Source organism: Schistocerca serialis, chromosome 2 (genome assembly GCF_023864345.2).
Source record: "Schistocerca serialis cubense isolate TAMUIC-IGC-003099 chromosome 2, iqSchSeri2.2, whole genome shotgun sequence".
In the NCBI taxonomy this organism is placed as follows: domain Eukaryota; kingdom Metazoa; phylum Arthropoda; class Insecta; order Orthoptera; family Acrididae; genus Schistocerca; species Schistocerca serialis.
In genome coordinates, this window is record NC_064639.1 from 1,110,186,291 (window position 1) to 1,110,474,648 (window position 288,358).

At 40.3% G+C, this 288,358-nt stretch overlaps 1 protein-coding gene across 3 annotated transcripts; it reads left to right on the plus strand.

Annotated features, from left to right (window-relative positions):
• The first annotated feature begins 19,666 nt into the window (after positions 1-19,666).
• On the plus strand, positions 19,667-174,755 carry LOC126458568 (protein tramtrack, alpha isoform-like). Of its 3 annotated transcripts, none has more exons than XM_050095699.1 (5): positions 19,667-19,759; positions 20,380-21,346; positions 50,514-50,574; positions 105,515-105,580; positions 173,450-174,755. In XM_050095699.1, the coding sequence occupies exons 2-5, from the start codon at positions 20,435-20,437 to the stop codon at positions 173,938-173,940; spliced, it is 1,530 nt and encodes a 509-aa protein (XP_049951656.1). In that variant the 5' UTR covers positions 19,667-19,759; positions 20,380-20,434; the 3' UTR covers positions 173,941-174,755. The 3 variants fall into 3 exon arrangements, with proteins under 3 accessions (XP_049951656.1, XP_049951654.1, XP_049951655.1); XM_050095697.1 differs by lacking the exon at positions 173,450-174,755 and adding an exon at positions 130,128-135,110; XM_050095698.1 differs by lacking the exons at positions 19,667-19,759; positions 173,450-174,755 and adding exons at positions 20,113-20,158; positions 130,128-135,110.
• Positions 174,756-288,358: the final 113,603 nt, after the last annotated feature.

Consider the following 288,358-nt stretch of genomic DNA (forward strand, 5'->3'; position numbering starts at 1 on the left):
TCAACTGAACTCCCAAGATGTCACAGCTGGTCGTCTTGTCGACAGTAAAGTGATCAGCAAACATGTTCACTAATAGGGCGTAACCATGGATAAAGATCCAAACTGGGAATAATTAACTGTCAAAGCGTACAGAATACCTATCTTGTTTACATACATTTTTTAAAAAAACCATAAAAACTCTACTTAAAATAAAACAACCATTAGCCCTGCCGAATGTCTAGCTGTGCTGTAGTTCAAGACGAGACAAAGAACAAAAGCTCCAGGTGATTCGAGCTAGCCATTAATACTAACATATGGTGCATGTGTAACATTCGGTTGTTTGATCACCTCAGTCCTCCTAACGCTTTGTTACGATGAATGCAACCGGATAGGTTGAGAGATTTTCAAACACTCTCGATTAGCCATCTGTTTCTTAATCGCTCCTGTCCTTAATCCCTTTCCTCGATAATCAAATACCAAATATCATTCCATAACGGCTATACAAGATTTACTGCGCACAGCGTTTTTGATATACTTACGGGTAAAACTAAATTTTCCTCCGTATCCTTTCCCGCTTCAGCCACCTGACTCTAGATTACATTATGCAGTAATTAGCGTCTGATACGAAACCACAATTTATTCAAGCGTAGATTACAGGTTTTCTTTCGTCGTCTTCGTGGATTCTGTCTCAGCATATACTACCGGTCTCCCTTTCTTTCCAGCATCGAACCATTATATGTGTCACTGTTTCCCGAAGTTGTTTCGTTACGTTCCACTACTACGCATATCTGCTAGTCCGCTATTACTCCCGTACAGCTGGAACGTTACGTTGAAAAAATGATTGAACACAGTGTTAATAAGAATGCTGTTATTTTATCACCAGCTGCGTTATTGTCACGAATGGAACAGTGTTCCAGAAAGTGAGAATAAATTTCTTTATTTCCGTTTACGATAATAGACTTTTTAGGTCCTCAACTACCGGTTTCGGTCCATTATGACCATCTTCAGATCTGCAGCAAAACATGGGATGAACACAGATACAACTAGTGGATTGTTTATAGCTTAAAACGATAAAATAGACCATAATGAGAAGCATTACTGGCATAAATATGAAAATTATGTGCTTTAAATGTGGCGTGGCATATCTGTTTCGAAATAATATCCTAATACAGTGGAGCCATAGTGGAGTCGTCAAAAGATTTACACAGAATCAGCTTAGCATCGCCAAATATATATGAAGTGTGGTATATACTAGTCACCTTGTTAAACAGCGCTACTGTTAGTAACAAAGTGCTGTACAGCAGCCACAAAATGTTACTGTCGCAAACTCTGCAGACATTGCTACTGTATGCGTACACATATTCTTCAATCAAATAATTTTACGCTATGGATAAAAAGAAGAATACAATCGGTGATACTTGTATTGGCTTACTAAGCGTATAAGTCATTACAGTAATAAAACGCAATAACTAAAAAAACGCTACCAAAGTAAGATTATTAGAATGGAAATAGTTAAGTGACAATAATTCTGTTACGTTCTTGTGGCGAATTTTAGATAAAAATATAATGACATACATAAGAACAGGCTTAAGGAGTCCACAGAACAATAAAAACGAGAAAATAAATAGGAAAAGAAGCAAATGAATAAAAGCAGACTGTAGTAAGCAATTAGCGCCCTCTGTTGACGTGGCCGCCAGAATGCCTCATAGCTGAGAAGTGGTCAGCGGAACTTAACAGCCAGAGGGCCAGGTACACCGTTCCAAGAAAATAATGATAAAACACCGTACCCTTCGACTGACAATATTATCTACCAAATGAGATATATAAACAGAGAAGGAACAAGGAAACGCGAGAGTAATACGCTCCGTGTGTGCTTATCTACGTTGGTGCCACTACGACTGCATTAAATTACATTTTTAACGGGTATGCCTCGCCATATTTAAAGCGCATATTTTTGACGTTTATGTTGGTAATACATTTCATTATGGGGTATTTTGTTTTAAGCTGTAAACAATCCACTAGTTGGATTTGTTTCTCCCACGTTTTATTGCATATCTGAAGACGATCGTTGCTGGCAGAAACCGGTAGTCTGAGTACCTAACAAGTATGTTATCATAAACGGAAATAAAGAAATTTATTGCTATATCAGATACGAAATGAAATGATCGTGAGTAATTCCTGGTCGGGAGATCCCATTTGGAGCGCTTGATGCGAGTGTTTCTCTTTGACGCCACTTCGGCGGCTTGCGCGTCGTTGAAGAACAGATGAAATGAGAACAGCAACACAGACATCCAGTCCGCGAGCGAAGAAAATCCCCCACAAGCCCGCGAATCGAATCCGGAACGTCGCGATATAGAGGCAGCGACGTTCATCATTATACCACGACCTACGAATCTATTATTATTATTATTTCTTTCCTTTGTCAGACGTTATGTCTGGTTAAAAATGGAAAGTGACGCAGACCTTGATCAAGCGTGACTTCCTGTTAACTGTACGGTATATGTTACATTGCATTTAGGAATTTTCGGGTAATTGAACATGTATCAATAATTATAGATTTCTGTAACTGTATATATGCGTTTGGATGTAGCTGTATTGCTTTGATGTACTGGTGGATATTGTGTGGTATGACTCCTGTAGTTGATAGTATAATTGGTATAATGTCAACTTTATCCTGATGCCACATGTCCTTGACTTTCTCAGCCAGTTGAATGTATTTTTCAATTTTTTCTCCTGTTTTCTTCTGTATATTTGTTGTATTGGGTATGGATATTTCGATTAGTTGTGTTGATTTCTTCTTTTTATTGGTGAGTATGATGTCAGGTTTGTTATGCGGTGTTGTTTTATCTGTTATAATGGTTCTGTTCCAGTATAATCTGTATTCATCATTCTCCAGTACATTTTGTGGTGCATACTGGTATGTGGGAACGTGTTGTTTTATTAGTTTATGTTGTATGGCAAGTTGTTGATGTGTTATTTTTGCTACATTGTCATGTCTTCTGGGGTATTCTGTATTTGCTAGTATTGTACATCCGCTTCTGATGTGATCTACTGTTTCTATTTGTTGTTTGCAAAGTCTGCATTTATCTGTTGTGGTATTGGGTTCTTTAATAATATGCTTGCTGTAATATCTATATATTGTATGATCCTGTGTTGCAATCATGAATCCTTCCGTCTCACTGTATATATTGCCTTTTCTTAGCCATGTGTTGGATGCGTCTTGATCGATGTGTGGCTGTGTTAGATGATACGGGTGCTTGCCATGTAGTGTTTTCTTTTTCCAATTTACTTTCTTCGTATCTATTGATGTTATGTGATCTAAAGGGTTGTAGAAGTGGTTATGAAATTGCAGTGGTGTAAACGATTATTATTATTATTATTATTATTATTATTATTATTATTATTATGCTCGTTTCGACCCTTTAGGATCACGGATGACTTGCTTAGTATGTCGTCTTTCTTACCAATGAAAGTTCTCTTACTCCTCCTGGTTCCCTCTGCTTCCGTGATCTTAACTCTGATTCTGGTAACAGTCAATATATGACCTTCCACTTCACTTCTATTGGTGGACCTATGTTGCACTGCTACTTACGGATTTTCTTCGCTTATTCAATTGATTACCAATTTCCCCCCACCGACTTCTTTCATCCAGTTGGCCCCAGTGAAGCATGCTGCATTCCATGTCATCTTCGTCAACGTGTTGTTCTCTATCCTCATGATGGGTCCGGCAAATCTCTGCCGTGCTTGAAATTGGTTCATTATTTTTCATACAATTCCTGCCTTGATATATGTACTCAGACTTCACCTTGTTTTCTCGCGCCCTCGTTGTCTGTCAAAATCTTTCGTTCCTCTTGCTCCAGCTGTATGCAGGCTGTCTTGCCCGAGGTGGCCGTCTGTGCTGCGGTCGTCTTACATCTACACTGGTGTCCAAAATTAAAGCAACAATCGGAAATTTTGTAAGGTTGCGCTTGTTTTGCCACAAAACAGTGTAAACATATGACAATAAAGTAGAAACAATGTAAAGAACACAGAATGTAAGCAACTGCAACATGCATAACTGTAGACAAAAACGTTCTTCGTTTGTCTCCAACTTAACGGATTTGTACACAAATTCTGACAACCGGTTAATATGCACAGTAAGGTTTGTGACCGTCTCTGGCAGCAATACAAACTTGACAACGACGGGGCATACTGTGAATGATACCATCAATCTCATGTTGAGGCAATAACGGCCATTCTTGCTGCGGAGCTGCTCGCAAGTCTTGGAGAGTGATTGGTGAATGATGATGGCGTGATGAAACCCGCCTCACTAGTGCGTCCCCGACATGCTGTATGGGATTCAAATTGGGAGAGTGAGCAGGCCACGTCATGCGTGCAACTTCTTCCGTTTTCGAGTCGTGCCCTTAGCGCTAGGATTTCACCCGGAACAAGTCCCGCCTATTCACCCCACTCCATGCCTATCCATAGTGTAAGGCTCTCCCTAAACAGCTGCCAGTTCCGCAAACTGGAAGCTACATCAAAGTTATTATCGTCGCAGTCCAACACATTTTAGACTGTGATGAAATTCAGCAATGATAACAAATTAAAGTTTTTTCTGGATAGTAATATAATATGAATCTGCATTATTAAAGAAATAAAAATATTTATAGAGAATAGAAAGCATTGCCAGCAATAGAAAACAAAAAACAACGTGATGTTATTTAAGGGCAATAAGGACAAATTTTCATTAACTAATTCACTTATTATAATGCGTTTATTTGAGGGAAACAGCAGAGCAAACATACAATGCGAAAACAATGGCCTTGAATCTGTCATGTCGGTAGTAAAGCCATGGATGCAGTCGAATAACTCTGTTGTCTAAATCCACGTTATATAGAAATAAGCGAAAGTCGTTTTGTTTCTGTAGGCCCTCATAGCAGCTCACGAAAATTAAAGAATATAAGAATGCCATAAAGTAGAAATGCCTAATGAAAGCAGTAAGATATTTGCTTATATGACATATTTCGTTAGTATTTTCATGCGTAATGGGTGAATTTTAACTTGTGAATTCTTCCAATGCCATATCTGCGCATTATAAACGAGGTTTTAAAGAATTCTGGCTGTTTGTGTGTGATTAGTGTCCTATAGCCGGCCGCGGTGATCGTGCGGTTCTAGGCGCTGCAATCCGGAACCGTGGGGCTGCTACGGTCGCAGGTTCGAATCCTGCCTCGGGCATGAATGTGTGTGATGCCCTTAGGTTAGTTAGGTTTAAGTAGTTCTAAGTTCTAGGGGACTGATGACCTAAGATGTTAAGTCCCATAGTGCTCAGAGCCATTTGAACCATTTTTGTCCTATATGCTGTTGCAAACGTCCCAGGAAAATATCTGTCGTTATTCTTTGTCCTGTCTGTTTTTAACCAAAAGATTTATTAATTTCTTAAATGTCATTCAAACCATTTTTTTAAACATAATAATGATGATGTGTATGTTTGTCACAGAACGGTTATGGAGGAAATAAATGCTACAGTGTTTCACTGCCGTAAAACGTCCTTCATGCTGCGCTAGTTCTTCTTCCACCCCTAAAACTTTTCAGTAAAGCTATTCAGTAAATAACACGCAAAAACAGCTTGGATAGATCTAGCAAGAACAAAGTAATTTTAATGCCCTCTGGAAGTATAGTGAACATTGGTGCTTGTTTCACATATACTGTCAGAGTTCTGAATCTTAAGTGTCAAGTATAATGTGGTTCATCTTTCTCCAAGCAAATTATTCTTTGAGGGTAGGCTTTTCCTGTTTCAGCTTTGGGTGCTTTTTCTCACACAGAAGTATGTTTCTTCATAGGCTATTCATCTGAATACTGAGTCCTCATATTTAAGGTATTCAGTGCTAAATTGTTTTCTCTTATGTTTGCTGTGGAAGTACCTGGCACAGCTGAGGCCAATTGTGCACTTTTGCCGGCCGGAGTGGCCGAGCGGTTCTAGGCGCCACAGTTTGGAACCGCGCGACCGCTACGGTCGCAGGTTCGAATCCTGCCTCGGGCGTGGATGTGTGTGATGTCCTTAGGTTAGTTAGGTTTAAGCAGTTCTAAGTTCTAGGGGACTGATGACCTCAGAAGTTAAGTTCCATAATGCTCAGAGCCATTTTGTGCACTTTTTTTTTTTTTGTAACATTTCTTTTAACTATCTGGCAAAATTTAAGACCTAGCAAGATATTAATTTAACATTCACTCCATGTGCAGCCAAAGGCGGCAAACCACGTGGGTCAACTGAAACGATGCCCAGGCGCCGAACAAATACCGGGAAAACTGGGGGTGAGTGGGCGGGACTTGTTCCGGGTGAAATCCTAACGCTAACGATTCCTATTTTAAAGTAAACATCAAACACCTGTGCTCTATGAGGTCGAGCATTGTCGTCCATCGGAACGAAGTCTTGGCCCACAGCACCTCGTGACAACCGCACATCTCGTCACAATACCTGATGGCAGTTAAACCTTGCCGATTCATCCGAACAGTTTCACGAACAGGTGTTCGAGCTGTCAACATAATCCCTGCCCACACCATTTTCAATCCTCCTCTATATCGGTCTCTTTCTACAATGTTTGGGTCCCGAAATCGTGTTCCTTCAGATACGAATCCGTCAAGAATCACTCTCCAGACGAACTCGGGACTCATCCGTGAAAAGAATATTGGCCCACTGTTCGACCGCCCAGGTGACAAATTGACGTCACCATTCTACAGGGCTATTACAAATGATTGAAGCGATTTCATAAATTCACTGTAGCTCCATTCATTGACATATGGTCACGACACACTACAGATACGTAGAAAAACTCATAAAGTTTTGTTCGGCTGAAGCCGCACTTCAGGTTTCTGCCGCCAGAGCGCTCGAGAGCGCAGTGAGACAAAATGGCGACAGGAGCCGAGAAAGCGTATGTCGTGCTTGAAATGCACTCACATCAGTCAGTCATAACAGTGCAACGACACTTCAGGACGAAGTTCAACAAAGATCCACCAACTGCTAACTCCATTCGGCGATGGTATGCGCAGTTTAAAGCTTCTGGATGCCTCACGGTTTAAAGTTTACGGCCCCTTTTTCTTCTGTGAAAAAAACGTTACAGGACACATGTATCTGGACATGCTGGAAAATTGGCGCATGCCACAACTGGAGACCGACAGCGCCGACTTCATCTTTCAACTGGATGGTGCTCCACCGCACTTCCATCATGATGTTCGGCATTTCTTAAACAGGAGATTGGAAAACCGATGGATCGGTCGTGGTGGAGATCATGATCAGCAATTCAAGTCATGGCCTCCATGCTCTCCTGACTTCACCCCATGCGATTTCTTTTTGTGGGGTTATGTGAAAGATTCAGTGTTTAAACCTCCTCTACCAAGAAATGTGCCAGAACTGTGAGCTCGCATCAACGATGCTTTCGAACTCATTGATGGGGACATGCTGCGCCGAGTGTGGGAGGAACTTGATTATCGGCTTGATGTCTGCCGAATCACTAAAGGGGCACATATCGAACATTTGTGAATGCCTAAAAAAACGTTTTGAGTTTTTGTATGTGTGTGAAAATATCTCAAATAATAAAATTATTGTAGAGCTGTGAAATCGCTTCAATCATTTGTAATAACCCTGTAGATGTTCCCTTCTGCGATGAGGCGTCAGAGGTACACTTACAGCAGGTCTTCGACAGTGAATCCCGCTCTGCCGCAGCTTCTGTACACCATCGGTCTCGATACAACATATCCAGTGAATAATAATAATAATAACGGCTTGTGACGAGGGCCTCCCGTCGGGTAGACCGCTCGCCTGGTGCAGGTCTTTCGATTTGACAGCACTTCGGCGACTTGCACGTCGATGGGGATGAAATGATGATGATGATGATGATGATGATGATGATAACACAACACCCAGTCCGTGAGCGGAGAAAATCTCCGACCCAGCCGGGAATCGAACCCGGGCCCTGAGGATTGACAGTCTGTTGCGCTGACCACTCAGCTACCGGGGACGGACACGTCCGGTGAATGCTGCCGTCAGATGCCGTCGTGTCCCAAAGAACAGTCCTCTCTTTCTGATGTTACACGTGGCCGACCATGCCCTGGTTTTCAGGGTACAGCTTCGGTCTCCCTGAAATGTCGCCACATCTGAGATACAACAAAACGATTCACATTAAGCCATCGGGCCACATCAGTTTGTGACTGTCCTGTTTCCATCCTTCCTTCCACCGCAGAGCGTCTGGTAGGCGTCTTCCCTGTGCTACACTGCACCGTGTATGATTGTACACACAGCGATTGCGGATGTGAGACTACCAGGCAAACACTACCCTGTTTGATAGGTTCCCTGACGTCATCGATGGCACAGTTGTCCGTTGACCGGAATGCCATCTTCCGTGCAGAACACGATCGTACTGACGTCTGTTGACAGTTTGTATGATTATAACGTCGATGAGACACAGGACGGTGAAATAGCGGTTTGACACAAGTGTACCTCTACACTCTGCAAGCCACCTTACGCTGTGCGGCGGGGGGGGGGGGGGGGGGGGGGGGGGGGGCACTTAGTGTGTCACCCTTCCTTTCCCTTTCCAACCGCGAATAGTTCGCGGGAAGAAAGATTGCCGGTAAGCCTCCATGTGGGCTCGAATTCTCCGATTTTATCTTCATAGTCTTTTCGCGACCTATTCGAAGGAGGAAACAATGTATTTGTCGACTTGTAGGGAGCGTTTGCTCTCAGGACTATAACAATAAACCACACAGTCATCCAGGACGCCACTGGGATTGGCTCAGCATCTCCATGGATCCAAATGAACCTGCAACAAAACGCGCTGCTCTTCTTTGGATTTTCTCTGTTTCGTCTGTCAGTGCTGTCTGGTACGGATCCCTTGCTGACGACCAGTATTTATGTATCCTTCGAACGAGTGTTTCTTGAGGTATTTGCTTTGTTGATGGACTACATTTCCTGAGGGTTATTCCAATGGATCTGTCTGGCATCTGCCTTATTCGCGACTAGTTTTATGTGCTCGTTGTATTTCACATCGCTCCGTACGCATACTCCAGGATATTTTATGGAAGTAACTGCGTCCAATGATTTTTCTGCAGTTGTGCGATCATACAATAAAGGGTCTTTCTGTCTATGAATTCGCAATACGTCATACCTGTTTAAGTTGCGAGTCAAATGCCATCCCCTGCATCAAACTTCGCTCATCTGCAGCTCTTCCTGCACTTCTAAAATTGTAGCAAAATGCAGAAAGACGTGCACGGGACCGACGTTTAATGAAGCGAGTGACAGTTGACCCTCAGCATAAACAAGTATGACGTATTGCGAATACATAAATAGAAAGACCCTTCAAAAATGGTTCTGAGCACTATGGGACTCAACTTCTGAGGTCATCAGTCCCCTAGAACTTACAACTACTTAAACCTAACTAACCTAAGGACATCACTCACATCCATGCCCGAGGCAGGATTCGAACCTGCAACCGTAGCGGTCGCGCGGTTCCAGACTGTAGCGCCTAGAACCGCTCGGCCACTCCGGCTGGCAAAGACCCTTCATTGTATGATTAAGAAGCTGTTACTTTCATAAAATACCTTGGAGTCCGCGTACAGAGCGACTGAAATGAAACGAACACACAAAACTAATCGCGACTACGACGCGGTACTTCTGATTGTTATCATAAAGGGTTTTTCACAATTCATATTACACATTTCTATTGGTTGTAGAGGGGACTTAGTAGAACAAAACGGCATCCAATGACCGCCAAAGTTACAGGCGCCGGTGCCTGTGAGAGTGTGTAATTGTTGTTGTGGTCTTCAGTCCACAGACGGGTTTGATGCCCCTCTCCATGCTACTCTATCCCGTGGAAGCCTCTTAATCTCCAAGTACCTTCTGCAGCCTACATCCTTCTGAATCTCCATACTGTATTCATCTCTTTACTCTCCCCCCCCCCCCCCCCCACACACACACACACACACACATTCTCTCCAGTGTCCCTTGACGCCTCAGAATGTGTCCTACCAACCGAACCCTTCTTCTAATCATGTTGCATCACAAATTCCTTTTCTCCCTAACTCTATTCAGTACCTCCTCTTTAGTTACGTTTTATTTATTTTATTTACACGTCTAGTTCCGTAGGCCCAAACTGAGGAGCAAATCTCCAAGGTCATGAAACGTGTCAGTACATGAAATTACAACATAAAAGTAATAACAGATAAAAGAAAATGTTTATGAACCAAAAAAGTTAAGCCATACGTTTTAGTAAACGCAATCAACAAAATAACATAAGAATCAGCTTAATTTTTAAAGGAACTTCTCAACAGAATAGGAGTGACCCATGAGGAAACTCTTTAGTTTCGATTTGAAAGCGCGTGGATTACTGCTCAGATTTTTTAAATTCTTGTGGTAGCTTACTGAAAACGGATGTAGCAGTACACTGCACACCTTTCTGCACAAGAGATAAGGAAGTGCGATCCAAATGCAGGTTTGATTTCTGCCGAGTATTAACTGAGTGAAGCTGCTTATTCTTGGGAATAAGCTAACTTTGTTAACAAGAAATGAAAGTAAGGAATATATGTATGTATTGAGAGGCCAATGCCAAAATACCCAGACTCGTGAACAGGCGTCGACAAGAGGTTCGTGAACTTAATCCACTAACCGCCTGTTTCTGAGGCAAAAATATCCTTTTAGAATGGGAAAAGTTACCCCAAATTATAATACCGTACGACATAAGTGAATGAAAATAAGCAAAGTAGAATCATTTTCGTGGCGAACGATCACTCACTTCAGATACCGTTCGAATAGTAAAAATAGCAGCATTAAGTCTTAGAACAAGATCCTGAACTTGGACATTCCACAACAGTTTACTATCTACCTATACAGCTAGAAATTTGAGCTATTCAGTTTCACTAATCATATGACCATACTGTGAAATTAAAAAGTCGCGTTTTGTTGGATTGTGGGTTAGAAACTGTAAAAACTAAGTCTCACTGTGATTTAATTTTCTACAAGCCATGAACTTAAGTCATGAACTGCATTATCTGAAACCGAGCCAATGTTTCGCACAACATCCTTTACCACCAAGCTAGTGTCATCAGCAAACAGTAATATTTTAGATTACCTGTAATACTAGAGGGCACATAATTTATATAAATAAGGAACAGGAGTGGCCCCAACACTGACCCCTGGGGCACCCACCATTTGACCGTACCCACTCAGACCCCACATCCCACCCATTCTCAACACTATGAATAATGACCTTTTGCTGTTTGTTGATAAAGTAAGAGGTGAACCGATTGTGAATTACTCCCCGTATTCCATAAGGGTCCAACTTCTGGAGCAATATTTTGTGATCAAACTTAGTTAAATAAAAAAAGATGCCTAGCGTTCGAAAGCTTCTGTTTAATCCATCTAGTACCCTGCAGAGAAAAGATAATATAGCATTTTCAATTGTTAAACGACTTCTAAAGCTGAGCTGTGTATTTGACAGTAAATTATGTGATATAAAATGATCAATTTTCCTTACATACATAGCCTTTTCAATAACTTGAGCGAACACTGATGGGATGGAAATAGGTCTATAATTGTTTACATTATCACTTTCTCCCTTTTTAAAGCGGCTTTACTACTGAGTACTTCAATCGTTCAGGAAACTGACCATTCCTAAAGGAAAAATTACAAATATGGCTAAATACAGGGCTAACATGTGCAGCACAGTACTTTAATATTCTGCTAGGCACTTCATCATATCCATGAGAGTCCTTAGTCTTCAGTTATTTAATTATTGACTGAATCTCCCCCTTGTCTGTATCACAGAAAAGTGTTTCAGACATCCGTCTCGGAAAGGCATTTTCCAAGAAAATTATCTGATTCCCTGAAGAAACTAAGTTTTTTTTAATTCACCAGCAATACTCAAAAAGTGATTGTTAAAAACTGACTTATCAGTAACAGAAATATTTTTACTATGAACTGACTTTACATCGTCGACCTTGTGCTGCTGACCAGACACTTCCTTGATAACTGACCATATGGCTTTAATTTTATCCTGTGAATTAGCTATTCCATTTGCATGCCACATGCTCTTTGCCTTCCTAATAACATTTTTGAGCACCTTATAATACTGTTTGTAATGGGCTACGGTAGCTTGGTTGTGACTGCTTCTAACATTTGGATATAATTCCCGCATTGTTTTACATGATATCCTTATCCCACTAGTCACCCACCCAGGCTGCCTTTTACAGCTAGTATCCCGTTTAGAACGTTCTAATGGAAAGCAACTCTCAAAGAGCATGAGAAATGTGTCAAGGAAAGCATTATATTTTTCATCTACTCGTATTTTATCGGCACTATAAACAGCCTGCTACTCTTGTTCCTTAATGAGGTTTACAAAACTCTCTAATGCTGTTGGATTAACTTTCCTACCTAGTTTGTAATTAAAGGTGACATTTGTTTGAGTACAAAAGCCTTTTAGTGTTAAAATTTGTGCATCATGGTCTGAAAGGCCATTCACCCTTTTACTAACAGAATGCCCATATAGTAATGAAGAATGATTAAAAATATTGTCTATGGCTGTGCTACTGTTCCCCTGCACTCGAGTTGAAAAAAAAAACACAGTCTGCATCAGATCACATGAATTTAGATCAACCAACATCTTTTTCCTTGCACAGGCATATACAAAATTTATATTGAAGTCACCACATATAACTAATTTCTGGTACTTCCTATAATGTGAATCAAGAGCCCTCTCTAGCTTGGGCAGAAACGCTCTGAAGTCGGAGTTAGGTGACCTATGAACAACAACAATTAGAAGTTTAGTTTCACTAAATTCAACTGCCCCTGCACAACACTAAAGTACCTGTTCAGTGCAGTGCCGTGATACGTCTAAGGACTCAAATGGAATACTGTTTTTTACGTACATAGCCACTACCCCACTCTGCAAAGAACGCCTTGAAAAACAGCCAGCTAATCTGTATCCTGGTAAAGGAAACCTCTGAATTGTCAAATTATTTAAGTGGTGCTCCCATACACCAATAATTTCAGGGTTAATATCTATAAGCAGTTCACTAACTTTACCTCTAATACCTCTTATGTTTCGATGAAATATGCAAATTCCTTCTCAACTTGGATGCCTGACCTCCTTTAAAGGTAATTTCTTGGTTAGAGGGACTTTCTTTAAGCAGGAATACCTATCAGCTCACTTCGGTTTAAAATACGTGCACCTCTGACACCAACTACTGCAGGAATTTTTCCACGTGTGATCCCAACACCACCCACTACACTGTTACCTATAAGCTTTGCCACCCCACCCCTTCCCTTCCCATACCTATCGAGGTGCAGACCACGCCTAGTGAAACCGAACTTATTGATAGGCTCAGCTGGCACCACTGAAATGTGATCCATGCCCTCTGCCATCAGTGCCCTCTCCATGCCCATTTAATACACCTAACAGCCGCATTAAGATGGGGCCGAGCATGACGCTGAGTTGCACAAAATGCGCATTGGTCCCACAAGTTTGAGTAGCTATCATTACCAGATCACCACCTACGTCATATTCTCCGTCCCTATCAAGACTGTTCCCTGCTCCACCCGCAATCACTACCTGATCCTCTTTCGTAAAGTTCCTACTTAACTGCCCTATGCTGTCAGTCACCTGAGCGAACTCTGCACTACGTTTCACAATGCTGATGACCTGGTACGCACTACCCAACACTTCCTGCAACTGTTGGCCCACACCTCTACTGTGCAAACTACCTAGCAGCAGAACCTTCTTATTTCTGTTAGACTTTGCAAATGACCTAGACCTCCTAACTGCTGGGGACTGGTGCATGTTTTCTACACCTACAGCTACAAGAGGCTCCTCCCCACTCAAATCTGACAGTTGGTCAGATCTATTGCATATAAGCAAAGTAAAACTGTCTGGATACCTCCTCCTCCGAGCTGCCTTGCTAGTTTCCATTCCCCACCACCCTTCACCCTCCTCAACCTACGTAGTTTCTCCTTTACATATTGTAACTGCACCTCAAGGGCACAGATGTTATGTTTCTGCTCCTCTATCAACTTATTTCTTCTACAAAATGGCTCTGAGCACTATGCGACTTAACTTCTGAGGTCATCAGTCGCCAAGAACTTAGAACTAATTAAACCTAACTAACCTAAGGACATCACACACATCCATGCCCAAGGCAGGATTCGAACCTGCGACCGTAGCGGTCGCCCGGCTCCAGACTGTAGCGCCTAGAACCGCACGGCCACTCCGGCCGGCTATTTCTACTACAGATTCCGCATTCCCAGGAGAGGATCTCGCTAGAATGCTCATTGGCTTCCCCACAGCATTCCCCTCAGTGAAAATACACTGAACAAATCCCACACCGTAACCCACTACTCACAAACCTACGACAAAGCCCCACACTCCTCCTCGTGGTAAAATTTGACAGTTACTGAAAAAAATCTAAACGTCCACATTATGTAAGTTCATTTACACCAATAGAACTATTTATAGAACTGACAACAGTAGTTCCGAAATTCTCTCTCTCTACTAAGAAAGTAGCAACTTTTAATAATACCACTAAACCACAACTAATACCAGTACCAACAAAACTTCACGCAATTTGTTAGTTGAAACCAAAAACCAAGCGGCACCTGGAACACTCAACGAAGTTAAGAAAATTTTACTGAAATATTTCGTTAGAGACAATAAGAAACGTCAGCTGAAAACTACAACACGAAATTTACTAAACGACTTCAACGCACAAAAAAAGTGCGCAAACGTTTCCAAAAGTTGCTAAGCCGTTATTTCGCCACAAACAGCACGAGACAACGTTGAAAACTACTTAATTTAATAATTGTATAACAGTGCACAAACAACTTTGTCAGAACTTAAGAACTGCTACAGCTGGAACCGCACGCCGCGAAATGTACTCACACTGCTACCCATCTAATCTTCAGCATTCTTTTGTATCACCACATTTCAAATGCTTCTATTCTCTTCTTGTCTAAGCTGTTTATCGTCCATGCTTCACTTCCATACATGACTACACTCCTCACAAATACTTTCAGAAAGGACTTCCTGACACTCAAATCTATACTCGATGTTAACAAATTTCCCTTCTTCAGAAACGCTTTTCTTGCCGATGCCAGTCTGCATTTTATATCCTCCCTACTTCGACCATCAGTTATTTTGCTTCCCAAATAGCAAAACTACTCATCTACTACTTCAACTGTCTCATTTCCTAATATAATTTCCTCGGCATCACCTGATTTAATCTGACTATATCCCATTATCCTCGTTTTGCTTTTGTTGATGTTCATCTTATAACCTCCCTTCCACACTCTGTCCATTCCGTTCAATTGCTCTTCCAAGTTCTTTGCTCTCTCTGACAGAATTAAAATGTCATCGGTAAACCTCAAAGTTTTTATTTCTTTTGTTTCGTTTACTGCTTGCTCATTATACAGATAGAATAACGTCGGAGATAGGCTGCAACCCTGACTCACTCCCTTCTCAACCACTGCTTCCCTTCATGCCCCTCGACTCTTATAACTGCCATCTGGTTTCGTACAAATTGTAAGTAGCCTTTCGCTCCTTGTATTTTGCCTTTCCTTAACCTATCTTCTACGAGAAGTCGTAGGGTCAGTACAGCCTAGCGTCTTCCTATATTTCTCCGGAATCCAAACTGATCTACCCTGAGGTCGGCTTCTACCAGGTTGGACTTCTGTAAAGGATTCGTGTTAGTGTTTTGCATCCGTGACTTACTAAACTGATAGTTCGGTAATTTTCGCACCTGTCAGCGCCTGCTTTTCTTGGAGTTGCTATTCTTGAAGTCAGGGTATTTCCCCTGTTTAATACGTCTTGCTCACCTGATGGAAGAGCTTTGTCGTGGCTGGCTCTCCCAAGGCTATCCGTAGCTCTAACGGAATGTGGTCTACTCCCGGGATACAGGGTGACTCCTTCACGATGCAAACATTCAAAGATGATGGAGAAGGATAAATGTATCAGTCTGAGGTAAGGCTCCATTTACCGGAAACGAACGAGTCGAAAGTTGCATACGAAAACGGTTCTGATATTTCCGGCGGAGGAGTATTTGTAACTGTACTGTTATTGCTGATGATGTGGGGTATACAACTTTCACAGGTGGTAGTGCGGACCAAGACAAGAAAAAGTGTCGAGTAAATATGGGCATTAAAAACACACCTGAGGAACTGTAAGTACTTGTTCATCTTCGCTAGTGTGAAACACATCTCTGTTGAACAAGTACTCACAGCTGTTACGGTATACATTTTAGAGCACATGCTTACTGGATATTTTTTCTTGTTTTGGTCCATACTATCAACTCTAAGTATCCTACCTACAGTATTAGCAACAACAGTACGGGTACATGTATTCCACTGTCAGACGTTCACCCCAAACTGATACATTAATCCTTCTCCATCATCCCTGGATGTATCACCACCACCGTGTCACTTTGTAAATACATACATTTACAGGTGCCGGCGCCTAGAACTTTGACGCTCGTTGGAAGCCGCTTACGGACATCGGTTTTTATGTAAAACTTCTAAGTACCCTCTACAACTTCTAGAAATGTGTAACATGAATTGTGAAACACCCTGTGTAACGGTTCAATTTGGCATTCCTGAACTGGTTTTCCTTTCCTTAGGTTGTCTTTCCGATATACCGTAGTTTCCGGGACCCGCGTCTTTTACTCTTGTTGGTCTGTAACTTACCTGTTCCGTTTTTCCCAGGGAACGGAAACTGTACACATTCCCCACTACATGATCCTCACATTCCAGTTGGCCTCTCCATTCAAAACCTTCGTTTCACAGCACACGCTACTACTACTACTACTACTATTACTATTAGGGCAACAGCTCACGTAGACATTGCAGTGTTAACTCTCTAAATAAGTTTAGTTAGATCTAAGAGGTCCTGTAGGCACAAATCTTACCTGGTACAACAAATAAATAACATTCATCATTAGGTCTTCGTCTTGGTCTTTATCTCATGTCTCGAAGTACCTTGGCCCATATACCGGCCATTACAATGGCTGCAGGGACTGATGACCTCAGATGTAAAGTCCCATAATGCTCAGAGCCATTTGAACCATACAATGGCTGCATATCCCATTCGCCTGCATTTTTTCTCTGTCTCTCCAAGTAATTTCCACCGTGCGTCATTATTCATTAGCTCCAGTTACCCTAAATTGAAAAACTCAGCTGGTTCTATGACTTCACTGATAATTTGCACTTTTTTTTAGATATACTTCAGTCTTCATTTAATTGGTTTTCACGCATACTCCCAAACTTTCTCTAGTACTTACTCCATTAGTTGCCCAAGAGGTCTACGGCAAAATGCCATCGCAAAACGAAGGTAGCTCAGTTAACAGACGAGTTATTTCTTCGTTTTTTCAGTTTCAGGATCTGAAATTTTCTACAGGAGAGCTGAGGACTGTTTCTATTGCCTACACAATAGGAACTCGAAATTATTGCATCGTGAAGGCCTAGAAAACAAACCACCTAGTTTTACAATTGAGTGTATATTATGAATTCAAGAAATGCTTACCTGAAACAGATCCACTGTTCAGTGACAAGAACCACTGTGCGGAAAATAAATGCAGACCAGGTCCCAGTTGTCCACCATGACATTCTGCACAACATATGAGTCTGGCTTGCGAATGAAGTGTCAGTAAATAAAATATTGAAATGCAAAGTACTCGATAATAATGTCTCACTCTTGATCAATCTGATCGGCACTGTGTTGTGAGTGGCACTGTCAGGAAGCCATGGGTGACAATATTAAGAGGATAACGCTTTCCCATGAATGGAGGATGCAGTGTCACCGTTCTAAAATAATTATACGCCTGAAGTGCATACACTCATCAATAGTAAGTAACCACATGCAGACGTTGCCTGCGAATATAGGCTTGGCAGACATTCCTGTTCGAAAGTGGAGATTTAAATCGAGCGTTAGAGTATCCATCGATGTAAAAAGACGACAAACCCAGAAGAGACAGTGAACCTTTGCATGATTTATCCGGAGGATTTATGATATAGAACACTACACGAAAAATACCTTAGCTACTCGTGCTGCACGAAGTGTTGCGCTACTTCAGTGTTCTGGTGTGCCTTTTTGTTTGTGCATGTGAAACAACAAATGAATAATGTGACATAGCCTGAGCAGAGCTCACACTAAAAATATCACACCCATATACGGAACTATAGCCTCTCCAACTTTGACTTCTGTTGGGCTCCCAAGTGTTTCTGCCACTTAAGTTTAATAAGATTTACGAGAACGATGCTCTTCAATGACATAGTCTGAATGACATAATAGAGAGAAGCTTGCATTAGAAAAAGGTACTCAACGCGATACGAACTGTGTGAAGGCGTGATTAACATATATCTGCCCAAGGCATCACGTACATATTCTCTTTATTACAAGGGCTTGTCCTACTGGAGTTGTTGCCCGGGTTCGATTCCCGGCGGGGTCAGGGATTTTCTCTGCCTCGTGATGACTGGGTGTTGTGTGCTGTCCCTAGGTTAGTTAGGTTTAGGTAGTTCTAAGTTCTAGGGGACTGATGACCATAGCTGTTAAGTCCCATAGTGCTCAGAGCCATTTGAACCTACTGGAGTTGGGAAAAACCGCTAAGCTATAGGCACTCAGTAACCTAAGCAACGACAAACTTAGGAAAGTGCTTGGTGATTCGCTGGGTGTAATTTTTACTGTATTTTTGCACCATCCTTTTGGCGGAATTCGGAAACGAATAATTCCACTGTTTTTTAGTTCTTTTCCCGAGCGCCAAACCGTAATGACCCCATAGTCCGGGACATTTAAAATACCAGACGAGATTATAATGGGAGAAAGGCAGTCCTATTAGAGGAAAAATTAGTTCACTTTTTTATGAGCTACTTTCCGTAAGCAACATGCTTGGGTTTCTTAGGCAATTTTGACACCATGATATAAACATTCCACTTCCGTTGCAGCAGGAACTCTATCGAGATCGAAGTTCAACGATATAAATTACTTCGAGGGGTAAAATTATCTTCAAAATTTTTAATTAGAACCTAAATATCTTTCCCAGCCGAGCTGTTTTTTTTCCCTCTGTTAACCAGACCACGTGCGTAAATGAAAAAATAAACAAACTGGATTTAATTGACAGCACTATCAATAGCTTTAAAACAATACAGTACGCGCCCACCCCACTACATGTAGTACAACAAATTTTAATATATTTATTAGTTTTATGAACCCTCGGAATATCGTATTTTAATGAAACTATCCCTTTGTCTGGTGATGAGATTTACCACTGTTTTACGTATTATTGTAATTACGTAAAAAACAAAACAACGCCTGGCTTACGGTTTTTTATCTGTACCAACTGTCAACGTATTGAGTTCTAAAAATTAAATCCACTTTGTTTTTCTGAAAATCACTTGCTTTAAAATATTGCCTCATTTATAGAAACAGCTGAAGAGTCTGGGTGTTTTTCCGACAAGAACACTTTTCACTGCGAAAAAAATCGTCGCCGATTGTTTCTTCTGTGATCCATACATCTAAAGAAAATATTTCAGTGATGCGACGTTTTTGAGTGCAATCGAAAACAGGTTGGCTATTGTGAACAATGCTACAACAATACCAACATACAATTATAATCCCCCTCTGCGCTGCGCTTCTGCTCCTGCCGCGACTGCGCAGGCGCAGCGAGTTTTAGATGTAACCGTTGGCTACTTGCTGACATGGCGTCTTGAAGTGTAGTGTGGGATTTCGATCCTGGCAAGGATTTCATCCCTCTTCAATGCCAACGCTACTGAAATGCCCAGGTAGTGTTATTAGAATCTCGAACGTAGTTATTATCGTTCTGTGTACATTCTGATGTGAGGATGTGAAATGTCATTGTGTACTTGTCGATTTTGTGAGAAATATCGGCGCAGTGAAAATACGCAGTAGGGTCGACGACATCGCTTTACCCTAAGCGAAATCAATATTATACACAATAATTTGGCGATAAATCATGGAAGTTATCGTTCTATAAAGTGACAGCGAAATTTTGCATTGTGAAGTGTCTTGTAACGCAATTCAAATCCTTTTCTCGTATTGTGTGGAAAGAGTGGAGAAGGGTTGCGTAAAAGTTCTCCGTCGGGTGGAGGGGTGGGGTAAAGCGCTTATGATAAGAGCAACATGGCGGCAGGGCTGGGTCCGCCGTGACGGAAAAGGGTTGGGTAATACTAAATGTCTTTGTAAAATACTAGTTATTTACATTTGAACTCAAGTGTTTTGTTTTTTAATTTTGTTTGAAATATTTTAAAGTGAGTTGAGTATCTGTGTCGTTATTGTAAATGTGTAAAGCCACCTGTATGATTCGATGTTGTTTGTACTGTCTGTAGTGTGTACCATACAATTGTTACAATGGTTTTTTAATTGTATGTCTTTCAAATAATAGGTGTTCGGGTGATGTACGGAATTCCACCACCTGCTAGCAACCACCATCGGTAGCCATGACGTCAGCACTGCAATCGCAGCGATTCTGCCTTCGTTGGAACAACCACCAGTCAAATCTTCTCTCCGTGTTTGATCAACTATTACATGATGAATCGTTTGTGGATGTTACGCTCGCAGTCGAAGGGCGTTTACTTCGCGCCCACAAAATGGTGCTATCAGCTTGCAGCCCCTATTTTCAAGCCCTGTTCGTAGGACATCCTGACAAGCACCCTATAGTCATACTGAAAGATGTACCCTATTGTGACATGAGGAGTTTACTAGACTTTATGTATAGGGGTGAAGTTAGTGTTGATCAGGACCGCCTGACTGCATTTCTAAAAGTTGCTGAATCATTACGGATAAAGGGATTAACGGAAGTGAATGAAGAAAGATGTGATATACCCTCCATAACCTCTTCTCTGCTTTCATCTGTTCCCCCACCTGTTGTGACTACACATACACCACCACCGCCGCCACCACCACCGCCTCCTCCACCACCTCCACATCTTCACCGAATACATCCTCCAACACCAACAGCACAGAAGCGTTCTGCATCAGCAGCGACTGTAGCAAACCCGTTGTTAGGATCAGCTCTTACAGCCCCTAAGAGAAAACGTGGCCGTCCAAGAAAACTGTCTGGCAGTAGTGGTGGCACACCGGCAAATTTACCTGGTGACACTCCTCCTGTTGCTGTTAGAAATCAAAGCCAGCCATTGTTAGATGGTAATGGTGAATTGGACCCACCTATAAAGATAGCTCAAGCTCCAGATTCAATAGTGCAGGGATCTCCGGAACTGTTGGAAGTGAATTTTCAACATTCACCTGCAACAACATCTGCTTCTTCATCAGTGCAAAGGCCAACCGAAGGAGAAAATGGGCATGGGCCTTCAAGTGCACCATCTCCGGAGGATGAAAAATTATCATCAAAGGTGAGTAGTATATGTCACCTAAGAGATAATAAGCTTGGTTTTGCTGATTGTGTTGTGACAAGATATTCTGTGTGTACAGCAACATTATGCAATTTGTTTTAAATATGTTGTCTAAGGACATCATTTCAGTTACACTTTCAATTCCACACAGTACTCATAATGTGAGTATTTTTACTACTGAATGTCTATGAATGTAATTCTGAACTTAATTTATATTCAAATGTCATGCCACTAGTAATCATTTTGAGTAAAAGTATTTCAAGAATAGAGCTCACATATTTTGATTTCTGGGGCTACATTAAATTTTTCAGTTTTGCATGTGTGATGTGTGTGTGTTACAAATTAAACTCAATGTCTACTTGATAAAATTATTCAAAATTTACAAAATTATGGCCATGTAAAATGTATATCAGAGACAGATGGAGAAGATAAAAGGCCAGAGCAGTTGTTTTAGGTGTTATTGACTCAAGATGTTCAGCAGGTGCCTGGGTATCAATTTTTAGACACACTGTGACATGTTCTGAGGGATTAATTCTGTCATCAAATACCTTACACCACAAGCTGTTGACATGTAGCAAAGACACACAGCAGTAGAAATACAAACTTGATTGCCTTTGTAATAATTAGATTACCTGAACACTGAGCAACTGAAGAGAGCATATTTATTTGTGTTTTATTGTATGTAGCAGAATACTTTTCACTTGTGCAAAGCATTGTATTTGAGTAGTTTATTCTGGGAACCTTAAGCAAAGATAAATACCGAGTTCATTACATTAATCAACTGCTGCCATCCTCATCTTTAATTTGTTGCAGTATTGTAAAGTAATGTTTAACTGCTGTGCTTGAAATTTTAGGCCAAATGTAGTACTATTCACTTATTATAACTGCAAACCAAATGCAGGAAGACTGGGGGGGGGGGGGATGTGAGGGACTGCATCTACTCCTCCACTCCCAACTTTCCCTTTGAGAAATGCTAAAATGTATGTGTTTTATCACCTGTCTAATCTGTCGTAAAGTAGAGCAGTCGGAAAACGTTAGCCAATGCACTTATGTATTGCTTTTATTGCAAATTACCAATGTAATGGCTTTGGTATGATTGTGACGAGGAATAGATTATGTATTTTTAGGCTGTAATTATCTTTGGGGTTAGACTGAGGCTGAAATATGAGCAACATATTGAGTGGGAGATAATGCCTCTCCCCTTAATAGGGTATGTGCTCACCGAGCTTACAGTTTACATTATACAGGATATTGTCCTTGTTTTGTGTTGTTCACTGATCACATTGATGCAGAGGGCGTACACGTGATCTCAGAAATGGGTATTGGTTTCCCATCTACCTCAATATAATTTACACAGAACCAAACAACGCAGTGAAAGTATAATTCTAACTGCTACTGTTACATTATTACAAAATCTGCTGTTCAGGTATGTTATCAGTAGGTCACTGAAAGCTGCAGACAATGCTTTTTCTTCGTAGGAAATCATTCTCTTCTTTTCAAATTACCTTTACGTTACAGGGAAGATTCTCTTCCCTGTCAAGGAAATACTACACAGTTATAATTTCATTGTTAAGGGTACACTCACAAATGTAAATATTTAGTCTTTCTCCACGAGTGGCAAGTTAGCAAGTCCATGTCACGCATGCACTGTGGCCTGTATCCGTTACTATACTCTTATCTGTGATTGCAGCTACTAGGGTTAACTAATTAACTGGAAATAACTCGTTTAGCTCTTTAGGTAAAGTTGGTGAGGTCAAATGATACAGGAATTTTTTGTGTTGTGTTTTCTTCCTTTTAGCAAAAATAAAACTGTTGGCTTGTCAGTACAGGTTGAATTTGGTTTAAAAAATGGAAGGAGACACTACCAAATAAACAGTAATTTACCTCTTTCTATGTTCCTTGTAATTGTTTCTTTGTGAAGCAAATATTCCCTTTCACTACCATAATAACACTTCATCGCCAGAATAAGAAATAAAAGCAGCTGCTTCTTTATTGAGAAGGGGGTAGAAGTATTTGCATGAAGTGAAGTGAAATTATCAACTAGTCCTCCAGTACCATGAAATGAACAACGCAGAACATTAGTTCATCGCCATATAAATATAGCTGAGGGATACTAGGAGCTGTAAACACCAGTGAAGTAAAGCACTGGAACAGTTAAGTAGTCAGCAATAGAATAAATAATCATTGAAAAAAGAGACATCTAAAATATTGTGTTCGTTTGATTATCTATGTAGTCAGTAGTACCAAAATGAATGGAAATGAGGTTTTTTGCAAAGAACGTTTTTGCTTGGCACTTCAAATTATTTAATGTAAATTTGATGGACTACTACTCAAATTAATTAGTTGTGTGACTACAGCTGTCTCGTGGCCCTGAAAAATTACACAACTTGGTTTTACTATTGGATGGGGAGTAGCCACTTGAGTACATAAAAACAAAAAATGAACTGACTTATACAGATGAATTTTTATTATACGTAGTTCGACCAAGGAATTTTTGTGCCTAGTGACAGAGAAATACTTCATAATCTTCATAAACACTAGTTATTATTATGTAGAAAACTAATTAAAACTGAGGCAAGAAGTATTACACATTAAGTCTGGTAACTTGTTTATTTGGAGAACACAAAATATAATGAGAAAACATGCACTTCCAGCAAGTTCCAAAATTTATTACTATCCTTCCACTTGGTTGATCTGTGTTAAACATATAATTGGAGCTAGTTTGTGTTTTATAGCCATGTATCACTGAGGGAGCTGGCACAGCAACAGCGTGGCTTTTTTCTTTGTTTGATCAGGGGTAAAAATTGTAGTGAGAGACTGAGGCTTGAATATAGTAAACAGGTTCAGACAGTTGCAACCACCAGACACCTTTTCACTATTCCTCAAGATGGGTTATACCTAGCAGGTATCCAGTCTTCAAAGTCAGTTTCTTAGAAGTTTTTATGAGGTAAATCTCACTCTTTAACAGCATTGATAACTGAGCTCTGATCTTCAAATCCTAGAAACATGAGGAAAATCCAAACAGGCTAGTCCGCAAGGTCTCATTAGATTTGATAATAGCTATAACTGAAGTATAGCATAAGGAATGATTGAGACAAATTCTTCGTGTAAAGGACTGTTGTGTAAGTGTATCAAACAATGATTTCAAATGTGGTGATACTGATTCTATGTTGTTGGTTTTATTTCTCAAACATGAGATTACATTGATGCACGTATAATAAGGTGTTTCATTTTGCAAGACAAAAAATAAAATGTAAATTTTTTTGCGTACTTAGCTTAAATTACGCCTTGAGTCTCAGTGATGTAAAAGATATACATGTCAAATTTGAATAACATTTAGAGGTTGCACACTTGGATCATTTTTGTAAAGGTGGCAAAAAATACACTTTTTAATGTTAATTAGTGCCATTGAGTAAACTAGAAATAGCAAGCTTAATATTAAAAGTAGAAACTAAGATTATTAGGCAGTACGAAAGGCAAAATGTTTTTCATTAATCATATTTGAACGATCCTGTCCCTTCTTTTGTACGCTTGGTGATGACTTTTCTGTGATGCTCGACTACCCTTAACAAGAATTGTTTTTATTGTTTATCCCCGACCAATTCGTTAAACTTTTTAATCAGAACACTTCCTCTTTCTGTGGTATCACTGACCTTAAGAGCATACAGTGGCTTCATAGAGAATAATTGCAGATTCTGTCAAATCAGGGCTCCCAGAAAATTCCAAAAAGGCATTTGTATTACTAGTTATGAAATGGCTGAGATCCATCCCTTCAAAAACTTGGTTTTTACCCTGTAATTGTTTCATTTCCTTTTTCTTTGCTGGTTTGGTTTCTAAATTTTTGGTCAAATTTTCCTTAACAGCCTTAGTAAAAAGTTCGTCCATAAAACCCAATCTAACCTTTGTTTCTTACTGATAACACACCAGCGTCTCTTAGCAACTGTGAGAGCACTTCCTTGGTGTCTGCATCTGGGAAGTGCCCAGAAACTGTAGCATATCTAAATCAGCCTTTAGAGGCCATTGATATACAATTTCCACATGCCAACAGCAGATGTACTTGAGGCTGATAAAATCTGCAACCTGTTTCATTCCTTTCAATTCTTGTTGATGAGTGTTCAACTATTTAGTGAAGAGGACAATTTTTAGTGCATCCACCTTACATGATGCAGAGCCTCTGGGATCCTGAAACTTAAGTTGTGTTTAGACCAGTCTCATAGACACAGGAGTGATTGCAGCAATAACTCTTTGTGGTTTTCTCTTGAGTGATTTCCATCTTTAAGGACATTTTGTATGTAGTTAACAATTTTCACTCATTGTTCTTCATGAAAGCCTTGAACAAGACTTCCTTCATCCAGCATTATCATATGTAACTTCTTATCAAGTGAAGCCCACATACTGTGTAAGTTCCAAAAAATCTGGCTGTCAAGACCACTCGAGGGTATGCCACAGCACTCCCTCAAACTGTCCTTGTTAATATTAGCTCATGGCTGTGATGATGCAAGCCACACACAACATTAGTCCAAACTCCCTTTCAGCTGTACCACATGGCACATGCCCCTTGGATCGGTCCTGTATTGGATTCTGTATTATCGAAAGACATACCAGTGATGTCGTGACTACTTAAACTATCTGCCCACCAGTACCATTCAGTTCAAAGGTGGTATGCCAAGCAAGTACTCAGAATTTTTACCAGTCACTAGAACTGCATCTCTGTCTTCCAGGGCAATAATTCACTGTCCCAGTGAAAGATCAAATGAGGAGGATGTTCAAAGAGTGACTCTAAGTTTTCCTTTGCTATTTTACTTATATTAATTACCCAACCTTGGTTAGCGGTGGCTGTACATACAGAAATTTTTGAAACATGATGTTCAAAGCACTTTGCAGTAGTTATAAATAATAGAGAGCTGTTCTCGATCCCAAGCAGCCTTGTCCCTGATCAAAAGGTTTTAATCTAGGGCTTGAACATATTTTCATTGCTGGAAATGTACACTCGGCCTCTTTGTCACCATGTGCTGATGGCTTCCAGTATAACTATCTTATTGATCGAGCGATAGCTTTGTAAGGTTTATTCTTATATGAACTTTTTTCCCTTCCTCTGTAAACTAAGTTTTTATTTTTGAGGCAAAAACCATGTCTACTACACTCATTGATTAACTCAGTATGATCTTCTCCATGTGCCAAAGAAATTCTTTATCTTCTTGAGATAAGCTAGCAATATCCATCACATTTTGCCAAGAGATGTCAAAAAACTTGACAAGATCACCTTTCCAAATCTGCTGTTACACATTTGCTTTGTCCCTATTTCTCGATTTTATCTTTTCCCAGATTTTGGTATTCTGTGTACAGTTTCTGTATTGTGGCACAGATACTCTTCTGCCTCAATAGGGATAGTTGCTTTCCTCTACGCATCCTGTTGTTTGGTACTGTTAGATTTAGCAGTAGCCGAAAGTGTATCTTGCATTTCCTTGTGACGGCAAAAGAAAACTAAAAATACTTGTTTCTTTTAAGGGAGCTGAGCTCCTAAAAACTTTCCACCAGGCAACTTTTCTTTTTTCCTGTTTCTGTTGAAGTCCTTATTAGAAATTTCACTGATTAGAGGTAAAAGTTATCAGTGTGTGAAACTCCCAACTATCCTCTAATCTTCTTGAAATTTGGCATATATATCTCGTACATCACTGAGATGTAGGGCGGATGCAAAATTGTATTAGAATTAAATCGTCGAAGAAATGTGCATTGATCACAATCATCAAAAAGTTTTGGTTATTATGAAAGAAAAGACCGAAATTCCGAATAGTATCAAACTCAGATCACAATTGTGAATTATCTTTCCTCAGTTACGGTGTGATGCAAGGTACACGAACTGAATAACCCTACCTTCATAACAATTTCAGATCTTCCAAAATTGGCTCAGATTGTGCACCATACACCATTGATGATGAAAAGAGTAATACTTTTACATGAGTTACATACCACATTTTTCCAAGTAGTCAGAAATGTGAATGATGGATACTTTAAACTTTTGCCAATTTCCTATAATGACGTGCTAAAACTGAAGTGAAGTGTGGTTATTTTTTATTTTATTTTTGAAGTTTTCCTATTTCACGCACAGATATATTCATAGCTGCTCCTGGTGTATTTTCTGTTGTTGTTGTTGGTGGTGGTGGTGGTGGTGGTGGTGGTGGTGGTGGTGGGGGGGGGGGGGGGGGACCATCATCGCAGTGCTTCAAAGACTGGTTGTTTGAAGCTCTTCATGGTAGTGTTATCATATGAAAACCAACTTCGTGTTGTCAAGCCTTGGTATTGCTTTTCAACTTTTACTGCCCACATTTCCCTCTATTACCAAATTGGCTATTCCTTGCTACTTCAGGATGTGTATTGATAACTGATAACTTCCTTTAGCCAAGTTGTACTATAAATTTGTTTTCTTCCCAGTTTGATTTAGATCATCTTTATCAGTCATCCAATTTACTCATATGGTCTTCAGCATTCTACTGTAGCACCGCATTTCAAAAGCTTGTATTATTTTCTTCTTGTCTGAAATGTTAATCGTCCATTTTTCTCTTCAATACAACGCTACACTCCAGATACTTCAGAATGCTTTCCTAGCAGTTACATTTATTTTTAGTGTTTTTCCACTTCTTTCTTCTTTCTTTTTTTCTGAAACACTTTCCTTGCTGTTCCTGTCTGTCTTTTATATCTTTCCTACTTTGTCTGTTGTCAGTTGTTTTGCCACCCAAATAGCCAAACTCCTTTCCTAATCTAATTCTGTGCACATCATCTAATTTAATTCAGCTACACTCTTATTACCTTTGTTGTATTTTTGTTGATATTTGTCTTATAACTGTCTTTCGAGGCGCTATACACCAATCCACTCTGTGTAGCTGCTCCTGAAAGCGTTTTATGGTCTCTGATCGATGTATGGTGTTGTTGGTAAACATGAAAGTCGTTGTTTCTTGTCCCTGAACTTTAATTATCTTTCCACATTTCTCCTTGGCTTAATTTGTAGCTTGCCCAGCATACTGATTGAATAATGTCGGGCATAGGCCACAACACTGTCTCACCCTCTTCTCAGCTACTGAGCTTCAATTTCATGTTCCTTGTCTTTTATATTTACGATCTGGTTTCTCCACAAGTTATAGTTAATATTTCACTCCCAGCGTTTTGTTACTGCTGTCTTCAGAATGTCAAAAGAGTATATTCCAATTAACACTGTGTAAAGCTTTAGGCCTACTTAGTCTCCAGTAAATGTCCGTAGTTCACAGAAAAAACTCTATTCTTCTGTAAAGTTTACTCATGGATATGTTTTGCTTTTCCAGTACCATTCGGAGCTCCCTTGTATCATTAGAATAGATTGTGTAGACAGAGGAAGCCAATCCAGAACCTTTACGTAATGCATATTTTCCTTGAACTTTCTGGCTGAGTATGCTGTCAGTTTTCAAATTGTCTTATACAAAAAGATAAATTCAACAGTATGTTTAATCAACTGGAATATTCTCAGTGATTTCCTTCTCGGTACATTATCCTGCGTTGTTCGTACTTTTTAAAAATCTTATTCACCAATGCTTTGTACCGATAATTTGTTTTCGGAAGAACTATTCCAAATGGTTATAACACCATAAAGGAACAGAAGCGGCAATATCCACATATTCAAGAAACCCTCAGATGCTTGAGATCTGCCAACAGGGAGAATATCATAGAAATTAGTTAAATCTCTATGAGTACTTTCGTTACATCCAACTGATGTCTATTACAGCTAAGAAGTTTTGCAAATCAGTAGAAATTATCACACTACATGTTAAATTGTAATTGTAGTGATAGCTGCATTGCTTGCACAGTGATTATGTACTAAATTTTCAAAAAATGAGGATCAACATTAGCATTTCAAGAAAATGGTATTGAGTACAGGGAACACTACAAAATTATTGTTAGTTACATTACTTAACTTATTTTTTTCTGTACAATAACTTATTTTCAAGGATTATCGTGTACAACAAAAAAGGCAATATCTAGCTGCCTATTACATGTAAAGTTGCAGATATCTGCTAACTGTTTTATGAACCTCTGTTTGTTAGAGGAAGAGAGGATAATACCAGTAAAATTAATTGATATGTAGCATTGCTTTATGTAATGTTCACAGTGCAGGTAACAAGGAAAAGTGATAACCAAGCCGGCCGCTGTGGCTGAGCGGTTCTAGGCGCTTCAGTCCAGAACCACGCGACTGCTACGGTCGCAGGTTCGAATCCTGCCTCGGGCATGGATGTGTGTGATGTCCTTTGGTTAGTTAGGTTTAAGTAGTTCTAAGCTGTAGGGGACTGATGACCTCAGATGTTAAGTCCCTTTTTTAAAAAACCATGTTGGACATTTCGAGATAAGACGACCAGCAGAGTGAGACCTATTACAATAGTGTAATGAATGTGACATCATGAAGCAAACAAATTATTTTGATTCAGGAAAACAAGTTACAAGCAGTTTGAGAGGACAGAGAATTTGGCATTTCATCATCTTATGTTCTGTTCATGCAGTTCTATACTTAAAAAAGTGTGTGGTTTATGTGCCAATTTCCAGTGGTACATGTAAACTGGTAAATTACAGACGTTAGAAAAAGAAGTCTTCCTTTTTAAAGTGTTGGGGACAGTCAATTTTCTGAGAAGCTGAATAATTTTAAATAACAGCACAAATTTTATGGGCAAATAATTCCTATGCCAGTACATTTCTCAGTGCAATCATAAAGTTTACTAAAGGAAAATTTTGTGGATGGAGTACTTGTGTGACAGTGTTGCATGTAAAGCGGTATGACAGTTTCAGTTACCATAAGGACAGGCACAGGCTACACAGTCAGACAAAAAATAAGTGGAGCATCCAGATGACATGGTTGGATGTCAACATAACTTTTTACACGTACAACATGTCAGCGAGTATGGAAATTATTTAGAGTTGTTGATTGAGCTCTGCCGCATGCACATGTGATAGTGTTTAACAGCTCCTGACAGAAAATTATCTCATTACGTGCCTCCATTTGGCTGGCTGGTCATATCATGTAATATCCAGTTTTCTGCGGCATTTGAATGTGACAGTGGCCTGATGGAATGCATGGGAACATAAGAGCAAATACACTCACAAAGGTTTCTGTAGAACACGGGTGGGAGGGGCCAGTGGGCGGGGGAGATTGCCACTTTGTGCACCAAGCTCATCATAACCCCCTTCACACCTGTAGTTGCAGTCAGAGAACAAGTGATGGAATCCCTGGCTCATTCCATGTAATCCTGCATCATTGGTCAGAGACTAGCAGCAGGTAGGCCAGTGAATTGCTATCCCATGTGCAGGCTGCCATTAACACAACACCACTTGACTGTTTGGAGTGGTGCCAAGACCAGGAAGCGTGGGCAGCTTGTTGAATGGTGTCACACTTTGTTCAACAATGAATTGTAGTTCTGCACTACCCCGGACGGCCAATGTCGGCAATTATGGTGGAGAGCGTGGTGGAGTTCCCATTCTTCCAATGTTTTAGGCACAGCATTGTGACACTCAGCATCATGCTGTGGGAAGCCATTGGGCATGGCCACACGTCACAGTTGGTACTGAATGAGGGAACTGTGAAGGCACGACACAGTGGTATGTCACAGACATCTTGTGTCGTCATGTGTTGCATCTCGTGCGACAGTATTGTGATGACATTTTTCAACAGTATAATGCTCGCCCACATGTGGCCCATGTCTTCATGAAGTGTCTGGATGATGTTGAGGTACTCCTGTGGTCAGCTAAGTCCTTAGATCTGTCCCCGAGAGAACATTGTGAGGCCAGTTAGACATAAACTTCCTCCGTGCCAGTATCCAACATATCAAGGACCACATTTGTGGGCCACCTTGCCTCAAGAGAGGATGAAACTGTTTTATGACACCCCTACCCATCAAATCAGTACATGCAGCAAGGCCAGAGGAGGTGCAGTGTCATACTGATAAGTGGGATCATACTACCATGTTCGCTGTAAATTCGACTCAGTTTTGTAAACACTGAAATAACATCACATTCTTTAGCAACCCATGAACTTTTCATTTTGTTTGCTCCTCTCCTTCTGGGTGTTTCACTTTTCTGTAAGGCATGATGATATGCTCACGGCTCCAATAAAGAGACCAAATTTCGTTTTAGTATGAGAGGTGTTCAATAAGTTATGCAACAAATTTTTTTACCAGCCAATTTCAGTTGAAAAAATGCTGAATTTGTTGTGGCACTTTGTGAAAACCCACTCCAGCCCCTACACTTTGATGAAGTGGCAGCACTATACATAGCCTTCAGAATGACTTCTGTATCAGTGGTCCATTCCAAGCAGAGATGTGTTATCGAGTTCCTTCTGGCAGAAAACCGGAACATCACAGAAATTCATAGGCACTTACCGAAGGCCTGTGGGAACCTGGCAGTGAACAAAAGCATTGTGCGTCATTGGGTGAGGCGTCTTTGTCATCATCACAACAAGTTCACACAAACCTGTCCAATCATCCGTGTGCCAGCCAATTGCACACAGCTGTGACTCGTGCAGTGTTAGAGAGTGCAGATGTAGACACACACTCGAGGCGATCAACATGTCACAAACAAACAGTTCGCTTCTCAGGTGGAGATATCTGTTGGTAGTGTTGACACACCTGTCCACCAGTTAGGATACACAGAGGTTTGTACACACCGGGATCCTCGCTGCCTAAAGAAGATCATAAAGAGCAAAGGATCTTCTGTGCAGAATTTTTTGCCTCACAACTTCAGACTTCCATCTGTTTGGCCCAATGAAGGATACACTCCATCTGTTTGGCCCAATGAAGGATACACTCCACAAGAAACAGTATGTGGGTTATGGGCACATAATTGATGCATCAAGATGTTGGCTCTAGCGTCGACCAGTAGTGTGGTACTGTACAGGCACACAGGCCCTCCCATTTAGGAGGCGTAAGGCTGTCGCATTGGACAAAGATTATATTGAAAAATAGGGTTTTCTAGCCAAAATAGTGGAGAAGAGCATGATGTATTGGAATCCTGAATAAAACCAACCTGCTTTTAGAAAAAGTCTTGCACTACTTATTGTATGTAGATACTAAAGTCTGTGCAAAATGAATTTATTATAAAACCTGCATTTTCCAACTTTATTCTGTATCGCCCAATTTTTAGCCCAATCATTAAAAAAACCTTCTATAAAATATGGTATTGCAACTGAAATCAGAAATAATTTTGATCCAGACCTGTATTTCTTCTCGCCCAGGGTGCACATTAATCACTTCTCGTGAGGACTTATTATGTCGCAAACATTTGTTTATTATGCTACCCTATTCACTATACTTCAGTATTGTGACACATTTTATTAAGTATTGCTGTAGATTTTATTTGAAATTTACAGTTTATTTCTTAACAGAACTATTTCATTAGTTGAAATTTGCCTGATGGCTTAACATGCCTACATTATGGAGCATTTTTGAGGGTGGCAAGATTTAAGATGATGAAGTTTAAAAAATTAATGTAATAACTGGACCCTTATTTTTAAACTGAAATATAGTGTGTCATCTGTTCTTTGTATCTGGATGTTGATCCCCCCCCCCCCCCCAGTGGTTCCCAACTGAACTCTTTAAACAGGCCTACTTCAAATTATGCTTTTTGTTTACCTCATACCATACCTCACTTGATGATTTCTTGTAATAAATGAATATATCTTCTAGTTAAGCAAGAACTGCAGTTATTTTAGATGGAGTCTTATTTCAGAACTTCGGATACAATTAACAGGTCTTCACAAAGCTTGTGCCCATTTGGATCCCAACGAATATTACCATAAAACCCCCAGTTCTTTAAAGAATCGAACTCCCATGTGTAAAACAGCTTCAAATGTCATACTAATGTACAAATGAGGTAATGTGTTAAATGTTTGATCTTAACATGTGAGCAAGAAAAAGTTTTGAAAAGGTTTGAAATATGGTATAAGTTTGTTGGAACTCACTAAGTGCTCTCATTCTCATATAGCAGTTGAATAAAGTCTGGGTACTTGTGCATCGTTAGTTGCAATGCCTCAGAACACACACAGTTTCTAATTGTAATACTAGTCTTATTTTGTTAAACTTTTAACATGAGATTATACCTCCTAATGGGTAGATTATGACAGCATTTTAAATTTGGTCAATGAGAAATATTGAAAATAAAGTTTTGCTGCCCCTGGAAGCCATTAGATCAGCATCCTGCAAACTAGGTTGTGGGATGTTGCTTCATAATACATACATTTAATTAGGACAGGCAATGCCTTTTTTTCCTTAATTTCATTTTATCTTCCCTGATATTAAGTGTCACTTAGGAGTTAAAATGCAAATTGTTTAGTCTGTCCTCACTATTTTATTGTTTATTTTTTAGAGTATTTATTTCAGTAAATATTGATAGAATTACAAAGTTTCCACAGTCTAATCACCAACTATGAAAAAAACTATATATATATATATAAAAAAACAAAGATGATGTGACTTACCAAATGAAAGTGCTGGCAGGTCGACAGACAAACAAACAAACACAAACATACACACAAAATTCAAGCTTTCGCAACAAACTGTTGCCTCATCAGGAAAGAGGGAAGGAGAGGGAAAGACGAAAGGATGTGGGTTTTAAGGGAGAAGGTAAGGAGTCATTCCAATCCCGGGAGCGGAAAGACTTACCTTAGGGGGAAAAAAGGACGGGTATACACTCGCACAGACTCACATATCCATCCACGCATATACAGACACAAGCAGACATATTAAAAGGCAAAGAGTTTGGGCAGAGATGTCAGTTGAGGCGGACGTGCAGAGGCAAAGATGTTGTTGAATGACAGGTGAGGTATGAGTGGCGGAAACTTGAAATTAGCGGAGATTGAGGCCTGGTGGATAACGGGAAGAGAGGATATATTGAAGAGCTCGTTCCCATCTCCGGAGTTCGGATAGGTTGGTGTTAGTGGGAAGTATTCAGATAACCCAGACGGTGTAACACTGTGCCAAGATGTGCTGGCCGTGCACCAAGGCATGTTTAGCCACAGGGTGATCCTCATTACCAACAGACACTGTCTGCCTGTGTCCATTCATGCGAATGGACAGTTTGTTGCTGGTCATTCCCACATAGAATGCGTCACAGTGTAGGCAGCTCAGTTGGTAAATCACGTGGGTGCTTTCACACGTGGCTCTGCCTTTGATCATGTACACCTTCCGGGTTACAGGACTGGAGTAGGTGGTGGTGGGAGGGTGCATGGCACAGGTTTTACACTGGGGGCGTTACAAGGGTAGGAGCCAGAGGGTAGGGAAGAAGGTTTGGGGATTTCATAGGGATGAACTAACAGGTTACGAAGGTTAGGTGGACGGCGGAAAGACACTTTTGGTGGAGTGGGGAGGATTTCAAGAAGGATGGATCTCATTTCAGGGCAGGATTTGAGGAAGTCGTATCCCTGCTGGAGATCCACATACAGAGTCTGATCCAGTCCCGGAAAGTATCCTGTCACAAGTGGGGCACTTTTGGGGTTCTTCTGTGGGAGGTTCTGGGTTTGAGGAGATGAGGAAGTGGCTCTGGTTATTTGCTTCTGTACCAGGACGGGAGGGTAGTTGCGGGATGCGAAAGCTGTTGTCAGGTTGTTGGTGTAATGGTTCAGGGATTCCGGACTGGAGCAGATGCGTTTGCCACGAAGACCTAGGCTGTAGGGAAGGGACCGTTTGATGTGGAATGGGTGGCAGCTGTCATAATGGAGGTACTGTTGCTTGTTGGTGGGTTTGATGTGGACGGACGTGTGACGCTGGCCATTGGACAGGTGGAGGTCAACGTCAAGGAAAGTGGCATGGGATTTGGAGTAGGACCAGGTGAATCTGATGGAACCAAAGGAGTTGAGGTTGGAGAGGAAATTCTGGAGTTCTTCTTCACTGTGAGTCCAGATCATGAAGATGTCATCAGTAAATCTGTACCAAACTTTGGGTTGGCAGGCCTGGGTAACCAAGAAGGCTTCCTTTAAGCGACCCATGAATAGGTTGGCGTACGAGGGGGCCATCCTGGTACCCATGGCTGTTCCCTTTAATTGTTGGTATGTCTGGCCCTCAAAAGTGAAGAAGTTGTGGGTCAGGATGAAGCTGGCTAAGGTAATGAGGAAAGAGGTTTTAGGTAGGGTGGCAGGTGATTAGCGTGAAAGGAAGTGCTCCATCGCAGCGAGGCCCTGGACGTGCGGAATATTTGTGTATAAGGAAGTGGCATCAATGGTTACAAGGATGGTTTCCGGGGGTAACAGATTGGGTAAGGATTCCAGGCGTTCGAGAAAGTGGTTGGTGTCTTTGATGAAGGATGGGAGACTGCATGTAATGGGTTGAAGGTGTTGATCTACGTAGGCGGAGATACGTTCTGTGGGGGCTTGGTAACCAGCTACAATGGGGCGGCCAGGATGATTGGGTTTGTGAATTTTAGGTAGAAGGTAGGGGTGCGGGGTGTTGGTGGGGTCAGGAGGTTGATGGAGTCAGGTGAAAGGTTTTGTAGGGGGCCTAAGGTTCCGAGGATTCCTTGAAGCTCCGCCTGGACATCAGGAATGGGATTACCTTGGCAAACTTTGTATGTAATGTTGTCTGAAAGCTGACTCAGTCCCTCAGCCACATACTCCCAACGATCAAGTACCACGGTCGTGGAACCCTTGTCCGCCGGAAGAATGACGATGGATCGGTCAGCCTTCAGATCACGGATAGCCTGGGCTTCAGCAGTGGTGATGTTGGGAGTAGGATTAAGGTTTTTTAAGAAGGATTGAGAGGAAAGGCTGGAAGTCAGAAATTCCTGGAAGGTTTGGAGAGGGTGATTTTGAGGAAGAGGAGGTGGGTCCCGCTGTGACGGAGGAAGGAACTGTTCCAGGCAGGGTTCAATTTGGATAGTGTCTTGGGGAGTTGGATCATTAGGAGTAGGATTAGGATCATTTTTCTTCGTGGCAAAGTGATATTTCCAGCATAGAGTACGAGTGTAGGACAGTAAATCTTTGACAAGGGCTGTTTCGTTGAATCTGGGAGTGGGGCTGAAGGTGAGGCCTTTGGATAGGACAGAAGTTTCGGATTGGGAGAGAGGTTTGGAGGAAAGGTTAACTACTGAATTAGGGTGTTGTGGTTCCAGATTGTGTTGATTGGAATTTTGAGGTTTTGGAGGGAGTGGAGCTGTAAGTGGGAGATTGAGTAGATGGGAGAGACTGGGTTTGTGTGCAATGAGAGGAGGTTGAGGTTTATCTGGAAAGGTTGTGAAGGTTGAGTGAGTTGCCTTTTCGGATGTGGGAAACCAGGAGATTGGATAATTTTTTGAGGTGGAGGGTGGCATGCTGTTCTAATTTGTGGTTGGCCTGTAGGAGGGTGCTTTGAACAGCCGGCGTGGATGCGGGATAGGAAATATTGAGGACTTTTATTAAGGACAGGAGTTGACGGGTGTGTTCATTGGCTGAGTTGATGTGTAGGTGAAGGTTTAGGTTGGTGAGGGCAATGGATTGTTCAGTTTGGAACTGGTATAGGGACTGATGGAAAGAAGGGTTGCAGCCAGAGATTGGAACTTTAAGTGTGAGTCCTTTGGGGGTAATGCCAAATGTCAGACAAGCCTGAGAAAATAAAATATGGGAGTGTAATCTGGCTAGGGCGAAGGCATGTTTGCTGAGGGAATGTAAATAAAACTAAATGGGGTTGTTGTGGGGGTGTTGTGAGGGTGGCATGGTATTAGAAGGTGGAATGTGTAACATGTGGCTGAAATGAAAATGAAATATATATATATATATATATATATATGGGGAGAGATAAAGGTGAACTAGAAAGCAACTGGAGATCTGGTGTGAAAAAAGGGGAAAAAGTGTTGGTTGTGTTGATCCTGTGGTGAACTTGCGTTGGTAGACAACGATGTGCATAAAGGTTAGGTGGTTGTTTTGCCGCCAAAACACGTTAAAGGGTGGAGAAATTCGGGAAAATTTCGAGAAAACTACGTGTAAATGCATTAAAAGGAGTGGTTTTGTGGTGGCAGATTATGAGAATGAGGCTAACAATTGTCTGACGAAGAAATAATGACGTTAAAACCTGTGGGAAGCGGCTAAAAATGATCAATGATGTGTGAAAAAACGGAAATGGAAATAAAGCGGAAGTTATTAGAACTAGCCAAAATGGTTGTTTAATAGGTGAAAGGAACTGTTTGTGAACTAGAAACGGTGGATTTTATAGCGGCAGTTGTGTTGAAAGTGGGAAAAAAATTTTTTTTTGTTATGGTTTGGAAGTAGGTTACGTATTATTACGTATTATTGAGTATATATCGGCGGGATAAAATTGTGTAGTAGATTACGCTAAAAAGGAGAAGGTGAATACAAAGTGAAACTACTGGCAAAAAACAGAAAGAGAAAATGAGATGACAGAAAAGATTTCGAAATGCAACAGTGACAATAATTAACGTGATTGTTGTGTTCAAATTAATGATATGAATATAATAGGGAAACGTTCCATGCGGGAAAAATACATTTAAAAACAAAGATGATGTGACTTACCATACGAAAGCACTGGCAGGTCGATAGAAACACAAACAGACACATACATACACACAAAATTCTAGCTTTCGCAACCAACGGTTGCTTCGTCAGGAAAGAGGGAAGGAGAGGGAAAGACGAAAGGATGTGGGTTTTAAAGGCAATCAGGGTGCTCAACCCTTGTAAGGCAGACTGAAGAGCTACTTGACTGACAAGTAGTGGCTCCGGTCTCGTAAAGTGACATATGGTAAGGAGAGCAGTGTGTTGATCACAGGCCCCTTCATATCCACATCCAGTGACGCCTGTGGGCTGACGACGACCCGGCGGCTGGTCAATCTCATCGGGCCTCCATGGCCTGATCAGGCAGAGTTTTAGTTTTTAGTATGCAAGTCACTTTAAGTTGATATAATGTTTAAAAAGTAGGATAAATACATCATACAGGTTCTTTTTATCAAAAATGTTGAAAAATACACTTTTCCATGCTGTACTTTAAATTCTCTCTCTCTCTCTCTCTCTCTCTCTCTCTCTCTCTCTCTCTCTCTCTCCCTCTCCCTCTCCTTCCCCCCCCCCCCCCCCCCCCCCAAAAAAAAAAAAAAAAAAAAAAAAAAAAGGAAGCATAACTTTGTACAGGAAAACGAAACAGACTTCAGCTTGTGCATTGTAACTCAATTAGTCCTAGTTTTAAGTATGAATAATAATGGAACACATTTGCTATTTCATGAAAATTTGCTTTGCAGAATTTTTGTGTCTATATACAGTAGTATGTATGTAAAATAATAATAATAATAATATAATGTCTCTCATTGCTGCTTGCATCAGTTCTTTTGTTTTACTGAAGTTGTCTTTAACTCACATTAGCAGTATAAGGATATATCACCACATATGTGCAACCGAGCCGTCTCTTGTAATTCTTTGCACAGAAAAGACATTTTACAGTGAAAGAAAACATACAAATTAAGAAAACACATACATCAAGAAAAATAAGTGGTAACTCTTTTCAGCTCTAAACTGCTTAGAGTTCAGACCTACTGTATACATCGACCACAAATATTTTGCATGTCATTTCTTCAAGGAATACACTTGGCTCTTATTTGTCATTTCACTGTAGTGTTTCATGTGTCATATGTGTAAGTGGGATTTTCATTTTGTTATTTACCAGTGAATAAAATGAGTTAGAATATTCTTCTTTGTTTTTTTGGTACCCAGTTGTGTAAACATTTCACAAAAAAAGTTGACGTGCAACTGTCTACATAGTCTGCCCCCTCTTGCTTTCCATTATTATTTATAATTAAAACTAGGACTGAGCAGTTACAGTACACAAACCGAGATCCCTAATGCTTACCTGTACAAAGTTATGCTTTTTTTTAAAAAAAATCATGATTTTATGGCACAGCATAAGAAAATGTGTGTTTTAATATTTTTTCATAAAAATTTGAATTATGCATCCTACTTTTTATACATTATATTAACTTAGTGGCCTACATACTAGATGGATTAAAAATTAGGTCTGTAGGTCAACTTAGTACCAACTAGTAGATCTTTGAAAATAGCGAAATTGGTACCTGCCTAATGACTGGGTACACACAACTTTGAGCCTTCAAATCTAAAGTTGTCAAAAATGGTTAGAGTTAGGACAGTGTATCCATGTACCAGTTATGACTAAATTATGAAATGATCACAGTAGAACCTACTAAAATATCTGAGTGTTTACATGGAATGACCCTTAACTGAAGCTTAGGTTGTCTTGTATTTGATTTTTTTACATTCTCTTTTACCATGTCACGAAATATTTTCAGTATGTTATCAGACTCATGCTATTAACTGTTGTCTAATTGCACCCTTCTTAATCAAGGAGTGTACTGAATTTGACACAATTCGGAGAACTGGAGAATGATTTCCTTGAATTTAGTTCCCTTAATGCTCTCACATTCTTGTTTATTTACTTTCTGTAGTAGTTTGTCATGGGAAAATTTGCCAGTAGATTCTGAGGTGAGACAGTGTGGAAAGGTGGCACCTGTTCCAGCTGCATGTGTTAGAAATGCACCCACTACTCTTCCTGTTGTGACTGAGCTTGAAGCATTGACTTCATTCTTACTACAGGCATTATTCGACCTTGTCTACGTGATCACGAGGTATTTGAACCGTTGTGGAGATAAAGGACAGAAGGAGGTAGCACTAGTGTAATGATATAATAGTGGGCTGCAGACTGTTTTAAATAGATATAATTCCGAAAGAAAAAACCACAATTACGTCTGTAATGAAGTGCACGCAAGGTAAAAAGGCACTGAAATCTGTGGCAAAACTCCTTCGATGCAAGGTAGTGATTTACAGGGCTGGGAGACAATGCACAGTCTCACAACAGAATCTGAACACCCAAATTGTTGAAGGACACTTACCAAAGGAAGGAATTCTTTTCAATTGGCAATGAATCCACAAACTTCAGTGTGGATGCACATTAATGTTAGACTTCCAGCAGGAATTGAAAATTAGTGAGCATGGAGGACATGGATGGGGACTTGCAGATAGGTGGCACTAGGTGGGAATGTGAGATGGCTGGGAAGTGCACTAAGGTAGTTCGCGTATTTGCGATAAACACTGTGTCCGGGTGGTGCAGTGGTTAATGTAACTGCCTACTGAGCAGGAGAACCCATATTCGAATTCCAGTCCACCACACATCTTCAATCGTTCCTGCCGATTCAGCATAAAAGTCCCAATGCAGCTGATATTAATAGTTCCTTCAATTTTCTTTCCTTTCTCCCTCTTCTCCTTCAGTTTACATAATGTGAAGAAATACACACCATTAAGGGCGAGTGAGAGAGATGGTCTAATGACGGCACATGGCAGTAGATTGAGGCAGATTAAGTTAGTGGCTGCATGGTCCACCTGTGTTCACAGTTTATGGTGGTCGTATTGTCACAACTAGTGGGCAACAAGACCTTATATTGTTTCTGTGACAAACAAGTAGTATTGGATTGTCCTCCTGGTGCTTGTAGACTCAATTTAACTATCTCTACATGGCTCCTAAATGGTGGGATCATGTGGTTTGGAGATGAACTGTACCAGTAATGGGAGCATGTCTTGACTGAGAAAGAAGTTCGGTCTGAGTGAGACAAAGCTCTTGTTGCAGGTGTTATTTAACACCTTGGTTTTTAGAGAAAATGGCCAACTGCCTGGAAGACTACCTATCATAGCCAATGTAACAGTGCTCATATGCACAGTTGTAGGAATACAACAAAGTTAAGTTCGCTATCACTGCCTTCCTCTAACAGTCAAGATAGCTTCCCCGATGCCCTTGGTGTGTACAGGCAGTTCAGACTAAGCACAAGGGGAGGGGGGGGGGGGGGGGGGGGGCACCGTCTATACTCAGCAAACCACTTAGTAGCGGATGTCAGTGGTTATGTCATATATCATGTTATACCAGTTATTTAGGGTGCTTTCCCATTTCATTCCAGTATGGAGCTTGAGAAGAATGATTACTTAAATGCCTCTGTACATGCTGTAATTATTCTGCTCTTTTCCTCATGAACCTTCTGAGAGTGGCATGTTGGTTTTGGTAGTATATCCCTCAAGTCATTACTCAAAATCATTCCCTGAAACGGTGTGTCCATTCATGCTGCTCTTCTCAGTATACATTTGATAGCCCTGTCAATCCTATCTGGTATAGGTCCCTTTCATTTTGTGAATTTCACAATTTTCCATTTCTGAATATTTAAAAGCAAGTTGCTACTCTCTACACCACTTTGAAATCTTATCAAGATCTGACTGAATATTTGTGCTGTTTCTTTCAGGTTGTACTTGATTATAGATAGCAAAATCGTCTGCAAAAAAGTCTGAAGTTACTATTAATATTGTCTGCTAGATCATTAATATATAATGTAAACCACAAGGAACCCAACACATTTCCCAGGGGTACTCCTGATGTTATGTCTACATCTGTGGATGAGTCTGCATCCAAAAGAACTTGCTGCAACCTCCCTACCAAGAAACCCTTAATCCAGTCACAAATTTCATTTGAGACTCCCTTCATCTCATCAGGTTGTGCCACAAATTTCTTTTCTCCCCAGTGCTGTTCACAACCTCCTCATTAGTTACCTGACCTACCCTCCTAATCTTCAGCATTCTCCTGTAGCACCACATTTCAAAAGCTTCTGTTCTGTTTTTGTCTAAACTGTTTATCATGAATGTTTCACTTCTGTACAGGGCTACACTCCAGACAAATATCTTTGCAGAAGATTACCAAACAATTAAATCTATATTCAATCTTAACAATCTTCTCCTCTTCGGAAACATTTTCGTTGCCATTGCCAGTCCTTATTTTATATCCTCTCTACATTTTATATCCTCTCTACTTCAGCCATCATTGGTTATTCTGCTGCCCAAAAAGCAAGCAGAGTAACCATATAGATGTAGATGTACTTCAGGTGTCTCCTTTCCTAATCTAATTCCCTCAGCATAACCTGATTTAATTGATTACGTTCCATTATCCTTGGTCTGTACGTCGTCCTCTCAAGACATTCTGTTCATGTGCTGTGCATAATTCTTTGCTATCTCTGACAGAATTAGAATGTCATTGGTAAACCTCTAAGTTTTTATTTTTCTCCTGAAACTTTAATTCTTACTCCCTATCAATATCAATGTGCAGATTGAATAACATCGGCAGTAGGCTACAACCATATCTCACTCACTTCTCAACCACTGCTTCCCTCTCATGCTCCTCAACACTTCATAAGTGTCCCGTCTAGTTTCATTACAAGTTGTAAATAGCCTTTCACTCTCTGTACTTTACCCCTGCTACCTTCAGAAGGGTCATAGAGTCAATATTGCCTTATGTGTTCCTACATTTCTCTGGAATCCAAACTAAACTTCCCTGAGGATGGCTTCTACCAGTTTTTCCATTCTTCTGTAAATAATTCATGTTGGTATCTTGCAACCATGACTTATTAAACTAATAATTCAGTAACAATACGAGAGAAGGAAAGCTGCTACTCACCATATAGCGGAGATGCTGAGCCGCGATAGGCACAATAAAAAGATTCACACAATCATAGCTTTCGGCCATTTAGGCCTTTGTCAGCAGTACACACAGATACATATACACATGCGCACACGCACACACTCACGCAAGCACAACTTGCACACACATCTGCGGTCTCAGAGAGCTGAAACTACACTGCGAATGGCAGTACCAGTGCATGATGGGAGTGGCAACTGGGTGGGGGTAAGGAGGAGACTGGGGCAGGGAGGGGGAGGGATAGTATGGTGGGAGTGGCGGACAGTGAAGTGTTGCAGTTTAGACGGAGGGCAGGAGAGGTGGTGTGGAGGGGGGAAGGGGTAAGTAGCGGAAAGGAGAGAAATAAGTAGAAATTAAAAGACTGGGTGTGGCGGTGGAATGACGACTGTGGAGTGCTGGAACGGGAATAGGGAAGGGGTTGGATGAGTGAGGACAGTGACTAATGAAGGTTGAGGCCAGGAGGGTTACAGGAACGTAGGATGTATTGCAGGGAAAGTTCCCACCTGCGCAATTCAGAAAATCTGGTGTTGCTGGGAAGGATCCATATGCCACAGGCTGTGAAGCAGTCATTGAGATGAGGGGTATCATGTTTGGCAGCGTGTTCAGCTACAGGGTGGTCCACTTGTTTTTTGGCCACAGTTTGTTGGTGGCCGTTCATGTGGCACTACACAGCCGTGATTTCATCGCCACACCCAGTCTTTTTATTTCTTTTATTTTTATTTCTATTTCTCTCCTTTCCACTACTTACCCCTCCCCCCTCTGCACCTTCTCTCCTACCCTCCGTCTAAACTGCAGCATTTCATTGTCCGCCACTCCCACCATACTATCCCTCCCCCTGCCCATCCCAGCCTCCTCCTTACCCCCACCCAGTCGCCACTTCCATCATGCACTGGTGCTGCTGCTCACAGTGTAGTTTCAGCTCTCTCAGACTGCAGATGTGTGTGCAAGTTGCACTTGTGTGTGTGTGTGTGTGTGTGTATGTGTGTGTGTGTGTGTGTGTGTGTGTGTGTGTGTGCTGCTGACTAAGGCCTTAATGGCCGAAAGCTATGATTGTGTGAATCTTTTTATTGTGCCTATCGCGGCTCAGCGTCTCCACTATATGATGAGTAGCAACTTTCCTTCTCTCGTATTGTTACATTCCATCCTGGATTTTCCATTGTTTAATAATTCAGTAACATTCACACCTGTCAGCAACTGCTTTTTTTGGAATTGGAATTATTACATTCTTTTTTAAGTCTGAGTGTGTTTTGCCTGTCTCATACATCTTGCACACCAGATGATAGAGTTTTGTCATGGCTGGCTCTCCCAAGGCTGTCAGTGGTTCTGATGGAATGTCGTCTACTCCTGGGGCCTTGTTTCGACTTAGGTCTTTCAGTGCTCTGTCAAATTCTTCTGTCAGCATCTTTGCTTATGACTGGGTTTCCCGTACGACCTCTTGATGTAGATACAGCTGCTTTTCTTGGTCCAAAGGCCTCTTCAGTTTTCCTGTAGGCAGTATCTATTGTTCCACAAGTGAAATACGCTCGTAGGTGTGGTACCGAGTAAAATACTTTTCGGAAATAAAAAAATACTGTATCTACCTGAGTGCCTGGATCCCATGGCTTTCATTACTTCATGTGAGAATAGTGCAAGTTGGGTTTCACATGATCGATGTTTTTGAAATCCATGCTGCTGGGCATGAAGGAGGTCAGCTTGTTTACAGATACTTCATAGTATTTGAGTTCTGAATATGTCCTAAGATTCTACAACAAATTGGTGTCAAAGATACTGGATGGGAGTTCTGCGAGTCACTTCAGCTATTATTCTTTGCGTATGTAGGTGCTTACTTCCATCTGCTGGACACATCGTTTAGCTGCAAATGGGGGTATGGAATCTGATAGGGATTCTATTGGGCCTAGGGGCTTTATTCTGTTTTAATGATTTGAGCTGTTCCTCAATGCTACTGACAGTAATATGCACTCCACTCATCTTTTCAATGGTATGAGAATTAAAATGGGCACCACTTGTAATCAAACATTTGAAAACAGAGTTAAGCATTTCATAGTCCTATGCTTCGTTTAATATCTATTATACAGTACCCTCTGTTTCTTAAGAAGTTTCTTTGCAGTGATTGTATACTGTGGAGGATGCCTCTCATCGTGAACTGTTCTGCTGGATACAAGTGCATCAACTATTCTTTTAAACTTGAGCTCCTCTTGTGACCTAAAAATTTCTGGTTACTCATTGAGATATGAGACTACTGTTTCCGTGTTCAGTTTACCGAACATACATATCTTTCGACGTATTTTAGTTGTTCTTGGTACTTTGGTATTCATTGTTGTTGTAACTGCCTCATGGTCACAGATCAAGTTCTGATATGGACACCATAAAAGAGGTCAGGTCACAGGTCGTCTTGTGTGGAAGGATATTGAATGATGATTGAAAGGTTCATATTGCTCTTCACATTTCATTGCCTCAAGTTAAATGGTCTCAGAACTTTGTTCTAGGTGAATATCAAAAGAAAAGAATCCCAACAGAAAGAATATGAATGGTCGTTATTATAAGGAGCTCAGTTTAGGAACCTAAGATCAATATTGTAATACTGAAAATGAGAATAACGTGTATTTTGCAGTATCAGTTTGTTGAGAGACCCACAAGGTGTGATAAAAAGCAAATAAACTTTCTCAGAATCAAAAAACCTCATTTAATTTCTAATAGTAGTCTCCATTCAAGGCTACACATTTGCTCCAGTCGCTTTTCATCCCCCCCCCCCCCTCCCCCCTCCCATGGAATAAAATTCTAATCTGAGAAATAGGAATGAGTCATTTACAGCTAAACAAGGTGAACTGAGTAAGGTATTAATTCAATAACCAGTTAACGCACTTTTCACTTTTTCTGCTGTGTCTGCTGCATTTTGTGATCGTGCATTTCACTACTCCAGCAGTGAAACATACATGGCTCAGTCACTTTAATGTGACCACCATCTACATTAAAATTCACTGTGCAATAACCACTCACAGACAACAGGTGGCAGCACTAGCAGTGGGGAGGTAGCCTCCAAAATTCAGGTGTGTCTCATACTCAAAATTAATGTAAATATGTCCAGTGTTTGATTTAAAATTTCCTCCAGTCTTAAAAATGGCCATATATTTAATGCCGCAGAAAACCTATTTCTATCTGGGTAACATTGGATTCTATTGGCAGCGGCAGTGCACTGATGTGATAAATGTGAGTTGCAGTGATTCACAAGCTTGCGAACACTCCCCCTCGTGCCCTGCCATTACAAATCCAGAACACTGTCTAGCCCATGATTTGTCACTGCAGTCTGCGGTGCCAGTGAACTTGAATTGAAAGTGCTTTGTACAACAGCATGATATTTTTGTTTGTAGCTGGTTTCATAACAGAAAAAAAAGGTATTTATATGATGCAGGCTATAAGTTGAAAGTAACAGTATATGCAAAAAGAACATGGAAACAGAGCAGCTGAGCTGCATATTGACCCTCCATTAACAGAAAAAACCATTCACGATTGGTGGGATAGTAAAGATGAACGGAAAAAAATGAGGAACACTAAATGTGACTGAGGACTGAATGCAAAATGCTCAAAACTAGATGACCTTTTGAAATGGATTTTCAAGGACACCATCAAAAAGGCATTGGCATTAATACAAAAATCATTCAAACACACACTGCAATCTAGCACTGCAGTGGAACTTGACAGACTTCAAGGGTGGAGTTGCTTGGTGCTACTGGTTTATGAAGTGTCACGGACTTAGCAGGCAAACCAAAACCAGTATGCCACAAGAGTATGAAGAGAGAATATTTTCTTTCCATCACTTTATTATTCAACATCGAAAGAAAACCAGTGTGGAACTAAGCCAAATAGTGAATCTGGACGAAACTCCTCCGGCATTTTGATGTTCCAAGTAGCAGAACTGTTGCCGTAAAACATGCTAAAACTGTAACTATAAAAACAAGTTGACATGAAAAAATGCACTAAACTGATGTCCTTTCCTGTTGTGCTGATGGTGCTAAATTTAATCCAGTGATCATTTTTAAGTGCAAAGCAATGCCAAAACCTGCTGAAATACCACTTACATGAAAAGGGTTGAAAAGACAAAACTGCTATGAAATTATAGATTAATAGTGTCTCTCCCCGATGTTATTCAATCTGTATATTGAGCAAGCAGTAAAGGAAACAAAAGAAAAATTCGGAGTAGGTATTAAAATCCATGGAGAAGAAATAAAAACTTTGAGGTTCGCCGATGACATTGTAATTCTGTCAGAGACAGCAAAGGACTTGGAAGAGCAGTTGAACGGAATGGATGGTGTCTTGAAGGGAGGATATAAGATGAACATCAACAAAAGCAAAACGAGGATAATGGAATGTAGTCGAATTAAGTCGGGTGATGTTGAGGGTATTAGATTAGGAAATGAGACACTTAAAGTAGTAAAGGAGTTTTGGTATTTGGGAAGCAAAATAACTGATGATGGTCGAAGTAGAGAGAATATAAAATGTAGACTGGCAATGGCAAGGAAAGCGTTTCTGAAGAAGAGAAATTTGTTAACATCGAGTATAGATTTAAGTGTCAGGAAGTCATTTCTGAAAGTATTTGTATGGAGTGTAGCCATGTATGGAAGTGAAACATGGATGATAAGTAGTTTGGACAAGAATAGAATAGAAGCTTTTGAAATGTGGTGCTACAGAAGAATGCTGAAGATTAGATGGGTAGATCACATAACTAATGAGGAGGTACTGAACAGGATTGGGGAGAAGAGGAGTGTGTGGCACAACTTGACCAGAAGAAGGGATCGGTTGGTAGGACATTTTCTGAGGCATCAAGGGATCACCAATTTAGTATTGGAGGGCAGCGTGGAGGGTAAAAATCATAGGGGGAGACCAAGAGATGAATACACTAAGCAGATTCAGAAGGATGTAGGTTGCAGTAGGTACTGGGAGATGAAGAAGCTTGCACAGGATAGAGTAGCATGGAGAGCTGCATCAAACCAGTCTCAGGACTGAAGACCACAACAACAACAACAACAACAGTGTCTGGGAGAGAAGGAAAGGTGCTTTATTGAAGAAGTAGTTTCTTCTTGTGATACTTCAGTTTAGTAGTCATTTGGAAAAATTCGGGGGAAGGGAAACTGAGACAGGGAAATACAGAGCTTGCTGTTATTCTGGAAGGACTTTCTTCACAATTGCAACCTCTTGATGTCTTGATAAGTAAACCATATAAAGTGTATATGAGGGAGGAACGGAACAAATGGATGACGGATGAAACCCAACATGAGTTCATGCCGAAGGAAGCTTTAAAATGACAGCTACAATCAAACAAATGTGGTATAAACAATGCTTTCGATGCCAGTGAATATGATGTTATATATGAATAAGGTAATGATGACGATGAAGAGGAAGAAGAAAGTTCAGATGATGATTATGAGGGATTTTAAAGGTAAGTTTGGTTTTATAAACAAAGAATTTTTTTTAGTCTGGCTTTGCAAGTTGATAATAGAAGTTGCAAAAATTTATTTAAAAAATTGCTTCAAAATTAAATGTGTGTCTTAAAGACTGTAAAATATGGTAAAGCATGTCAGAAATGCAGAAAACAGTGCAGCCATTGTCATAAAGCAGAAGTGGAACATTTTGATGGCTAAAAGGGTATGGTCATTGGCTTTTGGCCAATGATGGAAGCATTTCCCAAATGACTAAGTTTGTAAGCTGTTTGCATGCTGCCATGGTTGAAGTATACCATGCATGGCAAAATGGCACCATCCAGAACTGGGGTCGAGACAAATTTGATGCACCATGGGCCATAGATGACAGGGGTAAACGGATGGCTGTGGGGATGGTTGCAGGCGAATAGGTGTGCAACTGTTGAGAAACTGGCTGCCAAGATGAACCAAGGGGCTACCAACAGCCTTCAGTGAATGTTGCAGTGTATGAGCTTCTGCAGTAGGAACCTGTATAATGTACCCTTGCTGACTGCTGTTCATCGGCGACAAAGGTTGGTTGGTCAGTCAGTCAGTCAGTCAGTCAGTCACAGGCAGGAATTTTTCATTCCAATACCACAACTGGATTCAGAGTTGTGCAGGTAGTCTTTTCGGATAAATCACATTTGACAAATGGCAGGTGGCATTTACAGTGGAATATGTCAGAAAGCAAACACCCTGCAACAATCAAGGGAGCGTTGTTGCCTGCGGAATGCTTTTGTGGCATTTCCTTTGTGATCCTGTCATTCTGGAAGGCACAGTGCAGCAACACAAGTATGCATCTACCCTTGGGGACCACATCAATCCTACAAGCAGTTTAGTTTTCCTCGGCACAATGGCATCTATCAGCAGGAGAATGCAACAAGTGACACAGCTCGCAGTGTACATGTGTGGTTCAAGGAGCACAAGGATGAGTTTACCTTACTCCCCTGGCCAACAAACATCCGCCCCCCCCCCCCCTCCCCCCACCAAACCCCCGTGAATTTAAACCCAATCGAGAATCTGTGGGACCATCGCGATTGGGCTGTTCACTCCGTGGATCTTCAAGCATAAAACCTAGCACAGCTGGCCACAGAACTGGAGTCAGCATGGCTCTGCATCTCTGTCGGTATGTTCAAGAACGTCATTGACACTCCTCCTGCAAGTCCCCACTGCAAAAAGTGGCATTTGACTAGTGGTCACATTAATGTGACTGGATTGTATAATATGCCCAAAAAGTATGAGAATAACACTTCTGGGAATCCAAAACATTAGTCATCACTTTTTCAGCGGAATAAATGGCATTACTTTCTGTAGTAATCTTACATCAGTCTTTGTCAATTGATTTGACTGTTTCAACTCTGGTTGATGTTCATGAATCTCCATGATTACAACACACACATAATTTGTAGAGTGCGACTAAGCATTACCGAACACTGAGTGGAAACATTCTTCTGGCAACATTTTCGGTCAGCACTCAGCTGTTGCAACTCTTTATCACATGTAAAGATGTTTTAATTTCAGATTGTTTTGCGTGGGACATTGAGTACTCATTCAGTTGGAGTCCTTACAATTTCAGCTATCTCATTCACTATCAATGAGTGGAATCCCATTAACAGTATCATGAATGTTTTCAGTGACTACTGTTGTGAACTACTGACCAGCCAGAGAACTTTTCAAAATATTTTCTCTCTGCACAAAACTTGCCCATCCCCCACCCTCCCTCTCTCCCTTCTAGAGAGAGAGAGAGAGAGAGAGAGAGAGAGAGAGAGAGAGAGAGAATTCTGCTGCTATCATCTCTTCGTCTGTTACATCTTATTCAAATATTATTTAACCTCGTTGCTGGAATCACATTTGGCAACAATGATATAGTTTCATGAGTCTTCAGAAAATTACCAGGCTTCCCAAACGATCTCGTGCTACAAAAAATCCTTTGTCACAAATAATCATTGATATTGATCATCATGCTTTATGCAATACAGTGTAATATTGTGTGTGATTTGACGTTTGAAGAAGATTCCACATGAGTATTTAACATTTTGTAAACCAGTAAGAAAATAATGCAAACTTTACTGAGTTGAGGTTTGACATGTAATGAAGTTTAGTACTGAATTCGTTTAACTAATTATGAATTAGTATGCTCTTGACCCTACTTTAATACTAGCTGATTCATTTAGACAGTAATCTTACTACTATATGTTATTAAATGTCTCCTTTTGTCTCCAGGATGGTCCTGTCCAGCAAGTTAAAGAAGAGCCGGAACCAACTCCAGGACCTTCATCACAAGGTAATTTGTTGCGAACTACTGTGCAGATACTTTCACAGCATTTTTCAAATAATGTATCTGAACCTGCTTGTCCAACGAAGGCAGAAGTAAAGTAGCTAAATGCAGTTCAAACCATAGCTACATGCTTTTGGTGCTGGTGGTGGTTTGTAGCTCCTGCAAAAGCCTGCATTGAATTCCTTATTTGTCCATCCATAACCTGTATAAATTAGTAGCTGAGTACCTGGCATTTCCCAGATATGTATTGCTTCCAATTTGCTATTAGTCCATTTGCTATAAACTGTTATATTTTACATATATTTCACTCATATTTGTACACACATTTCACTGTCTAGCGAATTCTACTTTGTCGTACGTCGTCGTCACCACCGCGCACGCGCCCACACACACACACACACACACACACACACACACACACACACACACACACACACACACCCCTCAATGTTTATGATCTCGTATCTCTGGAAATGCATGTGATACTATGGTATAATTTTCCAGGTACATCCATTGGTATTTGTGGACACTGCCTGCAAAATGTGCTGCTAATAGAGTTAGTAGTAATAAATTGAAATGTCATGCACAATACAGCTTCACGCATCTTGGTATTTATGACGTCATATCCCCTGATCTGTGTGTTGTACGATTGTATGATCTTGCTAGTACATTCAGTGAATACCGACTGATAATGGAAATTGGAATTTGGAATATTCACAATGCTACAAAAGGGTAAATTGCTACTCGCCATAAAGATGACTTGACGAGTTGCAGACAGGTGCAATGAAAATGCTGCTACACATTTAGCTTTTTGCTAAAGCTTCTTCAGAAGGGAATACAGCTGTCATGGTGAATGAAAGCAGCAATCTGAAGTGGGACGGGTAAGTGGAAGGTTTAGCAGAGTAAGGGTGCTGTCCTTCCCCCCCCCCCCCCCCCCCCCCCCCCCCCCCCCCCCCCCTTCCCTACACCTCTCCAGATTGATAGTTTCGTTCACCATGACAGTTCCATCCTGGTCTGAGCAACTGGAGATGGTAGTTTTGTGTGTGTGTGTGTGTGTGTGTGTGTGTGTGTAAAGTGTGCGTTTCCTTTACTGAAGAAGGCTTGGGCAAAAGCTAAATCTGTAACAGTGTTTTTCCTTGTGCCAATCTAAAGCTCAATGTGCCATCTTTATGGTGAGTAGCAATCTATCTTTGTCCTAATATTGTTGAATATTACTTGAAAAATGTGTTATTAGTAAAGAAATAATAAGTAAAAAGTCATGCTTAAAGCAGCAGTTTTACTGCACGATCAACAAAAAATTCGTAAGTGATAAACATTTTTGTCTTCAACATTATGTGGAGGATTGTTAGTGAGAAATTTTCTTTGTAACAGTTTGAAATTATGTGTAAAGTTTGTTGTAAGTCACTAAGTCCTCTCATTCTTGCAAGATTAGCTGTACTTTAGTCATCCAGCATCATGAGCTACACAGCTTTCTCACCCTCACCCCACCCCTTTGATAGGTAGGTGGTTCTTATTCTCACAGTGATGATTTCCAGACAGTAAGTGATACGTGTACCAAGTTTAGTTAAAATCGGTCCTGTGGTTTAAGTGGTGGTGTGTTACATATGTACAGTCGTGGACAAAACGAGCGATACCGCTCACCTTTTCATTATGCTGATCCGCACAGATTTAAAGTCTGCTACACAGCATAACAGGCAAGTCAACGAAGTGCTACCAACATACTATGCAAAGCTGTGAAATTGAAAAACTGTCCTAACTTTGTCAGACTGTTTTCAATCATGTGTAAGACTATATTAATGCTGATTAGTGCATTAAACACAACACATAAATATAAGATATAAATGAAAGAAGAAATGCTAATTAGTATGAACTATACTAATACTAATGAATTTCAGCTTATCGAGATAACATAACTGTTTTAGCAAGACAAAGTACCCCAGATCGTTACGAATTAGCAAAATATTATGCGCAATCGGCCGCGAAATGGTCTGTGTCAGTGTTCAGACCAGTCGTACTGGATTACCATTGCTGACCTACCATGAAAGTATGCAAATTTAGCAATGCTTGAAGATTCATAACGAAATTCAGTTAAAAATCATTCAGTGCCACACTTAAGTCAATTCAATTACTGACAAAAGTGAAAAAGTAGGCAGTAATAAGTATGAAATTCTAAAAGAGTTTCATATTGGCATCCACAGGGCACTGGTACAGAATAAAGGTAGCAATGAAACGTATTGGGGGCGCGAGAATTTCTTAAAATAGCTTTACTGATAGTCTGTCTGCCTCCATCGTGATTAGAATCGAAAACAAACCAGACCTCCCTTGCAGTAGCAAACACCTTTCACTACGCTAGCAGACGACCCAGGCAAACAGCCCTCTATTATTACCCCAGACAAGAATAAGCCGGCAATTTCACAATGAAAATCACAAAATGATCTGCAGTTTCTGTTGCATAGAACTTTTTGGACTGAAAAACATGAATTTTCAACCTTTATGTAACCGCTTATGTGACAATCATTCGGGATGTTTATTGGAATTAGCGAGTAAATTTAGTAGGATAATTCTTTACCACCCCCGGAAATAAACGACGACATAGCTGCCAAACGTGTTCTACAATGTTTCGAATTGTCCATTTGACTCGCCACAGCCAGAAAACGTTCATTAGCCGAAGTGTTTCTTAAGCTAGCTAGCAGTGGGAATCCTCGCACTTCTAAAACACAGTGGCATTAATACTGGGATCTGAATTACCGTGTGTATAGGCAAATGGATTTTATTTGCATTCCTGTAAACATGATGTGGATCGAAAACTTAGCTACGATTAATATGCTGATGTATCAACTGCAACTATGACATTTCGAATAAAGAGTAGGGGGAATTATTTATGCAGCCTTCATCTTCAATAACTGTCGTAGCTATTTTTTTTGTTAGGATTTTGTCACCTAAATCGGTAAACATAGAATCCTACTAGTCTCACTTTTTTGATCGTCCATCTGTCTACCCAACACTTAAAACCCATTTACCTCAAGTACGGGTAGACATAATAAGCAGAAATATATCACACTTCCTGCAGTATACGGTCCCTTGGTGGTGTAAAAAAGTGAGCTTTATGTCAACGCAATCTAAAGATATGGCCGTTTATGTAAAGAAAATTTTCACAAAAGGTCAAAAAATGACTCTTAAGAACTATGTGACGAAACTGCTTAGGTCATCAGTCCCCTAGACCTAGAACTGCTTAAACCTACCTAACCTAACACACATCCATGCCCAGGGAAGGATTTGAACTGAAGGCACAAGCAGCTGCGCCATCCGCGATATGACACCATTGAAGGCATGGCCAACCCACGCCAGCAGGCTGTTCACTTCTGATGAATGATTTTCTGCGCAGACCATAAGATAGAATAACTAAAATATATTTGATGTTGCAGAAGAGGAAGGACATTTAATTAATTTTCCCTTGTCTTTATTTATGATGTTAGATTCACAATCGGAGCATACGTACTATCCATAATAAGAATTTAGTGCCAAGTCATAGCCACAGATATGCGAATGCAACACATTGGCTTATACTTGAGGTATTTTGTTTCCCACGAAGTGGTGGCAGACGATGCTGTGACGTCTTCGAAGCGCATCTCAGCACACCACCTGAGCAAACGTTTTCTTCCTGCTGCTAGTGTTATGGACAATGGCAACACCGTAGAATACATTTGATAACCATGTGACCGTCGATTTACGTTCTTGAGTGGTTCATAATTATGTTAATAAATCCACTTGATATTTTTATGTCCTTTAAATTACATTTGCTACATGATTTGCTCTGAAGACGTAGGAAATATGTTATTTGGTCCAGGAAGCACAATTCCGACAGAAATTGCTGCTTACATTTATGTTGCGAATTAGTCGTCTTATCCATCACATGGACATGGCAGATGCTCTATTTTGCTGCAGTTGTTTCATAGCTTAGTGGTATTGTATGTTGGTGGTGTTGCCAGTTTACATACTGTGCATGTAACACACAATAAAAGAGTTGGATGCCTACAGTGATCATTCTGCTTGAAAAACTCTTGTTGTTGTCATAATTTATGTAACTTGCTCTTAGACTTCCAATTCAACGATTTGTGGAAAAATGTTTTACCTTGCTGGTCCTAGTTTCAAACATTTTCTGACTGAGAAAACATAGGCACGAAGGAGTCTGTGAAAGCAATTATTCGCTATTATAGCAAACTTTTGAATCCACTGGACACTTGAATTCTCTTATGTTGATTCTGAGAGTTTACTTATTCCTCTTGTTATTTACTGTCTCAGTGTCATCCGCGAGAATAAAATTAAAGGCATTGGGATTATGTTCCTGATCTATATACTGTGTATTAATATTCCGCGGTGCTACGTAAATTTTAAAGGTTACATTCTTTATGTAAAACAAAGTATCGGTTTCAGTCCTAGGATCGGCGATAAACTTCAGAACTACAATTTCAGAATAGTGGCATATCGGTTATGGCTCCCCACTGTCAACAACTGTTGTTACCCATAATTTTGTATTTTCTATTTGACCATCGTCCCCCTTTAGAGACCAACCTGATCTTTACACAATGGCATTTTCGACTTGCTTCTTAATATGTCCTATTAACTACAGATTTGTTGAATGTACTGACTGTTAAATACGCTATTCCGCAAATTAAAAACTTCCAGTTATTCTTCATATTTTGAAACTTACTACAGTTCACTTTCCCTGAAGAAAAGATGCATAATAATAAAATGAAATCATATATTAGAATCTCAAAGCATACTGTGAATGGTTAAAATGAAATGAATTAAAAATCATCTTCTTGTCTAAAACACGTTACTGTTCCAGAGAACTTCGGCACCTCTCAAAATTTTTTACACCTCTGATGTTTAGCCACATGTGGGCAAATAGTGGGTCTCATGAAGTAGCACTGTTTAGCTGTCAGAAAATAAAGCCTCAAAAATTAGTAAATAAAAGTATTCTTCTACTGTTGCTCCGAATCGCATATGCCAACCGCCCTCTGCTGCGGCGACGACTCAGTCTGTTGGGTATTTGATTTTTCTCTTTGTTTTCGGGCCCCCTTACCTCCCCTTCTAGCCAAACCTTCGCTCTCCAATTACACCTTCATCGACGAGCTTCTCCTCAATATTTTTCATTTGTGCTGAATTGCTTTTTACCCTTCTTACGTGTTTGTCATGTATTTTTTTAGAGACTGCATTCTTGAATACGTAACGTATTTCTTCTCTTACCAAATTAAATATTACGTATCTTGTTCTGAATTAATTTGTTTGTCCAGATTCCATTTACTGCGTTTCCTTAAAATAATATAACATATATGTCTGGAAAAAAAATAAAAAAACTGTTGCAGCTGATGGGTTATGGGCTAAAAAAAAAACACCTCTGCTGATGCTGCTTAGTATCACGTATAGCCTCCTTCGGCTTCCACGACGACTCGAAGTCTGTTGGCCATTGAGCCCACAACTCTAGCCTCATAACTAGGAGATTCAAGTAACTCATTCCGAGCCCATGAATCACATCAGAAAGCTGTCGGCAAGTCGATGGTGACTGCCTCTTTTCCTGTATTACTCTGACCATTTCTGCCCAAATATTCTCAGTGGGATTCATGCCAGCTCCTTTAGGTGGCCATTCCATTACAGTAATGCTGCTATGGTCGTTGAACCACCTCTTAACCACACGTGCCATATGAATAGGCGAGCGATCTTGTTGGAACACGATCTGATCATCGGCAAATCGTGCTGTCACAGAAGGCAACATCACGTTCTCCAGAATTGATATGTAATTACGTGCATCGAGTCTTCCTTCCACGTCCTACAGGAGCCCTTCGGCCGATATACATGCCTATACCATTACCGACTCCCTGCCACTCCTTTGGCAACTGTAAATATATTTTGGATTATACGTAGCACCTTTTGGCTGGTAGACAAGTACTTTTCCGGTTGATGCTGTAGAGAAAACCTTTTTGTCCATGAAAATCACTTCCCTCCAAAACTGGAGAGGTTTGTCAACATTTTCAGCAGCAAAAGCAAGGCATGCTTCCCTGTGAGAAACAGTCTCTTTCACAGCAGCACTTCTTGCTCACAGTCCACCCTCCCTTTTAGATGACGAGTGACGGTCTTACTGTTAACGTTGAGACCCAAAGTCTGCGGAATTTGTCGTGCCTTGACAAATGGGTGGTTCTCACTGAAACGGCGTATCTGCCGATCCTGAGCTGCCTTACGGCAGGTCTTGTCATGGGTTAAGCCTCTTCCACTTTTGTCTGTCCATAGCCAGTCTTTTCATTTCTGAATATTTGCCTCCTTTGATATTGTCCAGCATTCGATATCTTCTTTTTCCTCTTCCCCTTTTTCCCTCCACCATTCCTTCTATTCCTGCCTTTAATAAACAGTCCCTCCTCAAACATTGTCCAATCCAGTTCCGTTTCCTCTTTCTGATGACTTTCAGCATGTTTCTTTCTTCTCCAACTCTTCTTAATACTTCTTCATTCCTTACTCGGTCTTCCCATTTCACTTTTTCCATTCTTCTCCATATCCACATCTCTAGTGCCTCCAAACTTCTTTCATCTTCTTTCCTCAGTGTCCAGGTCTCTGCACCATATATTGCAATGCTCCAGATGTAACAGTTGGCAAGTCTTTTCCTCAGATCTTTGTTTAGTGGTCCACAAAGTAATTTCTGTTTCCTCTTGAATCTTTCTTTTGCCATTGCAATTCTTTTCCTAATTTCTGTTGAGCAATACATATCATCCATTATTACACTTCCCAAGTAATTGAAATTATTCACTTGCTCCATTTCCTCTCCCCCTATTTTCATACTGCATTTTCTCCCCTTTCCTTCAGTTACCATGCTTTTCATTTTCATCCTGTTAATCTTCATTCCATATTCTTCTAATTTTGTGTTTAGATCATCTGACATTTGTTCCATCTCTCTTGCACTCTCTGCCATCACAAACATGTCGTCTGCAAATCTTATACACTCCACTCTCTGACCCCCTATACAAACTCCTCTCCTTCCATCAATACTTGTGAAGGGGACGAAAAAAAGGAACAACTGGATTTTGAACTCGCAGCGCAATGTTCTGAAGTCGCGATGGTAGCCACTGACCCACAGCTTCAATTGCATCCTTACACGCTAAAAGGTATCTACACCATAGCAACAGCCCATTAAAAACTTTGACTGTTGTTTTCTCAGAAGCGGTAGAGTGTATGCGGATAAGCCGAGACACGTGTTCGCTTATTTTTTCCCCTCTTTCACTGAGCGAAGTTTCAGCAAGATCGGGGTAGGACACTTGGTGGGTCCCTTCGTCATAAGTGGCGTGCATTGAGATTCAGTAGACAGAATGCGTTCACTTTCGTCAACTACTCATTGACACGTTGGGAAACTTTTGTTCTTGAAGTGGCTGTTTGCATTATGAGGGCTGGTTTTCCTGATAATGATCTACTGATGGACTTTCCTCCTAGTTTACGTTATTGTGTAGTAGACCTCCTGCAATGACTTGAACCAGAAATGTTTGTTTATTTGGGTAGTCCGCTTCTTAGGTGCCATATTTCGCTATATTATTTTCATTTGTTTCAAAACGGCAAGTTTAGATGACCACTGCAACTTGGTAACATCAATAACAATTTAATACTTTGAAACAGTTATGTGTGGTGTACGAGGAGTGTACTCTGTTGAATGAGGAATACATTAAACACGAAAGCTGCGTCCAGTAACAATAATTAACTTCCAGCTACATGACAAAACACAAGTTGAAATACTGTCAATTCATCTCGATACCCAGTAAAACTTAAACTGGAATGATCGCAAACATACTTTCGTGGGGAAGGCAAACGAAAGACTGCGTTTTATTGGCCGCACACTAAGAATACGCAGCAGGGCTGCTGAAAACAATGCCTACACTACGTTTGTCCGTCCACTGCTATAGTATTTCTGCACAGTATGGGCTCTTTGACAGACGTGATTGATGGTGCACGCCAGAAACGTCCAAGGATAAGTAGCACAATTTATAATGTCACGAAATAGGGGAGAGTGAGTCCCAGTGGCTACCATCGTGACTTCAGAACATTGAGGGCAAAAACAAAAGCATTTTTCGTTGCCGCGAGATCTTTTTACGAAATTTCAGTCACCAACATCTGTTCTGAATGCCAAAACATTATTTCCTTGGGAATGTACACATGAAGAAATGACCATAGTAATAATGTAATTCAGGGCTCTTAAGAAAAGATTTAAGTGGTCCTTTTTTCCACACGCTGTTAAAGAGTGGGACAGTAGAGAAATAGTCTGAAAGTGGTTCGATGAACCCTCTGCCAGGCACGTAAGTCTGGATTGCAAATAAATCCTGTAGATGTAGTCATGTAGATGTAACAACGAAATTGTGTTGTAATTGCGACATGTGAGTTACATTTGATTTGAACATCGAAGTTGTTTGCTTTTTGTTTATTTTTTATTCTCTCTGCCGTCCGTCTCCCTACTCCTCTCTGCCGTCCGTCTCCCGACTCCTCTCTGCCGTCCGTCTCCCGACTCCTCTCTGCCGTCCGTCTCCCGACTCCTCTCTGCCGTCCGTCTCCCGACTCCTCTCTGCCGTCCGTCTCCCGACTCCTCTCTGCCGTCCGTCTCCCGACTCCTCTCTGCCGTCCGTCTCCCGACTCCTCTCTGCCGTCCGTCTCCCGACTCCTCTCTGCCGTCCGTCTCCCGACTCCTCTCTGCCGTCCGTCTCCCGACTCCTCTCTGCCGTCCGTCTCCCGACTCCTCTCTGCCGTCCGTCTCCCGACTCCTCTCTGCCGTCCGTCTCCCGACTCCTCTCTGCCGTCCGTCTCCCGACTCCTCTCTGCCGTCCGTCTCCCGACTCCTCTCTGCCGTCCGTCTCCCGACTCCTCTCTGCCGTCCGTCTCCCGACTCCTCTCTGCCGTCCGTCTCCCGACTCCTCTCTGCCGTCCGTCTCCCGACTCCTCTCTGCCGTCCGTCTCCCGACTCCTCTCTGCCGTCCGTCTCCCGACTCCTCTCTGCCGTCCGTCTCCCGACTCCTCTCTGCCGTCCGTCTCCCGACTCCTCTCTGCCGTCCGTCTCCCGACTCCTCTCTGCCGTCCGTCTCCCGACTCCTCTCTGCCGTCCGTCTCTTACTCTCCCCTCCTCTTTTGTGCTTGTCTCCTCCTCCCCTCCCCCTCCTTTCTCGCGGCCATCTCCTCCTCTCCTCGCGCACATCTCCCCTTCCTTCTCTCTCGCGCAGCTCTCCCTCTCTTCCGCCCTCTCCCACCTCCTCGTCCTCCTCTCTCGTGCCCCTATTCTCCTCCTCAACCCTCTCACCCTCCCTCGTGCCTCTTCCTCCCTCTCCCCCGCGACCCTCTCGCCCGCCGCTGCATCCCTCTCGCCCACCCCTGCGCCCTCCCCCACATGGATTGTTGCATCTTTGTGACTCTTCAAACACTAAAAATGAATTGTTTCGCCACACTCCACTTTATCAGTTGAGCTGTGACATTTTGCTGTGCCTCCTCTAGTGGTGTGGGGATTACCTTATGAACCAGGACTGTTCCATTTACGAGATTTGGTTTGACTGTATGCAAAGATAATTGTCAAACAACAGTGCCAAGCAACATTTCATTGTTGTGAACACACAGTTTCATTTCACATCTACATACTTACTCTGCAAGAAACCACATGGTGCATGGAGGAGTGTACCTTGTGCCAGTACTAGTCACTTTGTCTCCTATTCAACTTACAACTAGTGCAAGGGGGAAAATGGCTGTCTGCATGCCTCTGTATAGACACAAATTGTCTTACCTTCATCATCCTCATGTAAAATGTCCATATCCTACAGTAGAGTTGTTCTACAGTCGACTTCAAATGCTGGTTCTAAATAGTCTTTTTGTGTGAAGAATCTCTCCAGGAATTCCCACCTGAGTTAAAGAAGCAACTCTGTAATAATCATGTGTTGATGAAACATACCAGTAACAAACTTAGCAGCATGCCTTCAAATTGCTTCTATATCTTTCTTTAATTTGGCGTAGTGGTGATTCTAAACACTACAGCAGTACTTCAGAATGGGTTATGCAAACACAAAGAGAACCTGTTTAGTGTTTTGAATTAAGTTTAAATATCTTAAAAAGTTATTGATTTGAATTAGTTGCAATTAACAACTATTACTTCACAGAATCAAAAACTTCCCAGCAAGATTTATTTCAGTGAAAGTGATAGGAAAAATAACAGTATGACTGTAGCTTCAATAGAGCAGGAGAGTTTGTAGATTTGATATTCTGCATGCTGGCCAATCTGGTGGAATTGCCTCCATTGAAGTGGCATATCTCGATGACATTGAATTCAGAACCTTCATTCTTCTCACATTAGATCCACCAGAATCTGTTCTTGTGCAGAGATGATATCTTAATAAGAAATGGTTGGTAGTCCTATACATTCAAGAAGAGAGAATAATTGGGCTCTTGTAATAGTCGTGAATGCAAGCAGCTCATCGACCAAATCAGTTCATATTCATTCCAAAGGACCTAAGAAACATCATAACGCTGCCAGTGTGAATGAAGGAATCATTGAAAATCAATAAATAAATGTACCTAATTCTCTGGTCAATATTAGGGCTTGAACTTTCCCAAGATAAGAATGTATATAATGTCAGCCTTTAACAGTATACTGCAATACAAAGACTCACGCTGTTAGAAAACTTGACTGTCTTGTACACTGGTTCAGTTACAAGCGAATGCTAATTAGCAGCTAAAGATTATCATAGGTAAAAAACAAAGAGTAATTATGAATGTCTCACTGTGCTGAAGGTGCTCACTTGCAAATATTGCTGCTTGTTGCTTGTAAGAATTTAATGATTTTCTGAATATTTTCTCACACAGCTCAGTGTAAATGAGATAGTTTATAAGCCTTAATTTCTTTAAGCCCTTAGTTTCATTGTCACACTACGTTCACTTTTCGGTATAATCTTATTATACCAGTCAACTATTATTATGTAACTTGAAAATGACTGGAGTATCTCACAGTTTATGTAGAGTCACGAAAGACATTTAAGACACTTCAAATTACATGTTTAAAATGTCACCTTCACATTTGGTTATGACGTAACAGCTTTTCAGGAATTTTACTGCTGATTACCATTCAAGTGTCAAATCACATTACTTCATGCAATGACTCTTATGAAGTTCATGCTTTGTTATTTATTTACACAATTATTTGTAGAATATTAGGATTAAAATACCTCCGAATCTTAATGAATTCATGTCAATATTTCAATAAATTTGAGTGCTTTACACCAGTTGCCAATTAGTTTAGAACTTAAAACTGATTCTGCCAAAAGGGCTGTTTATACTTACTGTGGAACACATTTAATAACAACAAAGCCTATCCCACCTCTACCGGCTTGACAGGTAAGCTACTTCTTAAGATGTCCATATGAGTTACTGGCTGATCCCAGTATTTTGGTTTATTAATATACTTTTCAAGTACGGCTTAGGCTATCATTCTTGAATGAAAAGGGCTCTGGATTAAAGGCTTGTTTTTGCAGTCTTTCCCATACCGCATAGATCAATATTTTGCTAGAAATGCTTTTTCAAATTCATCATATGTCAGACAGGAGTCCATCACTCATTGACCCAGACTGATCTAGTTCCTTGTGTATATACTGAGACATAACTTACTTTTTGTAAATCTGTCCAGGCCTTTGGCAAGATTCCACAACAATCTCTTACGAATACCACTAGAATAATTGAATTTTTACCAGTCAAAAACAGTTGGAATTGCCTGTGTTCAAGGAGATTCTCCTCCATTAACATTGTGACATTGTGGCTTGTAAGTTGTTATGTAACAAGAAACTGTGGGTGAACTCGGGATTGCCTTCACAATATATTGCCAAGGTCTGGTCTGGTGCTCAAGGTCTGCAGTATATCTGTCCCGCACAGTGCACTCGGCTGTCCATTGTCACACCCCAGTCTTCCTCTATGTCATGTCACGTCATCTTTATTCATCAGTGACAGAAAGCAGCACCTAGATGATTCTTTATGTCAATAATTTCTCGCTGGACTCGTTCAGTGGAGAGTAATTTATCTAATGTTGTACTGTCTATAGCTTCTTTCATTCCTTTATCTATGCAATGAATGACTTTTTAAAATTTATTTACACGTCAAGATCCATAGGACCAAATTGAGGAGCAAATCTCCAAGGTCATGGAACGTGTCAGTACATGAAATTGCAACATAAAAGTAATAACATAAAAATAAAATGTTTATGAACACAAAAAAGTCAATCCATAAGTTTTAAGCAAACGCAATCAACAATACAAGAAGAATCAGCTCAATTTTTCAAGGAAATCCTCGACAGGATAGAAGGAGTGACCCATGAGGAAACTCTTCAGTTTCGATTTGAAAGTGCGAAACTGAAGAGTTTCCTCACGAGTCACTCCTATTTCTTTACCTTAAAGTCAGTACCACCATTAGACTGTAGTTTATTTACAGTGTTACATTACACTCACACAATCATGATATTTCGGCTTCAAAAATTCATATTATTGAGGAAAAAGACATTGTTCCACAAAGCGCCCAGCATCCAGCGCACATTGGTTTACCGATTACTCATACGATTTTGAACGTATCCCTGTTGGTTTTTGAACATTTTTAATCAAAGTCTAAATTGATTCCTGAATGAATTGTAAGTTGAGTTTTGAATGCGCGCATAGTGTACAAGATGTCTCTGCGAGGGGAATCCCCGTCGCATCTAGAAATAAACTTTCCTGCAGACAAAACGGGACGGGGCTATACGAGCTGAGCGAATAAAGCAGAACGGGTGAATGCCAATAGGCATTTAAGTGTTTGACTGGGTTTGCAAATGATCAGTGTTGTTATAATTGCTAGCAAGTTCCACAGACTGACTACCAGAGTGGAAATAAATGACTAACAGGAATAATAAGCAACAAAGGTTATATATTGTCTTCTCCATGTATCCAAGAAAATCAAATTTTGACAGATAATTTTTGGCCACACCGCTTCACTACTAAGGGCCAGTTATACAGTCCTCGGCTAGCAGCCGCGAAAGTTCTGTTCTGGGACTCGTGCAGAAAACACGTTGTACAAACTCGTAGTAACGCCTAACCGGAGAATAAATGCGGCATAACTGAACCGGTGATTGTGGCAGGGTTACTGAAGTTAACCAGAGAATAAGTTTTGACACTGGGGGGAATAGTTACAGAATTAGTGATGACAAGATTGTTTGTTAGAATGAGGAAGGAGAAGAAATGGGGACTCACACGAATTACAGAATAATATGACGATTCCAAATTTATATAAAAATATCATACTACTTCTTTCCAATCTCATGCTTCAGAAGCTAGAGAGTATGAATGAAATGTGAAACTATTTCCTAACATAAAACTTTTTGCTTTTAGTGGGCCTAATAGGCATTTGATATTGGTACTTCGTGAATTATATTCTGTTGTGTTGTAAAAATGACCATTTATGCCAAAACAGTCTCGTTTATTTGGCGTGTGTAACAATTGCTGCAATATTACCCAGGCCTATTTCTTTTTATCTAGCAGACAGTGACAAAATACACATAATCGGATCGAGGAACCACATCTGTTTGGGATACTATTTGTATTAACAGATTTTCTAGTATTAGAAAACAATATTTCGTTTTTTCATGTAGCAAAACGTTGACGAACTTTGATGAGGCAATAGATTCTTTCCCAGAAAGGAAAGTACTCCATATAAAGTTGTGACCAGATTAGAGAGGAAAATTTTCTGAAGAGCTCTTGTTCTACCGGTTACAAATAATCTCACCCAGTATTAAGTGCAAGATATTGTTAAAGAGGGGCACGATCTCAAACCGTCCGACTGGAAGCAGGAGAGGCACTGGCCTGAATATAGTTTGATGGCACCCATTACAAAATATTACATGTTTGAATTCCACAGAGTGAAATACAGAAAGTTGCTATGGAAGAATGCTGTGAAGAGGCGTGGCACTACACTTAATACCAAATAACATGTCTTATGTTCAGTCAAACATATTTGTTTTATGTATCAGACTCTTCAGAAAGATGTGGGCTAAAAAAGGAAGATATCTTTGACTGTGCGCAAATGTCTGATGAATTTCTTAAATCACAGAGGGTTTGACTCATTCAAAAAGCAAATATTTGAGGATGACCATTTAGAATATTTTCGAGGCCAGAAGACCAGACATTTATGTCGTCGTTAAAAATTTTACGGGCACATTTGTGTGATGTTACTTAGAGTGTAACATGCGCAAAAAAGATCAACTTTATGTGTGACAACTTAGCTTTTCTTGCACTTATTGATCTTAGAGGCCAATATTATATGTGAAAGCTTTTCTTTTCTTGTATCAACACTATGTATATTAATTTAAACCATTTCCTTTTTCTATTTGTGTGTTCGCACTTCTTAAAAGTGATGTTGCTATTGGCTGACTACATCACGCGTCCTATGCTCTGAATATCCGCTGTCATCGGCTGGCAAGATGGCTTGACATGACCTACGACTGGCTTACAAAAGCGCATCGCAATCTCGATTTCAATCCTTCGGAAAGTAACATGCGGTGTTTGGTAGAATTCGAATTTATACTTTTGTAATACGAAAATATGCAGTGTACATGTTGCTGCACATCAGAGATCTTTCCAAAACGTGTTTTTTCCCCTGAGTTTCGTTTTGTAAAGTGCCGGGAAATTCTACCCTGGTGTATAAAACCACAACCATTGAAAGGATTGATATGTGTTACAGTTCCAAGGAAAAGTATACTGTTACTTAACACGGAAAATGTGTATTTTCATCTGGGAGAAACCCGGGAATTTTTTTCCCTCATCCACATATACACCCTGTTGACTGAATGACGGTTGGCTAAGTGTCAAATTGCCTTGGTCAAAGAAATTCCTGTTACAAGCAGGTGACCCCCCCCTCCCCTCCTTCGCCCCCCTCAGTGACCACTAGGATAGGAAAGGTTAGGAGCAATTTATTTTCTTTGGTAGTTGTTACATCTTTGCAGTACCTTTTTATCTTAGTATACAATGAAGTTGCCTGCTCATAAACATAAACAGTAACAAACCTCTCGATAATATTCGCTGCATCCTTCTATTCTCTCGATGAGTTCCTTGAAAAATTTAGCTGATCCTTGTTGTATTGTTGATTATTCTTTCTTTATTTCTCAATCTTCTATCTTCTGAGAAAACTGTGCTTTGTGTTCATGAATCTTCTTTACTATTACATCTTCGCAGCCTGATGACAAATTAGAAACTACTTCAAACTAAACTGGTTCACAGTAGTCTCTGCATTTGCCAGTCTCTTACTAATATCTCAAATACCTTGCTCTGTCTGCTGTAATTGAGTGGGAAACAGTTTCTGTGCTTGCGAAAGTTGGGTAATCCCATCAGAGATCTCCAATTTGTTGTTATTGCGGAGATTTTAATAGATATATCGGGCTGGGCTCTTGGCATTTCAGTTTGCTGAGATAAAACATTCTCTTGCTGAAATGCAGTATTCTCTGTACCTTAGTAGATGTATTCTACTTCAGTAGACACATTAGACTGCTCAGATGCTAAAAGCCTTAATTGTTTCAAAATTTCCAACAAGGGATCAACTACAACCTGGATTGAAACAGTTGCATCTTCCATTTTGGCCAACTCATTGATACGTCAAATGTTTGACCGTTATTCTCTTGACATTCTGTACTGTGCTCTGTTATTAACGATAAAATAGAAAAATTCCAAAACTAATTAATGATGTCCTCAACTTTGTCAGAATTCTTAATATGTACACACTTAAACTTTACTTTCTACAAGTGTAATTCCTGGAAAAAAACAAGTAAATAACAGTAGTGTATTTAATCTACAACTGAAGTTATTATTGAACTACTATTTGTATTTCAGAAGAAAACTGTAAGTGGCAGGAGTGTGTAAAGACTGTAGTTGTGAGGTGTGCGTGCCTGTGGGAAGCTCTCGTTTGTTAGATTCATGTATGGTGTAGTGTTACTTCACAACTGCAGATGCCCACACTCCATCAGATCAGAAAACAAACTTTTTAAATATTCATTAGTACAGTATATTAAAGGGTCCTGTCCATTATATCGTCAATTTTATACTGTCACAAAAAGAATCTGTTTAATGTATCAAATTAGGTTTAAATCTCATCTCAAGTTATTGGGTTTAGTTAATTGCAAATGAACTATTCTGTCTTTGAGTAATTAAAGCTTAATCTATTCTTTGTGCAGGTATAAGAAAACTGGTAACTTGAATCAATTAGTTCGCAGAATTAAGAACGCCTTGTCAAGATTTATTTCAGAGGAAGTGGTAGTACGGCTAATGGCATGACCATAGTTCCAATAGAGTAGAAAATTTCGTTGATTCGATGTGCTGTGCGCTGGGGAATCTGGTGGAGGCCTCTCCGTTGAAGCAGCAGATCTCGATGACACTGAAACCTTAAATAGTATTGATTCTTCTTGCATTAGATCCACCAAAGTCTGTCCTTATGCAATGACGGTCTATTAATGAGGAATGGTTGGTAGACCTATAGGGTTCAGTAATTCAAGATGAGAGAATAACTGAGTAGACCAGGTGCAAACACAGCTAAGTTAATGTCAAAAGATTTTGAGGAAAAGAGGGAAGATGTATGCATGCTCTCATGGCTGTGTTAAGAAGATGGTTATTTTCTCAGTTAAAAGGAAAAAAACGTAAGACCTAATGATAAAAGTCTCTACAGTCCTACATTAACTGCTGAATCATTACTTTTATATCAAAATTTATGTTTAGCTCATTTTGCAACTCAATGATAGAGTTAGCCACTTGTACAACAGCATCGGTTACCATGATGGAAATTCACTTGGTTGCAGAACTGTTCACAATAGTAATTTGGGTGCATGTTGGCTATGTCAGGAAATAGGATAGACTGCAGTAGTATTTTAAAATAATGCGAAAGGGAGAAGCTTAAATGAACAAAATGCTGAAAAGTCATTTATTTTAAATCTTTAAAGAGGTTTAAACTTTTACACAAGAAAACGAAACTTAAACTATTACAAGGTGCAGTAATAGTCTGTCAGTCATAGTCTTAGTTATTCAGTTCAAACTTAATAACACCTTTCATGAAAATATTTCAAAGAAGGGATCACAAGGTAAAATGACTTAAATAACATTTGGAGGATCATCATCCAAAAGCTCAAAGTCGAACTCTTTAGCGTCGCCATTCTGATATTTGCCTCTTTCCAGGAGCTCGTGCTGCTCAAGAACTTGGGTGGAGGATTTTAACTTTTCCAGCTCTCTCCAGTGAAGTGCTAGGGTATGCTTGATGTCCATACTTTTAGCTGATTACAGTGGGATCCCATTTGGAATCTCCTTAGGAAGATGTTTTGCCATGAAATGTTTGTCTCTTTTAAAAAGAGAAAGATCCAGGTTTGAGGAGATAATCGGTGAGTTGCTTCCAGTCTCTCACTTTGCAGTCGTCCGACCCCAATGGCATTACCGAGGTGCATTTCTGCATTACGCTGATGGTCTTTAACAATGTACCGTAATAAAAGATGCTCGCCATCAGAAAACTCAACCGTCTCAAACACTGTTTTGATTACAAGTGAATGCTGATTACCAGCTTAAGATTGCATAGCTAGAAAAGAAAGAACGAAAAATTGATTCTTTGATTATTTTCTTGCACTGCTGAGTGAGCATGAATGTATACTACAGGCTCACACTTGCGTTCTATAAGTGATCTCCTCTACCGATAAATCACACTTTCCTAAAATTCTTGCAAGTAACCAAAGTTGGCAATTCACCATCCCTACCACCGTTCTTACGTGTGTGTTCCATTTCATATAACTTACCGTATTTACTCGAATCTAAGCCGCACTTTTTTTCCAGTTTTTGTAATCCAAAAAACCGCCTGCGGCTTAGAATCGAGTGCAAAGCAAGTGGAAGTTCCTAAAAATGACGGTGGGTGCCGCCACAACTTAGTTCTGCCGTCGAATATATGTAGCGCTACACAGGCATGCTTTGTAGGGTGCTGTTTGTAGGCACAAAGATAAATACTGGCGCCAAAACCTCTGCGTCAGTAAAAAAAAAAAAAAAAAAGAGGTGGAAGACAAGCTTTTTTTCTCCGCGCCGAGTTTCAACCACTGCATTTTCATACATTATCCAACGAAGTAAATACTAATTCTGTATTGTTCATCTTCGAATGTAGCAGCATTTCCATGTACTACGAAAACCCGACTGGCAAGAATGTTTAGGATGTTTGTCAATATGGCCAATTCTACGTTCTGAATTTTTTCCTATCTGTGAGAAGAGATGGTTGCTAATACGAACTTTTATGAATTTTTAATCACATGCAGTATTCTCGTCACCATAAGAATAATACGAATATAAACATTTTGCCATGTATTGTTTCGTGTTTGCTACTATCTCATTTAAATCCTGTCTGCGTAATAAACCACAAAACTAGAGTGAGACAACAGCAAACGCGGAAGAATATACATATCATGTCATGTGTATATTCGTATTATTCTTATGCTAAACAGTGATACAGTCAGAAATGAAGCGAGGCAATTGCCTAGATTTTTAAATCTAAGGTGACTCTAATTTCTGTGCAGAATGTAATGTACTAAAGAGGCGCCTGCAAAGATTTTCAAACGGAGAAAAATTTTCGCTAAACTCTCGTTCAGAACATCTTCTATCATACGCAGTCTATTATTTGGTTCTTGTTAATCATTATCAAAGAAAGCAGCAGTGTACGTAACAACAAGTAGCAGTCTCTTGCCATTGTTTTGCTAATGAGACGATTCCTCTCTCTCTCTCTCTCTTTCTTTTTTTTTTTTATTTGTAAGCGGCGGTAGCGCGCTCAAAAGCAAGCCATGCCGCGATCGGCGACAGGCCGTAAATACACAGTATCAGAGTACGACAAACAATGCATGACACAGTACAGTAATGCATTTTCAGCGTAGAGTGACGTAAACATCTATAACAAAGAAAAATAAGCAATCAATTCAAACCAGACGAAGCACGTGAAGATGGAAGGGTACCCGTATAAATACAGACGGAGCGCCTGACGCATAGCAATGGCTACCTGGTAAAGCTTAACTGCTAAGCTTACGACTCGAACCAAACTACTGTAGCTGTATCGTCATTCATTCGACCTAAGTTGTCTCATATTACAGTGGACCAATTTTGTTTCGATTTGGAGATGCTGCCTAAAACTTCTCTCTCCCCTTGAATTTCGAGTCTGAAATTTCAGGTGCGGCTTAGATTTGGGAAATTTTTTTTCCTTGATTTCGAGTCTCATTTTTCAGGTGCGGCTTAGATTCGAGTGGGGCTTAGACTTGAGTAAATACGGTAGCTGCGTTATGACTAGATATTTAATTAACATAGCTATGTAAGTAGCACACTGCTAATGATGTATTTAAACACTACAGGATTTTTTTATCCTACTTATATGTGCGTTAACTGAACTTTTTCTCTGCCTTTAGAGCAAGCTGCTATTCATCACACCAACTAGAAATTTCAAGTCATCTTGTAACTTCCTACAATCGCTTAATGATGACATCTTCCTCTACACCAAATTGTCATCAGCAAACAACCACAGATTGCTACTCGCCTTGTCCATCAGATCATTTGTGTGTGTGTGTGTGTGTGTGTGTGTGTGTGTGTGTGTGTGTGTGTGTGTGTCATATATATATATAATGGAGGGAAACATTCCACTTGGGAAAAATATATCTAAAAACAAAGATGATGTGACTTACCAAACGAAAGCGCTGGCAGGTTGCTAGATACACAAACAAACATACACACAAAATTCAAGCTTTCGCAACCAACGGTTGCTTCATCAGGAAAGAGGGAATGAGAGGGAAAGACGAAAGGATGTGGGTTTTAAGGGAGAGGGTAAGGAGTCATTCCAATCCCGGGAGCGGAAAGAGTTACCTTAGGGGGGAAAAAAAGGACACGGATACACTCGCACATGCACACACATCCATCCGCACATACACAGACACAAGCAGACATTTGTAAAGGCAAAGAGTTTGGGCAGAGATGTCAGTCGAGGCGGAAGTAAAGAGGCAAAGATGTTGTTGAAAGACAGGTGAGGTATGAGCGGCGGCAAATTGAAATTAGCGGAGATAGAGGCCTGGCGGATAACGAGAAGAGAGGATACACTGAAGGGCAAGTTCCCATCTCCGGAGTTCTGACAGGTTGGTTTTAGTGGGAAGTATCCAGATAACCCGGACGGTGTAACACTGTGCCAAGATGTGCTGGCCATGCACCAAGGCATGTTTAGCCACAGGGTGATCCTCATTACCAACAGACACTGTCTGCCTGTGTCCATTCATGCGAATGGACAGTTTGTTGCTGGTCATTCCCACATAGAAAGCGTCTCTGTGTAGGCAGGTCAGTTGGTAAATCATGTGGGTGCTTTCACACGTGGCTCTGCCTTTGATCGTGTACACCTTCCGGGTTACAGGACTGGAGTAGGTGGTGGTGGAAGGGTGCATGGGACAGGTTTTACACCGGGGGCGGTTACGAGGGTAGGGAAGGTGGTTTGGGGATTTCATAGGGATGAACTAAGAGGTTACGAAGGTTAGGTGGATGGCGGAAAGACACTCTTCGTGGAGTGGGGAGGATTTCATGAAGGATGGATCTCATTTCAGGGCAGGATTTGAAGAAGTCGTATTCCTGCTGGAGAGCCACATTCAGAGTTTGATCCAGTCCCGGAAAGTATCCTGTCACAAGTGGGGCACTTTGGGGTTCTTCTGTGGGAGGTTCTGGGTTTGAGGAGATGAGGAAGTGGCTCTGGTTATTTGCTTCCTCAATCTTTCCTCTCCCACATCCACACCGGCTGTTCAGAGCATCCTCCTACAGGCCAACCGCAAATTAAAACAGCATGCCACCCTCCACCTCAAAAAATTATCCAATCTCCTGGTTTCCCACCTCCAGAAAGGCAACTCACTCACCCTTCACAACCTTTCCAGCAAACCTCAACCTCCTCTCATTGCACACAGACCCAGTCTCTCCCATCTACTCAATCTCCCACTTCCAGCTCCACTCCCCCCAAAACATCAAAATTCCAATCAACACAATCTGGAACCACAACACTCTAATTCAGTAGTTAACCTTGCCTCCAAACCTCTCTCCCAATCTGAAACCTCTGTCCTATCCAAAGGCCTCACCTTCAGCCCCACTCCCAGATTCAACGAAACAGCCCTTGTCAAAGATTTACTGTCCTACACTAGTACTCTATGCTGGAAATATCACTTTGCCACGAAGAAAAATGATTCTAATCCTACTCCTAATGATCCAACTCCCCAAGACACTATCCAAATTGAACAATGCCTGGAACAGTTCCGTCCTCCGTCACAGCGGGACCCACCTCCTCTTCCTCAAAATCACCCTCTCCAAACCTTCCAGGAATTTCTGACTTCCAGCCTTGCCTCTCAATCCTTCTTACAAAAAACCTTCATCCTACTCCCAACATCACCACTGCTGAAGCCCAGGCTATCCGTGATCTGAAGGCTGACCGATCCATCGTCATTCTTCCGGCGGACAGGGGTTCCACAACCGTGGTACTTGATCGTTGGGAGTATGTGGCTGAGGGTTTCAGACAACACTAAATACAAAGTTTGCCAAGGTAATCCCATTCCTGATGTCCAGGCGGAGCTTCGAGGAATCCTCGGAACCTTAGGCCCCCTACAAAACCTTTCACCTGACTCCATCAACCTCCTGACCCCACCAACACCCCGCACCCCTACCTTCTACCTAAAATTCACAAACCCAGTCATCCTGGCCATCCCATTGTAGCTGTTTACCAAGCCCCCACAGAACGTATCTCTGCCTGCGTAGATCAACACCTACAACCCATTACATGCAGTCTCCCATCCTTCATCAAAGACACCAAGCACTTTCTCGAACGCCTGGAATCCTTACCCAGCCTGTTACCCCCGGAAACCATCCTTGTAACCTTTGATGCCACTTCCTTATACACAAATATTCCGCACGTCCAGGGCCTCGCTGCGATGGAGCACTTCATTTCAGGCCGATTACCTGCCACCCTACCTAAAACCTCTCTCCTCATTACCTTAGCCAGCTTCATCCTGACCCACAACTTCTTCAGTTTTGAAGGCCAGACATACCAACAATTAAAGGGAACAGCCATGGGTACCAGGATGGCCCCTCGTACGCCAACCTATTCATGGGTCGCTTGGAGGAAGCCTTTTTGGTTACCCAGGCCTGCCAACCCAAAGTTTGGTACAGATTTATTGACGACATCTTCATGTTCTGGACTCACATTGAGGAAGTACTCCAGAATTTCCTCTTCAATCTCAACTCCTTTGGTTCCATCAGATTCACTTGGTCCTACTCCAAATCCCATGCCACTTTGACGTTAACCTCCACCTGTCCAATGGCCAGCTTCACACGTCCGTCCACATCAAACCCACCAACAAGCAACAGTACCTCCATTTGACAGCAGTCACCCATTCCACATCAATCGGTCCCTTCCCTACAGCCTAGGTCTTCGTGGCAAACGAATCTGCTCCATTCTGGAATCCCTGAACCATTACACCAACAACCTGGAAACAGCTTTCGCATCCCGCAACTACCCTCCCGACCTGGTACAGAAGCAAATAACCAGAGCCACTTCCTCATCTCCTCAAACCCAGAACCTCCCACAGAAGAACCCCAAAAGTGCCCCACTTGTGACAGGATACTTTCCAGGACTGGATCAGACTCTGTATGTGGCTCTCCAGCAGGGATACGACTTCCTCAAATCCTGCCCTGAAATGAGATCCATCCTTCATGAAATCCTCCCCACTCCACCAAGAGTGTCTTTCTGCCGTCCACCTAACCTTCGTAACCTTAGTTCATCCCTATGAAATCCCCAAACCACCTTCCCTACCCTCTGGCTCCTACCCTTGTAACCGCCCCCGGTGTAAAACCTGTCCCATGCACCCTCCCACCACCACCTACTCCAGTCCTGTAACCCAGAAGGTGTACACGGTCAAAGGCAGAGCCACGTATGAAAGCACCCACGTGATTTACCAACTGACCTGCCGACACTGTGAAGCTTTCTATGTGGGAATGACCAGCAACAAGCTGTTCATTCGCATGAATGGACACAGGCAGACAGTGTTTGTTGGTAATAAGGATCACCCTGTGGCTAAACATGGTTTGGTGCACGGCCAGCACATCTTGGCACAGTGTTACACCGTCCGGGTTATCTGGATACGTCCCACTAACACCAACTATCCGAACTCCGGAGATGGGAACTTGCCCTTCAATATATCCTCTCTTCCCATTATCCACCAGGCCTCAATCTCCGCTAATTTTAAGTTGCCGCCTCTCATACCTCACCTGTCATTCAACAACATCTTTGCCTCTGCACTTCCGCCTCGACTGACATCTCTGCCCGAACTCTTTGCCTCTAAATACACTCCTGGAAATGGAAAAAAGAACACATTGACACCGGTGTGTCAGACCCACCATACTTGCTCCGGACACTGCGAGAGGGCTGTACAAGCAATGATCACACGCACGGCACAGCGGACACACCAGGAACCGCGGTGTTGGCCGTCGAATGGCGCTAGCTGCACAGCATTTGTGCACCGCCGCCGTCAGTGTCAGCCAGTTTGCCGTGGCATACGGAGCTCCATCGCAGTCTTTAACACTGGTAGCATGCCACGACAGCGTGGACGTGAACCGTATGTGCAGTTGACGGACTTTGAGCGAGGGCGTATAGTGGGCATGCGGGAGGCCGGGTGGACGTACCGCCGAATTGCTCAACACGTGGGGCGTGAGGTCTCCACAGTACATCGATGTTGTCACCAGTGGTCGGCGGAAGGTGCACGTGCCCGTCGACCTGGGACCAGACCGCAGCGACGCACGGATGCACGCCAAGACCGTAGGATCCTACGCAGTGCCGTAGGGGACCGCACCACCACTTCCCAGCAAATTAGGGACACTGTTGCTCCTGGGGTATCGGCGAGGACCATTCGCAACCGTCTCCATGAAGCTGGGCTACGGTCCCGCACACCGTTAGGCCGTCTTCCCCTCACGCCCCAACATCGTGCAGCCCGCCTCCAGTGGTGTCGCGACAGGCGTGAATGGAGGGACGAATGGAGACGTGTCGTCTTCAGCGATGAGAGTCGCTTCTGCCTTGGTGCCAATGATGGTCGTATGCGTGTTTGCCGCCGTGCAGGTGAGCGCCACAATCAGGACTGCATACGACCGAGGCACACAGGGCCAACACCCGGCATCATGGTGTGGGGAGCGATCTCCTACACTGGCCGTACACCACTGGTGATCGTCGAGGGGACACTGAATAGTGCACGGTACATCCAAACCGTCATTGAACCCATCGTTCTACCATTCCTAGACCGGCAAGGGAACTTGCTGTTCCAACAGGACAATGCACGTCCGCATGTATCCCGTGCCACCCAACGTGCTCTAGAAGGTGTAAGTCAACTACCCTGGCCAGCAAGATCTCCGGATCTGTCCCCCATTGAGCATGTTTGGGACTGGATGAAGCGTCGTGTCACGCGGTCTGCACGTCCAGCACGAACGCTGGTCCAACTGAGGCACCAGGTGGAAATGGCATGGCAAGCCGTTCCACAGGACTACATCCAGCATCTCTACGATCGTCTCCATGGGAGAATAGCAGCCTGCATTGCTGCGAAAGGTGGATATACACTGTACTAGTGCCGACATTGTGCATGCTCTGTTGCCTGTGTCTATGTGCCTGTGGTTCTGTCAGTGTGATCATGTGATGTATCTGACCCCAGGAATGTGTCAATAAAGTTTCCCCTTCCTGGGACAATGAATTCACGGTGTTCTTATTTCAATTTCCAGGAGTGTATGTCGGCTTGTGTCTGTGTCTGTCTGTCTGTGTGTGTGTGTGTGTGTGTGTGTGTGTGTGTGTGTGTGTGTGTGTGGGCGCGGGCGCGCGCGCGCGCGCGGGGATACCTGTCCTTTTTTCCCCCTAAGGTAAGTCTTTCCGCTCCCGGGATTGGGATGACTCCTTACCCTCTCCCTTAAAACCCACATCCTTTCATCTTTCCCTCTCCTTCCCTCTTTCCTGACAAAGCAACCGTGGCTTGCGAAAGCTTGAAATTTTGTGTGTTTTTTTATTGTGCCTATCTACCAGTGCTTTCCCGTTTGGTAAGTCATGGAATCTTATAAAGATGATGTGACTTACCAAACGAAAGTGCTGGCAGGTCGATAGACACACAAACATAGACACAAAATTCAAGCTTTCGCAACAAACTGTTCCATCAGGAAAGAGGGAAGGAGATGGAAAGACGAAAGGATGTGTGTTTTAAGGGAGAGGGTAAGGAGTCATTCCAATTCCGGGAGCGGAAAGACTTACCTTAGGGGGGGAAAAAGGACAGGTGTACACTTGCGCGCGCACTCTCACACACACACACACACACACACACACACACACACACACACACAATCCATCCTCACATACACAGACACGAGCAGACATTTGTAAAGGCAAAGAGTTTGGGCAGAGATGTCAGTCGAGGTGGAAGTACAGAGGCAAAGATGTTGTTGAAAGACAGGTGAGTCCGGATCATGAAGATGTCATCAATAAATCTGTACCAAACTTTGGGTTGGCAGGCGTGGGTAGCCAAGAAGGCTTCCTCTAAGCGACTCATGAATAGGTTGGCGTACGAGGGGGCCATCCTGGTACCCATGGCTGTTCCCCTTAATTGTTGGTATGTCTGGCCTTCAAAAGTGAAGAAGTTGTGGGTCAGGATGAAGCTGGCCAAGGTAATGAGGAAAGAGGTTTTAGGTAGGGTGGCAGGTGATCGGTGTGAAAGGAAGTGCTCCATCGCAGCGAGGCCGTGGACGTGCGGAATATTTGTGTATAAGGAAGTGGCATCAAAGGTTACAAGGATGGTTTCCGGGGGTAACAGACTGGGTAAGGATTCCAGGCGTTCGAGAAAGTGCTTGGTGTCTTTGATGAAGGATGGGAGACTGCATGTAATGGGTTGTAGGTGTTGATCTACGTAGGCAGAGATATGTTCTGTGGGGGCTTGGTGAACAGCTACAATGGGATGGCCAGGATGATTGGGTTTGTGAATTTTAGGTAGAAGGTAGGGGTGCGAGGTTGATGGAGTCAGGTGAAAGGTTTTGTAGGGGGCCTAAGGTTCCGAGGATTCCTTGAAGCTCCGCCTGGACATCAGGAATGGGATTACCTTGGCAAACTTTGTATGTAATGTTGTCTGAAAGCTGACTCAGTCCCTCAGCCACATACTCCCAACGATCAAGTACCACGGTCGTGGAACCCTTGTCCGCCGGAAGAATGACGATGGATCGGTCAGCCTTCAGATCACGGATAGCCTGGGCTTCAGCAGTGGTGATGTTGGGAGTAGGATGAAGGTTTTTTGTAAGAAGGATTGAGAGGCAAGGCTGGAAGTCACAAATTCCTGGAAAGTTTGGAGAGGGTGATTTCGATTAAGATGAGGTGGGTCCCGCTGTGACGGAGGACGGAACTGTTCCGGGCAGGGTTCAATTTGGATAGTGTCTTGGGGAGTTGGATCATTAGGAGTAGGATTAGGATCATTTTTCTTCGTGGCAAAGTGATATTTCCAGCAGAGAGTACTAGTGTAGGACAGTAAATCTTTGACGAGGGCTGTTTGGTTGAATCTGGGAGTAGGGCTGAAGGTGAGGCCTTTGGATCGGACAGAGGTTTCGGATTGGGAGAGAGGTTTGGAGGAAAGGTTAACTACTGAATTAGGGTGTTATGGTTCTAGATTGTGTTGATTGGAATTTTGAGGTTTTGGGGGGAGTGGAGCTGGAAGTGGGAGATTGAGTAGATGGGAGAGACTGGGTCTGTGTGCAATGAGAGGAGGTTGAGGTTTGCTGGAAAGGTTGTGAAGGGTGAGTGAGTTGCCTTTCTGGAGGTGGGAAACCAGGAGATTGGATAGTTTTTTGAGGTGGAGGGTGGCATGCTGTTCTAATTTGCAGTGGGCCTGTAGGAGGATGCTCTGAACAGCCGGTGTGGATGTGGGAGAGGAAAGATTGAGGACTTTTATTAAGGATAGGAGTTGACGGGTGCGTACTGCAGCAACAAACAGGTAAACAATAATAATAATAATAATAAATAAAACTAAGTTGCAAAGGAAATGCGCCGTATACAACAACAAAACGCTGTGCTTATACAAGCATCTGCCAGCAGCAAAGTGTGTCAATGGCTTTAGGAAGACTATGCAATGCTTCATAACAACAAATTGCCTCCGATGAGTGTGATGTGACAACTGTTCAAATTAGATTCGTTGGAGCAGTTGCGGGCGGGCTCTTGTGCATGCGCAGTGGGTCGCGTATCAGTAGTAACGTCTCCTGCTTCTGGTTACAGAAGTGTGGCTGGACGCCACTACCAAATATTGCCCCGGTTCAAAGATATAGTATATCCAGGGCTGATGCACAGAACAGTCTTGAGTTGTGGTGGGGAGGTGGGTCGTCTTTACGTGACCTGTGTTTACATTTAGTGATTTTGTTGTTTCCTCTTCGTTTATTGCTCTCACATTAAATGATAAGAAAACGGATTTTTGTGGCCAGGAGCTACCAATGAATTAAAACACGTTCGCATTATTACGGAAGGTAAAATATGTTGTTAGTTTCTGATTTTATTTCCACCTTCCTGGCAGTCAAGCATTAATAGCCTTGCAGAACAATGAAGTTATTTTTGTCTGTTTGCTAAAGAGATTTGGCTTTTATTAATCTTTTCTGCTGAGGCAGTCAATTTCTTTGAAATGAAGTGTTTAATTTCACACAATTGGCTAGTTTCAACTGTTTGCTGCATTTCGAGTACATGTATGGCATTATGCCATAATAAAGAACCAAACATGAGATAATAACATACTGGTGCTCCAAGAAAATTTGCATCCGAATTTAGACATACGAATGTGCACTTTAAGCTGAATTAAGCATTTTAGTACGGTTCACGAAATTCCGATACTCTTGAAGTATCCTCTGATGTCTTGTTTCTTTTATGACATAATGTAAGATCTTTTAATGTTTTATACGTACGAACTTATGGGCTTCCTGCATCATTGTAGCTGCGCAAGCACGTCGATGCCTGTTATCTGGCACTCTCTTGCAACTGCTGAAACGATCCTATTTCTAACAGGCTGCGGGAAAATATTGCAGATCGTCGTTTGAAAAGCGTTACATTCAAAGCAAATTTCTTTTAACGCAAAATGAAGTATGTGCGAGAATGTATGATGAATTTCTTAAATCACAAAGCGCTTGACTCTCATTTGAAAATCAACTCCGTTGGGCACTCCCTTTCCAGGTTTGTGCTAATGGGAAAGATGATGCCCACCAGTGGCAGAAGTGCCCAAAAGCAGCTGCTCATAGGGCTTCACGATCAACCTCCATCCCAGTGAAGCCCTCCCAGCCAGAGAAACGCAAGGAGCAGTGAGAAAAGTCCAAAAAAAAATTCACTAAGACAAGGAAATTTGGTGGCACCCACCCCCACCGCTACCTACAAGCTCTGTGTCTGGGGATAAGGTGGAGATTTTAGCATCCATTGAGGACCTAGATCTCGCCTTACCCTCAGACATAATGGATGTAGACTGCTCAGGCAATAATTTTGTGGCAGCAGGTGACCCTGAGGCATAAACTGCCTCATTGAATGTTCCATGCCTTCCCCGTCTCATGACGACGTCATCCTCCAGTTTTTTCCACCACCTGGCTGAGCTACGGCAACTGTTAAGCTTTACACCTGCTTTCTGCATTGCCCTCCAGGAAACCTGGTTCTCGGTAATGGGGACCCCTACCCTCCGTGGCTATAAGGGATACTGCAGGAACTGTAGCGACTATAAAATCAAGTGTAGGTGGAGTTTGCATTTATGTCCTGAACTCAGTCTGTAGTGAAACTGTGCCACTTAAAAGCCCTCTTGAAGCTATGGCTGTCAGAATAAGGACATCACAGGAAATAAATGCGATGTATATCTTCCTCCAGATGGTACAGTACCCCTGAATGTATTAGCTGCACTGATTGATCAACTCCCTAAACCTTTCCTACTTCTGGGAGATTTTAATGCCCATAAACCCTTGTCGGGTGGCACTGTGCTTACTGGCCGAGGCAGAGATGTTGAAACTGTACTGTCTCAGTTCGACCTCTGCCTCTAAAATACTGGGGCTGCCAGACATTTCAGTGTGGCTCGTGGTAGTTACTTGGCCATTAATTTATCCATTTGCAGCCCAGGACTTCCCCATCTATCCACTGGAGAGCACATAATGACCTGTGTGGTAGTGACCACTTCACCATCTTCCTGTCACTGCCCCGGCATCAGGCCCACAGATGCTTGTGCACATGGGCTTTAAACGAGGCAGACTGGGAGACTTTCACCTATGCGATCACCGTTGACTCTTCTCCACACGGAAACATCAATGTGATAGTTGACCAGTTAACTACAACAATCGTTACTGCGGTGGAAAATGCGATCCTTCGCTCTTTAGGGTGCCCCCAGCAAAAGGCGGTCCCTTGATGGTCGCCAGAAGTCACTGAGGTAATTAAGGAGTGCCGGTGAGCTCTATTGTGGCATAAGCGGCACCGTTCCCTGGAGCACCTCATAGCCTTTCAGCAGCTCCATGCTTGCGTTCACCAGCTTATCAAAAGACAGAAGCAGGAGTGTCGGGAGAGATACGTCTCGACCATTGGGCACCATACATCACCTTCGCAAGTCTGGACGAAGATCAGACGTCTTTTTGGGTACCAGACCCCGACAGGTGTCCCTGGCATTAACATCAATGCCGTGTTATCTACCGATGCAAACGTGATTGCTGAGCACTATGCTCGAGCCTCTGTGTCGGAGAAGTACCCCCCAGCCTTTCGCACCCTCAAATGGCAGATGGAAAGGAAAGTCCTCTTGTTCGCTACACGCCACAGTGAACCCCATAACACCCCATTTACAGAGTGGGAGCTCCTAAGTGCCCTTGCACATTGCCCTGACACAGCTCCTGGGCCAGATCAGATCCACAGTCAGATGATTAAACATATCTCGTCTGACTACAAGCGACATCTCCTTGTCATCTTCAACTGGTCCTGGCGCGATGGTGTCTTTCCATCGCAGTTGGGAGAGCACCCTCATTCCGGTGCTTAAACCCGGTACAAACCTGCTTGATGTGGATAGCTATCAGCCTCAACAACATTCTTTGTAGGCTGCTGGAATGTGTGGTGTGTCGGCAGTTGGGTTGGGTCCTGGAGTCACGTGGCCTACTGGTTCCGTGTCAGGGCAGCTTCCGCCAAGATTGCTCTACCGCTGGTAATCTTGTGTCCATTGAGTCTGCCATCCGAACATCCTTTTCCAGACGCCAACACCTGGTTGCCGTCTTCTTTTATTTACAAAAAGCGTATGACAAGACCTGGTGACATCAATCCTTGCCACATTATATGAGTGAAGTCTCCGAGGCCCGCTCCCGATTTTTATCCATAATTTCCTGTCGCTTCGTACTTTCCATGTCGAAGTTGGAGCCTTCCATAGTTCCCTCCCTGCAGGGCTCTGTATTGACACTCTATTTTTAGTGGCCAGTAATGGTCTAGCAGCAGTTGTAGGACCGTCCATCTCACCTTCTCTGTATACAGATGACTTCTGCATTTTGCACTGCTCCACCAGTACTGGTGTTTCTGAGCAGCGCCTACAGGGAGCCATCAGCAAGGCACAGTCATGGGCTCTAGCTCATGGTTTCCAGTTTTTGGCCATAGTCGTGTGTTATGCATTTCTGTTGGCATCGTCCTGTTCATCCGGAACAAGAACTTTACCTTAATCACAATCCACTCACTGTAATGGAGACATATTGATTCTTAGGACTGGTTTTCGACACTTGACTGACTTGGCTTCCCCACCTCCGTCAGCTTAAGCGGAAGTGCTGGCAGCACCTCAGTGCCCTCCACTGCCTGAGCAACACCAACTGGGGTGCAGACCACTCTACACTGCTGCAGCACTACAGAGCCCTTGTTGAATCCTGCCTTGACTACGGGAGTGTGGTTTATGGTTCGGTGGCACCCTCAGTGTTGCGTTTACTCGTCCCATTGCACCACTGTGACATTCGCCTAGCGACAGGAGCTTTTAGGACGAGTCTGGTGACCAGCGTCCTGGTGGAGGCCGGAGTCCCTCCATTGCAGGTTAGGCGTGCACAGTTTCTCTCCAGTTACGTTGCACGCATTTGTAGTTCTCCTGCGCGTCCTAATGACTGTCTCCTTTTCCCGTCCACGGCAGTTCATCTCCCTCATCGTCGGCCCAGGTCAGGGCTTACAATTGCAGTCCATTTGCGATCCCTTCTCTCCAAACTGGTGTCCTTGCCTTTACCACTTATACTTAGGTTCATTCATGAACACCTCCATGGTGTACACCTAGGCTGCGGCTTCACCTAGACCTTTCACATGGCCCTAAGGTCTCAGTTAACCCTGCGACTCTCCGCTGTCAATTCCTCTCTATTCTCGACATGTACTGGGGCCATGAAGTGGTTTACACTGATGGCTCGATGGCTGATGGTTACGTTGGCTTTGCCTATGTTCATGGAGGACACATAGAACAGCACTCCTTGCCAGATGGCTGCAGTGTTTTAACTGCAGAGCTGACAACCATATCTCATGCCCAGGCGAGTTATTTCTCCTGTGTACTGACTCCTAGAGCAGCATACAAGCTATCTACCAGTGCCACCCTTGTCATCCTTTGGTAGCGACCATCCAAGAGTCCATCTAGGCCCTGGAATGGTCCAGTCGTTCAGTGGTGTTTGTCTGGACCCCAGGTCACATCTGAATCCCGGGCAAAGAACTTGCCAACATGCCGCAAGATTTTGCGGCTTTGGGATGCGGAATGGCAAAACATCAGTACGCACAACAAGCTGCGTGCCGTTAAGGAAATTACGAATGTGTGGAAGACTCCGTGTGCATCTCTCGCAGGCACTCTGTGGTTGTCTGTTGGCTCTGCATTGGCCATATGTGGCTGATGCAGGGTTACCTCCTCCATCGCAAGGACTCACCTCGGTTTCGCTGTGGCTCACGAATGACGGTCGTCCATCTCTTGCTGGACCGCCCACTCTTAGCCGCTCTGTGGCGGACTTTTAACTTTCCCAGCACCCTACTTTCGGTGTTGGGCGACAATACCTCAACCGCAACTTTAGTTTTATGTTCTATATTTGAGGGTGAGTTTTATCATTTGCTCTAAGTTTTTGTTCTTTGTCCCTGTGTGTCTTCCACCCTAGTGCTTTCAGGGTGGAGGTTTTAATGTGTTGCAGAGTGGCTGGCTTTTCCTTTTTATCCTCATGGTCAGCCAGCCATGCTTTCTTGTTTTAACCTCTTCTACCTGTTTCTTGCATCTTTGTGGTTTTCTTGTCCCCTTTTGTCCATTTAAGAGTTTGTTGCCCTTCAGTCTTTGTTGTGGTTTTTCCTTTCATTCTGTTTTGTGTTTTAAGTCTCATTGTCTTATTCTCATCCTTGTGGCATTGTTTCCTTCGGAACAGTGGACCGATGACCTCGTAGTTTGGACCCTTCCCCCCTCTTTTAAACAAACCAACCAACCAACCAACCAATCAGCGCAGTGAAGTTTTAGCAGTGTTCACTGATGGGTCTGAGTAAACGGATTGCTTAAGTTGCTCTGTTGGTTCCAGTATGGAGTACGAAGAGCATACCTTCCAAGGAGATTGTGTGTGTACCTTTGAAGTATACAGTAAATAATATGTGATTACTATGTAGTTCTGCGTCTGTCCTGATTCCATGCACAACCCACAGGTTGTTCACAGTGAATATCCTGTGGAAAAACTTTTCCTAATCATATGGGACTGAGCTGCACTAAAAGACTTGGAAGATAAATAAACAGATGTGGGGAAACAAAGACAACTTGTGTGAAACATAATGTTCAACAGTGCACCATCTTCCCACCCCTGCCCCTGCAGTGACTTTGCTGTTGAGTACAGGATTTTGAGGAAATGAAAGAACAAGCACTTAGGAATGACTGGTAATAAACTATGATTATAAAATAATTGCCATGGCTTGGAGCCATTAAGGTGAGACAAAGAACAGGTATCCATTTATCTCCTGTGGACACTTTAATACAATGGTTGAAGGAAAAATAATGCCTCCACCTTCGTAACTCTTCAACAGTTGGCAGCATTGGTATGCGCCAGGTATTGGCTTGTTCCATAGCCACTTCTCTACAGCTCCAGTTGGCGGGAAGCCTTAGCATTGAACAGTTATGTTGTTACAGTGTAAAGTATGGAACCCTGTGCAGACGGTTGGTCAATGCAATTTAAGCAGCGTGCAGTCATTGAATTCTTGTCAGCAGAAGGTTTCACCCCAAAGGAGATTCATCAGAGAATGAAAGCAGCTTATGGTGATTGTGTTCATGTGAGTACTCTGCATCGTTGGGCGAGTAAGTTTAAAGATGTTGAAGCGAGACTATCTGACCTGAGTGACAAACAAAGAGTTGGACTTACTGTGACAGCAACCACCGAGTTTCACAAGCGAAATGTTGACAGATTGATTCAGGATGATCGTCGTATCACTCAGAGAGAAGCTGCAAGTACATTCGTCATTTCACAAGAACATGTAGGTCACATTATTGCTTTGCTTGGCTATCAGAAGATCTGTGCATGATGGGTACCCTAGGTGCTGACTCCTGAAATGAAAGTGGACAGACTTGAAATTTGCCCTCCTCTCATGTTACGAAAATGAAAGTGATGCCTTTCTCCGTTCAATTGTGACAGTAGACGAAATGTGGGTACACCATTACAACATGGAGACAAAAGTCAGTCTATGGAATATAGACACAAAGACTCGCCCTAGAAAAAGAAATTCAAGATGCAGCCCTCACCTGGAAAAATCAGTGCATCAGTGTTCTGGGACATAGATGGTGTTGTCCATGTTGATTTCCTTGATCTTATAACAACAATAAATTCAGTGTGTTACATCACAATGCTGTGAACTCTGAAATGACCCCTAACAAGGGTCCAAAAGGAAAAGGGAAATGTGTTCCTGCAGCATGACAGTGCCAAAACATACGCTTCACGTGCCACCACAGCAGAACTTCAAAGACTGAATCTCACCACCGTACGGCATCCTCCATACAGTCCAGTTTTAGCACTGTCTGACTTCCATCTGTTCCCGATAATGAAAGGCGATCTGGGGGACATCGTTATGCTTCTGATGAAGGCGTTGAGAGAACTGTGAGACTGTGGTTCTGGAAACAGTGTGTCGACATCTTCTGTGATGGCTTCAGAAAACTTGTTCATCGTTGGCAGAAATGTATTCAATTAGCTGGTGATTATGTGGAAAAGTGAACATTGGTAATTAAAGAGCATGTTTTAAGAATTGTTTCTGCATTTGTTTTCTTAAAATATTGCCATCCAAACCCAATTAAAGAAGGTGGAGGAATTACTTTTCATTCAATCCTCGTAGGTTACACTCAGCTGCGAATGTGTTTAAGTACACCATCATGACCTTCCATCAATTCACAAGTACTAGCCTGGTCCCAAAGAACTATAGACTCATTCAGAGGCACTACTGCTCAGACACTTGTGCGTTGTTAATCAGTGACACACACAGCTAAAATTCTGCTCTTTTCAAACTTTGGGTCTCTTAAGCAAAATGCATTGCTATGTGCACAAGGTACATGAATTTTGAGAGTAGAAGTCAGTGCTCAGCCCAAACTTCTTTGCTTCAGCCAAAAGATAAATAAATAATGAACTGCTATTTGGCACATTAAATCCTGTTCTGGTAAGAGAACCGACCTGGGTGCAACATTTTTCTCCTGCGTAGTTTGGTCTTCAAAGCGCATTTTCAGATATGTGCCTAGAGTACGTATTTGTCTGTATCCCATTTAAAATATGAAACCACTGTTTGTAATGTCAAAAGCATTCATAAAGGAGCACTTACATAAGTACAACTCTCCAGAATGGCCTAACCAGCTGTTGGCCAGTACAAAGACGGTGAGAGGTTGCAGATTTGCGTAGTTGTTTTAAATGGAATGCATTACCTATGCTCTACATGTCTTTTCTATCTAAACAGGTTGAGTCTAACCCTTTGTCAGTTTGTGTCTAAGTCCATCTATTTATTACACATTTTTCTAACAAGAAAGGATTCTCTGGGATATTGTGAAGTAAATTAATAAAGTTTTAATTTATTTACTTACTTTTGTTCTCATCTACTCTCTGATGTACACGATGCATAGAGTTTTCCATCTCTTCATATCTTTCTGTATGTAGCCACGGCAGTTGCATCACTCACTGGCAGCACCTTCTTCTGCAGTGCCTCTTTTACTTCACGTTCCTTAATCTTTCTGACCCATTCTACATCTACATCTACATACTCCAAAATCAACCATACGGTGCGTGGTGGAGGGTACCTCGTACCACAACTAGCATCTTCTCTCCCTGTTCCACTCCCAAACAGAACGAGGGAAAAATGACTGCCTATATGCCTCTGTACAAGCCCTAATCTCTCTTATCTTTGTGGTCTTTCCGCGAAATGTAAGTTGGCGGCAGTAAAATTGTACTGCAGTCAGCCTCAAATACTGGTTCTCTAAACTTCCTCAGTAGCGATTCACGAAAAGAACGCCTCCTTTCCTCTAGAGACTCCCACCCGAGTTCCTGAAGCATTTCGGTAACACTCGCGTGATGATCAAACCTACCAGTAACAAACCTAGCAGCCTGCCTCGGAATTGCTTCTATGTCCTCCCTCAATCCGAGCTGATAGGGATCCCAAACACTGGAGCAGTACTCAAGAATAGGTCGTATTAGTGTTTTATAAGCGGTCTCCTTTACAGATGAACGACATCTTCCCAAAATTCTACCAATGAACCAAAGACGACTATCCGCCTTCCCCACAACTGCCATTACATGCTTGTCCCACTTCATATGGCTCTGCAATGTTACGCCCAAATATTTAACCGACGTGACTGTGTCAAGCACTACACTACTAATGGAGTATTCAAACATTACAGAATTCCTTTTCCTATTCATTTGCATTAATTTACATTTATCTTTATTTAGAGTTAGCTGCCATTCTTTACACCAATCACAAATCCTGTCCAAGTCATCTTGTATCCTCCTACAATCACTCAACAACGACACCTTCCCATACACCACAGCATCATCAGCAAACAGCCGCACATTGCTATCCACCCTATCCAAAAGATCATTTGTGTAGATAGAAAACAGCAGCGGACTTACCACACTTCCCCAGGGCAATCCAGATGATAACCTCACCTCCGATGAACACTCACCATTGAGGACAACATACTGGGTTCTATTACTTAAGAAGTCTTCGAGCCACTCACATACTTGGGAACCAACCCAATATGCTTGTACCTTAGTTAGGAGTCTGCAATGGGGCACCGAGTCAAATGCTTTCTGGAAGTCAAGGAATATGGCATCCGTCTGATATCCTTCATCCATGGTTCACAAGATATCATGTGAAAAAAGGGCGAGTTGCATTTCGCAGGAGCGATGCTTTCTAAAGCCGTGCTGATGCATGGACAGCAACTTCTCTGTCTCAAGGAAATTCATTATATTCGAACTGAAAATATGTTCGAGATTCCTGCAACAAACCGATAAGGATATTGGTCTGTAATTTTGAGGATGCGTCCTTCTACCCTTCTTATATACAGGCATCACCTGCGCTTTTTTCCAGTCGCTCTTGACTTTAGGTTTAGGAGATTTGCGATATATGCAAACTAAGTAAGGAGCCAATGCAGTAGAGTACTCTCTGTAAAACCAAATTGGAATCCCACCAGGACCTGACGATTTATTTATTTTCAACCCATTCAGCTGCTTCACAACCCCAGGGATGTCTTATCTCTCTGTCCTCCATACAAGAATCTGCACGAGGCTCAAATGGTGGTATGTTTGTACGATCCTCCTACGTGAAAGATTTCTCAAATGCTAAATTTAAAATTTCAGCTTTCGTTTTGCTGTCTTCCATTGCCAGGCCAGACTGATCAGTGAGTGACTGGGTGGAAGCCTTCAACCCACTTACCGATTTTACATAAGACCAGAATTTCCTTGGGTTTTCAGCAAGATCTTTTGCTAAGGTATGACGGTGGTAGTGCTTGAATGCTTCACGCACCGCTGTTTTTACAGCAGCACGAATCTCTACTAACTTTTGCCTGTCCTCATTCTCCCGATCTTTCTTGCACAGTGAGTGCAACTGCCTTTGCTTCCTGAGCATTCTCCGAATTGCACTGTTAAAACCACGGTGGGTCTTTTCCGTCTGTAACCCACTTTTTCGGCACATACTTGTCCAATGCGTGATTTACAATGTGTTCAAAATTTGCCCATAATTTTTCCATGTCCATCATACCGAAAGTAAATGAAGTCGATTCATTTACTAAGTGGGATGCTAACAACTGCTTATCTGCTCTTTCTAGTAAGAATACTCTCCTAGCCTTCTTGACTGACTTTTTAACTTTCATAACCATAGTCATAATGACAACATCAAGATCACTAATCCCTGTCTCAACACTAACACTGTCGATGAGGTCTGGTCTATTCGTGGCTACCAGATCTAAAATATTTCCACTATGCGTTGGCTGTCGATTTAGCTGCTCAAGACAGTTTCCGGATAATGCGTTCAAAAGTAATTCACACGACGGCTTGTCTGTACCACCTGTAATGAAATCCATAGACATCCCAGTCTATACTAGGTAGGTTGAAGTCCGACTAATATAGCATGATCCGGGTACTTCTGCGATACAGAATGTAGACTCCCTTTGAGTGATTCTATAACTGCCATGGTGGAACCTGGTGGCCAGTAATGACGCCCCACAATTAACTTTATTTCCCCTAGCCCTGTTAAACGTGTCCAGATAACTTCACAATTGCACTCTACTTTGATCTACATCTACATCTACATTTATACTCCGCAAGCCACCCAACGGTGTGTGGCGGAGGGCACTTTACGTGCCACTGTCATTACCTCCCTTTCCTGTTCCAGTGGCGTATGGTTCGCGGGAAGAACGACTGTCTGAAAGCCTCCGTGCGCGCTCTAATCTCTATAATTTTACATTTGTGATCTCCTCGGGAGGTATAAGTAGGGGGAAGCAATATATTCGATACCTCATCCAGAAACGCACCCTCTCGAAACCTGGCGAGCAATCTACACCGCGATGCAGAGTGCCTTTCTTGCACAGCCTGCCACTTGAGTTTATGAAACATCTCCGTAACGCTATCACGGTTACCAAATAACCCTGTGACGAAACACGCCGCTCTTCTTTGGATCTTCTCTATCTCCTCCGTCAAACCAATCTGGTACGGATCCCACACTGATGAGCAATACTCAAGTATAGGTCGAACGAGTGTTTTGTAAGCCACCTCCTTTGTTGATGGACTACATTTTCTAAGCACTCTCCCAATGAATCTCAACCTGGTACCCGCCTTACCAACAATTAATTTTATATGATCATTCCACTTCAAATCGTTCCGCATGCATACTCCCAGATATTTTACAGAAGTAACTGCTACCAGTGTTTGTTCCGCTATCATATAATCATACAATAAAGGATCCTTCTTTCTATGTATTCGCAATACATTACATTTGTCTATGTTAAGGGACAGTTGCCACTCCCTGCACCAAGTGCCTATCCGCTGCAGATCTTCCTGCATTTCGCTACAATTTTCTAATGCTGCAACTTCTCTGTATACTACAGCATCATCCGCGAAAAGCCTCATGGGACTTCTGACACTATCTACTAGGTCATGTATTGTGAAAAGCAATGGTCCCATAACACTCCCCTGTAGCACGCCAGAGGTTACTTTAACGTCTGTAGACGTCTCTCCATTGATAACAACATGCTGTGTTCTGTTTGCTAAAAACCCTTCAATCCAGCCACACAGCTGGTCTGATATTCGTAGGCTCTTATTTTGTTTATCAGGCGACAGTGCGGAACTGTATCGAATGCCTTCCGGAAGTCAAGAAAAATAGCATCTACCTGGGAGCCTGTATCTAATATTTTCTGGGTCTCATGAACAAATAAAGCGAGTTGGGTCTCACACGATCGCTGTTTCCGGAATCCATGTTGATTCCTACATAGTAGATTCTGGGTTTCCAAAAACGACATGATACTCGAGCAAAAAACATGTTCTAAAATTCTACAACAGATCGACGTCAGAGATATAGGTCTATAGTGTTGCGCATCTGCTCGACGACCCGTCTTGAAGACTGGGACTATCTGTGCTCTTTTCCAATCATTTGGAACCTTCCGTTCCTCTAGAGACTCGCGGTACACGGCTGTCAGAAGGGGGACAAGTTCTTTCGCGTACTCTGTGTAGAATCGGATTGGTATCCCGTCAGGTCCAGTGGACTTTCCTCTATTGAGTGATTCCAGTTGCTTTTCTATTCCTTGGACACTTATTTAGATGTCAGCCATTTTTTCATTTGTGCGAGGATTTAGAGAAGGAACTGCAGTGCGGTCTTCCTCTGTGAAACAGCTTTGGAAAAAGGTGTTTAGTATTTCAGCTTTACGCATGTCATCCTCTGTTTCAATGCCATCATCATCCCGGAGTGTCTGGATATGCTGTTTCGAGAGCCACTTACTGATTTAACGTAAGACCAGAACTTCCTAGGATTTTCTGTCAAGTCGGTACATAGAATTTTACTTTCAAATTCACTGAACGCTTCACGCATAGCCCTCCTTACGCTAACTTTGACATCGTTTAGCTTCTGTTTGTGTGAGAGGTTTTGGCTGCGTTTAAACTTGGAGTGAAGCTCTCTTTGCTTTCGCAGTAGTTTCCTAACTTTGTTGTTGTACCATGGTGGGTCTTTCCCGTCCCTCACAGTTTTACTCGGCACGTACCTGTCTAAAACACATTTTACGATTGCCTTGAACTTTTTCCATAAACACTCAACATTGTCAGTGTCGGAACAGAAATTTTCGTTTTGATCTGTTAGGTAGTCTGAAATCTGCCTTCTATTACTCTTGCTAAACAGATAAACCTTCCTCCCTTTTTTATATTCCTATTAACCTCCATATTCAGACACTGTATTTTTGTCAACTGCTATGAAGACACCACGTCCTACGGTGTCTAATCTGTCTTTCCGATACACGTTCCAACCCTCACTAAATATTTCAGAACTTCCTATCTCAGGGTTCAGCCAGGTCTCAGTCCCGAGGAAAATTTGTGCGCCACACGCTTCCTGGAGGGCAGTAAATTCAAGAACTTTACTCCGAACACTCTGAAAATTTACTGCTAATATCTTGATAGCTGAAGTGTCTTTACACTGAGCGTGTTCTGATTTCCCTGCCTGCATGTCGACTGGTGAGTGTTCATCAGGACACCTCGCACTACTGCCTAGCCTAAAAAAAAAAAAAACCATGTACATGCCACAAGTACTCTGCTACCCGAGTAGCCACTTCCTTTGTGTAGTGCACCCCTGACCTATCTAGGGGTGTCCTACAATTCCCCACACAACAGCGCAAGTCTAAAAATCAGCAGCCAAGACCGTCACAGAGTCGACGAAGCCTCTGGTTGAGACCCCCCACTCGGCTCCAAACCCAAGGACCCCCATCCACTCTGGGAACGATGCTGCAAATAGAGCTCTCTGCTTGCACCCCGCGTGCGAGGCCAGCGGTCTTCACCAAATCCGCCAGCCGCCTGTACGAACTGAGGATCGCCCCAGAACCCAAGCAACAGGCATCAGTGGTGCCGACGTGAGCAACTACTTGCAGACGACTGCACCCCGTACGCTCGATAGCCGCAGGCAAGGTCGCTTCCACATCTTGGATGAGGCCCCCTGGCAGACAAACAGAGTCCACATTGGATTTCTTTCCAGCCCTGTACGCTATTTCCCACCTAACGTTGGAGCTCCCAATAACCAGCAAGCCTTTGCCCCCATGTGCCTGCTCGGGCCCTGCTGAAGGAGCGGCCACCTGCCCACTGACAGGATGAATGAGCGAGGCCAGCCGGCCAGCCTCCACATTGGCCCTCCGCCTCGAGCGACGTGAACGCGTTGCAGTCCGCCACTCACCCTGAGGTGAGGGTGGCCTCAATGCGCCGGGTACACTAGAAGATGCCTCGGCGGCTGAGTCAGCGGACGCAGCAAACACCACCTGGGGTGTCTCAAGCGACGCGCCAGACCCTCCGCCGTCGCTGCACCTCGAGGCAGCAGCCTGAAGGCGGCTGACCGTGGCCAACAGCACGCTCAGCTGCTCGCGAACCGCGGCCAGTTCCTCCTGCGCCCGCACACAGCACGCACACACCCTATCTATCCTACTGCTAGTATCTGACGACTCGACGAATTTATACTATACGGCTATCAGTAAGCAATATTACTCCTCTCAAATATGAGAATACGCAAGGGTTTTATGTAATTAAATATGCAAGTGCACAAAGTCTCTTTCATTTTTACCAACTATCTTTATCTCATTGACTTACACTGCCTTCATATCTTCAAACATTTTGTGGGTATAACCAGACTACTTCAGTTACTATTCTTGGTCACTCTCTCACAGCTGACTTTGCAGTCAGTGTTGTCTGTATGATAGTGGTTGACGACCCAGCACCCACATGTCAACAGTGTTCCAAAAATCGCTTGCACTGTTCGGGACTGATATGGTACATTTGGAGTATTGTTGGTGAACCAATGGACGCATGTGAGTAGACAAAAAGTTACTGTGTCACCCGTCAGTGAAAAACACAGCAGCCATATCATGGGACCCATTTCATTCCTAGTGTATATAATCTACACAAAAATACTTCTTTCACCTGTCTGGAAGACACAGCATTGCCAAATAGGATGCCTAGTGCCAGGTGGTTTTTGACTTAAGTAGATGTACACTGTTTGTAAAAATCTCCATGACACAAGTGAGCAGCTGTAGGTGTGTAGGGCATTGACTTCTATATCCCATAGATAGGTGGTTATTGTTATTGGTAAAGCTGCCAAGCAGTTTATGTTCAGTGTTGATTTTGGAAATGTCTAGATGCTGTGTGACCTACCTATCTGCTGTTGCAATTCACTGTAATTGACAGGAATCCTTATTATCAGCACAGTTGCCAGTGGCGGTATGTTAGCCACAATGTTCACAGGTTAGATGTACTTGTCTGTTTCATTGCATTAAATAGCTGGTATGCTACACTGAAACTTTTCATTCATTTTCTCAAGCCTTCTCCCATGACTTCATTTGAAATGATGATTGGGTCTTAAGAATGTCAGTTTTGCTACCTGTTAAGTTTCGTCATGTAAGAGTATTATAAATGTTAACTGATATATCCAGATGCAAAACTTACACTGATGAGCCAAAACATTATGACTAAATATGCTACAATTGTGAACATCTATGGAAAGTGGTTGAAGGATGGTGGCTCAATGAGTAGGTGACAGCTAGAAGGTGTTGAATGTCCTCGCCTAATCACAAAACATGGAGATTAGAGGCTTGATTGCTCTGTACAGCAGAATAGGCGACAGTCTGTGGTAGACCTAATAATAAACAACAGTGATGGTTCAGGCAATTGTTTTGGAGCTCACCATTCAGCACACATTGTTGAACATGGCGCTCCACAGCAGACAACACCTACAATGTCAGTTATTGCAGTGGGCATAGAATCATTGGGATTTAAGTGCCAATCAGTAAAAATGTTTCATCTGGTCATATGACTTACATCTATTTTTACACCAGGTCAGTGGTCATGTCCGGATATGCCGGCATCCCAGTGAACAGTGCTTGAAACACACCATGCCATGGGCACAGACCAGTAAGGGCAGTATTACCGTATTTACTCGAATCTAAGCCGCATTTTTTTTCCGGTTTTTGTAATCAAAAAAACCGCCTGCGGCTTAGAATCGAGTGCAAAGCAAGCGGAAGTTCTGAAAAATGTTGATAGGTGCCGCCACAACTAACTTCTGCCGTCGAATATATGTAGCGATACACAAGTATGCTTTGTGGGCACAAAGATAAATACTGGCGCCAAAACCTCTGCATCAGTAAATAAATTTTAAAAAAGGTAGAAGACGAGCTTTTTTTTTCTTTTTTTCCCCTCCACTCCGAGTTTCGACCATTGCATTTTCATACATTATCCAACGAAGTAAATACAAATTCCGTATTGTTCATCTTAGAATGTAGCAGAATTTCAATGTACTACGAAAATCTGACTGGCAAGACTGTTAGGGATGTTTGTCAATATGGCCAACTCTACGTTCAGAGTTTTATTCCTACCTGTGGGAAGAGATGGTTAGATGGTTGCTAATAGGAATCTGATGAAACGTGAATCACATGCAGTATTCTCTTCACCATAAGAATAATACGAATATAAACATTTTGCCATGTATTCTTTCGTGTTTGCTGCTATCTCATTTAAATCCTGTCTGCCTAATAAACTACGAAACTACAGTGAGACAACAGCAAATGCGGAAGAATATACGTATCGTGTCATGTTTATACTTGTATTATTCTTATGCCTCCTAGTGATACAGTCAGAAATGAAGCACGGCAACTGACTAGATTTTAAATGTAAGATGACTAATTTCTGTGCAGAATTTGATGTACTAAAGAAGCGGCCGCAAAGATTTTCAAACGGAGAAAATTTTTCGCTAAACACTCATTCAGAACATGTTCTATCATACACAGTCTATTATTTGGTTCTTGTTGATCATTATCAAAGAAAACAGCAGTGTAAGTAACAACAAATAGCAGTCTCTTGCATTGTTTCGCTAATGAAACGATTCCTCTTTTTTTTTTTTTAAGCGGCGGTAGCGGGCACAAAAGCAAGTCATGCCGCGAGCGGCGACAGGCCGTAAACACGCACTATCAAAATGCGACAAACAATGCATGACACAGTACAGTAATGCATTTTCAGCTTAGAGTGACGTAAACACCTATAACAAAGAAAATGGCACTTATCAGATCAAAGCAAAATAAGCAATCGATTCAAACCAGACGAAGCACGTGAAAAAGGAAGGGTACCCGTATAAATACGGACGGAGCGCCTGACGCATAGCAATGGCTACCTGGTAAAGCTTAACTGCTAAGCTTACGACTCGAACCAAACTACTGTAGCTGTATCGTCTTTCATTCGACCTAAATTGTGTCTCATGTTACAATGGACCAACTTTGTTTCGATTTGGAGGTGCGGCCTAAAACTTTTCTCTCCCCTTGAATTTAGAGTCTCAAATTTCAGGTGCGGCTTAGATTCGGGAATTTTTTTTTTTTTTTCGAGTCTCATTTTTCAGGTGCGGCTTAGATTCGAGTAAATACGGTAAGCTACTGGGGACATGCAGCTTCTCTTCCATGCTACCTGAGGTAGTGATCAAAGGCCCCATGCAGTGATGGACCATGTGAACATTATTGTGGGCCAAGTACACCCTACTTCATGCTTTGTCTTCCCCAATGGCAGTGGCTTTTTCCAGCAGGATAAAAGGATCACTGTCTGTGTCAAGTGGCCAAAACCATGCTACATTGATTTGAGTAGCATTAGTGTGAACTCCGTTGATGTCTTGGCTGCTAAACTTGGCTAATCTAAACCTGACGGAACATGACTCTGTGCCCACAAACTACCGACCCGTAATGTACAGGAATTACATGAGGGCAGGTAGGCTCCAGCTCTTGCCCGTTACCCACCAGCAGACCATCTAATTATGTGTGTGACTTTTTCTTGTTTTTTTCCTAGTTTAATTATTAAATTCCAGGCATGTTTTTCAATTAAAGAGGTGAATATTGCATTTTTGTAGCTGTGAAATGCAGATTCGTGCAGCCTGTAGCACAGTTGTCATTTCTTTAGAATGACCAGCTGCACAGTTCGGTAGGAGGCAGCCTTCTTTGGTGACATGTCAGGAGCATAGCAAGTTGCATACCTAGGTTTCTCTCACTGCTTTTATAGTTTACTTCTTCAGTTAGTCGTGCCAGGATGGGTAAGATCTGTGCAATATTGTGTGTTGATGCAGGAGCAGGCCAAAGTTCAGAAACAGCTGAATGCACTTTCAGACACGGTGAGCCATCTTCAGGCTATTGCCCCAGGGTATAGCAGTGGTGTAGAATCTGATGATGCATTGCAAGGGGCACCTCAGGTGTCACTTGTTTTGGCCACTGGCTCTGCTGCCGAGGTATTTTCCCTTGTACCTGATGTAGTGGATCCGACCCACCCGCAATGTGAGTGGTGGATGATGATGTGTTCAGTGCCACTTGAGGTGGAGGGGCAGTGTGCAGACTACCTGCCTGGCATCACGCTGTGAGTGGATGGGTACAGTTTCAAGGGTCTGCTATTTATCATGAGCTCCGACGTTAGGCGAATTATGGACAGTCTTATGGAAATGTCATTCAGGGCCAGAAAGGAAGCCAGTGTGCACGTTGTATGTCTGCCGGCGTGCCTCATCTGTGATGCGGAGGAAACCTTGCCTCCAGCTATCGAATGTGCTCGGTGCATCGTCCGCAAATTGTAGTTGACATTGGTGCCAGTGATCCGTTTCGCTTGGGTTCTGATGCCACCATCAGTCATACGAGTTATCAGTAAATTGTCGAAGCGTTTGTAGGCAAGTTATCGTATTTACTGCCCTGCACAAAATTAGTCAACCTCAAATTATCCTCAGGGCTGAGAGCTAGCTGAAACCCGAAGTAGAAAGCCCTGAAATATTTGGTAAGTCATGGTCACATGAGTCTACGGTAATATCAACAGCAGCAGAAAATGGTATAATGGGAGTAGGAAAGACAGATTACACACCATGGGAGGGGGAGCATTCATTGCAGTCGACAAAAATATATCTCTTGAGGCTGAATTTGAGTATGACTGTGAAGCTATTTGGACACGTATGAGCTGTATGTAAAATCAAGCTGATTGTTGGATGCTTCTATTGGCCACCCAATTCCATTATGACAGTTCTAGAGTCATTGAAAGAAAGTCCACATTCAGTGGTGTGGAAATACCCAGATCATGCTTCATTAGCAGCGGCGACTTCAACCTTTCTAGTATAGACTGGGACGACTATGGATACATTGCAGGGCAGTCTTGTGAAGTAGTTTTGGACATAGTTTCCCAAAACTGCCTTGAACAGATAGTTGGACAACATGCACACAGTGGAATTATACCTTTAGCTACAAACAGGCCAGACCTTATCGACTGTGTCCGTATAGATATGGGGATTAGTGATCACGATGTCAGCACAGTGAGAATAGTTACTAAAGGTAATAAATCCACTATGAAGACTAGGAGAGTATTTTTGGTATAAAGAGCAGATAAGTAGTTATTATCATCTCACTTAGACAAAGAGTGGACATCATTTAGTTCCAGTAAGGGCAAAGTTCAAATGGATTGTAAATCATGCTCAGGAGAAGTGTGTGCAGAGTAAGTGGATTAAGAAATGGGAAATAACCATCGTGGTTTAATAACTGAGTTCAGTAAATGTTGGGGAAGCAAAGACTGTTGCACTCTCAGTTCAAAACAATAGGCAAAAGTTAGTAGACATTGGTGTGTCTGTAAAAAGATCGAAGTGTGAAGCACACAACTACTGCAACCATCATACTGTGGTAAAAAATCTGCCAAGAATCTGAGAAAATGTTGATCCCACGTAAAATTGCTAAGTAGGTCGAAGGGTTCTTTCTAGTCACTCGTTGACCAGTCTGGTGTGGCAGTAGAAGACAGCAAAAAGAGTGCGAAAATTTTGAATTCCATGTTTAAAAACTCGTTCATGCAGGAGGGTCATACAAACATGCTGTCATTTGATTGGCGGACAGTCTCCCATATGGAGGACAGAAATAGGCATCCCTGGAATAGAGAAGCAACTGAAAGAGTTGAAAACAAGTAAGTCACCAGGTCCAGATGGAATACCAATTCAGTTTTGACAGAGAATACTCTACGGCATTAGCCCTTACGTAACTTGAATTTATCACAAATTTCTGACCCAGCGCGAAGGAAGCATGAGGTACAACATTTGAGATCTTTTTATAAACTTGTTTGATTTGCTCTTCCCAGCTGAGTTAGTCATCAATATGTGTTACTAAGTCTGTGGCACATTTATTATTTACATTCGGGGCAGTCCTAATAAAAGCTTTCAGCTTTTGTCTGGCTTACAAAAATGTTTATTGGCTGCAAACCAGTGTAATGCAGTGTCAAGAGTTTCTTGTGTAATCTATAAAGGGCTGACGTGTCATAAGGTGAAGTAAGGAAGGTTGTTCAATCAGCAAAGCTGATTGCAGACTGTAATAAGCAACGGGGCAAGTCATTGATAAGCACATTGAAAAGGAGGGGGCAAGGGCAGAACCCTGTTGAACACTTGTACCAGTTTCTGATACAGGGGAATGTCTATTTCTATTTAAGATAAACTGTCTTCTGTTATTCAGATAGGAAGAAATTATTGCTAATGTAGATTTGTGGCCACCATAATATTCCACTTTTGTTAGCAATACAGGGTGATTCAAAAAGAATACCACAACTTTAGGAATTTAAAACTCTGCAACGACAAAAGGCAGAACTAAGCACTATCTGTCGGCGAATTAATGGAGCTATAAAGTTTCATTTAGTTGTACATTTGTTCGCTTGAGGCGCTGTTGACTAGGCGTCAGCGTCAGTTGATGCTAAGATGGCGACCGCTCAACAGAAAGCTTTTTGTGTTATTGAGTACGGCAGAAGTGAATCGACGACAGTTGTTCAGCGTGCATTTCGAACGAAGTATGGTGTTAAACCTCCTGATAGGTGGTGTATTAAACGTTGGTATAAACGGTTTACAGAGAATGGGTGTTTGTGCAAAGGGAAAAGTTCTGGACGGCCGATCTTACGGCTGATCTTACCCCCTGCGATTTTTTCTTATGGGGGTATGTTAAGGATATGGTGTTTCGGCCACCTCTCCCAGCCACCATTGATGATTTGAAACGAGAAATAACAGCAGCTATCCAAACTGTTACGCCTGATATGCTACAGAGAGTGTGGAACGAGTTGGAGTATCGGGTTGATATTGCTCGTGTGTCTGGAGGGGGCCATATTGAACATCTCTGAACTTGTTTTTGAGTGAAAAAAAACCTTTTTAAATAATCTTTGTAATGATGTATAACAGAAGGTTATATTATGTTTCTTTCATTAAATACACATTTTTAAAGTTGTGGTATTCTTTTTGAATCACCCTGTATTTTAAAAAGAATGCAGTTGAATGCATTACTCATATCACATAATACAATCTTATTATTTTCGAAAGCTTTTAAGTCGGATGAACAGTTTCCAGAACAGCTGCAGTGTTACTTTTACCTGGCCAAAATCCATACTGATGGTTGTAAAGGAGATCATGCTTTTCAAAATAATTGCTTAATTGAATGCACATGAGTGATTGAAATATTTTTGAGAATATTAGCACACTAGATTTGGTTGGTAGTTCTGGGGCAATTGTTTATCACCCTTTTAGAATATGGGGATAACTTTTGAGATTTTGGGTGAATCTCAAAAAACTCCTTACTTTATCATGTGAAGCAAATTCCTCGCAGATGTGTGTGTGGCTTTAATTTTGTCTCAGAATTCTCTGACTGATGTGACAAAGTAGTCATTCAATTCTCCTGGATCAGGCACAGTTTTAATATACTTGTCTGGAAGATTTCTCTTATCTAATAATTTCCCATGCAGCCTTACACTTATTTGGAGCATCTTGTATGCCCCTTTCACATGCTGGGTCTTTTGGCTTGTATGAACTTAGCTTTGTAATACTTTTTACTTCTGAGGTAAACATTTCTAAACCAAACCCCTGCTCAGCCCTTTCAGTTATTCTCATTTTTATGTATTCAACAAAGTATGATGATGCTTTCTCTAATTTCTGCCAGTTCTTTTGTACACCAGTTAATTTTGGCATTTTTACATTTACTTGAGGAGCCAATTTTTATTAATGGAGAACACGAAAGCTACAAATCCACATATTTTTTTAAAGTAATAAATATTTATTTCAATTCCAGTTTTTTCAGTTTGACACTCTACCATCTAGTGAGCAAGATGTATGAGACAGGCGAAATACCCTCAGACTACAAGAAGAATATAATAATTCCAATCCCAAATGAAGCAAGTGTTGAAAGGTGTGAAAATTACCAAACTATCAGTTTAATAAGCCATGGCTGCAAAATACTAACACGAATTCTTTACAGACGAATGGAAAAACTGGTAGAAGCCTACCTCGGGGAAGATCAGTTTGGATTCCGTAGAAATGTTGGAACACGTGAGGCAATACTGACCTTATGACTTATCTTAGAAAATAGATTAAGGAAAGGCAAACCTACGTTTCTAGCATTTGTATACTTGGAGAAAGCTTTTGACAATGTTGACTGGAATAATCTCTTTCAAATTCTGAAGGTGGCAGGGGTAAAATACAGGGAGTGAAAGGCTATTTACAATTTGTACAGAAAGCAGATGGCAGTTACAAGAGTCGAGGGGCACGAAAGGGAAGCAGTGGTTGGGAAGGGAGTGAGACAGTGTTGTAGCCTATCCCCAATGTTATTCAATCTGTATATTGAGCAAGCAGTAAAGGAAACAAAAGAAAAATTCAGAGTTGGAATTAAAATCCATGGAGAAGAAATAAAAACTTTGAGGTTTGCCGATGACATTGTACAGCAAAGGACCTCGAAGAGCAGCTGAACGGAATGGACTGTGTCTTGAAAGAAGGATATAAGATGAACATTAACAAAAGCAAAATGAGAATAATGGAATGTAGTCGAACTAAATCAGGCGATGCTGTGGGAATTAGATTAGGAAATGAGACGCTTTAAGTAGTAAATGAGTTTTGCTGTTTGGGGAGCAAAATAACTGATGGTGGTCGAAGTAGAGAGGATATAAAATGTAGAATGACAATGGCAAGGAAAGTGTTTCTGAAGAAGAGAGATTTGTTAACATCGAGTATAGATTTAAGTGTCAGGAAGTCTTTACTGAAAGTATTCGTATTGAGTGTAGCCTTGTATGGAAGTGAAACATGGACGATAAATAGTTAAGACAAGAAGAGAATAGAAGCTTTCGAAATGTGGTGCTACAGAAGAATGATGAAGATTCGATGGGTAGATCACATAACTAATGAGGAGGTATTTAATAGAATTGGGGAGAAGAGGAGTTTGTGGCACAACTTGACTAGAAGAAGGGATCACCAATTTAGTATTGGAGGGCAGCGTGTAGGGTAAAAATTGTAGAGGGAGACCAAGAGAGGAATACACTAAACAGATTCAGAAGGATGTAGGTTGCAGTAGGTACTGGGAGATGATGAACCTTGCACAGGATAGAGTAGCATGGAGAGCTGCATCAAACCAGTCTCTGGACTGAAGACCACAAAAACAACAACTCATATGCAGAGTTCCAATTTGTGTTCTTGAACTTGTCAATCAATAACATAATGTGCTCCTTTCTCTGACCTCTTACCCATAGTGCATGAAATTCATTTGAATAAGTTGGTTGCTTACAATAAATTGTTAAAAACAATGGAACATGATCTGCAACTTTTCCATCACCCACCATCTTTGTGAATTGTTGATAATATTCTCTAGACCGGCATCATTGAGTAGGACACTAGGCATGCAGAGTAATTTTAAAGACCTCAAAATGTTAAAAACGTTCTGGAGTCTTGTATTGAATCTCGCATTTCAGTATTAAAATCTCCATGGATAACAACCTTTGCTTTAAACTTAAAAGGTATGTGAAGCACTATTTCAAACTTTTCAAAAAATACATTTATATCACCATGTGGAGACCAATCCAGGATAACAATTGTATTTTCTTCAGTCAGTCTTGTACTACTAAATGCAGCATTTATTTATGAATAGTGTGGTGTAATCTCTAATTATTTAAATTTTAGACCATGCTTGATGTAAATTCCTGGACATTATGTCTGCTGCAGCATATCCTTGTGGAAGAAAACTGTCAGCTTGATTTTCTGTTAGCCAGCGTTCTAATACAAACATAACGTCTACATATTTAATGTTAAAAAGAGTGTTCCAATTCTGTTTATTTCTTATACAACAGAAATTGACTTGCTCCAGAGCAAATATTTTATCACGGTTTTCATTCGCAAGTTAGCACTCAACTGCATGTTGTATATCCAAGATACACACACACTGTAATTGTTTAAGTTGGAACTGCTGGAATATTTACTGGCTAAAGAAAAGTGTTTTCGTCATCACTCTTCATCTTTTAGATACCACTCCTGACAGTGTTTCATCATGTCGCAAGCTAAATTCTATACACACATCACTTTTGCCTTTGAAAGGCATAACTTGCTTAATACCTCGCTAAATGTTTGATTTCATGTGATCTGTATATGAGATCTTATGACTCTCTAAGGCCCTTTGCAATCTGTTGATGTGTAAACCATGTGTAGTGTTACTGCAAGGCACCACACTTGCTAGGTTGTAGGCTTCAAATCTGCCGCAGTCTGTCAGTACACATCGGACCCACGAGTCGCCACTGTCGACGCTAGCAGACCAAGCGCCGTCACTTAGCTGAGACAAGCTAGTGCACTGCCCAGTTCTACAGCCGACTTTAATAGGAATGGTTCACTTGTTATAGCTTCAGAGATCTCATTTGCAGAGACGCTAGTTAGCACAGCCTTCAGTTAAGTCAATAGCTACGACCTAGCCAGGCGCCACATACAGTTTATGCATTGACAATTGAACTATATGTGTGAAGCAATCAGAATTGTAAAGAAGTATTCGCAGTTCAGTCTATAACTGCATGTAAATATTATTGTACAAAGTCAAGATCGACGTTCACCGTTGATGCTGAATTAAAGCTAAGTATTTAATTGTATTCCTGTCTACTAACTTTCTAATCACCTAACATGTTCCTGATTCACACAAGACCAGTTATGTAGGTCTGATGGTGGGATACAGAAAATATGATCAGTCATATTTCTGAATTCATGCAGCCTCCATTTAAGAAAGAGCATGAAATTTTTTGAATTGTTCTTTCCTGCATCATTTGTCCCCACAAGAAAGCAGAAAAATAACTTCTGTTTAGCCCTGAAAATTATTTATCTTACTGACTGCAGGTGCTGCCTTGAAATGTGCTCCTGGCTTTACCATGCTGTTGATCTCCTGTCTGTATGCTTCACAGTTCAGAAGCTGTTCCTCACCCTTTGCTATTGCTGTAAATGTCAATTTTACATGTACTTGTTGCGGGGAGACTATTGTTTTTGGTCTATAATCATGACAGGTATCTGTGGTGCCTTGAATCACATTTTCCACATAATTACTGTAGTCGACAACAGATGATGATGCCTTCAGAAAATTTGTAACTGCTAGTAAATAAATACTGTTCAGTGACGTTACATTGGTTGTGGTTCTTGAGTTTCTCCCGGCGTATTTGATAATCAAAATACACACGGGTGTACTGCCGGTCTACAGTGTCCAATGGGCACAATATTTCGGCGATCATACATGTCGCCATCATCAGGTGAACTGACGGACTGAGCTCCTGTGAACGTGCCGGCACTGAGATCCGTACGCTATGGCTGCTCAGAGGGAACTTGGTTCGGTCGCAGCGGCTCAGTCCGTCAGTTTACCTGATGATGGCGACATGTATGATCGCCGAAATATTGTGCCCGTTGGACACTGTAGACTGGCAGTACACCCGTGAATATTTTGGTTACATTGGTTATTTTTCTGCGGAGAAATATCTTTCTGTGTTGTCTTGTTTGGGCTGTATTTGATCTTGCCATGCAGTTCACAGTTTTTGCACAGTCTATATTAGAAAGTATTTTAAAACCATTATCATTCATTAAATTTTCGTGTATTACATGTTTTCACCATGAGCCACTTTTTTGGACAGTGTGCGTATTGCACATCGAATTAAAGCACAGTTAAAGAGCTTTAGAAGGGCACCAGAGTCCACTCAAGAGCATCAATAATTTTCGAATTATACTACGTTCATTTCTCAATATGTTAAAGCCTGGCACATTTTTCTGTTTTAGAGCCCTAAAACATAAGAAACTAGTACAATAAAAAGCTGTTTAAAAAAGGTGAGACATCTAGAATACTGAAGTCCACGAATTGACTAAATTTGGTTGACTTGATATGGACCTACTTGGAATCTCTGCTGGTGAATATCTCTCCATTACTAAGAAGAATCTATTCTACCAAATAGAGGGAGGTTGGAAAAATATGTTGAATATATGCATAATTACTAGCTTCAGTGAGATGCATAGACCATAATTTCCACTAATATTGGCAGGAAATGTACTGAAATATAAAGCTTGTGATACTCTTAGATTATTATGTAAATACAGAAAAAGTTTAGAAGTATCTGTAATGAAACATCTACAATTTAACATTTATGCTTCTTGAGTGCGTAAGACAGTCAATGGAAAACAAGAACTGACATTAATCTAGTATAACTATCATACACTGTGCGATCAAAAGTATCTGGCCACACCCAAAAACATACATTTATCATTATTATGCATTGTGCGACTACCTACTGCTAGATAATCTATATCGGTGACCTCAGTAGTCATTAGACATCGTGAGAGAGCAGAATGGGGTGCTTAGTGGAACTCACGGACTTCGAAAGTGGTCAGGTGATTGGGTGTCACTTGTGTCATACGTCTGTACGCGAGATTTCCACATTCCTAAACATCCCTAGGTACACTGTTTCCTATATGATAGTGAAGTGGAAATGTGAAGGGACACGTACAACATAAAAGTGTACAGGTCAATCTAGTCTGTTGACTGAGAGAGACTGCCGACAGTTGAAGAGGGTCGTAATGTGTAATTGGCAGACATCTATCCAGACCATCACGTAGGAATTCCAGACTGCATCAGGATCCACTGCAAGTACTATTATAGTTAGGTGGGAGGTGAGAAAACTTGGATTTCGTGGTTGAGCAGCTGCTCATAAGCCACACATCACGCCGTTAAATGCCAAACGATGCCTCGCTTGGTGTAAGGAGCGTAAACATGGGATGATCGAACAGTGGAAAAACATTGTGTGGAGTGATGAATCACAGTACACAATGTGGCAGTCTGATGGCAGTTTGTGGGCATGGCAAATGCCCGGTGAACGTCACCTGCCAGCGTGTATAGTGCCAACAGTAAAATTCGGAGCTGGTGATGTTATGGTGTGGTCGTGTTTTTCATGGAGGGGGCTTGCACCCCTTGTTGTTTTGCGTGGCACTGTCGCAGCAGAGGCCTACATTGAGATTCTAAGCACCTTCTTGCTTCCCACTGTTGAAGACCAATTCAAGGATGATGACTGCATCTTTCAACACTATTGAACACCTGTTCATAATACGCAGCCTGTGGCAGAGTGGTTACACAACAACAACATCCCTGTAATGGAGTGGCCTGCACAGATTCCTGATCTGAATCCTATAGAACACTTTTGGGATGTTTTGGATCGCCGACTTTGTGCCACATCTCACCGACCAACATCGATACCTCTCCTCATTGCAGCACTTCGTGAAGAATGGGCTGCCATTCCCCAAGAAACTTTCCAGCATCTGATTGAACGTATGGTTGTGTGAGTGGAAGCTATCATCAAGGCTAAGGGTGGGCCAACATTGTATTGAATTCCAGCATTACCGATGAAGGGCGCTACAAACTTGAGTTATTTTCAGCAAGGTGTCCGGGTACTTTAGATCACATAGTCTGTGTGGTTTGAACTGAGGATCCCTGTATACCTGAAAAACATTTCCTTGGGCTAAATTGTAGCTGTTTCTTTGGAAACCATAATCTCCTTCCAGAATCTTGTTTGTGAAAACAGTGGACATGTATTTAGGTTACTAAATGATTTGTGAACTTTGGTGTCACCGTTTCCCGTATTGTGCTGTGCAACTCATGATCGAAACTGATTTTGTCTCTCAGGAACAGTATTGCATGGTAAAGATTGGTGTGGTATGGGAAAGGTCTTGACTAGCACTAGATATAAATGCAATAAAAATTTCAGTAAAGTTTATTTCACAGCCCCTCAAACATCAGATTAGGCTGCCTTGATGAAATGTGAATTATTTTGCAATTTTTTGGGGTTATTGTACTAAATTCATGCAAGAAAGCACAGGATTTTAATCATTTTTTTCCTCCTTCCAGATCCAGGTCAAGCATTTACACAGTCCAGTGATGGAACAAGAGATCCAACTGAAAGTTTTGCACTTGGTAAGTCACATGCTGTACTATTTACTTAAAAATAATTGTGGGTAGAGTCTGCAGTTTACCTGTCCTAATTTCATTTTATGTTACAATAAATCATCTCCTACACTGTTCATTGTGCAGTATTCTGCATTTAAATCGGCTGTGTTGTACGATATTTCTTTCCTCAACAAAATTAACTCAAAACAGCAGTGAAGTTAGTGGCTTGAAATTTTCATTTCACTTTTATATTTTGGATTGTCATAATGCACTTAGTTTGGGAGAAATATGTAGTAATGTAACCAACCAACATAGAACACTTTCTAAAACAGAAGGACCGACATTTTTGGCTTAATTTTGTATATAAGAATACTGCATCAGCTAATATGTCCCCTTTGAAGGAGAAATTGTTTTTATTAACTTACAGATGTAAAACTTAAAATATAGCCTTGTTGCTTTTGCTTTGTTTGTAATACTGGTTTATCAGTTTATTTTACAGCAGCAGTTCATCATTGTGATATTTAATTGCAACTGTTGTATTTCACTTATTGATATAGTTTTATAATTTATTTCTGTATTCGGTAATTTTGTGTTTACGAGTAGTGAAACCTCTGCTTAACGAATCTGTTAAAATGCTATGTACTGATATATATATATATTTTTTATCATCATAAAATGTCTACTGTTTGTCGTGAAACATTACAAGATTTATATACTAAAACACTGGTGGCAGGTTGTGTGTGTTTTATGTTTCTGTGTCATAGCTAAGTGTGTTTTTATTTCATAACATTGTGTTATGATCAATAGACATTTGCCACAGTTTTATCTATTTTTGTTCTGTGGATGTCTGGGTTGAGAGCTGCTTGCCTCTATTTTGGGAATAAAAACAACTGTCTGCCTGGAATGTTCAGAATATCTCCTGCCAGTGAATAGATGTTGATGCTTTATTCTGTGAAACTTTCTTTAAAGGAGAGTTTGTTCATCATAAGTGTATTTTGTGATTGTCTACTTGTCATATATGGTATTCTGTAGGATAATTTTATTTTTTATTCACTTATTTATTTATTTTCATTTTTTGTATGTGTAGTGAAAAATATATTGATCTCCACGTGTAAAATACATTAAATGAAATCGTGTCATTAATAACATACCCCATTTCGCTCCACAGTCGAAGTAATCAGTTTTATACTTAAAAGATCAAATGAAAATTGAAGTACGTGTGATAAATAGGGTTCATTTCTGCTAATTGCCACATGTCTAATTGCAGTATGTGTTTGAGCTGTAATGTAGTGATTACTTTGCTGACACCAAGCTTGCCGCCAGCTTATGTAGTGGTCCTCGTGCCCTGTCAGCTGGTTTTAAAGATATCTTAATACCAGACTGATGAAGGTAAACCAACAATAATTAGAAGTATAGAGTTGGGATAGGAAACCACATACATTAAATTGAACATATGCATTATTAATTTGTATTTTCAGTGAAACAAGGAAATTAAACAACCGCAAAGTCATCATAGTGTACTTGATCTGAGTGGAAGATATCCTTTGTCAGTCAGTCATGCATTCCCCTGAATGCTGTTGTGTGATACATTAAAAATGCCCATCGGACGGTTGAGTGAGGTGTTACTGCCTGCAATGAAAGGTGAAGTTTCCTGTTTGTAGTACCAGTGGTGTTCATGTCACTCAAGACTGCGAGGCTGTTGGGCTTACTTGTCACCATCTTGGTGAGAAGCATGTGTGCAAAGTATGGCTGTTCGTCAGTCATTGAACAACTACCAGTTAACAGTGATGCATGTGACAATCTTTGATAAATGCACAGATCCACAATGACAGACAGAGAACAATAATATTCTTCTTTTACATGCAGCCTTGTTTTAATTTGGTCTCCCCTTTACTATACGTAACGGGACATCAGCTTTTGTCAATTTTGTGCTTTAGTCAGTAATAATGTTCCCTACCAGTGAAGGCAAGCTTATACTGTTAGTTCAAAGCTGCAGCCAGTAAAATGTTGGCTAGATGTTCACTGTACTTCACATCATCTGGTATCCTGATAACTGCTGACACTAAAAGCAGCTGTAAAAGGCTGAAGAGTGCAGCACATGGTGACTGCAAGTTAATCCAAAAGGTTGTTTGCTTCATCAGGTACCAAGGAAAGAGTGCTAGTGGGCAAGTGATGACTTTTAATCACTTTTTGATGGATTGATGAAGAGGGATTTAATGCCTGCCTTGCTGAAAGCAGACCTCACCTTACAAAGTGGGCATCACAGTATCAGCTAATTATATGTATTTGGAGCTCCTGTTGAATTTGTCTACAATATTGGTAACAGGTTTTTTTAATCTTATATTGGAAAAGTTTTATATTCCAAAAGGTGAGTTACTAGTACCTTTTGGTATGTCATCGCCTGTCTGTTGGAAGGAACAGTTAACAGTAACTAATATGAATTCAACAATAGTATACTTCTCATTGAACATCTTTATTGGACTCAGCTCTTCTGATTTCAGTACAAAAAGTATTTCGCAACTTGTAGTACATCTCCCTTGATAGGAGAAATGAATTGCGTGGTTGGGATAATCTTAACGTGACACAAATTAACTGTACTTGAAACTTAATCTTAATTGTTTAAAATTTAGAAATGTAGTATTCTGTCCTTTGTGATAGTAGTCTGAAAGTGTTTATTAAGTGGTTAGAGAAGACTACCTTTAACAAGTAGATTATTAATTTTAATCTGCTATTGATTTTCTGCATATATATATATATATATATATACAGAAAATATCTTCTTTTTTTGTCTTTTCTATTTCATTTTTATATTTATGTCAAGCCTATTTTACATGACACTTAGTGTTCAGTTCGAACAGTAAAGAAGAAAATATTCCAGGTTATTTTTGACAAATCATAAATGAAGATAACTTCGTTTGTTGATGTTGTCTGGCCACTTCAATAGTTAATTTCCACCTCTACCTCAAAATGGGGAGGTTAGGAGGTCGCAAGCTTTTTTCACCCTGGTCATCATTTGTAATAGAGAAAGAATATTAATAGATTGTTATAACAGAAGTTAAAAGAGGAGGGAAGATTTTCACTGTTACGGACAGGGTGTTTCAGAAACTTACAAACTTCTTACACCAGAACAAGAAAAAAAAATTCATATAAACACATGCCCAAACTCTTACAGAAGAGGCAATTTTTGGAAGAAATTGAATAACAAATTTCCATGACCAACGTATATGGACTAATAGCAGTTTTCATGCTGCCAAATTTTTTCTTTTCAGAACACTCTCCAAGGCATACTATGTAGAAAATGTGCTCCTGCAAATAAGAAGAAATGTGGTTTACGCATGATTGAGCCCCAGAACATTTAAGTCTCAGTGTTAGATATGTACTGGCTGGTATTTACCATTGATATATGGGTAGGTAGAGGAGGACCAGTTCCATGGCTTGCACATTTCCTCAGTCTTAAGTATTTTTGATTATTACCTATGGGAGCACCTTAAAGTACCGTATTTACTCGAATCTAACAAGGGAACCTCCCCATCGCACCCCCCTCAGATTTAGTTATAAGTTGGCACAGTGGATAGGCCTTGAAAAACTGAACACAGATCAATCGTGAAAACAGGAAGAAGTTGTGTGGAACTATGAAAAAAAAAAAAAGCAAAATATACAAACTGAGTAGTCCATGTGCAACATAAGCAATACAAGGACAGTGCTAGATCAGGAGTGCCATGGTCCCGTGGTTAGCGTGAACAGCTGCGGAACGAGAGGTCCTTGGTTCAAGTCGTCCCTCTAGTGAAAAGTTTACTTCCTTTATTTTCGCAAAGTTATGATCGGTCCGTTCGTTCATTGACGTCTCTGTTCACTGTAATAAGTTTAGTGTCTGTGTTTTGCGACCGCACAGCAAAACCATGCGATTAGTAGACGAAAGGATGTGCCTCTCCAATGGGAACCGAAAACATTTGATCGCAAGGTCATAGGTCAACCGATTCCTCCACAGGAAAACAAGTCTGATATATTCTATACGACACTGGTGACGGCATGTGCGTCACATGACAGGAATATGTTGTCGACCCACCTAACTTGTACACTTGGCGAATGGGTAAAAAGATTCTTCTACCTTGCCCGATTTAGGTTTTCTTGTCAATGTGATAATCACTCCCAAAAAAGTGATCGCATCGGACGGACGGACAGATAATAATTGTCTGAAAATAAAAAATTAAAACTTTTCACTCGAGGGAAGACTTGAACCAAGGACCTTTCACTCTGCAGTTGCTCACGCTAACCACGGGACCACGGCGCTCCTATGCTCATATTATCCTTAATGTTGCCTATCTTCTCATGGACTACTCAGTTTGTATATTTTGCTTATTTTTTTCATATCTCCATACAACTTCTTCCTGTTTTCTCGATTGATCTGTGTTCAGTTTTTCAAGGCCTATCAACTGTGCCAACTTATAACTAAATCTGAGGGGGGTGCGATGGGGAGGTTCCCTTGTAAGCTGCACTTTTTTTCTGGTTTTTGTAATCCAAAAAAACACGTGCGGCTTAGAATCGAGTGCAAAGTAAGCGCAAGTTTTGAAAAATGTTGGTAGGTGCTGCCACAACTAACTTTTGCCGTCAAATATATGTAGCGCTACACAGGGATGCTTTGCAGGCACAAAGATAAATACTGGCAACAAAACCTCTGTGTTAGCAAATAAATTAAAAGAGAAGGTAGAAGAATGTAAACATTATACCGTGTATTCTTTCGTGTTTGCTGCTATCGCATTTAAACTCTGTCTGTCTAATAAACTACGAAACTAGAGTGAGACAACAGCAAACGCGGAAGAATATACATATCATGTCATGTTTATATTCGTATTATTCTTATGCTGAGTAGTGTACACTCAGAAATGAAGCACGGCAACTGACTAGATTTTTAAATCCAAAATGTCTCTAATTTCTGTGCAGATTGTAATGTACTAAACAGGCGTCTGCAAAGATTTTCGAATGGAGAAAAATGTTCGCTAAACTCTCGTTCAGAACATCTTCTATCATACGCATTCTATCATTTGGTTCTTGTTGATCACTATCAAAGAAAGCAGCAGTGTAAGTAACAACAAATAGCAGTCTATTGCTTTTGTTTCACTTATGTGAACATTCCTCCCTTTTTTTATTGTAAGCGGCGGTAGCGCGCACAAAAGCTAGCCATGCCGCGAGCGGCAACAGGTCGTAAACATGCATTATCAGAATGCGACAAACAATGAATGACATCAACTTAGAGTGACGTAAACATCTATGACAAAGAGAACGGCACTTATCAGATCAAAGCAAAATAAGCAATCGATTCAAACCAGACGAAGCACTTGAAGAAGGAAGGGTACCTGTAAAAATATGGACAGAGCGCCTAACACATAGCAGTGGCTACTTGGTAAATCTTAACTGTTAAGCTCACGACTCGAACCAAACTACTGTAGCTGTATCTTCATCCTTTCGAGCTAAATTGTGTCTCATGCTACAATGGACCAACTTTGCTTCGATTTCGAGGTGCGGTCTACAACTTTTCCCTACCCTCGAATTTAGAGTCTCAAATTTCAGGTGCGGCTTAGATTCGGGAACATTTTTTTCCCCTTGATTTCGAGTCTCATTTTTCAGGTGCGGCTTAGATTTGAGTGCGGCTTAGATTCAAGTAAATATGGTATTGGTCTATGCAGCAGACCAATCAAATGCAGAAAATCATCAACGTGCCATGGAAGCATGTGAAACCAGTTGAAACCGACAGGCCATTTTTGAAAGGGTACGACAGTCCGCGATTCAACAGGTGCATGCAAGTTTAGAAGCAAGAAGAGGACTCTTTGAGCATTTATTATGAGTTTCTGTTCATGAGCTCCAGTCATTTATATTGTAAACTTGATGAGCTCCAGTCACCAGTATTGCAAACTTTTGTTAATTACTTGAAAATGAAGGATTTTCAGACATTTCTGTGTTGTTTTGATGTAGGGAGCCTGACCCCAAACTTTCAGATGGTATTTTTGAAATACCATGTATGTAAGGCATGTTGATGAAGATGTTTTCTGATAATTCTCTCAGAATACTTTGGTGGAATTTACAGAGATCCAATATCTACATCCACATGGGTACTCTGCAAATCACATTAAAGTGCATGGCAGAGGGTTCATCGAACCACCTTCACAATTCTCTAGTATTCCAATCTCATATAGCACGCGGAAAGAATGAACACCTATATCTTCCCGTACGAGCTCTGATTTCCCTTATTTTATTGTGGTGATCGTTCCTCCCTATGTAGGTCGGTGTCCACAAAATATTTTCGCATGCAGAAGAGAAAGTTGGTGATTGGAATTTTGTGAGAAGATTCCGTTGCAACGAAAAACGCCTTTCTTTTCATGATTTCCAGACCAAATCCTGTATCATTTCTGTGACACTCTCTCCCATTTTTCGCGACAATACAAAACACTCTGCCTTTCTTTGAATTTTTTCGATGTACTCCGTCAGTCCTATCTGGTAAGGATTCCACACTGCGTAGCAGTATTCTATTAAAGGACGGGCATGCGTAGTGTAGGCAGCCTCCTTAGTAGGTCTGTTACCTTTCCTAAGTGTTTTGCCAATAAAACCCAGTCTTTGGTTAGCCTTCCCCACAATATTTTCTGTGTGTTTCTTCCAATTTAAGTTGTTCGTAATTGTAATACCTAGGTACTTAGTTGAATTTACGGCTTTCAGATGAGACTGATTTATCGCGTAACCGAAGTTTGAGTTCCTAGTAGTCGATAAACGACAGCGTCATGTGCAAACAACCTAAGACAGCTGCTCAGACTTTTTCCAAAATTGTTTGTATAGATGAGGAACAGCAAAGAAATCGCTTCTGTTTTACTCGACGACTTTCCGTCAATTACTACGAACTGTGACCTCTCTGACTGGAAATCACAAAAGTCACATAACTGAGACGATATTTCACAAGCACGCAATTTCATTACGAGCCGCTTGTGTGGCACAGTATCAAAAGCCTTACGGAAATCCAGAAATAAGGAATCAATCTGAAATCCCTTGTCAACAGCACTCAGCACTTCATGTGAATAAAGAGCTAGTTGTGTTTCACAGGAACAATGTTTTCTAAACCCATGTTGACTGTGTGTCAATAGACTGTTTCCTTCGAGGTAATTCATAATGTTCGAACACAATATATGTTCTAAAATCCTGCTGCATATCGACATTAACGATATAGGCCTGTAATTTAGTGGATTACTCCTACTACCTTTCTTGAATGTTGGTGTGATCTGTGCAACTTTCCAGTCCTTGGGTACGGATCTTTTGTCGAGCCAACGATTGTATGTGATTGTTAAGTATGGAGCTAAAGCATCAGCATACTCCGAGAGGAACCTAATTGGTATACAGTCTGGACCAGAAGACTTGCTTTTACTAAGTGATTCCAGTTGCTTCACTACACCGAGGATATTTACTTCTACATTACTCATGTTGGCAGCTGTTCTCGATTCAAATTCTGGAATATTTACTTCATCTTCTGTTGTGAAGGCATTTCGGAAGGCTGTTTTTAGTAACTCTGCTTTGGCAGCACTATCTTCGATAGTATCTCCACTGCTATCGTGCAGAGAAGGCATTGATTGTTTCTTGCCGCTAACATACTTCACGTACGACCAGAATCTCTTTGGATTTTCTGCCAGGTTTCGAGGCAAAGTTTCGTTTTGGAAACTGTTGTAGGCATCTCGCATTGAAGTTTGCGCTCAATTTCGAGCTTCTGTAAAAGATCGCCAATCTTGGGGATTTTGCGTCTGTTTAAATTTAGCATGTTTGTTTCATTGTTTCTGCAACAGTGTTCTAACCCGTTTTGTGTACCAAGGAGGATCAGCTCCGTTGTTTGTTAATTTATTTGGCATAAATCTCTCAATTGCTGCCAATACTATGTCTTTGAATTTAAGCCACTTCTGGTCTACACTTATATTATTAATTTGGAATGAGTGGAGATTGTCTCTTAGGAAGGCGTCAAGTGAAATTTTATCTGCTTTTTTGAGTAGGTATACTTTTCGCTTATTTTTCGAGGATTTGGGGATTACAATATTGAATCTCGCTACGACAACCCTTTGTTCACTAATCCCTGTATCCTTTTGATGCTTGGTATTAACTCAGGATTATTTCTTGCTAAGAGGTCAAGTGTGTTTTCACAACCGTTTACTATTCGCGTTGGCTCATGAACTAACTGCTCGAAATAATTTTCAGAGAATGCATGTAGCACAATTCCAGATGATATTTTATGCATACCTCCAGAATTAAACATGTATTTTTGCCATCATATCGAGGGTAAATTAAAGTCGCCACCAACTATTATCGTGTGAGTCGGGTACATGTTTGAAATCAACCTCAAGTTCTCTTTGAACCTTTCGGCAACTGCATCATCTGAATTGGGAGTTCAGTAAAAGGATCCAATTATTATTTTATTCTGGTTGCCAACAGTGACCTCTGCCCATACTAACTCACAGGAAGTATCTACTCCAATTTCACAACAAGATAAACTACTTCTGACAGCAACAAACACGCCACCGCCAACCGTGTTTAGCCTATCCTTTCGGAACACTGTTAGGTTCTTCACAAAAATTTCAGCTGAGCTTATATCCGGCTTTAGCCAGCTTTCAGTGCCTATAACGATTTGTGCATAAATCGACGAAAAAGTGAGCGTTCTGTCCAGACCAAAAACGGCGTGGGCATATCCAGACATGACAGCTGTACCCTAACATCAAGAATGTAATCAGGGAAGGAATTCATTGTACATTTGAGTCAGATCTTGCCCTTGTGACCATCACGTTAACCTACAGATCCTTCGTTAACTGCACTGGTAAACGATCTTTTTTACTTCGTATAACTGAAAATGTAGAGTGCTGTCATAAATTAATATATAGGTACCTGCAAATGTAAATGAGGCGGAAAGGGTAAATCAGCACCAGTTGCCATTGGTTGAAGGGGCAGATGTGTTTCATCGTAGCGGACACTTAGTCCCTATCTAAAGGCTCCATGATATCTTCAGTTGAAAGAAAGGTTTAAACAGGGCAGTTTTGGGATGCCCTTCGAAAGCTTCCAAAGACTGAATTTCACCTGAGATACCTGATTTATTTTCTCTCTCTTCTCTAACCACCATTGGAGAGAAAAGACAAAAACACCATCACTGATGTATCTAAAAACTTGTTTTCGCAATAAATACGAATTCTGCCTCAAAATGTAAAAATGTGAAATTATGTGCTGTTTCATAGCACATTGTATCCATATGAAGTATTTTATCAGAGACAGTTTGAAATAGCTTTATTTTCTACCTATAAATATTGAAAATGTAAGCAATTTTTTTATTACTGGTATTCCATATAATCTCTTCAAGTCAATTTGCAAAGCCAATGTGCTAAGAATGCATTTGCAAAGTAAAAAGTACATAATCACAACAATGTATCAATGCACTCATTGCTGTGGTGCCATGGTACTTGTGAGCAGTTGAATGATCCGGTTTGTGTAACATTCCATGCAGAGCAACTTACAGGGTGACACAGAAAGACGGGAACATTTCCACAATCCAATAAAACTAGAAGTGATGAAGGAAAGAAATTGCATTCATAGTAATTGAAACCTTACAACTTTGGCATTTATGAAACATTGATGGCATTTATCATTTTTTTTTTTAAATTATGTCCTTTAGATGGCATCCTCCTGTACGAATACATTCGTGAAATCTGCTGTTGAGATTCCTCATTGACCGCTGCAGTATCTCAGCTGGGATACTGTGAATTGCATCCTGAATTCTCTGTTTTATCACATCCAGAGTTCTTGGTCAAGTCGTGTAGACTTTGCTCTTGTAAAAATCACAAACGGATAAATCTGACGATCTAGGGCGCCAGGGAATGTTACCGAATCTTGATATCACACAGTTGCCAAACAATTCTTGCACCTATACCATTGATTGCCATGCAGTGTGTGATGTCGCTCTGTCCTGTTGAAACCAGGCTTCCCGAACGTTTGGAAAGTTGTTCAATGCAGGTGTAATGAAAGTTTGTAACATCTCCACATAACAATCGGCATTGACAGTTATTGTGTTTGCCTGTTCATTTGCGAAAAAATATGGTCCGATAATCCCATGTGATGAAACACCACATCATACTGTCACTTTACGATAGTGTGTAAAGGGCACTCGTGAACATCATTAGGCTTTGTGTTTGCCCAGTAATGATAGTTCTCTTTATTTACATAACCTGTGAGATGAGATGAAAGTGTGCCTCATCTGACATCCGTAACTTGTTTAGAAATTCATCATTGTTTATTTTTGTTATCATTTGTTGACAGAATCCTAATCAAGGGTAACTACAACCTGGGACAACCAGGAGATCTGGGAAAAACCTGGGAATTTCTTCATCCGGGAAAAACCCGGGATTTTTTTTGAATTACGAGAATTTTTCATTGCTTTTGTTCTCAGTTGGTAAGAACCAATACTCTAACAAAGGATATTACTGTATCCTGCTACTGCAGAATAATACTGCAGCCATAAAACATGAATGAGAGAAAAGACTAAAATAAAACTTAAATTGCAAAGGAAATGGGCCATACACAGCAACAAAACACAGTGCTCATACAAGTGTCTGCCAACAGCAAAATGTGTCAAAGGCTTTAGGAAGACTATGCAAAGCTTCGTAACAACAAACTGCCTCCGATGGGCATGACGTCACAACTTTTAACATTAGATTTGTTTTAGCAGTTAAGAGTGGGATCATGCGCATGCGCAGTTGAGTAGTATCTTCTTCCGCTTCTGGCTACAGGAACATGGCTGTTGGCTGTGTAAGCAGTCGCAGTAAAAAAAAGGGGGGGGGGGCTAGGTGCACAGGGAAAAATTTTACTGGCGCGCCCAAGCTGCCAGATTGCGCAGCAGCCCTGGATCTAGGAGTGCAGGGGGGGGGGGGGGGGGCAGATTAATATAAAACTTTTTTCACAAAGCGCCTAGCATCCAGTGCGCGTTGGTCTATCGTTTATTTGTATGGCTTTGATACGTGTCCCTGTCTGTTTTTGAACATTGTTGAACACATTCTAAGTTGATTTCTGAATGAACCATAAGTTGATTTCTAAATGCGTGCATAGTGTACATGATGTCCCTGTCAGTGGAATCCTCGTCATATCTAGAAATACAGTTTCCTGCAGACAAAAGGGGCTATATGAGCTGAGCAGAGTATAGCCGAATGAAAGAAAGCCCACCACTGTCTGATAATGTGGTTGTTAGGGTTTGCGAATGATGAGCGTTGTTACGATTACCAGAGAAATCCATAGGTTCAGACTACCAGAGTGCAAATAAACGACTAACAGCAATAACAGGTAAGAAAGATTACGTATTATCTTCTCAATGTATCGAAGAAAATGAAATTTTGACAGAAAATTTTTGGCCAGATCGCTATATTAGCAAGGGCCAGTTGCACTGTCTCCGGCTAGCAGCCGCTGTAAGGTCTGTTCTGGAAGTAGTGCAGAAAACGCATTGTATGAACACGTAAGAATGCCTAACCAGAGAATAATCGCGGGATAACCAAACTGGTGATTCTGGCAGAGTTAGTGAAGTTAACAGGCGAATAAGCTTTGACATTGGCAGGAATAGATACAAAATTAGTGATGACAAGATTGTTTGTTAGAACGAGGAAGAAGAAGAAATGGAGACATCACACAAATTATGGATGAATAAGACGATTCCAAATTTCTATAAAAATTTCGCACTACTACTTTTCGATCCCATGCTTGAGAAACTGGAGCGTATGAATGAAGTGTAAAACTATTTCCTAACATAAAGCTTTTTGCTTGTAGTAGGCCTAATAAGCATTTGATATTGGTGCTTTGTGAATTATAATCTGCCGTGTTACAAAAATGACCATTTCTGCCAAAACAGTTGCGTTACAATTGTTGCAGTATTATAAAGGCCTATTTTGTTTTATCTCGCAGACAGTGACAAAGTATAGGTAATCAGGTCGAGAAACCACACCAGTCTTGGGCCTATTTGTGATTACAGATTTTTCAGTATTAGACAACGACATTTCAATTTTTCATGTAGCAAAACGTTTGACGAACTGTCTTACAATTCCTCGGACACTTATGTTTTGTGTATCAGTCTTCAGAAAAATGTGCGCTACAAAATGAACATATTTTTGAAAATTCGATTTTTTTTAAAGTTTTTGACGGCCTATCTAAAACGCTCAAGGGACGCCACTATCTACTATTGCCGCGGTTCAGAAATATCGTAGATACGGGTCTGATGCGCAGAGCAGTCAGAGTTATAATAGGGAAGCGGATAGTCTCCATGTGACCCGTGTTAGTGATTTTGCTGTTTCCTCTTTGTCTACTGCACTCACGTCAAATGAAAACAAATTTGATTTCTTTTGCCAGGAGCTATTATGTAAATTAAAATACATTCACATAATTACAGAAGGCTAAAATACGTTATTAGTTTCAGATTTTATTTTATTTCCACCTTTTTGACAGTCAAGCATTAATTGCCATGCAGAACAATGATGTTATTTTTATCGGTTTGCTGAAGAGATTTTCTTTTATTAATCTTTTCCACTGAGGCAGTCAATACATTTGAAACAGAGGGTTTAATTTCAAGCTTTTGGCTAGTTTCAACTGTTCGGTGCATTTCAAGTGTACGTTTTCGTCTTCTAGCTCGTATGGCATTATGCCATAACAAAGAACCAGACATGAGATAACAAAGTATTGGTACCCAAGGAAATTTACATCCCTAAACCACTTTGAAAAGCTTAATATCAGGTCGATGCTTACTTCACTGGGAATCTGGGACTCATTTAAAAATCACCTCTTCGATGACGAGCCACTTAGAAGAATTTATAGCCCAGAAGATCACACTTTTATGTCATTATTAAAAAATTTACTGGCACATTTGTGTGATATATCTTAAAATGTAATACGTGCATAAAAGACCAACATTGTATGTGAAAGCTTAGCCTACTTAACAGTGATGTTGCTATTGGCTGACTAACCACGTGTACAAAGCTATGTATATCCGCTGTCATCGGCTGGCGAGATCACGTGACATGAGCTATGACTGGCTTACAAATAGGCATCGCAATCTCGATTTCAATGCTTCGGAAAGTAACATGTGGTGTTTGGTGGAATTCGAATTTATACTTCCGTAATACGAAAATATGCAGCGTACATGTTACTGCACATCAAACGTCTTTCCAAAAGGTGTTTAGTTTTCTAAAGCGCCGGGAAATTCTACTCCCATGTATAAAACCATAACCATACAAAGGATTGATAAGTTGTACAGTTCCGACAGAAAATATACTGTCAATTAACAGGGAAAAACTATGTTTCCACCCGGGAGAAAGTGTACTTTTAACCGGGAAATCTGGGGAATTTTTTTCCCTTGTCCGTTTATACACCCTGTAATCGTAACCAGTAATCGTTTTCTGTCAGTTGTTGCACCATCTTTAGTTTGTACAGATGAAATTTTAAATCAAGATGAGTTCCGTGGGTATTAGTGAAGTTCGGTGGCAGGAGGAACAAGACTTTTGGTCAGGTGATTACAGGGTTATAAATACAAAATCAAATAGAGGTAATGCAGGAGTAGGTTTAATAATGAATAAAAAAATAGGAGTGCGAGTTAGCTACTACAAACAGCATAGTGAACGCATTATTGTGGCCAAGATAGACACAAGGCCCATGCCTACTACAGTAGTACAAGTTTATATGCCAACTAGCTCTGCAGACGATGAAGAAATTGATGAAATGTATGACGAGATAAAAGAAATTATTCAGGTAGTGAAGGGAGACAAAAATTTAATAGTCATGGGTGACTGGAATTTGTCAGTAGGAAAAGGGAGAGAAGGAAACATAGTAGGTGAATATGGATTGGGGGGAAGAAACGAAAGAGGAAGCCGCCTTGTAGAATTTTGCACAGAGCATAACTTAATCATAGCTAACACTTGGTTCAAGAATCATAAAAGAAGGTTGTATACCTGGAAGAATCCTGGAGATACTAAAAGGTATCAGATAGATTATATAATGGTAAGATAAAGATTTAGGAATCAGGTTTTAAATTGTAAGACATTTCCAGGGGCAGATGTGGATTGTGACCACAATCTATTGGTTATGAACTGCAGATTGAAACTGAAGAAACTGCAAAAAGGTGGGAATTTAAGGAGATGGGATCTGGACAAGCTGATTAAACCACAGGTTGTACAGAGTTTCAGGGAGAGCATAAGGGAACGATTGACAGGAATGGGGGAAAGAAATGCAGTAGAAGAAGAATGGGTATCTCTGAGGGATGAAGTAGTGAAGGCAGCAGACGATCAAGTAGGTAAAAAGACGAGGGCTAGTAGAAATCCTTGGGTAACAGAAGAAATATTGAATTTAATTGATGAAAGGAGAAAATATAAAAATGCAGTGAATGAAGCAGGCAAAAAGGAATACAAATGTCTCAAAAATGAGATCGACAGGAAGTGCAAAATGCCTAAGCAGGGATGGCTAGAGGACAAATGTAAGGATGTAGAGGCTTGTCTCACTAGGGGTAAGATAGATACTGCCTACAGGAAAATTAAAGAGACCTTTGGAGAGAAGAGAACCACTTGTATGAATATCAAGAGCTCAGATGGCAACCCAGTTCTAAGCAAAGAAGGGAAGGCAGAAAGGTGGAAGGAGTATATAGAGGGTTTATACAAGGGTGATGTACTTGAGGACAATATTATGGAAATGGAAGAGGATGTAGATGAAGATGAAATGGTAGATACGATACTGCGTGAAGAGTTTGACAGAGCACTGAAAGACCTGAGTCGAAACAAGGCCCCGGGAGTAGACAACATTCCATTAGAACTACTGACGGCCTTGGGAGGGCCAGTCCTGACAAAACTCTACCATCTGGTGAGCAAGATGTATGAGACAGGTGAAATACCCTCAGACTTCAAGAAGAAAATAATAATTCCAATCCCAAGGAAAGCAGGTGTTGACAGATGTGAAAATTACCGAACTATCAGTTTAATAAGTCACTGCTGCAAAATACTAATGCGAATTCTTTACAGACGAATGGAAAAACTGGTAGAAGCGGACCTTGGGGAAGATCAGTGTGGATTCCATAGAAATGTTGGAACATGTGAGGCAATACTAACCTTACGACTTATCTTAGAAGGAAGATTAAGAAAAGGCAAACCTACGTTTCTAGCATTTGTAGACTTAGAGAAAGCTTTTGACAATGTTGACTGGAATACTCTCTTTCACATTCTAAAGGTGGCAGGGGTAAAATACAGGGAGCGAAAGGCTATTTACGATTTGTACAGAAACCAGATGGCAGTTATAAGAGTCGAGGGGCATGAAAGGGAAGCAGTGGTTGGGAAGGGAGTGAGACAGGCTTGAAGCCTCCCCGATGTTATTCAATCTGTATATTGAGCAAGCAGTAAAGGAAACAAAAGAAAAATTCGGAGTAGATATTAAAATTCATGGAGAAGAAGTAAAAACTTTGAGGTTTGCCGATGACACTGTAATTCTGTCAGAGACAGCAAAGGACTTGGAAGAGCAGTTGAACGGAATGGACAGTGTCTTGAAAGGAGGATATAAGATGAACATCAACAAAAGCAAAACGAGGATAATGGAATGTAGTCAAATTAAATCGGGTGATGCTGAGGGGATTAGATTAGGAAATGAGACACTTAAAGTAGTAAAGGAGTTTTGCTATTTAGGGAGTAAAATAACTGATGATGGTCGAAGTAGAGAGGATATAAAATGTAGACTGGCAATGGCAAGGAAATCGTTTCTGAAGAAGAGAAATTTGTTAACATCGAGTATTGATTTAAGTGTCAGGAAGTCGTTTCTGAAAGTATTTGTATGGAGTGTAGCCATGTATGGAAGTGAAACATGGACGATAACTAGTATGGACAAGAAGAGAATAGAAGCTTTCGAAATGTGGTGCTACAGGAGAATGCTGAAGATAAGGTGGGTAGATCACATAACTAATGAGGAGGTATTGAATAGGATTGGGGAGAAGAGAAGTTTGTGGCACAACTTGACTAGAAGAAGGGATCGGTTGGTAGGACATGTTTTGAGGCATCAAGGGATCACAAATTTAGCAACAACAACAACAACATGAATTCCGTGAACACTCTCCCGGGATGTTCCAACCACTGCTACTTGCTTACGAATTGAACGCTGTGGGTCCCATAAGACAGACTCGTGTACAACATCAATGTTCGCTGGAGAATGCACACTTCTTGGTCGTCCTGTTGGTTTCTTCGTGAGGCCAGATCCAGTCTCTTCAAAGTTATTAATCCAAAATTTAATTGTGTGTTTTGATGGAACGGCATCATGACGTCCTAAATTATTAAAACTATGAATGTTTTTATAAAACATTTTTATAGCTATCACATGCTGTTGTCAGTTCCACTGATCCAGGATTACTGAAATGGCAGACTGTTTTCTCGCTAACTGTCACGAACCCGCAGTGCTGCCACCTCCCCATGGCTACCACTAATCATTTCAAGCATTCTCGTTATTCTGTGTCACCCTGTGTTACTCAGCAATGGGACCTAGCACCTTAGACCCAAGAAACACAAACCTTAGTCTCCTTGCTAAAGTTGAAAAGTTTGTTTATTGCGGACACATTTAACGTGGCAGTTTTTAGGTGGTGGGTGTTTAGAACAGTGGTTGTGTCTAATGCCGGTAAAGATCAGGCTATAACTACTTCATTTATAACACTGCCACCATAGGCAAGCAGTTGCATGGTAGCCGTTACCCAATGCTTTGTGTTGTGTGTTGCTTACGGTTTTCTTCCTGTTCCATTGTGGAGTTCAGTTCTGACCCTCACGACACCGGAAAGGATCAGCAATCCCTGTGACAATGTCACTTGTGCTTTTGCAGAAATGTAGAAGGTTGTAGGCTGCTGGCCTGCAAAAGCGTGCAGGGCCTATTTCCCCACACCAGTTCTCATCTCTCTGTTGGTCGTAGTTTCTGGGTGGTCATAGTCTCTTCACTATAGTGACCAGAAAATGAAACCTGTTAATGTATTTCGATGTCTGTGCACTATTGCGGCCGGAAAATGAAACCTGTTTGTGTATTTCAACAGAGCAGACTTTCTTTCCCTAGCGTGCAAATAAAATTATTTTTCATTGTACTGCTGCGCCAAGTGGCTTTCCGGTTCTGTCTGGCACATTGTCAGGTATGGTCACATAACTATGAATCCCCACAGAATGTCGAAATTGATATTCTACAGGTTTTATAATTACCAGATTGGGTGGGAAAATGAAAATAATATTGGGAAACACCTTAAATCAGAGCAGCACTCCATACGTTGGCGGGAAAATGTTGCTTCTCAACAGAAACAGTCCTGTATTGAAAGCTTACTTTTGCTATTTTCCGTGTTTCTGGAACTCTTCCTCGATAACGGTAAATATTGAAGAAATCGGTAAGTCTTTCATTGAGTTGTATCATGCTGTATTTTTATTAATTCTGCATAAATATTTTTGTATCCACGGGACCTTTTTCTTCTTAGATTCTTGATGGAGTCTTTTAGTTCTGACTTTGCCAGAGGGTCTACTCCCTCAGATTCCATAGTAAACTCTTCCTCAACTCTTACCGATTCGTTATAATTAGTTTTATTTAAATGCAAAATATTATATGGAAGTGAATTTTGGACTGTGAGGAAACTGAAAAAGAAGAGAATTGAATTGTTTGTGATGTGGTACTACAGAAAGATGTTGTATTGGGTGAAAACTTTCTACAGAGATTGGAGAGTATTATGATCAAAATTCTGTACCGCATAGTGGTGGCTTGTTAGTTCATCTGGTAAGGTGCCAGTAACAAACTAAAAAAGTTCAGGTTTGAAGGCGTCAGTATGTTGGGTGTAAACAATAATTGTTTACAATGTAACACAGTGGTGAATGGAAGTAGAGATGGTCAATTTGGTGTGGGACACTTGGGGTCCATCAAGTCAGGAAACTACCACAAATAGACCTACAAAAACCATGTAAGTTAGGGCACATGCATGGAGCATATGATTTTCAATATTCTCCTACTGTGTGCTTGCAAAAAACTATTGGTCCTAGAGAAGAAATGAATAGAACCTTTCCTGTAGAAAATTTAATCTAATTTAATTTTTGTACTGGGATACGTTTTGGCTAGAGGCTGGAATTTTTGAGTTATTCAAGAAAAACTTACAAAAGTGGCCTACAAACACATCTCCAATCCAACCTCCGCACTTAACCTAAACCTTGTGCTACACTACAGATTAACCTGTCACCTCAACCAAGATTTGACGGGCATTACAATATCACATATCACACTTTACAAAACATTAATCTGTTTTATTTATATATGACCTTTCATCTGGATGGTCTTACATAAATGTGACTTGTTGTTGTTGTTGTTGTTGTTGTTGTCGTCGTCATTGTTGCTACGATATTCAATCCGAAGACTACTTACTGTATTCATATCTTGGTCACCCTCTATAATTTTTACCGCTCACACTTTCCTCCAGTACTGATTTGGCAATTCCTTGATGTCCCAGATGTGTCCTATGAACTGATCCTTTCTTCTAGTCAGGGTGTGCCACAAATTTCTTGGCTCCCCAATTCTATTCAGTACTTCCTCATTATTTATAAGATCTACCCATCTAATCTTCAGCATTCTTCTATAGCACCATATTCCAAAAGCTTCGATTCTCTTTTTGTCCAAACAGTTTATTGTCCATATTTCATTTTCATACCTGCCTACAATCCACTATCTGTATTCAGTGTTAACAATTTCTCGTCTTCAGAAACTCTTTTCTTGCAATCACCAGTGTAAAATGCTACATAATGAACAAATGGGTATAGTAGATCATACTTTTAGTAGATACTACTAAAACAATCCAAAATTATTTGTTATTTCAATTTTTTATGAATTTTCCAATATGGTTTTCAAGTTCATAAACACAATGGAAAGCTTCAACTTGTATGTCTACAGGAGAAATAACAATATTATGAGAAGGAAAGATGCTACTCACCATATAGCAGAGGTACTGAGTCGCAGATAAGCACAACAAAAAGACTTCCACAATTAAAGCTTTCGACCATTGGCCTTCATCAACTATAGACTTCTGTGCATGCATTCGCATATATGTGTGTGTTGTTGACAAAGGCCGATGGCTGAAAGCTTTAATTGTGAAAGTCTGGGAACACTTTAAATTATTTATTGTACAAGAACTAAACATTGTACAGATGTCATACATATTGCATTTTGAAGAGAAACTCTTAAAGTGGTGGTTTTTTTATATATATATATATATATATATATATATATATATATAAAAACAAAGATGCTGTAACTTACCGAACAAGAAAGCGCTGGTGCTTTCTCGTTTGGTAAGTTACAGCATCTTTGTTTTTTATATGTGTTTTTCCCACATGGAATGTTTCCCTCTAATATATATATATCTCTCGAATTCTTGACATACCCATCCCAGCATGGCATTGTCGACTGTGGCAGTTGATTTCCATATTTTCTGTGCTACGTCATGTGGTAGGGGTGGTACATACACCATGTGTCCCCACAGAAAAAAGTCACACGGAGTAAGATCTGGTGTTTGGGGAGGCCATTTCATGAAACAGCTATCACCTTCTGTAGCATGGCCGATCCATTGATGCGGCAGTTCTGTGTTCAGGTACCCATGAACTTCACGATGAAAATGGGGTGGAGCCCCATCCTGCTGAAAGGTGAACAGAGAGTCTGATTGCATTTGGGGCATCAGCCATTGCTGCAACATGTCCAAGTAGGAATATCCAGTGACAGTGCTCTCGGTGAAGTGCTCTCACACCTGAACTCACCATGTTTGCAACTAGCACTGACTATTGGCAAATTACCAAATTACGTTGTGGTGCTATATACACAAATAAAAAAAAAAAAAAACTTTCAGTGTTTCTCTTCAAAATGACGTATGTATGATATCTGTACAGTATTTGGTTCTTGTGCAATAAATAATTGAAAGTGTTCCCGGACTTTATGTCCACCCTGTCCATCCTGGATTTTCCATTGTGTGATACAATAGAAATAATTTTTTTTATTGTCTTCACTGTTGCATTGACATCTGCATAAGTAAGAATCCCAGTGGCATCATCAATATCACTTCCTGTACTGTCACATTTTTCCTGTATGGATTAGTCAATCATATCTTCAACAGATAAACTTTCCTAAAGTGACAACATTATTGTCAATGTGTAGAAAATCTTGCACTGGATGCTGCAGCTGCAGCTTTTCTCACACTGAAGCAAGTATAATTTCAGTGTCGTCGTCATTACTCAGATCTGGTATATCATATTCATTTCCTTTGTCTGCTTGAACGAATTTCACTTTTCGAAAGCAGTTGGTGATAGTAGAGTTTTTAAACTCTGTCCATGCCTTGGCAGTGTATTGCAAAGCATCTAAACCAGTTCTTTAAAGGGGACTGTCTTTTCCAGCTTCCATCAAACTTAATGCTTCCTGCACAGTGATTTTTCTGTAAAAAGTGTTGAAGGCGTGGGTAAGCCCCAAAGCCGAGTGCTGAAATTTGCTTGTGCAGTTTGGTGGAAGTAACACTTAACTACTCATTGTTTGCTATGCAGTTACTTCTTGGATCACTTCATTATTACCACTGCAATTCAATTTGTGGACAACATTTTTATATTTTTAAAGCTGTATACAGATATAATTTTATTTGCCAATCATGAATGGTTTGATTTTTTCAGAAATCATCAGCATTTATGCATGGAAATATTGTAAAGCTGTATTTACAGTGTTTCCTTTTCCTTCCGTGACAATTTTTGTGGTGTTTTGTTTGGAAGGATGCTGGAAAAAGAGATCAGTCATCCATGCGGAAAATGTCCTTGGTTTATAATGCTTCATGAGTTTTTGTTATCTATCACACTGTCATTCACTAACAGTTTTTATTTTCACACAGTTTGCTTTGCCACGAAAGTTTTGCACACCATATTATACCGCTCCTTGAACCTATCAATCCACCCATTTTGCACTTTCCATAGTAGTCTTTGTTTTTGATGATGGTTTTCAGTATAGGCACAGGTGCTTCTAAACCCTCAGCTAATCCAGCACGTGTTCAATGGTGGATTTCAACTCTCCCAAAAATTTTTACTCTCTCTTCCATGGAAAAAGTTTTCTCATCTCTTCTTATAACATTTTCCATGGTAAAACTGAGACAGAAAACACTAAACTTCTACTCGAAAGAAGCAGCAAACAAAACACAACAAACACAACACATAGTCCACTTATGCAAGGCTGCGAACAATGCTATATGGTACACTTAAATAACTCTTAGCACAGTGGTTGGCGGGAGTCACCTTGTCGATTGAAATCAACTCACCTCAGTTGGTGGTGATAACTTTGCCAGTGCAGACAACATAGTGAACCTTAGTTAGCAGGTGAGACTGTGTTCAATGTGTTCACTAACTAAACAAAACTGTATTATGAATTACAAATAGTGAGAACTGGATGTCATCTGCACATGATCGTAGTGTGAGAGTGAAGTTAACACTGAAGTAATATGGTTACAATAATGTCCGCATACCAAGTTTTGCATGGCATACAGTGTTGAAAGTTAAGGTTGTTAATGACAAGAAACAATTGAATGTTTGTGTAAAGTCTCATCTTCTTCCGACTTCTATTGAAATAAAAGGTTCGGAGAAGAGCTTCTGTAAGGTTTGGAAGGTAGGAGACGAGGTACTGGCAGAATGGAAGCTGTGAGGACGGGCCATGAGTCGTGCTTGGGTGGCTCAGTTGGTAGAGCACTTGTCCGCGAAAGGCAAAGGTCCCAAGTTCGAGTCTCGGTCTGGTACACAGTTTTAATCTGCCAGGAAGTTTCATATCAGCGCACACTCCGCTGCAGAGTGAAAATCTCATTCTGGTTCTATTGAAATAGTTAATCTCATCAGCTTCCAAGCCGAGTAGATCTTGACCACAGCAAGAGAAAAAAACTCTGTCATGAAGTGTTCCAGATTTCACCGATTCAGATATGCTGAGTAGAGCACCCAGCCAATGCCATGCCAGGATCATGTCATATAAATTACAACAGTTTTTTTATCACGAACTTTGCATCATAAAGTGTAAACTGCAATATAATTATATATATGTTGACACAAAAGTGGATACAAATTACAGCTTTTAATTTAGGAAATTTTACAGAAGCAATAAAAAAACATTGTAAATGGTGGGAAAATTTTAATTCTGGGAATGTAAACGTGGAGTTATACTGTAAAAGTGACTTGTAACATAACTTCATAAGACTTCCCAATATTGATGAAATATTCCGCAAAAATTTTCAGTAAATCCGGTTATGTAATTATGACAGAAAGTTGCTACTTAAGAGGCATATCAAGAATGTACGGTCATAATTGAGCATCTGCGTTCTTAGTCTATGGAATGAAAATGTTGAGGTCAGATTTAAGCAAATTAAAATTGAAACTAGGTGCAAACCATCCATTAGAACCTCCAACATACCGAACAAGTTTAAAATATTTTAATATCTCCATATGCGGATGATGAACTTGGGAATCCAGGTAACACACTTGGGGTTGTGGATAGTACTTCTCTTATCCACTCAGACGTTACCCGTATTTAGTTAAAACAGTGTAAAAGTGTATCGGATACACATTTTTCCGTGTATATTGTGTTGTAGTAGTGTAAGAAGTAGTGTTACAATAATTTTCCAAACATGGTAAAGATAATTTTTGGTAATTATTTTTGTTACAATATTTTACTAAACAAATTAGTTGTAACGCGTTTCTCAAACTTACTCCAAGATTATTTTCAATTATAAACACATTTTGGTTTTTAAAAATGAATTAATTATGCATATACTCTTCTGGCACTGACACTTCTAATTTTAATTTTTATGTGATGGTAATGTATAGAGTATTTTTAGTAATGATTGATTTCATACAAGACCACCAAACCAAAGCGCAACTGGACAATTTTGCTGTGTAGGAAGAAATTTTGCCAATTTTTCTCTGGAATGTTACTTGATTTTAATCTCACTGTGTTTTGACTTGTTGAATGGAGCATGTCTCATTCTCATCTGATGCAGTACTATAAAGCCCAGACCTATAATTCATTGCATTAACATCGTAACTATTCAGGAGTTGGCAAGCAACTGGTAGTTGATGTATGATTGTTGGAAGCATAGCTTTACGTAAATAGCTCTTTCAGAATTGACTAAATAATTTAGTTTCAAGACCATTTATACATTATGTCTATATAGTTAAAGTAGGTTGAAGAGTGCTTAATGCAATAGAAATGTTTCCACATTTGCGATCACAGACTCATATTTCCACAAAGAAAACAAAGAGAAGCTCAAGACACCAAGAAGATAATTTGTACTTGACTAATTGGAAGTTCTTATCTAAAAAGAGAGAATGAAAAATCATTTCTAAAGGTAAGTGTCTGAACCTTTACAAACTTGTTAAGTGCTCAATATCATTGCTAGCACTGTCCTCACCTACTTAATGTATTGCATATGTAATGATGCATTTTGTAGATGTGTTACACACACCAGTTACAGGGTAAGGTAATGAGTTTAACTATCAGATTTTTAACTTTTCACTGTTGTAATTTGTGTGTTTTAGTTAAAATTAATGTGCCATTCCTATAATGCAATATCGGTATTAAAGAAAAAACACCTCAGATTTGATGCATAAACGTACATTCTCTTTGAAATTGTGTATTTATCAGATATTTTCTTGCACGAAGAATACACTATAATGGAACAAAACATATTGATTATACATTCTATTCATCAGAATGACAGTGAAACACATCATGCCAACCTACATTCTGTTCCTGTTTTCACGTGCATCTATATATTTAAGCCTGCCTGCCCTCCCCCCTGCCCCCCCCCCCCCCCCCCCCCCCCACTTCTCTCTCTCTCTCTCTCTCTCTCTCTCTCTCTCTCTCTCTCTCACACACACACACACACACACACACACACACACACACACACACACACACACCTTTTTCAGTACTGTTTCCAGTTATGGGGATAAACTTATGCCATTCTTCCACCCCCTTTCAACTTAGCATTTCTTCATAATATACAAACAATTAGAAAGAGTAAATTGCTACTAATCACATAATTTACCATTTGCTGAAATATGATGCACAAATTATACTGGTAATGATAGTAAATTTGTTTTTCAATTTACTAAATCCACATAACTGAAGTTTTTGTAACCATTCCATCACAGCATTATATAGTGAACCAAGGGATAAATAGTTGTCCTTCGTGATTGTCGTGTGGTTTGTTCTTGAATGTTTAGACTAATTTGCTTTGTGCTTGTAGGGGGGACAGTGCTGCAGTATTTGAGTTTTTGTGTTAAAAGTAATGCATAGAGTAAAACTTCTGCTGTGTTGTGTTTTTTGATTTTTATAGGACCTTGCTCCAGCCTGTGAGTCTTGTGTGCTATAAGAAAAAGTATAGTTACATGCCTGCTACATACTTGCTGCATTAATTACGGCATCACGTAAATTCATTAAGCAGAGGTTTTACTCTATCTTAGCTGTTTATTAATTGATGACAAGTATATTCATCCGAATTATTTTTCAGTTAAAATGGAGAACGATGCTGACAGACAGGAATATGAATCATCCCTTCCTGATGATGAAAATGACTTGATCACATTGTCTCCATCATCGAGTACAGCTGAAACTGCTCACTATGAAGAAAATAATTCAGAAATTAACAGTAGAAACCCTAACTATGAGAATGGAATGTTACTTAGAGATGAAAATACAGATGAAGTGTTAGGAGCTGGTAGTAAATACCACCCCTACTCTAAATTTCATTCAGTACCTATTTTTGCATTTGATAGCTATGATGTTTCAGGAACAGATAACATTGAGTTTTCAGGTAATGTTAGACGAAATGTACAAGACTCCTTGGAAGAGGATGGGGATAATTCAGGAATGGGCTCAACGCGGCAGTATTGTATACGGGAAGCAGAAAATGTGTACCGTTGCAAAATTTGTAATAAAACATATACACACATTAGCAACTTTTGTAGACACTATCTGACTACACATAAACAAACAAAGCAGTATTTTGTATGTCCACTATGCAGTAAAGAATTCACTCGCAGAGATAACATGATGACACATCTTAAAGGTGTACATAGGCTTTCATGAAGGCTGTAACGTCTCGCTCCTTAGCTCAATGGTGAAGGTTGTACATTTGGTAGTAATCTATGTTCTTGCCCACTTATAATGTTCTGTAATATGTTTCTAGTTGAATTATCTTTGCTCTAGTATTTTGTTGGAAGCAGTTCACTGTATCCTGTGTAACAATTTCTGTGCACAGTAAAGCAGTGAAAGAGGGGATGTTTTGCTGATGAGTCCTTGTGAGCTGTTAATTTTGTAAGGCTTAGCAAATTCCCAAGACGTACACTCTCAGCGAGAGAGAAAGAGGGGGGGATCATTTTATGAATTATTGTATGGGAACAGCCATATCATTAGAATATCATTGTAATGTTTATTGCGGTAGCATAAATTCCAGGATGGAAACAAAAAGCAGAAATGAGAAATGGCAACCATTTACCTATAGCCAATTGATGGAAATCTACTGACCTGTCAGATACACGCTGTAAACTATGTCCGTCTCAGATGTCTTCGGTTTCAACAGGTCATTAAATCATAAATATACTTCCTTTTGTCAATTTTACACAGAACAACAAAGTTTAAAAATATTACAAGCTGGAATACGACTTTTAGAGATTTCATGCATGTATAGTATGTGTATTATTTATGGAAAAGGTTTCAAAGAAGGAGAAAAATTTTGGAAAATCTGGCATTCAATTAGTTATCAAGCATGTCCAATGTTGAATTTAGACACTAATATAACTATCCTCAGTAGTCATTACCTGTTCAAATAAGATTTTCCCAATATGTTACACAATCCCTACTACACAACATACTATTCTTCACTTTCTTGTCTCTCATATTGACAACAATTACTAACTTCAGTAAGATAACTACTTTACTTTTCGTAATTCCCATTGTGGCATGATGCCTGAATTTACAGCTTCCTGTTGGTTGTCCTTCACCTGGCATAGTGACCAGATTTCTTGAATGTTAGTAACTTCCATATTATTCATGTGATAGCGTTCCAGTCACACAATTCTTCTTCTGCTCCTGTTCTTGCCCATAATTTGGACTACATTTCAATCGGTCTTTATTCATAGTCATTTTTTTTTTTATAATTTGCAGCTTGCATAATTTCAGCACCTTATTCCTCAGCCCAAACAAACAAAATGTAAATCACTGAGCTGTCAAGTGAGTACCTCATAATTCTTCTTCTTTTTCCAAAGTCTATTTTATGATTACTAGTTGCTTTGAGTAACTCTACAAAACAGCATTGAAGTAGGCTTCATTTTCTCTTTCCAGACATGATAATCAGCTTTTAAATTCATAGTATACGCCATGCAACAGCACATAACTGGGTGAAGTTTAAATTAAATGAACAAGTTGCAGTAGGACATAGTTCGTACTCAACAAATGTTAATTTGGAAATTCACTCAAGTGACTTATAAGACGCTATCATGCAAGTTTCAAGTAAACTTGATACTGATTGTATACGTTTGTATTCCGTGTTACCTTGTACAGTGATGATACTTCTATTTTATGTGGTGCACTTTTCATCTCCAGCAGTTAGCAAAGCCCACAAAGAACTCTCTGGGAATTTAAAATTTGTGATAAAAATATTTCATAAACTACAGCAACATGTTATTTTAGTAAAAGTATACATTTTTGGAAACAAAATATCTGGACTATAAGGCAATATCACTGAATTTTTGAAAAGATTATATTTTAAGATTCAGACCACCTAAAATTCTTACAATGACAATAATTTTGAATGGTTATAACTTTGTAATTACACTGTTTTCAGGAAAGACAAGACACCTGTAAATGTAAATTTTAGAAGATTGCAAATTGAGTAAGAGTTTTGGAGATTTCATATATGCATAGTATGTATATTGAGGGTAACAACTCATTTAATAGTAGAGGTGTCGTCAACAGGCATGTAAAAGAGACTGAGAACTTTGCTAACTTTCAGACTTTTCAAGCTAGAGTATGCTGCTCCCCTCCCCCCCTTCTGTATGATTATATTTTGTGACAGCTGGTTTTGTGTGTGTGTGTGTGTGTGTGTGTGTGTGTGTTTTCATTTTCAGTCGTATTTATGCATTTGGTAACAGTTCAACACCTCCACTGTTTGGTGAGTTGTTACATTCACTACAAATTATTTGCATTCTACCAGAATTTTCAGTTAGTATAATAAATGTATTAAGCATGGAAAATAGGTCAGAAAAGCAAAAAGTAATAGCCACATTAGAAATGGTAATATAGCAAGTGGAGCTGTTCCATCTTACTATGTTTCTCGACGTGTGGTTCATAACACCTGTATTTCATGTGTATGCACCATACATCATCCAATCATAGGTGAGGTATTAATTGCGTAATTTTTGTTTGTTATGTTTATTTTGGTTTCCAGTGTTGCAGTCTGCTAATATTGTATTAAGAGTATTTCCTCGTGGTGTACCATGTCATTTACATTTTATAACTTGATATCTAGTCAAGATTTTATTTGAGTTACGCCCAAATAAAAAAAAAGTAGCACTGCATAAGATGTGAGCTGATGACACTTCATATAAGATGGATCAGTTTTTTTTACCTGATCCATTATAGTGAAAGCCTGTAGCTCATACATAATTCCAGATACACTGTTAGGTATCGGGTGCATATCTGAAAATTAACTTCAGTTTTATCCTTCGTTGTGGACATGGATATGGCAATAATGAAAAGTAATAAAAATTTCGAAGGTTATTTTGATCTCATGTGATTAGCTATGGACAGGTTACACACATTCCCAATAATTTGTTCTGCTGTAACTTTTTATTGGGAGAAATTATCAATGAACATCATTTCAATGCTACCCTATATATTCTCTTCTTTTCTTCAAAATGTTCAGTATTCTTCTACTTGAATGGGTAGTAATTTGGACTGTTTAAAAATAATAACAATTTTTGACAGTCAGTTGTGTAACTGTCAGACTTTCCTATTCAGCTATAAATTGAGTTGTTATTTTGTCCTTCCATGTTTTATATTCCTCCCAAGGCTTTCCATTATCACCTCTCTTTTTATTTTGCTTTGCTATTGAAAGTGTGTTAGAAGTCCATATACTTCAAAAAATATAAATCATTGCAGTCCAAAGATTCAAATACCATATTTGTCTCCCTTGAGACATGTAATTTACTCTAACCATGACATTTCGACTTAAAAAAAATGAAATATGTTACTTATTCTTGGCACACCATGACCAGAACAACAAAAAGAAACCCAGTAGCTGCATAATGTCAAGGAAATATTATTTGTAATTTTTTTATTTTTTAAATTGTGAAAAATGTTAGGTTGTGATATTAGAACCAAAGGTTATATATTAACAAACACTATGGCACCACATTATTTGTGTACTTAACTATTGATTGAAAGCTGACTGCAAATGCTATGCCAATCCAAACATTGTTTATTTTTTAAGTCTTCAATCTTGACAGACTCAGTGAGTTGTAATTTTTTGTCGTTTTTGAATATAATTCATTACTGTATTTGTTTAGGTTGTGATTGCTTTTATGTATTGTTTACTTTGTTTCACATGTTTGATTTGGGGCAATTTAAACATTTATTCGTGTCGCTTAATACATATCTTTTGTCTGTGATAGCTATATTCATTATTATTAGGAAGATGTTGGAATTTTATCTTTAGTTAGGTAGTTACATTTTTGGTTGTACTTGTTAAATTTTTATTTATTTATTTATTTATTTATTGCTAATAGAATATGATTCTGCCAATATTAATTAGGCAGAAATGTAAGATGCAGAATGACCTGTTCCATTATTGAAAGCACTGTATAATGTTATCATATTTCTACTTTCATTTGTGTGATAAAGAATTGTTATGAGCAGGTTAAAAGAATCTGCACCACATTTGCAGTGCAGTACTCTTTGAACAGAAGCCATATAAATTTCTAGTGGTCACTGATATCTGTGACATGTTTGTAAAACTTAGGGCTGTGAATTGTGATTGTTAGTCGTATTACCCTATTTTCATGGGTAAATTCATGACAGCTTTATTGTAAGAGTTAGGTGAATGTAAAAAATAGTTAGCAACTTTTTTGTTGTTGGCACTTATTTTTAAACTGATATTTTGCTCTCTACAAGGTTATAGAAATTCTCAAAGTGCCTTAATTATAATGAACATTAAAGTGTCATTTAAAAGCTGTAATTGAAACTATGTTTAAGTTAGATATGGTCACTGTATTTCATGTGCCACATATTGGAAATCAGTGATTTTTGAGATATTTTTCTTTGTTTTTGTAAATTTTAGTGAGTGGTGATAGATTACTTTTAAACACTTTAAAAGTATAAAATTATAATTTAAAACACACGTATTGTAATTTGTCATTTTGGGTGTATTATCCTTAAATCATATGGAATGTTCCTGTTTTGATTGTTATTGTTGATTTCAAATAATAACTGTGCCAAATATGTACCTGTTGGACTTTCATTTGGTTGAAAATAAAGAATTTATGTATTTTACCAAGTTTTATTATTACTTTTATCATCAGTGACCATTGAAAATGTAGCAGAGAACCTTCAGAAATAGGTCACATATGTAGTGAATAATATGTTCATATAGGCAAGAACTTCATCTGTTTGTTGACCAATAAAGTTGAATAAATGTTTTTATTCATTTGTTACTTGTGGGAAAGTATAAAGGTGGTGTTTAATCACATCACAAGCACTGGTCCTTACACCCTTGCTTGCTCTCATATCCTTACACCCTTGCTTGCTCTCACGTGTGTGTGTGTGTGTGTGTGTGTGTGTGTGTGTGTGATGGGGGGGTTGCAACATTTTAATTTTAGATAGTTTTATGCATATACATATTCAGTCCTCCTTTCACGTGTTACTGTATGCTGTGTTTTGTGGTGATGTGCATAATCACTTTATTTTATTAAGATGCAGAGCAGCAACCTGCACCTGATGTTATTTTCTTGTTTATTTTACTTGTGCTTTTTCTCTTGCGTAAAAAATGTTTCATACTAAGGTGGGATTAAGGACTTCATGTTTGCAAATAAGAGAGAGATGATTAATGGTTGTTTTTAATAAGTGAATATTTGTTAACATGTTACCAGTTAGTTCATCAGGCTTAACTGTGTCTTACATTGTAATGACAGGGAACATTGTTTTAATTGACAGGGGGCATAGGCATTATGTTGAAGAGAGGAAACACACACACACTATGTGATCAAAAGTATCTTGACACCTAGTTGAAAACCGGTAATGCTAGAATTCAGTATGATGTCAGCCTTGATGACAGCTTTCACTCTTGCAGGCATGTGTTCAGTCAGTCATTCTTGATGGAGTGCTGCACTGAGGAGAGGTATCGATGTCGGTCGGTGAAGCCTGGCATGAAGTCGGTGTTCCAAAACATCCCAAAGGTGTTGTATAGGATTCAGGTCAGGACTCTGTGCAGGCCTCTCCATTACAGGGATGTCATTGTTGTGTAACCACTCCACCACAGGCTGTGCATTATGAACGGGTGCTCAATCGTGTTGAAAGATGCTGTCGCCATCCGTGATTTGCACTTAAACAGTGGGAAGCAAACATCGTTTTTCCACTGTCCAATTGTCTAATGTTTACGTTCCTTACTCCAAGCGAGGCATCGTTTGACATTTTCCAGCATGTTGTGTGGCATATGACCAGCCACTTGACCATGAAATCAACAAAGTTTTCTCACCTCCCACCTAACTGTAATAGTTCTTGCAGTGGATCCTGATGCACTCTGGAATTCCTGTGTGATGGTCTGGATAGATGTCTGCCTATTACACGTTATGACTCTCTTCAACTGTTGGCCATCTCTGTCAGTCAACAGACAAGGTCAGCCTGTTCGATTTTGTGCTGTACGTGTCCCTTCACATTTCCACTTCACTATCGCATAGGAAACAGTGGACCTAGGGATGTTGAGGAGTGTGGAAATCTCGTGTACAGATGGATGACACAAATGACACCCAATCACCTGACCACTTTCGAAGTCCGTGAGTTCCGCAGAGTGCCCCATTCTGCTCCCTTACGATGTCTGATGACTACTGAGGTCACTGATATGGAGTATCTGGCAGTAGGTAGCAGCACAATGCACCTAATATGAAAAACGTATGTTTTTGGGGGTGTCCAGATACTTTTGATCACATAGTGCAGTTCTCCAGTGATCATCCAAAGTTACTGTGACCTTCTGTTTGTCATGTGTGCATATGTAGATCATCGCCCAAAATTCCTGGCCATAGTGAAATAATTGATGCCTAAATGAAGTGAACATCAAGTATCACTCAGTCAGTCTCCTGAGATATTAACAAGTAATATTTCTGTGTCTGTAAACTGAATTGAAATACAACTGGGAGATAATCAATTCAGACTTCTCACTGAGAACAAGTATACAAAATCATTTAAGTATAATACTCTCTAATTCTCCCTCGCTCTCTTTTCTGCTCCCTACTCCCTACGATTCTTTCTTCTGTTTATCATTAATATTGTGCCACAGTCTGAATAGTAGAGTGAGATCTACAAATACAGTACAGGGCATTTCAAAATGAACATTCTGGTTTTAAGGCGTTGTAGCATTTATTATGTTCAACTTACAGTTGTAAATAATACACCAAATGAAAGAGCAACTCAAACAGTTTTGTGTGTATACCTGGGTGCAATGGAGAGAGTTTGGAATGACAAAGAGTGACTGAAAAACATGTTGAACGAATGCAAGTTTTTCACTCTTAGCTCCAAGAAATATCACCGCGGAAAGTTTGTGGGCCTTTCTTTTTCAGTGAATCAACTGTAACTGATGTTTCTTATCTTGATGTGCTACAGCTATGGCCCATCCCTGAGTGGGAAGAAGCTGAACAACATATCTTTATTTGGGAGCAAGATGGTGCGCCGCCTCACTGGCATAACTCAGTACACGACTGATTAAACGACATTGTATCCGACCGGTGGATTGGGCGCAAGCGGCCGGTTGACACAGCATTTTGTGCATGACCTCCATGTTCACACACGATCTGACGCGATCGTGTGTATGAGCCTCCGATATCAGCTGATTTATCTGACTTTAGAAACTGTTATTAAAACTGTTACTCCTGACACATTGATCAAAGTTTCGGAACAACTCGCCTATCGACCCAGTGTGTGATCAGTGTTCACATTGAATAATTGTAAGAGAAACTGCTTGTGTTTCCCTTTCATTTGGTGTGCTATTTATAATAGTAAGGAAATGCAATATGTGCTACAATGCCTTAAAACTCCTATATTCATTTTGAAGCACCCTGTATTTGGACGAAAAGTTTTTTCATTGCCCTCTTCATAACATACGGGACAGCAGCAAGTGAATTACACTTCGGAAATCTCTTTGAGCAGACTAAACAGTCAAAGAACTTTAATAGCTACTACATCATTGATAATTTAATAGATTGTAGTTATTGTGTGTAATTTAAAGACACACACAGCTGTAATTGTCAGTATATTATGAGATCTTCACTGTGTATTATTCATTTGACTGGTTTTATTGAATCCAATGCTGTTTCCTTAGCGTAGTTTGTTGCTGTTGTTGTTATGGTTTCCAGCCCGAAGACAATTCTCCATGCTACTCTATCCTGTGCAGGCCCCTTCATCTCCAAGTAACTAGTGCAACCTACATCCTTCTGAAACAGCGTACTGTATTCATCTCTTGGTCTCCCGCTGTGATTTTTACCCCACACTCTTCTCTCCAGTACTAAATTGGTGGTCCCTTGACTCCCGAGTAGTGTCCTGTCAACTAACCCCTTCTTCTAGTCAGGTTGTGCAACAAATTTCATGGCTCCCCAATTTTATTCAGTACTTCCTCGTTAATTACTTGATCTACCCATGTAATCTTCCACATTCTTCTGTAGCAACACATTTCAAATGCTTCAGTTATATTGTTTAAATTGTTTTATCATCCATGTTTCACTTCCATACCTGGCTACACTCCATACAAATACTTTCAGTAAAGACTTCCTAGCACTTAAAACTATGCTTGATGTTAACAAATTTCAGTTCTTGCTGTTGCCAGTATACATTTTATATCCTATCTACTTCGGCCATCATCAATTATTTTGCTGCCCAAATATCAGAACTCATCCACTTCTTTTAGTGTCTCATTTCCTAATCTAATTCCTTCAGCATCACCTGACTTAATTCAACTATGTTCCATTATCCTTGTTTTGCTTTTGTTGATGTTCGTCTTATATCCTCCTTTCAAGACCTTATCCATTCTGTTCAACAGCACTTCAAAGTCCTTTGCTGTCGCTGAAAGAAATACAGTGTCATCGACAAACCTCAGAGGTTTTATTTCTTCTCCCTGGACTTAAATAATTCCTACTCCAGATTTTTCTTTCATTTTCCTTATTACTGCCCTTTCATGCCCCCCAACACTTTATTACTGCAGTCTGGTTTCTGTACAAGTCGTAAATAGCCTTTTGCTCCCTTACTTTACCCTACTACCCTCAGAATTTCAAAGAGAGTATTCTGATCAACACTGTCAAAAGCTTTCTCCGAGTCTACAAGTGCTCTAAATGTAGGTTTGCCTTTTCTTAATCTGTCTTCTGTGGAAAGTTGTAGGGTCAGTATTATCTCGTTGTGTTCCTACAGTTCTCTCGAATCCAAACTGATCTTCCTTGAGGTCAGCTTTTACCAGTTTTTCCATTCTTTTGTAAAGAATTCCTGTTAGTACTTTGCAACGATGACATATTAAACTAATAGTGCGGTAATGTTCATGCCTGTCAGCAGCTGCTTTCTTTGGAATTATTTTATTGTTCTTGAAATCTGAGGGTATTTTGCCAGTTTCATACAAGCTCACCAGTTGGAAGAGCTTTATTGATGCTGGGTCTCACATTGCTATCATTAGCTCTAAGGAACTGTTGTCTACTCCCAGGGCCGTATTTCAACGTAGGTGTTTATTAAGTGCTCTGTCAGATTCTTCTCACAGTATCATCTCCTTCTGCATCCTTTTCCTTTTCTATAATACTGCTCTCAAGTACATTCCCTTGTATAGACCCTCTATATACTCCTTCCACCTTTCAGTTTTCCCTTCTTTGCTTAGGACTGATTTTCCATCTGAGCTCATGATATTCATACAGCTGCTTCTCTTCCCCCAAAGACTTCTTTAATTTTTCTGTAAGCTATATCTATCTTCCTCTGATGACATATGCTTCTCAATCCTTACATTGATCCTCTAGGCATTCGTGCTTAACGATTTTGCATTTCCCGTCATTCTCACTTTTTAAATGTTCATATTCCCTTTCACCTGCTTCATTTACAGCATTTCTATGTTTTCTCCTTTCATCTATTAAATTCAGTATCTCTTGTGTTACCCAACAATTTCTACTAGCCCTCGTCTTTTTATCTACTGGATCCTCTGCTGCCTTCACTATTTCATCTATCAAAGCTACCCATTCTTCCTCTATTGTATTCCTTTCCCCTGTTCTTGTCAATCGTTCCCTAATGCTAATTTTATGACACTTCTGTGGGGCTACACTGGTGATACTCTTGGCTCTAATGAGGCCCTCTTCATAAAAAGGTATTTGATATATTTGAAAACTCATTCTGTATGCTTGGACATTCGTTAAGTCTTCAGTGGGACATTATGTTAAATGCTTTTTGAAAATGTAGAAATATGGAATCTGCCTGTAGCCCTTCATCAATAGTTCAAGGGGTATTGTATGAGAAAAAAGCAAGCTGAGTTTTGCATGAGCAGTGTTTTCTAAATCCTTCTGTTTTGTGAAAAGAGGCTTTCCTGTCTGAAGGATATTTGTTATATTCAAACTTACAGTATGTTCAATAATTGTACAGCAAGACCACTCTTTTATCCCTCTTATATACAGGGATCACAGATCCCCCTTTTTTTCCTTTTTCTCAGGACTTTGCACTGGGTGAGAGGTTCGTGATAAATGCTAGCTAAGTAAGTGGGCAATGCTGAAGAGTACTCTTTGTAAAACACAGTTGCTTTTCAATGCCAGCCACCATCTTTTGATGGTCATTTCAATCAGTGAAGACATAGACAGGGTGTTTGCATTCATCCGTTCCTTCTTTTATTAGTTAAGTTTTCTATATGCAATGTGTTCCTTCAGAAATGTTACAAATGTGTAAGGGACATTGAAGGAGGAAAGGAGCATCTCTTGAGAGCTACACCTTTGTACTGTTACTGTTAAGCCATTGTTTTTAAAAAGACAACTGAAGTAGGCAAAGAATCTTTATTCATAAATACAACCATAGTATGTCAGCATTGCAGTACGTTAGTGTCATCTGCTCAGACATATTTTGAATAAAAGTGTGTGCTGGTCAGGGACTTGAAACAGGAATCTTGTTAGCCAGGTGATGATTCTGTCCAGGCATGATTCACAGCCTCTGCCAACCAGTACCTCTGTGTTACACGCAAGATTCTGGGTAGGAGTCCCAGTCCAGCACACTGTCTTTATATGCTCGGTGCTTCAGAACTGCGCACATTTTGCTGCATAATGAGATATTTATTCTGGGTACTTAAGAGTAATTTGGAACATCCCATTGGAAGGTATGAATTCTCAAGAAACGTTTCCCCATTATACGTAATTTAGCTGTGTACATTTCCCATTACTTTGATGTCCACACACACACACACACACACACACACACACACACAGAGAGAGAGAGAGAGAGAGAGAGAGAGAGAGAGAGAGAGAGAGAGAGAGAGAGAGAGAGGGGGGGGGGGGGGTAGTTTTGTTCTGGTCTCATAATAGGAGATACAAGATTCAAAAAGAATGTTTTAAGTTAACCTCCTGGTAGTAAAATATTGTAATGTTGGCCTTTATTATGAAAAACCACTGTGAACTAGACTAACTTTGCTAAGGAAAAGAATGATTTAGGGACCTAATTGAAGAATTGTGATAATGCACCATTACAACAAAGCCGTATGTATACAACATTGTACGCTGTTTTGTTGCCCTCCATGAAAAGCCATTCTGAGCTTACATTTCAGCAAGATAATGCACACAGTGAGAGTTTTTTTACTGCTTGTCTTCGTGCTTGCCAAACCCTACCTTGGCCAGCAAGGTCACCGGGTCTGTCTCCAGCTGAGAAAGTTTGGAATGTTGTGAGCATGGCTGTCCAACTATCTCTGGATTTGACAAGCTAACATACCAGTTGGGCAGAATTTGGCACGATATCCCTCTGAAGAACATCCAACAACTCTTATGACTCAATGCCAAAGTGAATAATTGCTTGCACAAGGACCAAACTGAAACCAACATGTTGTTGACTTGCTCAATTTGTGAAACTCTTACTATTGAATAAGGCACCCAATTTCTCTGATATTGGAGTCATTTATTTGTCTGTACATTTACGTAACATTTACAAATTTCGGTTTCATTTCGATAATTCCTTTCTGGCTCTTCTTTTGCATCGTAAGATTGGATATCTCCCTTATTTTCAAAAGTATTATTTTCAAAATATGTGAACAATGTCACAACTGCAAACAATTCTTTCATAGTGCCAAAAAGTGCAACCAACGACGAAGATGGGTAACGTATGGGCAATCCCACAAAACAGCGGAATGCACAAAGGCTCCAAATGTAGTGCCAGTCTGTTCAAACTGTAAAGGCAGTCATACTACTAACTGCAGAAAATTTCCACTTTGCCTTGAAGTACTCGGTGACTACAACAAGCAGAAAGTCAAGGTGAAAATAAAAAAACACCGGCTCAGGACAGATTACAAAAGCAAGCACCACCTTCTGATCTGTAACAATTTTCGGCCCTACGACCTAAAGGCATAATGCCAAACATCCTACTTGTCCTTGGCATCGTCTCTAAATTCAATTTACCAAAACTCATTGGCACCATTGAAACCACAGCTGAGCAATTCTTGACAAACTACAGATACCTTCACTCAGTGAAGAACCATCTGCAATTTAGCTTTCAGTTTCTTCAGTGGAACAATTAAATAAGGCAGTCAGTGTCATGAACTGGAATGCCAATGGCATTACAGCCCAACATCTTCAGCTTGAGGACTTCGTTGACACTAACCGCATCGCTAATGCACTTATCGAGGAAACTAATCTCCACCCTGACCACTGTTTCAAAATTAGAAAGTATGTTGCGCACAGATGTGATTGTATTGATCGTTCAGACGGAGGAACATCATGAAATAACCTTACCCAACCTTAAAAGAACCTAAACAGCAGCAGTATAAACATGCATCAATGGATGACAAACAACCTATTTGCAGTACATCTTCCACTTAGGACCATCCTTGAAGAATTAACTAACATAAGCCATAGCATCATCATGGGCAGAGGTATCAATTCAAAACACGCTTCCTGGCATTGCAGGACCACCAAAAGGAATGGCAAAATCCATCACTCCTTCATCAAAAATTTAGAAACACTACAGTTATAGTGCCAAACAAACACCACAACATATTTTCCTCACAGTCACCTACTGGGGCCTGATGTTCTCGACTTTTTCATCTCTAAAAACATTCCATGGCAACCTGAAGCGTAACAGTAATATGTGATCTCTATTCACATCATAACCCTGTTCCCCTTCATGAAAATTAAATGCATCACCAATTGGACGGAGTTATTCGCACCTCCCACACAAATTGGGGGATTTTCAACACACTTTCTATCAAGAAAACTCCTCCATAATCTGAATTCACAGTGCGAGGCAGCATAGAGCAAGTCATTCAAACTGTCACTGATATCGTAATTGAGAGTAGCAACAAAGCAACATCTGTTATTGTCCCCCATCTGCTAGTCATCTTCTGCCACAACATATACAAGATCTCATCTCTCAAAAGAAGTGAATCAGACATCAATGGCAAACCTTTTGTGACCCTGAAGACAGATAATGCTTGAGTCGACTAAGTCCACATATTTGTCATTTAATCCAACCACAGAGTCAATTGTAGGCTAAAACACTACATGAAGATGAAGATGAACGGAAACAGGAAAAATTCTGAAGGATCACGAGGTACAGAAAACAAACTCCAGTCAACCAAGAAACATCTTCATATGTCTAATTGTTTTATCTACAACCCTTATGATAAAACCAAGGCAATGGCAGATTCACTTGAACGTCAAGTCACCACACCCAATACGAATGACCAGGAAACTGATGATCATGAAAAAATGGTCAGTAGGGCTGTCAGAAGAACTCTATGAGCAAACATTACTACTTTATTCCTCTAATTATTTCCGTTGTAGTGTGCATGCATATCAGTTCCCTTGGTAACAAAAAGGAACCAGGACCAGACGCTGTAACTCTGCTTGTCTCAAACAATTGTACTTTCCCAATTAGTGGAAACTTGCAAAGTCATAACTCTCCCAGATCCAAGTAAAAATCATCTTTTCCCATAAAATTATCAGCAATTTCGTTATTAAACTGTCTAGGAAAAATTTTGGAAAAAATATTCCTCATTTACTTTGTACCTTTCTTGCAACAATAAACATTATCATCGAACAACAGAACATCCATCAGGCTTTAAGACTCGCTGAATACGCATGCTCAGCCACACATTAAACACAGCACAGAAGTTGTGTTTTAAGATGTTGAAAAAGTTTTCAACAAGTTTTGGTGTTGTGGGCTCATTTACAAGTTACTAGAGATTGGTTGCCCTTGGCATCTCAAATTCTTGGTTGTTCTTCACCATGCAAAAAACTTAACAGTCAGCCAAGACCAATTGAAGCTGGGTTCCGCAGGGCTCCGTCATGTGATCAATCTTGTATTCAATCTACACCAGTGGCATCCCACAACAGCCTGGTGCTCAACTCTCCTTACTTGCTGATGATACAACAATTTATAGCAGCAGCTCAAACTTTAAATTCATCACTTGTAATCGATGTCTTTCTACCAGAAAGGCCACAGGTTGTGGCTAAGCCATGTCTCCACAATATCCTTTCTTCCAGGACTGCAAGTTTATCAGAAGAGCTTCTGTGAGGTTTGGAAGGTAGGAGACACGAGGTATTGGTGGAATCAAAGCTGTGAGGATGGGTCATGAGTCATGCTTGGGTAGCTCAGTCGGTAGAGCACTTGCCCACAAAAGGCAAGGGTCCAGAGTTCAAGTCTTGGTCTGGCATACAGTTGTAATCTGCCAGGAAGTTTTGAACTCTTTCTACTTCCCAGTCACTTATGACTCTGAAATCTGGTCCTTAGCAGCTAATACAAATTTCAAGAACATTCAAATTGAACAGAAAAAATTTCTTCATATTGCAGTAGATACTCCCTGTTACTTACCAAATTCAGTCATTCACACTAACTCCCAAATTCCAAAAAGTCATACAGTCATTCAGCAACAAGCACAAAAATGTTATGAAAAAGCTCAGATCTCTCCCCACCGTCTTATTAACTTGTTAGGTCACATTCCACTCAACCCCCCATCAAAATCTCCAGGTTGATCATGCACCGCCATTTGGACTTCTAACTCTCACTGATATTCAACTTCATACTTCATTCATTTCAACAAATATTCTGCGGTCTCATAACAGGAGGGATATCAGCGAAGTGTGGTAAACAATGGCCTGCAATGAAAACATTTATCTCATGTGTACACATTTGATACAGTCATTATTTCATTTCCATAATATTTTGATCTTTGCATTTTTGTGCTATCTCGTTTAGAAATATTGTAGAAGTAGGAAATGGTCACATAATTTGTTAGTTTTCCTGCTATAATCAGACTGTTTCTTTAGCAGTTGAGTCCCATAGGATTTCACACACATTTTAACTTTTTTTTTTTTTGTTTTACTTCAATGAAAAAGTAAGAGTAAAACTACTAGAGTAATGAACAATCAAATGTAATCAGTTAGAGTGGAGTGTCGAGTCTGATGAGGCAGTGGAAACTAGTAGCAGGCAAGCTGCAGCAGGCTCACCCAGTCCCTGCCCCTCATTGTGGCAGCTCTATGCCTCTCATTCTGTAAACAAAGACTTAGACAAAATGAATGGAACCCTGCTATTCCGGCCTTCGGCACATTGAGTGTAGGACCTCTCACGTCACTATTGGTCAGTCGGACTTTCACCCTCTGAGTTAATTGTATCCAGTGATGTTTCATTCATTTTCATATTTACAACACATTAAAATTTATTCATGGTTTTAGTAATGAGTACCACTGGGCTTGATATGACTTCAGGGTAAGTTTCATTTTGTTTCTGGAATGTAATATTTATGAAAATAGAACAATTACTATTATGTTGAACAACTGTAATGTATGTTTTTATGTTAGTTTGTTAAAATATTGCCAATATACCCAGTGTGACTTACTTGGGGTATACATGACCCCACTTGGGAGTGGTCAAATCCAACATATCGAAACCTACCCTGAAATTATTCATAGAGGAAGAATACACCGAACAAAATTCAATGTCAAAATTTCAGCTGCTAAGGTGCACTGCAAGTATTCTTTTAAAATGTTAAAGCTAATCATTTTTGCTGCACAAAGAAACACTTCTAATGGCATTTTATAGAACTTTTCCTTCCTAGCATGCGATCGATGAATAAAGCAGATGGAGCCATGACATGAGAACATAGTGCCAAGTAAAGCAAAGTTCGAAGTGCACACATGCAAATTTTAAGCACTTAAACCATATTGAACAAAAGCATTAATTTTTTGATGAATTGTAGTTCATTGCAGCAGCTAAATTGTAGCAGATTTATTTCGTACACAATTCTCAGGCAATTCCACGAATTTCGTAAAATCTCAGGGAATTCTGTGTTTTTAACCTAGCATTGGAATTTAATTTTATTTACTTTTAAAGTATTTAATATTTCAAAGTGTGTTAATTATTTGAAGATTATTCCGTATAAAGTAGCAATGTTTAAATTGCTGTCAAACTACTGCTTATGGCCAGTGTACCTCAGCCGAGAGGAAACAAAAGTCATTATTGTGCATTGCACATCTGAAAGTGCGCTCCATCTCTCATGACCTTGTCGCTGATTGGGCATTAACACTAGAATGGCAGAATTTCTGACATTCCTAAAACGGCCAAAGTGTGTCCTTTTGACCCCGCATAAAATACTCCCATGATCATAACAGCAATGGTATTTTTCATAAAATTTATTCAAAAGGTTGCTAACATTAGCATACTAGATTCTGCCACAACTTTTATAATATCCCCAGCATTTGCTAAGAATATCACAAGTGGCTAAAATCTTGCCAACTTAAGTTTATAGCTCTATCCACTGGTAATCTCCTCTAATCCAGCACTGAGGAATTGTTGCACTGAGATGGTCACAAGCTTCCACATTGATAGGAGGTGGTGCCTTGTCATACTGGTTACACTTTCTCTCGTGGAAATCTAACAGTTGGGGTGAAACATTTTGCAGAAATCCGTTCTTGAGGTATCTATCAAAGCAGTGGAGTAGGAGGTATGGTCCAGTGAAATGCTCATTTACAATGCCAATCCAGACATTTACATAAAACTGTACTTATCAATGTGACATAACTGTGACAATAGGATTCTTTTTAATTTGGCTGACTGTTCTTTCTGTTCATAATACCATTGCGAGTGAAAGAGGCCTGTCTACAAATAGCACAAAGTGGAGGAAGTCCTGTGAAGCTTAAACCTATTGAAGTTATCACGGGCAGCACTAGACATGTGGAGTTAAGTGTGCCCTGTCTCTAACCACTGACCTGTTATGGGTACTATGCTTGAAAAAGTGGTACATGTATTGCACACTAACCTATAAAGATTGTTATGGGGACTCAGGAATAGCCAGTACGTCATCAAACTTGGGTTTCCAGGTCCCTCTTTTCTTAGTTACAATGAACCATTCTTTCTCAGTCATACGTCTACAGATGTAAACACTTGCACGGATAGGTAACGTCTGTTGGTAATGTCTTACTTCTAATGCCTTTCAGCAACATGGGCATTGTTGTGAACTTCTCTATAAACGAGATTAAGGCTGGTGAGCTCTGCAAAATTGTAACCGAAAGTTCTGTTATTTGATCAACAGTACAGAATGCAGTTTGGGTGAAATGTCAACACAAAACATAGCGGGAGGGATTGATAACATGTAAAGTAGGCAATAAGCCACACATAAAGAAAGTAAGAAGGCTAGGTGGATCCAAAAATTTGAACAAAGCAACACCTGTGTGCTCTGTTTAGGAGAGCGATGTTTGCCAAAGCATCCCCTTTATCCCATTCATGTGTTCCATCTCTAATGATCTTGTCAAATGGAAATCAAACCCTTCCTTCTTTTTATACTGTTTAATTTTTGTACGGCTTACTAAATTGCCTATTATATAAACATATTGATAACCAATTGATGAAAGTATTCACACGTTGAATTTATTTTTAATTACTGCAAAGAGACCACATCCTACAGACTCACCTTTAGTACTCCGCAATTTAAGGCTATCGACAATGATGTTTTAAGAAACTAGCTTACCTCGGTGGTAGTGTGTATTTTCGTTTCCGTATGTGAAACTTTCTCCTTTTTGAACTTGGAATATTTTTTTGTACTGGGCTATTTACTTCCATCCACCAAGTAACATAATGCATTTGACATTCTTTCTCAAACTTCAGGCATACTGTGTAATCAGTGTGTTACTTATCCAGAGAAATTTCTACAATCTACTTAATTATGTAGTTTTTAGCTATTCCCTACCTTCCGCACTATGGATTTTCTGCTACTGTGTCCATCATTTATACTGCATCTGCAACTTACCAGTTAAATGATATCCAAATCACATGTGCATCTTCTTTATTAGAGATATGGACTGAAATTTTATGCACAGAGAAAATAATTGGGTTAAAATACATAAATCTACATCTAAACTAAGCAAGAAATATTGCATTGATATCTGAGCCTGTTTCTAGTGACCATTGATCCGGTCTGTTAAAAGGTCAGTATCATACACAATGGTGATCCTACTATGGACTTGCTGTTTGTAAAGATAGTAAAGACTATAGTACTGAATATGCAGTTTAGTAAAAATATGAATGCTGGTTAGTAAAGGATATCAATACACCCATAAAAAGATATTGTGTATGTAGTTATAGTAACAAGGATATCTTTTAATCACCAGTGACATAGAGAATACTAAAAAGATAAAATGAGCCCAATAAGAGATGTAGTGAAAGTAAGTATAAAACCTTTGCAGGAAAAAGGAATTTGTAGTTTGATAACAAGACATGAGAACAACTATGATGATTGTCATCTCTCTCTCTCTCTCTCTCTCTCTCTCTCTCTCTCTCTCTCTCTCTCTCTCTCTCTAGGAAAACATAGACTACTACTTACCGTAAATATGACATGTTAAGTAGCAGACAGGCACAGTTAAAATTGCCATTTTTGCTGTAAGTAGCTGTCTATCTTTTCCTACATTGTTGATAATCCTACATGGAGTTTCCATTGTTTAATACTAAACATTCTTAGCAAAAGAGGTGAAAATGTTCATTGACTGTTATACATTTTAAATGTGTCCTTAAATAACACTCAATTGCACGAAGGACGTCAGATCTTGTAACTAATCTGAAAAAGATTTGCATAATATTGCATCATATAAGTATGATCAAAACATAAACAGATAAGCAAGTGGAAGGTAGTCTACAAACGAGTTGCGTGAGAAAGTATGATCATAGTGATTTCCTCTATAATAATTGAGAAAGATAATTATTCGAAAAAATGAGAAAGACATAAAAGCTATAAATACATTATTTTATCATACCATCATAGACTACGCAACCTCTGGATGTGTAGTTATTCATACAGCACAAAATTTACGCAAGGAGGAAAATAAACAATATTAATCTCCCAGTATACTCCTACAAAACTTAATGAAATTTGCTTCATCCTCAAGTTACATTATAATGTAAGTGGACAGATAAAAAAAATCTACTGACCAAGCAGTGGCAGGGGAACACTCTTCTGCCAGAAGAAGGAGCCACTGGTTTTGAAAGCTTGTAAACATTAAATCCTTCTGTGTGTGTGTTCCCCTGCCACTGCTTGGTGAGTAGATTTTTTATCTATCCATTTACATTATATGATCTGAGTATTATTAATTACTTTCCTTGTTTGTTGAATAACCAAGGTGTAAGTCTACTGGTCTGTTGTCTACGTTACTGTCCCTCTTGTTATGTACAATATTCCAAGTTGCTTTTCATGTTCAGTTTTTAATAAGAAGTTTTACATAGTAGTTAGAATTAGTATTCTTCCCTAGTGTACATTTTTATTACATTCCTTATCGTACTAGATGAAGTGCTGTATCATGATACCATTTTCTTTTTACAAATGTGGCAATGCCTGCCTCGGAATTATGCCAGCTAGTGAAAAACTTCATTGACTTGAATATGTTGATTTATACATTATTTTCATAACATAATTAAATTGAATATACTTAGTTCTGGGGGAAAAAAGACAGGTGTGTTTAAATGTGCACATGCATACATACCCTTTTTTTATTTATTTATTTATTTAAGAAATTTCAGGGCATGTTGATGCAAAACTCTTTCCTTTCCAGTACAGACATCTGTGTTAGAATATGTAAAATTTCTGTAGGTCATAATAATAAACAGATATTATTTAGTTTGCAGGGAACTGTTTTTGCTTTGAAGTCAGACTGCAGTTGTGCCCTACACTGTATTTGTATTGCGTATTTTGAATTCAATACGTGTTTAATAATAAAAATTTTGACACTGATTCAATAAGTGCTTCACTTTTCTAAGTTTTACATTGTGAAATTACTGTTCTGGGAGTCTGAATGGAATTCTGTCTCACTGTAGAGTTCTAGCTTCCTTTTGTTGTTCTTACTAGAAACATTTGTATCACATACTAACAGCATTTTAACTTGCAATAAGCCCTTCCAATTACGCAGATATTGGAATGGAATTTGGTCATGAAATTTTGTACTTCAATTCGAAGAATGTTAAAATGCTCAAGATCTCATAAGAGATAGACAGCACTTCGAAAACTGAAGATACCTCCGGATCCATTCAACCGAAGGTAATATCAATGAAACCATCTTTTAAATAGAAATGTATTGCATATTCTGTTCATACGTAGTTCGGCTTCTTTCATTTCGCTGGCAAATATTTTTTAAGTACATTGTGGCTAATTGTGGAATGAACTTATTTTGAGATGCATTAAAATGATAGCTACAGTCAAGTAATGGAGCAGTTTTCATAGTTTTTCTAGTTTGTGCATTGTCAGCTGTTGTATGTAGATTAGTAATGTAGCGATTTAATTATCAGTTATTGTATGGATCTCGGTGAGTTTTTGCTTCACTATATTATAAATTGCTTTCATTGACATTGTTAAATTTGGTCCACTGCACAACTTTATTATATTCAGGTTATTGAATGAGGGCTTACAGTGCATTGTGAACCATCCTTCGTGGTTTCATTATACCAGTTTGAGATTTTTGAAATTGTGTTATGTTTGCGTAATAGTTCTTAACAGTTGGAATGATTCATACTATCTTCTTTTTTTTTTCTAACATTTTGAGTCATCCCATTGAAATAAATTACCAAAATAGGATAATGGTTGGTTTTTGAGTATCCAGTCCATTTTGTGCACATAATATTTTAATGACTGCTAATTTTGGCTTTCAAGATGCTCTGAGCGGTGGTGTTAGGTGTGCTTCCTGCCTGGTGTCCAACCATATTGTCAGACAATATTGTTAGTGTGACACCCGCATTTATAGCTTAGTTTGACTTATGATAGCTACTACACTTGGAGGAAAGGGAAGCATCTGTATGAATATCAAGAGCTCACATGAAAAACCAGTGCTAAGCAAAGAATGGAAAGCAGAAAGGTAGAAAGACTATACTGTCAGAAGAATTTGACGGAACACTGAAACACCTAAGTCAAAACAAGGTCCCATGGGAGCAGATTACATTCTGTCAGATCTACTGACAGCCTTTGGAGAGCCAGCTATGACAAAACTCTTCCATCTGGTGTGCAAGATGTGTGAGAAAGGGAAATACCCTAAGATTTCAAAAAGAATGTGATAATTCCAATTCCAAAGAAAGCAGTTGCTGACGGGTGTGAATGTTACCAAACTATCAGTTTTATAAGTCATGGTTGCAAGATTCTAAAGTGAATTCTTTACAGAAGAATGGGAAAACTGATAGAAGCCGACCTCTGGGAGATCAGTTTGATTCTGGAGAAATGTAAGAATACACGAGATGGTACTGACCCTATGACTTCTCTTAAAAGATAGTTTGAGGAAAGGCAAATCTATGTTTATAACGTTTGCGGACATACAGAAAGATTTTAACAGTGTTGAGTGAATTTCTTTGGAATTCTGAAGATAGTAGGAATAAAGTACAGGAAGCAAAAGGCTGTTTACAACTTTTAAGGAAACCAGATCGCACTTTTTGATTTGAGGGGCATGGGAGGGAAGCAGTGGTTGAGAAAGGAGTGAGACACGGTTGTAGCCTATTGCCAATGTCGTCATCTGTACATTGAGCAAGCAGTAAAGGCAACAAAAGAAAAATTTGGAGTAGTGGTCAAAGTTCAGGGAGAGGAAATAAGAACTTTGAGGTTTACTGGTGACATAGTAGTTCTTTCAGAGACAGCAAAGGACATGGAAGAGAAGTTAAATGAAATAGACAAGGTCTTGAAAGGAGAATATAAGATGAACATCAACAAAAGGTGAATGTAGTCAATTAAATCAGGTGATGCTGAGGGAATTAGATTAGGAAATTAGGCCCTTAAAGTAGTAGATGAGTTTTGCTATTCAGGCAGCAAAATAACTGATGATGGCCAAAATGTTGTTGTTGTTGTGGTCTTCAGTCCAGAGACTGGTTTGATGCAGCTCTCCATGCTACTCTATCCTGTGCAAGCTTCATCATCTCCCAGTACCTACTGCAACCTACATCCTTCTGAATCTGCTTAGTGTATACATCTCTTGGTTTCCCTCTACGATTTTCACCCTCCACGCTGCCCTCCAATGCTAAATTTGTGATCCCTTGATGCCTCAAAACATGTCCTACCAACCGATCCCTTCTTCTAGTCAAGTTGTGCCACAAACTTCTCTTCTCCCCAATCCTATTTAATACCTCCTCATTAGTTACATGATCTACCCACCTTATATTCAGCATTCTTCTGTAGCACCACATTTCGAAAGCTTCTATTCTCTTCTTGTCCAAACTAGTTATCGTCCATGTTTCACTTCCATACATGGCTACACTCCATACAAATACTTTCAGAAACGACTTCCTGACACTTAAATCTATACTCAATGTTAACAAATTTCTCTTCTTCAGAAACGATTTCCTTGCCATTGCCAGTCTACATTTTATATCCTCTCTACTTCGACCATCATCAGTTATTTTATTCCCTAAATAGCAAAACTCCTTTACTACTTTAAGTGTGTCATTTCCTAATCTAATTCCCTCAGCATCACCCGATTTAATTTGACTACATTCCATTATCCTCGTTTTGCTTTTGTTGATGTTCATCTTATATCCTCCTTTCAAGACACTGTCCATTCCGTTCAACTGCTCTTCCAAGTCCTTTGCTGTCTCTGACAGAATTACAGTGTCATCGGCAAACCTCAAAGTTTTTACTTCTTCTCCATGAATTTTAATACCTACTCCGAATTTTTCTTTTGTTTCCTTTACTGCTTGCTCAATATACAGATTGAATAACATCGGGGAGAGGCTACAACCCTGTCTCACTCCTTTCCCAACCACTGCTTCCCTTTCATGCCCCTCGACTCTTATAACTGCCATCTGGTTTCTGTACAAATTGTAAATAGCCTTTCGCTCCCTGTATTTTACCCCTGCCACCTTCAGAATTTGAAATAGAGTATTCCAGTTAACATTGTCAAAAGCTTTCTCCACGTCTACAAATGCTAGAAACGTAGGTTTGCCTTTTCTTAATCTTTCTTCTAAGGTAAGTCGTAAGGTTAGTATTGCCTCATGTGTTCCAACATTTCTACGGAATCCAAACTGATCTTCCCCGAGGTCTGCTTCTACCAGTTTTTCCATTCGTCTGTAAAGAATTCGCATTAGTATTTTGCAGCTGTGACTTATTAAACTGATAGTTCGGTAATTTTCACATCTGTCAACACCTGCTTTCTTTGGGATTGGAATTATTATATTCTTCTTGAAGTCTGAGGGTATTTCGCCTGTCTCGTACATCTTGCTCACCAGATGGTAGAGTTTTGTCAGGACTGGCTCTCCCAAGGCCATCAGTAGTTCTAATAGAATGTTGTCTACTCCCGGGGCCTTGTTTCGACTCAGGTCTTTGAATGCTCTGTCAAACTCTTGACGCAATATCTTATCTCCCATTTCATCTTCGTCTACATCCTCTTCCATTTCCATAATATTGTCCTCAAGTACATCGCCCTTGTATAAACCCTCTATATACTCCTTCCACCTTTCTGCCTTCCCTTCTTTGCTTAGAACTGGGTTGCCATCTGAGCTCTTGATATTCATACAAGTGGTTCTCTTCTCTCCAAAGGTCTCTTTAATTTTCCTGTAGGCAGTATCTATCTTACCCCTAATGAGACAAGCCTCTACATCCTTACATTTGTCCTCTAGCCATCCCTGCTTAGGCATTTTGCACTTCCTGTCGATCTCATTTTTGAGACATTTGTATTCCTTTTTGCCTGCTTCATTCACTGCATTTTTATATTTTCTCCTTTCATCAATTAAATTCAATATTTCTTCTGTTACCCAAGGATTTCTACTATCCCTCGTCTTTTTACCTACTAGATCCTCTGCTGCCTTCACTACTTCATCCCTCAGAGATACCCATTCTTCTTCTACTGCATTTCTTTCCCCCATTCCTGTCAATCGTTCCCTTATGCTCTCCCTGAAACTCTGTACAACCTGTGGTTTAATCAGCTTGTCCAGATCCCATCTCCTTAAATTCCCACCTTTTTGCAGTTTCTTCAGTTTCAATCTGCAGTTCATAACCAATAGATTGTGGTCACAATCCACATCTGCCCCTGGAAATGTCTTACAATTTAAAACCTGATTCCTAAATCTTTATCTTACCATTATATAATCTATCTGATACCTTTTAGTATCTCCAGGATTCTTCCAGGTATACAACCTTCTTTTATGATTCTTGAACCAAGTGTTGGCTATGATTAAGTTACGCTCTGTGCAAAATTCTACCAGGCGGCTTCCTCTTTCATTTCTTCCCCCCAATCCATATTCACCTACTATGTTTCCGTCTGTCCCTTTTCCTACTGACGAATTCCAGTCACCCATGACTATTAAATTTTCGTTTCCCTTCACTACCTGAATAATTTCTTTTATCTCGTCATACATTTCATCAATTTCTTCATCATCTGCAGAGCTAGTTGGCATATAAACTTGTACTACTGTAGTAGGCATGGGCTTTGTGTCTATCTTGGCCACAATAATGCGTTCACTATGCTGTTTGTAGTAGCTAACCCGCACTCCTATTTTTTTATTCATTATTAAACCTAGTCCTGCATTACCCCTATTTGATTTTGTATTTGTAACCCTGTTATCACCTGACCAAAAGTCTTGTTCCTCCTGCCACCGAACTTCACTAATTCCCACTATATCTAACTTTAACCTATCCATTTCCCTTTTTAAATTTTCTAACCTACCTGCCCGATTAAGGGATCTGACATTCCACGCTCCGATCCGTAGAACGCCAGTTTTCTTTCTCCTGATAACGACTTCCCCTTGAGTAGTCCCCGCCCAGAGATCCGAATGGGGGACTATTTTACCTCCGGAATATTTTACCCAAGAGGACGCCATCATCATTTAATCAGACAGTAAAGCTGCATGCCCTCGGGAAAAATTACGGCTGTAGTTTCCCGTTGCTTTCAGCCGTTGACAGTACCAGCACAGCAAGGCCGTTTTGGTTAATGTTACAAGGCCAGATCAGTCAATCATCCAGACTACTACTGAAAAGGCTGCTGCCGATGGCCAAAATAGAGGGGATGAAAAGTGTAGACCGCCAGTGGCAAGAAAATCATATCTGAAGGAGAGAAAATTGTTAACATATAGTTTGAAGTGTTAGAAAGTCTTTTCTGGAAGTATTTGTATGGAGTTTAGCCAGTTATGGAAGCGAAATATGGATAATAAACTGTTTGGGCAAGAAAACAATAGAAGCTTTTGAAATGTTGTGGTACTGAAGAGTGGTGAAGATTAGGTGGGTAGATCACTTAACTAATGAGGAGGTACTAAATAGGATAGGGGAGAAAAGAAATTTGTGGCACAACCGGACTAGAAGAAGGGATTGGCTGATAGGACACATTCTGAGATATCGAGGGATCGCCATTTGGTAGCGGAGGGAAATGTGGAGGGGAAGGGGAGGACAAAGATGGCAGAGGGAGACCACAGATGAATACAGTAAGCATATCCAGAAGTATGTACATTGCAGTAATTATTTCGAGATCAAGAGGCTTGCACAGGATAGAGTAGCAAGGAGAGCTGCATCAAAGTGGTCTTCAGACTAAAGACAACAACAACAACAACAACAACAGCCAGGATACCCCATTACACACATTGTTGTTTCCCAGCATCCACATCCTTATTCTGTGAAATGTATGTTTCCTTGGTGTTATCTGACTCTGTTGTATGACACTGCCTGTGAGATCATAAGTGTGTCAGATCTGAAGTCTTACTCAAATTGCTACATTTATCCATGTGTATTAAGCTCTCTTACATCCTTATTTTGATATACTTAGTTCTTATACTGCAGGCAGATTTCAATGACAACTGATTCTCTTAGCTGTTTCAGTCGGATGTCTCACAGATGATTCTTTCATACAGTGGGCACAGGGAATCGAAATTGCTTTAAATAGGGATGTGGTGGCAACAGCACTTCTGTTAGGAGTACAGGCAGTAATTTCCTATAAGATTTTGCCAGTAGTACATCTTGCACAAAATAATGTGGCACTTGCACAACAACACAATAAGTGCAAGGATAGTTATCCTTTATCAGACATCCGATATTATATGAGATGCCAGTGAATTTTTCAGAACAGGGAAATAAGGAAGCAAAAATTTCATTAAAAGCTACCCTTGAGAGGGTTGCAGGAACCGCTAGCTATTCCAGTCACAAAATGAAGAGAATAAAGGAGGAGGAGCTATAGCTCTAAGCACAGTGTTCAAGAGAATTAAAGGAGCACTCTCTCAAAACCCCATAATTGTCTCCCATTCCAAAGTTTGAAATTTGGTTCAAAGGTGCCTACTACCTTCCACTGCAATGGTGAAAAATCATGGCAACCTGCAGTGTCACCCTCGGCCTTGATGGCACTAAATTTAACCACAATTCTGCCCAGCGCTACCCTGGACATGTCATATGATGTGAAGATTGTCACAGGCCCTCTTGCCTACATTTCACGATGGAGGTCAGAACTGTGTCACGTAGAGCAGTTTTCTGCAGACACATTGGCACTCAGAACAGAAGCGAAAAGGCCTGAGGGTGGCATAAAGTGCATCAATGACAACACCCATTTCCTTGAGATGTTGATTCCCACACATGGTTGACAGTGGTGTGAGTACCAGGAAGATGTTCTTGATAACCTTTGTCACTGCCGACACCCCGTTTCAGCCCTTTTCTATGGACATTGTGAGGCTGCATGCCTATTTGTCGTGATCATACCCCCTTTGGAGTGAAGCACAACTTCAATTTTTGCTCTCGTGATCACGTTGGAACCATTCAAAACCATTTGATAAAATCTGAATGTGATTTGAAGCAGCGAAAGGTCCTTACGCTTTCTCAGTGCAGTTTCATGACCTCCTACGGCATGGAGGGATGTGACATTGACGCATGCAAGAATAAAACTTCAAAGGATTCCTGTAAGGCCCCATAATTCCATAAAACTCTCAGTTGCAGGTGCCCACGTTGGGTTGATAATTTTACAAATGTACCTTTACAGAGAGAACCAACAAATGGCACCCACAGGTAGGCAACCACCTCATACACCTTCAAAGCCAGTTGCCTGCCTGCAAGCATCAAGGAGTATTTCCCAGGTCTTCGTATTAAAGCCACATTTTTAAAATACTCAATAGTGGACATGTGCCACCAAGGGTTTAGCCATACAGGGGTGTCTTGGAGGTACACCTTGTCATTTTATTCACACTTGTGTCAATGGTCCATCCCTCTGTGATTGCTCCACAGGAGGGCATGAAACAGGAGCACCAAAAAAGAGTAAGGACCCTTTACTGCTTTGGATCATGTTGAGATTTCATCAAACAATTTTGAACAGTTCCTAGTAGTTCCACTCGGCACACACAGCAAAATTTGCTGTTGTCCTGCACTCCAAAGGGGTGAGATCATGTTCAATGGAATTGAACCCCTGTTGTGTCTGTCAAGAAGTGCCAAATTGCCCAGGAGGTGTCAACAGTACCAAAGTTTGTCAATAATGTTGCCCTTTTGCTCTTCACTCTGAGAACTGTCGTTTTCAACTGCGAAATGTGTAGAAATCAGTATCTCAAGGATATGGGTGGTTTCACTGATGCGTTTTATGCCACCCCCTGAGGCCTTTTCATTTTGATTGTGAGTGGCAGTTTGTTTGAAATATTTTCTTTGGCCATCCATAAGAAAACCACATCATTTCAGCACTGGGCATCACGGTTCTGACCTCCATCTCAGAGGCATCTGAACAAGGGGTGAAATATGGGTAAGAGAAGTTGTGACAACGTTACCATCAAGTTACATTTCCACAGTGGCATTGGGCAGAATAGTGTTGAAATTCGGTGCCAGTATGACATCATTAACCCGCTTTATACATCGCATCAAATTCTGAGCCATGGCTCTTTTTGCATGGGCTGACAATTTTTTGTTTGAAGTGTCATCGAACCCGAGGGTTAGATTGCATGCTTTTGCACCTTTGCAAAGGCACTTTTGAGCCAAATTTCAAACTCTTGCATTGAGACAATTATGGTGTTTCGAAGAAGTGATCATTTAATTCTGTTGCATAGTGTACTTCTAAAGGCTTAACTACTTCCAAAAGACATGAAGGAAGAAGAAAATTTTAATTTTAGGTAATATTTCTGAAAGTGTCATAAGGGTAGTGACACACAATTTTCATGTGACCCCTGTTCTTTATTTTACTCTGTCAGTATCGCAGAAAGCAACGTTGTCTCCTATGTTACATTTTTTAACTTTCTTTGTTTATGACATTTCATTTTGACAGTTGATGTTCAGTCTTGTTACGCCTTGGTTAATCCTTTGTTTATGTGAGTTCTTTTTTATTAATGTAGTGAGAAATTATTGACTTTGATTGCCTATATTTGTCAAATCAGTGGATGTGCTAACATGACCCGTTAACACAATAATATGCAGACATGCTAACTGTAGTGTACAAGGTACACAAGATAAGTGCTTGTGCATAGGCTTCAACTGTCAATCTCCACCTCCACCACTGTGTGGTGGTCATTGATGCCACTTGCACCCCTCCCCTGCTATGACATGTGTGCAGTTGCATACTAACTTATTTTGTGTGCACTCTGCCATAAGATGATAACTAAATCAGTCATTGAAATATTTTGTGCAAAAGTGGTATCTACAACTAGGCTGGAAACCCAAAAGCATCAATTGGTTATGTCAAACATACTTCAGAAATAACACCAAATAAATGTATAACAAAATTAAAACATTGATGTGGAACAGAAAATTATTGCTACTATTTTTTTTTATCCATTTGGCTTGGCAACATGTTGGGTCAGGGTACCAATTTTCATTTGTTTTGGTTAGAGAAAGGGAAGGATGCGGGTATAATTTTTGTTTATTTATGTATTTGTTTATATGATTTAAGGCAACTCATAAATTGAAATAACTGTATGTTTGGTCTGTTTGTTCATATACTTAAACACACAAAACTTTCTAGAATGCATGTAATGTATTTGTGCTTAAAAATTTCATGTTAGCAGAAAGTTTTAGGTCAGTTATACCGAAAAGTGGAATCCTTCGTGTAATAACTTGTATTAATGAAAAATTAAATACTTCAGTGTCTGTGGACATACGAGAAGGGTGATCATGGCTAGCATTGTCACCATTTGAAATATATAATTAATTTACTGAGTACAGCTGGAAATACCTTCATTAAAGAATTGGTATGCAGATTTATCTAAGCTAAGCAATGTGAGAGTTTTTATTTTGTTCTGTTTTTGTTTTGGCTAGTGTGGCGCAAGTTAACAGTTGTTAAGCAGAGGTTTTGCATTTAATGCAGGTGCCGTGGAAAACTTTCTGTTTTTAGTTGTTTGTTTTTTGTAGCTGTTATAATTTTATCATTTTTACATCATATTCAGCTTCACTTTATTTAAATTCTGCAAGATCTGCATGAATTATTTATATATGTTATGTTTAAAACTTCATTTATAATTTTTCTGATGATTATAAAAATAAACTACCTTTTATTATGAAGTGTTCCACTCTGCACGACATTTATTTTGTTTTTAATTATTGTGTTTGTTAACTGTTACTTTGTTATTATCTTGGGAAAAACTGCTAAATTGAGACAAGACTTATTAACTGTTACCATATTTGGAAAAGAGTATTCTTGAAGAAACATTTAATTAACTCACTGTTTAATCTTATTTATATTGTTCATGAGAAAATTAATTTTTGCTTCATTGTTTCCAACTTTCCTTTGTTGGTAAAGTAATATCTAGTTCACTCTTGGAACAAATCTAAGTTGTCATCATTTGTTTGGACGTGGAGATCATATTTCAAGAAAGGGATTATTTCTATGCCCAAGCGTATTGTGAGGCATGATAATGCAACAAGAATTCAACTGCCATTTCATTTATGCATAATGGTGTGACTTTAGCTGTATATGATGGCATTTATAGTCAGTGAAACAAGTGGGCTGCTTCACTAGAGCACCTATCAGCTATTACTATTGACTGTATGCCTACATAACAACAAAACTACAAGTGATGCAGCAGCTGTGAATTATGCTGATAATGGTTCAATATAATGTTTTGTGTATGTATACAGTGTATCATTTTCTGATTATATTTTATGCAGAATAGGATTAATAGTGCACACTGAGTCCTTATTCACTCCAAGTAACTCATTAATTAGACACAACAGACCACATGCTAGTGACAAACCCCTGAGTCATATTCTTTTTGTGTTGCTGTGGGATGTCCATTTGAAAGGACTTGTGACTAGCTCACCATTCTTCCATCTCTTAATGTCAGCTTTCCGACTGGAATTGCTACTTACTCTTCAGGCTGAGTGAGTGCCCCTCTTTCTAGTCTTCCTTACAAACCAAAGATCTCAACATGAAGCTGGATATCCTCCGTGTGAGAGAGAGTTGGATGCACAAACAGCTCACTGACTGAGATAGAGATGACCTTATACACTGCAAAAAATTTAATAACTTGCACACCATGTCATACATACTATATCGTATTTATTATCTACAGGGTGTCTGGGCTTAGAGATTTTCACAAACAAATGTTTACAACAAAAGAGTTCAGTATGTTATGTTGCTGAGTAAATAAGCAATCAATAGACACACTCTCCAAGGTTTAATGAACAGTGCTGAGTTGTATGACACATGCACACAAATATTTATTCAGCAGCAAGCAGACATACTCCTGACAGTCAACATATGGATGCCACAGCAAAAGGCGCAGTATGTGCTATGGTTAGCAGAGTTAAAATCTGCAACATATGTTCAGTGGCGTGCAAGAAGAGAATGGAACATGGATCCTCCCATACAAGATCAATTTATTAGTGGGACATAACTCTTTGAGAAATTGGAAAATTGATTTCAAATGCTGGAAACATCCAAAAACCCATGTGAAGAAAAGACAATGAAACATATGCACAAAGCATTTGCCAGAAGTCCATGTAAGTCTATTAGACAAGCTAGTACGGGATTAGCCTGCTTACAAACTCCAACGTTCGCACATTAAGCCTGAGGATCTCCACAGATGATGTGATTTTGCTATTGACATGTTGTATCGTACAGATGAAAACCATAACTGCCTCAGTGCAGTGCTGTTCAGTGATGAAGCTTTCCTTCCACATCATTGGCAAAGTTAACTGACATAACTGTCGAATATGGGTAAGTGAGACAATAGGAGAAGTGATTGAGTGTGAAAGGGACACACAAAAAGTTAAAGTGTGGTGGAGATTACAAAACATAGTGAGATGGTGGCTACAGTGGCAGAGCACACCTATGTCGACAAGTTGGTAAACTATGCAATTCCGCAACATATGTTCAGTGGCGTGCAAGAAGAGAATGGAACATGGATCCTCCCATACAAGATCAATTTATTAGTGGGACATAACTCTTTGAGAAATTGGAAAATTGATTTCAAATGCTGGAAACATCCAAAAACCCATGTGAAGAAAAGACAATGAAACATATGCACAAAGCATTTGCCAGAAGTCCATGTAAGTCTATTAGACAAGCTAGTACGGGATTAGCCTGCTTACAAACTCCAACGTTCGCACATTAAGCCTGAGGATCTCCACAGATGATGTGATTTTGCTATTGACATGTTGTATCGTACAGATGAAAACCATAACTGCCTCAGTGCAGTGCTGTTCAGTGATGAAGCTTTCCTTCCACATCATTGGCAAAGTTAACTGACATAACTGTCGAATATGGGTAAGTGAGACAATAGGAGAAGTGATTGAGTGTGAAAGGGACACACAAAAAGTTAAAGTGTGGTGGAGATTACAAAACATAGTGAGATGGTGGCTACAGTGGCAGAGCACACCTATGTCGACAAGTTGGTAAACTATGCAATTCCGCAGATGCCTCCTGACATCATTTTCTGTAGGATGAGGCCCCACCCCACTTTCATGGGGAAGTTAGTGAGAGAACAGATACATAAGGTGCCATAAAACTTATGCTTATGGACATGTGGCGAGAAGTGGAGTACTTTCCGATATCTGTCGAGCTACAAACGGTGCCCACATTGAACTATACCAACATGCATAAAAATGTTTGACCTCCTTTGTACAATCCTGGACAAATAAGTTATATGCCTTAATAAGTACTGAAATATAAACAAATGTTTTTTATATCTATAGCCCAAACTCCCTGTATTAAGAGTTTATTGGCGAGATTGTATATTCATGGGGAATGATTATGTATTTGAAAGTGACAGTGACATCAAAAGTGGTCATTATTAAGTATAAATTTTTGTTCAGTAAAATAAAACCTTGCTAGAGAAATTTCATTCAATAAATCATGAGGCTGTGGGACTAAGCACAAAGGAAGAAATCTTACTTAAAGAGCTTTAACATCAATAAAACTTTGCTATGGATTGCAGTAGAGAACAACTCTGTTACTCTTGAGATGAGATTCTAATTTAAAATATGACAACCAATTACTCAGATTTGTTCAGTTACTGGAAAAGATTGAAAATTGGTAGACAAAGAAACCAAAATAACTCTTGTTTCTCACAGGTATGGAAAAGAGGGAGAACAGAACTGTGGTGTGTAGGTGCACTACATGTAATTGATGCAGAGATAGCTCTTACAATTTTATCATGTTTGAATTGACTTCAGAAAGTACCCCCTCATAAGTAGCAATACTAAATTGAAAAATATTTTAGTTATGCTTCCTTTGCAGAATATCAATACTCATGCTGAAATTTACTTCTTTGAGTAGGCACTTTCAGATTTTTGACTAGTCATATTAGAACTCCTGTTACTGTTTTAACCCTTTTTCCAAGTACAAATAGTTCCTGTTGATCCGTGCATCCATATATGTGAATACTTTTCATGGGAGACAATTAAATATTTGAGCTATCACCGTACTTTTGTGAATTTGTATTGTAGATTTCCATCACTTTCTAACATATTTGTTCGTGTATTGTCTCAGTAATATGAGGGCTAATCAGAAAGTGGGGAAAGTTTTGGCATTAAAAAAAGGAAACTAGGTACAACAAATACATTTTATTATATACATCTGAAAGAGCAACTGACATACTACTTTTCCACAGTCACCAAACACATTGAGGCACTTATCATAGCGGTGGACAATCTTTGAAAGTCCTTCATCGTAAAATTCTGCCACCTGAGACTTCAGCCAGTGAGTCACGCCCGCCTAGAGTTCCACGTCGACATCAAAGTGCCGCGTTGCAAGCCAGGTCTTCATGTTGAGAAACAAATGGAAGTCGCTTGGTGCCAGGTCGGGGCTGTAGGGCGATGAAGGAAAATTTCCCATTTGAATGAATCAAGGAGTTCTTAGTGCGGTTTGCTGTGTGAGGTCAGGCATTGTTGTGCAAAGACAAAATTTGTGGTAGCTTAGCTTTTGAGTGACAATTTCTAACAACAAAGTCTGTGGAACTTGTGGAAAAGAAAGCGAAAGCTCCGTTGTTGTGAAGCGATGGTTTTCACGAATTGTTTCATCAACTTTAGCGACAAGATCGTCAGTCACAATGCTCGGGCGTCCACTCTTTTGAGTGACAATTTCTAACAACAAAGTCTGTGTAACTTGTGGAAAAGAAAGCGAAAGCTCCGTTGTTGTGAAGCGATGGTTTTCACGAATTGTTTCATCAACTTTAGCGACAAGATCGTCAGTCACAATGCTCGGGCGTCCACTCTTCTCTTCATCATGAATGTTGGTTCGGCCATTTTTAAACCGAATGCACCATTTCCGGCGGAACATTCACTCATTACGTTGTTTCCGTGCACTTCGCACAGTTCACTTTAAATTTCTATAGGTTTTAGGTTTAATGCCAACAAAAACCGAATCACAGACCGCACCTCACAACAGGTGCACATTTCAAATTCGAATATTGAAAAAACCAGATACGCAGAGACATTCCCGCTGTCATGGATGGGTGCCGACTGAACAGCTGTGCACGCTTATACCAAACAATATGCGATTGGCGCGCGCATAGCGATGTCAGACGGAAATGTTCCCTACTTTCTGAACAGCCCTCATCGCCAATTAATACCTTAATGCAATAATGGATAATGCCCATGGGAAAAGTCAAATTAATGCTTGTATGTCACTACATATACTATGAAACAAACACTGAAAAGAAGAAAAAGTTGGGTAGGGATGGAGTCGCTGAAGAATATTAATTTGGTACTTATGAAACAGTTTCACTTTTTAAAATATACCAAGGCTTAGATTAATGTACATTTATTGCAGTTAATGATTGTCCTTCCTTATAACAGTTACTAAATTGTTCAGTACCTTTTACTTCATTTGTTTCAAATCGCTATTGAAACTGAAATAGCATATAAAAACATTTGAAATTTATGGCATTTGCAACTAATGATGATAGAAATAAGTCATTAGGTTTCAGACAATATAATTGCATCAAAGACATAAAATCACGTATGTGCTAAGCCATCTCAAATTTCAGTGAGATCTTTTTTTTTTACATACTTTTGTGCAGAATTACTGCAGCAACATTCCACATCATCTTATAAGTCTCTTCAGTGTAAGGCAACATGCCACTACTTCAATTTACATTGACATGCAGTTGCTAGGAAGTTATAGTTCAGCAGATCACTTGCCTGAAATAACTGTTGTCAAAGAGTTGGCAGATTTTTCTGCAACCTAACTGGAAAGATGACATGGGTAAAATAATGAATGTTCTGTTGGCAACATACCTGGGAGCTTGGAGAATGGGTGAATGGACGAGAAGCAATATAAAGTTTGCTAAGTGGGGTATGATATTGTGGGAGACACCTGTGTGGCTGCACCATTTTTGAAGTACAGTGCGCACCTTTGATAACGTGCCTGGCAATAAGACATTGTGAGTCTGCTCCAAACAATAAAGTCACTGATGTGCCTGTAAAACAAAGCGCTTACAGTAAGGGTGGAAAGAGAAGTAGGTGATGTTAAACAATTTTTTGTGGTGATCAACACCACACAAGATGACTTAAGAAAAGAGATGTAAAGAATGAACTGGTACAGACAAAGAAAATGTTCAACAATCCTGCAGATGACCAATATTGATTTAAAATTGGAACTGAGCACAAATAGGGGAAAAGTAGATGAAAAGAGCTGTGCCATCTTGGACTAATTAATTTTGAGAATTGCAGGGAAAATCTGCAAAGAAAAGAAAAATATTGAAATATGTAAAAGAGGTTATTAAGTATATTTGATGTATGAAATATGGAGACTAGTAAAGGAAAGGAAGAATGTGGGATGAAACCCACCAAAAGATTGATACCTGGGAAGGTGGTTGTTAATCTTCCATGATGACCTGTATCGCAATTTATTTTTTCAGTCTACAATAACTTGTAAAGAAAAGAACAATCCAAGTTATGCAGTAAAACTATGACAAAATAAAAGTTCATCCTACTTACCAGATGCTTGGAAAGGAACTATGTGAGATTTGATAGGTTTCATATATATATATTTTTTTTATTATGAAGGCAAATTGTAATGTGTGCATCATCACTCTCTCTTACTAATCAATCGTTTTACCTTTTCATGTTTGTTCTCTGGTACTCCGCCTCTCCCCGCACTCCTCCCCTCCAAACACATATTTTGCAATTTTTTTTCATTCTGGCTCTTTTGTTCAGTTTTTTGTAGATTTGTTCGAGTCTGCCTTCATTCTTTCCCACTGTTCTGTCTTCTTCTATGTTCTGTTCCCTGTCTTTCCTACCCTTGCAATCAGAAGTCAATCTGCTCTTTTCTCCTCCTCTGTCTTAAGATTTTAAAAACACATGTGTAGTTAGGATTTCATTGTTGAATTCTTTCTTGTCCTGCCCTGTAGTTTCTCTTTTGACATGATATCTATTGTAACTTCACACTTTATCATTCAAAGCTCACTTTCCTTGCGAGCCTTTCTAATTTCTCTTTTCTTGTGAAGACCGCTACAGATCTGAAACAAGTAGATACATCATCTTTTGTATGTATTTACCAATCTGCCAGTAGTTGGTGTGTGTGTGTGTGGGGGGGGGGGGGGGGGGGGCAGATAAAAATACACAATTGCACACATTAATCTTAGTCAATCTTCCAGTAGTGTGCGGTGTGTTTAAAGTAAAATTTGCCATCATCGTTTCCTAAGAAGCATGGAATTACATAATGTTTTGGCTAACAGTGTATGTGTGCAAATATACACTAAGTGATCAAAAGTATCCGGACACCTGGCTGAAAATGACTTACAAGTTCGTGATGCCCTCCATCGGTAATGCTGGATTTCAGTGTGGTCTTTGCCCACCCTTAGTCATGATGACAGCTTCCCCTCTCGCAGGCATACATTCAATCAAGTGCTGGAAGATTTATTGGGAATGGCAGCCCATTCTTCTTGGAATCTTGCACTGAGGAGAGGTATTGATGTCAGTCGGTGAGGCCCAGTTCGAAATTGGCGTTCCAAAACATCCCAAAGGTGTTCTACAGGATTCAGGTTAGGACTCTGTGCAGGCCAGTCCATTACAGGGATGTTATGCATTATAAACAGGTGCTCAGTCATACTGAAAGATGCAGTCGCCATCCCTGAATTGCTCTTCAACAGTGGGAAGCAAGAAGGTGCTTAAGACATCATTGTAGGCCTGTGCTGTGATAGTGCCACACAAAACAACAAGGGATGCAAGCCCCTCTATGAAAACCACGACCACACCATAACACCACTGCCTCCGGATTTTACTGTTGGCACTACACATGCTGGCAGATGACGTTCACAGGGCATTCACCATACCCACACTGTGCCATCGGATCACTACATTGTGTACCATGATTCATCACTCCACACAACGTTTTTCCACTATTCAGTTATCCAATGTTTACGCTCCTTACACCAAGCAAGGCGTCATTTGGCATCTACCGGCGTGATGTGTGGCTTATGAGCAGCCGCTTGACAATGAAATCCAAGTTATCTCACCTCTCACCTAACTGTCAGTAGTACTTGTAGTGGATCCTGATTCAGTTTGGAATTCCTGTGACGGTCTGGACAGATGAGGCCGACATGTACGCTTTTCTGCTGTACGTGTCCCTTCGTGTTTCCACTTCACTATCACATCAGAAACAGTGGACCTAGGGATGTTCAGGAGTGTGGAAATCTCGCATACTGATGTATGACACAAATGACACCCAATCACCTGACCACGTTTGAAGTCTGTGAGTTTCGTGTAACGCCTTATATTGCTCTCTCATGATGTCTAATGACTACTGAGGTTGCTGATATGGAGTACCTGGCAGTAGGTGGAAGCACAATGCACCTAATATGAAAAATGTACGTTTTTGCGGGTGTTCGGATACTTTTGATCCCTTAGTGTACCTCAGAAGCACAATACCCTATTTACCCAACTGTAAGATAAGGTTTTTTCCCAGATTTAGTTTTAAGAATTTGTAAACGTTGAGGTCTAATAGTTAGACGAAAGTGGCCAAGCACTGGTATGAAGTGGGCAGCAGATTTCAGTGTGCTGCCAGCCAAGGGAATACGGAGTGTGGATCTTGGCTTTTTATGAACATATACCACATTTGACTAGCAGTTCACCTTAATCCATTTTTAGTCAGAATTGAACTGACTTGACTTTAAAATTAAACAAATACTTAGCAGTAGTATACATTTCTACAAGAGGCAAGTTAATACTAACAAACACTTTGAACACGACACAAAATATGAAACATAAGCGTCAACAATGCTGCTAAAGCTGCTACTGTTCTGCAGCACTGTTGATTTTCAGGGTTGGCAATAATGTTAATCTGAAATGGTAAGGTTTCTGCCGATTCATCTGTAAGGGGTCAAGAAAAATTGTATTGTTTTTGGGCCATTGTATATTATTGTCATTCAGTTTTTAATATTGTCAGCACAGCATGAACTGTAAATTATAGCAATCGACAATGGATACAAATTACAGCCATGTGTCTGTTAAGAAACATGGATCTAAGAGTTCATGGTTCACAATAGGTTCAGACAGACAGTCGTGATTCTTGAAGTGGAGACCACAAATAACTGCAACAGGAAGAAAATTTGGTGTAACAGAAGTTAATGTTCATAGGTGGTGTCAGATAAAGAATAAATTAAAGAACATTAGTTCTATACACCAAATGTTCAGGGGACTGAAGCAGGAAATGTTTCTGAAAGTGGGGTCAGCATGTTGTTTTGTACGTCCAGGAGAAACACAGTGAAGGCGTCCTGATTACTTGAAATATCCAAATGAAGGCACTCGAGGTAAAGAGAAACTTTCCCACTGTGTGCATCATGGAATTCAAAACATTGTGTGACGATGATGATGAGAGTGGGGCTTCTGTTAACAAGCAGAGCACCACTTTCTCAACCTCTTCCTGTAGTGCTTGATGAAAAAAACTGGCATATCAGCATCATACCAGTAACCCACCAATGTTTTAAGGAATAGAACTCCCTTTTTTATGATGTCATATCTATAAACTATGCATTATATAATGATATAATTTTTGAAATACATTCAGTGGTATATGTGGATACTGTCTGGAAAATATAAAGACGTAAATTAAAACATCGTGCCTGATGCTGAATTTCTGCTACATTAACAGTGAAAATGTAGTAAGTGTTAAACTTTTTACCTTTCGTTATTTTATCAGTGGTATTAGTGAGAAAAAGTTTTGAAATGCTTGAAATTATGTGTAAACTTTGTTCGAAGTCACTAAGTGTTCTCATTCTCAAATACCGGATGAATATAGTTTGGTTATATAGCCCTGCTTCAGGACATAACATTGTTTCTAACTTTAATATCTGCCTTATTAAGCTTTAATGCGAGGTTACACCTCTTAAGAAGGAGATTGACAGTGTTTTAAATTTTTAAATTCAGTCAGTAATTATATGAAATACCGAATATCAAATTTGTGTTGCCGCTGGAAACTGTTGGTTAGGCAACCTGCGTTTGGGTTTGGATAACAGTAGCTGTTTAGTAGTAAACATAATCAAAGGAAGTGACGCAACTGTTTAGTAAGCCATAACAGCAACACTGACCCAGATGAGTGTTTAGTTTGATATGTCATCAAATATTACTGTCAACATGAAGGGTGTTAAGAGTTCCTATAAGAAATTCTAAATAACAGTAATGCTAAGTACACTAGCAGATGTAAGGAAGCACCCCCCCCCCCCCCTTCCCTCCCCCCCATTTGCATTACTTCATAGGAAAACGATATCAAAAGAAAAACTGCCTCCAATACTTATCTTTAGATGCCAAGAAAAGTGATGGACGGGAGATTGGTTAAAATTTGTTTGGGACAGAATACTATGCTCTTTGTTTGACAGAAAGAAAGATGTTGGTGCTGGATTCTTTCAGGGGCACCTCATTGAGGTAGTTAAGCCTTTGACTGTAGAGAACAGCACAGACCTGCTTATAATTCCTGGTGGCATGACCTCACAACTTTAAGTAATGAAAGTTAGTGTGAACAGACTTTTTAAAGCAGGAAAGTTACAGAAACCCTCAGTATCCATGCTGGGCCAGTGAATATTTACTGCCTGCAGCAGAACGTCATTTGATTCTGTAAAAAGAGGGGTTGTCTTATAATTCAATAAATACTTTAGTCGTGAAGATGAATCTTCTTCTCTGCAGCAGTGTGTATACTGAAACTTCCTAATGAATTAAATCTATGTCAAGTTGGAAAAGTAGGGTAAAGTATCTGTCAGATCGAAGCTGTTTACAGGGATTGTGAGGTTTCAGCTGGGTAGATCATTCAATAACAGCATAACCTGCAAGTCCCTGTACAGTACACATTTTTAATTTGTCATGTAGTTTCATTGTTGACTTTCTCTCTCAAGTTCCTCATCTGTTAAATGATCATTCCCCAATGCTTCACATTTTTCACTGGCATGACCCTGCCTTTGGTTAGGTTTGCTATTATACTTTGTTATCAATGGTAGAAACAGTTTGAGTTTTACCCTTGATGTCTGCGGTATACCAAGCACACTCTCTTCCTCTCTCTCTCCCAACCCCTCTCCCCATAACTCCTCATCCTTTTCCTCCAAGTTAGCTAAGAAACATTTTATTTTCCGTGTGTTCCAAGAAAGCCCGCAAGATGGTAACTAGTAGACCTTCATGACAGTGAAGTACTAGGTGGCACTATAAAGGTGATAATCTGCTGTAACTCTGCCTCCACAGCGGTCATGACTAAGCGAGACAGCAGACACATTTCAAGAAGTTTTTTGATTTTAATATTGCTTTGCCACAAGCTTCAAAATATTTTTCACACTCGACTGGGTAAGTGTGTAATGGGAAAGTTTCTGTACTAGACTGCATAGAAGCTCTCATTCTATACAGATACAAGTAATCTGAGCTCACCAAGACCTGTATTAAAGGAAAAATCCACTCAAGAAATCCATAACATTATGAAAAAGTATTGCTGGCCAGTACTGAGCCTTCAGGAAATGAAATATTTAGTTCTGCTGATAGGCAAATATAAAAGTACACATCATCATTTAGGCTTATTAGTTCCTACCTTGGAAAGGAGAGACGGATTGGTTGGGAAGGTAAGAAAGAGAGGGCTGTTTGTTTGTAAAAATGGTAGCAGAATCAGGGATTGTTGAATAAAAAATAATTAAATAACAGGAGAAATTAGTGTATACTGATGTTCAAGGAAAAAGCAAATACTTACAGAAAGAATTCAAATTGCTCTGCAGTGAAGCAAGCTTCATTACGCCTCTCAAGTTTTTTTCTAGTGTTCGTTCTTCACGGCAGTGGAGTGGCTCCTTAAATGATTTTTGTCAATGGTCTTGGGCTTTATTGATTGCTAGTCTATTAATTTACCTGTATGCTACGGGGTGTACATAAAGTCCGGGAACACTTTCAATTATTTATTGCATAAGAACTCAACATTGTACAGATGTCATACATATTGCATTTTGAAGAGAAACTCTGAAAGTATTTTTTTTAACAAACATTCAATATGCGAACCATGAGTGACCTGGCAGACGTCAGTATGGTAATTAAATTCTTGCCATACCTGTCTCTGCATGGCATCGTAGACTGTGTCAGTTGCTTCCCTTATTCTCTTCCGGAGCTCTGCTGCATCGCGTGGTAGAGGTGGTACATACAACAGGTCTTTAATGTGTCCCCGCAGAAAAAAGTCACACGGAGTGAGATCTGGTGATTGGGGAGGCTGTGTCATAAAACAGCTGTCCCCTTCTGTAGCACAGCCGATCTGTCAATGCAGCAGCTCCGTGTTCAGGTACCCACGAACTTCACAATGAAAATGGGGTGGAGCCCCATCCTGCTGAAAGATGAACGGAGAGTCTCATTGCATCTGAGACATCAGTCATTGCTGCAACATGTCCAATATCCAGCTCTCAGCAAAGAAGAATGACCTGTACAGTTTTTGACATGGCAAGGCACAAAAAACATTTACCTTTGGGGAATCACGCTCAAATTCAATGCAACATGTGGATGCTTTGTACCGCAGATTCGACAATTATGCCTGTTCACTTTCCCATTAATGTGAAAAGTGGCTTCGTCGCTAAAAATTAAGCGATCAACAATGCCATCCCCATCCTCATTCAATTGTTGCAACTGCAAACAAAACACGCTTGTCTTTGTCGTAGTCATTGAGCATCTGCACTAGCTCCAATTTGAATGGTTCCATAGCCAGCTTCTGTCGCAGCACGTTCCACACTGTCATTGGAGCCATTTCAAGTTCACGGGATGCACAACGCACCAATTTCTTTAGACTCCTTATGAATGTCTCTCGCACATGCTCCATATTCACTTCACTCACACAGGGCTGTCCGCTTCTCTTCGTTGGGTACAAGCAACCCGTCATAACGAATTTGTTGTACCAGTGGTAAATGACCTGTCTTGTTGGTGACTTCTTTTCTGTACTTGGTGGCTTCTTATCATACTTGGTTTTAAACATCTGTTGAATAGCTGTAGCACACTTGTTTTTGTCGAACTCCAACACACAGAAAGCTTGCTCAGCTCCTGCACTCGCCATGTTTGCGACTAGCGCTGACTATCAGCAAATTACCTAACTACGCTGTGGCGGTACACATGAAGAAAAAGAAAAGAAAAAGAAAGAAAAGACTTCCAGGGTTTCTCTTCATAACGACATATGTACGACATCTGTACAGTGTTTGGTTCTTGTGCAATAAATAATTGAAAGTGTTCCCGGACTTTATGTACACCCTGTACTTCTGTTCTTGGATTTGACACAAATTCATTCCTGAGCATTTTTAAATGGTATCAGCAGTAATGCAATTAGAATATATGATACTGTAGTACTGATACAGGCAGTGGCTGAACATAGGCGATCCCACAGGACCAAATAACTACATGTTAGTATTGTCACGTAATCCTTTGCTACTTTCTCTAATAAAATGAATGATGCAATGGTTTTTCTCAAAGCCACAACAAAATTAAGGAACCATTGCCATTTTAACATTATGGTGTTATTATACTTCAGTTTTCAGGCATGATTAAAGATCAGATATTTAAGAGAATTCTATTCTTTTGAACCCATGCTGTTATGAGTATTTCAAAGTCAACCATTCCTGTTGTAGCAAATTGTTATTTTTCAAAATTTAGAATTTTGCTGTACACAACAGGTATTACATGCAGAATTTAGTGTTATTGAGCATCAGTTTGAGGGGTTAATACTTTGTGTATAGTGGTTACAATTTTTGCATAATTAAATACATAAGAATAAAGCTGCATTGTAACATCACATTTGTATTTCGTGTTAAGGATTTGAAAGGAACAGAATACTTGCATGAAACTTAACTAAATGTTACATTTTGTTTTACTGATGTGATTATGTATATAAATTGCTGGCATGCTGTTCAAATAACATTTAATTTTCAGATGTATTATGCATTGTCTGTTGCTTAGAATATGCTACTCAGTGATGTAAAGAATGCATAATTAAGTAATACGTAGATTAAGCTTGAATATCGTCTGCATGAAATTTATTTTTCTGTTTGCTTTGCCTCCAAACTTTTAGGCATGCCGGAATATTTATTAACACAGTGTGTTGCTCACAGATCCACTGCTGACACCAAAGCTTGAGCGGCCACAGAGCAGGGAAGATGGATGGAGTGAGGGACCAGAAGACAGTGCAAGCTCTCCCTCTGTACCACCAGCACCTGCGTCTGCTCCGCCAGCAGCTCGGCCTCCTGTCAAACGACGAGCGCGACGTCGAGCCACTTCTGCCAGCCAAGATCCTGCAGAACAGCTTACAGAGATGAGTGTGCGAGGACTTAATTTGTTTCGATATGCATCCATCTCGGAGGGTGTTTACCAGTGTACAGAATGTGCCAAGGCTGATGTCCAGAAAACATTCAAGAACAAATATAGCTTCCAGCGACATGCCTTCTTGTATCATGAAGGCCATCAGAGAAAAGTCTTTCCATGTCCAGTATGCTCAAAAGAGTTTTCAAGGCCAGACAAAATGAAAAATCACATGAAAACTGTACATGACTGTTTCATGCCTAAAGATTGTGTATTTCCACTCGGATTCTTCTTGCCACCATAACAGATAGCATTCATAATGGGCAGATGTTAATTGTTTATTAAGACTTCAAAGTTTTGTATGTGACAGATCTTTCTAGATGTTATTACACAGTAGTGTATGTTGATTTTTTATTTGGATGTGTCATGGTATTTGTGGGAACAATTGTTTTTTCATAAGAAATTGGCAGCCTGTGTGATACACGATTCAAGAACTCTCAGTACTCAGTGCCTTGATGAAAGTGATAATTCCCAAGTCCAAATTGCACATATGCTTGAGGTTAGGTAGGGAATTTAGTTCTGCAAAAAAAAAAAGAAAAGAAAAAAAAATTGTTTTCTTTTTCATTTGTTGTGGTTGGATGTGCCCTACATATAAACAACTTTTTAATCTGTTGTAGAGAGCATTTCATTTTCCTGCCTTGAATTTATAGTCTTCTAAGACTTTCTCTCTCATTTCATTTTTTACTTGTAAGAGTCCCGGGTTTATACATGTTGCATTAGCTGAATCTTGTAAGTAATAACTGTCAGTTTCATACTTCAAGAAAGTACATCGGCTTTATCTCACAGCTTCTAACCTTCTGTACCGGTTTAAGAAAAATTTGATTGAAAACACCAAAACCTAAATAATAATAATAATTACTATTATTATTTCTTTTAAAAAAGATGAATCCTTATGAACATTTAGTTGTTCAACTACTGACAAATGTATTGACTTACAAGGCCTTGTTTCATCGTAACAGTTTCTTTCAGTCTGTCTTTTGTACTTGGAAACATTAATCATTAATCATTATGTCTTTATTCAAATTTGTCAAGAAAACTTTTTAGTACGCTCAAAGTACTGTATACTTTCTCCTGCCTTTTTTTGTGTGTTTCTGTTTGTTTGCAAATAGTACTTTGAATATGTGATTCACTGATCATGCTGGTGATTTTGTCTTTGGTAAATTTTCTGCGGTAGTCAGACACACTTGAAGTTACATGTGTGAAAAATGGAGAATTTCTCTTTATAAATTAGTATTATTCTTTCTCCTTTCCATACATTTGCCAAAGGACTTTCCAGTAGTTGTGAAGTAATCTAATGACAAGTACAAATTGTGATGTAAGAATAGTGTACTTAATAGCGTAATGAAATCACATATTACAAACTTTGATATTCATTTGTTCTACGCAGTCTGATCACCTGTATCTGAACTGTTTGAAAGTGTAAAGTCAGGCTTGCTCTCTCTGTCTTTTCTATTGTCTTGTCTGTTTATCTAGGTACCAACTCCCCACCCCCTGTTCCAAAAAAAGTATTTTTGTACCAAATAACCATTTTTCACTTTGTATTGGGTGTGGCTGTTAAGATTGACAAATACCAAATTTGTCGCTATTATTTGTGGCCAATTCTTCTCCTTTAACTGTTGTCTCTTCATGGTGCTTTTGCCTTTATCACTGCCTATAAATATTTATATACATTATATATATATACACATATATAAAATATAACTTTCATATAACATGATTTATCTACAAATTAGAGTTAAAAATTATTGTTTGTTCGTACACTGTATTTACAGTGTTGTGAAAATATAAAGAATATATTGTTGCATGTACATATCTCTAGAGATGGTTTGAAAACATAGGTGGCTAAATGGTTGCAACTGCGTCGTCTCTAATCTTTGGAGAGAAGTCGTTGCTGAATATCTGAAGACATTTCATAACTGACAATCTTGTAGAACAAATATTCAACTTTTATATTATGGATTAATGGGCAAATGATTCAGTGGTGCTGAACATATTTTGTTACTCAGAATTATTATTGCACTCATTAGATATGCTAGTATAATTCAAAAGATCGGAAACTGAATTGAAACGTACGTATTAATATTGCTTGTGTTCTCTTTTTTAAAACTCTTTGAAAACATTTGTGCCCCATGAAGTAATGCAGAGTTTGCCTTCAAACATCAGTTTGTCTTGCATTGGCAGATTTGTTGAAGTAAAAGATTTTGCTGCTTTGTGATATGCTTTCAGTTTTTGTATCTCTGCTGTATGGTGACTGTTTCCATATTCATCATTTACTTCCCCATCACTGCTAAGAGGAGCACCGTTTCCCAGTAAGAATTTGTTAATGTATTTTTAAGTAACAATTTAAGTTTTTATATACAATGGTGTAAGTTCAGGCGAAAAAATATTTGTTTTTAACACATATTAAATTTTACTAATGTGACAAAATCAGTTTGATATTAATGAAATCTAGACAACATAAATATATTCATTTCAAAAACTTACGTTCTGAATTTTGGATAGGAAGTGACATACATCTTTCGCTTTTGAACTTATCACTGCTTTTTTATCAATTTAGGAACATGGTTTCTCACTATCGTGGATGGTTAGGTTTGTCATATTGTTGTTAGCACTGGGTGAGGAAATGGATGGAAAGTTGATAAGGAAGATTTCCTGTAAATAAAAAAGCATGATCTATTTTCAGTGCGGGGGAAATGATTATTCAGACAGTCAAATGTTTTATCATCAAAGGTACTGTGATTCAAAATTGAGAGGAGCAATGAGAAATCCACAAACATTAACTACATTTATGAAAGTATGATGACAATTATGAGAGCAAAGGTTTTTAGTGAGAAATAATTTAAAAGTGAGCCATTTCTATTGATAACACTGAAGTGCCTTTCTGAATAGACTAATTGTCAAGACTACATTTTCTGCTTTTTAGTTGTTGTACGAGCATTCAGAATTTCACGTTATTAAAATCTGTTGGAAACACATTTGTACTCAATAGATGTATATTAATAATTACTGTAGACTTTCTTCCATTCAATTTAGCTGTACTATTACCCTTTGGAAGCTTTCTTCTGAATTTTATGAACTTAGTGTTTCAGTCTTCAGTCACTGTTGAGTCATGCTTTCCATTTTATTGCTCTGCTACTGTAACTCATATTTCCTTTATTTTCATCACTATTATACGTTCTTTCTTACTTCATGTTTATACTTCCTATACTGTTATATTCACATGCTAACTTCGCCATCCGTATAACTTAGATTTTTTGTTGTTTTGAAGAAAGTGTCATCATATAGGTTCAACAACATTGAAAAGTCTCTTTTTGTACTTCATTCACTAGTGGATATCCAAGTTTTAAAACCAAAAGAAACAATGATTCTGTTCAGGGAAGAGCTCACCCTTACTCCACTGTTCTTTCAAATCTTGTTGCTGTTCACTTTCTTCTCATTAGTTGTGTTGCAGAATAAAGCTGATAATCTCCATGAAGCAAGAAATTATATCATATGTTGCCTATCCCTGTTCTAAAATTTTTAATCGTTTGACTAACTTCCTCACAAAGTAGTTTTGTTTGTGCGATGTGATAAAGCTGACTTCATTTATTTTGAACAAGCACATCTGCTGTGGTATAGTTTATTAATTGTTGGTAGAAATGTCCAAGTGCGTTAAAAACAGGTGTAAATTGATGTTGTTTGAAACTTCATCATGATTTACCGAGTGCATAAGGGGACAACACACACACACACACACACACACACACACACACACACACACACACACACACACACACACACCTTGAAGACAGTTGCCATTGAATCATGTTCATCGTATTGGAAATATTTGTAAAAATTCCGGTGAATATACAGCAGTTAATGACTTAATTTTAAAATAAAAGAGTTTTAAAGTAAGAATATATAAAAGTTTATCACAGTGAACTGTAATATTATATACTTGTGAACATTTAGTTTTGTACATAGTATTGTCTCCTTCAGAAGGTGTTTAATATCTTTGTTATTTAATCAGTGTTAATTATTTCTGCATAGCAGAGTTTTTCTAAATAGATATTCTATCACATTACAGCTGGGATTAATGTATGGATTTTTTTCTTTTCCCTACTTTCTTTGTTTTTGTTTCCCATGTTTTCAGTCTAAGGGAAGTTGTTTTATTTTTCAGAGGGAAAGTTTCGGTTTTATTTAGATCCCTTGAGAACACTTAATATTTTTATAGTGATATAGTGTTGAAGTTTTTAGGAACTCGGAACTCTTCTTTGTTAGAAAAAATATTTATTGAAATTATCATTAAGCTTCAAGCATGCAGGAATGGAATGATGTTTCATTGGTGTTGGACTTCTGTTTTTGCTTTGTTTCAGTGTACTACTTGCATATTGTACACATGGTAGAGCTTTATTCAGATTTCTTTGTGATAATATTTCCTGAAGATGATTGGGCTGTCATTGGACAAATGAATATGTATGTATTCATACATGGCTGGCACAGATTTTGTAGTTCATGTTGAGTTTAGTGCATAGCACCTCAACAATTTATATGTTTTGAATAATGTTACCATAGAATTATTGTAAAAGATTTGAAACTACAATTGACACAGAGAACCATCACATTTGTATTTATGTGTTTACTTTATAGTTTAGTAGTTAGCATGCCTCGTAAGTTTGCGTGATGTAGCAGACAATTTCTATTACTATGTTATTGGAATGATCTAGGAACAGTGACCTGCAGTATCCTGTCAACATATTTTGAGTGTGGAAGCTGACAGGGTGGCATAGTGCCTATGACTTCTAAATAGCAAAATCTGTCATTGGTTGGAGTGACAGCAATTGTTTTTGTTTCTTTAGTTCCCATTCAGTACTCTACGCTAACACCAAAAAAATTAATTTGTAACTTCATTCCAACACACTGTGGCCCACTGCAATCACCATTATTATTAGTTTTTAATATTTTGTACTGTATCAGTTCATTAGTTATTTGGTTGTTTCACATAGTTGCCCAAGAGTCATATGAAAGTCACAGTGAGGCTTTTGAAAGTTTAAATTAAAATTTTGAACAGTCTTATTATGCCCTAGTCATATTAGGTAATAGATGGAACATTCCTTGACAGTGATAAACTTAGTTCATGTCTTTAATTATACCAAAGTGAAACTTTGTTGTATGATATGGCATGAACAGCAATTAACCAGCTGTGCTTAAAGCAAAGTGTTATAAGATTTAAAATCTTGGATCTGTTAAAAGTATAAAAAAAATTAAACACACATACTGTTGTGTGATTTTATTTCTAATTGTGATAGAGTATGTATATTGTTAAAAATCTGCAAGTTGTTTTTAGTGACTTCATTAAGTTTTGGGACAAGTTTTAGTAGCAAGTATTATGTTACTGTGGCATCATTAGATGATTATTTGTGATGTTTCTGTTAGGTGATGTGTATCATGTTCTAAAAGTGGTGCTTCCTTGCTTTACAGTATTTGTTTCTTTTATTGTTTTGGGTACTTTAATCTAGGAAATATTTTGGTAATTTTGGGAACCATGTTGCTCTAGCCCCTGAACTGTTACAGTTTCATCTGCTACAAGCTGTTGTCAGTTATATCATTCATTTTTCATCAGTGCCATCAGTGTTTTAGCAAATTCTCTTTCAGTATCAAAATATTACAAAATTTTCTGGTTCTTGTAATTTGTATTTTTGATCAGAAAATGTTTTTCATAACTTTTACAAAATGTAAATCAAGTCAGCTTTTCACATACATATTTTCTGTGAAGTAACTGAGTTAGTTTCATCACTGATAAGTAGGTCATAAAACAGGCCAGTTATGTGAAGATATTTTCCGCTATGAACTGCTGTTATTTGGCACCTTTTTTCTGTTTTGAATGTATATTTTTGCTTATACAGTTTGTTGTCTTTGTTTTCATTTAGAAACATATAATACTATGTGCAATCATTTATATTTTAGTGCTCATGAATAGGTAATAACTACTAACCATAAGTTTTAAAGAGTTTGTATATTATATGTTGTATATAAAGTACATTATTATTATTATTATTATTATTATTATTGAAAGTGAATATTGTAATACTGGTGATCCGGAGTTTTCTTTTATTATATGAGAAAAAATTTATTGTAGTTACTTTAAAAATCTTTGCAGTTATTTGAAAGAAAGAAATTGTTTATAATTGAAAATCTCTTTTGTAATAAATTTTCTGCAGATTTTATTGGAGGAGGACTAATTTTGATATAAAAGTTTTTGTTGGGTGTGATCGTATATGTGTGATTTCATACGATCACATTTAGAAATTGTCATGATGTGCCTGAAGAAATCAGTAATAAACCTGTCTGACAAATTTTCTGAAAACATTGTACAAGTAGCATCATCTGTTGCTGTAAAAAACAAACTCTCTCTCTCTCTCTCTCTCTCTCTCTCTCTCTCTCTCTCTCTCCCTCCCCCCTCCCTCCCTCCCTCCAAAAAAATATATATTCTTTAGTGTCAGGGTTTTCTTTAAATTACTTGCTAGTTCAGTTACATCATGAGAACCATTGTTTGCACAATTCAGAACACCTTGAACCATTTGCTTCACTTTGTTCATTACAATTATTACATCAGTTCATAAACTGTGTTGTAGGTCCATATCTGTGTAGTGTTCCTCCAGTTAATTCACTTCTTCCACATACCACTTCTCTCTGTGCTTCATAGAACCCTAATTTTTTTGAAATGCAGATAATTTTTCATATTATTTGAATACTGCAATGTAATATTTTGTCTTCCCTTCCTACTTTATTTGTATCTTGAGTACTTATCGTTCTATGATATCTTGAATTAATCTAGTGGAATGTAAGAAGCTGTAACAACTTTTAAACGCATTTTTAATCAGTCTGTCAGGTAATGTTAGTGCAAAAAGCCTTGTAAATAAAACTTTTTTTAAAATGGTTTTTAGACCGTGTAACATTTATTGGTCCTAACCAGTATAAAGTGCCTGAGATCATCTTCTGTGATAGAAAGTGTAACTTTTGAGAGTCATCCCTTTTTTAAGGTTCTTGACACCGAGAAATATTTTGGTAATTACTGGAAGCAAACTCAAAACTGTTATGTGTGTTTACACTTACTGTTCTTTCATTGGTACATGTTTCAGTAGCAACAAATAAGTACCTGCGCGTTATGACAGAATCTTGCTTTATTGTACACCACATAGAGAGGAAAGCATTAATTAGCTGTTCAGAAACGTACTGAAAGGAGCAACATGTTTCTGTGCATATTGCTTTAAGCACTACACAATCCACATCTAGATATAAGCTTAGCAAGCAAAAAAAAAGTACATGTCTTAAGTGGAGGGCATTTGTGCCAGAATTAATCACTGCCTGTTCTATTCACTTCTTGATGAGGGAAAAATGACTGCCTGTATGCTTCCATATGCTACCTAATCTGTTTACCTTACTCTCAAAATTCCTCCATGAATTATTTGAAGGCAGTAGAGTTGTTAAACATACTAATGCAAATATCAGTGTTGTAAATTTATCCAACAGTGTTGGATTGGAACAGTATTGCATTTCTTAGTTCATTTCATGGAAATGACATTTAAATGTCAAGTGACTTCCTTACAAATTAAAGGATGTGCACACATGGATGAGAGATGCATTAAAGTTTTACCCTTCTTATTTACAGAATCCTCAATACTTTTTACAGTGCTGCTTGTGTTATGACATTTATTTACTATTGAAACTTTTATTTGAGTAGTGATAATCATGAGAGAGAAGTCATTCCATGAATAATGATCAAAGCTGCTTTATAGATTTAAAGAACTGAATTACAGTCAGTTTGTGATATTACTTGCTGAAAGCTCCCCAAGCACAATGTACTACATTTCCTCTCTAGCTCTGGTGGTACAGGATGAGTGATGGCATCATGTTCTTGCAGTTTATACCAGCATTACATGCATTTCCACTACACTCTTGTATCCTGCTTGTCTATGCAGCATTTTATTTCACTGCACAGTGACTAAAATGATTTCTCAGGAGTGTCAGAGTCTTAAAACCAAACAAACTGGGAGTGACAGTGCTAGAGATCAGTTATCAAAACACAGTTAAACTTCAGTGCCTACAAATAAAAAAATATGTTTATACAGTTTTAACTGTTATTGAAATATGGTATTCATTAAGATTAATTTTAGCAGAGTTGTGTTCTTGTTATTACTGCTGTTGAGAAAATTTAATAAAACATTTCAGAATTTGTAATATTTTTGCTGCTTCATATAAATGTTTAACATATTTGTTGTACTATGTAATTTTGTCTTTGTTACTCACTCATAGTGCTTTAGAAGTACAGCATGCAGTCCCATTTTGATTAGTGGATGACATTGTATTTATATATTTAGTGTATAAGAATCCACAGAAGCCATCTGATTTTGTAAATGGCTCAGAAGTAATGTGAATCATATTACAAAACAGTCAGTGCATATTGTTATTTACAACAATTACAATGGTTTTGTTAGAGTTTGCTTTATAATTATATTTGTAATACCAGAAACACTGTAATTTTTCAAATTAAAAATATTGAATAAATCTACCTCCAAGGACATAATATTTCATATTTAATTACTTACTTTTAAAAATTCGGTTACTCCATTTGTGACTCGTAACATAACTTCTTCCCTTTCCACATCCACCTATTCCCCATCCTTAAGAGAATTATTTCTGTATAGATGGCACTCAATAATCTTGTGTGGCTCGTTTTTAAGTGGAGGTTGGATCTTGAGTGGTTGAGGCAACATCATTTAGCGATTATTGTTACTGGTGGGTTATTGATGGAGATGGGTACTGCCTGGTGTAGTGTGTTATTAATTTCTGTCTCTTACGTTTACTTCTTGAGTTGAAACTAATCATGAGAAAAGTATGTCCTGTGCCTAAAACTAACTCTCTCTCTCTCTCTCTCTCTAAACAAAGATGATGCGACCCACCCAGACATTTTTTTTGTCTGCTCGTGTCTGTGTATGTGCGGATGGATATGTGTGTGTGTGTGTGTGTGTGTGCGCACGCGAGTGTATACCTGTCCTTTTTTCCCCCTAAGGTAAGTCTTTCCGCTCCCGGGATTGGAATGACTCTTTACCCTCTCCCTTAAAACCCACATCCTTTCGTCTTTCCCTCTCCTTCGCTCTTTGCTGGTGGGGCGGCCATTGGTTGCGAAGGCTTGAATTTTGTGTGTGTGTTTGTGTTTGTTTGTGTGTCTGTCGGCCTGCTGGCGCTTTCGTTTGGTGGGTCGCATCATCTTTGTTTTTGGATGTATTTTTCCCACGTGGAATGTTTCCCTCTATTATATATATATCGAAAGCACTGGCAGGTTGATAGATACACAAACATACACACAAAATTCCAAATTTTTCCCACGTGGAATGTTTCCCTGTATTGTATTCATATCATTAATTTGAACCCAACAATTACGTTTGTTATTGTCACTGTTGCATTTCGAAATCTTTTCTGTCATCTTATTTTCTCTTTCTGTTGAATTTTGTGTGTATGTTTGTGTTTGTTTGTGTGTCTGTCAACCTGCCAGCGCTTTCGTTTGGTAAGTCATATCTTCTTTGTTTTTAGATATATGAATTTGATGACAGCCATGTCACATAAATTCACATGCAGCTCTACAGTAAAACTGAATTCAGTGTCTTGTGATATAAGTCTTGTGGCTTTTCATGAGGATTTTATTTCTCGACATCTATTTCATAGATACTAAGCTCTGAATATCTGTGGATAACCATCAAGCATGATATGAAAGATTAATCATATATCATTCATTATCTAGACAGGCTCACATATTTTTAAGAAAGAAAGCCACCTCCTTCAGCTTGGAATACAGGAAACATGCAAATGTAAATAATTAATTTTTACAAATTAAAATTTTGTGCCAGACTTGGAATTGAACCCACGCCTCAAGTGGGAGTGTGTTGCCAGTAACGTGGTCATTCTGCAGTGTAGTGAGCACTGATATGAAACTTCTTGGCAGATTAAAACTGTGTGCTGGAACCAAATTCGAACCCGGGACCTTTGACTGTCACAGAAAATTGCTCTACCAATTGAGCTACCCAAGCATGACTCATAACTGGGCCTCACAGCTTTACTTCCATCAGTACCTCCTCTCTTAACTTCTAAACTCCACAGAAGTTTTATCTCGCATGACTATCACTCTTGGAGGAAAGAACATTGCTTGGGTAGCTCATTTGGTGTAGAACATTTGCCCTCGTAAGGCAAAGGTCTCAGGTTGGAGTCCTGGTCTGGCACACTGTTTTAATCTGCCAGGAAGCTTAACATTATCATTTCATACCGGCAGACTGGCTCATAGTTTTAATACATCACTTATTCCCTCCTACTCTTGTAAACAACGATGTTAGAACAGAGAATGAGATACCTGTCAAATAAAAAAAAAATTATAAGGGGGTTAGATTCTTTGAATGAGATAATTCAGGTAGGCGATTTTTACTACAGTAAGTCTAAAACAATGGCAGTTTAGTTAGTGTATACTAAATAAGGTTCACTATTACTGGATTTTTTAAAATATTTCTAAAGTTCACGCATTACATTGAATTTGTTAATTATGTTGAAGTAATGATACAAGTTAGTTCATGGCAAGTATCTTTAACCAGAGAGAAGATATGAATGTTGGACAGCAAGGAAGAGATGTCTTTTTGTTTTAAAGTTTTCACAAATCATGGACAATGTGTAGAAATTTGATTTGCTTGTACTTTACAAGTCTGCTTTGTGATTGCAGTGCACTGCTACATAATTTCCATATTATAGTAATCTCTGATGGATCCCATTGAATTTTATATAAACATCTTGATAATAGAGACTTAAGCCATCAATAATATATTCTGCTTGACTATTTACAACAGTTTGCCAATAGTGGAGTAACTTTTTGATTCGGTGACTGCAGAAATCACATGGTTTTGAGGCAGAGAACTTGTTAAACCATGTTCAGAGTGCATTTTCATGTGGAAAGGAAGTTCTTTGAAGATCATTCGATAGGGAGTGGGAGAGGTAAAAATCTGAGGGTGCAGGATCATGTGAAAAAGGTGGGTGCGAAATGATTTCTCAACCCAGCTACTCTGTAGTGTTTTTGTAAGTCAAGCAGAAGGTGGGCAGGTGTTATCCTGGAGTAGCATCACTTCATGCAATCTTTGTGGTCATTGTTCTTGTATGGTGTCTGCAAGACGTCTCAGTTGCTGGCAGTAAATGTTAGCAGTGATGATAATGCCTCGGGGAAGCAGTTCATACTACACCACATCATTGCTGTTCCACCAGTTGCATTACGTTAACTTCTCTGGGTGTGTGCAGGTCTTTGTACGGGGACTTGCTGCTCTGTTTGGACTCAGCTGTTCCTTTCTTTTCTTTATTTTGCCATAAAGACTCCATTTCTTGGCACCAGTAACAATACAGGATGGGAATGGTCGGTGTTGTTCACAACATACACCCGATTTTTGAGCTGTCCCCATTGTACACAAATTTCGCACGATGGTGGAATGATCACAGTTCATCACATTTGTCAGTTCTTCAGTACACTGACATGTATCATTGTGGATTAATGCATTTAAATGATCTTCATCCTGCCATTTAAGATCTTCTTGAACATGGCACTAATGTTGTCAAAATGATCCCCCTTACAATGAGAAAACCATTTTCTTGCACTGCTCTGTCCAATGGCATTATCCCCATACACAGCACAAATGTTTCTGGCTGCCTCCACTGCCGTCACCCCTCTGTGGAACTTAAACAGAAGAGTATGTCGGAAATATTCTTATTTCTCCACTTGACGCTCCCATTTTCTATTGTCCATAGCTCCACTCACCATCTCCAGATAACAATATGTAAACTCAAATCTCAACACAGAACTACAAATAAAAATTATAAGAAAAAACCTTATGCACCAACCTAACACAAATGTGCAATGTCCTTATGGACAAGGTTATAGCAGGGGCAACTTGCTGTGTGCCACCTGCCAACCTTTTTCAGGCCCCTAACAGCATAATGTAAATGTTTATGTAAGTACAATCTGTACATAGAGGAAAAGGGAACTGTGGGGGTGGTGGTAGGGGGTCAAAGTTTGCACATCATTGATAGAATACATGTATTTAACTCACCTTGAAGCAACAAAAACTTTTTTGACGCTAGGATTTGGATAGTATAACAAATGAGGTGTTATTGTAAATTCATTCTTCACTAATACCAATTATCATGTGTTGCTTACTGTTCACATCAGACACAAACTGTGGAGAATTCTGTAACCTACATTGTGGACCAACTGCTAGTCATATTGATATATTTCTTTAACTGCATAATTATCTATAATTAGTTACTCAAAATTAAACTAAATACACTTACATGGACAAACAATAATTTATTTTTTGTTTTGGCATTTGTGTCAGGAGAAACAAAATTTAATAGCTGATTTGTGTTAGCATACACTTTGAACTGGTTTATATTGTCACATTCCACTCTGTCCAACGCTACCCAAATATTATACAGTAAAAATATTTTTTGGCTTGTAGTGAGCAAGCTACTGTTCTACTGATTCAGCTGAACAGTAGAAAACTGAGTTCATGGTCTAATGATTATAAGATTGTGCTTGTGGCCATGAGAAGGAAATTCAAATCATTCTCAAGTAGTCAGCCAGGGTTTTAGTGATTCTGTTCAAAAGAATGCTGAGATGGTTCTTTCAGCAAGGTTTCTGCTGCTTTCGCATGTGATTGGTCCAACAGCTTTTATTTTTAGTACTACTTTGTAATTGTTGGTTGATTTTCAGTGTTTATAGATATATATTGTTATTTAAGTAATATCTGAAGTAAATACTGCACATGTCATGTAAACTCCAGAATTGTATGTTCCACTTGTTCACTTTCTTTGACAGTTGAGAGTACCATGATAAGAAATTAATAATCATGCTGTTAAACTTATCTGTTTAATATAGCATAAGAAAATTCCTTTACTGTGCTACAAGAGATATTATGCTAAAATAGTTTAACTAGAACGATTGGAAATCAGTTAATTTTTTATGAATTCTCCATTCTACAGGTTTGAAAAAATTCATCTCCAAGTTAATTTCCTATGTTTGTTTAACTACCTGTGTGCTACACGAATACCTAAAATGAAATATTTCAATCGGAATAATCCCATTTTCAAAAATATAATATAACTGAATAGATAAAAAAAACCTACTTGTCAAATGGCAGGAGGGCAGGAGAAGAACACACATATAAGGGTGTTAAAGTTTGCAAGCTTTCAGAACCAGTGGCTTCCTCTGGCAGAAGGGTTGAAGGGGAAGGAAGAGGGATGAAGAAAAAGGACTGGTGAGGTTTACAAAAAAGGGGTAGTTTTTCGAAAAGTTGTGCGGAATCTTACTGGGTAAGTCTTCTGTGACCCAGGATTGTGGGCGACTAACGAACTCTACCCTTTTACCTAAAACTCATCAGTCCTCTTCCTTCATCCCTCTTCCTTCTGCTTCAACCATCCTGTCAGAAAAAGGAGACACTGGAAGCTTGCGAACTTAAAGACCTTTATGTGTGTGTTTTCCTGCCGCCACTTGGTTAGTAAATTTTTTATCTATCCAATTACATTAAAATTGAACACTTCAATAGTGGTCTGCCTTTGTTTAGTTCAAACTATTATTCTACTTAATCAGATGGACTGTTATATGGGAATATAATGTATTGTATTTCAACTGACAACATTATTCATGTTCTGCTATACACTATAGGATCAACTGTTTTGTGAGAATTTGTAGCTCGAGTCGTAATGGCAGCTGAGAATGTTTTAGAGGTTAATCCGCTTCACATTTAGGTGCATGATAATAACCAGTAATTTGGAAGTATTGTTTAACAGAACCATGAAAATGTATTAAATTGTCACATCACAGAGATTACAAAGACAAAGACTCATGAAATTTAAGAATTTGTTCTGTGATAAGATAGTTATCCTGCTTCGTAGGTGGAGTATTAGTCACTGTACATCGTAAAGCTCGATTCTTGTGTTTGATTTATACATTTCTATCCCAGGATTTATTTTATTGTTTGTATTAGTACCAGCAAAGGCTTCCTCAGAATGTTTAATTCTTTAGTCTTGCTATTTAGCTATAAACTATTTTATGTATTTTATATGATTGTGTAGGTACTGGGTCTAAAATTTTTTGATTCACTTTTCATTATTGATAATTTATCTTTTACATTCAGGAGTACAAATATTCAGGTATTGTCATTGTTAATGCCTTATTTCTTTCTTTTGTGCTAGATTCCAGCATTGGGAGCATTGATGAGCAGCCATCTGTTACCTTTGAACTCTGCAAAAATAATGCTGCCTTCCATCACAGTGGTGGTCATGTCTCAGTACGAGAAACTGAAGCCATATCCCAAGAATTACAAATAAGTTGTCTGGAAGATACATTGCCTGAAGCAACAGCAGGAGTACATTTTCTGAGCAGTGAAGGTGCCGATGAAGAAAGCCATGGATGTATTGTAGTTACAAGGTGTGACGAAACGGACACTGATGAACTGCTGTCCGAGGCAGCTGTTGCAGTAGCAGCTGGAGTGAGTTTTGGTATTGGTGCAGGAGGTGGAGCTATGCGTGGCAAACATGATCTGTTGGAGTATCAGCCACAAGATGATGGGACTGTTGTCTGCAAGTGGTGTGGAGAAGTTCTGCCTTCACGTACCCATTGGTATAGGCATAAGTATAAGATGCATGTCCCCACTACTGTCCCATCACCAGCGAATCTCTTGAAGTGCCACCGCTGCAATGTGTTCTTCAAGTCACGCAGGGGCTATGCAGGTCACTTGGCTGCTAGACATTCTGAAGAGGAGAATGCTTCAGGAGGAGGAACAGAAGGAGTTACGGAATGTAGTGATAGTGGTGATGGCAGTGGCAGTGGTGCTGGTGGCAGTGGCGGTGGCGGCGGCGGTGGCGGCGGCAGTGGCAACACTGGCAATGCAGGGATGACAAGTCGCAGGAAAGGCAGTAAGTCTGAAATAGATGTGCCCTGGGCAGCTGACTACAAGAAACAAAGAGAACGTGAGGAGAAGCTGGTGGCTGATATCATAGATAGGGTGCGTAGGGAATGTGAAGCTCAGGGTGCAACTGTAACAAGGCGTGGTTATTCACGTCGCACTACTGTCATGAATTCCTGAGAAACAAGATTTGAGTTAATATTTGGTGAATAATTGCAATGTGATGAGCTGTAGATGACTCCCTTTCATTTTACTTTTTTGTCGCTCCAGACATTGTATAATCCCCATTGAGCTGTACCAGTATAACATCTTTAACTAATTCCATTGTCAGACAATAACCTGTCAGTGGTTATAAAACTGAGCACTTACTTGTACTCCAGATATTTTTCTTGTTGTAACTTATGATAACTGTAAAGATTTGTTTTATTGTGTGTGGTTGTCATCTCGTGCAACTGTTTTTAATTTAAAGTTGTATGAAGTTTATATAAAATGTGTTAGTTACTGCTTTTATGCAATGAAGAAGGAACTAGCTTTTCTTTGCTGCTGCATGGTGTCCATTCCATTGTTAATTTGTTTTACGTAGTGCAATAACTATTGCCTGTGGCAAAGAATGTTGTTTTTACATGTGTAGTTCAAAGTTTTTTGAATTTCAAGCACCTTTTTATGATTACTGAGTATACTGTAAGTTCTACCTTCAAATATTTTTCGTGACTAAGGAACTTAAGTTATGTGTAGTGATATCATTGCTCATAACCATTCCCACAGTCACTTTCACCATCATCACCATGTTCATTATTTTATAGCTGTGTAGTATGTCTGCATTAATAGTACCACCTAACGAAATATGCCTCAAGACACATATGTACTTTGTCAGAAATAACTCTGCTATTGTTGTTGTTGTGGTATTCAGTCCTGAGACTGGTTTGATGCAGCTCTCCATGCTACTCTATCCTGTGCAAGCTTTTTCATCTCCCAGTACCTACTGCAACCTACATCCTTCTGAATCTGCTTAGTGTATTCATCTCTTGGTCTCCCTCTACGATTTTTACCCTCCACGCTGCCCTCCAATACTAAATTGGTGATCCCTTGATGCCTCAGAACATGTCCTACCAACCGATCCCTTCTTCTGGTCAAGTTGTGCCACAAACTTCTCTTCTCCCCAATCCTATTCAATACTTCCTCATTAGTTATGTGATCTACCCATCTAATCTTCAGCATTCTTCTGTAGCACCACATTTCGAAAGCTTCTATTCTCTTCTTGTCCAAACTATTTATCGTCCATGTTTCACTTCCATACATGGCTACACTCCATACGAATACTTTCAGAAATGACTTCCTGACACTTAAATCAATACTCGATGTTAACAAATTTCTCTTCTTCAGAAACGCTTTCCTTGCCATTGCCAGCCTACATTTTATATCCTCTCTACTTCGACCATCATCAGTTATTTTGCTCCCCAAATAGCAAAACTCCTTTACTACTTTAAGTGCCTCATTTCCTAATCTAATTCCCACAGCATCACCCGACTTAATTAGGCTACATTCCATTATCCTTGTTTTGCTTTTGTTGATGTTCATCTTATACCCTCCTTTCAAGACACTGTCCATTCCATTCAACTGCTCTTCCAAGTCCTTTGCTGTCTCTGACAGAATTACAATGTCATCGGCGAACATCAAAGTTTTTATTTCTTCTCCATGAATTTTAATACCTACTCCGAATTTTTCTTTTGTTTTCTTTACTGCTTGCTCAATATACAGATTGAACAACATCGGGGAGAGGCTACAACCCTGTCTTACTCCCTTCCCAACCACTGCTTCCCTTTCATGTCCCTCTACTCTTATAACTGCCATCTGGTTTCTGTACAAATTGTGAATAGCCTTTCGCTCCCTGTATTTTACCCCTGCCACCTTTAGAATTTGAAAGAGAGTATTCCAGTCAACATTGTCAAAAGCTTTCTCTAAGTCTACAAATGCTAGAAACGTAGGTTTGCCTTTTCTTAATCTTTCTTCTAAGATAAGTCGTAAGGTCAGTATTGCCTCACGTGTTCCAGTGTTTCTACGGAATCCAAACTGATCTTCCCCGAGGTTGGCTTCTACTAGTTTTTCCATTCGTCGGTAAAGAATTCGTGTTAGTATTTTGCAGCTGTGACTTATTAAGCTGATAGTTCGGTAATTTTCACATCTGTCAACACCTGCTTTCTTTGGGATTGGAATTATTATATTCTTCTTGAAGTCTGAGGGTATTTCACCTGTTTCATACATCTTGCTCACCAGATGGTAGAGTTTTGTCAGGACTGGCTCTCCCACGGCCGTCAGTAGTTCCAATGGAATATTGTCTACTCCGGGGGCCTTGTTTCGACTCAGGTCTTTCAGTGCTCTGCCAAACTCTTCACGCAGTATCGTATCTCCCATTTCATCTTCATCTACATCATCTTCCATTTCCATAATATTGTCCTCAAGTACATCGCCCTTGTATAAACCCTCTATATACTCCTTCCACCTTTCTGCTTTCCCTTCTTTGCTTAGAACTGGGTTTCCATCTGAGCTCTTGATATTCATACAAGTCGTTCTCTTATCTCCAAAGGTCTCTTTAATTTTCCTGTAGGCGGTATCTATCTTACCCCTAGTGAGATAGGCCTCTACATCCTTACATTTGTCCTCTGCTATCCCACTTGCAAATTGAATACCTCTCCTACCCCACTTACAAATTGTATGTGTGTACAGAGATTGCCCCCCCCCCCCTCCCTCCCTCCCTCCCTCCCCCTCCCCAAATTGTGTGTGTGTGTGTGTGTGTGTGTGTGTGTGTGTGTGTGTGTGTCTGGACCGTGGGGGGCTGCCTATTACTGTTGTCCAAGGTCTGCTACATGCTGTGTGGAAGGTAGTTGCTTTCCTGGTATTTCAAGAGCTGTTCTTTCATGAAGCTCATTGTGTTTGTTTTATCGTCTCCCATTTTACTTTAGCACATATATAACAGAATGAGTGGTTCACTGTGCAATGAAGTGTGCAGAGGGTCTCAGTGTGTCAAATGACTTTAATAACTTGAGTTTTCCATAGTTTCATATCTCACTGTGTGTGGAAAACAAAACTTACGATCATTTTACAGCTGTTCCTTTAATCTGCTCAGTTTCATCTGTCAATCCCATCCAGACTGAGAAGCAGCAGGTCAGTTTAGAGAAGATGGATATTTATTAAGCAACCAGTTTCAAAAGTCAGTTACTCTTTTAAGAATTTGTCCCATTTTACTGCATTTCACCCATTCATTTTACTGCAGAGCATATTACTGCTAGTGACAATCATGCACTTTAAGAATCCTTTTGAGGCCTGACAACCATCAGTTTTCTTTCCCAGGCTTATGTGAACAAACCTAGTGGATTCCATTATGCTGACAGCAAATCGAAAAAACATTGATACATCAACGGAAAAAATTATTGATATATCAACAGAAAAAAATATTGATTCACCGGCCAAAAAAATATCTCATGCACATTGTAAATATACTCCCAGTTTATGCTTATCCCCTTAGAACAAGAATTGAAAGGACAGGGGTGCATGTTCACACTTCGCAATAACCATTTTGCTAACAATGGTAACTGCACAATAAAAGGTGTCTAATGGATCCATCATGCGATTTTGACACATATAGAATTAACCTAGAACACTTCACGTCAACTTCCCTGGTCCCCCCCCCCCCCCCCAACCACCATTTCTGCAAATGACAGTGACATAGCAGTTGTAGTGTCAAAATTGTGTGGTGAAGTTCAATGTTGCAGTTTCTTTTGGTAGCACTGAATGCCAATTACATCCGCATTTCCCCTCACGCGTCTCTGCACACCACGAAGACCAATCTTGTTATTTAGATTTTTGTTCATCAGTTTCAGCAACTGTTTTTGAAGAATGCCAATGTGAAGAAATAGCACACTAGTTGCATTAAAAATTATTATTTTAATGCAGCTGGTGTGCTTTTTCTTCATATCAAATATCCTGTTATTCCATTCACACCAAAACCACCCAGTGCAATCAGACTACTACTTTGTGCCATCTATACGTGCTTCATGCAGTCAAAGAGAAAGACTGAACACGATGAAAGGTAAAAAGTAGTAAGACTCCTTCAAACAGTGAAAGTATAATTATGTTCTACTACAATTGCAAAAAGTGCAAGATTCATGTTAGCACTGTAAATTCATTATGGAATAATATAATGCAACATTTGTGACTAGAGGTGTGAATTCAGTCCTCCTTGTGTAAGTAGCATAACAAAGTGGATTGTGACATATAAGGACACACTCTGGATTCACATCAGTCAGTCTCTTTCAGGGGTTGTCCAACCAGTCATGCTGAAAAATTACTTCATTCTTCAATGAAAGACATGTTTACACACACATCTACAGCAGAAATGTGCTAAACATGGTACAAATGTTGAGCACTGCCTTGCAAAAATCTTTCATGAACTGTACAAATTTTGCAGGAATTCTATTATTTCTGGGAAACAGGTCATTTTGGAGAGACTGATTTTTCTGTGACCACAGCAGAATCAATAAACAGAAATGACGTATTTCTGGTGACTCTTGATTTTCAGTCAGTTCAACTGAATTCTGGTTTGTTTACCAGTACAGGAGACAGGGCAGTATGCATGAGGTTATTGGGTAATCTTCTATACCCATGTGACAGAATGCCATTGTATCTATCTATCAAATTAAACACATTTCATAGCAACAGCAAAAGAATAATTTACATACATTGGCATGTTTAAGTTTTTTTTAAACAAATTCAAAACTATATACCGTTTATGCAAGCTTAAACAGAGACTCATGAAGAAGCAATGAGGAAAATCTTCCATGTAGGCAGTAAATGTGAAATGATGGAAATAATTTTCAAAAATTATGCCACAAAATACTGAAGAATGTAATGAAATCAAAGAACTTGTAAATTTCTCACAGAGAGCACATGCTTTTACCAGCATAAATGTTTCTCTGTGCTGTAAAAGTACAGTAAATAAGCAAGAGACAAAAAAGAATGTTGGTGACTATTTCATATGATGACAACATGTGGAGCTGAAACATGACTACTCTTATCAGTAATTATTTCTATGGGCATGCGTGAGTGTAGGAAAAAAAGAACTAAACAAATGGAAATCTGACAAGAAATAAGAGGAAACTGTGGTAAAGACTATATTTTCACTATGGGTCTCCTCATTTATACTATAATAGTTTGAAGCTGTTGGTAGGGCTGTTGATAAAAGTTTCAGGCAGATTAAAACTGTTGACTGGCTTAGAACTCAAAGCTTAAGTCTTCAGTTATGCAGGTAACAATTATACTACCAACTGTGTGCACCAGGCACTACTTTTGATACACACTTACAGCTCGAATTTTGTCTTTACCCCTATTCCACTTTCCAGACTTCACAGAAACTTCAGCATACATAACTGAGGTAGTATTCATGGAAAGAAGGATATCGCAGAGAAATAGCTTAGCTATATTGTAGAGGTCATTTTTAGAATAATGCTTTCACTCCAAAGGGAAATGAAAGGCTAATTGTGTGAATAGTTCATTTGGGAAGAAAATTTCCCCTAAAAGACAAGAGTCAGGGTTAATGTCTGGGTTCAACATAATTTTAATCTGTTACAAAGTTTCAGTTTCCAGTTCAGTTGATGATAAGCTTGTTATGAAGCTTATGAAGTGACAAATGTATTCTAAAGCTCAGTACTGTTTTCCTTAAAAACACTTCCAATGAAATGAAATAATTGTATGGCATTATTGGTCTGGATACCTCATCTAGTGTTGTTTGGCCACCTGGTACAAGTCCTTCGGTTTGATGCAACTTTGGTGGTTTACACATCTTTGTGATGAAGACAGGATGGAATGATTAGAACAACAACTACACCCAGCCCCATGTGACTAAAATCTCTGGATCTGCTGAGAATTGAATCTGGGATCCTGCGATGTATACACAGCGATGCCAACACATAGGCCATGAGCTTCAAACAGTACATCCAATATTGATAACCGATGGTATTTAGCTGGTATAGCTCACATAGATTGATATTATTCTTGTGACAGAATTTTTCTAGAGTACATTAATGACTACCACCAATAGGTTATTTCTACCCAATACAATTTGTTGTAGGTCAGATTTATACATTTCAATTTAATGAACCTGTCAGCTGCATTGTTGTACTTGACACTTCTGAACACATCTTTCCCAAGATTAGTGTTTTCCAGGGAGGTTAACCCATGTGGTAAAAGAAGGGATTGGTTTATACGACATTTCCTGAGGCATTAAGAAATTATCAATTTGGTATTGGCAAGAAGTGTATGTGTGTGGGTAGGGGGACAGGGGTTTAAAAATTGTAGAGTGTCCAAGGCTTGACTTCAGTATGCAGCTTCAGGTGGATGTAGGGTGCAGTAGTTATGCAAAGATGAAGAGACTTGCCCAGAATAGACTAGTGTGGAGAGCTGCATAAACTAGTCTTCAGGCCGACGACAACAACAACAACTTGTACCATGTCAAAAACATTCTTTCTTAACTGCAGACATCATTTCTTATGATACTTTATCAGATTTTGCAGTTTTTGTTATTTTTGCAAAACTGATGTACTAAACATATCAGTTCTTTTACCTACTTTGCACCACAATTTTCACATTTATGCATGCTAATAATTTTTGTCATATGGAATTATAGTAGATATTCATATACAATTAATGGTGCTAAACTAAATTTCTTATGTTCACCTGCGTATTTTTCCTGAGAGATATTTACATGACAAAACTTGGGAAATAGCTATTTATGATAAGAACTGTTTCGTTATAGACAGAATGGAAGAGAGCTTCATGTAATCGTTACAGGTACCTGAATCAGAAATAAAACATGTTCTGTAAAATATAGTGGTACTTGAATTTAAACGAACATGGGTTCAAATTAATGTTCAAACACCCAGACTTTTGTTCTGTTCTCTACCCACTCATCTCTTCCCCTCTTTTGTAATATACCTAAACCACTTAAAATGACTGGTGACATGGTTTCTTTTGAGATCATTTGGTTGTTTTGACCTTTGTAAACCTTGAACAGGTGCTCCATCTCTATTGAGCATAGTGTTGATGACATTAAACACATCAAAGAATGAAACAGTTAGAAAGAGAGGAGTAGAAGATAAAGAAGTGAATAAGGAAAAGATAAATGTAAAAGGGGGAAAAATTAAAAGGGAAATGAGAAAATTGGAAACAGCTATGAATCAGCTTATTTTAGTAATGCAAAAAATAGAAGAATGCTAATTTATGGCCCTTAATTTCCAAAAGAATTATTACAGTATGAAGTTTGAAATCTTTAACCCTTCCTGCCCAATGGAACTTAAAAGCCCCTTCCTCTTTCTAGTCTCATAAAAATAGAACAAATTTGAATTCATACATCAGGAGATCTCTGTCCCTCTGGTGTAGCACAGGAAATTCTTTGGCTGTGATTGTTCAACATCTGCCCACAGATGACAGTAAAAGTCAGACTTTTGTACTCCTCCGTTATTCATTACGGCGTGCGCGCGCGCACACACACACACACACACACACACACACACACACACACACACACACAGAGAGAGAGAATTTATTAAAGAACTTGGGACATTAAATAACAGTTAACTATCACACACACTCACACAGAGAGAGAGAGAATTTATTAAAGAACTTGGGACATTAAATAACAGTTAACTATCACAGTTTTTTTAAGTTTAATGTTATTGTTGCAGCTTTTCATTTAGCAGCCGGATATAGTAGCTTATTGAAACTTATTTGCATGTAAATGTTCCATACATTATCAGATGTACAGGTATTTGTAAATGTTTGATTGTTTATGAAGTACTGTTATTATATATCAAAAATGGAAGGCAGTGCATAACTGGTAACTGTTGACACTAATTCTGTTTGCTAGACAAAATTATCACATACATTGATTTACCTTGGCTTTCAGACAGATTTCCACACCTGTCACTGAGCAGTGTGGCACAGTGAACATACTGTAATCACATGTGGGAGAATGGTAGTTCAAATCCCCATCTATCCATCCAGCTTTTAAGCTTTCTGTGGTTTCCGTAAATTTCTGAATGCAAGTCCTGGGATGGTTCTTTTCAATAGGACACAGCCGGCCTCCTTCCCCAATCTGAGCTCGTGCTCCATCTCTATTGACCTTGTTGCTGAATAGATGTTAAACCCAAATCTTCTTTCCTTTCCCACATCCAAGGCGGCTACAAGCTGTTTACCAATTTCTGTATTAGGTACACAAGATGTAAATTGTTAAAATATGGAACCACTCAGAACATAACTTGCAAAAGTTTCACAGATGTTAATTATGTCAAGTTTCCTGGATAGCTGACATAATATGTAGTTTGGCAGAAAAGGTATTTCGCCACAGAAGAATCTGTCAAGCCCATACTCAGCAAATTCCTGTGTTACAGAAAAGAGATAATATGATTTTACTATCAGTTATTGTTTTTTTTTTTTCGTATCTTTCTCCATATGTTTTGTGTAAATTAAGTGGTGCAGAGGGCAGCACATGAAGTGCAGAATTGTACAGTTCCTTAATGTAGAAGCTACTATTGATCATAACTCTGCCTTGCAGTAACCAAATATGATGAATCTGTTGACTTAAGAATATTCATCTTGGCTCTGTACTACTTGAACATTATGAAAATATAGTCCAAAATCACTAAAAAAAAAGAAAAAAAACTGTTTCATCTCTCAAGAGAAAATAATTTGTGGGAACAGTGACTGGTCATGCAGTAATTATGTAGCCACATAGTGCCCCTGCTTGAGGAAGACACAATAGGACCTAAAATTCTGAGTGAATTTCTGAATTATTTTATGACCAAGTCTTTTTCTACACCCGTTTGTCAGACGAAGGAATGATTGGTTCTGAAATAAAATAAATTTTTATCTATCTGTGTATGCATGATAATGCTGCCCTTTTTATTGTTACATTTTGCAGATAATATTTCCTTCACATATTCATGGTTTACATTGATCAGTGGTTTAACAAGTCATATTAAAGTACCAATTAAGTAGTGATACTACTTGTTTGACTAATATTGTGATTGATTTCATCTCCATATGTGTAAGGCTGCTCTTATGTGACATTTTGAGCGAAGACTTAGCAATAATAAAACTGTAGGATAAGTTTGAAAATACCATTGATGGAAAGTAGAGTGCACACTGATAATACTGTAGGTTCACTCTGCAACAAAGTGTGTGCTGTTTATAACTTGCTGACAAATTAAATCTGGAAGGCAGGGATATGAGTTATGGTTATGGCTGGCTAAACATTTTTAATCTCATGTAGTTTCACAACAGTGTACAATCTGCTGAACACTGAAAGACTCATTCTGCAAACAACCATTGGGCGGTAACTAAATATGAATGTGGTGCTAGCAGAATTAAAGTGGAGTCATGCCTAGATAGCTCAGTTGCCAGCAATATTTATTGCCTGCGGAAGGTATTGGTATTGCAGATTTTCCATGAATCAGGTCAAGGCATGGATGTTTTATTGTGCATGGTTTCATCAGACACCTTTTTCCAACCTTTCAGCAACAGGATGCTGCATCTATAATTTCCCTAATTTCCCTAGTTTTATTTCTATGTTAATGTGTACCACAAAATACCAAAAATGTGTACCACAAAAAACCCAAAAGCCTATGTAACTGACCATAAATTATTCTTATGTGGTTGAAGTCAAATGGAATACATTTTTTGTCTTCTATGTCCTCTTTACTGTGTAGATTCCCTGTAGATTATAATTTATATTTATAGGACATAACTGCTATCTGAGAGTCATCTTCATTTCTGTTTGCAAAACACCAACACTTTACTAGGGTCTTGACACATTTACCAGATTTATTAAGTCGCCATATTTCTATTCTGGAGATTGACAGTTTCAATTTACATAAACATGTGTAACTCTTTCAATGATATGTTAACTGTTGGCACTCATCTCAGGATCTTCGGCTGAAGGTCTTTTAGGGGTGTTCCTGACATTTGCCAGCACAAATGGGTAGCGCTGTCAAAGATTCACTGTGCATTGGGACTGGACTCAATTTCATGGCCTAAGTTTAAGTGTAACTGCTGCAATTGTCTGAGGGCTTATTGTTCTCCCCTCATTACCTGCAATGGTTGGTTGTTGCTATAGAGAAAGTTATCTTAAGACTTAACTCTTTCCTGTAGAAACTATTGTCACACCCTTGAATTCAGATGACTTACCCTGAACAAATGCAAGTCGAACAATTCTAACCGCTCATAAGGAGCTGTCAGAAAAGTCACTAGACAACCATCACCCATAGGTCCTAAGATGAGCACCAACAGACAACACGTCAAGAAATGCCTGCGGAAGTTGAAGTCGTGATTGCTGTGTCTAACTCAAATACTCATTGCTTAAAATCTGATGACATTTTGAGGTTTCTTTCATGTCTAAAATTACATTCACAGTGTAGTTTTAGTAAATGTAAGGGTTCATTGCTGTATACTTGCAAGAGGGGATTATAGCAGTATGAACTGAGAAAAAGAAACTGAGCAAGGTGGTAAGATTAGACTTGTATTCAGGATGACAATGGTTCAAATATGTTTCCGACCTTCCAAATTTAGATTTTCCATCATTTCCCTTAATCACTTGCAGTGCATGTCACAATGGAACTTTCATAGTGTGTGGCTGATTCACTTCTCTAGTCCAGGCTTGTGTCCCATTTCTAATGATCCCTGTCAAGAGGACCTTAAATCGTAATCTTCCTATCCTTTCTTATAGAACTGAAAAGAGTTGCTGTGCATATTTTGTCAGATCATTTCAGATGAATATCTAGATGCCTTCTTTGAGTAGCTCATAGCTGTCCCCCCCCCCCCTCCCCCCTCCTCAATCCAAATGCTGTGCCTCTAATATATAGATTGTCAAAAGCAATGCGGAGAATCAGAAACCTGTACAAAAAAATGCCTGAATTGTGTTATAATAGAATGCAAAAAATGAGAATGGTTTATAATGGATAGAAGCGTTTGACAAGGAAGTGTGCTCTCACCAGCAGGTTTTAATATTGTCATGGATAACATCATAAGGAAAGTTTTCCAAGGGTCAACAGCAGATGATGTGACGAGGTGGGGAGGAAATGAGCAGAAATTGGAAGAACAACTAAATAGCTGGGATAGAATAATTCAAGACGCAGGTGAGGAAGCTTAACAAAAAGTGAAGATCTGAGCAGAAATCGAGCAACAGACAAATACTGTCCACGAGAGACAGATTAAGGAATGAAACACACTGCAGCTCAAACCCCTAAAAGAAACTGTGGAAAGTAATAATCTTAAATGGTTTGTGCACATTAAAAGAAAAGGACCAGAAAGGCTTTTGAGAATAGCCGTAGAATGGACAGAATCTGCATGAAGACCTATTGGAAGACCACGAACAAGGTGGAGAGACCAGGTGAAGGACGATGTGAACCAAGGAGGACTGCAGGAGATGCTAAATGGTAAACCATGAGAGGAAAGAGAAGCATGGAAGAGGCTCTTCGAACGACCTGCATTAGTAGAAACTTGTACTGATCTTTTGTGAGAGTTACACAACCTTACCAGACGTGTTTCGTTACTTATTTTTGTACCAGTGACCTCAAATATTGACATTCAATTGATATTTACAGCATTAGAAAAATTATTGCTTGCAAGCTTTTTGTATAGTTTGTCTCTGTGTTTCTTACCTAAGCATCACATATATAGCCATGTAATATTTATAACAATATTATGAAAAGGATAGTGCACGCGCACACACACACACACACACACACACACACACACACACACACACACACGCACGACCACTATCTCTGCTTGGCCTCAGCAGCCAGAGACAGTGCTCATGTATGTCAGAGCTGCATTTGCTTGAATATATATATATATATATATATATATATATATATATATATATATATATATATATAATGGAAGGAAACATTCCACGTGGGAAAAATTATATATAAAAACAAAGATGAGGTGACTTACCGAACAAAAGCGCTGGCAGGTCGATAGACACACAAACAAACACAAACATACACACAAAATTCAAGCTTTCGCAACAAACTGTTGCCTCATCAGGAAAGAGGGAAGGAGAGGGGAAGACGAAAGGAAGTGGGTTTTAAGGGAGAGGGTAAGGAGTCATTCCAATCCCGGGAGCGGAAAGACTTACCTTAGGGGGAAAAAAGGACAGGTATACACTCGCACACACGCACATATCCATCCACACATCGACACATCCTGGATGGATATGTGCGTGTGTGCGAGTGTATACCTGTCCTTTTTTCCCCCTAAGGTAAGTCTTTCCACTCCCGGGATTGGAATGTCTCCTTACCCTCTCCCTTAAAACCCACTTCCTTTCGTCTTCCCCTCTCCTTCCCTCTTTCCTGATGAGGCAACAGTTTGTTGCGAAAGCTTGAATTTTGTGTGTATGTTTGTGTTTGTTTGTGTGTCTATCGACCTGCCAGCGCTTTTGTTCGGTAAGTCACCTCATCTTTGTTTTTATATATATATATATATATATATATATATAATAGAGGGAAACATTCCACGTGGGAAAAATATATCTAAAAAGAAAGATGATGAAACTTACCAAACAAAAGCGCTGGCAGGTCGATAGAGACACAAACAAACACAAACATACAAAATTCTAGCTTTCGCAACCAATGGTTGCCTCGTCAGGAAAGAGGGAAGGAAAGACAAAAGGATATGGGTTTTAAGGGAGAGGGTAAGGAGTCATTCCAATCCCGGGAGCGGAAAGACTTACCTTAGGGGGAAAAAAGGGAAAAAAGGACAGGTATACACTCGCACACACACACATATCCATCCACACATACACAGACACAAGCAGACATTTGTAAAGGCAAAGAGTTTGGCCCAAACTCTTTGCCTTTACAAATGTCTGCTTGTGTCTGTGTATGTGTGGATGGATATGTGTGTGTGTGCGAGTGTATACCTGTCCTTTTTTCCCTTTTTTCCCCCTAAGGTAAGTCTTTCCGCTCCCGGGATTGGAATGACTCCTTACCCTCTCCCTTAAAACCCATATCCTTTTGTCTTTCCTTCCCTCTTTCCTGACGAGGCAACCATTGGTTGCGAAAGCTAGAATTTTGTATGTTTGTGTTTGTTTGTGTCTCTATCGACCTGCCAGCGCTTTTGTTTGGTAAGTTTCATCATCTTTCTTTTTAGATATATATATATATATATATATATATATATATATATATATATATATATATATAATGGAAGGAAACATTCCACGTGGGAAAAATTATATATAAAAAACAAAGATGAGGTGACTTACCGAACAAAAGCGCTGGCAGGTCGATAGACACACAAACAAACACAAACATACACACAAAATTCAAGCTTTCGCAACAAACTGTTGCCTCATCAGGAAAGAGGGAAGGAGAGGGGAAGACGAAAGGAAGTGGGTTTTAAGGGAGAGGGTAAGGAGTCATTCCAATCCCGGGAGCGGAAAGACTTACCTAAACAGAAAGAGGAAAATAAGACGACAGAAAAGATTTCGAAATGGAACAGTGACAATAACAAACGTAATTGTTGGATTCAAATTAATGATATCATGGAACAGTGACAATAACAAACGTAATTGTTGGATTCAAATTAATGATATCATGGAACAGTAAGTCTTTCCGCTCCCGGGATTGGAATGACTCCTTACCCTCTCCCTTAAAACCCACTTCCTTTCGTCTTCCCCTCTCCTTCCCTCTTTCCTGATGAGGCAACAGTCTGTTGCGAAAGCTTGAATTTTGTGTGTATGTTTGTGTTTGTTTGTGTGTCTATCGACCTGCCAGCGCTTTTGTTCGGTAAGTCACCTCATCTTTGTTTTTTATATATATATATATATATATATATATATATATATATATATATATATATATATATATATATATATATATAATAGAGGGAAACATTCCACGTGGGAAAAATATGTCTAAAAAGAAAGATGATGAAACTTACCAAACAAAAGCGCTGGCAGGTCGATAGACACACAAACAAACACAAACATACACACAAAATTCTAGCTTTCGCAACCAATGGTTGCCTCGTCAGGAAAGAGGGAAGGAGAAGGAAAGACAAAAGGATATGGGTTTTAAGGGAGAGGGTAAGGAGTCATTCCAATCCCGGGAGCGGAAAGACTTACCTTAGGGGGAAAAAAGGACAGGTATACACTCGCACACACACACATATCCATCCACACATACACAGCCTGTGTATGTGTGGATGGATATGTGTGTGTGTGCGAGTGTATACCTGTCCTTTTTTCCCCCTAAGGTAAGTCTTTCCGCTCCCGGGATTGGAATGACTCCTTACCCTCTCCCTTAAAACCCATATCCTTTTGTCTTTCCTTCTCCTTCCCTCTTTCCTGACGAGGCAACCATTGGTTGCGAAAGCTAGAATTTTGTGTGTATGTTTGTGTTTGTTTGTGTGTCTATCGACCTGCCAGCGCTTTTGTTTGGTAAGTTTCATCATCTTTCTTTTTATATATATATATATATATATATATATATATATATATATATATATATATATATAAAAAATTGTGTCTGTGTATGTGCGGATGGATATATGTGTGTGTGCGAGTGTATACGTGTCCTTTTTTTCCCCCTAAGGTAAGTCTTTCCGCTCCCGGGATTGGAATGACTCCTTACCCTCTCCCTTAAAACCCACATCCTTTCGTCTCCCTCTCCTTCCCTCTTTCCTGATGAGGCAACAGTTTGTTGCGAAAGCTTGAATTTTGTGTGTACGTTTGTGTTTGTTTGTGTGTCTATCGACCTGCCAGCACTTTCGTTCGGTAAGTCACATCATCTGTGTGTGTGTGTGTGTGTGTGTGTGTGTGTGTGTGTGTGTGTGTGTTGTCTCTTTCAGGAAAAGGCCTTCTGACCAAAAGCTTACATGTTTAGTAGTCTTTTTGTTGTGCCTGTCTATGATTCAACATCTCCCCTGTGAGGTGAGTAGCGATCTGTCCTTCCTGTCCTTTTCCTAATATTGTCATTATTTCATCCTGGATTTTCCATTGTTTCATCTAATATTTATTTTATTTTTAGAAACTAATCAACCCAGACTTGTAAGTGTGTCTTCCTTTGAGCCTCTAATCAATTTATGAAAACTGTACTATAAGCAGCTCTTGAGCCCATATACTCAGTTTCAGTGCTAAGTCTTTATCCATCAACACTCTATTCTTACTATACATTAGCCAGTGCATTCACCAGTAATTTGAATATCATTGATACTGGAAAATGTGTGCACAAACAGGACCATATGTATGACAAGTGCATTCATCTTGAACTGCTTAACATGACCACCTTAACAGCAGCTGTTAATATATTTGAAGGGCCATATGAAAGTGAGTTGTAGTCCAAAATTAGCTAAAAGGAAATAAAGAATTATAGCAGATTGTGATGGTTTCTGTCCATGAGGGTTACTGGAATCAGGAAGATGTCAAAGGCTGCGACAAAGAGGGTGAGGAAATGGTTGTTACCAGTGTTGCAGTTACTTTTGTAAAATGTTACATTTTCCGAAACATTATTCTTAAAGTATTATATTTATCTCTGGAATGTAAGTAGTCATTTACAGCTCATTACAGAGAGATTCAGATTTTTAATGTGTTTGTTCATGTATTTGCTCACTTTTAAGAAATAGCTTACCAATTACTGTAATTTGTGAATGTCAATCTAATTACAATATGAAGTGACTTTCAAGTATGAGGTCCACAATTAGTAATTTAATTATGTATTTACAACTAAATTCTTGTGATAAATGTGAAACACTTTTTGAATATAATTATAATTTTTGAGCTTTCAAAAATAAGTGAAAAATACAAGAGTGTATAATTGAAATTCATTTTTCTGTGATTTTGAATTTCATATAATTTTGTGACTAAGAAATTTTTTAAATCTGAAACAACCTTTGTGTACATTTAACTTTAAATTATTTTCAATGAATAGCTTCCAACTTTCTTGAGATATATATATATATATGTGCCAATCAAAGGAATTTTGTGGTTTAAAATAAAACATGTTTTGCAATGATTTAGGGGGAGGGGGTAGTTTATTGTTTTGATCTGAGATATATCTTCCAAGAATTTATAGTTGAATAGATAGTTTGTCTACCTTCCATTCCAAAGGAAACAAGATTATTAAATTCATTTTGTGTTCTGAAATTGTTAATCAAAAGTGGAGCATGATTAGCTTTTGCTGCAAGAAGTTAATTTTCTTAGAATTTTACTAAAAACCCACACTTACATCAATGTAGAGGATAAATTATGTTTGAACTTAATTCAACTGTTACTTTCCTGCCACACAAAACATGTCACACGTATTGGTCATATTTTAATTATTTTTTTCTTCCTGCTTTATAAATATTTATATAGTCTTTCATTTGGATTTATGTTGTCTGGTGCTTGCTATGAAATTTTAAGTAGGCCGACTCAACACATGCAGATCATTTGTGCTACTGTGATGCCCAAGTCATTTATAACTTATTTTAAGAATTTTTGATTATTTTAATGTTCAAGCAGTGCCTGAAAAGTGATATGACTTTTAGTAATTCAGCTGGAGAACAAAAGCATGGGCTATCAAGTAGAACAGCAAGAAAAGGGAAACACAAAAAAATCTTTCATCACATTTTAAAACATATTTACCTTTTCTTTGGTAACTAAAACACTTCCTATGAAGCTGACTTCATCTCAGTCCTTGCTTGCTTACATGTGCATTGCTCACCATTTAACCAACTACATTTTGTGGATGTTTTTGTCACTAAACAGAAAGCAAAAATGAAATGTGTATGGAGATGGAAAGGAACTTAAGTTCTCCTTACACTATCTATTTCCTTAAATAGTGTCATCGATTACCACAGATGTTTTTCAACAAAGATGGCAGTTCAGCATATCCTTAAGGCAGTAAGTTATATCATGTTGCTTCTATTCTGGAGCTAACTCACTGCCTACTAGTAAATTGATTATCACTGCACATCGCTTTTGAACTGATAGTTATGTATTTTTTGTAACAATTTTTGTTAATGAACATTATAGTGTGTGTTTTCAGTAAATGAATTGTTTTAATTTTTTTCATAATTTATAAAATGTTAAGACTGATGCTGTGCTTTCATAAGTAATTCTGAAATCTGTATACTACAGTTTTGTTCATGTGGATTTGATTGTATCTTAGTCATAACCACTAAAAGTATTGCCAATCTGAGACTTACTTAATGATATGCATGGAATTTCAGGAATTATATAGAATTAGGGTCATTATTACTAATGACAGTTATGGTCTCAGGAATAACAATTTACCATTCCAGAACATTACTAATTTTTTCAAGACGTCTGTTAGTTACAACATTATTTCGTACTTTGTACGACTATATGGTTTATTGAGCCACAGAATTAGTTTGGTAAGGGATTTGGTAATGGATGTAGTAAGATTATTCTGTCTTTTTATAAATGAACTTTGCTTCAGATGTAATGTAAATGTTCTCTTTTCACACTGTAATGTTTCCTTCCAGAAATAAAATTATTTCATGTAAGTGCTGAATATATTGAGACATATAAAATTATTATGTATGATGAATATTGATATAAATGTTCTTTATTGCCTGAAATATGGTATTTTATGATTCCTAAAACTTATAAAGTATTAAATAAAAGAAAATATTGCCATTATAGTGGTATGTGTATTTCATTAAATGAATGCAATGCATAATTGACATTTCTACATACATGAATGACTGTTAAATTTATTCCACTTACTATGTACAGTGTATTATAAGTCCTTTTATGTTTTGTCTGCCACTTGTACGGGTCAGAAGTGTGCTGGAATTGTTCCAGTGAATTATGAATTCACATCACTGACAGCATGAAAAAATCAGTGCATGTTATTTCAATGCATGTGCTATAAATAATAATAATTATTATTATTACTATTATTATTAAATACTACTATTATGACATATCTGTAAGATGATCTGTTATTAATAAAAATGTTATTGAGTTTTAATATTTTAAGCACGCTTATTATTTTTCTCCTAATATTGAATGATAAGGTTGTAAGAGGAAACACTGCCTGAGGCACTGAAATGTTGACAGTCAATGATTGAGTGTAATTATTTTGACTTTTTCATTATGACACTGGTGACTGTTTAACCTGTATCTCAGCTTTTTCATACGCACAGATTGTTGCCAGAAATGAGACTCTCCTTAAGTGCAAAACAGACTGTGGACTGAGTATGCAGTCATTCATTGTCATTTATACACCATGTTTTGTAAGACAGCATAATGAAGGAAAATCTTTGGATGTCGAAAATTTAAACAAGTACTCAAGAGCTGCAGCTATGATGAAATACTTTTGTTGATTCCATTAATAACCATCTATCATGGAAAATAAATGAATTGTGAAATTTGTTTGCCATATTCTACTGATAGACCAGTACTTACATCATTAGCAGAGAAACTTGTACTTAAAATAATCTGCTGTTCGCATTCTACAAACTAACTTAAAATTTATCTGCACATTCTGACTGATCTACCACATTAAAGAAAAAAATGTGTTATGTAAAGGTAAAGAATTCGTTGAGTACCAAAGAGGCCATTTGCATTTTTTCAGCCATACGGAAAGTACTTATTACAAAGTTTTGTACAGTAACATTTTTATTAATTCTAGCACAAGAGAACAGGGAGTGGAATTTTACAAATAAAGATTTTATTTTAGCTGTAAAACAAGACAATGAGAGATATTTCCAAGTGCAAAACAGGCTTGCTGGATTTTTTTTATCAACTTATCAATGTGTTGACTCTGTTTCACTTTAAGTCCTTGATTGCAAGGAATGTTTTGTATTAAGCTACATCTAGTAAGTGGCATTGACATTCATGGAGTTACAACACCTACTCCATTCACAACTGCCTACCATCACAGTATGAGAGTCTGAGGATAGTCAAAATCGGACAAAAACCAATTACCATTAGAATAAATATCTTGGGGTCAAGACTGTGTGTGCCCATTTTTAAAGTATTATTAGCCAGACCGCAGTTTCTCCATGAGAAATGTTCTCAGAAATTACTTATTACAGCTACATTTTATCAAAAATCATGTTAATTGCATCAATGAAATATCATTATTAGGCTATTTAAGAATTTTCTGATATAGTAAATAATGCTGAGCCATGGACATGTACCCTCCAGTCTAAGAATCATTTTGTGATGAAGGTGGAGAAAAATTTGTATTTACCTCCCCTAGATGTATTGACAATTATATTCAACTCAACCAGTCCATCTTTTCCAATTTGACTGCTTCAAGTGAAAACCACTTTGTCTGTCATAACCTAAGTTCTTTGTAATAAACGTGGTTCTGATGTAACTTAAGATACATCTGGCCACAACACAAAATTGCTTGAAATTATCCACCTCTTTCCATATAGATGTTTTTGTATTTACTTTATCAGATTTCTTCACTTTGTTAAAGTTTTAATATTTGTTTTCTCTTTTAGAAATTATCCCCAGCTTTACTATCATGTTTTGCAAGTCAGAACCCCTCTTATTTTTCAGTGACATAGTTGATTTCATATGGGGTGGCTTCCATCAACTGGTCATGCATAACCTGATATTAGAACATTGCTTGTCGTACTTTTATAACTAATTTAGAAAAGCCTTTTGGAGCAGTTGAGGTACTACAGTTGAAGCTGGTGGTCAAAATACCTTGATCCACACAACTAGTTTAACTTTTAAAATGTGTTATTTTCTATTAGATGCTTAAGACATCAATAAAGATCTATCAGTAACTGTCATAATACTTTGCCTAAACAAAATCCGATTTCAGTTTGATAATCTTCTGATCAAATGGAACCCTTTGATTTATACTGCAATGGTATTCTTTGATTTTTGTGTTATTCTGTTTTTTTTTTTAATAATTTTTGTTATTGTATGTTCTTAGTCCTTTCAATCAGTTTATTATTGACACAATTTACATGTCACCAGAACCAGGTACTCCCAGTGTCATTTGGATACAGTCAACTATCTTCATAATTAGCCGTCAATGTAACCTAGTTAACATGATACTTAACAATAAAGAAATTCCTAGAGGGAGCAGTACATAAAATAAGGGAAAGGGAACCACTCACCTATAGCAGACTGATCACAGAAACACTTAATGGAAAACAGCATTCACTCTAGTTTTCTAGCAGTACCTCTTTTTCTAGCAAAAGTACCCACATTCACACAGACACCCAAACACTGGGCTATGGCCATGGCTAGACTGTTTATTGATACTCAGTTACTACAAGCAGGTACCTGAGATGATGGAGGCTGTAGGGAAGGGTGCAAGGAGTGGGTAGCAGTAAACAGGCAGGTCTTTGGACAGATGATTCTGCAGCTGTGCAACAAGACAAAAAGAGATGTAAGAAGAGACAGTATGGAAAAAGAAAGGAAGGTGAAGATGGAAAGGGAGAAAGGAAGAGGTCGAAAGTGGGGGGGGGGGGGGGGGGAGAGAGAGAGAGAGAGAGAGAGAGGAGGGGCACATGGTGGGGGGGAGTAAGAGTGGTAGGAGAAGGCAGTGTGTGATCTGCACAGAGGAGAAGTAGTGTGGACACAAGAGAGAAGCAAGAGAGAAGGGAAAATGCAAAGTGAGGCAGTGGGAAAGCCGGAGAGATTGCGAGAGCACAGGATACGCTGGAGAGAGAATTCCCCTCTGCCTATTTCAGAGAAAGTTGCACTGGAAAGCAGTATCCAAATGGCCCATGAAGTGAAGCATTTGTTTGAACTCTTTGGTGTTGTGGTCTGCAGCATTTTCAGCAACCGGATGCTCAAGTTTGTGGTATGCCTCATTTTGGCAGTGGCCATTTGCAAGTAGACAGTGGGTTATTTGTCAACACAGAATACTGCACAGTAATTACAGCATAGCTGATACATAACATGGTTATTTTCACAGGTGGCACTGACATCTGTTGGGTTGGAGGTGCCTGTGACTGGATTGCGGCAGGAAGTGGGGGGGTGCGACACGCCTTGCACCTGGGTTTGAACACAAGAATAACACATTGCAATGCAGAATTGGAAGTAGCATTGGACTAGGGGTAGACAATGATATTCTGTAGGTTGGGTGAGTGGTGGAATGCTACTCTTGGGGTAGGATATCCCTCATCTCAAGGCATGATGAGAGGTAGTCAAAGTCCCGGTGGACGATGTGGTTGGGTTTTTCAAGGCTAGGATGGCGTAGGTAATCAGAGGAGTGCTGTGTTTACTGGTGTCAGAGGAGATTTTTTGTGTGTGAGCTAGATAGGATATTGTTTCTCAGTAAAGTGTCTGGTAGGGTTATTGGCATATTTTTAGAACTCCTTCATTCCACTGCAGATGTGGTGTACCCGGATGGAAAGGCTGTATGGAAGAGACTTTTGGATATGAAACAGGTGACTGCTATCAAAGTGGAAGTGCTGTTGGTGGTTGGTGTTCCTGATGTGGACAGACATATTTATGGAGCAATCTGAGAAATGGAGATGGACATCTAAGAAGGTGGCTCAGAGAGCTGAGAATGACCAGGTGAAGCGGATTTGGGAATACATGTTGACGTTATGGAGGATGCTTGCTGAGAGTCCAAATCATGAAAATGTCATTAGTAAATTTAAACAAGACAATAGGTTTCAAGTGTTGACTAAACTGAACGCATTACCATTCCTCTAATGACATGATTATTATGAATATCAGCCCGCTACAGGTATGGATTTTAATATCATAGACCAATATGGGGAACTTTCTGAAATTTACGGAGCATCTGTTGATGAAAATATGTCAAAACAGGCTCATCATGAGTGATTTGTAAAATAAAAACCATTTAAAGAGCAGTGTAGCTGGCTGAAATTCGTAATAATAATGTCATTATAGGACATAGTTTACAATGCGGGTCCCAAAGAAAAATATTCAGGAGAACCGTGTTTCACTGAGTGTGGATAAAGTTTTTGGCTATGTGGAAGACTGAGTAAGTCAGCAAGGCATGGTTAGGGAGCTATGAGGGGTTGACAGCGATATTGTATCAGACTGGTGGGGTTTTTCATGGCTATAAATAGTCCCATGTTGGCAGGAGACAGGAATAGCTGGGAAAGCTGCCTCGGGTAGTGCTAGGAATGCTGTCCCAGCTGTTGAAGGGCAAGTGTTTCAATTGCAGTGGTGGCTTTCAGGTTGGGCTAACATAGCAAAAGGATTTTGCAAATGGAATACAGGCTTGTCAAGTATGATTTGAGCTCAGATTGTAGGATTATGAAGGACTAGATTGGTGAGGGTGAGGGACTAATGGAAGTGTAAAAGGTGAGGGTTCTTTGTGGTAGGATGGATGACAGCCTGAGATGCCAAGCAAAGGGGTTTGATTTCAAATTGATAAGTTCAGCAGTAAGAAACACGCACCATCATACAATAAGATTGTAAATAATATGCATGTCGGCTAAAAGTCAAGTTGAGCAGCATGAGCTGGGATAGGAGAGTGTGTTAAATAACAACATTGGAATTAAATATTCAAAAAGATAGTGTCACCATGAGAGCAGGGAGTTGTAGCGTGGCACTATTTATTGGGGTGGGCTGTTACAATGGTTGGTGTTCAAACTGTGCACAAGAGGGTGGACAATGTGTGTTTTGAAGGCAAATACTGTAGGGGAGAAGGAAGTATAGAAATATTACAGAATAAAGAATGAAATGAGTACAGAGAGACAGTAACATAGGTGAAAGGGTATGGGAAGGAAAATAGTGGAACAGGCAACATATGACAGCAATGGATATTCCTGGATGGAGCAATCAGTAAAATAAGGGAAAGGCAACCACTCACCAACAGTGGATCATTGCATGGAGCACAAAAACATGTAACAGAATACAGTATTCACACCAGATTTCAAGCACTGGCTCTTTCTCTAGCAAAAGTACACACAGTAATACACACATACACTCAAAGGCGCACTCACGTGGTAGCTGCAAGACTAATTATTGCTACTTAATTGTAGAACAGAACGAGATGTGGGAAAACTGGGGGCGTGGGGCACCATTGCACACGCGTTTGGGTACCACTTTATGTTTCGTCGTTCACTTTGGTGTGTGAATCACTTTTAGTCCTTGAGGTTTTTCCCTTTTAAGATAGTTCTTCAAGTTCATCATTTACATATGACTCGATATACACAAAAATTCACATAAATATTTTTGACATAACAATGCATATTACAGTGGCTTACATCTATAACTGACATTCTACCCATTATTTGCATCAAACAGAAAATTCTTAAATACTAAAACATTACAATTTTCCTTCTTCAGTTATCGTTACTGGTTAGTACAGTTTGTTAGTTAACCTAAATAAAATTCCTTTGTACATAAATACGAATTACTTATTTACATTTCATTAGACTCTGTTGCCACATACACATTTAATCAATCAATCAGTCAGTCTCTTTATTCATCTCTTAACAATACACGTTGTATGGATGTACTCAATTACAATATAGTTTCTCATCTTCAATTTGTTTCAAAAACTTGGATAATAAATACAAATATTTTATATCAGTATATATAAATAATATTACATTTTCATATTCAGATATTCTTCAATGTTATAAATCTATGTGTCAGTAAAAATTGTTTAATGTATCCACATTTTATTTTCCTGTCATGCATACATCAGTCATGAGAGTTTAATATTTTCCTGGGGAAGAAACATGGAAAAGCATTTACATCATGATTCTACATTACACGTTGCTGGCCTAACTACACTTTGGCATCGCCTCCTGTATTGGAGAAAGAATAAGGAATCCTACTCTACTGGTTTATGGATTACTAAGGAAATGTTGTTCACCCTTTCTTAAATCACTTGTCAGGAACAAAGATGATGAGACTTACCAAACAAAAGCGCTGGCAGGTCGATAGACACACAAACAAACACAAACACACACACAAGATTCAAGCTTTCGCAACAAACGGTTGCTTCATCAGGAAAGAGGGAAGGAGAGGGAAAGACGAAAGGATGTGGGTTTTAAGGGAGAGGGTAAGGAGTCATTCCAATCCCGGGAGCGGAAAGCCTTACCTTAGGGGAAAAAAGGACAGGTATACACTCGCACACACACACACATATCCATCCGCACATACACAGACACAAGCAGACATTCGTAAAGGCAAAGAGTTTGGGCAGAGATGTCAGTCGAGGCGGAAGTAAAGAGGCAAAAATGTTGTTGAAAGACAGGTGAGGTATGACCAGCGGCAAATTGAAATTAGCGGAGGTTGAGGCCTGGCGGATAACGAGAAGAGAGGATATACTGAAGGGCAAGTTCCCATCTCCGGAGTTCTGACAGGTTGGTGTTAGTGGGAAGTATCCAGATAACCCGAACGGTGTAACACTGTGCCAAGATGTGCTGGCCGTGCACCAAGGCATGTTTAGCCACAGGGTGATCCTCATTACCAACAAACACTGTCTGCCTGTGTCCATTCATGCAAACGGACAGTTTGTTGCTGGTCATTCCCACATAGAAAGCTTCACAGTGTTGGCAGGTCAGTTGGTAAATCACGTGGGTGCTTTCACACGTAGCTCTGCCTTTGACCGTGTACACCTTCTGGGTTACAGGACTGGAGTAGGTGGTGGCGGGAGGGTGCATGGGACAGGTTTTACACCGGGGGCGGTTACAAGGGTAGGAGCCAGAGGGTAGGGAAGGTGGTTTGGGGATTTCATAGGGATGAACTAAGGTTACAAAGGTTAGGTGGACGGCGGAAAGACACTCTTGGTGGAGTGGGGAGGATTTCATGAAGGATGGATCTCATTTCAGGGCAGGATTTGAGGAAGTCGTATCCCTGCTGGAGAGCCACATTCAGAATCTGATCCAGTCCCAGAAAGTATCCTGTCACAAGTGGGGCACTTTTGTGGTTCTTCTGTGGGAGGTTCTGGGTTTGAGAGGATGAGGAAGTGGCTCTGGTTATTTGCTTCTGTACCAGGTCGGGAGGGTAGTTGCGGGATGCGAAAGCTGTTTTCAGGTTGTTGGTGTAATGCTTCAGGGATTCCGGACTGGAGCAGATTCGTTTGCCACGAAGACCTAGGCTGTTGGGAAGGGACCGTTTGATGTGGAATGGGTGGCAGCTGTCATAATGGAGGTACTGTTGCTTGTTGGTGGGTTTGATGTGGACAGGCGTGTGGAGCTGGCCATTGGACAGATGGAGGCCAACGTCAAGGGATTTAGAGTAGGACCAGGTGAATCTGATGGAACCAAAGGAGTTGAGGTTGAAGAGGAAATTCTGGAGTACTTCCTCAATGTGAGTCCAGATCATGAAGATGTCGTCAATAAATCTGTACCAAACTTTGGGTTTGCAGGCCTGGGTAGCCAAAAAGGCTTCCTCTAAGCGACCCATGAATAGGTTGGCATACGAGGGGGCCATCCTGGTACCCATGGCTGTTCCCTTTAATTGTTGGTATGTCTGGCCTTCAAAAGTGAAGAAGTTGTGGGTCAGGATGAAGCTGGCTAAGGTAATGAGGAAAGAGGTTTTAGGTAGGGTGGCAGGTGATCGGCGTGAAAGAAAGTGCTCTATCGCAGCAAGGCCCTGGACGTGCGGAATATTTGTGTATAAGGAAGTGGCATCAATGGTTACAAGGATGGTTTCCGGGGGTAACAGACTGGGTAAGGATTCCAGACGTTCGAGAAAGTGGTTGGTGTCTTTGATGAAGGATGGGAGACTGCATGTAATGGGTTGAAGGTGTTGATCTACATAGGCAGAGATACGTTCTGTGGGGGCTTGATAACCAGCTACAATGGGGCGGCCAGGATGATTGGGTTTGTGAATTTTAGGAAGAAGGTAGAAGGTAGGGGTGCGGGGTGTCGGTGGGGTCAGGAGGTTGATGGAGTCAGGTGAAAGGTTTTGTAGGGGGCCTAAGGTTCTGAGGATTCCTCGAAGCTCCGCCTGGACATCAGGAATGGGATTACCTTGGCATACTTTGTATATGGTGTTGTCTGAAAGCTGATGCAGCCCCACAGCCACATACTCCCGACGATCAAGTACCACTGTTGTGGAACCCTTGTCCGCCGGAGGAATGACGATGGAACAGTCAGCCTTCAGATCACAGATAGCTTGGGCTTCAGCGGTGGTGATGTTGGGAGTAGGATTAAGGTTTTTAAAGAATGATTGAGAGGCAAGGCTGGAAGTCAGAAATACCTGGAAGGTTTGGAGCGGGTGATTTTGAGGAAGAGGTGGTGGGTCCCACTGTGACGGAGGACGGAACTGTTCCAGGCAGGGTTCAATTTGGATAGTGTCCTGGGGAGTTCGATCATTAGGAGTAGGATTAGGATCATTTTTCTTCGTGGCAAAGTGATATTTCCAGCAGAGAGTACGAGTGTAGGACAGTAAATCTTTGACGAGGGCTGTTTGGTTGAATCTGGGAGTGGGGCTGAAGGTGAGGCCTTTGGATAGGACAGAGGTTTCGGATTGGGTGAGAGGTTTGGAGGAAAGGTTAACTACTGAATTAGGGTGTTGTGGTTCCACATTTTGTTGATTGGAATTTCGAGGTTTTGGAGGGAGTGGAGCTGTAAGTGGGAGATTGAGTAGATGGGAGAGACTGGGTCTGTGTGCAATGAGAGGAGGTTGAGGTTTGCTGGAAAGGTTGTGAAGGGTGAGTGAGCTGCCTTTCTGGAGGTGGGAAACCAGGAGATTAGATAGGTTTTTAAGGTGGAGGGTGGCATGCTGTTCTAATTTGCGGTTCGCCTGTAGGAGGATACTCTGAACAGTTGGTGTGGATGTAGGAGAGGAAAGTTTGAGGACTTTGATTAGAGATTAGCTTTCAGACAACACCACATACAAAGTTTGCCAAAATAATCCCATTCCTGATGTCCAGGTGGAGCTTCAAGGAATCCTCAGAACCTTAGCCCCCCTACAAAACCTTTCACCTGACCCCATCAACCACCTGACCCCACCGACACCCCGCACCCCTACCTTCTACCTTCTTCCTAAAATTCACAAACCCAATCATCCTGGCCGCCCCATTGTAGCTGGTTATCAAGCCCCCACAGAACGTATCTCTGCCTACGTAGATCAACACCTTCAACCCATTACATGCAGTCTCCCATCCTCATCAAAGACACCAACCACTTTCTCGAACGCCTGGAATCCTTACCCAGTCTGTTACCCCCGGAAACAATCCTTGTAACCATTGATGCCACTTCCTTATACACAAATATCCCGCACGTCCAGGGCCTTGCTGTGATAGAGCACTTTCTTTCACGCCGATCACATGCCACCCTACCTAAAACCTCTTTCCTCATTACCTTAGCCAGCTTCATCCTGACCCACAACTTCTTCACTTTTGAAGGCCAGACATACCAACAATTAAAGGGAACAGCCATGGGTACCAGGATGGCCCCCTCGTATGCCAACCTATTCATGGGTCGCTTAGAGGAAGCCTTCTTGGTTACCCAGGCCTGCAAGCCCAAAGTTTGGTACAGATTTATTGATGACATCTTCACAATCTGGACTCACAGTGAGGAAGAACTCCAGAATTTTCTCTCCGACCTCAACTCCTTTGGTTCCATCAGATTCACCTGGTCCTACTCTAAATCCCATGCCACTTTCCTTGACATTGACCTCCATCTGTCCAATGGAGAGCTTCACACGTCCATCCACATCAAACCCACCAACAAGCAACAGTACCTCCATTATGACAGCTGCCACCCATTCCACATCAAACGGTCCCTTCCCTACAGCCTAGGCCTTCGTGGCAAACGAATCTGCTCCAGTCCGGAATCCCTGAAGCATTACACCAACAACCTGAAAACAGCTTTCGCATCCCGCAACTACCCTCCCGACCTGGTACAGAAGCAAATAACCAGAGCCACTTCCTCATCCTCTCAAACCCAGAACCTCCCACAGAAGAACCCCAAAAGTGCCCCACTTGTGACAGGATACTTTCCGGGACTGGATTAGACTCTGAATGTGGCTCTCCAGCAGGGATATGACTTCCTCAAATCCTGCCCTGAAATGAGATCCATCCTTATTGAAATCCTCCCCACTCCACCAAGAGTGTCTTTCCGCCGTTCACCTAACCCTTGTAACCTTAGTTCATCCCTATGAAATCCCCAAACCACCTTCCCTACCCTCTGGCTCCTACCCTTGTAACCGCCCCCGGTGTAAAACCTGTCCCATGCACCCTCCCACCACCACCTACTCCAGTCCTGTAACCCAGAAGGTGTACACGATCAAAGGCAGAGCCATGTGTGAAAACACCCACGTGATCTACCAACTGACCTGCCTACACTGTGACGCATTCTATGTGGGAATGACCAGCAACAAACTGTCCATTCGCATGAATGGACACAGGCAGACAGTGTTTGTTGGTAATGAGGATCACCCTGTGGCTAAACATGCCTTGGTGCACGGCCAGCACATCTTGGCACAGTGTTACACCGTCCGGGTTATCTGGATACTTCCCACTAACACCAACCTATCCGAACTCCGGAGATGGGAACTTGCTCTTCAATATATCCTCTCTTCCCGTTATCCACCAGGCCTCAATCTCCGCTAATTTCAAGTTGCCGCCACTCATACCTCACCTGTCATTCAACAACATCTTTGCCTCTGCACTTCTGCCTCGACTGACATCTCTGCCCAAACTCTTTGTCTTTAAATATGTCTGCTTGTGTCTGTATATGTGTGGATGGATATGTGTGTGTGTGCGAGTGTATACCCGTCCTTTTTTTCCCCTAAGGTAAGGCTTTCCGCTCCCAGGATTGGAATGACTCCTTACCCTCTCCCTTAAAACCCACATCCTTTCGTCTTTCCCTCTCCTTCCCTCTTTCCTGATGAGGCAACAGTTTGTTGCGAAAGCTTGAATTTTGTGTGTTTGTATGTGTGTCTGTCGACCTGCCAGCACTTTCATTTGGTAAGTCACATCATCTTTGTTTTTAGATATATATTTCCTACGTGGAATGTTTCCCTCTATTATAACCATATATATATATATATATATATATATATATATATATATATATATTATATATGCGCAGCGCAACCAGCTAGGAACACGAAGCTACACAAGTGTCAAACTCAATTTTAAAATAAATATTAACACCTAACAACCATATTTTACTATCAGGGAACGATATACCATTACCAACAAACACTGTCTGCCTGTGTCCATTCATGCGAATGGACAGTTTGTTGCTGGTCATTCCCATATATATATATATATATATATATATATATATATATATATATACAAAGATGATGAGGCTTACCAGACAAAAGCGCTGGCAGGTCAATAGACACACAAGCATACACACAAGATTCAAACTTTCGCAACAAACGGTTGCTTCATCAGGAAGAGGGAAGGAGAGGGAAAGACGAAAGGATGTGGGTTTTAAGGGAGAGAGTAAGGAGTCATTCCAATCCCAGGAGCGGAAAGACTTACCTTAGGACATATGCCTCCGTGTTTATGTCTGTTTTGTAGTCAGTATATACAGGAAAAATGTTTCGTGATTGTACTGCGATGATGTATATTCTTTTCTTCATTTTCTCGATGACCAAAATATACAGATAGACATAACTAAATCATTTCCTTGAGGTGTGGTCCGTTTTTTCATTTGGTACCTATAACACCCATCGTAAATCTCTTCTTTTCCGCCCTGTCGATGCACTGGTCGCTGCAATATAAAAAACTTAAAACTGACTTAAAAACATATTGTGTTTCATAGGTCATAGGCTACTCATATACTGGGTCATCACATTCGTTCCCAGACGTTTTTCATATTTCATTCTTATTTGTTTGTATATTTATTTACTTGCATTTGTATTCCTTTTATTCCTTTACCCTGCAAAGAAAGTTACTTTGACATCTCCTACGGTATCTTATCCTTTTATTAGCTAACAAGTCCTGTATGTTTCGTCGTAATGATTTCTTTTACTATTATTTATAAGGTATATATTTTAGTGTTGACGTAACTTTTCATATTGATATAACATTGTATTCTTTCGTTCCCTGATAGTAAAATATGGTTGTTAGGTGTTAATATTTATTTTGAAATTGAGTTTGACACTTGTGTAGCTTCGTGTTCCTAGCTGGTTGCGCTGCAAGTTAGCCTGTTGCGCTAGCGCAAGTTCAATGTCTTTTCCCCAGTATTGACGTAAACATGCATTGTTGAGCATGCACAGCTGATTCGTACCACAGTCTAATGTTGACTGTGATACGTATGCAGCTCCCGTTTGCATTTCGCTTCACATGAAGTTGTGTTTTTACACTTCCCTCTTGTCCAATGTCTGTTTTTGCTTATAAAACAAGGAGATTGCATGAGTCTATACACATTTCATTCAAAATATACATATTAAATAAGACTATTTTATACATGTCTCTACAGGATGGAAAACTTCAAACGACAAGGTAAACTCTCAATATTATAACAAAGGGTAAATGCGGCACAGAATGTCAGAGAGCGGTCCAGAGGGATCTGTAGAAGTTCACTATTAAAATCACTATAAAAATCTCAAAAACCGCAGAGGGTGCCGGAACCAGACCGCAAACGCGAAAATTAAAAAAAAAAAAAGTCGTTCTCGCCTGATAAAGTAACTGAATGGAAGAACACAAGAGGAACCACCCTGAGAGGATGAAAAGTTTTCGTGAAGCAAAGAAGAAAAAACTCCCGGAAATGAAATTGTGAATTCAAGTTCAAACACTCTCCAAAAATAAAATATGGATAATCATTATAATAATAATGAAAACCATGACATTACTTATACATAATTTTTCTCTGACAACAAAACTGCTCTGATAAAGTGTCACTACTCGTGAAAAGCATTTAAATCTTTGTGAGGGTTGAGACATTTGTCTCGCTCCGTTCTTTCATATACCAACCTATAAGTTCCAGGATAAGGTATTTTTGTAATAATATAGGGTCCTGAGTATAGTAATTGCCATTGTTTGTTTAACTTACCGATCTTTGTCTGTTTGGGATGTGTTCTCAAGAGGACTCGTTGCCCTACAAAAAAATGTGTAACTCGTTTTAGCTTTTTGTTGTATATTCTCTTTCTGTGTTCTGCTCTATTCTCTAGCGTAATTACTGCTTGTTTGAATTTATCCTGTAAAGTTAACTTTATAGTAAGTAATTTTGGTATGGACGATTCCCATGCGTAATTTTGCTTTGTGTTAAACATAAGTTTTGGGGGAACATCAGTCTAACAAAACACTCATTTAGACTACAAAAGAAGGCAGTCAGAATAATAAAAGGTATAGGATATAGAGACTCTTGTAGGCATGCTTTCAAAGAATTAAAAATCATGACACTACCATCTTTATACATATATGAAAGCATATGTTTCTTAAAAGAACACGAGGAATTTTCTACATTAAACAAAGAATTTCACAACTACGAAACAAGGAATAGGAATGATATCCACAGAGAAATTCATAAAATAGCTATGTATCACAAAAGTGTACTATACCAACCCAAAATCCTCTACACTGCTCTCCCCAAAGAACTAAAAATAATACCAAAACTGCACATATTTAAAAGAGAATTAAAAAACATGTTATTGAGCAATAGTTTTTACAGTATTGAAGAGTTTATGAATCGTTGGCAATAAAAGCGCAGTTAATATTTCCCTGACATAATAAATATGTGTAATTGCTCACATTTAAATACTTGCTGTTTCTATGAAAGTGTGAAACATTGTTAATGTAAGAATGTAAATAATCTTTGATGTGAGAATCACTAACTTTTTTTGTACGTTGTTATCCTACTTGTATATTTTTATGTTAATGTTCTTATAGTTCTATTAAAATTGTAATGTCTAAGTGACAAGTAAATTCAATTATAAATTTTCATTTACGTGTATTTTAAATTGTAATGTTTATTGACAAGTCCTATGTCATTTTGATGATGTACTACAAGGACGCTAATAAATTGAATTGAATTAGGAGTGAAACCTGTGGAAGTGTGGGAGAGATTGTTTACTATTTGCGTAAACGGAGTCACGTATTCAATCCATCGTGAATGCTTATTATGGGCGTATGTCCTTATAAATCTATTGAATTTCTTAAACACTCTTTCCACGGGAGTTGCTTCTGGGTGGAAAAAACTCAACAAGATGTGTTTAATGCCCTGTGTGTTCATGAATTGTTTCCATTTCCTTCCCACAAAATAGGCTGCTTTGTCTGTTAATACGACTTTAGGTTTCCCTACTCTTCGTAAATAATCCTCTTCAATTCTCCTTATGATGCTACTGGCTGTAGTGGTTTTGATAGCATAAAGTTTGATGTATTTTGTGAAAATATCATAAAGAGTTGTTATGTATTTGACACCACCTTTTGCTCTGGGATATGGTCCAACGATATCTAGAGAAACCATTTCCAGTGGAGCTTTGGTTAGTATGGGGTATAGTTCTGTAAACTTTGACATATTGGATGCTTTTGTTCTTTGGCAAATATTAATATTTGTGAAATACGTCGTCGTGAATTAGGAAAATAACAAGCTTGGAAATCTTACAAGTACATATTGTTACCCTGTAGTGTCCCCAAACTTTGTGTGTATGTTTGATAAATTCTTCGATATATTCCTCCGGAAGGCGTACACACCAATTGTTAGAACTTTCGTGCTCCCGGTGAAACAAAACGCCTTTGTATAACTGACATCATTTACTTACCATGTGATTTGCATTTCGGTTAATATTTTGTATTACCTTTTTCCACCTATCGTCTCGGTGTTGTATCATTGCCATCTGTTTACAAATGTTTTTGTAGTCTGATTTTTGTGTACTACTTTGCATCAATAATGTTCGGATTTGTGAATTGTGTTCAGACAGTTCACTGAACTTGTCCAGTCCCTGCGGCAACTTGGATAGTGCACCTGCGATAATATTCTGACCGCCCTTTATTATTTAAAAATTAAAATTCCTGCAGGTACAAACACCATCTCGCTAGTCTTCGGTGTAACAGCTTACATGTTAGGAGAAAAGATAACAATTGGTGACCACAATAGATATTAATGTTTTTACCCCAAAGAAAATATTCGAATTTCTTAAACGCCCAAATTACGGTACTGCTAAACTTTCCAGTTCTGATACGAAATATGATCTTTTTGCCTCTGATAAAGTTCTGCTGGCAAAGTTGATGACTTTGGGTACTTTTTTTCCTTCTTCCTCTTGCATCTGGAACAAACATGCCTCTAGCGCCTGTGACAAAGTGCCCATGCTTAAACAGAAGTCCTTAGACATGTCAGGATAATTCAAAACGTTTGCTGATATTAATGCATTTTTAATTTTGGTAAAGTCCTTCTGGCATCTTTCATCCCATATCCAAGGCTTATTCTTTCTCAACAACTTAAGTAGGGCACCGCTATTCATAAACTGCTGTGGTATAAATTTTCGGAAAAAGGAAGTTAGTCATAGATATGTTTTCAATTGTATTCTGTTCCTTGGGGGTGGACAATTATGAATGTCATCTAGTTTCTCTGGGTCAGGTAATATACCCTGTTCAGATATGATATATCCTAAAAATTTTACTTGTTCTTTGCAAAAGTCAGATTTTTTTAGATTTGCTGTTACTTTGTACTCTGTAAATCTCTTAAATACCTTTTCCATTATACTGATGTATTCTGCCCAAGTTGATGTGGCTATTAACATATTGTCAACATAAATGGTAACTTTACTGAGCAATTCTGGTCCTAATACCCCGTCCAAAGATGATATAAATACGTCTGCGCCAATGTTTAAGCAAGAGGGTAGAACTTGAAATTCATAACTCCTGCCATTGCAGACAAATGCTGTGTATTTTCTGCTCTCTTCATGTAACTTTCCCCCGTCATGAACCATGGACCTTGCCGTTGGTGGGGAGGCTTGAGGCTTGCGTGCCTCAGCGATACAGATGGCCGTACCATAAGTGCAACCACAACGGAGGGGTAACTGTTGAGAGGCCAGACAAACTTGTGGTTCCTGAAGAGGGGCAGCAGCCTTTTCAGTAGTTGCAGGGGCAATTGTCTGGATGATTGACTGATCTGGCCTTGCAACACTAACCAAAACGGCCTTTCTGTGCTGGTACTGCAAACGGCTGAAAGCAAGGGGAAACTACAGCCGTAATTTTTCACGAGGGCATGCAGCTTTACTGTATAGTTAACCCCTCTTGGGTAAAATATTCTGGAGGTAAAATAGTCTCCCATGTGGATCTATGGGCATGGACTACTCAAGAGGACGTCGTTATCAAGAGGAAGAAAACTGGCGTTCTACGGATCGGAGTGTGGAATGTCAGATCCCTTAATTGGACATGTATGTTAGAAAATTTAAAAAGGAGATTGGATAGGTTAAAGTTAGATATAGTGGGAATTAGTGAAGTTCGATGGCAGGAGGAACAAGACTTTTGGTTAGGTGAATACAGGGTTATAAATACAAAATCAAATAGGTGTAATGCAGGAGTAGGTTTAATAATGAATTAAAAAAATAGGAGTGCGGGTAAGCTACTACAAACAGTATAGTGAATGCATTATTGTGACCAAGATAAACACGAAGCCCAAGCCTACTACAGTAGTACAAATTTATATGCTAACTAGCTCTGCAGATGATGAAGAAATTGATGAAATGTATGATGAGATAAAGTAAATTATTCAGGTAGTGAAGGAAGACTAAAATTTAATAGTCATGTGTGACTCCAATTCGATAGTAGTAAAAGGGAGAGAAGGAAACATAGTAGGTGAATATGGATTGGGGGAGAGAAATGAAAGAGGAAGCCGCCTGGTAGAATTTTGCGCAGAGCATAACTTAATCATAGCTAACAGTTGGTTCAAGAATAATGAAAGAAGGTTGTATACATGGAAGAACCGTGGAGATACTAAAAGGTATCAGATAGATTATATAATGGTAAGACAGATTTAGGAACCTGGTTTTAAATTGTAAGACATTTCCAGTGGCAGATGTGGACTCTGACCACAATCTATTGGTTATGAACTGTAGATTAAAACTGTAGAAACTAAAAAAAGGTGGGAATTTAAGGAGATGTGATCTGGATAAACTGACTAAACCAGAGGTTGTACAGAGTTTCAGGGAGAGCATATGGGAACAATTGACAGGAATGGGGAAAAGAAATACAATAGAAGAAGAATGGGTAGCTTTGAGCGATGAAGTAGCGAAGGCAGCAGAGATTCAAGTAGTTAAAAAGACGAGGGCTAGTAGAAATCCTTGGGTAACAGAAGAAATATTGAATTTAATTGATGAAAGGAGAAAATATAAAAATACAGTAAATGAAGCAGGCAAAAAGGAATACAAACGAATCAAAAATGAGATCAACAGGAAGTGCAAAATGGCAAAGCAGCGATAGCTAGAGGACAAATGTAAGGATGTAGAGGCTTATCTCACTAGGGGTAAGACAGATGCTGCCTACAGGAAAATTAAAGAGACCTTTGGAGAAAAGAGAACCACTTGTATGAATAGCAAGAGTCAGATGGAAAACCAGTTCTCAGCAAAGAAGGGAAAGTATAAAGGTGGAAGGAGTATATAGAGGGTCTATACAAGGGTGATGTACTTGAGGACAACATTATGGAAATGGAAAAGAATGTAGATGAAGAGGAAACTGGAGACACGATACTGTGTGAAGAGTTTGACAGAGCACTGAAAGACCTGATTCGAAACAAGGCCCCGGAAGTAGACAACATTCCATTAGAACTACTGACGGCCTTGGGAGAGCCAGTCCTGACAAAACTCTACCATCTGGTGAGCAAGGCTATTTACAATTTGTACAGAAACCAGATGGCAGTAATAAGAGTCGAAGGGCATGAAAGGGAAGCAGCGGTTGGGAAGGGAGTGAGACAGGGTTGTAGCCTGTCCCTGATGTTATTCAATCTGTATATTGAGCAAGCAGTAAAGGAAACAAAAGGAAAATTCGGAGTAGGTATAAAAATCCATGGAGAAGAAATAAAAACGTTGAGGTTCGCCGATGACATTGTAATTCTGTCAGAGACAGCAAAGGACTTGGAAGAGCAGTTGAACGGAATGGACAGTGTCTTGAAAGGAGGATATAAGATGAACATCAACAAAAGCAAAACAAGGATAATGGAATGTAGTCGAATTAAGTCGGGTGATGCTGAGGGAATTAGATTAGGAAATGAGACACTTGTAGTAAAGGAGTTTTGCTATTTAGGAAGTAAAATAACTGATGATGGTCGAAGTAGAGAGGATATAAAATGTAGACTGGCAATGGCAAGGAAAGCGTTTCTGAAGAAGAAAAATTTGTTAACATCGAGTATAGATTTAAGTGTCAGGAAATCTTTTCTGGAAGTATTTGTATGGAGTATGGAGTATGGAAGTGAAACAACGGCGATAAATAGTTTAGACAAGAAGAGAATAGAAGCTTTTGAAATGTGGTGCTACAGAAGAATGCTGAAGATTAAATGGGTAGATCACATAACTAATGAGGAGGTATGGAACAGAATTGGGGAGAAGAGGAGTTTGTGGCACAACTTGACAAGAAGAAGGAACCTGTTGGTAGGACATGTTCTGAGGCAACAAGGGATCACAAATTTAGTATTGGAGTGCAGTGTGGAGGGTTAAAATCGTAGAGGGAGACCAAGAGATGAATATATTAAGCAGATTCGGAAGGATGTAGCTTGCAGTAAGTATTGGGAGATGAAGAAGCTTGCACAGGATAGAGTAGCATGGAGAGCTGCATCAAACCAGTCTCAGGACTGAAGACAACAACAACAACAACATGTTGAAAATGATGGCTGTATGATCACTTATTTGCACATTCTATTGATTTCCTGCTTAATTGCTTCACGTTTTGTCCGCAGTATAGGGTAAGACATAACACAAAATGTCTTGTGAGGATAGACATTAAGTTTATGTTCATAATCTTTGATTAATCCTGGATTCTTATTAAAAACATTTGCGTATTTAAAAAGTAAGCGTGAAAGCTCTTGTCGCAGTGTAGCATCTAGAATATTTGATTCATTCAATTTTTGTGCTACTAATTCCTTGTTAACTTCAGTGTCGGCCTCATGTTCGTAATCACACTTGTTCAACAAATAGACAGTGGGATATGAATACTGTAGAGTGTGGGATTCTGGGTTTACTTTGTCATACCTCTCCGATGTGGTAATCAGGCTGATAGAAAATCTTTGGTCCTTCAGCAAGAAATGGTACTTACCATTACCTATGTCTATTTGAGTTTTATAGGTTCTACATGTGTCCATACCTATCGAGAATTTGACTATAAGTTTGTCTACCATTAAAAAATTACACTTCACAGAAAATTGTTCAATGTGCACGGTGATAAGAGCTTAGTGTTTTACTAACTTGGTTTTGCCGCCGGTAGCGGTTTGTACTTTGCAGTTTTGTACTGGCAGAACGGGAAATTTATTCCGTCTTTTTAATTCAGTGAAAAATGCTTCAGACATTAAGACGTGGGCCTTGTATCAAATACTAACTGTGTATCTATACCAAACATTTTCACTCTGATTACTGCTTGCACTTGTTCTTCCAGTGTATTTTTCACCGATTTTAGTTCATATTGGTATAGATCGTCCTTTATGTCTCCTTGTACATCGAATCGTACGAAACATGTTTGAAAATTTGATTTACCCCTATCGCTTACAAGGTCTATAGTACGGGGCTCAACTGCGACCTTTTCGGGTTTTCCTGCGGTGTAGTCTGATCTACTTCGGTACACGGGACAACTTCTCTCAGTTGTACTGTGTGATTGTTTCTGCATTGTGTATCATTTCCAGTTCGCAACATGCTTTCTCGTGTGTTCGTATGGCTGTTGCGAAATGCTGCCGTATTGCGATTTTGCTGCGCAAAGGTGGGCTGCGGTACGCCGTGTTGTATGTTGTTGTTGTTGCTGCGCGCCGGCCGCTGGTACGGTTGACTGTTTTTATTTGTACGCGGTGCATAATTCTGGGAGGAGGGATGTAAGTTAGCTTGTGAATGGTAATCATTCCTGTTATTCGGAAAGTTTTGTTTAAAACTGTTATTCCTACCATTTCCATTCCCGTATCCATCACCACGGTTAATGTACCCTTGCGGTTGCGCGTACCAGCTTTGCTGTGTGTTCGTGTCTGGCTTTTTGTATTGACTATTCAAGTCATGTTGTTGTGGTGTTTGGCCGTCTGACGCCCTATTTGTTACTAGTCTTCATATATTACGTCGATTGAATCTAAAATGGATTGAAAATATTCTGTGTCGTTCTCAGGTGTAGTAATTTTCCACGAATGTGTGACGGCAAACGACTTTTTAAAACTTTTAAAACATCGACATGAGAAGTAGGATTCGTCCAATAATGTGTTTTATTGAGATACTTCTAAAAATACCCTCGCAATCTACCGTATTTGTTATTAAAAGGGGCGGGGTTAAAAACCTCTCACGTAAGTCTCTCCTGTACGGCTTCTGACCAGTATTTGTCAAGAATTGCCCGTTCAAATTGTAAATACGTGGCACAACGCTCAGCTACCTCGGTCGCCCACGAAAGTACATCGCTTCCGTCCAATTTCTAGGAAACACATGTCGAAAAGGACTAATAAACACAACAGGATTCATCTTGTTACCTTCGCTCGCAAATGTCGGAAATTGACGGTGTCTTAATAGACCTTCGTCAGCAAATATAGTGGATAAAACTGTTTGCACTTTGTGCTGTGTTTACATAGCTGTCATAATTGTATACATTCCTCGTAGTTACTGGTTCTGGTGTCATGCCATGTAAACGTATTAAACTTTGTGGATTGTCATTAAAATTGGCATTGAGTGTAGGGTTTACAGTTATCTGTGTGCATACATTACTTTGGTTTGCTGTGGCTGGCACTTGTTTATGTGTACATTGTACAACTTCTGTCTCTGTTTCACCTAAGTAGTTGCGTATCCTGTGCTTTGTAGCCTGCAAATTTGTGTTCACTTTGTCGATAATATCATTTTCCTTTTGTTGAATAAACTTTTCAACTACATCACTGATTAATTTACATTCCTTCACTACCATTTCCGCTGCAGTACTGATTTTGTCCAAAGTACCTGCTTCAGCTTGTGAAATTACGTCAGGTAAATTTTCATTACTTTTGTCTCTTTCCTTTTTGGCACAGACTGATTCGATTTCAAGTGATGCTACTTTTAAAGTGAGTTCATCTATTGCTGCTGGTACATTTTCGTAATCCGTGTGCAGTTTGTTTACTACGGTAGAGATGTTCTTTACTGTGGAAGTTATTTGCGTTTGTGTAGTTTCCAGGTTTGGTGTGTGTCTTTCATCGCTTTTATTTGCTGCTCTACTGTATCGTTATGTTCGTTAAGAGTGTGTAATTTCTGTTTTATTTCTGTAATGTCATTGTTCACTTCGGAAAGTACATCTTGTTTTAGCTGTTTTTCTGTGTCTTTAAATTTTACGTTCATTTCCTCGTGAAAATTTGTTGTCAAATCACTGATCTACTGTGCGACTGTATCCTGAAAATCTTTTAAAACTTGTTTCTGCTCTTGCTTTATTTTTTTATGTCTTGTGTGACTATGGTAAGGTTTTGTGACAAACTGTCAAATTTTGTATTTATGTCTGCATGCAAATTGATGTTTATGTTTTTTTATTTCTGCATTCCATTAGAACTACTGACAGCCTTGGGAGAGCCAGTCCTGACAAAACTCTACCATCTGGTTAGCAAGATGTATTAGACAGGCGAAATACCCTCAGACTTAAAGAAGAATTTAATAATTCCAATCCCAAAGAAAGCAGGTGTCGACAGATATGAAAATTGCCGCACTATCAGTTTAATAAGTCACAGCTGCAAAATACTAACGCGAATTCTTTACAGGCAAATGGAAAAACTGATAGAAGCGCCTCGGGGAAGATCAGTTTGGATTCCATAGAAATGTTGGAACACGTGAGGCAATACTGACCCTACGACTTATCTTAGAAGAAAGATTAAGGAAAGGCAAACCGACGTTTCTAGCGTTTGTAGACTTAGAGAAAGTGTTTGACAATGTTGATTGGAATACTCTCTTTCAAATTCTGAAGGTGGGAGGGGTAAAATACAGGGAGCGAAAGGCTATTTATAATTTGTACGGAAAGCAGATGGCAGTTATAATAGTCGAGGGGTATTAAAGGGAAGCAGTGGTTGGGAAGGGAGTGAGACGTGGTTGTAGCCTCTCCCCAATGTTATTCAATCTGTATATTGAGCAAGAAGTAAAGGAAACAAAAGAAAAGTTCGGAGTTGGTATTAAAATCCATGGAGAAGAAATAAAAACATTGAGGTTTGCCGATGACATTCTAATTCTGTCAGAGACCACAAAGGACTTGGAAGAGCAGTTGAACGGAATGGACAGTGTCTTGAAAGGAGGGTATAAGATGAACATCAACAAAAGCAAAACGAGGGTAATGGAATGTAGTCGAATTAAGTCAGGTGATGCTGAGGGAATTAGATTAGGAAATGAGACACTTGTAGTAAAGGAGTTTTGCTATTTGGGGAGCAAAATAACTGATGATGGTCGAATTAGAGAGGATATAAAATGTAGACTGGCAATGGCAAGGAAAGCGTTTCTAAAGAAGAAAAATTTATTAACATCGAGTATAGATTTAAATGTAAGGAAGTCTTTTCTGGAAGTATTTGTATGGAATGTAATCATGTAAGGAAGTGAAACATGGACGATAAATAGTTTGGACAAGAAGGGAATAGAAGCTTTCGAAATGTGGTGCTACAGAAGAATGCTGAAGATTAGATTGGTAGATCACATAACTAATGAGGAGGTATTGAATAGAATTGGGGAGAAGAGGAGCTTGTGGCACAACTTGACTAGAAGAAGGGATCGGTTGGTAGGACATGTTCTGAGACATCGAGGGATCACCAATTTAGTATTGGAGGGCAGCGTGGAGGGTAAAAATCGAAGAGGGAGACCAAGAGATGAATACACTAAGCAGATTCAGAAGGATGTAGGTTGCAGTAGGTACTGAGAGATGAAGAAGCTTGCACGGGCCAGAGTAGCATGGAGGGCTGCATCAAACCAATCTCAGGACTGAAGACCACAACAACAACAACAACAACATCATTGATCTCAACATTTGTTAAAATCTATGAAATGATAATAAAGAATAGAATTGTAAGGTTTATAACAATGTACAGTATACTGCATTCATCACAACATGGTTTCAGAAAAGTGAAGTCAACTAAAACAGCATCAACAGATATAATTGAGCACATTCTTAATTTACTTGACAGGCAACAAAAGACTTGTGGGATTTTTATGGGCCTATCTAAGGCATTTGATTGTGTGAACCACTCAAAATTGATGATGAAATTATATCAGTACGGAATTAGAGGGAAATGCTATGACATACTTAAATCATACATTACAAATAGGAAACAATGCACGGAAATCAGACACACTAGTGTGGGGGAATATAACAAAGGGAATATAACAAACTACAGATCAGAATTGCAAACAGTTAAACAAGGTGTGCCGCAAGGGTCGGTGTTTGGGCCAATACTATTTATACTCTACGTAAATGACTTCCCTAGCTATATAAATCAGAAAATTATAATGTATGCCGATGACACAACAATAATTTGCACAGCTGACACAAAGGAGGAACATGAGAAGGAAGCACTCCTGAATATTGAAAATGCAAAAAAATATTTAACACAAAACAACCTGTTTATGAATCATTCTAAAACAATGAATGTAGTATTTCAGACCAAGCATAGTGAAAATTATAATATAAATGGAAAGACTATTAAAGAAGTAGCCAGCACAAACTTTCTAGGAACTATAATAGACAAACATTTGGCATGGGGGGAGCACTGTGTAAAACGATAAGCAAACAGATCTTCATCATGCATAAAGCAGCTAAGACTGTGGATGATAAAGTCCTCAGATCAATGTATTATGGACCTGTCATCCCCTATTTGTCTTATTCAGTTCATATATGGGGAAGCGCACAAGCTGGCTACTTAAAAAGAATATTCACAATTCAGAAAAGGGCAGTGAGATGCAAAGCAAAAATACCACCAAGACAGACCTATAGGCAAGCTTTTGTACATTATAATATTATGACAGTATATTCACTGTACATATACCAAAGCATAATGGCGGTAAGGTCAAGCCATAAACACCTCCTAAATAAAGATGTACACGAACACGGTACAAGAGGAAATGAAAATTACTACATGATAAACAAAATCTAAAACTGTCTATGACTGCCCCTGAAGAAGCAGGCAAAAGGTTTTTTAATAAACTCCACAAAATCATTAAAAAAGAAACAGACCTAAAATGCTTTAAAAATCATTTGAAACTATATCTCACAGAGAAATTTATATATAGTTTGAGTGAATAATAAGATGGTGTTTAAATGTGTTGTATCATTACTGAAATGTACCTTTAAAAATTATCATTTCTGTATGTTGTTTGGATTTGTGTGTATATATAATGTGAAATGTGTAATAACTTTGTATGCTTGTAGGCTATTTCTGTTTAATTATTTGTTTCATTTGTATTTAACAAAATCATGTTTGATGTTAATAGCCTGTTGCATGAGACATCCAATACTCTTAGCTGGATTTTCAGCTGGAGTCCATGGGCAAAGAATAAATAAATAAAATAAATAAATATATAAATACTCCAGATGTTCTTTTCTGCAATTGTACGCCATCTTGGCTCATTGCGTTTTCGCTATTGTTAACAATAATGGAAACTGATTTTTGTGCCATATTTGAATGAATATTAAAATTAAAATTTCTGGGAAACAGAAAATTGAAATACTTTATTTTGGGAATTTAAACATACGATTTACGTGTCATCAAGCGTTATTTATCGACTTTAATAACCCACAAAATGTTGTAACACAAAAATTTCAAACTTTTCTCTCTTTACTCATTACGAAAAATTTCTGAAAAAATTCATTACAATGCATTTAAGCAGGGTAATTAAGGAAAGGTATATCTAATTATTACGCAACAGGCGCTACCAAGCATACATTGCTAAGAAAGCGGTTGCGTAGCGGTCCTACCTTTACTGCGATGAAGCAAACAGCATATTTCCAAACTTTTGGCAAAATCCGGTTTCTTTTTGAATTGGTTTTCTCCACAAGAATTTTTGGTTCTGGTTATTTTGCTCCCAAATGTTGTACATGAAAATTTAAAAAAAAAAATATTGGTACATGCAAAAAATTTTTCATACAATGTCGTAAATAATGTTGCATAATTTACACAACTGGTTTCATGGCCTTTTCAATGTCATCTCGCCAGGTCGCCAGTTATGCAATTTTTTTATTAATAATAAAAATACCTAAATAACGAAGTTAATTTTTTTTGTAACCTGAAGTCGATTATTTTGTTTTACAATTAATGGCCAAATTCTGTAACTTTATACCTTCTGTCATTTGAGTCCGTATTAAGTTTAACTTAACTACCACGTTGTCGAGATGTACACACTTCTGTTAGGTGCTTCTTCTCCCGACGCCGCAGAACTTCTTATTCTTGACCGTGTAGGTAATGTAATTTTCTTTTATCGGGCTTCTGCCTCATATACAGGCAGCAGATGTGACATGACCTCTTCATGGTGGGCGGCAGAAAATAAAATGTCCTCATATTTTTGCACTTAGAGAAATTATTATTCAGATACCGTGAAAGATACTACACCATCTCATATCTAAACACGTCCTCTCCCCACGAGAACTCAAGACATAAGGTGACAAAAAATTGAATGAGGTCTTTGTCATTTGTTCTCACCTTCCGGCGTAGCAAAATACATCTTTCACGTGCGTTCACAGCGGATATCCTTGGCTTTTCCTACGTACCAATACAACATCTACTAATCATTATATTACTCAGAACCTATATATTAAGCAGCAGTACGTATTTAGTTTACTATTCAAGAGATCAGGCCTTTATTCAACTTTTTTGCTCATAGTTCCATACAAAATATAGATATTACTGAAATAGCGAAGATGCTGAGTCACAGATAGGCACAAGAAAAAGACTGTCACAAAATAAGCCTTCAGTCAACAAGGCCATTGTCAAAAACAGACAACAGAATAGACAGACGACAGATTGTGTGGCTTCAGCTGCCACAAACTGTATATATTTTCCACCCTGGATTTTCCTTTGTTTGATATTACTTAGATGTTGTCTCAAATCATACATACTGCAAGAGAGCAGAACATATTTGTCAGTACATAGATGTATTTTATCATATTCTTCGGTCTGTCTACTAATTTAAATGTTCCTTTACAACAATGTTCACTACAGGAATGCATATACAAAATAAACTAGTGCCAAAGACAGGGTCCCTAACCACACCTGAGATTCAAGTGACAATGAACTAACTAAAATAGCATAGATAGTGGTAACATTAAAAAACATGTAGTTACCTGTTTATAAGAGATGCTGGTAGTGGTGGCTATGGGCATCCAAGCATCTCTGACTTCGTGTGATGATGTTACCAGCAAAATGCTCTAATTCTGTAGGCAGGATGCTGTTAACAACTCCATTAAGGTTCAGTTTAAGATTGTCCATTGTACAAGGATTGTCAGCATAAACTTTGCTTTTTAGTGTGCTCCATAAATAGAAACCATACAGTGTTAAATTCCAGGATCTTGGGGGTCAGAGGCCTCTACTGACAGATCTGTCTTCAGGGAACACTTTGGTGATGTGGGCCATTCTTAGGTTGGATGTGTGAGCAGTTGCTCCACCTTGTTGGAGCATTGCACACAGCTTCTCTGCAGTGTTAATTATGCATAAAGAGCCAAAGATCTCTAGATATCTGGCACTGTTTAAGGTGTAATTGAAAAATGTGGGGCCAATAATGTGTATGCCAGAAAGCACGCACCAAGCAACTATCTTCTCTGAGTGGAGAGGTTTTTCAGAATATGTGGATTGTCCTGTGACCGATATCTGAAATCTGGGAACTATGTAAGCTGAGAGATGAAACCAGGCCTCATCTCATATGAGTCCAAATACCCACTAGCAATTGATGTTAACAGAAAATTACGATAATGAACTGTTTTTTCCTGATCCTCAAGTTTCAACTCTTGCACCAAACTCACATGATAGTCTTCTAATTTCATATCTTTTAATATACGATGACACAATATGTGAGATACACCATCCTGCTGTGGTAACTTCCGTACTGACTTGCAGGGACTTCTTGTAATGTCCATGTAGATTCTGTCTATATTTTCAGTTGCCTGTGCCTCTGCACATTCTGAACGGATTCTACCTTCCATTTCTAGTACAGATCTAGAATAGTGCTGGTCCTGGAGAGTTTCCTTCTGGGATACTTGGCATTACATTCTGTATATTCCTGGATGGAGCCTGTCTTTATGTAATACTCCATAATATCAATTCACTGTTCTAATACGAGCTGCCCCATTTCTGTAATGACTCAACAATACAAGCTTATCATAACAGCTGACACACAAACACACAGCTGCACTCAAGTTTCTGATAAAATACAATGTAACCAACTTTTGAGACAGTGATGCCTCTTCACAAGCAGTTTAATTAGAGATGATTAACAGGCATGTAAGGCATGCCAGTTTTGTGTGGAACATCCTGTGTTTTGTCACACCATTTCATGACTACAAATACCTCATTATGCTTTGTCACTTCATTCATCATTTCATTATTTCCTCATTACTTCCCATAATTGATGTATCATATTTATAATTAAACATAAGTCTCCCTGCTTTGCTTCTTTTACAACAAATAACTGTACTCCATGTAACACCACAGCAACAGACAACCATAAAACTTCATCTTCCTTACATATTATAGGCAAAACATTAATTCAATTCAAGCATAATCTTCATGGGAAGTTTAAGTTTCGGATGAGAATATTATTCTACTTGTAAACAATGTACTTGCTCTTGAGCTGTATACTCGGGTGAGATACACCAAACAACACCTTATAATCAGGAGTTCAATTATTCACCTCTTCACACAAGTAAGGCTTACACAGAACTGGATGGCAGAACTACACAAAGATAATGTTTCGCTTGGTTCAAAGTTGATGCTCAGCTCGATACTGGTGTCGATCTCATCGGCGCCACAAACCCCCCCCCCCCCCCCCCCCCCCAGAGAGGCCGGGGCAGGGGGGAGGGGTGACTATGGTGTCGGCAGACAGGGGTGGTCCGCAGGAGCCAGACCACGGTCAGCTCGACAGCGTTGTCGGGGAGCTGTGTGGGTAGATGTCGTGAAGGTAGGTCTGGCCACCAAACCTGGAAGTCGTTGAAGCATGCCAGGCGTCATACTGGGCATGCTGGTCATGCAGCGACAGGGAGGCCGGCGGATTGTGGGTGGAACGGAGCGAAGACGACGATGTCTCTGGTGGGTGTGGTGAACACACGAAGCATGTCCAGGTCGATGTCGGGCGAGAGGGGAACACATTTCACCAGGTGGCAGGGAATGGCAGAGGTTGTGTCATGAGCACTGGATGAAGGGAACCACACGATGAACAGTGTGTCATTGCATAGTATTATAGAGACGTCGTGGATTATGTCTGGGGGGACAGGCACAAACACCTCGAGCGAGGGCACGTTCAAGATAGGGCGGCATGAGAAACCTCGACAGGGTGAGGCAGGCGACGGGGTAGAGGTCGAAGGGACCAGAGAAGGGCCCGGCAGTGAGGGCATCATCGTAGGTAAGCTCGACGTGGGGAGCATGTGATCACTCGATGGAGTGCGTGAGACCGGAGTAGAGGATGAGGTCGAAGAAGAGCTTGACGATTGGAGCTGGAAGTCACTTGGCTGAGTGAATAAGTCCGATGTGGAGGGAATGGTTGGAGAATCGTAAGCCACAACAGTGAGTGGCGTGGGCGTGGCCTGAAGGGGGGTAGAAGCGGGCTCGACATGAGCAGGCTTTAGTCTGTTGAGAGAGACTGTAACAACTGAATCTTTTATCTGGATGTCATAGGTGTTGGCTGAGCGCCGGAGAACTTGGTACATGGACCTTAGGGCAGGAATGGCTGGCGGGCGGAGGGATGTGGAGGTTGATGAAGTGGCATCTGATGCAGTCCACGAAGGAAGGTAAGTCAGACTGAGGGAGAGAAGCGGTAGGGTCACAAGTTCGCCAGGGAGAGTAATGTTCTGGCCGTATATGAACTCGGCTTTGTACCTTTGAGGTCTTCCTTATAGATCGCATGAATGCTGAGTAGCACAAGGGGAAGGGCCTCCGTCCAAAGAGAGTCATGGCATCGAAGAGCCGCCTTGAAAGTGTGGTGCCAGCGCTCAACTAGCCCGTTACTTTGCGGGTGATATGCTGTGGTAAGTGCCGGATGCTTCAAATGTCACAAATCTCGTTGAACAGGGCCGACTCAAATTGTCTGCCCTGGTCAGTCGTGATGATAGCTGAACATCCGAAATGCAATACCCACGACTCAACGAAAGCTCGAGCAACAGTTTCTGCCATGATATTGTGGAGGGGGACAGCCTCAACCCAGCGAGTTGTTCGGTCGATAGACGAGAGAACATAACGAAAGCAGTTAGAGGTGGGAGAGGGCCAACAATGTCAATGTGAATATGCTGGAAACGCCCAGGAGGGATCGAAAAGGTGCCGAGGGGGGGGGGGGGGGTGAAGTGTGCTTGTGTACTTTGCATCATTGGCACACGACGCAGGAGCATGCCCATTGCTGGCAGTCGTTGTTGACATTTCTCCACACAAAGTGCTCCGCTATGAGGCGGGCGGAACCACGAACACCGGGGTGGGCTAAATTATGCAGTGCGTTGAAGACAGCTCGACGGAGCATGGTTGGGAGGAGGGGGCATAATGTGCCCGTACTGTCGTCGTACCAGATCTCACCAGAAATGCCAGGAAGGTGGTGCGGACAAAGTGTAGTGAAGAGGTAGAGTCTGAAATCAGGTTTTGTGTGTCCTCATCAGCGGGTTGGAGGTTAGGCAGTTCAGAGAGGTCTAACAGCGAATTAACGGGGTCGACTCTTGAAAGGAAACCAGCAACTATATTGTCAGCACCCTTTATGTGTCTGAAATCGGTGGTGAACTGAGATATGAAGTCCACGTATCTGAAATGGCGAGGAGGCGGGTCAGCTGGCGGGCTTGAAATGGCCGTAGCCAGGGGTTTGTGGTCTGTTAAAACATAGAAAGGGCGACCCTCAACGTCGGTCTTAAAATGCTTGATCGCTTCGTAGACTGCGAACAACTCCCTGTCAAACGCGGAATGTTTCTGTTGTGCATTGGTGAGCTTGCACGAGAAGAACTGCAGAGGCGAAGTTTGGCCATTGACTGTCTGGCTAAGGACAGCGCAGTATCACCCGCGTCTGTGGTGATGATAAGCTGCACATTGGGATGAGGATGCGCGATGATGCATGCCTCGGCAAGAAGATTTTTTAGGGCAGTGAAAGAGTCAGTCATAGCAGGGGTCCATGGAACGGGCCGAGATCCAGAAGTGTTGGTGCCTGCCAAGGCATCCGTCAGTGGAGCCTGAATCTCCGCAGCCTGAGGTAGATGTCGGCGATAATAATAATTAACCGCCCCCAGAAAGCGCCGGAGCTCTTTGAATGATGAAGGTCTGGGTAGGTTTAGTATTGTTTGTACTTTCTCAGGCGGTGGTGAAATGCTGTTGGCAGAGACCCGAAAACCAAGAAAAGTGACAGTGGGTTGATGTAGCTGCAATTTGTCCTGGTTGGTCTCGATGCCTGCTGCCACGAAAGTGTCCATAACAGTTTGCACATGTCGAATGTTGTCCTCGACGGAGGAACACAAGAATGTCATCAAGATATGCAAAGCAGAATTTTAGTCTGAATAGCATTTCGTTGATGAAGTGTTGCCAGCTCTGGGTTGCGTTTTTTAGACCGAAGGGCATGAATCGAAACTGAAATAACCCGATTGGGGTGGTGATTGCTGTCTTCTCAATGTCTTCAGGAGCCATGGGGATCTGGTGGTAGGCCCGTTTGCAATCAATGACAGAGAACGTGGTCGCACCTGCGAGGGGACTGGTAAAGTCTGCAATGTTGGGTATGGGGTAGGTGTCCATAATTGTTCGTGCGTTTAGTCGACAGTAATCTCTGCAAATGTGCCAGGACCCGTCTTTCTTCGGCGTAGACCAGATGCTGGCAGAGGATTCGATGGTGCCGGAGCTTAGAAGTTCAGAAATCTGCTTTTTAAGTTCAGAGAGGCGCTCGGGGCAAAGTCGACGTGGTTCACTGGAGATCGGGGGACCTGGCGTGAGGCGAAGCTTGTGAACTGTGCTGTTGGTGACGATGGAAATGTTTCCTGCGGCACGGGATGCGGTTTGTTAACAATGTGAGGCGGGCGGGGCAGGTGAGGCGAGGTTGTGGTGCTCGGAGCCACTCGGCGGATCCGACGGGAGCCGAGGTGGTGAAGTGTCCCAGGAGTCAACGTGACAAGATGGCCGCTGGCCCGAAGCAGTGGCACCGTGGTCGGGTGAGCTCGGTAGAGCTCGTGAAGCGTTAGTGAGCCCATTGTCCAAGGGCGCGGCCTGTGGCAGCACGGTTGCGGGCGAAGCGCTAGGCACGAGTGCACTGTTTGTGTTGTCAGTGGCGGTCGCACGGCGGCGCGAAGGAGCCGAAGTGTCATAGTTTGAGGTGCTGTCCACGAGGGGAGGGGTAGGAGCTGTCAGTTCGGGAACACGTGACGCTCGTCACGCATGCGCACTCGTGTCCGGCTGAGTGTCAAATGCTGCCATGTTAGAGGGGTGTGGTCCTGTGGAACTGTCAGTACACGTTATGGTAGACTCGATAGCACAGTTGTGAGGGGTAGTGGGAGGTAAGCACATGGAGGCTCGGTTGCTGGGACTGCAAGCAGATGCGGCACACTTACTGACCTTGCTTTGTCCTTGCTGCAGTGTCTGTAATTCCTCTGTTGTGTCAGAGAGCTGGATCTGAGTTTCGTGGAGCCAGAGGGAGAGCTCGAAGTTTTCCTTGCGTAGGCGAGCAACGTTTTCGAGCTCTACAAGGCACTTATGTGTGGTTTCTTGTAACGTTGTCGACAGAGACGAGCACATACGGATGAGATGAGACCGGATCGATTTATCACGTGGGGGTTTGTTCGACAGAGCACAGGGGAAGTGAGTTTTGGATGGGTGATGAAACACAGTGTTTCGCATTAGGTCCGGTGAAAGTTTGTGGTGTCGCAAGAAGTCAATGCCGAGTATAGGTTCGTCAATTTCGCACACTAAAAGAGTCTATTCGAATTTGCAGTTTGCGGAGAGTGAGACAACGTGTGAAGTTGAACCTGAGCTTTGCAGTTTAGTTGAATTCACGGCTTACAGTGAAGTATGATGAGGGCGGTCGTTCGACGACACTAAGGACGTGGGCAGCAGTGAAACATTGGTGCCTGTGTTCACTAGGAAAAGGTATCCCGACGAAATGTCTTTAATATAGAGTCGTCCACAATTATCCGGTCATTCCCGGACAGAATGTAGCATTGGGGGGCGCCTCTCATGTTGTGCGCAGGAGGTGTTTGGGAAGTATCAGGGTGGTCTGCAGTTCCGTGCCACCTCACCAAACCATGTGTGGAAGTAACAGTATGGGTGGTGCGGTTGCATTTCCTGTGGAATATTCATTGCCAGTGGTGGTGGGCGAAGTTCGGTGGTTGCAGCAGGCTCAGTTGCAGGAGGGGGCGTGACTGTGGGTGGAGCCAGTGACGTCCCAGTAGCTTGTTTACTGCTTTCCGGAGCGAGCGGAACGGTCGGCACAGTGCGCCCACCTGAGACTTGTCAGGTAGGCAGTGGCTGGCGAAATAGAGCAGTGACGCATCGTGTAGCTTGTCAACAATTGTCACTGTTTGCTCGACAGGTTCGGGAGGCCTCTGAGCCAGAGCATAGCGGATGTGAGGACATAGTTTATCTAACCAGATCACAAGCAGAGCTGTGTCAGAGAGAAGATTGCCACTGACCAGGGTGCGTAGCCGTCTCCAGAGTTGGGAAGGTTTGTCGTTGCCTAGTTGCTTGACGTGGAGCACTTGCCATATTGCTGCCTCAGTTGAGCGTGCAAGCCAACGTAGAACCGTCTCTTTGGCTAGAGTGTACTGGGTAGCTCAGTCTGGGGCGTCGACCAGGTAAGCAATCAAGTCCTCCTGGTCATTCAGGTGGGCGATGAGGCACAGAAACCTGGCTGACTCGTCGAGAGTGTAATGGTTGAACACTTCGTCCACAATTCTGAACCAGGTTGTTGCCCGGTCGGGATTAAACGGCGGCAGCGTCGGAAAGCATTGTAGAATGTTCGGAAGAACTTGTTGAGTTGAATTCGCTGGGGCACTGCCTGAAACAAGCTGTTGTTGCTATAGTATTCCAGGAGAGTGTGCCTCCCGGGGATGTGGCGACGACGGCTGGTCGGGTGGCAGCGTGTGGTTGAGCGCGATCAGTCGCGACGCGGAAGGCCGACACGGGTGAGGCACCGTAATGTGTCGATTGCGGTTGCGGAAGCTCGACACGTTGCGGTTGTGTTCAGATTGACGTGTCGCGGAAGACCGGCACGGATGAGGCATTGGGATGTGCTGAGAATGGTAGCAGTAGCTCGACTGGTGCCGGCTGTCCAGAAGCACAGTGTGGAAAATGATGTTGAATGTCGGACTGAATGTGTGAATGTTCACTGTTCGTAGTCACTCCAGTCAAAACGGTGTGCAGATCAGGTGAACGTCATGGCACAAAACACTGAGGCATAGCAGTGGGATGGAGATGGAGATCAGGCACAAAGAACAAGTTATTGTTCCTGTTGCAGACCGAGGTATCGAAGCAGGAAGGCATGTGCTGGTGCTTAACTGAGGCAGACGCGGGCATGGTCGTATGCTGAGGAGGTTGACCTGTGAACAAAGCAGTTCCAGCCACGTGGCAGGAATCCACGTGGTGCTGCACGGATTGCGGTGTGGCAAATCGTCCTGGCGGTGGTAGGTTGTCCAACAAAGAAATCGGCAGTGATCCCGCACTGCACGGAGATCCGTAAGAGGTAACAGCACCGTTGATGAGGGAGAGCACATGTGTTGGGAACAAAGGCGTCAGATAGCTGGAGTCATGCACACTCCTAACCTCACTTTTGGACTTTTTGTTGTAGGCTGAAAAACGTCCAGCAAAATCGGCATAATAGTCGAGTGAGAGAGTGAGAAGCATTGTGCTGCAGTCCCGGCGGGTGTACATTGCCCGCAACACAATGCATGTCGATCACAAAATCCGGCATTAGGCGTTGGGCCAAAGTCGTTGTTCGAATGCTGTGTTGAAGTAATACAGGCGAACATAACCGACGCGGAGGCCGTGGACACAGTAAAACGGCAAAAACGGAAGACGTTACAACTCAGGGTCACCAGTGAGGTGGCTGCTCGGGTGAGATACACCAAATAACACCTTATAATCAGGAGTTCATTTATTCACCTCTTCACACAAGTAAGGCTTACACAGGACTGGATGGCGGAACTACACAAAGATAATGTTTGCCATTCAACAACAAACACTTATCTCTGTTTGACTGTAGGTAACTGATTTTACTTCAGTTTCCTTCATGGTGTCCTGAAGGGCTATAACATGGCACACTTATCTACAAAATGCACTTTATGATTATAAATTGATTTTTGTTGTGTTTAAACAAGTGACTTTAAATTTATTTCTACTGCTGCTGTATTAATAGCTTATGCATTCTTAGCTTCATACATTAAGCTAAAATAGGTTCTGTAGTTATTTCTACAAATGTCATTGCTGTTAAATTCAAACACAGACAAAATATTTTTCATCACATTACGGCTGGTCTATCATTTAGGCATATAATTCCATCCTCTTGTATTCTACTAGTATGCCTTACATACGGTCGCAGGCATGGATGTGTGTGATGTACTTAGGTTAGTTAGGTTTAAGAAGTTCTTAGTTATAGGGGACTGATGACCTCAGAAGTTAAGTCCCATAGTGCTCAGAGCCATTTGAACCATTTGATTGGTACATAGTAAATTTCAAATATTGATATGCCACATATTTATATACACGTGACTTGAATATAGTAGGAGATGATTACTTTTTTCTCTTTAAACTATGGATAGAATAGAGTAATGAGTGCATCAAGAAAGGAAACATAAATTCACTAGGCTGGGGAAGACACTGAGAAAGTGCAGTTGACCCCCTACCTATTCCTGGATTCACAATGACACTGATCCCCTGTTCCTCCATTTAATCTTGTGATACTTGTTGAAATCTTACATTTATTTTCCAGACCATTAGCCAGTCTAATGTAATGCACAACAAAATCTTTGAAAATGCCACACTTTCCTAATAATAGGTACTTTAATGAACAATGTAACCCTTTTCCAACATTTCCTTTCCTTACATGAACACACTTCATCAGATCTTTGCTTGCATTAGCCTTTACTGGATGTATTTTATTTACCTTATTGCTAACAAACACAACCTTTGCACTTCCCTTCAATAAGATCATTAACTTTATCGGACATATCATTTACTACCAGTAGAAACTCTATCTTCATTAAGGGTGTCAATATTTACACCAACACTTTTCCTGAACTACACCCAGATCCTGAATATCAATATTATCTTTCTGCTTTGCATTAGGAACTACTTCCCTACTATCATTACATGTTTGACTTCTATTAATTCAGTCTGGCAAGGATCAGCAAAAACTACTTCCATCTCCTTTTTACTTCCATTTTGTTAAATTTTCACTTGATAGCTTGAACTTAATACTTTCCTCCATAACTTTCATCATCCTCTTGTCACTACCCTGATCCCTTACTTTAACATCACTTTAATCATATTTGGCATGCAAAAGTTCCATAGTTGATGCCCTATAGATTTTGTCAATAATCTGACTAACAGTTCTGTTATTAGAAAAGGCTGCTTCTTCTAATTTTACCCTGCTACCATCATAAGTTCTCACAATCTACTCATAGTTCTTGCCCCCTATCTTCAAACTACACTGTCTTCACAAGGTTCACTTTTAATCAGTATTCTTTCTCATTTAATTTCTGTCCCCTTAATTTTCTCTTAAATAAATAAAACAAATAAATAAATCCCAGTTGTTGTTACTGTCTCACCTATTTTCACCTGCTTGCTACTCCTGCCCTGATTCCCACATCCATCTACACCCTTGATTACTGTTGGGCTTCATACTGATTGGCTGTGGTGTATGAAATATGGCTGCTCTGCTCTTAATCTCTTACAGCTGGCACAACCTTAAAAATGACAGCATTCTCCAAATTTTCTGTTGGTCAGTTGCCAAAATGGCACATTTCTATGTTGTTTGGAACTAGTGTGATTCATTTTGTCTTTGCCATAGTATCTTGTGTACTATTCTAAAACTTTTTGGCATTATTACATCACCTGAATTCTTCTTTGTAGACTGTTCACTGACATGCTGATTTTATTTCATAGTCCCTACATTCTAAGTCACTTGTAACCTAAACATAACTGTCCACAAGTTCTGCCTATATAACTGTCCTTAAATGAATGTGCTCTTTTTGACATGCCAAAACAGGAAGACGTCCCTTGGAAAGGCACCACACTGATGGACCTCCAGTGTCCAAACTGCAAATGGTGTCTCCTTGAAGAAAGTTCATCAGATTGTTACAAACTGGTTTCAGGAATTGCTATAATAATGTACATTACACACTCTTTTGTTAACCGTTACTTTTCCAGATTTATTGGCTCTGTCAAAACTGCAATGACAAATTCCAATTCTTACAAGAAATACACTCTGCAAATAGGTTCTTCCATCATCTTTTTCACCAGATTGATATATAAAACAAAACTACAGTGTATTCTCTCTCCCCAGCTCTAAACTTATGTCACAAGAGTGACTTAACTTTATGAAAAACAGTGCATATATTACGGTCCTTGATGTAATGACACAAATAATAGATATTCATTGCACAGACACAGTAAATGCCCGAAGTTGCAGTGATTCACAGACAGACTTGAAAGAGAAGTATATAATAGATACCATAAGTCACTGGTGACAGTTCACATTTTAATTGAGTGTCATGGATGCTCAGAGTGATAGCAACAGACTTCTCTACATGGTATTATGTGTTTACCAATTGGGAGTAGACTCGGAACCAGTTCTTATCTGATAGAGAATAGTGATGGTCTCCCTACATTTCACGTAGTTCTTATTCCTGTGCTAATCTGGCATCAACACTTATGGAGATTTGGGTATGGTAGCAGCTAACTGCAGAGTGAAGAGTTTTGAAGTGGTGGATGATACATAAAGATTTGTTTATGATCATATCGTGAATTCTGAAATGACATAATGGTTTCTAAAATCGATAGGTTAGCTTCTACTGTTGTGACTCGCTGATCATTCAAAGTGCCGCCGCGCAATTACGCACGTCCTCTACATGCAGCGCTGTCTGCCAGCCATGCAGCAGCTGCGCCACCTAAGCGGCCAGCCGAGCAGTGGCCGCTAGACTGAGACTCAGTGCTTATTCGAACGCTAACGTGTACACATGTCAACTTACTCTGTGACTTATATGTGTTGTTGTGTCGTTCCTAAATATATGTGTTAGACTTGAAGTTCTAACAATTGGCGACGAGGATGGGATTTTTCCTTTTCACCGTTGACTCACAGGGTTCCATGGCTACTGTCGAGCAACTCTTGCAAAATCTCCTTGAACAGCAAAAGCTTCTAACAGCGGCGATTCGCGATTTCGTCGCGGCGTCAAATGCGGGGCGTTTCTCGTCATTGGCTGTACCTCCTTTTCCTCCTTACGACGAGATGGCGGAAGACTGGCCTGATTATGAAAAACGTCTTCGACAGCACTTCTTGGCATTTCATGTCACGGACGAACAACCATGTAAGTCTCTGCTCCTTTCCTGGATTTCACCTCAAATGTATTGGTTGTTGTCGCAATTGGCTCCTTTGAAGGATCCTGCGTCTTTGTCCTTTGCTGAAATGTGCTCACTTCTGTCTGTCTATTTTCAAAAGCAAACGCATGTGGTAGCCTCTCCTGTTGCCTTTTATCATTGTCAAAAACAACCAAATCAATCCCATCGCGCTTGGGCTGCTGAACTTCACAGCCTCAGTCGAAAGTGTCAATTTGTTACTGACGTTCACAAAGAATCCTATGACGATTCCATGGTACGGGATGCTATTATCCGGTCGGCGCCCGACAAAGAAGTTCGGCAACGTGCCCTTCAGTTGGCGAATCCGACTCTAGATGTTCTCTCCATTGCGCAGTCTTTTGAAATTTCTCGCGCCGCTGGGGCGCAAATAGAAGCGTGGGGTGATGTCGGGGAAATACAACCTCTGTGCGCTGTTGACGACGCGTGCGGCGTGTCCCCGCCGGCCGACGTGGATGCAGTGCGCTCCCACGCGCAGCCTCGGCCTAGCCGTAAACAACCCACTAAGAAACTGCAGCAAAATCCCCGGCAACTTCCTTCATGTCCGCGGTGTTTTACGAAACATTCACGCGATGATTGTCCCCAACGTTGGGCTGTGTGTCACAATTGCAAAAAGAAAGGTCATGTGTCTTCCGTTTGTAAATCTGACCGCATACATGATGTTCATGAACATGACGCTGATTCTGATTCTGTGTTGTCTGTCAATTGCACTTCTTCCCTTTCAGGGAAGTTATTCCTCACTGTCCAAATCCTTGGTCGAGATGTTCGCATGCAAGTGGATACCGGTTCTGCTGCCACTATAATTAATTCTCAGACGTATCTTCAGCTGGGTTCTCCACTCCTGTCCCCTGTCACTCGGCAATTACGGACGTACAATAAACAGAAGATTTCTCTCTTGGGACAGTTTAATGCTGAGGTATCTTACAAATCCGTCGTTCGCACTGTTCCCATATTTGTGGTCGACCAGAGCAACGCAGAAAATCCTTTTGGTTTCGATGCCTTTCGCGTTTTTGGGTTCTCCATAGATGACTCTGTCAATATTGTCTCTGACGCTATTCCTTATGCTCAACTGGATTCCTTGTCGACGACATTTTCATCCCTTTTTTCTCCTGGGTTAGGCCGTGCTAACGACTTTGAAGCTCATATCACACTCAAACCCACTGCTCGGCCTAAGTTTTTTCGGGCTCGGCCCATTCCTGTGGCCCTTCGTGATCGGGTAAAACGGGAGTTGGATCTTCTCACTACTTCAGGGGTCTTGCTTCCTGTCACTTCCAGTGAGTGGTCCTCTCCTGTCTTTGTAGTTGCTAAGCCCAATGGTGATATTCGTCTCTGTGGCGATTTCAAAGCCACTGTAAATGCTCAATGCCTCATCGACACTTACCCTATGCCCCGTCCTGAAGAACTGTTCCCTAAACTCGCTGGAGGACAGTATTTTTCTAAAATTGACCTGTCAGAAGCTTATCATCAACTTCCTCTCGACGCTGCTTCCCGGCAGTTTCTGGTCCTTAACACGCCTTTCGGCCTCTATCAATACCAACGCTTGCCATTCGGGGTTGCTAGCGCCCCTGCTCTCTTTCAGCGATTCTTGGAACAATTATTGCTCCCTGTCCCGGGGTGCATCAATTACATGGACGACATTGTTGTCACTGGCTCCACCACTGGAGAACATCTTCAAAATCTCCGCACACTTTTTAATGTCTTACAGACTGCCGGTCTTAAGTGTGATCTTCAGAAATCACAATTTTTTCAGGCCTCTATCACGTACTTGGGGTTTCAACTCTCTCGGGATGGTATTCGTCCGCTTCAACAAACTGTCGCTGCGATCGATGCCCTTCCTCGCCCTACATCTGTTAAGGAACTGCAGGCCTTCTTGGGGAAAATAGCATACTATCACAAGTTTTTACCGTTTGCGGCATCGGTGGCTCAGCCGTTGCATCGCCTGTTGCATAAAAACGTGCCTTTTCACTGGTCTGCATCATGTGATGCGGCTTTCCAGAAGTTAAAGACTATGCTGAAACAGGCCCCGTGCCTGGCTACTTATCGACCTGGCCAACATCTTGTTCTTGCCACAGACGCCTCTCAATACAGGGTTGGGGCAGTCCTTGCGCACCGTTTTTCTGACGGTTCGGAACAACCCATTGCGTATGCCTCCAAAACGCTCACGGATGCCCAACAAAAGTATTCTCAAATTGAGAAAGAAGCTTTGGCCATCATTTATGCTCTTTATAAGTTTGGTGTTTTTCTCTATGGCTCAAAATTTGATCTTGTTACGGATCACAAACCACTTGTTTCCTTGTTTCATCCATCATCACTTCCCAACAAGGCTGCACACCGCCTCCAGCATTGGGCTCTTTACTTGTCCCGTTTCAATTATGAGATTCATTTCCGGCCAACGGCTCAACATGCGAATGCTGATGCTTTGTCTCACCTTCCAATGGGTCCTGATCAGGCATTCGATAGGGACGAACTTTTGTGTTTCCACCTGGATGTTGCCGAGCAGTGGGTTGTGGACGGGTTCCCCATCACTGGGGACAGGCTGGCAGCTGCTACGGATTCTGACCCTACCCTCTCCTGGGTTTTACGCTGTATTCAGAAGGGTTGGCCAGATCGCCCATCCGCTAAGACTTCTGATCCGTTGCGGAACTACTACACTTTGCACTACCGCCTCACGGCTAGGGATGGTGTTATCCTCCTCTCCACTGACAATGCTTCGCCGCGTGTTGTGGTCCCTGCGTCTTTGCGTGCTTTGGTCTTGCGCCTCCTTCACCAGGGGCACTGGGGTGTGTCTCGCACAAAATCTCTGGCGCGCCGTCATGTGTACTGGCCTGGCATCGACTCTGAAATAGCACACATGGTCGCTGCCTGCAGCCCTTGTGCGTCACAGGCCGCTGCCCCGAAGTCATCTTTGTCACCGTGGCCTTCGCCTGAGAAGCCCTGGGAGCGCATTCATGCTGATTTTGCGGGACCCTTTTTAGGTACTTATTGGCTCCTCGTAATTGACGCCTACTCTAACTTTCCTTTCATTGTCCGTTGCACGTCACCTACCACCGCGGCAACCACCAGTGCTCTCGCCTGCATTTTTTCTTTGGAAGGCCTCCCCTCTACTCTTGTTACTGATAATGGTCCGCAATTTGCCTCTTCCGACTTTGCGGATTTTTGTGCTCGTCATGGCGTTACGCATGTCACGGCCCCGCCGTTCCATCCACAATCCAACGGTGAGGCTGAACGACTTGTCCGCACATTTAAGGCTCAGATGCAGAAACTTCTGACTTCTTCTGCTGCTGATGATGCGCTTCTCCAGTTCCTGGCATCTTACCGTTTCACCCCCATGGGCGATCACAGCCCGGCTGAGCTCTTACATGGCCAACAGCCCCGCACGATCCTTCATCTTCTGCGGCCTCCCACCTCACGGCCGCGGGTGCCTTCACTTGGCCGGTTCACCGCCGACGACCTTGTCTGGGTACGGGGATATGGCAGGCGGCCAAAATAGAGCCCAAGCCGTATCTTAAGACACCGTGGCAGATGCCTGTATGAAATCCAGATGGACGCGGGTGTTGCAGTGCGTCATTTGGACCAGCTTCGGTCTCGGGTGCCAGCAACGCCTGTTCCAAATGTCGCCACACCACCTTGCCTCTACCTGATGCTCGGGATCTTGGCATCTCTCAATACTCACAATGCAGCCCTCTCACCGTCATCGCGATGCCAGCACCAGAACGGACGCCACCAGGAGACGTGCCCACGCAGGAACCGGAGGACCATCCTCTGTCAGAGTACATCTACTCACTTCCTCCTCCAACGGACGCTGACACATCGCCCATGTCTCCTGTCATATCAACTGGACTTGCTGCAATGGGCAGATTGGTGCATGGGGCCCCAGCAGATTCGACCCCTACGTCTCCTGTCATCTTGACCCGTTCTCATCGGGGACACTTCTGTCCGTACAGGAAGCCTCCTCCTCAAGACTTTACGGTGAGTCAAACAACGCCTATGGATGTTAGCTATCTCCAGGACACCTCCATCAAGACCAGTGCAACAATTTCAAAGGGGGGAAAAGTGTTGTGACTCGCCGATCATTCAAAGTGCCGCCGCGCAATTACGCACGTCCTCTACGTGCGGCGCTGTCTGCCAGCCATGCAGCAGCTGCGCCACCTAAGCGGCCAGCCGAGCAGCGGCCACTAGACTGAGACTCAGTGCTTATTCGAATGCTAACATGTACACATGTCAACTTACTCTGTGACTTATATGTGTTGTTGTGTCGTTCCAAAAAATATGTGTTAAACTTGAAGTTCTAACAAATACAATGATATAGATATTAATAAGAATCACTTTTTCTCATTTACAAGCTGTCATTTAACTAGTATAACATTATAACTATAACATTAACACTATAACATTAACTTAATACTGTATCATCCATTTAATAACTAAGAGACTAAATACATCTATTACTAGGGGAGCACATTATTTCTGGAAAAGAATTCATCTAAGGAGTACAGTGGATGGTCAAGCAGGTATTTTTTTAACATACCTTTGAACAGCATTTCATTTTCTCCTGTACACTTAATATAATTAGGCAATGCATTAAAAGTGTTTATAGCAGCATACTTTACTCCATTCTGTACAAGTGATAAATCTTTTAGTTCGACGTGTAGATCATCTTTACCTCTAGTATTGTAGTTATGTTATGAACAGTTTGTTTCATACTGAGCATAGTCTTTATTAACAACATTCATCAGAGAGTATATGTAGTGACATGTTGTAGTCAGTATACCTAACTGTGTGAAAAGTTTTCAACATGAGGTTCATGGAGGAACCCCACACGATTCTGACTGCTCTCTTCTGAGCAGTTAAGATTTTTTTTGGGGCTGGTCAATTATCCTTGAAGAGTATTCCATAACTCATTAATGAGTGAAAGTATCCAAAGTAAGCTGATTTTAAAATGTTGATGTCCCCAAAATGAGTAATGATTCTCAAAGCAAAAGTTGCTGATGAAAGCCTTTTTAGAGTAAGGGACACATGCTGTTCCCAGTTGAGCCTACTGTCAATGTGAACCCCTAGGAATTTAGTGGAGTACACCTGTCCCAGTTCCTGGTTTTCATGAGCAATTATTATATTTTCTGGAGTTTTGTTTTTGTGTGGAACTGTATAAAATTAGTTTTTTTAAAATATTAATTGAAAGAGAATTAATTGAAAACCAAGCTGTAACTTCTCTGAGTATATTATTAACATCAGTCTCCAGATCAGCAGTAGATGGTCATCTGCTGCAATGCTTGTATCATCAGCAAACATTGTGAATTCACATTTTTTACTAATGGACAGGGGTGAATCATCAACATATATTAAAACCAGCCAGGGTCCAAGGACAGATCCCTGGGGAACTCCATGCTGTATTTTGTCCCATTCAGAATCCACTGGATTTGAAGATCTTTTGTTGCAGCTATTTAGAACCACATTTTGCTTCCTGTCTTCAAAATATGATTTTAGCCAGTTATATGTAGGCCCTTTGACTCCATAATGATAGGCCTTCTCCAAGAGTATCTTGTGGTTTACACAATCAAAGGCCTTGGAAAGATTGCAGAAGACACTAACTGGTGACTTCTTACTATTAATAGACTTCAAGATATCATTTATGAGTGAGTATATGGCACGCTCTATGGAAACCACTTTTTGAAAGCCATTGTCTGTGGTTAATAATATTAAGTTTATCAAGATGTGCCACAATCCTGTTATACACTGCCTTTTCAAGAACCTTTGAAAACGTTAAGAGAGAGACAGGATGATAATTTTTGACATCTGTAGCATCGCCAGACTTTAAAAGGGGTCTCACAATGGCATATTTCATTCTCTCTGGAACAGCTCCCTCATAAAGAGACATGTTGCAAATGTAAGCAAGTACTACACTTACATCCTACACTTACATCATTACTACAGGCTTTCAACAATTTACTAGAGATGTTATCTATACCTGAAGATCCTTTACTTTTCAATGAGTGAATTATTATTTTTTATTTCATTAACAGCTATGGGTGGTACATTTATATCATTAAAACTTTGTGGGAGGTTAAGTTTCAGAATATCTGCAGCTTCCCTTAGGTCACCACTGCAACCTATTTGAGAAGTGACTGAAAGTGGTTGTTAAATGTGTCTGCTATCTGTTTACTATCAGTTATTTCCAAATCATTAATTTTTAGGACAGCAGTTTTTACATTGTCAGATGGTGCAGTACCTGTTTCCCTCTTTATTACATTCCAAATCATTCTGATTTTATTCTTTGAACAATTAATTTCAGATTCTATGCACATACTTTTAGGTTTTTTAATGACTTTAGTTAAAATTTTACAGTATATCATATAATAGTTCATCTGGAGGGGATTATTGGATTGTCTGGGTATTATAAACAGTTCTCTTTTTTTCTGGCATGATATTTTTATGCTCTTGGTGAGACATGGTTTTTTGCTTGATTGCCTGTTCTGTAGTCTACAGACCTTGTTTGGAAAGACACTTTCAAATATACCTGATAATTCATCAGTAAATAAATTATATTTCGTATTAGCATCATTTGCAAGATAAACATATCTCCAGTCAGTCTCCCGAATGCATAATTTGAAGTTTTGGAAATTTTCCTCATTTATGTTTCTAATGGTTTTCCACTGTGCACCAGCTTTGCTCTGATTTGTGTTAAAGTTGTCAATTGTATTTGCCCATCATGATCAGAGAGACCATTTATGACTTTTTCAACTCTGATGTGATGAGTTCTACTCATATCTACAAAGATATGATTTATTAGAGTGCTGGAAGTGGCAGTAGTTCTTGTGGGAAAACTGACAGTGGAGACAAGATTGTAAGTATGCATTAACTTTGCAAACTCTGTCTTAGATGATGAGCTTTCTAGGAAATCTGTATTAAAATCTCCAGTCACTATAATGTTCTTATTTTTCCTTGTGAGATACAATAGCACAGATTATAATTGTTTCATGAATACTTTAAAATTACCAGATGGAGCCCTGTATACTGCTACGATTGCCAGTTTCCTGTTAGCTTCTACTATTTCTGTGACACATGCCTCAAAGTGCTTCTCTACACAATATTTCTCTACATCTGTTGTATTAAAGGACAGGCTGTTTTTCACATAAATAGCTGCCCCACCTTTGCACATATGCTTCCTACAAAATGAGGTAGCTAATACATAGTTTGGAATATTGAGCATTTCGATGCCAACAGTGACACAATGTTCTGTTAGACGGAGAATATGAGCACAATTTGTGCCTGTTTGTTCATCAATATTTACAATAAATTGGTCTAACTTACAGAGCAGGCTTTGAATATTTTGGTGAAAAATTTTGAGCTGATTTTTAATTACATGCTTGGTTGTGGTGCTGCCGCTGTTGTGCCTGAGTTTTATTTCTTTTGACACACCAGTATTACAGGAACAGTTTACTGTAGGGAAGGGGGAGCTGTTGTGTTGGTAACACCTACATTTGTTGTAATTAACTGCATTACTTACATTCTGATTGGAACCTCCCCCCTTCAGCCCCAGCCATAAAAATCCCCATTTGTAGCTGAGGACTTTCTTGATCTCAGGCATGTCCTATATGGAGCAGCTGCAGTCATTACTGTGCTCCTTTTTGCTGTAGAGGGTGGATCTTCTATTGGTGAGGTTTCTACCCTGTCAGCTGGTACACTTGATCCTGTGGGGGTTGTTGCTGTTTCTGCTATTGATGACCGTTCTTCCTCCTTAAATGCTGCTGCTGCTTCACAAGTTGGTAGTGGACTAACTTTTCCCATTTGAGTTGTAACTGCTGGTGCTGCCTTGCTTTTGTATAGAAGACCTGTTTGTGTTGATTCACATACAGGTGCTACTGCATATAAAGTCTTCCCTTCAGCTGTTTCATTAATTTTGAACGAGTGTTTTGACGACACTGTCTGTATTTCTTCCAACGGTACAGTTTCAATGGGCACAGATGCTTTTAGTGTGATTGGAGGAGTGGTGTTTACAAATAGTTTGAATGTTTCTGCTAATAGTGCTTTAGCGAGTACTTGTTTTCCTAGCTGGTTCCTGTGCATTCCATGTCGAGTAAACTGGTTTCTCTCTTCGGAATTACTGTCCAAAAACTTCATGTCCTTGAATGCTTTGCATACCTTTTGAAACATTCTGTTTGTGAATTTGATTTCATTATTTACACATGAACTGTTTATTAGGTCATGTCTGTGTGGGATGCTAACGATGATTGTTTTTCTTGGCGAGACTCTTTCCAGTGCATTTCGCAATGCTGTGATTGCATTTTTCGACTCATTTTTATTAACATCATTAGCTCCAGCAATAATTACACAAACATTGTTTGGTTGAGGGTTTAAATCTTTAATTATTTGCATATTCATAAGAATAGTGGCTAAATCTCATCCATGGCTGTCTGCAAAGATACAAACATTTGGTTGTGTTTCGTCTTCTCTCAAAAATTTCCGTTGTCGGAGTTTCTCTTGTGCAATGGCTTCAAATGAGTTTCTCATAACTATAGCAGATATTGGAGCACTTTGACTTTCATTAACGGTTTCTTTGAGAGTGTTGTAAGTTTCACTTTGTACATTTTTCACACAAGGATTAAAATCAACATTCAAAGAATTAATTAATGATTCAATGTCATTGATATATTTTTTAGCTATTGAGAGTTCTTCTTTCAGCACATCAATGATGAGTTCTTCAGTACCAGCATTATACATCTCGACTGCACATTTTCGACCACTGCACTGAACAAAGCCACATTCACAATTCGGATTTATCAGTTTTCTGTTCTTCATACACGGTAGATGGAACCATTGATGTGAGAAAGAGCACAAACGGATACCGCTGTGTATTGGTAGACTATGGACTTTAAACTTGTGGCATCGATAAAACTTAATATCTGTGAACTCTAAGTGCTCTGTCAAGCCTCCATCTTAACTTTATTTTAGTCAGTTCTTTGCTATTCTTTTTTTTTTTTTTTTTTTTTTTTTTTTTTTTTTTTTTTTTTTTTTTTTTTTTTTTTTTGGTTATATGCACTATGCAATGACCACACCAATGCCTTGTTCAAAGAATTGGAAGCACAACTCATCTCACAGAGTTTCGTTGTTTCTTTGCCAACGGCATATTCATCATTTATGCATAATGACCCGCGTTCTCAACCAACGCCGGGTGCTAATCTCAATAGTTTTCAATGGTCAACAGCTATGCCATTAGAGCAAACAATGGACTCAGGCTTTGCATCACCGGATTATGGCCATCTGACAGTGAAATGTGAACTGAACAATATTTCGAATTGTCTCTTCAAATCAAGTGTTTCAAGAACAAAATGATCTCCATTCGAAAACGTGTTTAGCCACCCACCGACATGCTACATCAGTTACTGTCAGGCCATGTGGAATGCCACCATTACTGCAAACCGTGCCGGATCCATTCCACTAACATAGTGTTCCAGTTGTGTCTAATTTACATGCACAGTTCAGTGTTTTGCGTAACATGGACCCCTTACCTCGCCTCAGTGGCCCGTCACATGCACTACAGCCATGTTATGCATCAGGTAGTTTCCATGCAGGTGGTGTTCTAACCCCCCCCCCCCCCCCTCCCCGCCACTCACCACCTCTCACTTGCGGGGGTCCCTGTTTCCAGTCGCTCAACTGCCTGCCACTCCCACAGCACCGCCTGTGTCTGAAGTGCCACTCTCTCTCCCTGTTCCTGAAACGGGTTGTTTCCATCCAGCACTCATCACTCATGGTCCAGTTTCCGGCCCCCCTCATGTGCCGTCCATCCTCCCATTTCCACAGAACCGTCAGTGCCTGCCGCGCCATGTTTTCATGACACACAGTCAACTATGTCAGCTGCTGCTACTACGGATTCACTCGCCTGGTTTAAATCCGGGCCTATCGCACCGGCCTCTGACATAACCTCAGTTCAGCCATTACCCCAGGAGACACCAAAGCCACCGTCGTCACCCCCTCCTGGCCACCTTCAAAGCTACCGACCTTATATGAGGACAACCCGGCATTGTGGTTTGCGCTTGTCGAGCATCTGTTCAAGTTACATCATGTGTCTGATGACAACTCAAAGTTTCTCTGCCTCGTCACATACCTCCACCTGTTCCTTTCGCCGCTGCCTGCACCAAAATACGAGTTTGCAAAGAAGGCTATAATGGAACGACTTGCCTGTTCGCCACAAGAGTTAGTAATCAAGATTCTCTATGAGGAGCACCTAGGGGAGCGCAGCCCCTCACAACTCTGGCGCCACCTTTGATTGCTTGTGAGCGAGCATACCATGCCTGACACCACGCTATGGGCTGTGTGGTCTGCCAAACTACCTACCGATCTACAGATCCATCTGTTACCACACTCGTTCGAGTCCACAGGCTTCGGCCTATGCATCGCTGACCAGTTGTATTCGCTATTGCGACATCAGCTGGTTCATTCCACACCGTTTGTCAGCACAGCCGCCCCTGCATACCGACCTTCAGCCGGCAGAGGGAAGGCTTGCTCCGCCGTCACTTCATCTACTTCTCCTGGCAGTGTCAGCTCACTCTCTCCACTGTCCGAACACTCCAGGATCGCCCATACACCTTACGTACCGGTCTATTTACCGGAACAAATCAACGAGGACAAGCCGCCCCCACTGTCGCAGTCTCCACCTCCTCCTCACCCTGCTCACCCTTTCAACAGGTATCACAAAGTGTTTAGCGATGACGCCAAGAAGTGTGTGTTGCCATGTCAACACCCAAGCGCCGACTGCAGGAACTAAGAGATGCCGAGTCCTGCAGGGAACCTAACATTGCGTCCTCTTATATTACACTCAACCCTATCAAGTTGCGCGTGGCCTGGTATTAGATTAATGAACTTTTGGGTGCAGGTATTCTGCAACCTTCAGACAGGAACTGGTCTTCAACAGTCTACCTCGTCCCCAAACACGACGGATCTTTTTGAATGTGTGGCGATTTCAGACGCTTAAACGCTCATACTGTCATGGACAATCACCCAGTGCCGAACATCAGTGACTTCACTCATATGTTATCTGGCGCCACAATTTTCAGTGTTATTTACTGTAAACGCGCCTACCACCAGATTCCTGTGGCACTGGAAGACATTCCTAAGATGGCTATTATCACACTGCTTGGTTTATTCCAATACCACTTCATGCTGTTTGGCCTAAAGAATGCGGTGCAAACATGGCAACGTTTCATTGACTCTGTCTTGCAACAGTTCAAGTTTTGCTTTGCTTATCTGGACGACATTCTTGTTTTCAGCAGCTCAGCGGAGGAACATGAAAATCGTCTGTCTACAGTCTTCCAGACCTTGAACTCCAATGGTGTTGAAGTCAACAAAGACAAGTTTCAGTTGCACCAGGCGTCAGTCTCCTTCCTAGGTTAAACCGTCTCTGCTGCTGGAATACAGCTTCCCAAATCTTGTGTGCAGGCTATCATGTCTCTGCCGCCACCGGCTACTTACAAAGAGCTACGCCACTTCCTCGGCACCCTCAATTACTATCATCACCATCTGCCTTCCACCACTGCTGTTCAGGCACCCCTGACGGATGCACAAACAAACTTCTGGTATCAAAACTGTCTCTTGGACTGCTCCGATGCTAGAAGCCTTCAATGCTCTGAAGACTTCTTTAGCTCATGCTCTGACACTCGTCCACCCCGACCCCTCGGCCGAGTTATTCATCACTACTGACGCCAGTGCCATCACGGTGAGGGCACCGTTGCAACAACGCAAGGGGGACATGATTTCTCCCCTTCATTTCTTCTCCGAGAAACTATCTACGGCTCAGAGAAAATATTCTGCATTCGATAGAGAGCTCCTTGCTGTTTACAAGGCAATCAAACATTTCCTCCCTGACATTGAGGGACATTCGTTTTTTGTCCTCACCAATCACAAACCACTGGCAGAAGCGTTCCGCAACGCACCTGAGGACCCACTCCCTCGATGTTACCGCCACTTTGACCTGGTTCCTCAATTCACAACGGACATCTGTTATGTCAAGGGTGCAGATGACATTGCTGCAGATTTCTTCTTGCAGATCAGTGCTGTTTCCCACATCGTTGATTTTTGTGATCTGGCCTCCCTCCAAGCTTCTGACGAAGATTCTCAGGCTCTCCTACGAGACCCACAAACATCACTTGTTTTCACAAAAGCTAAATTTCCTGGTGTTTCCAATGAGGCGTGGTGTGATTCCTCTACCGGGACCCCATGCCCTTTGCTTCCACCCGGGCTGCGCCGACAGGTTTTTGACTCCCTGCATAACCTAGCCCACCCAGGCATTTGAGCCACCACACGTCTCGTGTCAGAACGTTTTGTTTGCGAGACTATTAAACAGGACTGTCAAACCTGGGCATGCAGCTGCGTCGCTTGCCAGCACAGCGATATCAGCTGCCACACCTCCCTGCCTTTGAGCAAGTTCGACATTTCCACAGGACAATTCCGTCACGTACATATTGATCTGATTGGGCCTCTTCCTCCTTCGGAGGGTCATAGATATATCTTATCAACTATCGACCATGTGTCTTGCTGGGTGGAGGATGTCTTACTTCCAGACATTACTGCCTAGACAGTAGCCAAGGCTTTCATTGGCTCGTGGATCACTCGATTCGGGTGCCCAACCACTATCACCACCGATCAGGCTCGACAGTTCGAATCCTCCCTTTTCACCATCCTCTGCAATATCTGTGGTATTAAAAAAATACACACTACCCCCTATCACCCACAAAGCAATGGGTTGGTGGAGAGATGGCACTGTACCCTCAAGATGGCCATTCAATGCCATGATTGTGTCTGGTCGGAAGCTCTCCCATGGGTGCTACTTGGTCCACGCTCGACCTATAAAGCTGACCTACAGGGGACTATATCCGAATTTGTTTTCGGTGAGAATCCGGTCCTACCAGGGGAACTTATTCTTCCCCAGTTTAGCGAGGATCTTACCCCCTCACCAGATTTCTTTAGCCGGATGTGCACGCATTTTCAACAAACGTGTTTGCACCCGCCCATCAGTCACTCACCGTCCGAGACATATGTTCCCACCACACTCTCCGACTGCCCCCACGTCATGCTGCATGATGATGCGATTAGGCAGCCTCTTCAACCTCCTTGTCTTGGTCCCTACAAGATCCTGTGGTGGGGGGACACGACTTTTGATATTATGATTAAAGACCACACACAGACAGTTTTTCTGCACCTCCTGAAACCAACTTTTGTCGACCTTGATGGTCTCGGGACTCTGCAGATGATCCATCCTTGATCGAGAATGAAGACGTACTACTATAAACCTCACCACAATACTTCTTCCGCCGAAGACTGTTCGCCACCATTCTCTGGTTTCCTGACCTCAGCCCCTGTTTCACCCTGTGCAGGTTTCGCGCCCTCACCTCCAACGTTAGAGACACACACACACCTACTACCAGTTTGTCCTGCAGCGTGCTGCCACACCGAATGAACAACGTTTCTATAGTGACATTCGATGACCGAGTGCTCATTCTTTTGACAGATACTGAGGTCCCACCATAGGACGGTCCCTTACACGTCAACATTGCACACAACCTCACACTCCCGTGCAAGTGTGACTGAGTATCTCTACGTGCTTTCATTTCTATGGATGGCTCGATCCACTTAAGGGCCACACATGCCTCCACCACGCCGTTGACTGCCCCGCTCGCTAACTTCCGGGCTGGCCGCCATCTCATCCAGCTACGGTGGCTGACTGACTTTGAAGTGGACCTGCCTCTTGCCGCTCCACCTGCACAACCCACCTTGCTTGAGATGGAAGTACATGTGGTGCACCTGCCTATGCACACGATTTCCATCGATGTTGACACTCGCAGACCCTCACCCTTGGACATCTGTAGTACTCCATACTGTGGGGGACCTGGGATGTGTGGCATTGATAGTTCGTATCGACCACAAAACTTAATATCTGGGCACTGATGACCTCGACGTTGAGCACCCATAAGCCCCAACACACAATATCTGTGAACTCTAAGTGCTCTGTCGAGCCTCCATCTTAACTTCATTTTAGCCAGTTTTTTGTTATACTTCATTCTGTACAGATGCCGTGTCAAGTGTAAATATATACGAGCTACGACATATATGGGAATTAAGTTTTCTATATCCTGACTCTGACCACAATCTATTGGTTATGACCTGTAGATTAAAACTGAAGAAACTGCAAAAAGGTGGGAATTTAAGGAGATGGGACCTGGATAAACTAAAACAACCAGAGGTTGTACAGAGATTCAGGGAGAGCATAAGGGAGCAATTGACAGGAATGGGGGAAATAAATACAGTAGAAGAAGAATGGGTAGCTTTGAGGGATGAAGTAGTGAAGGCAGCAGAGGATCAAGTAGGTAAAAAGACGAGGGCTAGTAGAAATCCTTGGGTAACAGAAGAAATATTGAATTTAATTGATGAAAGGAGAAAATATAAAAATGCAGTAAGTGAAACAGGCAAAAAGGAATACAAATGTCTCAAAAATGAGATCGACAGGAAGTGCAAAATGGCTAAGCAGGGATGGCTAGAGGACAAATGTAAGGATGTAGAGGCCTATCTCACTAGGGGTAAGATAGATACCGCCTACAGGAAAATTAAAGAGACCTTTGGAGAGAAGAGAACCACTTGTATGAATATCAAGAGCTCAGATGGAAACCCAGTTCTAAGCAAAGAAGGGAAAACAGAAAGGTGGAAGGAGTATATAGAGGGTCTATACAAGGGCGATGTACTTGAGGACAATATTATGGAAATGGAAGAGGATGTAGATGAAGATGAAATGGGAGATATGATACTGCGTGAAGAGTTTGACAGAGCACTGAAAGACCTGAGTCGAAACAAGGCCCCCGGAGTAGACAATATTCCATTGGAACTACTGACGGCCGTGGGAGAGCCAGTCCTGATAAAACTCTACCATCTGGTGAGCAAGATGTATGAAACAGGCGAAATACCCTCAGACTTCAAGAAGAATATAATAATTCCAATCCCAAAGAAAGCAGGTGTTGACAGATGTGAAAATTACCGAACTATCAGCTTAATAAGTCACAGCTGCAAAATACTAACACGAATTCTTTACAGACGAATGGAAAAACTAGTAGAAGCTAACCTCGGGGAAGATCAGTTTGGATTCCATAGAAACACTGGAACACGTGAGGCAATACTGACCTTACGACTTATCTTAGAAGAAAGATTAAGGAAAGGCAAACCTACGTTTCTAGCATTTGTAGACTTAGAGAAAGCTTTTGACAATGTTGACTGGAATACTCTCTTTCAAATTCTAAAGGTGACAGGGGTAAAATACAGGGAGCGAAAGGCTATTTACAATTTGTACAGAAACCAGATGGCAGTTATAAGAGTCGAGGGACATGAAAGGGAAGCAGTGGTTGGGAAGGGAGTAAGACAGGGTTGTAGCCTCTCCCCGATGTTGTTCAATCTGTATATTGAGCAAGCAGTAAAGGAAACAAAAGAAAAATTCGGAGTAGGTATTAAAATTCATGGAGAAGAAATAAAAACTTTGAGGTTCGCTGATGACATTGTAATTCTGTCAGAGACAGCAAAGGACTTGGAAGAGCAGTTGAATGGAATGGACAGTGTCTTGAAAGGAGGATATAAGATGAACATCAACAAAAGCAAAACAAGGATAATGGAATGTAGTCTAATTAAGTCGGGTGATGCTGAGGGAATTAGATTAGGAAATGAGGCACTTAAAGTAGTAAAGGAGTTTTGCTATTTGGGGAGCAAAATAACTGATGATGGTCGAAGTAGAGAGGATATAAAATGTAGGCTGGCAATGGCAAGGAAAGCGTTTCTGAAGAAGAGAAATTTGTTAACATCCAGTATAGATTTAAGTGTCAGGAAGTCATTTCTGAAAGTATTCGTATGGAGTGTAGCCATGTATGGAAGTGAAACATGGACGATAAATAGTTTGGACAAGAAGAGAATAGAAGCTTTCGAAATGTGGTGCTACAGAAGAATGCTGAAGATTAGATGGGTAGATCACATAACTAATGAGGAAGTATTGAATAGGATTGGGGAGAAGAGAAGTTTGTGGCACAACTTGACCAGAAGAAGGGATCGGTTGGTAGGACATGTTCTGAGGCATCAAGGGATCACCAATTTAGTATTGGAGGGCAGCGTGGAGGGTAAAAATCGTAGAGGGAGACCAAGAGATGAATACACTAAGCAGATTCAGAAGGATGTAGGTTGCAGTAGGTACTGGGAGATGAAAAAGCTTGCACAGGATAGAGTAGCATGGAGAGCTGCATCAAACCAGTCTCAGGACTGAAGACCACAACAACAACAACATATCCTGATTACTGATCCCATTCCCATAAACTGAATGTAATAGATTTTCTATGGCATGATTTACTACTGCTTGCATATACGATGCCATCCTGATGTGCAAACGAGTATCTATTTTCCTAAGTATTATACTGTCACTGGAATAAATAAAAGAGGATTTGCAACTAAGTTTGGATTATTTGTTTTACTCTGCCCCATGTTCCCTTACTTGCATAAAATTGGTGGATTCTTTGTGATATCTGTTCTGTAGAAGATTACAACACAGCTATGTCAAATGAACCATTTGATAGCATTCATATCTTAACGTGTTTCTCGATAATTGCAAAACTTATTTCCATTATGGGAGTTTTCGGTCTGGTATGATATTTGGCAACTATCAGTTGACATTTCATTTACCATATTATGTTTTTTCCATTAAGTTTGGAAAATCTGTTTTTTTATATTTTCAATTTATGTGTGGAAACGTCAATTATCCTATGAAAGCAGTTTTGTTTCCCTGGCAGTTATTGGGAAATAAGTTTTGGCAATGCACAATTTATTAAAAACTGATTATAGAAATTATTTTTATGATTATGAAATTGTTCACTGTTTAGAAAACATGTTTGTATTTCAAATTACATTTTCTTCATAAAACTTACTGCAGTCTCACTGCATTGACGTCTATGAAATTCTTTTTACTGTTGAAATGTAACAACTTTGTTAACTTCATATTTTCTGGAAAGTTAGTTATAGGGGAGTCTGTGTGGCAAGGATTTGTGGAGAACAGATGTGGGGAATCAAATCAGGGACTTGTCTGCATTATAACCATCAAAAATACGTTAACTTAATTTTGAAGATGTTTAAAAATGTTATAGTCAAGAAGTGTTCCAATTTTGATCTAAGGGAAATACGCAAAATATTAAAATGTAATAAGTGTTTCATTCAAGGATATTACGAGTTTATTCAGTCTTATTATTTTGAAAATGAACCCAAACCTCATTACTGACATAACTGCTCCTTTAATGTTTTGCCTGTACATTAATCCATTGTTAACAGGAAAGACATTTTGTTCTGAAACTCACCTATTTTGCGGCTTCTGCAGAGAACAGAACTCAATTTTTTTTTACAGGACAACAAGCTGAGCCACCATTTATGACATCAAGAATTCCAGGATGAGTATAATTGTTTTGACTTCTGAATGTTACAACAAATAACAAAGACACTGCCTATCTACAACCATTGATCGCAACTTGAATTGCACACATTTCTGTGTCTATTATTTCAGACAGAAATATCATAAATAACTAATTTTGTGATTAAATAATTGTATTTCTGATTATAAGATAGTAGTGACAAGGTTGATTACAATTTGATGCTGTTTACTATATGCACGTTACTAAACATGATACTTCTGACAATATGAACATAGAAGATAAGTTGGTCTTCTGGATATTCTCCATAATTTACATTGCATTAAAGATACATATTTGCAGATTCTGACGTCAGTTCCTCAAAGACGAGCACAGTGCGTCACTCATAACTGCCCCAGTTTAGCCATGATGGTGTATGATGGGTCAGGACTGTCATCGCTGGCTCACCAGAAACACCTATGTCAGAATGGTAAATGCTCCCTAACAGCTGTTGAGTGCCTGTTGATGTCCTATGGTTTCACAATTACTGCAGTGCATTATTTAAACAAATGAAACACTGTTGCTGCAAAGTGGAACTGGCCAGAACTGCATTCTGGTAATTAGAATACATGAGGGTGGTAAAGAAGTTTCTTTTTTATTTCCTGTGGCATCAAGGTTACATTACTTAGATTGAAAGCAATGGCAGTACTGGCAGAATTGAAGCTGTGAGTATGGGTCATGAGTTGAGCTTGGGTAGCTCAGTTAGTAGAGCACTTGCCTACGAAAGGTGAAGGTCCTGAGTTTGAGTCTCAGTACAGCATATAGTTTTAATCTGCCAGGAAGATTCATACCAGTGCACACTCCACTGCAGACTGAAATTTCATTCTGGATCAGTGGTTTTGTTGGTAATATAATATACATAATGTACAGACAAAATAATATACATTCATTCCTGATTAGGAAAGTCATAGATTTAGTCGATAAGGCAATATTGTCCATGTGAACAGAATAAATTAGAAAACAAAGCTTGGGTGAATTACACATGAAAGAAGAAAAGGTATTATAAAGAGAACAGATATTGTAAGTTTAAAATTGTAATAGATTGAAAAGTTCTTTAAATATTTGCAAGCAGTTGGTTATATGTGTGTGGTGTCAATAGATCACATCGTCCACGTAAAGCATGATCTTTAAACTCTAACTGCTCTGACAAGCCACCATGTTATTGTTCCAGTCAGCCTTTGTAGGGAACAGTTTGTTGCGTATACAGTTGTCTGTATTCCTATTTCCCATATTGGTGACCCTGAACTTTCTATGTCTTCCACAACTTCCACACTGGTTGTGTGGAATCAACAGGTTTTACGTTCAACGCCATGGCTGCCTCACCCAATGTTTTATACGAGGATTTGGAGGCTCAGCTACTACTACCAGGCCACTCCAATCCCCTGCCGACAGTTGTTTCACTGCTAACAGACAGTGATTCGCGATATCCAACGAAGTTAATCTCAAACTTTGCAGCTCTACAACGGCCGAGTGTTACGCCATTACCTCAACAACAGACTCAGGTTTTGTGTTGCTGGACTGTGCACACCAACATGTGAAAGGCAAAGTGGACGATATCCAGAATTGTGTAACAATCGATCACTCGTGTAGTGTTCAAAGGGACCCAAATTCGCACACATGCTTTGATACTCTACGTGCCACAATGTCAGTTACAGTAGTGCCGTGTGCAATACCGCCATTCATGCAAAATGCATACGCAGTCAACTGCTATCAAGCTATGCCAGTTTTGCCTTCCTCACAATTTAATAATGGACATTTTTATACATCAAGTTCGCCGGCTCAACCACAAGATCTGTCGCCAGTTTCTCGATCATGTGGGTTCGAGCACACCCGACAGCGCTTTGCCATCCAGGAACGTTGTACCATGACAATGTGACCACCAGCAGGTTTCTTGCTGTTGCCACACCAAGAACCAAACCCCCCCCCCCCACACACACACACACACACTCACGGGGGCCCCAATTCTGAACATACAGCCACTCGCTCCTTCCACAGTAGCGTCTGCATGTGCCGCGCTGGCCTTCCGCGTCATTTCTGAGGTGGACAATTTAAGTACTGTGCCTTTAACCTCTGGTCCAGTTTACAGGCCTACCTCACACGCCACTCACCTGTTCATTGTCACGGTACTGACCGTGCTTGCCATGTCATGCTTCCGTGACTCATCAGGGACATTGCACCTGGCTGTTGTTTGCGATGTGTTTGCTAGTAACACACCCATGCCAGTAGTGCCCCATTACAGGACAGCCTATCCTACCACGGGACAGCAGGCCTTCCAAGATACGCTGAAGCCACCCTCATCCCCACTCCCTGGCCGTCTGCCGAAGCTACCTCCTTTATTTGAGGACAACCCTGTTTCATGGTTCGCGCTGTGGAGCACCTCTTCAAGTTACATCAAGTGACCAACGACAACTCTGTCTCGTCACACACCTCCATGACCACTCAGATTTAATTTGTGACCTCCTCCTTTCACCACCACCGCTACCAAAATACAAGTTCACCAAGAAGACAATATTGGACTGACTCGCCTGCTTGCCACAGGAATTAATAATCAAAACCTGTACAAGGAACACCTGGGTGACCGCGCTCCATCACAATTCTGGCACGGCCTTCAGCTACTTGTAAGTGAACAAATGATGCCGGACGTTACCCTGTGGGTGGTATAGTCTGCCAAGTTACCTACCGACCTGCAGATACACCAGCTACCACACTCCTTCAAGTCTATCAGCCCTCGCCTTAGCATCGCAGATCAGCTGTATGCACTACTGTGACAAAAACAACCAGCACACCTCTCACCGCTGGTTGGCACTACGGTGCCTGTGTACCGACCGTCTGTGGGCAGAGGCTGGGCTCGTTCCACCTCCACACCATCTACACCACTGGGCAGTATTTGTTCGCTCTCTCCTCTTTCCGAGCGCTCAAGAGTCGCACACGCACCATACATCCTGGTTTACATTCTGGAACAGATCAACGAGGACAAACCTCCTCCACTGTCACAATCACCGCCACATCCGGCTCATCCGTTCTGTTGGTACCACAAGACTTTCGGGGATGAGGCCAAGAAGTGCAGATTACCTTACCAGCACCCAAACGCCGACCGCAGGATCTAAAAGATGCCGAGTCCTGTGGGGAACTTCACAGGTGTCCTCAAACATTGCACTCCATCCACTCATCCTCTCAGGTGAGTGGTTGTTTATACGTGACCGACATTTTGTCGCGGCTTGTTTTCCCAGTCGATACAGGTGCTGATGTGTCCATCATACCTACATCGTTGGCTCCTCCCATTCTTTCACCAACAAAGTCGCTTCTATGTGCTGTCAACGAATCAACATTACAAACTGTTGGCTCTGCTAAAGTTATGGTGCATCTCTCTCCTTCTCTACGTTTCCTGTGGACTTTTTACATCACCGATGTTGACGAACCAATTCTTGGTATGGAATTCTTGTCCCATTACAAACTCTCCCTGAACATAGTCCCAGGTTCAGTGCTACACCACCATTCTGACACTCAGGTACCGTGCTCAGGCACTTATGCTCATCGTTCCGTTTCTGTCGTGACATGTGATTTGGTTTGTGAGTTGTGAGTGCTCCACCCTCGTGGACAAAATTGTGACCTGCATCATTAATATACTGTCAGAGTATGACGCAGCTGAGCTGTAGTAAAATTTGGTGTTTTGAAGAGCGCGTAGTGTGAAGCAGTCACCCTCCGTTTCTGGTGGTGGCGCCGCTGTGGCAATCGCAGCTTTGGTGTCTCACTCTGGTGGAAAAGGGGAAAGGTTACCTGTTCACATGCACTTAAGGGGTGCTATGAGCTTGGCAGTTGGACAGTCTGAGTCGTCGAGTCTGGTTAGTTGGTCAGCAAAGTTAGTCTGGATCTGTCTCTCGTTCGCATTGGTGAGGCAGTTAGTGTCTGTCTGTCGTCTGGAGTGCTAGTATGTGTTAGGCCACCAGTCTGCTCAAGTTGGCTCAGGCAATGAGCATTGGCAGTTGGATCGATCAGTTGGTCGGCGCATGTGAGGTCGCCACGTGAATCCAGTGGCCGCGCCGTATAGAGAGGCGTAGTGGCTTCGCGGCCGACACGAGAGCAACAGGAGTCAACCCATGACATCAGTCTGGCCGGGGTGAGCTGCGACGCCATGAGACGGGAGAAATGCGCGCCTTCCTGCGTCCGTTGAAGCGGCTGGCAGCGGATGCTTTGGGAGAGCATGGGGGGGTGCTGCACTAGGTCTTTGCCGGAAATCACAGTTTATTAGAAGTTAAGTGATTTCTGATATGTTGTTTCATTTACTTGTTTTCTTGTTCAGCTTGCTCATCTGTCTCACATCCGCATTTGTTAGGCAGTTAGTGTCTGTCTGTCTGTCGGTCTGCCGTACGTTAATAGCTGCCTCTCTCATGTTTGTTGGATTCGGTGTTAACGGATTTATAGAATTAAGGTAGGTGGCAAATTCCTGAAATATGTTTTTATCTTGCCTACCATCATGCGAGGCGGTATATGTGTAATGTAGAGGATGTTGTACACTTTATGTAAGTCTGAATTTCATAGGTTTTATTTAAATAGTCATTTTTATGAAGTTGCCACCCTTCCACCGTAAGAGCCTTTTTAAAAACAAATTGCACTTTTGGTTGAAAATAAGTTCTTAGTGTGAGTGTTTGTAGCATTTACATCCCTCTTATGGGGTGCATAGTTAATGCGTTTGTGTGAGTTGTTAAATATTTTAGTTTAAAGTAATCTGGTGTGTTCCAGATTTGCACCAGTGTAGCTTTTCAGAGGTCATTGTGAGTGGTCGTGACTACGGCCGTGTTGAAAGGGAGCGGAAGTTTCTCAGCCCGAAGGCTCCTACTGTAACAAAAAAAAAATTTTTTTATTCTGGCTCTGAATAATTGTAACTTGATATTTCTAGGGTGCCTTTCTGCTTATAATTTTAAAACTGTTTTGAAAAGGCTTTTAGGAATAAAATTCACATATGTTAAATTTTGACTTGATATTTCGAGTGTGCTTTTCTGCTTATAAATTTTAAATCTGTTTTTGAAAAGGCTTTTATGAATAAAATTTCCATTGGTCGAAATTTAATTTGTTTCCATCAGTTACTCCTTGGCAACTATTTCCACACTTACATAGTGTGTTAATGTTGAATCGCTGGTAAATAAAGTAAATTCTTTAAGAAAAGATATTGAAAGTAAATTTTAATGGTTCAGCAGCAGCACAACTCCATTGGCAAAATGGCGAGTCGAAACAAAGCATTGCTCACACTTTCGATTAGCTCACCACAGCTCGTACCTTGCTGCTGCAACTGGAATCCACAGTTCCTTCATCTGATCAACCTTCATCAGCAGACACCAACATGGACACTCATCAGGTTAGTTCAAAAACATTCATTGCGTGTGACAATTCACATTCAGTGATCTCTGCACCCGCCACATGCCTGCTATGTGCAATGCCAAGTGTTTCAAACAGTGCTTCTAATGGCAGTTGCGCTTGCAATACGAACATGTCCACCGTGCAGGCAGCCACACCGCGTGTTGGTAAACATTCCCCCTCTCTCATGCACCTACCACCTGATTCGGCGGTCATCGCCATTCCCCACGCGATGCCAATGCCTCTCTAGCCCGCACCAGTTACTCAAGGCAAAACTAACAACAGACAGTCACTGCACCTCCTGATCCGCTCCGTGCTGCATGTGCAGCCGACCTCTCCAAACAAGCGCACGCCGTGCTCACATAATAGGAATGTGACTTTCATGCTGCCTTTTCCCACCCGTGCTAACGGCTACGCCTCATTGTGCCCCATTCATCCCAAAATTTCACGTCAGGACATTACTCAGCCTCATATGCAGTTCTCAATCTCTTCTGTCACTGATGGAACAACACACAAGATAATTATCACAGCCAGCCCTCCTATTAGACACAAGGTTAGATGCCTCAACCCCATTAAGTTGCGCGGGTCTGGCAGTAAATTAATGAACTTCTGGACACAGGCATTATACAGCCATCTGGCAGCAACTGGTCTTCACCAATTCACTTCATCACCAAACATGATGGTTCTTTTCAAATGTATGGTCATTACAGATGCTTAAACGCTCGTACCATCATGAACAATTACCCAGTGCCGAACATAAACAGTTTCACCCATATGTTACCGGGCGCCACAATCTTCAGTGTGGTTGACTGTAAACGTGCCTATCACCAGATTTCCATAGTGCCGGAAGACATTACAAAGACTGCTATCACCACGCCGCTCAGTTTGTTCCAATACAGCTTCATGCCATTTGGCTTAAAGAATGCAGCATAAATGTGGCAACATTTCATTGACTCAATTTTACGACAGTTCCAGTTCTGCTTTGCATATCTGGATGACACCCTTATTTTCAGCAAGTCGACTGAGGACCATGAAGATAATCTATCTCAGGTCCTCCAGACCCTGAACTCCAATGGTGTCAAGACCAACAAAGATAAATTCCAATTGTGCCAGTCTTCTGAGACATTTTTGGGTTACACCGTCTCCACAGACAGAATACAGCCTCCCAAAACCCATGTGCAGGCCATCACATCATTGCCACCCCCGGCTACGTACAAAGAACTCTGACATTTCCTGGGTAATATAAATTATTACTGCCGACATCTACCTTCTGCTGCCACCATGCAGGCCCCACTGATGGGCTTGCTGTTCTGCAAACAGGCTTAGGGCCTTAAGCCAGTCCGTTGGACTGAACCTATGCTACAGGCCTTCAGGGCTCTAAAGACAGCGTTAGCTCACACCGTCATAGTTGTCCACCCTGATCCATCTGCTGAGTTGTTCATCACTATGTACACCAGCAACATCGCGGTCAGGGCAGTATTACAGCAATGCAAAGGGGACACAGTTTCACCCCTTCATTTCTTCTCTAAAAAATTCCGCTTTTGATAGAGAACTCCTGGCCATCTATGAAGCCGTCAGCACTTTCGCCCTGACATCAAGGGCCATTCTTTCTTCAACCTTACTGACCACAAACCACTGGTGGACGCCTTTTACAACCCTCCTGAGGACCCATCCCCTCGGTGTTTCTGCCACTATGACCTGGTCTCTCAATTTACTATGGACGTACGCTACATCATAGCCACGGAAAATATCCATGCTGATTTCTTTTCGCGGATCAATACTGTCTCACGCAACATCGATTTATCCGACCTCACCACTCTCCAGGCCTCTGACAAGGAATCTCAAGCTCTCCTCACAGATCCTCAGACATCGCTTGTGTTTACCAAAGCCAAGTTCCCTGGTGTTTCAAATGAAGTGTGGTGTGACTCTTCTACCAGCACTCTGTGGCCATTGCTCGCTCCCACATTGCCCCGACGAGCCTTCAACGCGTTGCATAACCTCGCCCACGCCACCACACGGCTCATCACTGAGCGTTTTGTTTGGAAAAATGTTAAGCAGAACTGTCAAACCGGGGCACTTAGCTTCATTTCCTGCCAATTCAACAAAATCGGATGCCACACCTCTCCCCCCCTTGGCAAGTTTGACATTCTGCAAGTACTTTTTTGTCATGTACATATTGACCTTATCGGCCCTCTGCCACCATCAGAGGGCCACAGATATATCCTCTCCACTATCAACCGCATGTCTTGTTGGGTGGAAGCTGTTCCTTTACCCAACATCACAGCAGAAACCATGGCCAAGGGATTCGTCTCATCATGGATCGCTAGGTTCGGTTGCCCACCCACCATCACCACCAACCAGGGTCGACAATTCGAGTCTGCACTTTTCACGATTCCATGTAACCTTTGTGGTATTAAAAAAATTCATACAACAGCCTACCACCCGCAAAGCAACAGTTTAGTGGAATAATGTCACCGCACCCTTAAAACAGCACTCAGGTGCCATGACTGCCTCTGGTCTGAGGCGCTTCCTTGGGCGTTACTCGGTCTCTGTTCGACCTTTAAACCTGACTTACAGGGAACCATCTCTGAATTCGTTTTCAGTGAGAACCTGGTTCTACCTGCGGAACTTATCCTGCCTCAAGCACATGAGGATTTCCCCAACTCCCCAGACTTTATTAGTAGAATGTGCACCCACTTTAGACATGCGTGGGTACACCCGCCTGTCAGTCATTCTCCACCAGACACTTATGTGACAACCGCACTCAACACATGCTCCCACGTTATGTTCAGGGACGATTCCGTTAGACAGCCCCTGCAACCACCATACCTCGGCCCCTTTGAAGTACTCTGGAGGGGCGAGACGACATTCGACATTATGGTTAAAGATCACCCACAGGCCATTTTGCTACACAGGCTCAAGCCTGCTTTCATGGACTCCAAAGCCCCTCTGCCATCCCAGTTGGACCATCTGGACGAATTTTCCATTGCTGAGCCTGATAATGAGTTAGCTCATCCCATGGTAGGGTCTTCTGATGATTCATCACCGCAGCTCGCAGGTTTCCCAAGCATATCATCATCAACCCCATGCACAGGTTTTGATGATGTTTCATCTACTGGAGAGACTTGCTTCTCAACTTTCAACTCGGCGCTGCAATGTACCACCTAACTGTGTCAACAAAGTGTCGAATGTTGCTTTTGATGAGCGTGTACTCATGCTGCTTACAGACACTGCAGACTCGACACTCAATGAGGAACTAGATGTCAAGATAGTGCATAGCCTGTCCCTCCCCCGAGAGTGCGATCCATCAAGAGTTCGTGTGTTCATCTCCTCTGATGGCTCGATCTGCATTAGGGGCAGGCATGTTCACACGCCGCACCGCATGTTCACACGCCAATGCATCGTCCGACCCCGCTGGCTGTCTGATTACGATGTGGACATGCAGCCTGACATGCACCTTCGCATGCCGCCCTGACTGAGATGGAGCTTCCAGTCGCACGCCTGCCGCCTCGCACTACTCACTTCGACACCCAAACGACCTTCCCTCAGACTGTACTCGATACTGCAGGGGGTGGGGGGTCGCTGTGTAGTGTTGATAAGTCACATCGACCATGTAAAGCATGATCTTTGAACCCTAACTGCTCTGACAAGCTGCCTTGTTAATGTTCCAGTCAGCCTTTGTACCTTGTACAGTGTCCATGTGTATCTTTCTTCGTGCTGAAATGTAAAAACATTTATGGGAACAGTTTGTTGCATATACAGTTATCCATATTCCCATTTCCCATATGTGGATATCTTAAGTTTCCATCCAGGAGATTGCATCCTCAGAGACCTCATGTATGCTGGACAGAGTCAGGATTGTCTGTGAACCACTCATCCCGCCACGCTGTTTCTGGTTGGAATCCTCCAGAAATGTGCCTTTTGCCAAGTCTCCAAGAGGGTTTCCTAGACATAAATCATTGGATTTGAGTGGCGTCACAATCCTGGGATAGTGCCAGCTCAGGATTTGTGGAACATTTCTCCCATTCCCTTTTCAGTGCTGCTTGACATCTTATCTTTGGTGGTTTGCTGTCAGACAGAACAGGTAGCCATTCTGTGGGTGTGAATTTTATTTTGCCGGATATACTTCTCATAGCCACATTCAGATGTGTATCAACCATGTCTTTGTGAGCACTGTTCAACCATAATGAGCAGCAATATTCACCAGCAGAACACACAAGTGAGAGGGCAGTTGTTTTCAGAACTGACACCATAGCCCCCCAACTTGTTCCAGCAAGTTTGTGTAGTATGTTGGTTCAATTAGGTGTTTTCTGTATGTTAGGGGGTGATCCTAGGTCACGCAAAGATATTTTGGGAATGGATTATGTAACATCAAGTGATTTCTGAATGCAATTTGTGGTTTATAACCAGCATGCCTCTTACTCAGAAGGAAGGTGGAATATTCAGTTTTGTTTTCATTCGCTTTGAGTTGCCATACATTAAAAAATGATCCAGAGTTGTCAAATCCTGAGTGAGAGTCATTTCTGAAACCGTAAAATCATTAGACTGCATCACCAAGGCTATGTCATCAGCATAGATATATTTATGTTCTTGCTTTCATTTTTTGTAAGTTGGCACCCTAAAAATAGAAAAGTAGTGGGACCAATACGGATCCTTGCCATACTCTGTCGTTTAAATTGTAATCCATGCTCCCTTGGGCATTTAGGTGAACTTCAGATTTCCTGTTGGACAGCATGTTATTGAATAGCTGTGCAATTCTTTTACATGGAATTGTTCTTAAGAATTTTAGAAGCATGTGTTTCCACCACATTGTGTCATATGCTGATGTTAAGTCAATAAACATGGCCATTGTTTTCTTCTGATCTTTAAAGCCTTTCTCTGTGCAAGTTGATTGTTGCACCTGTGATCTGGTCTAAGGCCAGTCTGTTCTGAAGAAATGTGTTTCAAGACAGTTGATGCAACTCTATTGAAGATTACTCTTTCCAGTTTATAGCAGACACTAAGAAGTGCAATAGGCCTATAATCTTTGGGATTGTTACCCGATTTTGATGGTTTCAGGATGGCAGTTATCTTCAATCTCTTAAAAAGCTTTGGCAGTTTGTTTATTATTAGGAGCAGCTAACCACTGCACTGCACCTTGACCAGGAACTCTTGGTATATGCCATCAAAACCAGCTGCTTTAAGAGGTTTCAAGGCGTCTAAGGCTGAAACAACTTCATCTGTAGAGATTTTTGTGCAGATTCAGAAGTCTCTGTTTGAGGCATTTTAGGCTTTAGCTCATGTTTCATTCCTTTGACTTTCTATTTTTTGTTGTTGCTTGGAGTTCTTGTTAGACAAACAGACCTAGCTGCTATTTTGTTAGGATTTATTTTGGCTGGTAAAGTGTTATTAGTTTTTGTGGTACTACTGAGCTTTCTTAGTAGACTCCAAGTCAAGAGTTGGGAAGACATGTTTTTGGTTAGATCCCTCTATTTCTTTTGCATAGCTGAGTCTAGAGCTGAGATCAGCTCATCTGCTACCCTGGTGTTGAGTTGTTTTAAATTCTTCATACAATTCCTGGCATCTGGAACTCCATCCAGGGATGTAGTTCTCCCTATGGCCCCTTGGAATATGTTTTCTGGTACTGGAATGAATTAGTCTGACAAAGAGGTCATAGGGCCTAACTTCAGGTGGAATAAACTGGATAATATAGTTAACTTCTTCAGAGAACTTTTCCTAGTAAACTTTTTGAAAGTTCATTTGTGGCTTTGGTACAGATTTCACTATTGGGATTTGGAGTCCAGTATCCACCCTGATAGGTTGGTGTTGGCTTCTAGCAAAATCACTGAGCACCTTCCTGCTACTCTGCAAGGATAATCCTTTGTTTTCAGTGACAAGGAAACAAAGGTTTGGGTTGTAGTCTTGAGCCCATCTCTCTGAGTGGAATGTCCATTTGTTCCCCTTCTTGAACAATAAGAAAATATGTTCCATTTCAGCTCATCCCAATACCTTCACAGCATCTTCATTCATGATTCTGTAGCTCCATTGTGTGTTATGGCCATTGAAGTCCCCAGTTACTACTACCAGGTGTTTGACATTTTGAGCAGCTTCTTTTACCTGTGGTTGTGCTGTGCTCTTGTAGATGTTCACAGTCTCTGCAGTGGCAACTTTTGTCCCAATGGTATAGATTTTATTTTCTGATTTTGTTTGAGCATCTGTTACCTCTTGGTTGTCACTCTTGCTGCAGATCTGTAGCTTGAGTGATACGTAGTAGCAGCTAATGTATAGTCAGAGATATTACATCGGTTATGAAGCTGAGTTTCATCTGAGTAGTGAGTGACAGTCACCTTATTTTCAGTTAATATTTGAATGAGATAATAACTTTTTGCCCTGATTATTCCTTCTGTGTTCAGTTGTAAGAGCTGGAGGGTATTCCCTAAGTCCTCTGTCAAGTATTCTGGGGAGGACTATTTCAGGCCATTGCTATGTATCCTCTAATAGCTGCATATCATGAAGTAATTATGAATTGCCAGAGGTCCAGCAGCCTGTATCTGTAGACTATTTACCTGTAACTTAGTTACATTGCCCAGGATACACTACTGGGAGGGAGTCTACTATTGTACCCCAGTATAGAAGTAGATCTTCCACACAATCTGCCTAAAATTTTTAATTATTTGCATGTAAACTATGTGCAAATCCAATGCTATTGCTCTGCTGAATACTGGGTACTTGTCGTAAACAAACTGCATTTCAAAATCAGGAGGATGGAAGTTGGGGGTGTATACGCCTTAGAAGACTAATTGTAATGGAATATTTGGTAGTGTCAGAGAAAAGATACCACACAGTAGTACTCTATGAAAAGGAATGGGACTGACAGCAGTGCATAATATATCTTGTAGGATACTCCACTAAAAAGTGGGGTTGACAGGCACAGTGTAGGCAAGCTTTAACACAACATTCCAGCATAGATAACATACACTATGTAATCAAAAGTATCCAGACACCTGACTAAAAATGCTTACAAGTTTGTGGCACCCTCCATCACTAATGCTGGAATTCAATATGCTGTTGACCCACCCTTAGCCTTGATGACAGCTTCCACTCTCACAGGCATACATTCAGTTAGGTGCTGGAAGAGTTTCTTGGTGAATGACAGATCATTCTTTATGGAGTTCTCCACTGAGGGGAGGTATCGATGTCGGTCAGTGAGACCTGGCATGAAGTCATTGTTCCAAACATCCCAAAGGTGTTCTATAGGATTCAGGTAAGGACTCTGTGCAGTCCAGTCCATTACAGGAATGTTATTGTCATGTAACTACTCCGCCACAGGGCGTGCATTATGAACAGGTGATCGACTGTGTTGAAAGATGCAGTCGCCATCCCCGAATTGCTCTTCAACAGTGGGAAGCAAGAAGGTGCTTAAAACATCAATGTAGACCTCTGCTGTGATAGTGCCACACAAAACAACAAGGGGTGCAAGCCCCCTTCATGAAAAACATGACTGCCATAACACCACAGCCTCTGAATTTTACTGTTGGCACTACATGCACTTGCAGACAATGTTCACTGAGCATTTGCCATACGCACATCGTGCCATCAGATTGCCACGCTGTGTACCATGATTCATCATTCCGCACAATGTTTTTTCACTGTTTAATCATCCAATGCTTGCACTCCTTACACCAAGCAAGATGTCGTTTGGCATTTACCAGCATGATGTGTGGCTTATGAGCAGCTGCTTGACCATGAACTCTAAGTTTTCTCACCTCCCACCTAACTGTCATAGTACTTGCAGTGGATCCTGATGCACTTTGGAATTCCTGTGTGATGGTCTGGATAGGTCTGCCTATTACACATTACAGTCCACTCCAACTGTCAGTCAACAGGTGGGATCAGCGTGTACACTTTTGTACTGTACATGTCCCTATATGTTTCCACTTCACTATCACATCAGAAACAGATGTATGCCACAAGTTACACCCAATCACCTACCGAGCGAGGTGGCGCAGTGGTTAGACACTGGACTCGCATTCGGGAGGACGACGGTTCAATCCCGCGTCCGACCCATCCTGATTTAGGTTTTCCGTGATTTCCCTAAATCACTCCAGGCAAATGCCGGGATGGTTCCTCTGAAAGGGCACGGCCGACTTCCTTCCACATCCTTCCCTAATCCGATGAGACCGATGGCCACACTGTCTGGTCTCCTTCCCCAAAACCAACCAACCAACCCAATCACCTGACCACATTCGAAGCCCGTTAGTTCCATGGAGCACCCCATTCTGCTCTCTCACAATGTCTAATGACTACTGAGGTTGCTGATATGGAGTACCTGGCAGTAGGTGGAAGCACACTGCACCTAATATGAAAAACATATGTTTTTGGGGGCATCTGAATACTTTTGATCACATAGTGTAGGTATTATACACAAGTGTTATGTTAAATCTAAGGAAACATATTTTCTCCAGGACCCTGTTAAAGTGATAAATCACGCTTCAGAATTCTGCATGGAAGCAGATAATACTGAAATAAAACAATGCGTCAAACAGACTCAAACCATTCCCTATTAAAGATTTTATTCTGCAATTTGTTCACACAAAAGTTGACTGGTGTAGAATTACACCAACCAGACAATCATGAGCAAGAAATGGTTAAACACTATTTTCTGTTTGGCTCTAGTTTTCATGACTGAAAGCTGTTACAGACTTGAAGCAAGCACAGCTAGTCAAAATGCTTATATGTATCCATGCAACTGTTGGTTCGTGATGTCATCGACCATTACGCAAGATAGCAGAATAATGCTGATGTACACTTAGGAGCTTGTAGAGGGGAAGAATCAGAACTGTTCATTTTATTTAGCACTGGGCCCCACAATGTATCTAATTTGAACCCTTCTTCTTTTCTGTTGAAATTGTTTTTGTGCTTTTGAATTTCTATGGCCTCTCTTTTCACCCTGTTATAGTAATTATTTGATCTTGCTAAAACTACGATGTCAGAAAAATGAATTTGGTGGTCTCCCAGTCCTAGTGTCTGATCTGCTACTGTCAGTTTATCCATCTTGCCCAGGTGTCAGTTGTTCTTGTGTTCCTTGAGGCAGTTGTTAATGTATATTTCTGTAGTTGCTATGTACACATGGCAGCAAGTGCAAGGGGTTTTATATAGTCCTACTGTGGCAAGAGGTTGGCATACATCCTTTGTGGTGTTCAAATATTCACACAACTTTCTCATTGTTTTAAACACCATACCACCAATGTATTTGCTCAGTATCTTGCTGATGCGATCTGTGATAGTTTTTACAAATGGAAAGAAAAATATCCCTTTAGTTGGTTCTTTTTCATTAAACACTCTAGATCTTTTAGGATATAGCGCCCTGTTTATTTCTTTGTCAGAGTAGGCATTCCTTCTGAAAGTCGTTTGTATATGATCGAGCTCGTCCGAGTCCTCTGGAGTATTGTGGTTTTAAAGAACTCTTTCAGGTTGGTCTACTAATATTTTTATCACTACTCTTTTATGCTTGAGATGGTGATTGGAATTTTTGTGAGTGGATTTTCTGTAGGCTTTATGCCTTATAGTTCCCTTAGATTTTCTAATTAATTGTACATCAAAATCTGAAATTGGACCATCTTTCACTTTTTCTGTAGTGAGCTTTATATTAGAGCTAATATTGTTCAGAAGATTTAGAATAGTTTTGTTGTATGGCCACATGGAAAAAATAACTCTCTGAATTTCTAAAGATGATCCATCATTTTTCTCGATTACTTGTAGTCTCATTCTCTTTGGTGTGGGAATACAGAGTATAGCTGTTAGCATTTAGTGGTGAATGTAGGAGACTATGTTATAGGCATGTTGACAGTGTGACATATGCATATTTGGATCAGTTGCAGAGGCATGCATGGTTAGTCTAATGGTTAAGGCTACCACTCACAATAAGTGGGAAATCTGGGTTCGAGTCCCAGTCCATCCCAAATTTGCAGACCTCACCAATAGGTAGTACATCAATACCTAACACAGCTGAAGCCAAGCTATTCACATTTAGTTACTTTATTTGGAAGTAACTTCGGACAGTTATCTACCAACAGCAATGTTTGTTCATTAAGACATGCAAGTAAGTAAAAGATATGTTCAGTCAACAAGAAAAAGCTCAGAAAGCATCTCTATTGGAGACACACGACTTAGACAGAGGTTGTTGCAGTCTGTATGTCATTACCAAACAGGAGTTTCAGGCTCTTAAAGTTTGTGACCAACTAATAGCAGTGTTATGAAAGATTATTAGAGTCACTCCCTGTGGAGTGCTTGGTACTTAATCAGGTAGCACATTCAATTGACTATTGTACAACCACCTACACACATCCGCTGCTTCCTCTGGCTCATGTCCAATGGCAGGGGAGGGGGGGGGGGGGTGGTGTCTCTTTAGAAACAAAGTGGCACTGGAGTGTGGTGTGGAGTTGGTGGCAGTGGCAGCTGATATTGGGAAAAGGTGAGCACAACTTCTGCGATCTGCAAGTGCAACCTGCTGCCTTTTATCTCGTGTCGTTCCCCACATGACAAAGTGTGCTCAAGAGTCCACCTCTCTCTCTCTCTCTCTCTCTCTCTCTCTCTCTTTCACTCTCCCTCTCTTCAGTAGCAGTATCTATCAGGGTGGATGATTCTGACAGTTCCTGGCCAGTGTGTGATCACAGCTAGATAGGCTTGCCAGCTCTTATTGAGACTGCTGCTTCTTTTGATATTTGGGTGTGTGGGTATCTGGCGGCAGTGAGCTGTCACGGCAGTAGGTTCTGGCCAATGCCACCTACAGGTGATGTTGTTCTGGCCCACCAGACAGTGGCGTCTTACGGAGAGATTTGCTAAGACAGTTGAGACGATGACATGTGGGTCTCCACATTTTTTAGTTTTTCTTTTTAATAAAGCATATGTCCTCTACTATTCATATCCAGGGCCAGTAGTGACAGTAACAGCATAGGTAGGGGAAATACTGTACACTGCAACTTAGCATGTTTTTTAATGTAAAATACTTACCTGTAGAAACGTTCCTACTTGGATTTTCCCAGCATTATTTAAAAATCCTACTACAACTTATGGTGTCCAATATCCTTAAGGCATACTATTAGTGATGGAACAGGGTGTCTACAACCCGGGACAACCGGTAGATCGGGGAAAAACCTGGGAATTTTTTCATCCGGGAGAAAACTAGGAAAAACCCGGGAATTTTTTTGAATTCTGCGAATTTTTCATTGTTTTTGTTCTCAGTTAAATTTTTGTAATTTTGACTGGTAAGAACAAATACTCTAACAAAGGTTATTACTGTATCCTGCTACTGCAGAATAATACTGCAGCAATAAAATATGAATGAGAGAAAAAACTAAAATAAAACTTAAATTGCAAAGGAAATGCACCATATACAGCAACAAAACACAGTGGTCATACAAGTGTCTGTCAACAGCAAAATGTGTCAAAGGCTTTAGGAAGACTATGCAATGCTTCGTTACAACAAATTGCCTCCGATGTGCATGACGTCAGAACTGCTAACATTAGATTTGTTTTAGCAGTTATGAGTGGGATCATGCACATGTGCAGTTGAGTAGTATCTTCTTCCGCTTCTAGCTTGGCTGTGTGTGTGTGTGGGGGGGGGGGGGGGGGGGGGGGAAGCGGCGGCAGCAGCAGCAGCTAGTTGCTACCAGGAAAAATTTCACCGCTGCGGCCAAGCTGCCAGATTGTGCAGCAGCCATGGATCTAGGAGTGGGGGGCAGGGGGGGAAATTCATATTCTTGAGGAAAAAAACCTTCTTTCACAAAGCGCCTAGCATCCAGCGCACATTGGTCTATCGATTATTCGCATGACGTTGAAACGTGTCCCTGTCGGTTATTGAAAATTGTTGAACATATTATAAGTTGATTTCTGAATGAATCATAAGTTGATGTGTGAATGCATGCATAGTGTATGTGATGTCTCTGTCAGTGGAATCCTCGTCACATCTAGAAATAAACTTTCCTGTGGGCAAAAGTGGCTACACGAGCTGAGCAGAGTATAGCCGAACGAAAGAAAGCCCACCATTGTCTGATTATGTGGTTGATTGGGTTTGTGAATGGTGAGCATTGTTATGATTACCAGTGAAATTCATAGATTCAGACTACCAGAGTGCGAATAAATGACTAATAGGAATAACAGGTAAGAAAGATAACGTATTATCTTCTCGGAGTATCCATGAAAATGAAATTTTGACAGAAAATTTTTGGCCAGATCGCTATACTAGCAAGGTCCAGTTGTACAGTCTCCGGCTAGCAGCTGCTTTAAGGTCTATTCTGGAAGTAGTGAGGAAACGCGTTGTACGAACACGTAACAATGCCCAACTGGAGAATAATCACGGGATAACTAAACTTGTGATTCTGGCATAGTTAGTGAAGTTAACCAGCAAATAAGCTTTGACATTGGCAAGAATAGATACAAAATTAGTGATGACAACATTGTTTGTTAGAACGAGGAAGGAGAAGAAACGGTGACATCACTTAAATTATGGAAGAATATGACGATTCCATATTTATATAAAAATTTCGCACTACTACTTTTCAGTCTTATGCTTGGGAAACTGGAGCATATGAGTGAAGTGTAAAACTACTTCCTAACATAAAGCTTTTTGCTTATAGTAGACCTAATAGGCATTTGATATTGGTACTTTGTGAATTATATTCTGCCGTGTTATAAAAATGACCATTTCTGCCAAAACAGTCTTGTTTATTTGGCATGTGTTACAATTGCTGCAGTATTATAAAGGCCTATTTTGTTTTATCTTGCACACAGTGACAAAACACAGGTAATCAGGCCGAGAAACCACACCAGTCTTGAGCCTATTTGTAATTACAGCGTTTTCAGTATTAGACAACAACATTTTGATTTTTCATGTAGCAAAATTTTTGACAAACTTTCACAGAAAGGAAAGCACACCATGTAAAGTTGTAGCAAGATTAGAGAGAAAAAAATTCTTGGAGCTAAGTATTGAAGAAATGTGTACTGTCTTGCTTGTCCCTTCTCTTTACTGGTTTTATGCATCCTAAACTTAATTTTATGTTACACAAAGCGGCAAGTTGTTAGCTAATAGGGAATAAAGAGCGCAAATTTTCTGAAGACATTTAAAAAAAAATAAAAAAAAAAATAAAAAAAATATAATGGAGGGGCAGGATGTCAAACCGGACGACTGGAAGCAGGAGAGGCACCATAGGACATTTTAATTTACACTGTCCTGAATATAGTTTGATGGAATCCAGTACAAAATATAAATGTTTCAATTCCACAGACCGAAATACAGTGACGTGGGAAAGAAGAATGCTGTGTGAAGAGGTGTGGCACTGCGCTTTGGCACACTTAAGATCAAATAACATGTCTAACAATTCCTCGGACATGTATGTTTTATGTATCAGACTTCTCAGAAACACGTGCGCTACAAAATGAACATATTTCTGAAAATTTGATTTTTTAAAAATTTTTGACATCCTATCTCAAATGCTCTAGGTATGCCACTATCTACTATTGCCCTGGTTCGGAAATATCATAGATATGGTCTGATGTGCAGAGCAGTCTGAGTTATAATAGGGAAGTGGGTAGTCTCCATGTGACCCGTGTTTACATTTAGTGATTTTGCTGTTTCCTCTTTGTCTACTGCACCGACGTCAAATGAAAACAAAATTGATTTATTTGGCTGGGAACTATCATGTGAATTAAAATACATTCACGTAATTACGGAAGGCTAAAATACGTTTTTAGTTTCAAATTTTATTCCCACCTTTCTGACAGTCAAACATTGATTGACATGCAGAACAATGAAGTTATTTTTATCGGTTTGCTGAAGAAATTTTCTTTTATTAATCTTTTCTGCTGGGGCAGTCAATATATTAGAAGCAAAGGGTTTAATTCCAAACTATTGGCTAGTTTAAACTGTTCGGTGCATATCATGTGTACGTTTTCATCTTCTAGCACGTATGGCATTATGCCATAACAAAGAACCAGACATGAGATAACAAATACTGGTATCCAATTAAATTTACATCCTGAAAAAACATTGAAAAGCTTAATATCAGGTCAATGGCTATTTCACTGGGAATCTGGGACTCATTTAAAAATCAGCTCTTTGACAACAAGCCATTTAGAAGAATTTACAGCCCAGAAGATCACACTTTTATGCTGTTATTAAAAAATTTACTGGCACATTTGTGTGATATATCTAAAAATGTAATACGTGCATAAAAGACCAACATTATATGTGAAAGCTTAGCTTCTCTTGCAGTGTATTGGCATTAAAGACCAATATTATATGGAAAGCTTTGTTTTTCTTGTAGCAACATTGTATGTTTTAAATTAAACCATTAACTTTTCCTGTTCACACATCGCAATCTCGATTTCAATGCTTTGGAAAGCAATATGCGGTGTTTCGTGGAATTCGAATTATATTTTTGTAATATGACAATATGCAGTGTACATGTTACTGCACATCAAACATCTTTCCAAAGGGTGTTTTTTCCCCTGAGTTTCCTTTTCTATAGCACCGGGAAATTCTACGCCCACGTATAAAACCATAACCATTCAAAGATTGATAAGTTATACAGTCCCGAGAGAAAATATACTGTCAATTAACAGGAAAAAACTATGTTTCCACCCGGCAGAAAGTGTATTTTTAACTGGGAAATCCGGGAATTTTTTTTCCTTGTCTGCGTATATACCCTATGGAATCATGTTTAATGTACTAGGAAGTCATTTTTATGCTAGTTTTGGTGGTTATCAGCACAGGAGGACTGGAGGTAATTGTTTACTGTGTAAATTTAGCAGCATGTAGTCTGTGGAAAGATTATTACTTGGATTTTCCACCATTATTTACACATATACTGAAATCTCTTAGTGTCATGCTCCTCTAAGGCAGCCTGATAGTGATGTCATTGTTTTTAACCAGCTAATACTGCAGGAATAAGTTCCTTGTAGACTTGGTATGTAGCAAGAGGATGTATGTTGCAGGATGCCAATTGTTTAACGTGGGATATTGCTGTATTTGTTAAAATGTTGCCCTGTGATAGTTGTTTAATGTCAGAGATTGATGATTTGTTCACATATTACCATGTGGAAATTGTCTAACATTTGAAGTCTCATATTCAGGTATGTCTTAGGACGATGATCTTGAAAGGTCAGAGGTAATGAATCAAAAATGTAACAGTTTATCCCAAAATTTTAATCACCTGTGGGAGATGATACATTGGAGTGCTTCCGAAAAATTCATTGTTTTTAACACACTATGACATCACACATTAATAATGCAGGGGCAAGCTTCTCATAGATTTGGATCATAGCAATAGTTTATTTGTTTAAATAATGCATTTAAAGTCAAATATGTATGTGCATCTTTGATTGATGACTCTTAAAACTGGGAGAAAGTTGGTGACATTGCAATAAATTACTCTCAAATTCTAAATAGCAATGGGAGGCAATCAAATGTTGGAGCGTTATTAAATTATAGTAATTCAGCCAAGCCCCTTCGAATTTCCAAGTCAAACACTGTAACATCAAAGTGTCTTATATCATAAATTATGGTAGTAATTCCTCATTTTTAAGTAGTGTAACTCTACAGCTGATCTCTCTCTGATAATCATTTCAGTTTGTGAATAGATGAAGGTTGACGATGCTCACACAGCTGGATTGGGAAAAGGGGAGGGTAAACTTGATTTTGGAATCAGAATGCACACAGTGTATAGATGATCTTGGAGAGGGGGTTTATCTTGACAAATGACAGTTATCGGGTTACCTCCTAACTTATATGTTGACACTGAATATGCCACACCCAACTGCCCCAGAGGCGTGGGTGGGATATTGGGTTACACCATGACCTTTAATTTGGAGGTAGAATCCTCCCTGACCCACTACTGTGATTTGTAGTGTTTTCTCAGCATGGTTGGCTGATTGCGTGTTTTGGACTTCTGTACAAACAATGTCTGAATGAACAGACACCATGCAATCATATAATTGATTAACCTCGATGGACAATGAATCCACAACCTCCAGTGCAGATGCACATTAACATTCAACATCAGGTGGGAAACTAAAATCAGTGAGCACGGAGGACATGGACAGGAATTGTGAACAGGTGATGCTGGTTGGGAATGTGAAACAGCCTAGCAGAATGCTGAGGTAGTCCATATATTTGCTACAAATGATGTGGCCTGACGGTGCAGTGGTTAATGCAGCTGCCTAGTACACAGGAGATCCCAGGTTCGAGTCCTGGTCTGGCACACATTTTCACTCATCACCGCTGATTCCACATGAAGTCCCAATGCAGCTTTCCCTTCCCTTTCCTTTCTCCCCACTCCACCTTCAGTTTACGTAACACCATATTAAATTCTGACATCATTTGGCTGGGGAAATCTGACAACTGTGTAGACTGTACCTGTATTACCAGGTCTTCCCTCTTGGATTCTGGTGTCACAGTGCTGCACTAGTATTCCCAGGTCTGGCATCTTGGATCACCATCTTGAATTTTTTGAATTCCACACCAACAGGACTTGCCCCATCTTGGATTTTTTGAATTTACCACTATGTTAGAACAACTGCCCCACTTCCACAGTGATGTCAAAAGAATGGGGGAAAACCATGTAGCAGAATTAGGCTATTGTGAATTTCCCACAATTGTTTCAATTTCTCACGAACTGGTCTGACTTCAGAATGTGGCGTGGAAGGAGAAAATCTGGCAACACTGCATGATATCATTGATCAGTTTATGACAGGAGGGGATGAATATGGCAATAGTACAGACTGTTTGAATGTACACAGCCCCACTGCTAATACACTGTACTGAGCTCCACAATGATACGTAGGCAATGTCCCTCATTGAAATACAACTCACTTCTAAATCTATACTAATATTCTGCAAATTACTGTGTAGCATGTGGTAGAGGGTATTTCCCATTGTAACAGTTATTACAGCTAATTCACATTCCATTCATGTATGGAGTAGTGGAAGAATAACTGTGCATTTGGCTTTATGCACACTGTAATGAATCTAATTTTGTCTTCAGGACTCTTACAGAAGTGACATGTAAGAGGTTGGAATACGATGTATGTCCACAAAGTAAGTTCCGTTTGGTTATATAAAACAAACATGTACAGATAAAGAAAAAATATTTATTGTACAAAAATCTAAAACTGTTAAACTACTTTTCTACATAGCTTCTGAAACTTTGTATGCACTTGTTATAGCGTGTCACAAGTTTTTGTATGTCTTCTTCATAGCATGGTATTCAACCATGTGTTAACATGTTCTTTCAGCTTGTCATCATCATTGAAGTGTTGACCATCAAGGACAGATTTTGGGTGTAAGAAGAGTTGAAAGTCACTAGGAGCGAGGTCTGGGCTGTACAGAGGATGATCAAACAGGTCACAGTGAAATTCCCGTAAGAGTTGTTTGGTCACATGTGCCGTGTGAGGTTGGACATTATCGTGGAAAAAAACAACACCTTTTGACAATAATCCTTGGCACTTGCTCTGTATTGCATGGTGCAATTTTTAATGGTCTCACAGTAACCCTATGTACAGATTGTTTGGCCTCATGGTAAGAAATCAATCAGCAAAATGCCATTTCTGTCCCAAAAAATGGTGCACATGACTTTTCGAGGTGTCAAGATTTGCTTAGGCTTAACCTTCGTTGGGGATGAAGTGTGCCTCCATTACATTGATTGCTGTTTTCTTTCAGGGGTGTCGCACGATACCCAAGTTTCATCCCCCGTGACTATCCGAGAAAGAAAACCATTGCCTTCTTCATTGTAGTGTGTCAAAAACTGAAGTGCACTGCCCATCCATTGTTTTTTGTGTTGTTCAGTAAGAATTTTGGATAGCCAATGTGAGCAGAGTTTTCAAAATTTCAGTTTTTCTGTAACAATTTCTTGAGATTTGCAGAACTTCCATAGCAAGGGCACTAAGTGTAAACTTAGGGTTGTGTTTAATCTTCTATTCAATTGTAAGAACCAGTTCATCAGTAACCAGAGATGAGTGTCCACTTCGTTCTTCATCATGCACTTGATCATGTCCTTCATTGAACAGTCTGACCCATCTTCTAACCATTGAATCACTCATAGCATTTTGTCCATAAACCTCACAGATTTGCCAATGAATTTCCTTTGGTTTAACTTTCTTTGCATTTAGAAAACGAATCACAGATCTGATTTCACACAGGGCAGCATTTTCAGTTACGGTTGAAATTATAAAGAAGCACTAAAAAGCACACATTGGCAGCAGCGACCTGAAAATGGTGTACGTATCTTCTCCTTGAGTCAGAGTAACTGCCACGCATGCTCAGAACTGCAATCATAGTGCTGCTGCGGATAAAAATAAAAATGGAACATACTTTGTGGACGGCCCTCGTATGTTCCTAGATTCATCTCACCATCACTTTGGTAAAGCCCTGATTTCAGCACAATCCTTGGATGAGACTGAACTATGAGCTGAAAATCATTTGACCCCTTTGCTTGTTCATGCTGATTATGATACAGGTGTAGCTGCTACTTTTTTTGGAGCCTTGATGTGCTTTCTCTTGGTCAAAAGATCCTGAAAATTTTCACAGACTTAAACGAGCAAATGTCAGTGTTATGCACTCTTCATAGCAACACTCTGTCAGTGCCTGTCAGTGTGTCAGGAGATCATGAGCAGCCAATTAACTAAAGACCTGCCAGAAATGTATGTTTTGAAAATACTCTATCTGCATAGCATCTGTCGTTTTATTTTTCTGTCACATTGCTGTTTAATAAACATGGTTTCAACTTTTCTCTCCTCTCAGCAACTGACTGGCCATGACTTTTCTTGGAGTGCCATTTAGTACTTCCATTCTATGGTGATGACCTGCCCTAATGATGATGATGATGATGATGATTGGTTTGTGGGGTGCACGACTGCACAGTCATCAACACCTGTATGAAGTCCCAATTTTTACACAGCCCAGTTTTTTGTGCACAGTCCATTCTAACCACTGTCACAAATGATGATGATGATGATGAAGTGGTGAGAACAATACAAACACTCAGTCCCCAGGCAGAGAAAATCCACAATCCGGCCAGGAATCGAACTCGGGACCCTGTGATCCAGAGGCAGCAACACTAGCCACTAGACCATGAGCTGTGGACATCCTCCCCTCGTACCTGACCATTTGTTTGTTTGCATTGAGAAATAAAGGGCAAGTGACTTTTACATTGGAATGCCACCTTTTAAGAAAACCTGGGCTTCTCAATCATATAGAATGAAGAGAATACTAATAGTTTACTGCAAATATCATAAGTATTACAACCAGTTTATTGTACCCATGATTTCTAAACAAATCAAAACTTAGTTTTAATGTTGTGTTAAAATAAAAAATAAAGTCTTCTCCTTTTCATTCCTATTTGTAATGTATGGATTTACTGTTTAAACATTAAATGAAGTATTAAATGATCAATTACAGGCAATATAATAAGTTCAGATAAAAAAGAGGGGTAAAGAAATCTTGAAGAAAATGTCCAACAGTAATATGGTTAAAGTTTTGTATTTTTAAATGCATATTTTGCATTGCTCTTTGCTGCTTTTATTAGTCCTTCACTGTATACCCTCTCTTTCAGAAAATTCGAGAATACACCACAAATTTCACTTTTATTTGAAGGTCTCTTTTCACTAAGAACATGGACATTGGATTTCTTTCTTTTACCCACTGCTTCTTCAACATAATGAAAATGCTTTCAGCAAATGAGATACGGGTAGGAACTGAAAATATGTATGATACAAGCCTAAGCAATTGGGAGATCTGAATCATTGTCTTCTGCTTAAACAAATCTGGTCTTCTGCTTTACTTTTATCATGTCCAGCACATGCATTCCAGGTATCACATAATTCGCTGTATGAATGATTTTCATCCAGGTTGAGATTCAACTTGTTGGTAACCTTTAAAACATACTATTGCTACAGTCAAACATCTTCCCTTTTCTTTAGGCAAAAAATTTGTAGGCAGGTAGAACACTTTGTATTAGAAAAGTGATTTTTTCAGACAAACAATCAATGCAACATGACAAGGAAGACTGTACACGATTTTCAAAACTCAACCTCTGTGTGTTTGGCATTTCTTCCAAGATTTCGTGAACTTTCTTACCCAAGAGTATATTTGTTTCCTGCTTTACAGCTTGCTCTTAAGGTCCCTTATTATTCCGTCTGACTCAACAGAAGTAATTGAGCTGTTCCCCAATTTTCGAACAGCAATTTCAAACGGAAGCAAAATATGCTGCAGAAATGTAGATAGCATTCAGGAAGTGAATGCTCAGTTTCTTCAGCATCATGTTCCCCATTTGATGTGATAAACTGCCAAATAAATTCGAGCAATTTTCCTTGCCTTTGAAATAAAATTTGACTTGTTGGCAGGCCAGCAGTATACAGTTCTTTCAACAGCAGGAAATAGAGAGACTCACCTTATATGGACATGTCATAGTATTTCCTTAACCTTTATCTCCACAAACTGTGGTAATTCCTACAGTAACTTGACATTTGATGCAGAGGAACTGAATTCACTGTAGATTTGCTAAACTAATGCCTCTACATCATGAATAACTATTTTAAAGCCATGTTTTACAGTATTATTTATGATGTGGCAGTTGCAATTAACTCTCAAAATGGATTGTCACAAGAGAACAGTGCTGAAATGGATGCTCATTCAAAATTTATTCCATTTTGATGTAAGGCCATTGACTTACTGATGTGTTTTGATTTAGAATCGTCATCAGAAACAGTACAATGAACACAAGAGCAATACAGTGGAGTTGGTTTATATACAAGCAAAGACAAAAAAAGAAGAAATGCAAACTCAGGAGGTACAAGAATCATACAGCACTGCATGAGATGGAACTTCATATGACCAGTGTGGAGTTGTGTGCATGTTACACATTCCAGAGGTTACTGGCTAGTACAAGGCATTACAAGACGTTGAAGATAACAAAATGGCCAACAGGTGGCACTCGTAGTGACCGGTCAATGTGTTAATCACAAATAAAAATGTTGATTCAAAATTCACTTGAATCAAAAGGTTATGAAAATAATTTTGCAACTCTTAAAAAAATATCTTTCATGACTACACATCACATCTTGTAAAAACCGAACTGTT

Coding starts and splice junctions, on each gene's coding strand:
- LOC126458568 (XM_050095697.1), top strand. CDS start 20,435: ATGACGTCAGCACTGCAATCGCAGCGATTCTGCCTTCGTTGGAACAAC. Junction 50,575..105,514: donor TCCAGGACCTTCATCACAAG/GTAATTTGTTGC, acceptor TCCTCCTTCCAG/ATCCAGGTCAAGCATTTACA. Junction 105,581..130,127: donor AACTGAAAGTTTTGCACTTG/GTAAGTCACATG, acceptor ATTATTTTTCAG/TTAAAATGGAGAACGATGCT.